At 40.1% G+C, this 222,108-nt stretch overlaps 4 protein-coding genes, 1 long non-coding RNA gene and 3 other non-coding genes across 22 annotated transcripts; 1 reads left to right on the forward strand and 7 right to left on the reverse strand.

Moving 5' to 3' along the window:
* Window positions 1-19,261: 19,261 nt before the first annotated feature.
* LOC149315671 (uncharacterized) lies at window positions 19,262-23,062 on the reverse strand. Its single transcript, XR_016280678.1, has 4 exons — window positions 22,935-23,062; window positions 21,507-21,624; window positions 20,073-20,162; window positions 19,262-19,399 (listed from the first exon to the last, which is right to left on the reverse strand). It is a non-coding gene; the product is annotated as an uncharacterized LOC149315671 (long non-coding RNA).
* Window positions 19,931-20,022, reverse strand: LOC149315672 (small nucleolar SNORD12/SNORD106). The gene has a single exon (XR_016280787.1). It is a non-coding gene; the product is annotated as a small nucleolar SNORD12/SNORD106 (small nucleolar RNA).
* LOC149315673 (small nucleolar SNORD12/SNORD106) lies at window positions 21,706-21,797 on the reverse strand. Its single transcript, XR_016280786.1, has one exon. It is a non-coding gene; the product is annotated as a small nucleolar SNORD12/SNORD106 (small nucleolar RNA).
* A 95-nt stretch (window positions 23,063-23,157) lies between the features above and the next one.
* On the reverse strand, window positions 23,158-23,254 carry LOC149315674 (small nucleolar SNORD12/SNORD106). Its single transcript, XR_016280788.1, has one exon. It is a non-coding gene; the product is annotated as a small nucleolar SNORD12/SNORD106 (small nucleolar RNA).
* A 6,471-nt stretch (window positions 23,255-29,725) lies between these two features.
* LOC149315675 (retinol dehydrogenase 10-like) lies at window positions 29,726-45,469 on the forward strand. Its single transcript, XM_089513864.1, has 5 exons — window positions 29,726-30,349; window positions 36,606-36,704; window positions 39,010-39,155; window positions 40,491-40,622; window positions 42,338-45,469. The coding sequence occupies exons 1-5, from the start codon at window positions 29,891-29,893 to the stop codon at window positions 42,417-42,419; spliced, it is 918 nt and encodes a 305-aa protein (XP_089369990.1). The 5' UTR covers window positions 29,726-29,890; the 3' UTR covers window positions 42,420-45,469.
* On the reverse strand, window positions 44,321-97,102 carry STAU1 (staufen double-stranded RNA binding protein 1). Of its 9 annotated transcripts, XM_089513856.1 has the most exons (18): window positions 96,902-97,102; window positions 84,069-84,213; window positions 80,570-80,710; window positions 80,327-80,395; window positions 75,392-75,667; window positions 71,391-71,515; window positions 66,692-66,848; window positions 64,882-65,020; window positions 63,463-63,628; window positions 59,882-59,980; window positions 57,858-58,088; window positions 57,353-57,496; window positions 54,915-55,061; window positions 53,711-53,783; window positions 52,482-52,798; window positions 50,792-50,914; window positions 49,708-49,793; window positions 44,321-47,417 (listed from the first exon to the last, which is right to left on the reverse strand). In XM_089513856.1, exons 5-18 carry the CDS (start codon window positions 75,594-75,596, stop codon window positions 47,330-47,332), a joined length of 2,100 nt encoding a protein of 699 aa, XP_089369982.1. In that variant the 5' UTR covers window positions 75,597-75,667; window positions 80,327-80,395; window positions 80,570-80,710; window positions 84,069-84,213; window positions 96,902-97,102; the 3' UTR covers window positions 44,321-47,329. The 9 variants fall into 9 exon arrangements, with proteins under 9 accessions (XP_089369982.1, XP_089369986.1, XP_089369981.1 ...); XM_089513860.1 differs by lacking the exon at window positions 84,069-84,213 and having other exon boundaries at window positions 75,392-75,663; XM_089513855.1 differs by lacking the exon at window positions 84,069-84,213.
* A 6,619-nt stretch (window positions 97,103-103,721) lies between these two features.
* LOC149315677 (exportin-2) lies at window positions 103,722-139,009 on the reverse strand. Of its 3 annotated transcripts, none has more exons than XM_089513865.1 (25): window positions 138,903-139,009; window positions 134,287-134,382; window positions 133,716-133,858; window positions 130,740-130,841; window positions 130,261-130,406; window positions 129,999-130,089; window positions 129,184-129,291; window positions 128,062-128,154; window positions 126,636-126,803; window positions 126,418-126,547; window positions 124,329-124,394; window positions 122,907-123,109; window positions 120,659-120,743; window positions 119,442-119,503; window positions 118,489-118,625; window positions 118,030-118,133; window positions 115,945-116,042; window positions 113,932-114,082; window positions 113,152-113,360; window positions 110,067-110,164; window positions 109,791-109,876; window positions 109,076-109,157; window positions 107,982-108,128; window positions 105,889-106,120; window positions 103,722-105,160 (listed from the first exon to the last, which is right to left on the reverse strand). In XM_089513865.1, the coding sequence occupies exons 2-25, from the start codon at window positions 134,369-134,371 to the stop codon at window positions 105,071-105,073; spliced, it is 2,916 nt and encodes a 971-aa protein (XP_089369991.1). In that variant the 5' UTR covers window positions 134,372-134,382; window positions 138,903-139,009; the 3' UTR covers window positions 103,722-105,070. The 3 variants fall into 3 exon arrangements, with proteins under 3 accessions (XP_089369991.1, XP_089369992.1, XP_089369993.1); XM_089513866.1 differs by lacking the exon at window positions 138,903-139,009 and adding an exon at window positions 138,534-138,717; XM_089513867.1 differs by lacking the exon at window positions 138,903-139,009 and adding an exon at window positions 136,514-138,075.
* A 6,800-nt stretch (window positions 139,010-145,809) lies between these two features.
* LOC149315678 (brefeldin A-inhibited guanine nucleotide-exchange protein 2) lies at window positions 145,810-220,763 on the reverse strand. 5 transcript variants are annotated; one of them, XM_089513869.1, is made up of 39 exons: window positions 220,489-220,760; window positions 198,894-198,924; window positions 196,881-197,004; window positions 196,290-196,436; window positions 195,042-195,221; window positions 193,861-194,080; window positions 192,232-192,303; window positions 191,754-191,917; window positions 186,848-186,978; window positions 183,148-183,382; window positions 182,787-182,886; window positions 181,527-181,666; window positions 180,952-181,060; window positions 180,148-180,349; window positions 179,211-179,322; window positions 177,333-177,538; window positions 176,338-176,422; window positions 176,078-176,249; window positions 173,577-173,728; window positions 173,124-173,252; window positions 172,098-172,256; window positions 170,104-170,251; window positions 169,534-169,633; window positions 169,076-169,116; window positions 168,822-168,991; window positions 167,428-167,579; window positions 167,134-167,306; window positions 165,418-165,578; window positions 163,739-163,869; window positions 163,516-163,645; window positions 162,559-162,694; window positions 161,130-161,268; window positions 160,993-161,047; window positions 160,038-160,152; window positions 158,859-158,989; window positions 153,180-153,348; window positions 152,161-152,299; window positions 150,490-150,607; window positions 145,810-150,062 (listed from the first exon to the last, which is right to left on the reverse strand). In XM_089513869.1, exons 1-39 carry the CDS (start codon window positions 220,628-220,630, stop codon window positions 149,886-149,888), a joined length of 5,397 nt encoding a protein of 1,798 aa, XP_089369995.1. In that variant the 5' UTR covers window positions 220,631-220,760; the 3' UTR covers window positions 145,810-149,885. The 5 variants fall into 5 exon arrangements, 4 of the variants coding, with proteins under 4 accessions (XP_089369995.1, XP_089369996.1, XP_089369997.1 ...); XM_089513870.1 differs by lacking the exon at window positions 192,232-192,303 and having other exon boundaries at window positions 220,489-220,759; XR_016280386.1 differs by lacking the exons at window positions 145,810-150,062; window positions 150,490-150,607; window positions 152,161-152,299 and adding an exon at window positions 153,462-153,596 and having other exon boundaries at window positions 153,268-153,348; window positions 220,489-220,762.
* Window positions 220,764-222,108: the final 1,345 nt, after the last annotated feature.

The raw sequence follows: 222,108 nt of genomic DNA on the forward strand, positions 1-222,108 counted from the left end.
AGCGTTCCTATTTGAACCCAAATTAACTCTAGAACAGTTCTAGAGTAACCCACAATCGTTTCCACTACGATCCAAATCAGAAATCGTTTTTTTTAAATCCGCGGTAGGGGCTTATAAAGCAGGTTAAAAAATAGAAGGGTCGAACGTACTATTTTCCCTTGATTCGGGATAGGAATCGGAGTATTTAAATAGGAACAATCAGCCTCTGAAATCGGGTTAGCTGGATAGGAGGAACGGAGCGCGATGGGCTGGCTCGGGGGAGTCGCTCTTTCTTGTCCTCATCCATCGTGGCCGTTGCCATCTTTGCTTCCCTCACACCTTTGTCCGCGGCAGTCTTTCAATAAGAGATAAGGATTTTTTTTAGTGGTTTACAGGCGCTTAATCTCTTCAGCACTTTAAGCGCCTGAAGTCCCAGCCGCTCAAGCGCCTGCATCTGTCAAAGGACTCTTAAAGGCTTCCCCCGGTGTGAGGAGAGCCATTGAACACCATTTGTAATGGAGTAGAGGGTGGATGCACAGCAATCTGGGGGGAAATAGAGTCTTTCCTTCTCTCTTTCCCAAACGGAATCTGGGAAGACACAGGAAACCCTGGATGTGTGTGTGTGTGTGTGTGTATTCATCTGTCAAAGGAATCTTAAAGGCTTCCCCCGGTGTGAGGAGAGCCACTGAACACCATTTGTAACGGAGGAGAGGCTGGATGCACAGCAATCTCGGGGGAAATAGAGCCTTTCCATCTCTCTTTACCAAACGGAATCTGCCTTCTCCTCCTTGATCCCATTTTCCAACCCTGGAAAGAGAATCTTTGGGGAAGAGTGCTCCCTCCCTGGGCTGTTTGTAGAGCCATGAAGTGGGGATATGTCCTGCAAAACCCATCCCATAGTTCCTCTGGAAGGAGCTTTCCCCAAATTCGCTTTGCCTGCAGCCTCCCCCATTGATCTCTGGGGGGCTCCCTGGCTGTCTGTAGAGCCATGAAGCAGGGATATGTCCTGCAAAACCCATCCCATAGTTCCTCTGGAAGGAGCTTTCCCCAAATTCGCTTTGCCTGCAGCCTCCCCCAGCCTCTCTGGGGTCTTTCTTCCAAGGCAGCAGCCTAGCAGAAGTGCTTTGGGGAGGCAGTTTTCTCTCTCCCTCAACCATCCTTCCCCACGAATAATTACAGGACTCATAGGCACTTTAAGCGCCTCCTCATTGGCTCTTTTATAAAAAACCGCAAAATTTAAAAGTGACGTTATGATGATGTCGCTTTGATTGACAGCCCCAAAATGGTGAGTGGGAACGAAATAAGGCTAAAACCGGTTTATATAGACACTGTTTTATTTGAATAGGAACGAAAGCGGATCAGTTAAAGCGAATCAGTTGGTAAATGAGAACGAATTAAAAAAAGCGATTTGGAACGCGGGATAACACCCATTGTATTTTGAATCGGTTTAACCGATACCGGTGTATTTTAAACCGTTGTAAATTGCAAGTGAGAACACCCCCAACAGGATTCTAGTGTGGCAGGAAAATGCCTATCTGAATAAATATCTGAGAGCAGGTATTTAGAGATGTCTTTTTTCTTCTTCTCACATTCTGTGGCACTAAAATCTGTTAAATTTGTGTATTTGTATTCACAACTACTTAACTTTTCAAAATCCTCAGCTATGCCTACTGAATGAGGGACGTAAGGTGATCTTGATAGAAAACTGCAAGTAAAACTGCAAGAAGGGTCAGATTGGCCAATGACACAGTAGGTTTCAAGAGGTATAACAAAACTGTGGAGGAAGATTTTAAAGTAAGGCTTAGAACAGCCTGTATTTTTTTTATTAGCAATGTTTCAGCCAGTCTATATGAATGATTAACCATGTAATCAGATGGAACTGCCTCAGATGGAGTTGTATTATTGGTACCTGTAGCCAGTGGCATCACTATGAAGGTATTCATGTTTTAGGCATAGAAATGGCCAAATGCCATGCTGTTGCTCACTGGTGTGCATGGTGCATTGAGCAGGGAGATGCATCACACATGCACAGCTAGGTTCAATGTGTATTTAGTTGTGCAGCGTCACATTCTTCTAACAAGCGGGTATTACACAACTTCCCCCTTTCCATGGACAGATTCTAATTGGACTTGTATTTAAATTTTACTTCAGTGCTGTCAGTAGAACAGCATCCTTCATTGGCATAAGGGCAGTGGGCTAGTTTTAAGGCGTGCCAGATAGGGATAGCTAGTGTGTTGGATACAGCTGTGACATCCAACAGAGGGGAACAACTAGGGAACTCAGTTGGAAGGTCTGGGTGCCTACAGCTTGTGTCCCCTGAGGCAGTTGCCTCACTCTGCCTAATGGTAGAGTTGGCCCTGACTAGTACAGTACCTTAAGTGCTGTGAAGTTTATTCAGCACTGTTTGTACATGTTTTTATTGCAAGGTAAATATAGTCAGGTGTTTTATAGGTATGTAAATGGAGAGATGAAATAAGGTGTGAGAGCAGCCAAGAATGAGTAAGTAAAGGAAAATGGTAGAGCATGCTGGATGCTGGCTGGCTGGCGAAAAGGAGGAATGTGATAGTTGGAATGGAAATTTTAATGGCAGGTAGTGAAAGGTTAATTTTTAGTACTGGGAGTAAAAGGTACAGGAGGCAGAAATTATACAGGCAACACCTAAGTTGAAAGGCATAGAAAACTCTAACGTCAACACTAAGTTTAAAACTAACCTTTAGGAATCTGTGCTTTAAGACAACTAGTATATTTTTCCCACTGTTTTATCTGTTTGTTGTGTGCCTTGAAGTCATTTCTGATTTATGGTGACCCTAAGGCAAATCTATCATTGAGTTTCTTGGCAGGTTTTACTCAAAGGAGGTTTGCCTTGGTCTTCCTCTGAAGCTGAGTGTGAGTTGCCCAAGGTTGCCCACTGGTTTTCCATGGCTGAGTGTGGATTCAAGCCCTGTTCTCCAGAGCCCTAGTCAAAAGCTAAAACAAGAATATTAAGCAAAAAATATGCTGGTATTTTTGGTCTCACACTTTTGCCTTTGGTTCCACCTACCAGTGGAACACCATCCCTGAGACCTCTAAAATTGAATTTGGTCATTAATGAGCTGAGGCAGGTGGAATATCCTCATTCTTTGTTTATGTTGTTGAGCTTTAAGAGGCCTCTATAAATATTTTAGAACCAAATTTCAACTTTTACATAATTACTAAGAACTCTACAATTTTAATTTGTAGATAGATAGACAGACAGACAGATGGCTGCACATAGCTTAAGACTTCAGGGAGTCATAATTCAGCCATAGGCAATAAGAGTGGAAACCAACCTATCAGTAATTCTTGAGACAAAGTAGGTGGAAGCCATTATGGCAAAAGCAGCTGGTTCCCACTTCCATCTTTACAGTCTATTTTAAGTACAGCAAGGATCCAGTATCCTAAGGTTTGTTCAGCTGGGCTGACATACTGACAGTTTAATTCCTGGGATCTAAAACTATGCATGACTGCATCCGGAAGCCTTATCTCGAAATAAGAGCTTTATTCATGTAATTGGAACCAGTAAATCAACCTCCATCTCTCATGAGGATTCCATAGCATTTTTCAAGCTATGCAAACCATCTTTGACCTTTGGAGAAGACACACATTGTAGATTCATTGACCCAAAGCTGATTCTGTTAGCTGCAAGCACAACTATGACATTGTTATACAGTATAAAAGTTTTATCCATTTAGTCTTATGTTTTCATATCCTGTTTTAACATAATGCACCCCAGGGATTCTCAAAACGTGAGCTAGTGATGGGTAAAATGTGGGGTGGGGCTAGTTTCACTGAAATCAGTGAAGGGCAAAAGTGTCCTTCTGGAAATGGGCACATGTCCAAATTGGCTGAGCTATTTTTAGATGAAAAGAAAAAAACACAGAGATCCATTTGGTCTACATCTATATTACCTAACAACGAGAATGAAGAATCAGTCTGATTTAGAGGCAGTTATAGCTCCTAAAGGCTTCCTTCTTTCACACATTTGCACCTGTTTTCCATGGCCAGGAAATGCCTTCAGAAAAAGTTAGCAACTACATGTTAAAAATTAATTTCTGGATCACATGGGCTTCAGATAAGTGTATGAGCTAGACTGAGACCTAACATTAAATCAAAATCTAGTGTTACAAATACAAGTCATAGATCAATATAAATTAAATTAATCTGAATATGTATTAGTACTGTATTAACTATATTAAATTACATTTTAAAGGGAAACAAGTTAAGCCAGAACATAAAGTACATTTTCCCCAATGAAACAGTGTTATTTTGAAGGCATTTTTCAGATAACAATATGAGAGTAGAGTATTTGTTTCCACACACATATTCACCATGGCTTCATCTGTGGTGTAGAAATAATGCAGTTTGACGCTGCTTTAACTGCCATGGCTCAATGCTATGGAATTTTGAGATTTGTACTTTTGTGAGAATTTGGGGTTCGTCTTCATATGGCTCTTCGTGTTGTCATCCCTTTTAAATAACCCTTGTGAGTATTGCATCAAACATCTTTTTATTCCTTCCTGATCTTGAATTATGCTATTTTTATTGTCATAGAGTGTCCTGGTGCTTGGTTTAAATTTTCCTTTGATTTCCCGGATCTTGTGAAATAAATCTCTTGTTCTACCCTTTCTGTTGTTGTCTTCTATTTCTCTAGGAACTGATTATATTCCAGTTGAACTACTGTAATCCACATCGACAGAGTCAACTCTAGTGCTAACCAACATATGTCAACAGATATGGAAAATAAAATGATGGCCAACAGATTGGAAGCAGTCAGTATACATCCCCATCCACAAAAAAGGAGATACAAAAGACTGCAGCAACTATGTTGTTCAAAATTCTGTAACATAGGCCTGGTACAGATGGGCAGGAAGGGACGGCAAGACGCTGCCCCTTTCTGCCCCAGATCGTTGCTGCAGCAACCGCACAGACGCGGCAACGATCCACCCCAAAAAGCAGCTGCGTAAAATAAATGATAAATAATAAAACCGGGGTCTCTTCTTTCACCTCCCTCTGAGCCTCACCCCATTCACAATGCAGTTGTTTGGGGAACAGTGGTGTCACCCCCACTTAGGGTGTCACCTGGTGCCATCCGCACCCCCTTGTGACTCCACTGACTAGAAATACACAAAGAAGTGGAGAGGGCACACTGAAGAGGGAAAAGATAAAAGAGAATGGATGGACAGAAAGACGTGTGGAGTTGCAATAGAGTGAGGAGACATGGAAAGATGAAGGAAAGAGGGCACAAGACACCAGACAAAGACAGCAGCAAGGAGACATGTTGACAAGAATCAACAGAAATGCAAGATTGTAATTGTGGGTCTGTCTGCTTATGAGATGCCTAAGAATTGTTCTTGTGTAGTCTTGTTGTTGAGGAATGGGGTAGTATGGACACTGATGAGGGTGAAGACCAGCGTAGGGTGGGCCTAGCTTATAGTTTATATTTATAGATGGAAAGTTTTTGTATCCTGCATCACTCCTGTGTGAGTGTATGTTTTTTTTTAATATCAGCAGTTTCCTTAAAAATTAACCCTAAAAGTCAAGTGAATTGATCAGCCATACCTCTCTAAACAAAAAAAATTATAAACAGTGCAGCACACTCTGGAAGTTATAGACCTGATAGGTTGTTCGAAGCATTTGGAACAAGATCTCACAAGACAATCCTAAAGCATACATGGAGATGAATGGAGATGAGAGGACAAAAAGGGGAGTGGAAGAAGAGAAAGATAAGTACGAGTAATTAATTTTTATTTTAAATTGCTTAAACAAGTTTAAAACCATTAATACAATTTGCATTTCTGGTCTTCTGTTGATTTTAGGAATCCTTCTGTCTCCCAAACTTCTCCTGCAGTTTACTTTTCTGCATCAGAATATAAGTAGCTCCAGCCAGGATAAAGCTACTATATGCTTCTTTGACTAACTTTGTCATATTCCTCCAATACTGTCTGACTGTGAGAAGCTTAATGAAAACAATCAAAGGAAAGACGTCAATGACAAATGGGGTCACTAGACTTTAAATAATGACACTCTAAAAGAAACGTGAACTTTTAAATAACATGTTAAATGAGCAAGAATAATTGGTATTGTAGCCCCAAAGTTTCATTATAGTACCTCTGAATAGCAGTAATCCCTCCTTGTTATCTCTGTATATAAATTGGGGAAGGGTGAAGGAACTCTGTTAACCAGTTCTCATGTTATATTTTCAGAGCAAAAAGAAATCCAGATAAATTAGAGAACACTGGGGAAACTGCCTTAAAACAAACCAGACTATCGATCCATCAAATAGCACATGGAAAAGTCATTTTTTGAACTATAGCACCTGAGTCAGCATGATCACTTTCTGTGAAAATGTCCATTGTGTGAAACGGTATCCTTCTGACATTTGGTTTAAAGATAAAGAATTGTAAGAAGAGAGAGCTGGGACCTATAAAAACATAGCATCTGGATAGCAAACTGAACAGTTCCACAGTCTAATGCAGTAAAAATATGATGAGTGGCATTTATGTGTACGCTGCACTAATCAGTTCTAAATTTGCACATAGACATATGAATGAGCATTAGAAAATATTTTTGGCAATTCATAAGTAGCAACCTTAACTGAGACATAAAGCCAAATAGTGAGATGATTTGTATGTTAAGTATGTTAAGTTTCATCAGATGAAACTACCAAGTGGTTCTACTACAACAGAACTGGACAGAATTATATTTGATAAGGGTAAGAAACATATCTCAAAATACTATAAGATTCTACATAAAAGAGACTTGGAAAGTGAAATGGTAAAACATTTCATGGTGAAATGGGCTCAAGATGTGGGCAAAAATATTGAGTTGGAGAAGTGGGAGAAAGCTTTACAAAATTCCAGTAACTTTACACTTTGCCAGAACTTCAAAGAAAACTTTTTTAAAATGCTGCACCAGTGGTATATCTCTCCTCATAAAATTAATTTGATCTATAAGAAAAGAGATGCGACATGTTGGAAATGTCAAAAGATTGACGCGAATTTCTTCCATATATGGTGGAAGTGTAAGGAGGCAAAAAGGTTCTGGAAAAAAGTTCACTTAATAATATCAGAAATCTTAAATGAGAAAATCCCCTTCAACCCACTCCTATTTTTTCTAAATATGACCTCTGAACTGGATAAAGTGACAGAAAAGAAATATAAATGTATCATATTATATATGATTACCTTGGCGAGAATTACATATGCAAAATCATGGAAATGCCCGGAAATACCAAAAATGGACGAGTGGCTGACCAAACTATATGAAACAATGGAGATGGACGTATTGACGGCATTGTTGAAAGGAAAAACAAAATAAAAAATTGAAGAAGACTGGTCTTGTGTTATAAAATATATAGAGAGAAAATAAATAATCACATCCAAAAGGAAGGAAAAATATAACAAAAATGTGTAAATATATGGCATGTTAAATCTTAATGCAGTGTTGTTATAAATGTTGGTAAGAATATTATATAGCTGTGATGCAGATCATTTTAGGCTAAGGCAGTGCTTCTCAATTATTTTCTGTCATGCCCCCCCTAGGAAGAAGAAAACATTTCGCGCCCCCGCGCGACTGTAAATAGTATCATTTGTCTATAAAATTGTACACCTCTGCATAACAGAGCCTCGCGCCCCCCCTGGAGGGGCCCACCTCACTATTTGAGAAAGGCTGGGCTAAGGAAATGTGTTCAAGGCAGAAAAGGTTATGTTAACTGGGAAATAAAATACGAATAGAAATAAGAGGTTAGAGAAGTTATCTCGGAAGTATAGTTCATTGTCTTAGTTAAATTACTTAAAAGAGCATTTAATAATGACTGTGTAAAGTGATACACTGTTATACAGCCATTTGTGTGAATATGTTTGTATGTTTATGTATCTATTTTGTTCTGATGTTTTTTTTTTTGTCTTTAATAAAAATTTAGTTTAAAAAAAAGGAAACTACCAAGAGGCTCCTCCCTCAGCCCTGTGTGTCCCCTTGCAGGAACGTAGTGTTAGTAGTTGTATGTATTTTATAACAGAATAAAGGGTTAAATGTAGGAAAGGTGTGATAAGCAGGACAGGTAATTGCAATCATGATACAGGAAATGCTGAATCACTCTGTAGTTGCTATAAGGAAAGGTGTGTCTAAAACCAAGATGATGGCAGTGCGGAACTTGGGATGTGAAGGAATGCTGAAGTTTCTGTTTGTTTATGTTGCTGTGAATCCATGGAGTTAATGTACTACAATTAAAGGACTCATTTTCTCTTGGACATACACATGAGGCAAAGAATATACAGTTCAGCCTCCACATTTGCAGCTTTGACTTTTACATATTTGATTATTCACAGATTTGATTAGTATGTTCTCTCTAGGAGTCTCAAGGTTGTTCACTGAGACTCACGTGTGAATTTCCACCAGAAGTCACACTGGAGGACCTAGAGATTCCTAGAGAGAACACTTCTTTAGGTGTTTGTAAGTCCTCCAGAGCAATTATACCATCAACTTCTGGCAGATGTTGACCATAGAGGTGCTCTGGAGTACCTAGAGAGTCTTAGAGAAGGATTATCTCAAGTTTTTTTTTTAAAAAAAACTTGTTTGCAGTTTTTCCATTTTCTTGGGTGTCCCTTGCCCTTAACCCCAGTGAATGTGGAGAGCCCACTGTATATGCATTGTGTATGAACTGAATATAAGGTGCTGTGTTGTAACAACCTGCTGAATAAACTTCACTCATCTTCAGATCTGGTGTCAGGACTCTGCTTCTACACATGGGATTGAGGGTGAATCTGCTGAACAAACCTTAACACGTAGCAATAGCAACTACATTTAGATACCACTTATCAGTGCACTTAAGCACTCCCTAAGTGGTTTACAATGTGTAAGCTAATTATCCCCATTGAGCTGGATACTCATTTTAGCAACCTACGGAATGATGCAAGGCTGAGTTGACCCTGAGCCCTTGGTTGGTATGGAACTCGCAACCTTGTGGTTTGGGAGTGAGTGCCAGTACAAGCATTTAACCACTGTGCCACCAGGGCACATAGGTGGACACTTCTTCAGGCTTGACCCTACAATCCACTAGCCAATAACTAGTGAGATGAGGTGGAGGGACTACAGCAACTAAAAGGTGGGCTTTGTGTGGTAAGAGAGGAGACATCGCGATAATTCCGCTTGACAGAACTTTATGATACCTCTTCCTGGTTCAGAAACTGTTAACAAGCCACATCCTATGTTCAACCTGGCAATCTTATTTAAGGAAATACCGAACACGCTGAGGACCCTCATTTGCTGAATGTGGACACTTCCAAATCAAATGCTAGATTCTGAGCCAGGGAAGGAGTTTTCAGGAACCTAGCTTTCAGTCCATAAAAGATCCTAGCATTAGAAGCAGAGCCAATTTGTATTCCAAAACATGAAGGCTTGATACCATAAATACTTAGAGCACTTTCACACAAGGTTGAGGGAGCTCTGCTTCATCTCCACTGCTAACTGAAGTAGAATAAATTATGTGTAGTAATTGTAATACAAGTTGCAAACTTATGCTTTTGCAGTGTTAAATTTGAGTCTCCTCCACATGATAGGGTCTCCATAAGTTTGAAACAACTTGAAGGCACACAAAAACACCCCCCATAAGTACAGAGTATGGACAACCCCTTGTTAATTCCATCTTCATCCCCATCACCCATTATGGAACTAGATGTGTTCAAGATGAGTTTTAGAAAACGGGCACCAATAACAGAATTACGTTGTTTTTTAAAAAGCCAGTTAGCTATTTTAACTAAACAAAGCAAGGGAGATTGCTCCACAGGAGATTTCCTCCTCCACTCACTTTGAATTTCAGTAATGTGTTTCAGGCATAATGACATGAAAATTACAAGGGAGTTACAGAAAACCCAGATTGACCATTGTACTGGGAAAAATCTAATCCCAGGTCTTGTGTGGGCCATTTTGCTACATAATATAGGGGAGTAAATGATGCATCTAAACTGAACCACTTGCCCAAACTAGGTTGCATAGTACCCAAAGCCAGTCAAATTATTTTGGTACATGTGGTAGAACATTCTAGAAGCTCCCTAATCTTAGCAGTAAAAATGTGGTATTAACTATGTCAGTAAGTAACTGGCTCCATACAGGACACTCAATTTCTGCTGCCTGAGGATATTCTGCCTTATGGAAGAGCCTGCCCTGTTGGTCTTTCTCTTGTGGGTTCCTTTTTCCCTTCATCATCTTCTTCCCTTTCTGTTATGAGGAGGCAGCTCTTAATTCTCAGCTCTTATGTGAAGTCGAAAGCTTTCATGGCCGGCATCCATAGTTTTTTGCAGGTTTTAGGGCTATGTGGCCATATTCTAGAAGAGTTTATTCCTGACGTTTCACCAGCAGCTGTGGCTGGCATCTTCAGAGAATGCTGGCATGGAAGTCAGTGGTGTATATATACTGTATGAACCTTGGTTGAAAGGAGGTGATTTGCATGTTACTCTGGGTGTTGATCTGTTGTTGAATGGCAAGGCCTCAGGATGTCTATTTAATTAGCCTTTAGGGCTGAAGGGCGGGGTATAAATACCATAGATGATAGATAGATAGATAGATAGATAGATAGATAGATAGATAGATAGATAGATAGATAGAGTGATCCGTTGTCTGTTGCTCTCAACTCTTACAATTTCCATAAGAAGAGCAATCAAAGTGAGGACAAAAGACAGTTGATAATAGTGCTGTTTCAGTGTGAGCTGAGATGGCTCCAGAGATACAGATAATGCGTAATTATTCATCTTTCTTTCTCCCACTAGACAAGGGAGGGGTAGTGGGGTCTCTGGGAGTGTAGGAAGAAGTCAGTCTGTGCTGGAATTGTGGAAGTTATCACCCTAGCCCCATTCTCACCGTAATCATACTAGTACAGTCAGCCCTTCATATCGGCTGGCTAGCCGTCCACTGGTTGGCCCTGCCCCATTATCCTCAATGGTAATGCATGCATGCGGCCATGCTGATGTGGTTGCTCAGAACTCCATAGAGAATAATGTGCTCTCACATCAATAGAGATGGGAAAACCCATCAATAAAGTGTGATAAGTTCTTTGCACATTAGTTCCAGTACTGGCCAGTCATGTGGTATCAGTGTCACCTCCTTTGCTCCAAATGAGTTATTTTCAAACTTTAAGAGCAGCTTAAAAACCATGTGTGATAAAGTCCTGAGACTGAAAAGAGGTATGGGATAGCTGCTGACTTTGCTGTCTGTAGAAAAACCTGTGGAACTGTAGCCTGTCCTAAATGTCTTAGGAAAGCAAGAATCTAGTGGAATGTCAGTGCTGTGCCATTGCTCACCAGTTTTGCATGGCCTATACAAAAATAAACATTTTCACAAGGAAACATTACAAGTCTCCATATACCTGCTTCTCAGGCAGTGGTGGGCAACTGGCTCCACTTCCAGCCCCCTTCTCTTTCCCCTTCCCTCAAATATTTGTTCTTTCTTATATCCCTACATTGCAGCCCCTTATCTATTCCCATGCAAGCCCTGTGAGGAATGACTAAAGAGAGCTATGTTTAATTTGGAGAATAATGAGAGGTCATGTGATAGTCATCATTAAAAATATGAAGGGGGTGTCATGTAGGATGGAGCGAACGTGTTTCTTCTTGCTCCAGAGACTAGGGCATGAACCTATGGATTCAAATTACAAGCAAATAAGATTCCGCCTGAAGAGTCCAATGATCAAATTGCCTACTTGATCTTTCTCTAACCCTAAACTAATAGCTATTCTCCATGCTTACTTGTAACAGCATTTGACTTAAGATATGCAAACTGGAGTGTCTGATGGACTTCCTCATCAAGGCTATGACCTTCATAACACACACAACCGTCCATTTTTATTTGGTGCTCATAGTTGTTTGTAGCATCTGTCCCATGTAGTTGGCACATTGAATTTTCCACTTTTTGAACCCATCTCCTGTATCACATGAAAACCTACCAAGTAGAGTTTTCGTATAATACTGAGGTTCACATGAGATGCAGTTCTGACTTCTGAGAAGTCTTAGATGTCCAGCTGAGTAGATGGTTTGGGCACCGGAATTGTATCTGAGAGACAGATGGCTAGTTCACACAGATCATTCAAGGGCTGTAGCTTCCTGACACACACACACACACACACACACACACAAAACTGGTAACAGGTTTAGGGTATTATAAATTTACTGAGCCAAAAAACACAAAAGAAAGAGAGTAGGGGTTGGGTGGGATGGGGAAGGATGAAATATTGGCCTATAGCCAATGAGCTCTACAGGTCTGTGGATGGCCAAATGGTGACAAGGTTTCTTTGAATGCGCTTGGCTGAACTGGCATCTTCTTGCACTGTGAACATGACTTTGTGCTTCATTGGGTTCATAGTGTGTGGTCTGGCCTCCCTGACCACTTTCAATTGCTGCATAGGTTGTCTGTTTCTTTAGCACTTACTAAGAAATTCTCATCAAGAAATTACATCAATTTATGCCTCAGTACACATTTGTGTGCACATATTAAATTTATTTGTTACATTTGTATCACACCTTTCCTCCTCCTGTGTATATGGCTGTCGCCTTACATGCTTTACGCCAGTACTTCTTAAATAGTGGGGCGCACCCCCCAGGGGGGGCGCGAGGCTCCATAAAGGGGGGCTCGTTTGACCTCGGAAAATACTGTCATATATATAAATGATACTATTTACAGTCGTGCTGGGGACGCGAAATGTTTTCTTCTTCCTAGGGGGGGGCATGACAGAAAATAATTGAGAAGCACTGCTTTACACTTACCATAAGCTTTCTGATAGAAAATAACTGGCTGAAAGTCACCCAGTGGGTTCCCTAGGAACATTAGGAAGAACGTCAACTCTTTCACTGTAAGAACTATTTGAGAGTGGCACATAGACTGCCTTGGAGAATGGTGCACTCTCCTTGTGTGTTTTTGTTTACTGTCCTTAAGCCATGGGACATCTCCAAACCCCCAATACTCAACAGCTCTGCTGAACTCCTGCAGGTTTAGGCCTGTGATCTCCCCCGATGGAGTCTAACTATCTGGTGTGTGGTCTTCCTCGCTCTCTACTGCCTTCAACCTTTCCTAGCATTATTGTCATTTCTAATGTGTCATACCTTCTCATGATGTGGCCAAAGTATGACAGCCTCGATTTAGTGTTCTTGGCTTCCAGGGAGAGTTCAGGCTTGATCTGTTCTAAGACCCATTTGTTTCTCTTTTTGCCTGTCCACGGTATTCTCAGCATTCTTCTCCAGCACCACATTTCAAATGAGTTGATTTTTTTCTATCCACTTTCTTCATTGTCCAGCTTTCACATCTGTACATGGTGATTGGGAATACCATGGCTTAGACAATCTTAGCTGTTTACCACAGGGGTTCATCCTGCAGTTCAGTCATCAAACTGCCTACCAGATCCCTCTCTAAACCTAAAATAAAAGCTATTCTCCCTGCTTACTTGAAACTGAACTTGACTGAAGGAATATATTTGGGGGTGGGGAGTAATTTTTGTGTGTGTGTCTGCAAAAATCTTTTTCCAATTCCAAAAATTAAAATTTCCCCATTTAACCTAAAATTGTATGACTCTACCTACTTAATTTATATTTGATGGGTTAAAAACATTTAACACATGCCTCTTCTTTGCATTGAGCTGCTGCTGGAACAGAAAAAATGTGGGTTCAAAGGACTGCTGCTTTTGCTGTATGAGACAGAACCACTCCACTCCGTGTGCAGATGCAGAGGTACCATGCTGATCACAAAACAAATTTCATAGTCCATAGATAATTCTTTTATGCCCTCCCTCTGTCTAGTGACAAGAAGAAATAATGCCATGGAGTGGAGGCAAGTGATGACTTGCCTGGTTTAAACGCCTTCCATGAAATAAAATGAAATTCTTTATTATGGTCAAAGACCAGCTTCAAACGCCTTCCATAATTCAGATGGAGAGCTGGGTAACTTGTTCTCAGTAAAACATGTGTGCACAGCACCCCCTGCAGCCTCACAATTAAATCAAAATCTTAGGATTCATCCCTAGCAATTAATAGCATGCCTTTTTGCCCATTTTGGTTGGAAACCAGCATTCCCAATGACAAATCTTATATGAGAATTTGTACAAGGCAACATTCATATTAGTCTGTGAACATAAAGCTCATCTAATGGAGGCATTTTGCAGGCATGCCTGCCCACCTTCCTATCTCCCATTTATTTATTTATTGAATTGCCATGGTTACACAATTATTCCAAAAAGAAAAACAAATACAAACAAACCTAGACAGGATGGGAAGGATGCAGGGCTATAATGTGCAGAAGACATGAGACCGGGACAGAAGCAACATCATGGTGAGTTGGAAGAGCTGTGCGATAAGTGCTTGTCCCAGTATGTTATGAAGACTAATGTGGCACCTTAAGAGCCTGGTATGATATTCAACCAAAGTAACTCACTTTGAAAGAGCACTTTTTCATAAGAGTGATTATTTAAGTTAGTGGCCACTACATCTGAACTACATTTTGCAACTTAATTTTCTCATTGAGCCCTACAGTGAGCCCTTGGTAACCACACGGGTTTGGTTCCAGGACCTGACCACACCAACAAAAATCCATGGATGCTCAATCCCATTAAATCCAATGGTGTAGTAAAATGGTGTCACTTACATAAAAAGGAGAAATCAACATTTGATTTTGGAATTCATGGATATGGAGGGCCAACTGTATATCGGTGTGGTTTAATAGTTTAACCAACAACAAAAAGTGGATGGGGGTTAAGACTGGTTTTTTCTTCTTCCCAACCCTGATCTTGTGGGAGGCAGTGTGTTAAACATGAGTCTTAGAACGAGTCAAGATCACAAGCTTCCTAATAGCAATGTGCAAGCCACAAGGACCTGAGATAATTCAGCTCAGGATGGTTATTGCTTCTGCAAATTTCCAAAGCGTTTTACAGTTTCAGAAGCAACAGAAACCCAATATAGTTGCTCTAGCTTCCTTATGCATCTTCTTAGCATTCAAAATACTTTGGAATTTTATCCTCACAGGTTGCCATTAACGATTTAGCCTGACAAGCACAGGAAGAATTTGAATTTAGCCTCTCCTCACCACCAGCACCCTTGAAACTCACAAGCCTACGACCTCCTCCCACTCGAGTTTCTTATTAGTTATGATTTCTACGATCAGAGCTACAGAATCTCTAAGGGTTCTTAATTAAAGATGGGTGTGTATGGTGTAATTAGCAGAGCAGCTTGATCAGCCTTGGAGATGAAACTTTGTAACACTTGGAGAGCCAGCATGGTATAGTGGTTTGAGCACAGGGCTACAAGGTCAGGGTTTGATTCCCTTCTCCAGTATAAAAACCAATGGGATTACCTTGGGCAAGTCACTCTCTCTTAGCTGCTGACAATGGCAATGGCTAACCCACCCACTCACCCACCCCCTGAAGAAACTTGCCAAGAAAACCCTATGAGAGGTTTACCTTACCCAGTCCAGAAAAAGTCACCTCCTAAGGCTGGTATTTCAGCAAAAATTGTCAATTGGATTGTAGGTAGCAACTTTGGCATTGAACAGTTCAAGCAGCTTTACTGATTAAGGCATGAAAAGGAGGAAAAATAGTTCTCTGCAAAGTCCTGAGGCTATACATGAATTTTATTTGTGCAGTTTGTGTCACATCAGGTTTGGCACTGAAAAACCGCACTTGACTGAGCAAAACGCCTCTGCCCCCAAGCAAGAAGCTACAGGGCAGCTGAATGTCTCACATAAGAGTTTCTGCTATGTTTAATAAGTATAGAGTGTTGACTGCAGGACCAGTGATAAACTGCATCTGCCCCAAAATCTCAATCTCTCACCCATAATTAAAAACATAGAAAATGCCTTATACCGAATCAGACCAGTACTGTCAGATTTGAGTGCCAACAGCTCTCTATAGAGGTTCAGGTAGGATTCATTCCCAGTCCTATCTGGAGATCCCCAACAGTCTTTTATCCAAGTACTAAATCAGACCAAGCCTTATGTCCAAGACCATCTGCATTTAGAGTAGTAACATGCTACTAAATTTAGTGGTCCTATGTCAGGTTAGCTTAACCAAAATGTTGGCACTGCGGAGTCCAGCCCTTATCAAAAAGTAAAACAGTTGGTGAAATATCTTGTTAAACTGCAAAACGATGCACTTTCATTGAAGGTGTTATTCAGGTTACAGATGCTAATGAGAGAAAAATCATTACTCCAGTTAAAAGCTTTTTCCCTTACACTTTTGACACCCAACAACATATAATGCTAACAGCAAGAATACTAAATACTTCTTCCTCCTGTCTAAAGGCTATTTGCTTAAACATTGCAGCAGTATGCTGAAAGTGTAATGACTCTACTAACCAAAGGTAAGCATATGCTTTTGCTAGCAGACACTGAATTAATGCTGCCCTTGAACAACTATTGAAGTTTTTGAGTGCATGAATGTTTCTTCTACTTGTCAAGTCTTCTCTTACATGAGAAGTCATAGGCTTTCATGGCCGGCATCCGGATTTTTCTTGGGGGGGGGGGGGGGGAGAGGCAGGCTAGCTCCAACTGCCTGCCTGCACGAAGAAAAAGCCCTCCTTCCAACCACCATCTTGAGGGGGAGAGAGGCCTGGCATGAAAGACTAAGAGCCCGCCTTCCGACCACCATCTTGAGGGGGAGAGAGGCCTGTTATGTTTTATTTTGACTTTGTATTGTACTTGCTGTTGTACACCGCTTTGATCTAATTTGGAAAAGCGGTATATAAATAAACATTATTATTATTATTATGTGGCCATGTTCTAGAAGAATTTATTGCTGACGTTTCACCACCATCTGTGGCTGGCATCTTTAGAGAATGCCGGTATAGAAGAGATCTGGATATACAGTAGTCATGGTTATCTGAGATTCCGGATTATCTGACTGTCAGACAACTTGAGGGTGTGGTCGTGGGCCTTTCACACCCCCAGACAGAAAAGGCCCCAAGCGGAGCTCCCTTCTGGCTGAGGGAAACCAAGCCGCCAAGGAGAGGACTGGGCGCTTGAACTCTGCCCTCTCAGCCCTGGCAGATGCTGCCCCCCCCCCCCCCCGCAGCCAAGCCGGTTCCTTTGCATAGGGGGATTTTAAAAACCAGCCTTACAAGGGTTTGCTAAGAATGAGATCTTGAGGGTACAAGATTGGATGAGAATCTGATCCATGCTTTAATCCAATTGATAATCAATTTATCAGTTGCTGCCTCCCTGCAGCACAGTATTATCCTTGTTCTATGTGCAAGATGGACTTTTGAAAAGCTTTCCAACTGCATTCTAGGTGTCCAAGTAAATTCTGGAATTGTTCAATAAATGGTTTTTCTACTACCTAGATATGATTTCTATGTCAAGAGCCACTGGGGAAACCCAGGAATTACTTGAAGCTCCTTAGCATTCCCTCAAAATGGTGAGAGGAAGTTAAGTCAGACAGTCACCATTTTTAGGAATACAATACATTGTGCCAATTTTTGAGGTTGAGATTGGAGCTTCGGGGGAACCAGTGGAGCTTCAAGGCCACAAAAGTCCCTCTAGCACAAAAACATGTTAACAGTTTTCTTTAATGTTTGAACTAAACCTAGTAGTTGTCATTTTAATTCAGTGGCATTGCTTGTCTTTACAGTTGCAGCCTTACAGTCATAATTGTCAAAATGTATTCATCCATGCACAATCATCCATTTTCTTCATTCAGGTTTTCTAAATGCAGGTAAGAGGGTTAGAACTAATCCTTTATTCTAAATAGTAAGCCTCAACTGCAAAATCCTCCAAACGCATATTGGGGATTTTGCTCATGGAACAATTACACCTTTCCTTCCCAACAAAAGTGGCCAGAAGCTTAATGTTGTTGAGGAAGACAAGTTATGCAACAAGGAAATTTTGCTGCCCAAGCTACAATGGTATCCTAGCATTCCATGTACTAAAGCTAACTGGACTGGTAGTTGAATCTTGTTTCAACAGTGGAGACAAAGCATCACCCAGCTGCATCTAAAGGTAACTGAACAGGCTCAGGGGGTACATGAAGAAGCAGAGGACTGGTAACATGCAACCAATGTGATGTGGAAAACTGAGTCTTCAAAATGCTGAAAAAGATTATTGAAACCAATATTCTATCTTGTTATAGGGGCAATCCCCATTCCACCAATGAAACAGAAGGCATCAATTTAAATATGTCCCATTGTAATGCACAACTAATCCATCTGGTTGTCTTTGGAACAAGAAAAACTTCAAAGGAAGACAGTAGATTTCTTATCTATCCAGGAACTCATTTATCAACAATGCCTTAAACAGTCACAATGCTGGCACAATCCACATATACGGTAACTGTTTAACACCCCAGCTTCATGAGGGCTGCTGCAGATTTTATCACAGATCCTGTTACCCAGCCAGCGTCGAACTACATTCCAAAAACTGCCACCACCATACTCATCTTAGATTTTAGGTAACATCTGTAAAGCTGAACTTGTCACCTTATCACACCCACTAATTGTTTCTACTATTATCACACACATTCTCGTTAATGGGCATAAAATGTTTTTCCAGACACTTCATTCCATGTACCTGATAAAATAGTCTTCAAAAGCTAATTTTATAATTTTCTTTACATTAGCCATGGCAGGTTGTGAGAGGAGCAATAGCCTCATTTGAGCAGGCAATGGGCAATGAAGCTTCCTATTTATCCCTGCAGGGCAGGATACATGATTACCATGCACCGAACATCTATCTGTCCTCCAGGCAGGGGTAAGGGTTTTCTCAGCAAGCTTTGTTCAGAGCATTTGCTTTTGTCTTGTGGTTAAAAGTGTGACCTGGCCAAGGTTACTGTGAGTTTCCATGGCCAAGCAGGGATCTAACCCCTGGTCAAGAGTCCTAGTCTGACACATAAAACTATTGCACCACACTAGCAAAACAAAGCTTTCAGTGTTATCAGTGAAGCAGGGAGATTCATGCAGGTAAGATTCCTGAAACTGAGTAAAAAAAATAATAATTTAGTCTCTGGTTCATACACACCAGGAGCCCAGCAATAGCCAGTTTGATCAGCTGGGGTTTCCAAATGTTCTCTTGCACATGACTCATTCACATCCATATGCTCTGCTAACCAAGACTTATTTAACTGAGGAAGGTATAAATCCAGTATGCTATGGACCAAAGATATGTAGCTTCTCACAAGCTAGAGCTCCTTCCCAACTATTCCATCTCTGTATTATACTATAAACAGTAAGACTTTTGCAGTTTGCAGACGAAGACAAATTCAGCTTCTGGAAATAAAGAACCACAGTTGCTCAAATTTGCTAAGGTATAACTAGCACATTTATTAGGCATAATCACTACTGAATTCCAAGTCAGATCTTCTCCAGAATATTCAGTTTCAAATCATTTTGTGGACACCTTAAGCTTCAAATCAGCCATCCAACCAGGTAAACTAGAATTCCTGAACCTGTTAAAAGAAAATAAAATTTAGCAATTTTCTAGTGCACACAGTACTATGCAGTATTATCTATCCAGATGCCAAATTAACATTGTAATTATCACATAATGCAAAGCTGTATTTATTACCAACAGAAATTACCACAGCTGTTTTAAGATTTGGCAACAGAAAACCTGGACAGTTGCAGAATTAGAACTTTCCACATAAACTAGACTAAGAAGAGCATTTCCCTCAGTCTATTTTAGTAGAATCACAAAACTGTTCAAACACAAAAACAAAGATTTATAATACAGATTTCTGCATTGTCCCCAATATTTAAATCCTATGGAAGTCCATCACCATCCCCTGAAAAACTTCAAAACACCAATATCCAAACCCTTGTACAAAATGAAGAGATCCACAGTCTAAAGAAAAGAGCAATTTCTTACACAACCACTCTCAAACCTCCAGTGAGTAATCAGAATTCTCTTTTTAAAAGATACTGAAGGTTTCTGCCTTCAAAGTCCAAGACAAAAGCATACAATTTTGTGAATTTGAACTTCAGTGGAATCAGACCATCTGGCTAGAATGCGCATTTTATCAGCATTACCGATATGATGGGGAAAAAAGATTAAGTCATCATATACCACTGAATACATGTTCTTACAGCTGCTACTATTTCTTAACAGGAGTTTGATTTTACCTTAGAACTTCCAGTCAGTCTTGGTTTAAGGAAAGACCAGGTGCCTCGTCATTCTTTTTCAAGTGGAATTCGACCAAGGCAGCCTACAGTCTAAATACAACAACCATGGAACATCTCAGTATAGAAGAAAATACTTAAGTTGTTTTCTATGGTGGCTGTAAGGCCATATCATGGGGGTTTCTTGACAAGTTTCTTCAGAGGTGGTTTGCCATTGCCATCCTCTTGAGACTGAGAGTGTGATTTGCCCAAGGTCACCCAATTGTTTCATGGCTGAGCAGAGATTCAAAGCCTGGTCTCCAGAGTACTAATCCAACATCTGGAGGACTACCATTTCACATCCCTGCGTAATACTAAAATAGCACAGATAATTTAACTAAGCACATTAATCAGAGCAGCCAGATACATTTTAGCAGGATGCTGAGGGTCTGGTTCTTGACCTAAGCATACTGGGGTGGCATTATGCACTACAGTGGGCCCTTGGTGTCTGTTGGGTTTGATTCCAGCACACCCCACTCCCAGCGAATAACAAAGAAATGGATGCTGAAGGCCCATTAAATACAATGGCAGAGTAAAAAGGTGACGCTTATATAAAATGGTAAAATCAAGGTTTGCTTTTTGGAACTTAAAATATTTTTTAAAATTTTCAAGCTGTTGAAGGTTGAATCCATGGATATGGTGGGGGAACTGTATACCATTATACTACCATGTTTCCATTTTAAGAAATGTTATTTAAAATTCTCAGCCAGAGTTCTACTGCATCAACAAAGTGCAAATACCAGGATTCCATAGGATGCAACCATGGCAGTTAAATTAGAATTATAGCAATGTAATTGTAATGTGACAGGACCCCCCAAAGAATTAACCCACTGCCTATACTGCCCCTTTGTAATGACAAGCTCTCATTGCAGATATTGGGTCTTTCTCAGACAGTATTACACTGCAATTAACATTACTTACACTAAACTGCACGAGCCTGGGGCTCTTTCATCCAGCCACTTGCTGAGATCCAAAATTTTACTCACTTTAAGCCAATTCCCAGTCATCTTTTAAATTCCCTACATGTCCAAACCATGGTTAATGCAAACAAACCCAATAGCCGTCTGACTGCTAGTTAACATCATGGATGGATAACATGGGGCCATCAGATACTACTGGATTTGTCTCTCCAATCAGTTCCAGCTAGCTATGGCAATGGTAAGAGATGGTAGGAAGTGCAGTTCAACAAACCCTACAGCAGTGCTTCCCCAGCTAACTGATGTGGTAGACTGGCAATCCCACCCAACTTGTTTCAACCCTCTGCAGACTTACACTACCACCATTTTTCAGATACGGAAGTGCCACCACCATTTATCTTCCCATTATCTGTACAAAAAGAGACATTTCTCTAAACCCTCTAAATTAATCAAAGGAAAAAAAGAAATTAAAAAAACTTACCTTCATGCTTCTTTGGTATGTTCAAAAGTAGCACTCCAATTTTCCCCTCAGGCTAACCATCTCTAGCTACTTTTTAGGCCAATCATCTTCTCCAATACAGTACTACTTCATTCCAAGTCTAAAATGACACAGAAAGCCAAAGGGTCATATCATCCCTATCCAGAACAAATTATCAGAAAGAAAGAAAAAAACTAACTATGCTGATGTATCAGACAAGATCTGGCTAAAGCAGCAAAAATCAACAGTGTCGATCAGATGGGGAAAAAAGTTTTAGTCATCATATACATCAGCTTTATAGGTACACTAGAAAAGGCATGGCTTTCACCACACATTCAAAACAATTGCAAATCACTACTGAGAACCTCCAGTAACTACTTCATGTAGGTGAAGTGCATGTGACATGGACGTTTACATATAATTCCTTTAAGATCTAACTATGCATAAATAAATGTACTGTATTTCTCTATCACATTATCAATCCTGGAAAAATGTGCATGAAAACTCAAGTACAGAAATGTAACAGGAATGTGATCAAGTAGAAACTCACACCACCATATTTTCTTTAATATTACCTGCAGGACTGAATGATCTTTTAACTGTTCTACAAATATGATCAAGCATACTACTACACACGGTACCTGTATACTACTAAACATGGTACCTATGGGGCAGCCCCAGAAACACCTACACAGTCAGTCAGCCCAACATCCTACTTTTGTCTTGCTAGCAAGACTGTTGTTTAAAATATGAGATAAAGACCCCCGTGAATAACAAAATCTGTATATGCTCAAGTCCCATTAAATACAAATGGTGTACCCTATATAAAATTGAAAAGCAAAGCTTGCTATTTAGAATTTATATTTTTTAAAAATATTTTCAAGCCATGGATGCTTTAATCCATTGATAAAAAATCCGAGGATAAGGAGGGCCAACTGTATTATAGGTCTTTCTTAGCAAGATTTGTTCAGAAGGGGTTTGCCTTTGCCTTCCTTCGAGGCTCAAAGAGTGTAACTTGCCTAAGTCCACCCAATGAGCTTCCATGGCCAAGCGGGTATTCGAACCCTGTTCCCCAGTCATAGCCCAAACACTCAAACCATTACCACCACTGGTTCTCTATCTCTAACTTTTATTGTTGTGTGTCTTCAACTAAGTTCTGACTTATGGTCACCCCAAGGCTGTGATTCTCAAGCTCTAGTCTTCCAAGTGTTTTGGACTTCAGCTCCCAGAATCCTCAGCCATCCTGCTCAATAGTGTGAGATTTGGGGAGCTGAAGTCCAAAATACCTGGAAAACCCGAGTCTGGGAATCATGTCCTCAAGGCAAACCTATCACAGAGTTTTCTTGGCAAGTCTCTTCGGGGGGGGGGGGGTTGCCATTGCTATCCCCTGAGGCTGAGAGTTTGTGACTAACCCAAAGTAGCTTCACTCACATGTTCTTTCCAGAGTCCCATGGAGCCTCAGGTTCACCACCTGCATTTCAGGTGACTCCACCCTCCTCCTGGGAAGTTTTCCCATCGCATCCATTGCACATTCTTGCTGAAACTGAATGGAAAAAGGAAAAAAGAATCAACCATGAGAAGTTTAGCTGTTAACATTTCTTAAAATGTACAAAAGGGAGAGGCAGAAAGAGTGCCTCCCAATTCTCGCTGGACTCTTGGTGCATCAGAACAAATCACTGGCTTAACAGCAAAGGCATCAACACTTCCGCTCTGATGGGGAAAAAAGTTGGAAAGTCATCCTCCGCACCAACTGAGCAAGGGTCCATATCTACACTGTGGAAATAATGCAGTCGGACACCACTTTAGCCGCCTGGGATTTGTAGCATCGAGAGGCACCTTTGTGGAGTTGAGAGGCACCAAAGGCACTCTTTGGCAGACAAGATTTGAAGACCTTGCAAAACTACCAATCCCAGGATCCCGCAGCACTCAAATGCAGCGCCAGACTGCATCATTTCTACAGTATAGATGCACCCAAGCAACAAAATTCAAAACAGAGATAGCAAGTAACATTTGAAGGCAGCACTTTGGGGGTGAGTGGGGTTGTTTTATTATAACAATTATTATTAAAACTAGTAATTATTAAATAATAATAATAATAATAATAATAATAATAGTAAGCCTCTCTGAAAGCCTTTAGGGCTGAAGGATGGGGTATAAATACTGTGAATAAAATAAAAAGTAATAATAGTAACAGTTTTATTTATATGTTGCCTTTCCCATAGGAGCAAAACCTTCATAATCAAGCCAGAGACAAGGGGATTTGCAGTTTGGTGTGTCTTTTATGATGGTCTGCATCCATTGAAGACCATCAGGGAAGGTTTTAGGTTTCTAGATTGTGTTTTTGGCATGTCTTAAATTTTCAACTTTGTAGTGTTTTAATTGGACTATTTTAATTGTTTTTAATTTGCCATACTAATAATAATAATAATACAATAATTAAACTTTTTATTTATATCCCACTTTTCTATATAAAACAATCCCAAGAGGCTTACACAGCTGAAACCACTCAATATACATATAATATCTCAAAAAGAATTAAACATGTTACAGCTAAAATTAATTTCTAGAATATACTATTAGTAACAAAATAAACGATGGGCAGAATAGTAGCGTGATACATAAGGGACAATACATAATGAGTGTTTATACTGTGAGCCGCCTTGGGTCTTCTTTTGGGAGAAAGCCAACATAGAAAGCAAAACAAACGAGAAGGATGCACGTGAACCTCTTTCAGTCCTATGTATTAACATGGCGCCCATGATTATTGTCAAAGGAGGGAAAATATAAAACAGGACGCGGCCAACAACAAAAATGGCGCGCCCTAGTCGTTCCTCAAACGCCCCCGGAAAACTTCCGAGGCTGCCCCAATTCCCTGCTTCATCCCCCGCGGCGGATGGCATTGGATTCCCGAACCCACCCGGCCCTCCTCTCTGGCCTACAAAAACACCTTACCTCTTCGAAAGCCGAACGGAAAAGAACGTTCGCTTAAACTGAGCGCCCTTATATAGCCCTCCCATCGCCCTACTGCGCATGCTCTTCCCAAGGCCTTGTGGGAAAGGTAGTTTTCCAGGAGACCTTCGAAGGCGCGTTTCTATTGGCTGCTGCTTGTAGCCGTTGGGGATTAATCATATTCGAATCTTCATGAGACGTTGGCGGGCGAAGGCCCAGTTTTAGGCTCCCTGGAAGCTCTCAGTTGTGGTTGCTTGAAATGTTTAGATTCAGAACACACTGCAGAAATTAATCCAGTTTGAGACCGCTTTATCTGCCCTGGATCCATGCTAGGGAATCTTGGGAACTGTAGTTTTTTTTTGTGAGACATTCAGTCTTATCTGACAGAGAGCTCCAGTGTCACAACAAACTACAAATCCTAGGTTACAAATGCAATGATATCTTGGCAACTCAGGTCCAAAACACACTGCAGAAATAATCCAGTTTGAGACCGCTTTAACTGACCTGGCTCAGTGCTGGGGAATTCTGTGAACTGTAGTTTGCTGCAGCTTCATAGCTCTCTAACAGAGGTGGCTAAATGTCTCACAAATCTACAGTTCCCAGAATCCCCTAGCATGGAGCCAGGGCAGTTAAAGCGGTCTCAACCCGGATTACTTCTGCAGTGTGTTTTGGCTCCAGGAGAGCCTAACCTCCTCTGAAGAAACCTTGCAAAGAAAAGCCCATAAGAGGATAAATTGGGAATGACTTGAAGGCACACAACAACAACAACAAAACTGCAAATAATCCTCTGTTGTCCCACTTTTTCAGAGTCCAGACCATGTTCAGCGCCTCCTCTCCATGTCATAAGGCCGCCTGCCCAAAATATTACACTGTAAATAACAAATTGAACGGGAAATTACACATTTTCGTTCCAAAGAAGGCTGACAGGATTTTAATAGGATTTCTGTTGGCTGCATCCACACCACAGAAATAATCTGATTTGACACCACTTCAACTGCTATGGCTCAATGCTGTGGCAATCTGGAAGTGTATCTTGTTGGGGCACCATTGTTTGTTGGGATGTAAGAATGCCTGTACTTAATTGAGTTCAAACTACTTTTGCATGTTGAACCCCGTTTGCAGCTACTGAAGTAGGCTGAGGGCAAATGGGGAAAGTAGGAGGAAAAGAGAGAAACTAGGACATTTTTAAAGCCGCTGAAAAAGTGGGACAAGAGGATTACTTGGGACTTTGTTGTTATTGTTGTGTACCTTTGAGTCATTTCCAATTTATCCTCTCATGGGGTTTTCATGGCATGATTTCTTCAGAAAAGGTTTGCCATTGCCTTCCCCAGAGGCTGAGAGAGTGTGACTTGGCTCTCTTTGACAAATTAGGACAGATGGAGGGTATGCAAGCCATGGCGGCAGCAGCACAAAGTCCTAAAAAATATCCTGGGGGTTGGTCATCAGCTTTCCACCAGAGCTGGGGGGTAGTAGTGATCTAGGAGTCCTATTAGACCACAAGTAGATCACAAGTGGAACATGAGTCAACAGTGTGATGCAGAAGCTAAAAATGCCAATGCAATTTTAGGCTGCATCAATAGAAGCATAGTGTCTAGATCAAGGGAAGTAATAGTGCCACTCTATTCTGCTCTAGTCAGGCCCCACCTGGAATATTGTGTCCAGTTCAGGGCACCACAATTTAAAAAGGATGTTGAGAAACTGGAGTGTGTCCAAAGGAGGGCAACTAAAATAGTGAAGGGTTTGGAAACCATGTCTATGAGGAGTGACTTAGGGAGCTGGGTATGTTTAGCCTGGAGAAGAGAAGGTTAAGAGGTAATATGATAGCCTTGTTTAGTATTTGAAGGGGTGTTATACTGAGGATGGAGCAAGCTTGCTTTTTGCTGCTCCAGAGAATAGCACATGGAGCAATGGATTCAAACTATAGGAAAAGAGATTCCACCTAAACATTAGGAAGAACTTCCTGACAGTAAGAGCTGTTCAACAGTGGAACGCACTCCCTTGGAGCGTAGTGGAGTCTCCTTCTTTGGAAGTCTTTAAACAGAGGCTGTATGGCCATCCGTCAGGGTGCTTTGATTGAGAGTTCCTGCATGGCAGAATGGTGTTGGACTGGATGGCCCTTGTGACGTCTTCCAACTCTACGATTCATCAGAACTGGATTCCAATTCTCTATTCCTTTACCCAAGTCATTTAGGGCTTTGTAGGTCAATACCAGTCCTTTGAATTGAGCTCAAAATCAAATCAGAAGCCAGTGCGGGTCTTGCAAGACTAGTGGTATATGGTGTCTAAAATGCACACCTGACATCAGTTTGGCTGCTTCATTATGCACCACTTGCAGCTTCCAGACTTTTTGCTGGAATTATTATTATTGTTTTATTTAGGTATTTATATCCCGCCCTTCAGCCCTAATGGCTCTCAGGGCAGCTTACAATTATTATTTTTAATCAGACATTCCCCTGCCCGCAGGCTTACAATCTAAAAGACACGAAACAAAAGGAGAAGGGAATGGTGGAGGGAAAGGGGATGAGATCCAGTGGTTCTTCTCTCCCTCTGAGGCCTGGACCAAGGCAAATGGACTGGAGGGAGGGCTCTTCCTTCTTCCAGGCTAGTTCTGATGGAGCTGGACCTGCCTGGTGAACTCCCTCTCAGGCCGGCGGATGGCAGTTATGGAGGGCGGAGTCTCCTTCCTCTCAGGCTGGCAAATGGCAGTTGTGGAGGGCAGAGTCTCCTTCCTTCAGGCTGGCCCTGATGGAGCTGGACCTGCCTGGTGAACTCCCTCTCAGGCCGGCGGATGGCAGTTATGGAGGGCGGAGTCTCCTTCCTCTCAGGCTGGCCCTGATGGAGCTGGACCTGCCTGGTGAACTCCCTCTCAGGCCGGCGGATGGCAGTTATGGAGGGCGGAGTCTCCTTCCTCTCAGGCTGGCCCTGATGGAGCTGGACCTGCCTGGTAACCTCCATTTCTTAATCACATTTCTTCTGAGAAGTTTCAATACATATATGGTCATAACCTTTTTGTTCAGGTGGGCTTTTGTCAAACTCAATGAGGTTGCAGTTAAAAGGAGCTTTTAACTGGTGGGGGCTATTTTACTTATATTGATGTGCTTTTAATTCAATTGTGCTCAGCTAATATACTTTTAAAAAATTGTGTTCAAATATTATAATGCATTAGCCTGAATTCTATTGTTAGTCTCAACTAGAACAGACCCATTGAATTCAGTGTTGTAGATAGCTACAGCAGATCTGTTATCTATCAGTAGATTAAACTGACTAATTTGACTAATGGGATTTGGGCCACAGTCTTTTTACTGCTGCCTTTTTAGCTGATTAGTCATCAGCTTTCTTGAGATGCTGCTTTTGGGAAAAGGAGGGATGAATATCAAGTACAGGCATACCTCAGTTAACAAAGCCTCTGCAAAAGAAGGCCCTTTTTACAAAGTCTTTCTTTCTGTCCTTCAGTTTTTCTCTCTGTCCTGTGTTTCGTTGAGTGATTTTCTTTAAAACAGCATTGGTACTGGAAGGGTAGTGAAGGTCTAGAAAAACACAGCTATTCAGATGCCAGGTTGCACAAGTGTATCTACAGTAAACAGTACAATAAATCTTGAGCTGGGAAAGTGTGCAATACTCCTCAGCCTATCCTACTGTAATGTGTGTGTGTGTGTCTGCGTGTGTGTGTGCGTGCGCACCTCCAAGTCACCTGCTGACTCATGGCAACCCCGTTAATTTCATAGAGTTTTCCTACAAGAAGAAAAACATCAGCTACCTCTAGAACCCCTTACTGAGCATCTGTACACAGTAAAACAGAGAGGAAAGAGGAGAGCAGTTAAACTTGCCACCATTCTCTCCAACATGTTTTACAAAGTATAAATCTGTAAGTATGACTATCAAAATGGAAATCATATCAAAAACAAAAACTGGCGAAACTAAAAAAAAATGCTGGATTCATTTTGGAGCAGCTTTTTAGTGGTCTGTAGAAGGTACAAAATGTCTTTGTTTACTTATGCCATAAAATTAATTTCCCACAGAAGAAAATTATGCTCATAATTCTGCAACACAGACTGCTATCATAGATCCCACCAAGGAATTCCAAAAGAAAATCAACATGTGCTTTATAGCCTTTGATTGCATCAGTCAATCAGGAATGCTCTGAAAGACATGGGAGTCCTACTACATTTGGTAGTTCTGATAAGAAATCTGTACTCAGGACAGGACAAGAGGCAACTGTTAGAACAGAATATGGAGAAACAGAATGGTTCCCAATTGACAAGGGTGTCAAGGAAAGCTTTATTTTATCACCATACTTGTTGAACCTGTATGTAGAAAACATAATACAAAAAGCAGGTTTAGACTTAGAAGAAAGAGGAGTGAAGACGGGGGAAGGAAGATCAACAATCTAAGATATGTGGATGACACCATACTGCTAGTGAAAAGCATTATAGACTTGGAACAATTACAATTATAGTGAAGGAGGTGGATAAAAAGAAAATCAACTCATTTGAGATATGGTGCTGGTGAAGAGTGCTGAGGACACCATGGACAGCCAAAAAGACAAACAAATGGGTCCTTGAACTGATCAAGCCTGAAATACCCTAGAAACCAATGATGATAAAACTGAGTCTCTTGCACTTTGGCCACATCATGAAAAGACAGGACTCATTAGGGGGGAAAAACAAAAAACAATAATGCTAAGAAAGGTAGAGAGCAATAGAAAGAGAGGAAGACCACATTCTAGATGGATGGACTCTGTTAAAAGGTGACGGGTATGAATTTGCAAGACTTAAGCAGAGCAGTGGAAGGCGGGATCTTGGAGATGTCTCATCCACAGGGCTGCCATGAGTTGAGGTTCCCTCGAGGGCAGTTAACAACAAACCTGACCTGATTGTTACATTCCATGTGTGTATGCTGTTAATATTGAATCAAAATGTTGTTGAAACATGTTGAATTGCTCTTTTTGTGTGTGTAGGCATTATTATACATTATAGGCTCGCCTTAGGGTTGTCATAAGTTGGAAATGACTTGAAGGCACACAAAAACAACAACAACAAAAGGAACCTATCCCTATTCTTTCTGTGTTATTTCTAGCTTTGCTGGCAATTTTTTTGTTAAAGAAATAATGTCCAGGAACACATCTACTTCAATCATACTTCTACGTTAGTGCCCTCAAACACTTTGTCAACATGGGATAGATTTAGCATTATAATGAAAGAATCTCTAGTTCCTTAGTGGCATGCTGGTGTGTACCAGCCCCCACTATACGAATTAATGGCCAAATGCTTCTTTGTTGTCCACATTCCACCTCCTTATTGGTAGTGGTTGCTATAATCTCTTAAATCTCAGTTTTCCAATAAATACAGCCTTCCTGCCTGATTTGCTTTGTCTGTGGGTTTCAAGATACACTAGCTTTAGGAAGTTTGCAATGATTATCACCTCAGAGATCTGAAACAATGGCTGTGGTAGTTGTAGACTTTCTAATACTCACAGCTAAAGTAATAGGATATATCCTCCATGCTTTGATTCGGTGGATAAAGAAGCCCAGAGAGAAAACAGTCAGAAATGAAATCTGCTTGATAACAGGCACTGCCAGTGCAACAGGTGTTGGGAGGCTTTTTGCTTTGGAGTTTGCCCGACGGGGAGCTACGCTTGTCTTGTGGGATGTTGACACTAAGGGCAATGAAAACACAGCGAGGGAAGTCCGCAAGCTGGGAGCCAAGGCCTACACTTACACTTGTGATGTGAGCCAAAGGGGACTGGTCCATGCTGCTGCTTCATGTGTGAGAAGGGAAGTGGGCGATGTCACCATCTTGATCAACAATGCTGGCATCGTAGCTGGGATGCCCATCTTACAATGCCCTGATGAACAGATGGAAAGAACCATGAGGACCAACTGCCATGCTCACTTTTGGGTAGGTACCATTCCATGAAACAAACAGAAATGCAATGCAATTTGGGCTTCTATGCAATAAGTATGACTGACAATTAAGCATAAATGGCAGCCAAAACCTTAAGCTGATCCATTATTAGTTCTATTTATTTTGTGCATTTGCATTCCACCTTTCTACTTAGATACAAAACAGAATATGATGTTGATGAAATTATATATATAATTCACTAACGTCACAATTCTATGTATGTCCGTTCAGAAATAAGTATTGAGGTTCAAAACACACTGGAGGAATAATGCAGTCTGAGACTGATTTTACTGCCCTGGCTCAGTGCTAGGGAATCCTGGGAACTGTAGTTTGTTGTGGCACCAGAACTCTCTGATAGAGAAAGCTAAATGTCTCACAAAACTACAGTTCTCAGAATTCCCTAGCATTGAGCCAGGGCAATTAAAACGGTCTCAGACTGGATTATTCCTCCAGTGTGTTTTGCACCTAAGTTCAACAGGATTTATTCCTAGACAGGCATGTGCAGGACTTCATTCTAAAATATACAATAAAAAAAATTAAATGTTGGCCTGAAAACAGCTAAAAATCTGTATTAATAAATTAAAACAGTGGGAGACCTGCAGAATCTTCAAAGCACCACATAAATGTAATTTTTAAAAAAATGCCCCTCCCAGTTACCCAGCCTAACTTGAGCTGTGAGATAAGGCCAGATGGAACTCCTTTGAAAAGGTGTTCAGATTTTGGTGTCACAATAGAGAAAAGTCCTGTCCCTTGCTCCATAATACTGATGCCAGGGGAACCTGGAGGAAGACTTTAGAGGTATATCTCATTGCACAAGTGGGTTCATATCAGAGTTTATTCTGTAGATGAGAGTGGGCAGCTGTGGCCTTTCAGATGTTTTGGGTTACCGCTCCCATCAGCTCTAGCCAATGGAGCCATTTGTGAAAAACTGTGGGAGTTGTGTCCAAAAACATGTAAACTCTAAGGACAGATTTGCTCATTCTGATATAAATAATGTCCTCCTTTGATCGGAACTTGCCTGTATATCAAGAGCTGCCCCTAAAGACCTACTTCAGGTCCTGCTGTCATCAGAAGCTTGGAGGGTAGGTATGAAGGTAGGATCTCCAGATTCTAGAGAGCCATACTTGCCCATCTACATTTGAGATCCTCTTATTCCCAATAATTTGGAGCTTTAAAAGAATTATCTATGACACATCCATTTTAAGTCACTCTACCCCAACAATTTTTCCCCTCAGCAGTAACAATGGATAGTCTCCCTGTTAATTGATATCATGGTTTGGTGGCTTTGCCCAGAGCATTTAAAACTGTTATTCAGAAGGATTGGGCACACACAGAGCTATGCAAAGTGATACATTCAGGAACTATCCATCTAAGTTCTGGTTCACATGAATCCTATGTTAGTGTGAATGAGAGTTTTCTTACGGCAACTAATTCTGGAAAGCAGCTTATCAGGCAGGTCTTGCAGAACATGGCCTGGCTCTAGTTAATCCTACATTTGAGACCCTGAAAAAATGAAAAGACCGTCAAATAGAGGGCAATTTTAAGAGGATTGAAATGAAAATTAATCTTGTTACACTCTTTATCCTGGTCACATGGGCTACTAAAACAAAATATTTCCAAAGGAATTTTAAATAGGTATTAGTATTTTATCTCCTCAGGCGCCAGGGAAATTGGGAGATACATGAATGAAACCACACTGGTGATAGCATCACATTTTAGCTGTATAATTTAGCAGTTAAGATACCATTGCACCTAACAGGCTGAACACTGTCCCTGGATCTCTGAGGATCTTTTGGTGCATATTATATGGGAGGGGAAGATCTGTAGGTAACCTGGACCCAAACCATGTATGGCTTTAAATATAATAACAAATACTTTGTACCTTGCCCAGAAACTAAGTGGCAACCAATGGAATGATTTTAATACTGGTGTAATGTGATATCAGTTCATTGTTGTTCTTGTGCCTTCAAGTTATTTCTTACTTATGGTGATCAAAATCTTGCCAAGAAAACCTTGTGATAGGGTCCCCTTTGGAATGAAAGAATCATTTCTTCTGTTCAGAAACAACTTGAAGACACACAATATCAGCAAGATGTAATGATAATAAACTTTATCTGCATGCATCTTTAGGGAATTTTAAAAAATTCTGAACTCCAATCTTCCTGCTACTTGTCTGCCTTTTTTTTTACATAGAAACATTCCTGTCCAATTGCAACTACATTAAAACCCCAGATTTCATTTTTTAAGGATAGCAAATACTAGGGAGGGACACGCTCACTGCCATGCCAAAGCTTTAAAAATGAATCCGAAAGTCCATTCCTAAGGATGTGGATGCATGTAATTGCTATGACTTCATTATTTGGTAAAAAATATTTAAAAGTGGTTAAAAGGGGGTAATAGATAAGAGAGCCAGCAAGGTGTAATTCTTTGAGGGTTGGGTTGCAACTCTGGAGACCAGGGTTTGATTACCAGCTCGGCCATGAATCCCACTGAGTGACCTTGGACAAGTCACATAATAATAATAAATAATAATAAACTGTTTATTTATATACCACTTTTCCACACGATCAAAGTGGTTTACATCAATCAGAGTTACAAACGAGTCGTAGTACAACATAAGACAATTAAAAATACAGTTCTATTACAGTACAATAATAGTGGTTCAATAAAATTATCTAAAACATACAATTAGTTAAAACAGAATTATGTACAAATAGCTAAAACAGGTTGGGGAGTAAATTCTCTAAAGAGAGTTGGGAGGCTAAGCTTGTTGAAAGAGGTAGGTTTTTAATGCCATTTTGAAGGCTTCCAATGACCCGCTGAGGCGGATCTCTTCCAGGAGGCCATTCCAGAGGGTGGGCGCTGTGGCAGTATAAGCCCTTTGATGGGTTGACGCAAGCCTCACCTTGGGGTGTTCAAGTAATTGCTTCCCTGTCATTCTAAGGGTGCGGGGCAGATTATGTGGGGAAAGTAACCTGGGCCCGAGCCATTTAGGGCTTTAAAGGTAATAACCAACGCTTTGTATTGGGACCAAAAGCAAATTGGCAGCCAGTGGAGAGATTTTAACACAGGTGTAATATGATCTGATCTGGATGTTCCCGTGATTAATCTGACTGCAGCGTTCTGAACCAACTGAAGCTTCCGGACCTGATACAGAGGTAGCCCCATGTAGAGCACATTGCAGAAATCCAAACGAGAGGTTACCAGTGCATGTACTACAGTTTCTAGGTCCTTTCGATCCAGACAGGGATGCAGTTGGCATATCAGCCAAAGCTGGTACCAAGCACTCCTGGCCATCGCATCTACTTGAGATGATAACTGTAGAGATGGATCCAGGAGTACTCCCAGACTATGAACTTTGTCCTTTAGGGGAAGTGTAACCCCGTCCAGGACAGGATGGCAAACTTCCCTACCTGGGTTCGAAGGACATATCATGAGTACCTCTGTTTTCTCTGGATTCAGCCTGAGTTTGTTTTTCCTCATCCAGTCCATTACTGACCCCAGGCAGGCATCCAGAGGAGAGGTGCCATCCTGAGTCACTGTATCAGTCGGAGACATGGAGAGATAGATCTGGGTGTCATCAACGTACTGATAACACCAAGCTCCATGACTCTGGATGATCTCTACCAGCGGCTTCATGTAAATGTTAAATAGCATGGGGGACAGGATGGCACCCTGAGGGACGCCAGATGTAAGCTCTCTCTTATATGCTCTCAGCTTCTGGGTAAGGCAATGGCAAACCTCCTTGAACAAATCTTGCCAAGAAAACCCCATGCATTAGGGTTGCCATAAGTCAGAAATGACTTGAAGGCACACAACAACAACAACAACAACAACAGCAAGCCATAAATTGACAGATGACTTGAAATCATATACACATACTATAGGCTTTCCCACAGAACAAACTGGCAGATCAGTGACTGCACATTTTATTTTATATCTAAGATTCTACCACGGCTAGCCATTTACATTTTAAACAAATATTGGGAATCAGGGGATTATGGCTAATTTAGGGAGGGCATATCCACTTTGACCTTCTTCCAAATATCCATGTCATAAAAGCAGAAGATCCATTTTGCCTCTATAGATGATTTAGCATTAAAGAACTATTGGTCACTTCAAGCTAATCCAAAATCTGGAATAGTAGCTCATGTTTTGAAGAGTATCAGAATGGAATCAAAACTCTGTGTAAAGCCACACACAATTTATGGAATCACACAGAGTAGGCATGCTCCTGCCATGGAAGCCCAGTCTCCTCAGATCCATGTCAGCCACTATAAAAGTTTGAAAGGAGGGACCCTTTGAGGATTCTGCTCAGAGCATGGAAGTATTACTTTGAGTGATTTACAGCATCCAGAATCTTCCAGCCAGTATGACCATTGACCATGCTGGCTGAGGGATTTTGGTAGCTGTAATCTTGAAAAGTGACTTTTTCATGCTCTTTGTATGGTTGTAAGCACCACTGTTTCCACATGTCATAGTATGCAATCTGGATTGCAGATTATACTGAAGCCATAATACATATAGTTTTATTGTGTATTTGTGGGCATGCCCATGTGTGCATGTGTAAGTATATGTTGACTTTGGTAAAACCTAAGATTTCATGAAAGATGTTGGTAACATCTTTCTTGCTTCTCTAAGGCCCTATTTCAGATGGGATTTGGAAGACTATATGTGATCTAGTCCAATGGAGAAGAGAGTCCAATGGAAGCGGAACTCAATTTACACATCGTGTCTGCATGTAGATGTCTTCAGGTTGCCTGATGACTTACAGTGACCCCATACATTTTATGGGGTTTTCTTAGGCAAGGAATATTCAAAGACGGTTTGCTATTGCCTTCCTCTGAAATATATCTTCCAGCACCTGGTATTCCTTGGCAATTCCCACATCATGATGGCTGCTAAACTGACTTTCAGTTCTCATGGCTTAAGAAAATAACTGGTGCTATTTGCTAGGCCCTGGAGCTTAATGTGGCATGTATGTAATATCCATATGTAACAGAAAAATTAAATGTGACAGAAACATATGCTGTTACAAAATCTTTATATTCTTAAAAGGAGAAAGAAAAGAAAAAAACATTTAAAAAGAATTTCTGCATAGATAAAAACAAATGTACAAAATATAGAGTAAGCAGTATGTGTTTATTGTATATTAGAAAGGAGCCAGCATGGTGTCATGGTTTGAGCCTTGGAGTATGACTCTGGAAACCAGCGTTTGAATCCCAGCTCAGCCATGTTAAACCCACTGGGGGACCTTGGGCAAGTCACACTCTCTCAGCCTCAGAGGGTGGCAATGGTAAACCCCGTCTGAAGAAACTTGCCAAGAAAACTCCATAATAGGTTCGCCTTAGGGTTGCTATAAGTCAGAAACGACTTGAGGACACACAACAGCAACATATCAAAAAGATGGTGTAACATAGACCATGCAAGTTTAAATGTTTCTCAAAATTTTCAACTGATAAAAATGTTCTGTACAAGTCATCATGTTCCAATTGTAGTCTACACATGGTGACCAAATATATTTGGGGCCAAGCAGAGCCAGTCTGGCTCCAAATGTTTTGGCACTTGAGGCGATAAAATCTCCTGCCATTCCATATGCAAAAGCTGAATGGAATGCCAGCTGAGCCCCGACTGAAGATAGGGGACTAGTTTATGATGTACAAGGCAGGCTATGTCTCACTCACTTCTCCCCCAACCCCTGCCAACAGCAGCGGCCTAACTCTTCCTAATGTTAGGACTGGCCCTGGGGTAGAAGCAGGGCATTTTAAACACGATTTGTTCCTTTGAAACCTTGTAGCAGTTGGTCAGTAAGATGTTATCATTCTGTATTACACTGTTGGGGGAAATAACTTATGTCACTCATTGTGTGGCTGTTTCTTTTGACTGTTAGGTTTTTTTAATTTAAAAAATCAGGCTCATTAAGATAACTGCATAAAACTTTGTAAACCCTTCAAAAAAACCTTTAAATTGCCCTAGTTATAAAAGTAAATATAAAATGCTACTAATTACACAGAAAACAACATTGTTCTTACTCATTGCCTTACTTTTGATAAGTAAATTTATTGTACTATCATTACATTAGAAAGTAACTAGTTATGGGTAAGTATGTTGCTTGCATTTGCAACCCATTACTTCTAAACTCTTTGCAGGAATTTGAAGTGTATTTCATCTCCAGAAACTCTTTTCCTCAGATTGTGTGTGTGTGTGAATGAATTCTTTTGATGCTAAATTCTTTTTATTCCTTTTGCAGACAGTCAAGGCTTTCCTTCCCCAGATGATCAAGAGAGGGCATGGCCACATTGTGACAATTGCTGGATCACTTGGTCTGTTTGCAACTGGTTGTTTGGAGGTCAGTAAATTACAGGACTTGAACACTTACTTTTTGAAAGTAATAACAGTTATAATTGTATGTACCAAGGGCCCCAAGAATACGAAGTTATTGTTAGAATTATAACTTTTTAGTTTTTAGTTATTTAGTTGATATGTTTGTCTGACCAAATAATGTCGATAAGACTTCAGGAAAAACTCACTGATATAACTATAATGTAGGTTTATGCTTCAGATACAGAGGTAGAAGAATGAACTGAAAAAGTTTGTGCTGGAATACAAGAAGAAATTGATCATGCACCAAAACAGGACTTGTTCTTAGGCCTCATTCACACTGGCGGCATTGCTCCGGAAGGAACTGGGCAAATTCGGGGGGGCTCCCTCCTGAATCTCTCCGGAAGCAAGTGCTGACTACCAATCAGGGGCATTTTAACCTGAATGCCCTATTGGAGAATTTGGGTTTAAGGTGAAGGTGCCTGGCTGTCAATCAAAGTTAGTTCCACGATGGTCATAGGTGACGCTTCCAGCACTGATAGGGGCATCAGAAGTGTGCTTTCCACCCCTCCTTTTTTTAAAGGACCAGGCACCACTTGTCAAATTTAAAAACCTTTGGTGTGTGTGTGTTGTGGGCATTTGGGTCAGTGTTGTAGGTTATGATCTGCCCTTGGCCCCATTTTCAACCCCAAAATGCAAGCTAATGCATCCTGTATCCCCCACTCCTTGCCACCCCAGAATGCCTCATACACAGGTAGTAATAATAATAATAATGATAATAATGATAACAATAATATTAATTCCTCACCTTGGAATGCCAGAAAAGGATGCGTTTTTTTTCTCTCCCTAGGCTACCCCTGAATTCCTTAGAGATAGTAGCAAAAGCTGTATCAATTTGCCAATTTACATAATTGGAAAGAGAAACATTACATTTGGTTGGTAACATTCATTCGCATTACAGCAGTCATTCCAAAGGAAATAATAGGCTACCCCTGAATTCCTTAGAGATAGTAGCAAAAGCTGTATCAATTTGCCAATTTACATAATTGGAAAGAGAAACATTACATTCAATTTGTAACATTCATTCACATTGCAGCAGTCATTCCAAAGGAAAGAATATGCGCATAGACTGCCAAAAATAACTTTAAAAAAAATCCTAAGGAAAAAGGTCTCTGTTGGATCGCAGAGGCTTCCCTTGCTGTGGCCCCCTGACCTGCCCTGAACTGACCCTTGCTCCTGCTCACGATCTATCTATCTATCTATCTATCTATCTATCTATCTGTTGCAAAAAACATGCACACTTTTTGCCAAAAATAATTTTAAAAAAAACCCAAAGGGAAAAGGTCCCTGCTGGAGAGGAGAGGCTTGGCTTGCTCTGGCCCCCTGACCTGCCCTGAATTGACCCTGTCAGTCACCTCCTTTTTGCCTCCTGTCTCCCTTTGCATCCAGATCCCCCTTTTTCCTTTGGCTCTTTCCTCCTCCCCCTCCCCTCTGATGAGGGGAGGGAATGCTCTGACCTCTGCTCGCCCTCTGACCTTAATCCCTGCCTGAATTTGCCCTGATCATGATCGAGGGCAAGTTCATATTTCGCGGAACCTGGGGCTTTTCAGAAAAGACGGATTTTAGCCCGATTCCTGATAACCCGCACTAATGGGCATTTCCTTGTGCAAGCCTGTGACAGAATCGGGCCCAATATGAACTTCACGTGGAAGAATCGATTTCAAAACCGGAGTAAAAGGTAATGTGAATGGCCCCTTAGTCACGTTGAATAGAATGCAAAAGTAGGGAACAGATTGGTTCTGATTTGACAAGAACAGCCCAAGTTATTCTTCTGTCGCTTTTTCAGATGCTTTAAAAATGTCCCAGTTTTTTCTTTTCTCTTCCCATTTCCCTCTTTGGCCTTGGCTTACTGAGATAAAAATACAAAAATTGCACTCAGTTAACTCAGCAAGTTGGGGAAGAGGAGAGGGAAGGATCTTTCCCTCAGCAGGCTCAGGCAAAAGCAAGCTGTTAGAACCTTTCTAACTTGTGTGTTATTCCTCACTGATAACTTTTCCCTTCTTGCTTGGCACCATGTGTCCCTGTTTTCATGTGTACAAAACTGGAGAATATAATGTGGTAGAGAAAGTTCAGTGATAGAAAACCATCCTCCATGTTGTTTGAAGAACCTCCATTTGGCTCTTAAAAGTGATGTGGCAGCTTTTAGGAAAGAGCAGCCTGATAATGTTTGGGTTTGGTACACTGAGTTGATCAATGAACTTAAGACATTTGGAGCCCATGTGTTCTGCAGGTCATGTCAGGAATATGGTAAAGCTCTTCATTTCCCCCCTCAGGACTACTGTGCGAGCAAGTTTGCCGTGGTGGGATTCCATGAAGCTCTCAGCCATGAACTGAAAGCCAAAAGAATTGACAGTGTGAAGACTACTCTAGTGTGTCCTTACTTCATTGACACAGGCATGTTTCATTGCTGCGGAATCAGGTAACATCTCTAACACTCTCTAGTCCCAGTCACTAGCTTCATCCTGTAGACATCACAATTGGGAGGAAAATGGGAGTATCCCTGCATACCCTGAAAAATGTACAAGTCAACTTGGGCATGGGGCCAGGAGGCAACAAAGGCACGAGGAACCAACAAGGAGACAATCTTGTTCTGTCCCTTTCACAATATAAACTCCTGCAGCAGGAGAGAGTAGAATAAAAGAGAATGGACAAATGTCTGACTTGCTTAATTCAACTGTACCAATTAATTACTGATCCCTCCTCCTTTGAATTGCTTAAGACTCCAAGGAGGAAGTGCCCTTCACATGATTTATAGCTGTGCTTGACTAGCTATAAACTTGAACTGACCTTGTACAGAACTGACTTTGTACAGAACAGACTCATCAGAGGAACCTATAGACTCCTTTATAATAACTCTGCTTTGCTTCAGCAGTTTATATATTTCTGCAGTTAATCCCATTTCTGTCTATACATAATTGCTGCAAAATGAGAAATTGGAACATTGTGAATTACAACCATGATTTCATTAAAGACGGAAAAAATCAGAAAGGTGATGACTTCTCTAGATAATGCTTCACAGATTCCTCTCTCACTCCAACAAACACGAAGGTAACACTGTCACCCCATTCCAGAAAGAAAGAAGCAAGTCAGACTATTGCTCTCAGAGCTTGGAAAGTTACTTTTTAAAGTAATTAGTTACAATTCACATACCCCCTGAAATAGCTAGTTAATATTATAAGTACAATATTTTAAAAGCAATTATTTACTTTCTCATTATTGAAAAAAAAATACAGGTGTTTAAAAGCATTCACTGCCAACTACAGGTTGCTGGGCTGTGGTACAAAACAGACCTAAGTAGTGAGACTGCACACACTAGTAATTATAAAATAGTAATTATAAAAATAGTTAAAACAGTCACACTCCAGCAGCAGTGATTATCATGCTATAATTGTAATGTAACTTAGATGTGCCTTAGCTACTGCAAAAAGAAACCAGTTCAAAGTATTACATTATTTCTAACCAATTCCTTCCTAGCTATGGTCTATCTAGTCTATCAAGGTTGTTCCTAACTAGGACTGTATTTGGTGTTTCTGCAAGCAAAACATGTGCACTGCCACCATATTGTGAATTATGCTCACATAGTTTAATTAACATGTCTGAGGTAGCTAATGCAAAATCCTAAAGAATTCCTATTTTGCCTTTCTTAAAAGCACGTCTGCAACTCTTATGGTGTAAAGAAAGCCTTTAATATGTGTGCATATGCAGGAAGGAAGCATATTAATTCTTTTTCTTCAGTAGATATTTTTTCTTCTAGGAGAGAACTAAAAGCCCTCCTTCCTCCCATAAAGCCAGACCATTTTATAAAAGCAGCCATGCAAGGCATACTTCGTAATCAACATATGATCTGCGTCCCCAGAGTGATGTATTTTGGAGCCATTTCAAAAAAGTGAGTGACTATTCTGGAAATACCAGACATGTTAACTTCTGTTCATGTGACAATATCTCTTCAGGGTGAATTTTGGAGCAACTATATATTTGTTGTATAAATAAATAGATAGTTGCTCCAAAACTCAAGCTTAATGGGAAAAAAAAACTAGGCCACAGTACAAGACCATTCTCTTCCCTACCCACCCAGCTTGAAAGACTGGAGATCTGCAATACACACAGTGAACACTGTTTGAGACAATTGGCATTTTCTTTGTGAATTAAAATGCTAGAATTTGGAGCACATTAATTGCAGGACCACAATAGTTCAGTCCTGTTAGGCAACCAGAAATCATAGTGATGAATCAGGAGGGAAAGGGGGGTAGACACCCATAACTATTTTGTCACTACACACATTATCAGACATGCCCCCTCTTGAAGTGATAGGTGGAGAAAAGAGATGGAACAAATGGCATCAAATTTACACATTTTATTTTCCAATTATTGGCTTTTCTTGTAGCTAAAATATGGTTGATGTGGCTAAAAATATGGTTGCATAGTTTGCAAAGTCTCGAGTATGAACAACTCTGAAGAACAGCAGTGGGAAACATCTGGGCACCTAGATGCTGTCGAACTGCAACTTCTAGCATTCATTACCACTGACTATGCTGCTTGGACTTGGAGAACAACATAGGGCCACACAGGTTGCACTGCTGCTGTGGAGTATGACAAAATCCTCATCTGGAGTTCTTCCACACTACATGATTATAGTGGTATGACCGGGATGGTTCCACTCTATGGAAGTCTAGGAAGGGACATTTAGAATTCTTAGCCAGATTGCTCTAGTGCTTCACCAAACTACAGATCTCAGGATTCCATAGGATTAAGCCATGGCAGTTAAAGTGGAATCATAGTGCTATCATTGTGTAGTTTTAAGTTTCCCTGATTTTCCCCTTAGCCTAGCGTTTTTGTGTTCTCAACTATCAGATGCTGAGATTGGAACAAAGTCATGTATCACCAGTTACAAGTTTCATATTTTGAGAACGAGAAGGGGATATACACATGCAGTGTTCTTACACATCTGGAGGGATTCTGGTTGATCTGGATCTGACCCCTTGTGGGGAAGAACTGTATCATCTCAATGGACCTCACCACAGCTGAAGCTCTTTTCTAACCAGATATATGGCCTATGTTAGCTCCATAGAGGAGGTTTGTGCAAACCATCCATGCTGTTGTTGTTTTTGGAAACTAAAGAAGGATCACTGCTCATACTACTTAGACACATTCCTGTTTTGCAGGCTGCTCTATGGTTTTTAAAACCTCACAAAACAGGTACCAAATCCCCTCCTCAGAGCAATTCAACACAGGATGCCCTTGCAGTTTTAGACCTGACAGAATATAGCTGTTAACTATATATGAAAACACTAGTGTGTATTTTCTATAGCTCACTTCCTCTCCTCTCTTGCAGTGGGCTGCAGGATAGCCTTCCTTGGTAATTAGGTCTAGTTAGCCATATTTCTATAACAGCCTCCAATGCTAGCAGTAATGCAGCAGCAATGTGAAGCAACATGATATCACCCAACAGAGGGGAGATGTATAATGAGGAAGAATGGAAGCAGGGTAATTTCTACTAATTCATAACTCCTTTTTGTCTATTCCTGATTTTACAGATAAATAGTTGTGCCTCTTTGTTTTGTATTTTTAAAAGATGTCATTTTCCCTTCCCCCCTTCTTTAGCCTCCTTCCTTGGGATGTTCAAGTTCTCATTCAAAAATTCCTGGGACTAGACAGATGCATTCCTCAAAAAGCAGCACAGTAGAAGTAAGAAGGATGTCCGCTTTTTCAAGACCATCTACAAGAAAAAGTTCTTGTTCTGTACCAGAGAAAAGACCCATTAGATAAACTCAAGTTTTGCCATATAGGCTGAATTAGATCATTCTGATTTTGAACAGGTGAGATGTACACACACAAGCCCTCCTTGAGAGCATTCTTGCCTTTGATTGTCAAACAAGATGACTGGCAATTCCTTTCAACATTTATTCTGTTGGATTAAACCAAACAGAATTTAGGGTGCTCTGCTATGACCCATCAAAATGACACTATAGATGGAAATATTTTTAAAGACTCCATAAATTCCAGCTATTCTTGTTTGGGGGTGTTTAGTTTCAATGTCACATTACATGCAATGTTATATTCCAATTCTTCCAAGGAAACTGGCTTGATACATCTCATTTCCCTATTCTGTAACCCAGGGAAAGCATTATTTAGCTTTTTATAACTGCAGAGATGACATGAATGATATCTGCAGTGGGAGCAGCCTGTTAACAATGGATCAGATGTTTAATTATGGGGTATTGCATTAATTCCCTTGATAACGCTTCAGTATTGACTCTATGGCACTTCCTAAGCTGCTCACTTTAATTGCCAGGATGGAAAGTAGAAATGTAGTCCACTATTTTAGGAAGTATTTCATTTGTATTACTTCTGGAAATGCTGCATTATATTGTTTTTATGATCCATTTTAAATCAACTCGAGCACATACTGAATGGAGGAGAAATTTAGAAATACATTAAATAACAAAGTAGCGTTTGGTAGGGAATCATAGATATTTCTAATACCAACCACACATCTTTCCTGCAGTTTTTGCAGTTTAAGCAGAACATATTCCCTGGAATATATAACATTGCCCAAGAAAGTAAGTAAAACAACTATGCACTTTCCATCTTGCTTATGTATGTGTTCATATGTACCATCTCACTTCATATCATCTCATATACCAATGCAACGTCATCAGAGAAACTTCACCGAGAATAACTCCATTAAGATAAAAGTAATCTCATTATGTAGGGAGTTGCCCTGAGACTGCAGACTTTGGCTTTAGTCAGAAGATCAAGGGCCACTAGGAGGCAGCCGTCCAGGAACAATAATATGGTAAAGGGAAGACCAACCTGGGCCCATACATTGGTCAGAGAATGTATGTGAAATATCTTGCATTTTCCTTGCCAGGAAATTTTCCATCAAAAGAAACACATTTAATATTTTTCTAGACATGAAATAGTGCCTTTAAGCTAAATTAAAAGGAATTACTGATACATCTGATTCCTGAAGTCTATGGGTTGCTTAAGTACCACCTCAGCAGGATTTACTTGTTTGATTTTGCAATCCAATCTCAAGATCAATTTTACAACTTCAGAAGATGGGTTTTCTTTCACCATGTTCATTACGAAGGATTGTTTAAAAAGCTATTCTACACTTGCTGATATTATTATTATTATTAACCTTTATTTATAAAGCGCTGTAAATTTACACAGCGCTGTACATACAATCTTTTTAATTGGACGGTTCCCTGCCCTCAGGCTTACAATCTAAAAAGACACGACACAAAGGGAGTGGTGGTGGGGAAGGGGATCAGGTCCAGCAGTTCTTCTCAACCTCTGAGGCCTGGATTAGGGGAGATGGCCTGGAGGGAGGGCTTGGTATGACAAAGAATAGAAAATGCTGTAACCCAACCTCAAATCTCAGCACGGCACCATCAGTATATCCCCCTCACAAGGAGATCGCAACTTGGGATAACAAGTGTCTTTCATGAAACTCTTTCTGAAACTTAAGAGTTCACAAGATATAACTTTTGTGACTACAGAAAAAGGTCCTGAAACACATTGTTAAGCCAGATATCATGACCTAGGACATAAGTACCCCAACTGTTTTTTTTTGTCCCCCCCCCCCCCCAGCTAAGCAAGGGAATAGTAAACAAACATGTGCGCATCAGTAAGTGCAGTGACAATGGTAGCCAGGAGACTGGCAGAAATCATAAGTCCAAGCAAACATACCTTCTGCAAATATGAGAGGGAGGGAGATTTGTGGCAACTCAATACTTTTTTGTGTATAGAAAGTATTTAAAAATAAAAACACCACTGTGACAACTAGGTAACTAGCAGAATACAAATGCTGTAGTTACTTTTACTAAATGGAAAAATGCTTCATTGCAACCCACTTAACTCATTTCCATGAGAAAACCCAATCTACTGTTGCTGCTGTCTCTACTGATTTCAATAGATTCATTTAAGGTGAACTATTATGCAGTTGTTTCCATCAACTAAACAAAATTAAAATTGTTGTGGTATTATACACCCAGATGGCTCCTGCTGTTCTTATAATGGGGTGAAAAGGCTAAAGCTTTATTCAGTGTATAAAATTCCTTGGAACTTAGAATAGAAGGAACCATCACACTTTCCTTTGTGTGTACAATTGAGACTTTCAACAAAAGAGAGATTCCTTGGACTATGAAAATGAATCATAGGTGGGGAACATACGGCTATCTAAAATGGACTCTTGTGATCAGATCCAGCCAGCAGGGCTGAGGAATGATAAAAGTTGTGGCCCACACTTGGAGGGTCAAATTTGCTATCCATCTTCTAAAGTTCCTAGGATAAGATCATGCTGAGTAGAGGAAAGTGGATATCATGACAAGAAAGAAAAGCAGCCACCCTCAGAATCTAGCTCCTCTGCCATGCCACAAAAGATTGTCTAAGTCAGCCTTCCCAAATGCCTAGCTCAGAGGGATAGTCTTCTTCCCTGGGAGTAATAGGCTGCTCTCTAAGCTAGCAACTGCTCATGTAGTGGGCCAAAGGAACAATGGTACATGTACAGGAAGAGGTTCCCCATTTGTATCAGTACAAGAGCAGATTAATTCACCAATGCCTTGCAAGTTCTGCAGTCAATGCTTTGTGAGGGCACAGAAGTAATTGGGCACAACTATGTTAGAATACTGATTAAAAGAATGGAAGACCATACACAAATATTATTTCTCATTCTGTCCAAGTGTGTTAATATGTGAACAGCCCTGACATATGGCGGAGTAGGGCAACTGCAGCAAATCCATGGGCCAGTTTTCTGCCCCTGGAACCCTCTGGGGCTACATGGACTGTCAAAACGTCACTTTGCAAATAAATAAATAAATATTCAGCTTTGAAAAATTTGTGTGTGGTTGTTTTTTTTTAATAATGTTAAAACAGTGCAGGGAGGCTTGCAACCTATTTAAAAAGTGGTTGCCATTCTTCAAGGATTGTAGACAATGTAATCCACCATTTTTGAAAGACCAGAAAAAGGGTAGAACAAGGAATTCTGAGGCTTGAGGGCTACAAAACAGTGCTAAGGACTGCATGCAGCTCCAGGATCACACTTTGCCTTGTCTTATAGGATTGAGAGCCAGTGTGGTGTAGTGGTTTGTGTTGGACTACCACAAGGTTCAATTCCCTATTTGGCCACAAACTCAGGGAGTGACTTTAGGCAAGTCACACCTTTTCAGACCCAGAAGCCCTGTGATCGGTTCATCTTAGGGTTGCCTTGGCTTGATGGTATACAACAACAGGATTGTCACAACTAAGATAATTTATGTAAAAGCATGTGAACATTTAGTCAAATCAAAATAAAATATGATTTTGAAAATACAAAGTTTTCATGTGCAAGCAGTGTGCATCCCACCCCCCGCCAAAGAACCATTATCCTTGGAGGCTTCCGGGAGTAAAATTATGCTTATAAACAAGGTGTGGGCCCAAGAAAATGCTTTTTTTTTGGCTGCTGCTACATTGCCAGTAAACATCCTCTTGGCAGCAATTTTGGAAATAGCGTAGGACTACATATGGTCCATGAGCTGGGTGATGCCCACCACCAACGTGTATAGTTTGGTATCATAAACCATGATGTGTAGAAATAGCTTTCAATTTTTCTCGACATTAACACACAAGTTATTTTTAGCAAATCTCACAGGGAACTGCCATTTAAGAAAACACATTTTTTTAGTATTTAATATTTATTGGACACTCACTATTTTACTTACATTCCATGGGGAGAGAAAAAATTCCAGCGTAAACAATGAACTGAAGCAGTACTTAACTTGCAAGGCTATCGTGCTTTAACTGGACCATATGCAAAAACTTTATTGCACACATCACTGTGTGCAATAAACACAACATCAAAAGCAACACAGTTTTATATATAAACATAGGTAATTTTTTTCAGCCCTACATGGAGATGTAATTAAACAGTATAAAGCACTCAAGGAAAATCAATCTGCAGTTTTATATGCACTACATTGAGATCATATCCTGTACTGTATGGAGTTTGTGTGCCTTTATATACAGACACACACACACAATTTTTTTTAAAAAACAAAGATTAGCATCCATTTAAATTTCTTTTGCATTCAGGTTCCCCCTCCCTCCCCACCCCACAAAAATATTCTAGAAATCAAAGTGATCAAATAAAGTTTAAAATTCCTAAAATGTATAATTATTTGTCAACTGTTTGATAATCAGGCTAGGCTTGCCTTTCTCTCTGACCTTTTTTTAATCAAATGGTAGGCACACAATTTGTTTCCAGTGAATTTTTTTTCAATTTCATTAAAGACAAAAAAGACCAGAACACATACATGGATATGATCTTTCCAAGTTAGTTCATAGGTAAGTGTGTCAGACAACAAAGTTTCTAAACTGTGCTATAATTCTAGGTACAATTGAGAAACTTTTTTCAAATGAAAAATTTATAGTGTCATTCAAAACAATGCAATGAAACTAAAAATTTATCACTGTTTGAAAAGCAACGGTTATGATTTAGACACTACAGTGGTTTGTAACAACTGTAGCTCTCTAAAACAGTTAGGTTACATTAATTAGGAAGCATTTGATTTTCTCTGGTGCTTTCAAGGTTTGGGGTCCAGTCAAGCCTTTTTAGGCAGTGGTGTCCAGTGTTTGTCCCAAAGTGTTTGAGCTAGCCGGTTTGAGGAGAGGGTCACTTTCCATTTCTTGCTTCACGCATCTAGAAAAATAAATAAATAATGCTAATTACAGCATTAATCTGATTAATTACAGATTAATTAGACAGTTCAGTGCTTTCTGGCTATCTGAGATGAGGAGCCAAAAAAATATTTTCTTCCAATGTGTCAAGGAGCAATATCATATTCATGTCGATTGACCTACAACTGTCTCTTTCTTTCCTGGAAATGAACCATGTCTTGCAGCCAATGGCTCAGGAACCAGGTGGTCCAGGGACCATCACTGTGAGTAGCCCTGTGACAATGTACAATTCTCCCAAATTCAAGAAGAATCATTCATTTAAAACATCAATTGCCTGCTACTGTTATTTACTAAGGCCTGTTACAGACTGCCAAAATAAAGCTGCTTCGGGTCTCTTTGGAGGTATGCTATTTAAATGATGCATGGGTCCTAAGAGTCCGGAGGTTGCGCCAAAGCCACACTCCATTCCTAAGCACTAGAGTGCAGCTTTGGTGCAGTTTCTGGATTCTTACGACCCATGCATCATTTAAACAGCATACCTCCAAAGAGACCCGAAGCAGCTTTATTTTGGCAGTCTGTAACAGGCCCAATTTGCTTTAAGTGTGCTGCCAGCAAGGCAATTAAGTTACTTCTGGCGAAAGAAATTTGTTCTGCTAAAAAAAAAACCCACAATAAAACACAATTTCCTGAGAATGGGATGCTTTAAAACAATTTTCTGTTTTTGATAACACATTTAAAATTGACATATGAATGACAGACTGGTTTGTTGTAAAGCTAAAATAAGACAGTGCAGTAATGTAGAACTCTGGGCATAAATGCACTCTCCCACTAATACTAAAGCAAGAAGGCTTGGTTTTTATGATGTTGTTAACTGCTCTTGAGCTGACCTCGATTCATGGAGACCCTATGGATGAGACATCTCCAAGTCTCTTTGTTCTCTACTGCTCTACTTAGGTCCTGTAAACTCAGGCCTGTGACCTCCCTGATTGAGTCTATCCACCTGGCATGCAGTCTTCCTCTCTTTCCGCTACCCTCTATCTTCCCTAGCATTATTGTCTTTTCTAATGAATCATGTCCTGTTATGATGTGGACAAAACACAGCAGCCTCAGTTTTGCCATCTTGCTTCCAGGGAGATTTCAGGCTTGATCTGTTCTAGGACCCATTTCTTTGTCTTTTTGGCTGTCCATGGTATCCTCAGCACTATTCTCCAACACCACATCTCAAATGAGTTGATCTCCTTATCCACTTTTTTCACTGTCCAGCTCCCACATCTGTACAAGGTTATGGGGAATTCAATGGTTTAGATTATTCTAACTTTAGTGCTTAGTTATATATCTTTACGCTTTAGAGTCTTTTCTTTTGGAGCTGCCCCTCCCGTTCCTAATCTTCTTATTTCTTGACTGTCATCTCCATTCTCAGCAATGTTTGGTCCAAGATATGGGAGCTCTAACTACTTTGATTCCCTCATTGTCTAGGTTGAACATATGTACTGTAGTTTCCTCTGTGGTCATTATTTTTGTTTTCTTGATGTTCAGCCTGCCTTTGCACTTTCTTCTTTTACCTTTCCTAGTAATTGTTCCAAGTCTGTGATATTTTCTGCTCATAGTATTGTGTCATCCACATAGCTTAGATTGTTGATATTCTTTTCTTCTATCTTCACTCCTCCTTCTTCCAAGTCTAGACATCCTCTTCATATTTTCTACATACAAGCTGAACAAATAAGGTAATAGAACACATACTTGTGTGACCCCTTTGCCAACTGGAAACCATTCTGTTTCTCCATATTCTGTACTAACAGCTGCCTCTTGTCAGTACAAATTTTTCATCAGGATAATCAGAGGTGTTGGCATTTCCATGTCTTTAAGAGCCATCCATAGGTTTTTGTGATCTATAGTCAAATGCTTTGCTATTGTCTATAAAGCATATGTTGACTTTTTCTTCTGGAACTCCTTCGTATGCTCTATTAGCCCTAGTGCCTCTTCCTTTTCTGAACCCCACTTGCACCTCTGGGATTTTTCCCTCCATGTGTGATTGCAGTCCATGTTGCAGATTTTGGAGCATAATTTTGTTTGCTATGGTCCTGTAGTTGTTGCAGTCTTCTGTGTCTCCTATTTTGTGGATGTACATTGATCATTTCCAGTCTGTTGGCCACAATTTTGATTTTATAGCTCTGTGTAAATAAAGACACATACTAAAAGCAAATGATATTTTTGTGAAACTGTCTTATGATTGTTATTAAGTTGGGTATCCTACAAAAAATTCTTATTTAAAGGAAGAGGGAATATAAGGAAGATCAATCATTTTCACTCACACAGACATTGGTCCATTTCCTGTTCTTGGCATCTCTGTACTTTGTTGGTCCAACTCGGACAGCAATTTTAAGATGTTTAATGCAGCCTGGAAAAGGAAAAGCATTCTATTTAAATGCTGTATATAATCTAGACATATACTATTGCATGACTGAAATCATATTAGGGCAATGTAAACAAGAAGCTACAAAAATGTTAATTAAAAGGAATTTAAAGGTTTTTAAAAGATCAGCACAATGCAGCCTGCTCTTGCTTACATCAAACAGATTTTTCTAGTGCTTCTGACATCATATACACAATTCACATACACGCATATCATAACTGTGTAAAGGAGGACTTGGTCCAGGATGAACCTTCTATATGTTGTACCCCAAAATTCAAGCTTTGAAAATGCTGTCCTGCAATTCCTTGTGGCACCTAAACCTGCCCTAATGTCTTTATAATCACGCTTTTTCTCAGGGACAAAAAAAAGATCAGATGCCTTTTGAAAGCCTCCAGGAATGGTGATTTACATTTTAAATCTGTCATAGGCACATACATAAATTCAATGCTTTTTCAAAACCAGTAATGGACTTCTATGTATTTCTTTGTAAAGAAATTTCTCTGCCATTTTTGGATGTCTGTAGAACACCAAGAAGGGTTGCCTATATCTACTTAAACCTTAATAGCAAGTCTGTTTCAAGACTTCAGTCATTAAAACCTTCACAAAACTATACAGGTTTCTGTTTTTTAAGATGTGACGGCATAAAGTTTTTGAGCTGCAAATCTATGGTAAATCCCAAGTTTAAGTCCCAGATGGCTCACTGAAGATGTGTCATATTGACAGGAAGGTTTATGGGCTCTCTTAAGAACAAGAGGTTAAACATTTCACAAATTGCATTTGTGAATTACCCAATGTCTTTTATGAAATGTAGTTTCTTCTGCACTAAAAAAGAAAAAAACCCAGGAGATATACAGTAATACCGACTCTCTGCCCCCTCCATTCTGAATGTATAAGCTGTCATGTATCAGGAAGAGTTATGCTAGCGACTAAGGTAACAATTAATATCTACAAATCAGCTCAGGAGATACTTGCACTTCCATTACCATATCGTGGCAAGATTCAACATCTTTTCCAATTCCATGGCTGATCAGGGGTGGCTGAGAGGAACAATTTATAAGAGACACAAATTCATTCTTGTTGTTTTTGGGAAAATCTTTGTATTCAACCTGAGGGGGAAAAAAGGTTTAATTATTTCAAAACAAAAGTCCCCACTCCACTCATCCTGAGTGCTCCAACCCTCTGGTAAGCAGGATGCCCAAAAGCTCAGTATCCTTCACCAGAACTCTCATTAGCACTACAATTTAGAAAAGGTAACAGCAGCAGAGAAGACTCCAATTTTTTCCTGTCTGTGAATTCAGAACAAAGGAAAATTGTAATCTCTCTCAAGCCTTTCCGCAAGTGACAGAAGACTAAGGGTTGGTTAGTATGTCTAGAAATAATAGCTGGACCAAATTCAGGTTAACCCTTGTGGATCTGTCATTTCCAAATGTATACATGTTTCTGAATCACAATAAATGTATGCAAGATCAGAATAAACAAAGAAACAAAAACCCCAAACCACTGTCCAAACATCTTGCAACAAAGAGTTGAACAGTGGCCACATTTATGCTGAGATGTCGCAGACCACACTGACTATCCTATTTCCTATTTGGAATCTGTAAAATCACTTCATCTTCAAGATTACTCTCAAGATTAATTTAAACAGCTTTTCTTTCCCCTCAGGATTTTTTTCTGATTCATTATGCTCTTCTCCCCAAGTTGACAGTGCATGGTATTCCCATTATTAGTTTGATAAACATGCTAGGGCGACAGCATGTGTGCCCACAGAGAGGGCTCTGAGTGCCACCTCTGGCACGCGTGCCATAGGTTCGCCATCACTGATATAGTCAATGCATGCCATTGTTTTCATGTGGTAAAGGAAAAAACTGGCACTAAATGTAGAAACAAAGACATAATAAATCACATTACAGAAACTGTTTCATTGATTTATATCATGTTTGGCAACCACCTACACCTATATCAGCCTGCCCACATGCTCCCATCAAGCTGTCACATCCTGTTCTGTATTCCCTCTGCATCAAAGGTATGGTAGATGTGTGCTAGAAACAGTGACTCTGCAAGTGGAATGATTAAATTAGGAGATCTCTTGCAGTTACACTTCTTGCTTTTTAGTGAAAAGGGTGTATAAATTAGAGATTTTAGTCTATCTGGCTTCTATTGTTACCGCTGGTGACGTGGGACATCTGTTTAATAAAGCCTCAAGCCAACACAACATATCCTACATGTTTTGCTGTTTTGTCATATATACTTCTCTTTTCATTCTCAAAAGACTGCTACATTTTTGAGAATGAAAAGATATGTAAAACAAATGCCAAATCCACATATCTCACCAACAAAAGGAGAAATTCAAATGCACTTTATGTGCACAAGCTTTCTTGAAAGTAGCTTATTAGAGGTATTGAAAATGATATCAAATTGAAGGGAGGTTGTCTAGCTGCATTACGAATTAATAGGTGGATAATGCATCAAAAATGTAGCACAGGTTCAAAGCCATGTATACTGAAAGCTTATTCTAGTTGGGAAGCTTTCCATCTTAAGGGAAGACTGATGTGAATAAACCTCATCCCTTTTCCAGTAGTGAAATCCCTATGGCTTTGTGCAATAAGATCTTCATCCAGCAATCCAAAACCCATGAAGAGAGGCACTCAAGTATTCTGCTTTTAAACAGTTTACCTGGATTCCCTGAACACCAGAAAGGTAGTTCAACTGTTCAGAGGGCCTAGTGAAAGGTCCATGGGGTACATGGCCTGAGGAGCTGTTTTTTAAAATCGTCTCAGCGGTAGGAGAAGTGCCACCATATAATAGCTCTCTTGCAATCATAGCTGTCACTGTAGCCTTGGCAGGATTGGGGGCTGCCCTACTGAACTCTTTGGTGTGGTGTCCTTGATTGACTCCAACAGCCTGTGCAACCTCAGGGACCATGGGAAGAATGCCAGCAGGAAGCTGCTGATGGCTGAGATAAGGCATCCTGAACTCGTCTTCTTTATTACCTAATAAAGAGACAGAATAAGCAAGTAAAGTGTCATTAACTGGCAAGGATCTGTTACAAGCAAAGTGGTAGATTATTGAGCAGTACATCTAAAATCACTTTTGAAACCCAATTCCTATTCTGGCCTTCTGCAAAACAGTATGCTTTCTGGGACTATTGTGTTTTTATTTTGAAAATGATTTCACAGCAAATAATGAACTTTTTGATATACACTGATAGTCTGGAAAGTCTTCCAGGTGAGTTGACTAGAGTATCAGTGTGGCCAATACAGTATGATCCACATTCGAAAAAATATGTTCTCTCTAAGTATCTTCTAGGTCCTCCAGCTTGAATCTATGGTATGTTTCTTGCAGCAGTTGACTCTAAGAATGTCTAGGTCCTCCATATGATTCTATAGTCAGCTTCCTCTGGAAGTCATTATTAATTTCAACAGGTTTTGTGTTTTTATGATAGGTCCAGGAATGTATCCCCCATGAATACATGGGTTGTACTATACTCAAACCACATTTCCTAAAGTTTTCGTTATAATAATATTTAGCTATAAAAATGTTACCTTTCATCTCATGTAGAAGATGCTAGTAATTACCACCTCATTGCCTCTGATGAAGATTGCTGGGGGTGGTGCGGTACAGTTATAACAACAATTTTGTTTAATAAATATAATTCTTGTTCTGTCATAGATATAATTCTGATTTTCTGAATGTTTATGTGCCTACAGCTAATAAGAAATATATATCACATTTTGAAAATGGTAAAATAAGAGGGCTGGATCTTCCAATAGTACACAGAGGGTTAGGGGACTTTGCTAAACCCAGCTATTTAAAATTATCTGTCTTTCTTGGTGGCCCATGAAAAGCAATTAAGTCACCCTGATTCAGGTACCATTCTTGAAATGAATAAAATGGTTACTTACTACTAGATATTTCTTCAGAACCAGGTTCAAAAAATGTTACTTTTCTTCCATCACCTGGCTTTTTTACTGGTGTCTAGAATAAAAAAAAAATAGAACTGTTATTCAATTAAACCAAAAATGTAAAGTGGGTAATAAATTTAAGATCCAAAATTAAAAATATTATGTCACTGTAGTATTACTCTTGCCACCAATATCAGCAATAAACACTTAATAATCCAAGTCTGTACTGTAAGAGAACAGATCAGATCAGTCCTGACTACCTGCCCACAAAATATTAAACCGTTAACTTTGTCAAGGCAGGTATCTGGCAGCACAACTTAGCAGCTAATGAAATATGTCAATATACAAAGCATTGAAACAACTTTGTAAGTGGTTAACTTTCATGATAACTGAAGACAAAGATCCCAGCATGAGGAGGATGAGGTCAAGATAACCAGTGTTGATTAAGCCAATGTTCCAAGCTTCTATGATTCTATGATTCCAAGAAGACACTTTTTAAAGTCTGACTGATTTTCCCCACAAAAATGTACACGTGCGTTGTGTGCCTTCATGTCACTTCCGACATATGGCAACCCTAAGGTGAACCTATCATGAGGTTTTCTTAGTAATATTTGTTCAGAGCAGGTTTGCCATTGCCTTCCCCTGAGGAAGAGAACATGTGATGTGCCAAAGGTCAACTAGTGGGTTTCACGGCTGAGGGGGAATCAAATCCTGGTCTCCAGAGTCTCCAAAACATACAGGCATATGGTGTTAAACTGTTTTAATTTGTTAAAATGTTGAGTGGATTTTCAGTCTCTTTAAGTGCTGTTTTATGTTTCAAGTTCTGAATTGCTGAAAACTGTTTAAATTAATTTCACTTGTAAGCCCGAGGGCAGGGAACCATCTAACTAAAAAGATTGCATGAACAGCGCTGTGTAAATTTACAGCGCTTCATAAATAAAGGTTAATAATAATAATAATAATAATAATAATAATAATAATAAGGACACTCTGATGCCCCATGATACAGGACAGGAGACAAATATTTTAATAAATAAAATAAATAATGCTTAGGTCACAATTTTAATCCACATGGACAGATGCATTAAGGCCAGGGCTGGCAACTGCAGCCCTCTAGGTTTGTAGCCCACTGGCTTAGTTGGCTAGATGGAGGGCTGGACAATTCCCATTTCTGATTGGAGTCATAACCATAGAAGCTCTTTACCTTTTCTTCTGTCTTTAATGCTGGTTTTGGGGGTTGAGGTTGAGGGACTTTGAATCCTAAGAGCTCCAACATGTTTTCAGCTGCATTGCGCTTTGCCACCTTTTTGTTAGTTCCCATTCCTTCAGCTGTGTGCATGCCAACTTTTACCTAGAAGTAGAAAGGAACAGATTGTAATGACATCTATCCTCCTATTTAAAAAGGGCAAACCAAGCACGGATGAACATTAGCAGACTATCCATTCAAATATAGCTTGACAGGATATTGCAGTGAAGTAAAGATTATTGATTTCAATTCTTCTACAGTGTCTTAATGCTATTTAGTGCAAGCATTGCAGCAAAAAAGAACACACACAACTGTATTTCATAGCCACCCTCTGGAATTTTCTATAAGTGCCCTAAATATTTTTTACATTTTGGAAGTCTCCAGGATCCAAGTTGATTGCAATACATGTACTGTGTATTTTATGCACCAATAAGACCAAGATTCAAAATGAGGGGCCAAAGGATAGCTAACAAATCAATGACAATATTGCCCCATGAGGCTTCCCAAAGGTTCATTTTAATTTTATAATAAATGTCTCATATCCTGAACCTATGAAGAATATAATAATCCAACCAGGGTAAGATCAAGTTTGTAGACAGTACCAGGAGCACAAGGAAAAGGAAAGGAAGGAGACAAATATGAGCTAAAGAAGAAAATGGATATATTGAAATGAAGGGATTTGACAGTGCTAGATGGTGGTATGCATCTACAGAGGCTAAAGGTGAGAAATGGAGAACACTTATTGCTTAACCTTCTATTTGTGAGAAATGAAAACAGAGACAGCAAATTCTGATTAGAGAAAAGGCAAATGGAATTATATTTTACTGTTCAACATATGGCTACTAACATAAAGACAGGGAAAGCATGGGATAAAACTTTTAAAATAGCTCTTTTGTTTATTCAATGTCCAACAAAGAGAAGCAGGATTACTTGTCTGTCTGTTTCATTTGTATCCAGCCTTTCTCCAGACATAGGACCAAAGGCAGTTTACAACATAGAATATAACAAAGTACAGCTAAAAATATGATACAAAAGATTTTCAAGCTATCCTAGCAAAGTGCCATTGTTTTAAAGTAGCTTAAAGCATATTAAAACCTGGCAATAAGAAAAAATACAGCACACATATCTCATTAAAAGGCTCTTGCACACAACCAGTTAATCAATAATGTGTGTTAAAACCAAAAGGCTTTACCTGCAAGTAGAAGGGGAACAGTGAGTAAACAGCCTAGCTTCCTGCAGAAAAGAATTCCACAAACTGGGAATCACTTTTGCTTAGAACCTCTGTTGTTCTGACATGATATTTCAACCAGGAAATACTCCTAGCACTCTTGAACCCATGTACAAATCTGAAGGAGCTTAGAGCTCCTAGTCCCTCAGGTTGCTTCATACCTGGGAAACTATAGCAAAGGCCTCTGCACAGACTACAGAGTGGCTTTAGAACTGGCTGTGGTACATGCTACTATGCAGAGCTAGTATGCGTCTCTTCTCATTCTCCTGTTTTAATAAGAGGTGTGGAGTATGTAACCAAAACTAAGCACTAATAGAGAGAAAGCAAGGAAGAATCCATGTGGTTATCAAATTTTTGTGCAGAAGTTAGAATGGGATTAAATCTCATTGAGTCCCAATTTTGGGATAAAGGTGGGATATAAATAAATCACGACAGTTCCACAGCCCCTTGATTAACAAAAACAGGACTGTCATATTCATGCACATTCTTGTAGTCTCCTGAGTACTATGATACACATTATACTGGACTGCCATTAAAAGAGTTATTGATCTGCCATGTAAACATCTTTTTTTCTGGTTGTTGCCCATAGGTCAGTGATATCCATTCTCTGTAAAATTCACTCACATTTTTCTGAATTCAAATCACTATCTCTATTTTAAACCTTTGAATTCTTGAGTGTGAGATTTGAAGTAACAACCCCCCACCCCCAGTATTACAATGTGCCAGGTATCTTGCTTTGAATAAAAATATCATCACAGACAAGATTAGTCTCTTACAAATAGAAGTGGTGCTACTGGGTTGGTTTTCAATAGAGGCAGCTATGCAGTCAGATTACCTAGAGAAATTCACCATTCCACTCTTATTTTAATAGTGCCACTCCACTTATATTGTATACAGCAAGGGTGGTCAAAGTGTATCCTCCAGTGTTTGCTGGACTGCAACTTCTATCTGCCCTAGCTAGAGCAGTCAATGTTGAGGAATGCAGGGATTTGTAATTCAACAGCAGGAGGGCTGCACTTTGCCCAACTATTCTATTGGTCTGAGGACTTTGATTATTCGAGGCTAAAAACAGACTATAAATTCAAATAATGAAAATGAAACGTGCACACACTATAAACTTAACACACCATACTACACTTCTCAAAGAAAAGAGCTGAACTGCACAAACCTGCATGACAAACTCCCTACGTCTTGGAAGCCCACGTTCCGTGATCAGCATATACTCTGGCTCCTTTTCTTTTTTTGCCTGCTGTATTTGAGCAAGTCTGCTAATAGGATTCATGCCCTGGCCATATTCAGGACTCGTCTGTAGCTTAAATAAAAAAAAAGCAAACGTTAGTAAACAGCTGTTAAACACAATTTCAATACAGTCATATTAAATACACTAGAGGCCTGTGTATTTTATAGAGGCTTGGTCTATTCAAAACTACAACACTAACTGGGCTCATCCAGTGTTACATCTGCACAAGGCAGAACATGCATACAAGACTTGAAAGCACAGGAAGTACAAACCTCTGCTGAAATAGCTACTGGTTTACAAGGGGGAAGCAGGTGGACCCTAAATTTAGGCAAAGAAAATGCTTCCTTTCTGCTGTATTTCTGATTCAAAGAGGTACAAATGAAGGTATCCAACATGTCCTTGATTTCATCAGTGTATACTTCACTTTCCTTACCTTGACTATTGATTTTGTTTTCTTTTTGATTCGTGGCTTCATTTTCTCAACCATAGGAAGGGGAGGCAGTTTCTTCAATTCCTCTAGGACTGCTATCGCTGCATTCTTCTTTGAAATCTTCTTGCTCTTGCCTTCACCCTCACCCATAAACTCGCCCACAGATACTTTTGTTACAAAGCTCTTCATATGAGGGGGACCACTTTCCCGGGTCACCTGTTTCAGAGGGAAAAACTGAGTGAAAGCGTGATAAACACTTATTAAAAATGGTAGAGTATAATGGTTGTAGCAAACTTCATTCACATGAACTATATAGTAATGGGGTGAGGGTCAGGGACAAGGATAAATAAATCAGCATTGTTGATAAACCAGGGATTTTTCCCACTACTAAATTACAGCACTTTGATTCCACTTTTAACTGCCATGGCAACATCCTATGGAATCCTGGTATTTGCAGTTAGGGATGAGTGTTTAGAACTCATAGCCAGAGTGGTCTACTGTCCCAACCAAGCTACAAAACCTAGGATTCCATAAAAAACAGCCCCAGAAAAGGATATACTATAAAGCAAGGGCACTGTAAAAACTACTTTAAAAGTACATTATCCCACCCTGTTGCAGGTTAAATATACAAAGCACATCTAACATTAACATGCTATAGAGACATTTCATTGTTTTGACAGTTTTATTTCATTATACAGTATTAGGTTAGTTTCTTGGGACGTAAGACTTACAAGTACAGTGGGCCCTCAGTATCCATTGGGATTTTGTTCCAGAACGCCCCCGTGGATACAAAGATCCATGGATGTTCAAGTCCCATTATATACAATGGCATAGTAAAATGGAATCCCTTATATCAAATGAGAAAATCAAGGTTTGCTTTCTAGAATTGTTTTTGTGTGAATATTTTTGAAGCGTGGATGGTTGCATTTGTAGATGTAGAATACATGGATACAGAGGGCAGACTGTATTAAGACCTATACAACTTTTTACTTAAAGAATCAAAGCATATAACAAATCTTGGCATGCATTTACCCTAACATTCAACAAATACCCAAATATTAATTCACAGGAAAGGAAGAAAACATTTTGCCAGAAAGAATGACAAATGACATGAATGATAAATCTGTAGCTGATTTTTTTTTTTTTAAAAAAAAGACAATTTCATACCATGATCATTAAGATAAATGCAACCTAACGCTCATGTCTGGACAGTAACAAAACCATAGTTAAATATTGACAAGAATGAACCACAGTGAACCTCAAGCACTTCCCCTCCCATTCTGTTTTCCTGCACTGCTAGGAGGAAGATTTCAAACTATATTTAAACCAATAAGTTGTTTTAAACAATTATTCTAAATGGTTGCTTAAAAACAAGCCAGCATCAAACTGCAGTTAGGAACAAATAGAGGATGAAGCTTCCAAACTCCTCCTGGCTGTACAAAAGGAGAATAGGGGAAAGGAAGGATTTACAAGTTTGAGGCTTGCTGAAGCTCACTCACATTGTGTTAAATGGCTTAACATTTTATCTGAACTCTGCCAACAAATTCAGCTAATCTAAGCAGACTCCTCCTCCCCTTGGAGGAGAGAGCTTTCCTCCTTCTCACTGCAGCCATTACAGCTGTTCCTGAGGACTGGGGGATGCTCTAAAATGGTGTGGGATACAAGGACTGTAGCAAAAATCATGGGGACTCCCACCCTCTGTGAAAATGGAAATGTCCTCAACTCATGCACGAGCTTCTTTGGGTTCAAGCTTTATCCCATATGTTAATCAACCAAAGGCATATTGGTGGCATCTTCTATTCCCTTTCAATATTTTATAATAATTTCACTCTAACTTCACTTAACTTTTTCTTTAATAGTTTTAAGATGTGAAAAAACCCTACTTCATCCTGGAAAGAGAATCTACATACTTTCCAGTGTACACCTTTAAAGGTCAGTTGTATCTGACCCAAGAGAATCCTAACAAATGTACTCCTATCTCCAATATACTAAAATAAAACCATTTTAGAGCAATTAACTAAACCTACCTCAAAATTCACAGGCAAGTTCCTTTTAAGTGCAATCTCAAACACTTGGCTTATTTCAGATTTATTGAGATTTTCATCATCAGGTTCTCTCCCATTAATCTAGGAGAAGAACAATTATATTGAAGAGGTTTCTCGTACAGCTGTCATACCGGCTCACTGACAACAATACTGCCACACAGATTGCAGGGTTAGTAGAGGAATTTTAAGCATGATTGCGGCAGAAGCAGATTAAATGGAAAGCTCAAGGAGGTTTCTTACAGAAACTGCCTGACATGCAAGTCAAATGTCCCAGAACTACCCCATTATCTGAAAATCTAGGCAGGTATGGTATGGAAAAGTGTATAATTTTCATGTCTAAACAAAATTATATGCAGTCATCATGTAAAAGAACTGGCAAGCAAGACCAGAGTTTTAGTATGATCAGAGCTTTAGCACATGCTGCTTTCAATTTGGAAAGATCAAAGTTATTCAACCATTTTCATTTTTTTGTCTTTCCAATCACAGGTCATTATCTGAAAGATGACATTACTATTTCAGTGAGCCTCATGCTAGCTTTGGGCATATTTGTTTTCAACAGCAATCCTTTCCCACCTCTTCATGCACTTTATCACAAACCACTTTTTAGAAAGAAGGGGGAGCTTTCAGAAAGTCTGCATTATGGCATGCCATTATGCAGCAGGAATGTTACAAAGAATTAAGAAATGTAATCAGAAGGGTAACACTACAAAACTACTAGTTTGGAATAACCATTTTTCAGCAGGAACTGCTGTAGTTAGTTTGGCTGATGACCTTTCATAGTTTCTCCTACTCAAACATACATCCCATCTGTTTTTGTCTTAAAAAGTACTATCGAGACAGGAGTTTCATTTGGCGTAACTCTCTGTATTGCCAATTCTAGGACAAGTTTCTTCATTGCAAGCCAATATCTTGGAACTTTTTCATATCAACATGAGCACAACTGATTTTTATATATATGTGTGTAATAACTATATTAACAGTGGAAAATGTGTGGATTTTGGATAATGGCTATTTGTTAACCAACAAATTCTGTACAGAAGAGATAATGGCAGAATGCCAATTTATAAAATCCAGACGATGAGATTCTCTGTTTGAGTAACTTTATCATGCCAGTTTATAATCAGAACATTTAAACAAACTTCTACTCATTCATAATATAGCAGTAACTTTAACCTTAATCAAAGCCATGCATATACAAATGTCTGAACATTCTTCAGACAGCTTGTAATAAGTATGCTGATGAAATTATCTACAACATGCCCTTGTATCTACAGCAGCCAAGCACAAAAGCCATGCTATGCAGAATTACAGAACATAAGCACAGTCATACCCTTTCTAATGGTTATCATGCAAAATTAGCTAACAGCAGCTAACTAGAGTATAGAGAAAAAGAGATCAGGAGAGCTGAAGCAGACAGCAATTCTAGAGTGTTAACTATGAACAGGGAATCATGAAAATGGTAAATGAAGGAAAAATTAGAGAGACTGATGCTATTTGGGAAGTGCCGATAGAACTTTAGCATAAGGTACTGAAGATGTTTTGCATACAGAGGTGATAAGATACAGGGTTTTGATCTCTGAAAAGAGTCTCAGGTAGCAGTGCTGGAAGAGCACCACAGCCAATGCCCTGGAGAAGTTCTGCTGATCAAGATAAATAGTACTAAAGTAAACAACTTAATTAGTTTCAAAGACAATGCAAAATTAATCTGTACCAAGGCAATAGCAAATTAAGCTCAAATTAATTTCCTTTTATAGATGCTAATCATTTTGGGCCACTAAAATGGTGAAGGGTCTGGAAACCATGCCCTATGAGGAACGACTTAGGGAGCTGGGGATGTTTAGCCTTGAGAAGAGAAGGTTAAGAGGTGATAGGATAGCCCTGTTTAAATATTTGAAGGGATGTCATATTGAGGAGGGAGCAAGCTTGTTTTCTTCTGCTCCAGAGACTAGGACCCAGAACTATGGATGCAAGCTACAGGAAAAGAAATTCCACCTCAACATTAGGAGGAACTTCCTGACAGTAAGGGCTTTCAACAGTGGAACAAACTCCCTCGGAGTGTGGTGGAATCTCCCTCCTTGGAGATCTTAAAGCAGAGGCTGGATGGCCATCTGACGGGGATGCTTTGATTTAGATTTCCTGCATGGCAGGGGGTTGGACTGGATGGCCCTTGTGGTCTCTTCCAATTCTATTTTTCTATGATTCTATGCAGACAGTCTTCTGTCTGTAGCTGAAGTGTATTATTAAAACAGAATATGGAGTACTGTACTTCTTGAATCCTCAGAATTACTGAAAAGATTCACACTGTATTTTCAAAAAAGTGATAGCTTTATCAATAACTGTTGGTCAGCAGCATTGAGAGGACATATATAGAAGACACTACCCCCTTAAATACATTTTGTGGAAAAACAGGCCTTCACACGTCATTTCTGTAACATCACAAAGACTTGGTACTGGCTACTACACTATCTGACAGCTAGTTTGGTATAGCAGAGACCAGGGTTTGAATCTCCAATCGGCCATGAAAACCCATAGGATGACCTTGGGCAAGTGATTCTCTCTCAACTCCAGAGGCAGGTAATGGCAAACCTCCTCTGAACAAATCTTGCCATGCCAAGACCACCCAGTGATAGGTTTGCCATAAGTCAGAAATGACTTGAAGGCACACAACAACTATCATGCTATCCAAATTGGACTAATCTCTAGCATAAGCTTGGGTGGAGATCCACGATGTGTGCTTCCTATCATTCTAAATAGAACTAAAAACAGAACTTGGTGCAGATTTGTGTTTTAAAAAAACAAACAAATGCAAAAAATATAAGCTCATTTTCTGTCTCCAAGATCTGGGTATGTCACTGCAAATTTGCCTTGATTCTGGAGCTACGATTTCCACAACACAGTACCTTTAAATCCAATTGTTTCTTATAAGAAAGCATTTACTATAGTCTGTAACACAGTTTAGTCTGCAGAGGTTAAAGAGTTAGGTGCAGCTGGATATGCAAGAATACACTAGAGTGGTGCAAGAAATAAAATGGGCATGCATTTTAGCCCTGGAGGCCAAAAATCTATGACTATATTACATTATCCTGGTTAAGCATTGCCTATTTGGTCTGTTTACTAAACTTCACTGCTCTAAATCACAACTATTGTGGCTAGTAACAATCTGTTACAGAATACTCTTTCGCATTAAGCAACTGTTGTTGCATTACCATAATGACTGTGTGTAAGATAAAGCCATTTTCACCTTATATCTTCTTCACTATTGTCCAAGCAACTCATGAGTCCCTTGGATGTCATAAGAACAAATGCTTCATTTATCTCTAGTTAGCTGCAAGCATCTGAAGGATTGATTAAACTAAGCAAAAATAATTTTAAAAATGCTACTTCCAGCTTTAAACAGGAGTGGGCAGAAGACAGGCTAGGATATATGTTGCAAATATATAATGTGCATGCAAGCTTTCACAGCATTTGCACAAAACTAAGCAAACAAGAGCTTTGCTTTCAATGAACCTCAAAGCACAAATATGAGTTTCACATGGAGCTGGATAATGCTCCAGACATACTACCTCTGGTTTCTCAGGCAGGGGCTCGTTTTGCAGGATTTTCAGTGCTTTAGCAGCTGCATCATGCTTAGCAGCCTGTCTTGTTCTACCTTTCCCATGAAACTGCTGTCCCCCAATGGAGAGCTCCACTTGATAGAGCCAGGGTCCCACAGGAAATGGATAGAAGTACCTAAAAATAGAAAGACTTGAAACTTCAGATTTGAAATTTATAGGCAGGTTATCCTGCCAGCAGACAAAGTTTAAATAAGGCTTTAACCTGGAAGCCAATACTAACGACAATGAATCAACTGTTATCCCTCAAAAGCTAGTCTGCTGGATTCTGCAGTGCTGAAGTGTCTATACTCTATTACTAGCAAAAATCAACATTAAAACCAGAATTTTTAGATTCTATAATTTTAGGTTCCATAATCAATTAAAACATTGAGTCAGCCAGCAGACTGTCCTACCAATAAATATTTTACACACTCAATTACAGATAAAAATAAATGTAACAAACTCATTTCTAACATACTGTGCTCAGTTCATTTAGGCCAGTCGGTCCTGAGAAAGGTGACCATTGTTAACATTCAATACTATGAGAGAAAACATCTGCCTCTGCTGCAGAAATTTTCCTGGAGACCCATTCCCCCTAAATCTGCTCAGGGAGGCCCTCCAACTCTTTCAGAGCAGATTTGGAGACAGGGGGTCTGGAGAAGAGAAATCCATTTTGCAGATGAGTTCAGTTGGTTTGGCCAAGGCAAGCCATTCAATACCACCATGTCACTTTAGAAGTGCATCCTAAAATGCAGAGCTGCTTCTTATCTATTTACTTCTGAAAGACTTTTAAAAAACCTTTGTTTGAACATTTATTGTACTCCCTCAGTAGAGGGAGAGAGAACTTTGTAAAAGCAGGAAAAGTGAGACATTAATTGGTCAGATGACAAAGCACCAGTCTTCTTATTTCCCAACTGTGTAAAGCAGGAGTCTCTGTCCAGCACAATGCCTTTGTACCATATATACTGCTTATAAATTCTAATGAGTGCAGCTCCTTTTTCTGCTAACAACTTGCTCCTTTGAGGTATTTCAGCTGTCAGCTTTTTCTTTAAGATTCCTATCCCAGATAGTATAGGCTTTTGTCAGATGACTCATTCATATTTTTCCCCATAGCTATGTTTAGGAAGATACTGTTCTATTTTGGGCTGAGAGATAGATTAGTAGTTTTATGGTGTAATGGCAGTCAGACCATGTTGTAACAATCACTGGAGTATGTAATTGATTGCCTTTACATATGCATTATGTTCATGCTTAAAACCTGCTTGATCTGTGGAAACAAGTCTTCAAAAGCCTCAAGCACTGTTAAATAAGGATGCTGGAAAATGACCACAGGAACTCATTATACTATACTATAATGATCAGAGGAATTAATATGATGGTATGACATACCGTGGGGGATAAGCACCACCTCTCATGTTGTAGTTGTAGGTGGACCTCATCTCTGTGTAAGGATCTATGGGCTTGTACATAGGTTTCTTTCCCAACTTCATACAAAGAGCATTCAGTTCCACTGTGGGGGTTACACTATCTAAAAAGAAAAAGATACAGCAACAGTTAAAGGTGGAAGTGTAAGAGAATTCCAAGCTATGCTTTAAACTATCACTAGGAGCATTAAATGGTGGCAGAGGGCAACCTTGCAGTATCTAAATCTTTCTGTAACTCATCAGTTCAATGTGCTGGAGGCAGACACACTTATTTTACAGAAACGAAGTGCCAATGCAAATGCCACTGCAGATGTTTTTGTTTTGGCTGCACCATGCAGCTTGATTTATATCTACAAACTGGCATTTAAATACGGACATTTGAATGGAAACCCTAGTACTGAATGTACACAAAATACTGTGTAGTAGATGTGCTGTTTTTCAAATTGAATATTATGGCCTGATACAGACAGCCAAAATAAAACTGCTTCAAGTCATTTTGGAGGTATGCTGTTTCAATGATGCATGCGTCCTAAGAGTCTGGAAGCTGCACCAAAGCTGCACTCCAGTCCTTAGGACTGGAGCGTGGCTTTGGCGTGGCTTCTGGACTCTTAGGATGCATGTATCATTGAAACAGCATACCTCCAAAGTGACTCGAAGCAGCTTTATTTTGGCTGTCTGTATAGGGCCTATGTATTAATAAGAAAGTTTGCATTACACATGCTTCGTTCAATAGAAACACCTTTTCTCTTCACCGAAAGTTGACTTGCACTGCCTATCTTGGTGTTTTGTATCCTGTTTTGCCTGAATGCCAGCCATTTTTTATGTACTTACTACTCTAACAAATGTTTGCAAATCTCACTTCTGGCAGAGATCCAAAGGCTACAGATGGGTTTCTCCAAGTGTAGCAGAGCTTTCAGCACATCTCTACTACTTAAGCTATCATATGTTTCAGGAGTCATTACTGAAAGCCTGAGGACCCTGTAAAGAAACAATGGGTGCAACACAAGTGGCCACAGCTATATGAGAAAAATCAGAGTCCTTTAACACAAGGAGGGGAATTATATGACACTCAAAATGTTGCTGGACTACAATTCCCAGTATTATTCCCTATTGACTATGCTGGCTAGAGCTTTGGAAGTTATAGTCCAACAACATCTGGATGGCTGCATGATTTCCACCTCTGATTTAACCAAGACACATTGGTCCATGGTGCCACCCAAAATTTAAAAGAGCTCAAAACTTATATCAAATGGCTTTTGGGATTATTTTGCCTTGATTAAGATCAAGATTGCTTTAATAGAGATTTATAGGGCTGGGAAAGAAAGTGAGTTGTTTACTTTTTCGGCCAGGAAAATCCACCATGGGCACATCATACACTCTAAACCCTGAGAAAACCCTATGATGGGGTGGCCTTAGGGCCACCATAAGTTGGAAACAACTTGAAGGCACACAACTATGTACCAAGCAGTAGAAACCTTTTAGTGCAACCCTGATCAAGTGTACCCTAGAGATGGCCACACATATGACAATGTACAATATTCAAAGGACACATTCAGCCAGGATCCTTTCTTAATACCCCAAGAAACAGCTTCACAAAAAGAGAGGGAGGAGGACAAAAAGTATGGATTGAGGAGAGTGAATAACTGATTGTTGAAGACATGGCAGCAAAACCAGGAAGTCCAAAGAAAGGCAAGGATCTGAAACACACAACTAAAATTCACTGCTATCTCCATATGGCCCTAATATATACAATTCTTGTTAGCAACAAAACAGACCTGGGTTCTTTCCTTCATTACGTGATGGGCGAGCTGTAGGTTTAGGAAATCTTGTCCCTTCCAAAGCTTTGGCAGCAGCTGCATGTTGAGCTTTCTTAATACTAGTTCCTTCAGCTTCCCAGTGCTGGTCCCCAAGAGTCAGCTGCACTGTAAACACCTAAGGACAAGAAGCAAGCCTTTATTATAGAAATCCACTGGCTGATTTTACACGCATGAGATGTTTGAATACAGCAATAACTTTCAATCCATTTGTGCTAACAGGGTTGCTGTGGACCATAGAGGCTGTTTAAAATATTTGCAAAATTTATTTAACAAACCTGAACTACTTCGTACTCCATGTTCTACTTAACAATCATGGGGTCAGCTGGCTTGTGGTGTTTCATCTCCCCACCCCCCCATCAGCATCATTACCTTCAACAAACAAACTTGGGAGCTAAATCCTGCATTAATCTCTCCCCCATCTTCCCCTAAAGTCTGCTGTATCAACTGAAAAATAGCTGCAGTGCTGGCTTTGGGGATGTAAAGGGGTTTGCAATGAGAAGAGTGCCTACCCTTCCAGTACTAATATAACTACTAGCAGAACTCCACCCTTGAGACTAACTAGTCTAAAAGCAGTCCATTACCTATTGAAATGTTTAGTAAAGAATGGTTACCAAGTGACTGATTAACTGAGATACACTCTCTCCCCTCCAACTTCTCAAAATAGGAGTCGTAGAAAATAATATAGCATATCACCTCCTTAATAAATCCAGTTTTTGGGTGAGTACATTCCTGCATGAGTGCACACACACAAACATGCACAAATACATATACTAACATAAAATGAGAAATAACTACAGGATTCTCTCAGTAAGTTTGATATGGAGGATTAAATTTTGCCTCAAGATGGCTTCAATTTAATACAGGAATTAAAAATCTCATAATATAAACTTGCACCAATGATTTCTTATTTGTAATTGTAATTTGTATTTAGCAAGAAAAAATCCTATTTGACTACTGGGGAGCACTGGACCTCTCCCATTATAAATCACGAGCTCACCATTTCCCTTTAGTTTTCTATTTTCTCATTTTGAAAGTTTCCTAATAGCTCAATGAAGACTGCCTAAGTGTTGCATTTTATCTTTGTCTCAGCTATATCACAAGTTTGTTTTCCATTACTAAAGAAACTGATACTGACTTCTACAATTGTATAATACACTTCTACAATTCCAGACACTCAACAGTTGCTCTGCTTACGTGGTTCTCTGTTCGGGCATTTGGAATACATTTAGTTTAGCTTTCAACATACTTCAACAGTCCTCCAGACAGAGGAAATTCTATTGTTCTAGAGCAGAATCAATACTTTTCTATGGGTCCCCACTGGATTATTATTATTATTAACCTTTATTTATGAAGCGCTGTAAATTTACACAGCACCATACATACAATCTTTTTAATTAGATGGTTCCCTGCACTCGGGCTTACAATTTAAAAAGACATGAACTAATAATCTCTTACAAGGAATTCTGGCACTATTTTTGTGTGTATAAGAACATTTATATACAACTTTTCTGGTTGTTCAAAGCAGTTTGTAAATACTTGCTCAAAAACTAGCAAACTAAAATTAGATCCTTCCTGCCTCCTGGGAAAAATACTTCTTGCAGCCCTTATTTTTTGAAAAAAGCAAAATCTCAATTCTCCTAACCAAAGCTGTTGTGTGCATTCAAGTGTTTCTGATTTAGGGCGATCCTAAGGCAAACCTATCATGGGGTTTTCTTGGCAGGATTTATTCAGGGGAGGTTTGCCACTGTCTTCTTCTGAGGCTGAGTGTGTGTGATTTGCCCAAGGTCACCCAGTGGGTTTCCATGGGCCTAGTTCAAACAGTTAAAATCTTCACTTGTTATACAGACAGCACAGACAATAAGACCTGAAGACTGTGTCTGGGTTGTTATGAGAAAAAGGTATTTGATATAAGCGTCCATGGCTGTGCTGATATTTAAATATTAAATCTAACACCTTGAGCTCATACTGTATGTTCAGTATGCTTTATTGATCTTCTCATTTGCCATTCATTTTCAATCCCATTTTACGGCAGGGTTTCATATTTGATTGAGGCACAATGACCTGTTTTAAAGCTAGGGGGAGTTGCCTTCCAACTCTAGGCTGTCTTGGATGAAACTGATTATCTGGACCCATTTCAAACCAGCTCCAGAGTGTGATACGGAGTTGAGACTGCCATGGTCGCCTTAGTCAACAATCTCCGTCTGGGCATTGACAGGGGTAGTGTGACCTTGTTGATGCTCTTGGACATTTCAGTGCCTTTCAATACCATTGACCATGGTATCCTTCTGAAATGCCTGAGGGACTTGGGTATCGGGGGCACTGCGCTCTAGTGGTTCCGATCCTACCTCTCTGGCAGATTCCAGATGGTGAAGCTGGGGGACACTTGCTCCTCTAAGAGGGAACTGACATCTGGTGTCCCTCAAGGAGCTATTTTGTCCCCCATGCTGTTCAACATTTACATGAAACCACTGGGAGAGATCATCCGGAGATATGGGGTGACACCCAAATATGTTTCTTTATGTCTCCGACTGATATAGGGACTAAGGATGGCATCTCTCCCCTGAATGGCCTGCCTGGAGTAGGTAATGGGCTGGATGAGGGAAAACAAACACAGACAGAATCCAGAGAAAACAGAAGTACTTGTGATAGGCTCCTTGGGTCTAAGGAAGGAAATTTGTCAACCTGTCCTGGACGGGGTCACACTTCCCCTGAAGGACGAAGTTCACACTTTAGGAGTACTTCTGGACTCGTCCCTGCAATTGACATCTCAGGTAGATGCGATGGCCAGAAGTGCTTGCTATCAACTTCGATTGATACGCCAACTGTGACCCTACCTAGACCGAAGGGACCTTGTAATGGTGGTACATGCTCTGGTAACTTCTCATCTAGATTTCTGTAATGCGCTTTACATGGGGCTACCCTTGTACCAAGTTCGGAAGCTTCAGTTAGTGCAGAATATGGCAGCCAGATTGGTCACCGGTTCATCAAGGTTTGACCATATTACACCTAACTTAAAAGATCTTCACTGGCTCCCTATTTGCTTCCGGGCACAGTACAAGGTGTTGGTTATTACCTATAAAGCCCTACATGGCTTGGGCCCGAGTTACTTACGGGACTGCATCTCCCCATACAATCCGCCCTGCACTCTCAGAACATCGGGTAAGAACTTATTAGAAATAGCAACGTTACTACTTCGCAAAGAGCTTTTTCAACAACAGTTCTGAGACTTTGGAACAGTCTTCCTGAGGAGATCTGCTCGGCGACCTCGTTAGAGACATTTAGAAAAGCGGTTAAAACCGAACTTTTTAGCTGAGCATACCCCACTTGATATGAATACCCCCCTGATATGAATGACATGCCCCTGTCTGTGTATGATCCCTGCCTTTCTTGTTGATGCTATTGGTATTGTCTAATGTTGGATATTTTACTGTTTTTAGCTGTTTGTAATTGAATTTTGATGTAAACACTTTGTGCTTTTATTTAGTCCGCTTTGATCCACCAGGAGAGGCGGGGAAACATAAATAAAACTACTACTACTACTACTACTTATTATTATTATTATTATTATTATTATTATTATTATTATTATTATTATGTCAGCAGCAGGAGCAGCAGCTTTAAACATGATAAATTGGTCTTATGAAAGTTTTGGTTATCTTACTGTTCACCACCATCTAGTGCAGTGATTCCCAAAGTGGGTGGTAAGTGGGGGCAGTGGAAAGATGGGGTATATGTGAGGGAAAAGGTTGCTACTCATTTTGAACCCGGTAACCTTTCAGTCAATGTACTGGTGCACATGAAAGCCAAGGGAAACCAATAGTCATTAGGACCAGAGGGAAGAAGATGAATCAGCACAAGAGGTGGTAGAAATGGCAGCACAAGAGAGCTTTCATGTTTGAGACTTGTAGCTTCTCCCTTTGCACCTGGTCACCTTGGAAGCAGCAACCGAGCAGCTGGTCAAGCAGTGATTGAGAAGTCTGTAGGCAACATCAGCCTTTGCTACAAGGCTGGAGTGGGTGAGAGACTTCTCAGTCACTCCTCAGCTCTCTTGTGCTTAATTGCTGCTCTCAGGGTGACCGAGTGCAAAGAGAGCAGTGACTAAGAAGCCTGTTGCTTGCCTCAGCCTTTGCTGCAAGGCCAGCAGGGGCGAGAAGCTTCTTGGTCACTGCTCTGACAACTGCTTGGTTGCTTACCCAAGATGACTAGCTGCTTCAATGCTGCTCCCTTTGCATCTGGTCACCCTGGGAACAGGAACTGAGTAGCTGGCCGGCCGGCCGGCCGGCCTTCCTTTTCTTATAATGCTGGCACAGACAAGAGAGAGAAGCAGGCCTGGGCCACTGCTATATTTACACAAGAGGCAGAGGAGGAGGAAGTGGGGAAGTAGATAGGGTTGAGGTAGACAACACTGGCCAGCTGCTGCTGCACATACAGTAGACCTAATATCATGAAATAGACATTGGGGTGTTAGGTTTGTCGCCCCAGAGAAGCAGCTCAAAAAAGTTTGGGGACCTTTGATCTAGTGTCTGGGCATCACAAGACCTATATACATGAAGCCATGTGAGGCTTGTACATCTCACAAGTATGAACTTGGCACACAAACATTTAATTCAAGAGACCTTTTTAATATAAATACAGAAGTCATATTAGTAATATTTACCTTTGAGTGAGCTGGACCCTGTTCACTCAAAAGTTTATACTCAGGCTGAATCTTGTTGAAACGGGCTAACTCATTCACAAGACACATTGGGGTTTTCTCTTTGGGGTTTGCCATGTTAGAAGGAACTGAAAGGCAAGACAAATAAGTACTTCAATCTGTGGATAAAACACTGATCTGACACTACTGAACATTCAAGAACCCTTGTTTTCACAGCAACACTACTCATACATGGGGACATCTTGCACTGATGCTTAAATTTACAAATGTAACAGGAAGAATCTCAACACATTCATTCTAGAACTAAAAAAGGTGGTTTCAGAGCATCTGTTAATTGAGATTACCAGAATGTTAGATAGAATTAGATGTATAATCAACCTTTAAGATCAAACAGTGAATAAATATTACTGTTGCAAAATCTGCTGGAAGATCAAACTAATTTGGTCTGCAAGAAAACCAGCTAGGCACCTGAATAACTGCTTTGATGTTTAAAGGCTGTGGAGTGGCCTACAAAGCACACTCTGTTCAACTGTTATGACATGTCCCTGAGAGGGTCAGTCCTTCCCGTAGAATTCAGATGCTTTGCATTTAATCATATTCTCAATTTCTCATTTAATACTTTTAAAACTGGTCAAGTTTCAGATCTATATCTTCATTCCCTCTTCTTCTTGTAGGCCTAAGGAAAACCTAAGTGCCATATTCTAAATACAGATCTTTTATTATGGCAGTTATCTAACACTCTCACCAATTTTTAGGAAAACAATTCACAACCCAGCAGGCTTTACAAAAATCTAGGTTATATAAATAAAGTCCAGCTCAAATAAATAACTAAAGAAATGAATATGCCCAATGTCTTCCAACTTCCAAATATTCTGAGAGCAGAATCACATGATGCATAGTAAACTTCTTAAAATCTCTTTCCAAAGCAGCTCTAATTGCACTGGATGATATTTTGTAGCTTGATTCTATGCAGTAAGTTGAGCATTTCCTGTTTTCCCAAATGACTTGGGAAGCACAATAAGGGACTTCAGATGATCACCACCACTCCATACTTTCAAAGTTAAACTATGCCATACTATTCAAGTGTTGTACAGAAAACTTTCTAACATCTAGCACATACCAAGTGCACTCAGATGATATTCCAAATAGTGGTTTGGAAGGATTGCTCAGATCAGTCACTTGTCACGAAACAATAGTTTGATGAAAATGGAAAAAACAAGCAGGAGAATGACTAAAGAAAGAGGAAACTATTCAGTGTTCTGGACACTCTAATCTATTTTTGGAAAGTTGAGCAAAAAAACCTTCACTCGGCTTCAAATCCTGATAAGTCCCAATGAACATGACATAAGAAACACTTAAGAGTTGTTAACAGAACCATCCCATTGGTTAAGAAGCAAATCCCCTGAAAAAAGGATCCTTGTAACATACATTTTGCATCCCATATAAAAAGCACTAAAAAAACACAGAATGATTATAGAATAGCAAGTTTTGAGCAATCATATAAAAGGCTGTATTATCAAATATTTTAATCTAATTTGGCTCAAGTGTTCTATTCGAGCATTTTAAGAAAGGTAATGTCGGTTTTTACATATGATAAGCCCATTTCCAGTAGATATGAGTGGAGCATCCTATAACTTGGGTAGTTCCTCTCACTTGCTCCAGTAGGCAGAAAGAAGAAAGACCTTTCAGTGTCTCCTATGTGGGAGGAGCAATACCTAGGTTAGTTGCTAAAACAAGAAAGAGATGAATGCACCAGAAAGAAGGGGAAAGAAAACATCAATAATATTAGCTTGACAGAAATCACCATGCTGTTCAAGGAGAGAACAGTAAGAGAAAATGCAGTAAACTCCTCACCATGGTGGACAACTATGTACAGTATCACATCTATCCTCCCACCAGCATCCACAAAGTGGAGAGGATTCTCTACCCTTATCCTGTGGAAGCAGACTTATCACAGCGAAGAACCACTATTATTTTCCCCAGCAGATAAAGGTAAAGCATCCTGCAACTTGGAATTTACCAGAGCTTTCCTGATGGATGGGTTCTGGTTTGGTCCCAAGGACCTAAGTTTTTAAGTATCAGCTGTAGCCCTCTCCTTCCAAACACAGCTTCAGCTGATACATGATTTCCACATGGCCGCCCTACACATCTCTGAATGGAGAGCATAAGTGGACAGAGCTCCCAAAGTGGCAGTACTCCTAGTGGAGTGTGCCATGATGTCTTCCAGTACTGGGACTTTCAAAGACTCATAATGGCCCACAATGCAGGCTCAAAGTAGAGGTGGACATCTTCCTGCTCATGGGCTGCAGGTGGAAGAAGAGCATGATACCTCAACAACGAAAGCTGCTTGTCTTCTACAGGTAAATCTGGATAGTCCTGTGCACATCCAAGGTGTGTCATATCTTCTCCAGAGCTTGGACGGGCACAGGCATGAGAAGGAATTATTTCCTGCAATCTATGAAAGGAAGTTCACCTTGAGCACAAAGGCTGGGTCCAGCCAGAACACAATGGCACTGGACCTGATGATATACTGACAAAGCACCTAGCCTGTACTGACAAAGCACCAGGCTTTTTGTCCTGTCCTTGTTTTCTACAGCTTGGTCCCCAGGGAGGGTGTGAATGCCAGATTCTGTTTAGAGCATATGTCGACATTCAAACTCTTGAGTCAGAGTCAGCACCTAACTGCCACTGATGCTGCCTGAGCCCTGGTGTTGAACTGAACTGCATCCAGGGTGCCACCTTCCCCCACATCATCCTTCCAGTTTGCCTCCCTGGTCCTTGACCCATTTTGGGTTGTGCAGAGGTGGTGCGGAGAAACAGAACCATGGAGAGAAACAGTGCCATGAAGACTTAGTTCATTTGACTGTTCCTGCAGCTCCTGTACTACTGCGAGACTTTCTAAAGCTGTATCCTGTGCTCCCACTCCTGTGGGAGGAGGTAGATTCAGGAGAAGGAGAGTAGCCAGCAAGACAGGAGCCCTCGCCCACCTAGGTATATGCTCAGTATAAGCTCTTGCCTCCCACTGAAATCCTTCTTTGTACTCCTGGAAAAGTGGGAGGGAGAGGGGGAAAGGAAAGGGGAGAAAGTAACTAGAGGTTTAGATGACCGACTGTGTGGCAAAACAGACGGCCCCGATAGGCTGGCCCAAAAAGGGTTGGCAAAATGACGCTCTTTCTGAAAGTGAAGAAAAGCCACCCTTGCCGTGGTGGCAGCAGCTTTTCACAGATTCTTCGGTGTAGTGCGTCTAAACACTGCACCGAAGAAGGCTGTGATGCCACCCACAGTCTGGTAGGGGAGGCGGCGTGATGCCATTGTTGGGGGCATGTGGATGTCATGCCCCCACTCTGCCTAGAGGCCAACGTTAAACGCTGACCTATTTAGCCCCTTAGAATCCTACGTAAGGATGAAAGGAGGCAAAGTTAAATCTTTGTTTTTTTAAGGAAGGAGAAAGAGAGAACAAGAAACAAGGTGTAGAACAGAGGGGGGAAAGGACTTAAGTGACTATAGATTGGAGACAACGATGACGAGACACATCCTACTGAAGTGGCTGGCATGAAAAAGACTCCCATGTGGGAGATACTACAAGGTCTTTGTTTATTGACTATTGGAGCATGTGAGAGGAGATTCTCAAGTAATAAAATGGTCCATCCTTATCTACTGGGAAACAATTTGCTTTAAAACAGTGATTCCCAACCTGTGGGTCTGGACCCCTTTGGGGGTTGAATGACTCTTTCACAGGGGTCACTTAAGACCATTAGAAAACACATATTTGCATGTAGCAATGAAAATAATGTTATGGTTGGGGGTCACCACAACATGAGAAACTGTATTAAAGGGTCGCGGCATTAGGAAGGTTGGGAACCACTGCTTTAAAATAACAAAACAAAACCTAACTACATTTAACAAGCAGCATATGAATAATATTAACATGTGATACCAACTTTGCAAAGAAAAAGTTCAAGTCAAACAGAATTCTGACATACCAATGACATTTTCAGACTTACCTGCAGCTACACTGGTAGATGTAACAGATGCAGAGGGTAAAGCAGAGTTTTGAATAGGTCTACCTGCATTTTCAGAGGGCAGTGAACTAGTGGGAGAAGGAATACTCAAAGGCTGTGCAAGAGATTGGTTCTTGTTTAATATCTGATTGCTGGAAAGAGTAGCAGATGAATTTTGAATCTGAACTTGAGACATGTTGACTTCCATCTAAGACAAATCACTGCAGGTAAACTTGGTTTTGAATGTAGCTTTTTCTGTACCAGTGCTTGAATTTCTACCTTAAATATAAACAAAAAGAATATTACAATCGGCCCTTCTTATACACAGATTTTTTATACACGGATTCAAGCATACACGGTTTGAAAATGTTCCAAAGAAGTATACATTTATCTTGATTTTCCACTTTTTATTAGGGACACCATTTTGCTGTGTCATTATATTTAATGGGACTTGAGCATACACAGATTTTGTTATACACGGGGGATCTTGGAACCAAACCCCAGCGTATAACAAGGGTCCACTGTATATGGCAATCAATTAAATTCCACAATTTTCAAATCAAATATATCACTGGTGGCACCAACTTCTGTTACCCACATGCTCCAATAGTTTTGCTGCTGTCTATCAGCCTGAGATAAAGGCAAGGCATAAATTGAAGAAATTTTTAAAAAATAAATCACATCTGAGCACATATAAGGAGTTATTTGGTTATTAACAGCCCATTCCCTACACTGATATTAATCCTGTAATGAATACAGAAATTTTTAGAGTTTTGACACTGATCAAGTATGTATGATTCGAAGAGTTAAGTGTCAGCAATTTATCTCAGAGGGATTATTGTCCAAAGCAAGTATCCATAACACTACATTTGCTTTCACAGTAAAGGTGTATTTTTGTTTTGAGATATATTGATAAAAGGGAAAAATATAATTTTCTCTAGAATTGCTATATCTAATAGCAAGTACGAATGCCACAGGTATGCCACTCTCCATGAAAATATGAAAAATGATAACATGGAGAAAAACAGAAAAACTGCCAGCTAGATTTAAAACTAAATGTCCAACTGGCTTCAAATTCCAAGTACCTGTTTCAATATCTGCTTTGAACTTTGTCTGCTCCTGAACAAAAAGCATGAAGTTAAGTTCCTGTAAGGGCTTACTTGTTCTTTCCTGTAAATATTCATTGCATATGATGGAATATTGTTACACATGCAAAGCGTTTTGATCTTTATAGAAAACAGGGCCATATCCATACATAAGAATATGTTCAGATTTTTAACTTTAATGGTAGGTTTAACTTTAATGGTAGGCTCAGGCAAAATTTATAACACTGAGTGTAATCTATGAGTCCTAGAACTGGACCCTACCTATGCACATCAATGAAGGCTGCACAATAGCAGAGTTTGATTAACAGTGTTTAATATTTAAACTGTCATTTTAATGTAAAGGGATCAGTCACTCACATTCCTTTATCATGATCTGGTTTCCACTAAATAATATGTATGAAAGTTTAAAAATGTCTGTCTAACTTAATCAATACCTAGTTTATGAATAAGGAAACATTGCTCTAGTATCCAGGTGACAGTACCTGTTATAATGACTTTACAGTAATGATCTGACTTAAGTATACCGGGGACCTTCAAAATCAGTGCTACCAAGAGGCTTTCAAATTTAGGAAGATAAAGTGTAAGATTAAAAAAATGGTCTGCAAACTGCCACCAAAGGATTAATAAAAATATCACTTTTCGAAGTTCAGATAGGAATTTTGGGGGCAAGCATGAAAAAAGGTTTTCAAAGCAAAAGTCAACATGAACTTAAATAGAGTGAAACACATTTCTCCACATGGTGTGACAAATTCAGTTCTAGGTGCAGTTTCACAGTCAAATACTACATACTGTATAACATTTACATTTTCTTGATTCACTGAAATGCAAATTCACCATAGATGGGAGTTTTCTAGTATTCTGACAAATTCACAGCTTTCACTGCTGAAGTAGCCAATATAATCTCTCTGATGTAATTATAAAACTAGTCTTCCATGATTTTCACCAATGTTTCCCTTTATTAGTTAATTGGCTTTATACAGTGTTTACACTAACAACACTAAAATAATTATTTCAATCACAGCATAAATGCTTCCTGTAAATTACAACAGCCTGAAGAATGGCTATTGGAGGTATGAAGAAATATGATTAGGAAAGGGACCTAAATTCAGAGGCTGGAAGACTTATGTTTGTGGCACAGTGGTAGCTCAGTCATATTATGATGTAAACTAAACTTACTGGAAATTGGATACTGCCCACAGTTAAAGCAGATGGTTCACATACAAATGGTGGGCAGAAATCCTGAAAAGCAAGCCACAGTAACTAGCAAAGTGGGTGGAAGGGAGAGCATTCTGATTTTGGATGAGACAGGGGTCTCTATTTTTACATTTCCATGAAAGGAGCTTAAGTAGTTGCAAACTTCTTTTTTGTGCGTATCTGGTGCCATATAAAAGAGGCGCACCAGTCAGTTAAAAACTGTGACATTTTCCTTCCAACTGCTGCTTGCCAGATTTAGAGGTAGTGTAGCAAAGGATACACTAAATTTACCACAGCAGACTGGGGAAGTCACTGCCAAGAACAAACAGTAACCTTTCAAGGGTTAATTCTTGCCTGATTTCTACATAAATCTTCATATGGATCCCAGTCTGAACTCATGAAATTACTACCACTATGTGTCTCCCCATTCCCACTAAGAGCTCATTAACGCATTTGAGGGGTTGATGTTTTGTTTTGCTTTTTGGTTGTTTTTTTGGTAACAAAGCTCACCTCACTGTTGTCTAAATTTCTCGAGCTAGCCATGCTTATTTTATGTTCAGATGAGGAAAATGTCATAATTTACATTAGACATGAAATGCTACTGAGCAAAGCTGTCCTTTTTATCAAAGCAACTAAAAACACTAGCTGAAATGCTCAACAGATTGCTTTTTCTACATAAATGCTGTGCACGTACCCCCTCCATTTCACAATTACCCCCTTTACAAAACCTGGAGACATCCCATTATCTGGACAAGCAATTGATGTTTTCTGTCCAAAAATCTGTTTACAATGACTCACTACCATATTAAGATCAATAACCACCTGGATATAGGCATAAGACAAAAAGTGGCTTCTCAACTGACTGCAATATACACAGCTCCTAATACACTCAAAAAATATAATCATGATGCTTGTATCTGTTTTGCAGGAATACTACCTTAATATTTTAACTTTTAAAGTAAAAGGCACATTTAAAACAACAGCATTTGAATATTAGCAAATATTCTTATTGCACCTAAATAGTACAGGTATCGTCTGCTTTTCAACATCTCGCTCTGTTGACCATTCTAAATTATATTCAGAACTGAATATTTAAAGCACCCTTGCAACTATGCATCAAATTAATGGTGTGAATTAGCTCTGGTTAATTTAGAATGAAAGAGTGGGTAATCTCAAAGGGTCAAAAGAGTGGAAGTGGGGTCTGGCACAAGTAAGATGGGGATGTTAAGAGAGAAGATGTGGGTCTAACAGGCTACAGCATCATCCTAACTCCTCTTAGAGGTGCTATGGCTGAGTTAAAATTAAACAGAAATGTAGTCCCATAGGGGGCTCGTCACTTGATGTAATTTCCCCACCCTCCTCTCCCCCCCAGGGAAGCTGCAGTTACTGATGCTTCTTTTGATATTGATGCTTTCTTTCTTTCACCTCTACCTGGCTCCTCCCATCCCTCATGCTGTCCAGATGGGGTCACTGGCAGCGGGGGGGGGGGGGGGGGAAGAGGAGGCTAATATTGTCCCAGCTCTGCTCACTTCTCTCTCTTTCTCTATGTGTGTGTTTCCCCATCGGCTGCCATGAAGGAAAACAGCAGCAATAACCACAGCTGAGTGATGAGAGCCAAGTGTCCCATGTACAAAAACACACAGAGAAATAGGACAATGTGATGGATGTGGTGAGTCAGGCTAAGGCAAAGGAAGGAAAGCAGCAAACATAGTAGTAGTAACCACAGTGACCAAATGAAGAGGCAATTAACTGGGGGAGAGGTGTGTGTGTGCGCGCGCACACACACACACACACACACGAGCAGAGCTGGAATGTCCCGTCCCCCCCGCCAGTGCAAGGCTAGCGTTGTGTAGTCAGCCTGTACCATTGGGCAACTTGGTGGTGTGGGGGATGGAGAGGGGAAAATATTGCCTTATTGCCTTCTGGGTTCAAGGGAAGAATCTCTCTCTCTCTCTCTCTCTCTGCATGTCAGGAATTCCCTTTTTTTCTGGGGAAGGTTTGGTCCTTTTCTTTTGGTGTCCTGCTTATTTAACAGTTTAGGGACCAGAGCACATAATGGTTCTGCTTGTTGACAGTGCTCTGGTTCTTAAACTGCTGAATAAGTGTGGGCTTCCTGTATTCTACTTGTTTATGCCAGATAAAACTACCAGGACCTTATAGTTAGGAAAAATAAAAAAAAATAAAAAACCCTGAAGAGACACTATGAGATCCTCTACTGCTGGCCTGAAATCCCAAATAAATCAGTCTTCTTTCTAGATATTTCTTTCATTTTGAAAACTATGTTCCGTGTACATGAACTATTGTTAAAGAAATCAAGGATATATTGACAGCAGCAATAAGTATGCAACAGATAAATGGTAGCCTTTGGAACCATGAGAAATTAAACAAATGATGCTGGGCAGAAGAGGAGTCAATTGCACATTGATTTGAATCAACAGGTGAAATTGTTGGCTTTGAAAATTCAGTAACTTTTAATCAACCACTGACCCTTTCATCTGGCAAGAACATAATAGAAACACTACGGAGGCTTCTTAGATAAGAAGTTGAACGACTCGACATATATTAAAGCTTCTATAGTCATTTCCATTTCAAAATATCTAACAGTGATTTTAAAAAAGCCAGTAAAAGCTTTCTGTACCTTTTGTGATCCAGGGACTGTGTACTTTTGGCTTTAGTTCCAGGGGATTATTTTTATGTTGCAGATTACCTACAAAAAAAGAAAAACGAGGAAAAGATGCAGTTAGAAAAATGCTGTGAGAAGTTATGAAAATATTTTACTGTTCCACAAGAATCTATTATTTCTATGTCAGGCGCAACAGAAAACGTCTCATTTGGTGAAACTGTTCACTATATATGCTTTGAAAGACAAAGAAATGCTTACTTTTTCAGAAGTGTTAGCTGCAAATAAGCCACTGTACTCCCAAAAATGCTGCTTTGAAGCATTTCACTATTCCATACATTTTTGAGCTGATTAATTGAAAATATTTGATGCTTGCTCTTCAGAGCTAGCAAGCTGTTGATCCTGAAGGAAGAGAACAGGGTGTTTTGTTTCTATATTGCCAAAGCAATCCATTTAAGTATGCTTTAATTGTTTTTCATTTTGGCAGTTGCACCTTCTTAACTGTATCTCAGTGCTATCTATGAGCAATAGCCTGTTATCAATCTTGTTCAAGTCATCATTTGTACACACATGTAAATTCAAGCACACTCATCTCAGATTCAAACATATTTTCCACATATATACTATATGGAACTGAAGAAACCCAACAATACACATTCACAAAACACATGCCATGTCCTTCTGACACTCAAACACAGTATATAAAACTTATTTTTATGGACTATGCCTTTCATAAGCCCTCAACCAATATGGTCGCTACCAATCTCTGCCTCAAGGGAAAGAGGATTCTGCTCTGCTCTGAAGTTATACAGCTTCCTATGCATTGTCACTAGATTGTGTATGACTAAAAATTGATGTCTTCTAATTCCTTCCCTACAGATCAATTTAAATGAAATGTTAGGGGTTTAAAGACACTTACCTGTCAGGGTTATAAATGGTCAGCAGCATGCATAGGAATGGGCATCTTATGTAACACTTCGACATTTCACACCTCCACCAGTGTGCACATGGACTGTGGATTCCTGGTGTGTCAAAACCTTACATGCAGGGGCTGATAATGCAGTTCAAGTGTGATAACAGCCATACATGAACCTGCATAGTTACGTATACATATCTAGTGCCACCTAAATGAGGCCCAAAGGGAAAAGGGGTTCTCTTACAGTTCCTATGAAAATGAATCTAGACTTTCTTGAAGAAAGTGTATTCATGAAGAACATCAATGTAAATAATCATTACACTCACACAGCAGTGTTTATATAGTGATCTACGGTAGTTATTGCAGTCTTTTATCGCACTTGGTAAATTGACTATTTCCCTCTTTGAGTGCTTTGTCACCCAACCAACTAAATAATGCCTAAGGCAACACATGACCAATTGGCTGCACTCTCCCCACTCTCTAGTTTCTATGCCTGTCATCACCAAATTTGTGATAGCAGCTAAAAAGAGACACTTTTGCTTTAAATTTGTTCCTACATTGCTGAAATATAGTGGGTTAATAACAAAGAAAACCTCTCCTACCTTAAAGGCCAGAACTTACGGTTCTTTTATAAGTGGAACTCGATGTAATAGAACACCACCCAAAGAGATCCTTATTTGATCACACAGATCCGCAGCACCAGATATAGTAGCAAAAATAGACATGCTACTTTCCCTGCTAAAATACAAACAAATACCAAGGCACTATGCTGACTTGAGATAGCTCTCTGCTCTGGTGCTACAACAAACTACAGTTCCCAGAATGCCATAGCACTGAGCCATGCCAGTTAAGGTGAGGTAAAACCAGATTATTTCTCGTGTGTGGATGCGTCTCCAGTCAATTCAAACAATATGCAGTCTTAAGGCACTGATTCATCATTAGACCAAACTTCTACTCCTTACCTTCAGCAACCAATTCTTGTATGCTAGTTTTGACATGGGAAAACACAAACACACACACACGGAGCAACAGCAAAGCCTTTCTTGGCCAACCAAGGCATCACTATGCTGTCATGCTTGTGACCCATTAATTCTCCCCCTTATAGTATCCAGTTAAAATCATCAAGCTCCAATGATATCAACTTCTGGAAGCACATGCTACATTTTAAACTGTTTAAGTATAGGAGAACCATCCTCACCTCCACAACCACTTTAAATAGCTTGGTTGACAATATAAATGAAAGGCTTGAGTGCATTAAGGCATTGGGCTTCAAAGTGGGGAGTGAGAGCAACACAACATCAATGACATAGAAAATTCTGGAGGTTTTTCCTCTGATCAACTAAAGTGCCAACTGACACAGCTCTGGCATTTGTCACTGTTGCCTGGGGAATACTTAGTGACTCCTATGAAGCTCAAGGGAAATAATATTAGACAGTTTTCCCTAACTCCCCCAATCTTATTCAGCTGATGCTTGGTGCTGCAACTACCACTTCCTTGTTACTTGGAAAAGATTTCCTGCATTATATGGAGAATTTGTTATTCTCACAGGCAATAGCAGTGCACTGCACACATGTTGAACAGTTCTTTGTATGTTCATCATTTGCATAAGAGATAGTTTTCCAAGAAAGGTCAAGTCAGAAAGTTCCTTTCAGTCTTAAAGAGGCAAGCATAATTCTTGTTAAAGCAGCATCCCCCTAAAATAGACAGCATTGTGTACACTACTTTTAACATATGCTGAACTGATGTTTTAGAAAGTTTTATAGCATGAACAAATAGATTATAATATCAGAACTATTATCACTATAAATTATCACTATTATCACTATAACAATCTGAACTCTCTTAAAAAACAAGTAAGACACCACTTCAAGACTGCAAATTTGTGACAAGTATGATCTGATCTAGCAGGAGTCAGAAATCAAAAGTACAAACACAGATGCAGCTACACTGTAATGGGTAAGTGAGACAAGGGGCCATCTCAGTTGTTGTCTGTAAATCACGTGACCAGATGTTATTGAGCTGCAGCCTCCACAAGCCTTGTCAACATAGTCAATGATGAGGGATAATGGGACCTGCAGTTCAACAACATCTGGAGAGTCACATGTTCCCATCTCAGCCTTAAATATTAAGTCAATTAATGCTATCAAAATCATACACTGCTCCATGCCCTTCAGTCACCAAGTGAACAATCTACAATGTTTTAAAATGCTAAGATGCCATTATATTTTTAGCAATAATGTAAATGTTTTGGGGGGTTTTCTATTTGAAACTCAGGCCCATGACCTCCATAATTGACTGCTCTGCTCAGGTCCTGCACCTCAGGTCCAAGGCCTCTGTGATTGAGTCTAACCATATGCATGTGGTCTTCCTCTTCTTCTACTGCCTTTCACTTTTCATAACATCATTGTTTTTTCTAATGAGTCACGCCTTTTTGTGGTGTGACCAACACCCTCAATTTGGCTTCCAGTGAGAGTTATTTATTTCATTTTTATGCTACCTTTCTCCCAGAAAGGGACCCAGGGTGACTCACAAATAAAACCAAGGCAGCTCACAAGTAAGTTTAGGTGGATCTGTTCTAGGTCCCATTTGTTTGACATTTTGGTCGTCCATTGTATCCTTAGCACTCTTCTTCAGCACCACATCACAAATGATTTTCTTGAGAAAATTATGTTAGCAAGTTACAGCAAGTCATACTTTTAAAAATGAGGAGTAACAGAACTGTATAGAAACAGACATTAATTGGGGGGAGGGGGAGAGTAAATATACACACTACCATATGGCATTTCATAATGAAATACAAGAATAGACTATACTTCAAGCCCAAACAGTTAGCATGTTACTCACATCTTTATAACTAGTTCACTGGCCAGGTTCCATCTTTTTGAGGCCAGACTGTCCCGGCCATTTAGTGAAAAGGAAGGGAACATAGAAATGATTTGTGGTTCCCTGTAATCCAGACTGGATGGTTTTGTTTTGTTTTTTGCAAAATCTAGAACAAAGAAATAATTCCCTAACATTGTAAATTGGAGAAATGACACTGCTGTTCATGTTGCACTAGGCTGAAAGACAGAGGGCAAATGTCTACCTCTCTGAAGTTGGTTAGTTTGCTACAATTTGCTCTGCAGTTTCTTTTTTGTACCACACCTGATCTTTACTTCTGGCATACCAAACTTAAATTGCATGGACTAAGCTTGACGGTTTGATGGATAATTAACAACCCTTTAACACAATAGGGACTTGGCTGCTCAGTGGTTAAGACTCTGACTCTGATAATTGCAAGATCAGCAGGTTGAGGCCCAAGTGCTGCGCGATGGAGTGAGGTCCCGTCACGAGTCCCAGCTTCTGCCAACCTAGCAGTTCAAAAGCATTTAAAAGTCCAAGTTGATAAATAGATACTACTTCACTGGGAAGGTAACAGCGTTCCGTACAGTCATACTGGCCACATGATCACAGAGTTATCTTTGACAAAGATGGCTCTTTGGCTTAGTAACAGAGATTAGCACCGCCCCTACAGTCGGACATGACTTGAAAACCTTGTCAAAGATGACGCCTGTACCTTTACCTGTAACACAATAGTCGGTATGCTTTATAGAATCCTTCCAACACTTTCCCCCCTAAAATAATTAACACAAATGCCTAAATAAAGTAGCATAGTTTTGTGATGAAGCAGCAAGATTAATTTCCTTAGCCTAACACCTGATACATTTCCTAATATATTTTCTTATTTTTAAATAAAAATCTTTATTTTATTGATTTAATAGATTAGAATATAATAACAACAATTTAAACCATATACTGTATACAGTATAACCATGTATAAGTTGAAAATTTTTAGTAAAAAAATTGACCCAAGAAATCTGAGTTGATTTATCCACAGGTCAATGTAAATACTGTACTTTAACTTTTATATACAGTGGTACCCCGGGATACGAATTGACCGCGTTACGAAATTTCCGGGGTACGAAAAAGTTAGATTTAAAAAAACTGTTCCGGGTAACGAAAGATTTTTCGGGTTACGAAAATCATTTCGGCGCGTTTCGATGCGAAATTCAAATCGGAAGCGCGGCTAGCGGCTTTCCAGCAGCTTTCCAGCGCCTTTTCGGGTTGCGAAATGTATCGGGTTACGAACGGCGCCGCGGAACGAATTAAATTCGTAACCCGAGGTAGCACTGTATATTAAAAAGGAACCATCCCTAGGTGAAAGGCAACAGTATAATTTGTACTGGAAACACTGACTCCTCTCTACTCTCTCATCCATCCAGCCTTCAGTGTGAGCACAAACAGTTAATACTGCTGGAATTTTGTAAGTTCTTTGACACCATTTTCCTCTGCTTCATAGATCCTTTGTTACATGCCCCTAAATTTTACCCTCAACCTATTCATGGGTCATATAAAAATCCATAATTTTGGCCCCAAAACCTGCCCTCCATTTATACATGAGGGCGACTTATAGTCAAGTATATATGGTAATTAAAAAGCAACCAAGGCAAATAAACCCAGGTATAGAATATGCAACCATTGAAGCCACCAGGTATCTTTAAGCACTGCATAGAACATTTACTAAAATATACTAAGGAACACTATAAAAACTTCTTAAAAGCATTACATTTGTATTCAGTAGAGTTTATTTTAGCCCTAACTCTAAGCAAATCATCATACATCTTGTCACTTATTGCTGAATCCCTTGGTAACAACAGAGAAATATTATTCCTCATACCCCTAAAGGTATCACCACCCAAACCCTATCTTTGCCAATAGCATTTCCTAAGTATTGTACTTTCAGAATGAAATAAAGGCACTATGCAAAACAATTTACATCTAAGATATCATAAACTCTAGTGTAGTATCACACTACAAGAGAAAAAAGAGGCGATAGGGAAGTCAGGGAAGGATTAACTAGAAACAAGCATCACTACGTGTATCTGTATGTGCCTTCAAGTCACCTGTCGAGTTATGGAAACTCCATTAAATTCTTAGGGTTTTCTTAGACAAGAAATACTCTTGAGGCCCTTTTCCCAGTTCCTTCCTCTTAAATATAGCCTGCTGCTCCTGGTATCTGCTGACTGTTTCCCATCCAAATACTAACCAGGGCTGACCCTGTTAGCTTCCAAGATCAGATAGGATCTGATACCTTCATGGATTAAGATAAAGGTGGCATAGGAAGATACTTGCCAAATGTAATATTTAAGGAGAACAATTTCATATACCAGTCTTGAGCATGTGATTTATGGTGTAAATCCAATATAGTGGTTTTGCTGCTGATATTATTGTTTTCTCCTCACTGGATTTTTAAAAATAGAAACAGAAAGACCAAGAAAAGGGAGGAAGAGAGCAACAATTACACTAGTCCCTGGTGCAGGGTGAGCTTAACGGTGAGCTTGGAAACATTATCGATTTACAGAAGGGGAGCTGACTGTGTTCAAACAGCTTTGAAACTGGAGAATCAGTGAATTGAGCCCATTTCTACCAAAGTTCATGAGAGCTGCAGATGCAATCAGCAAGGTGTATTTTGAAACAGCTATGAAAGTACTGTAACATAGCTTATTCAACTTCAATTGCATTGTAACAGCAACAGTACAAACCAGTGTACATTTAAATATCGATTTCTAGGAAAGAGTGAATAAAAATAGCATATTCTTTCCCTAACACCCCCCAAAGCCCTCTGAAAATACTACACTGAAGCTCTAAGTCCTGTGTTGAGTAGGATGGGCTTTGGTGTGTGATGGCTCAAGAGGTCAGGGGAAATCATATCAAGATAATTTTTGCCCCACTCAAAGAAGTCTCCCATCTGATTTCCCATGACCTCCTACTTTCCTCCCTCAACCCACCCATATGACAACTGGAGGATTCCCTAGTTTTTGGGGAACATTTTTGGGGAGGTTTGGAAATTGGTAGGTAGATGATGTACAGGAAAATTACTTATTTTCACTTACTGTGTGTGTGTGTATACACAAACACACACACACACACACTCATGTTTAAATGTAGAAATTTAGATCAAAAAATTGACCCCAAAAACCTAAGTTGACTTATCCACAGGTCAATGTAAGCATTGTATCTTAAGTCTTATTTAAAAGAAGGAACCATCCCCTGGCGAAAGGTAGGAATATAATCTGTCCTGGAAGCACTGAACCCCTCTAGTCTCTCATCCGTCCAGCCTTAAGAGTGAGCACAGAGAGTTGTGTCTGCTGGAATCTTGTAAGATCTTTGACATTGTTTTGCTTTGCTTCATCGTTTAGATCCTTTGTTATAGGCTCCTAAATTTTAGACTCGATTTATCCACAGGTCATAGCAAAATCCATAATTCTGGCCCCAAAACTTGCCCCCGACTTATATATGAAGTCGACTTATAGTCGAGTATATATGGTACCTCCTTTTGTGGGAGGATCTTTGAGACACAGCCTATGTTCTCCAGACACATAACTGTACTAGAAAGTTTTATGGTTTCAATAAATCTTAGACTAATTATTCATTGCCTATAGCCACCTTCATCAGATACATGACACAAATATAATTTACAAAGCTAATGCCACAATCGAATTATCAAGACTTTTGGTGTTGCAGACCTGTTTCTGTTGTAAAAGGCTAATAATATGAGCAACCCTTTAGGAAGTAAAATGTGTATATACTTGAGTGCTATCAGCACTTTTGCTCAGTTCCCATTCATCTATGCAGGACCTGTGTTTGAGAATTTTCTGATGGATTGCATTCTGTGGTTCAAAAAATGGTAAAAGAACCAAATCCATGAACGTTATATTCTGCCCTAATCTCTCTGGCGTCCATGTTCTCTTGCAGAAGGATTACAACACTTGAAATGGAAAGAATCTGGTCTGCCAATTGCTATTATAGCAGCCTAAGTATATTTTAAACGACTCTGCCAATTTCATCATTGATTACGGATAGCGAGGTCCCCTGTAGTAATCCTTCTTTTGTTGTATCAGTACTATTACTAGCACACATAGAAACAAAATAAAATTGTAAAAATACTCCAGCTAAGGCCTCCAACATTAGGTTATAATGCTAAATGCATCCATGTTTGCTTATATTTAAAGCAGACCAAAGGAATTTCTGTCCCACTTCACCCAGGCCAAGCCTACAACAAAATAAATATACTACAAGATCATCCAAGGCAGAATTAAATCATTGGTAGGCTGTAATGCCTGAAGATCTGTCCTACCAGTAGAACCAACTGTTAAGATAACAAAACAAAGAGTAGAAAATAAAAAAGACAGGCATGCCAATTTATACAAAGATGTCACACCTCCTGACAATTTTCTTCCATGATTATGATTTATGTTACTCTAGTTTAACTTGTACTAAAGTGTGTTATATGTTTGTTTGATCCTGTCTTTCATTGGTTACAAGATACTCCCAGGCCAGATTGAAATTTGGGGGAGGGGTGTGTGTTAAATGTTCATTTACCTTCTTTTTTTACTTCAGATTGAAATCTCAGCCATGCTGGTTTCAACTTTCAGTTGCTTCCAAAATGTCAGAGATTTGGGGGGGCATGTAATGACTGAGCCTCCAGTCATTTGAAGACTTCTGTCAGGCAATAAAGGGTTAAGCTGGGAAGGAGGTACATGCAAATGAGTAATTACATCACAGCTGACGGAAGGCCCATTTGGCCAATCAGTGAGCAGGAACGAGAGTTTCTTCCAGAGGCTTCCAACAGAGGGATATGAAAAGGCCTCTGAGATCAGGAGCTTCTGCAGTGGGGAGTCTGAAGTGAGAGTATCTCATTTGACGTGGGTCTTGCCAGTTGGGAAAAACTGCAGTGTTGAGCCTGTGTCAAGGAAGCATACTCCAGGAAGGTAGTTTGTGCTATGCCAAGGCCAGTAACTACATCTCAAACCCATCTCGGCCGGAAGATTCCATCTCAGTATCAATACTTAGGAATGTGTCAGTTAAAACAGTTAGGCCTTATTAATTTTGTTTCTGTTAATAATAATAAAATATTTATTTATAAACCGCCTTTCCGTAGATCAAGGCGGGTTACAACAATAACAGTTACAGAGTAAAAACACAATACACAGTAACAGCAATTATACATTAAAATCACAATAGCAATATCCAACTAGCATAAGATGTTTACAAGAAAGATAATAACAGTGAGGGGGAGGAAGGAGGCTACAAAGGGAGAAAGTTAGGGGAGAGCTGTTTGGAACAGGAAGGTTTTTAATTCCTTCCTGAACCGCTCAAGGGAGGTGGCCGAGCAGAGCTCACTGGGAAGTGCGTTCCAGAGCAAAGGAGCAGAGATGGAATAGGCTCTACGCGATGTTGTGGCATATTTAGAATCTGGGACTGTCAACAAATGCTTCCCAGCTGTTGGCTTGCTTGAAATGAATATCTGATAACTATATGTACTGTACCTGCAAGGTCAAAAAACCTTGTATGATTTATATTATTTTTTGTTAATAGAGAAATATTTTTTTTAAAAGTATCTACCATTCCTACACTTCTTTACACATGCTTAACTTTGGTTATCGCTTGCTTAGTTTAGAAAGGGAACTATAAATCCTTAACAAGTCCCAGTGTGTGTTAAGGAAAGGTTATTATAAATTCACTGGGTGGTGGCAGCGTGATTCGAAGTTCTCCAAGAGTCTCATTCAACTTCGCAGGGAGCGTGAATTGAGAACAGGAGATTTGGGGAAAATAAAGGATCTGCTGGGACTAAGTGCCAAGACAGGGCCGCTGTTTAAGTTGCTTGTACCACAGGGATCATCACAACAATAAAAAACAGAATCAGGCCCCATATTTTAGGCTGGGTTGAGACAAGGGTCTTAACAACTGAAGGATGACTGAAATGAACTATCACACACACAATACATATCACGAGGAATGGTGTTAATGCACTAGATGCCTGCTCTGTCGCAAATTTGACAACATGTATTGTACACTGAAAAGAAAATGTTCAAGATGGCAATGTTTTTTGCTTTCTGATTCCACCATATTCTCCACTTTAAGGAGAAATATCCCGAAATACAGCTTCACTTAACTCCCCTCCCCCCATGGCTCTATTTCATGCATCAAAATTTACTTATAGTTTTGTCATGTAGGAGAACAGCATAAAAACTAATAGGAACAACAAAGGCTCTTTCTACAGTCATTGCTGCTTAGGAAGCTGAGATTCAATCTGGGCCAGATGGGGTTACATTCCATTTGAAAATACAGGTTCAGACCTATACATTCTACCACCAGATTCAGTCCTTCAACAGGAATGTTGAAGGAGTGTGTTTGCACATAGCCTGTTTTTAAAGATGCTGCTGGTGACATGTTAGTTATATATGTTTAGCTCATTACAGCACATTCTACATGGGTCTGCCTTAGTAATGCATTCAGATATAAAAGGCAGACCAGAATAATAAACCCCAAAATTTGCTTCAACAGCTTCACTAGTTATCCATCTTGGGGGTCTTCTCAGTGGCTGATCTCAAATTCTGGAACTCCCTGTTAAGGAAGGGTAGTTATACTTCTATAGGCAAAGATATTTTTTATTCAAAAGACATTTGGGGATTTAAGATACTTCTTTGGCTGAAGAGGTGTTCATCTGATACGGTACTGTTTCTTTTTTACTGCTTTGTTTTTTATTTATATGGTTCAACTTAGATTTTTGTTTTATTTGTATTTTATTATTGTTAGCTGCCTTGAAGATGGTTTCTAACAGAATGATGGGATAAAAATGATTCATAGACAGTGCTGCATATGCCTGAAAACTACTCTAACATTAACAAACATTGTTTAAATGGTTTACACATTGTAAGTGTTCATAGAATCATAGAGCTGGAAGACACCGCAAGGGCCATCCACTCCAACCCCCTGCCATGCAGGAAATCACAATCAAAGCATCCCCGACAGATGGCCATCTAGCCTCTGCTTGAAGACCTCCAAGGAAGGAGACTCCACTACACTCCGAGAGAGTTTGTTCCACCGTCAAACAGCCTTTACTGTCAGGAAGTTCCTCCTAATGTTGAGCTGGAATCTCTTTTCCTGGAGCTTGCATCCATTGCTCCAGGTCCTAGTCTCTGGAGCAGCAGAAAACAAGCTTGCTCCCTTCTCAATATGACATCCCTTCAAGTATTTAAACAGGGCTATCATATGCACCTCTTAACCTTCTCTTCTCCAGGCTAAACATCCCCAACTCCTTAAGTCGTTCCTCATAGGGCTTCGTTTCCAGACCCTTCACCATTTTAGTCGCCCTCCTTTGGACATGCTCCAGTTTTTCAACATCCTTTTTAAATTATGGTGCCCAGAACTGGACACAATATTCCAGGTGGGGCCTGACCAGAGCAGAATAGAGTGAAACTATTACTTCCCTTGATCACATGCAACTATAACTCAAAATAATTTCAGAGCTTTGGCTTATCAAGAACTCTAAGGTGACAGACAAAGCTCATCTGATCCCACTATGCTTTCCTCCACTCACATGACCACAGACCAAACCAGAAATGGCTTTTAGGGTATCATCTGAACAAGGGTTCTTCACTTGGGTCTCCAAAACATGCCAGAAAACATATCAAGAACAAGTACTAAAGTGTGAAGAGGAAAACAGGCCAGGATCCTTTGCTGAAATGGCATGTTAAAATTGTCCTTCATTTGTTTTAATGGTTGCACTAATAAAGTAGTGAAAGCCATGCTTAACCAGCACTGTCAGAAGCTGGCTATATTTTCAAGTAGTGACCTTCAAGCATGAAAATCCATCACAGACGGAATATAACCATTAGAAACATAATGGTTTCCAATGGACTATTCACATACTGGTCAGGAACCCGTCACATATTACATAATCAAATAATATCCTGCCTAACCATTATTCTCAGTTGGTCACTATGCTCACCATTACTTTACATTGTTATAACAGTGTAAATCTAGTTAGAGACTATTTCCCCCACTTTTCATGAAGATAAAGTTGATCTTTTTATTGTTGTGGGCCTTCAAGTACTTTCTGATTTATGGCAACCCCAAGGCTAACCTATCACAGGGTTTTCTTGGTAAGATTTCGTCAGAGGGGGGTTGCCATTGCCTTTCTCTGAGGCAGAGAGTGTGTGACTTGCCCACGGTTATCCAGTGGGTTTCCATGGCAGAGTGGGTATTTGAACTCTGGTCTTGAGTCATAGTCCAATGCTCAAACCACTATACTGCACTAGGTTTTACAGCCCAATTTATGCACATTTATTCATAAGCTCCAGCATGTTAAATGGAAAATCACTATCCAGTAAACATGCTTACAACTGCAGATTTAGTCTGACAAACCAGCGTCTTATCAGATATGAATGTCTGATAACAAGTCACAGAATGAGGTCCAGTATAACTGATGTCTGTCTGTAACATTAAATTTGCCAATGCAATGCTACTAAACACAAGTTTGATTTCTATTTTAAAAAGCAGTTTCAGAGGATGCAAGATCTAGAGCCCACCCGAGTACAGTAAGTATTTGGGGAATGAGGTTAAAGTTTTAATATATAACAGACAAGAGAAAACAGTACTAACCATACAGGCAAAGAACTTTGATATATGTATTAATGTTCAAATCCTAACTTCTGCATTTGTTTGCAATGTGACATATAGCTTTTTTTTTTTTAACAAATACAGTGCCATTCAGGACAGGTAGAGTGTTGAAATATAGCAACCATTACATTGGTTTCTTCACTTCCAATTAGTTCAACACAATATTTGGTTGCATCTGTGCTATGTAAACACTGATTATCAATGACTTCTTAGTTTTTCACCTGTTCACTGGATAATACATTGCAATTAATTTAGCAAGGAAGGAGAGAGGCTTAAAATTAACATCATGCAAAATTCCAACTACCAAGACATTAGAGTAACTTGATTGTTAAGCAAAACCAAAGAAAGTAAAATAGCTCAAATTTCCACTTCAACTGCAGTAAAGAAGTAACTTTGGGAATTGGTTGCAAGACAATCTTCTTCTCCACACAGTGAGCTAGATAAAATCTTAGTTGCAAAGTCAATAAGGCTTAATTTAGCATCTTTGATTTCAACAGGCTTATTCTAGGCATGGAGAGAGCCTATGTGGTGTAGTGGCTTACGTGTTGGACTAGGATACTGGGAGACCAGGGTTCAAATCCCTGCTCAGCTTTGAAAACCCTCAGGAAGTTAAAGGAACAAAAACAATAACCCTCTGAACAAATCTTGCCAAGAGAATCCCATGATAGGTTTGTCTTAGGGTTGTCATAAATCAGAAATGACTTGAAGGCTCATAACAAAGTCTAATCATGACTAAGTCTGGAATCAACCATCTCTCACACTGTCAAACTTAAAGCAAAAGATGTATATAGAAAAATAATTTATAAAGCAAGTTTCAAAAGTAATTCTGATTCCTGACTGCAAAGGAAAAAAAGTTAAACACATTAAAGGCTTACTTATATTGCTAAAGTTAAATGGCATGAGACCAATTAGGTTTGTGGGCATGTGCAGTGGAAAAAAATTAATCCATTAGAGCCATTAAGTCATTCATTACTCCATTACAAGATGAAAGCCCTATGTATGTAAGTGAAAATGTAAAGGGCCTTCTTCCAACTAAGTGAAACTTGCCAGCTTTATTCTAAAACCATCTGGAGAAAGCAAATCTGGGTTAGAAACCATAAAATGGGAATATGTGATTTATGTGAACAGAATTTTAGCTCCAATAACCCATTTTCTATATTAGTGAAAGAAGAAAATCCATGCCTGCAATGTTAAACTACTAGTTTAAGTCAGGGAAATATCACTATTTGCCTCATACGTGCATTATGAGAACATCAAGAAATTTGGCAAAGGCATGAGCATATTAAAGAACACACTGATCATCAGTTGTAACCAATTTAAGTAGAGTGTACAGTATCAACCGATCAAGAAAGACAGGCTAGGAGTTGTACACAGGTATATACTGTGCTCTGCTGTGCACAAATTAGTTTGCGTTTGTATGTCTGCCTTCAGGCCTCTCGAGTGAACCTATCACAGGGTTTTCTTGGCATATTTCTTCAGATGGGGTTTGCCATTGCCATCCTCTGAGGCTGAGAGACTGTGATGTGCCTAAGATCACTCAGTTGGTTTTCCTGGCTCTTCCTTAAAAACCAGTCCTCAGCCCCATTACTAACCACTGCTATGGAACACTCACTGAATCAATGGAACGTGCTCAAGTCCTGCTATACAGACATTCCCATCAGTTCAACTGATCGGTACTCTGTGTGTCTTGCCATCAAGTTGCCTGTGGACTTACGATGGCCCCTTGCGTCTCATAGGGTTTTCTTAGTCAAAGAATACTCAAGAGGTAGTTTGCCAATTCCTTCCTCTGAAATATTGCCCATGGCACCTGGTATTCATTAGCAGTCTCCCATTCAAGTACTAACCAGAGCTGACCCTGTTCAGCTTCCAAGATCAGACAGGCTCTGGAAATAAGCAACTCAGAATGTATCAGTTTCCCTTTGCCATCTCTAGTTGGGCCTAATAATGGCATTTTGCCCAGTGGAGCAGTTGCTACAGATCTTTCCCTTACACTTCTGCAAGCAAGGAGACGCCATCTGGCATGCCAGATTACTAGGAACACAAGAGACCACCAACCCTGCCTAGATGAGACTAAAGGCCTGTCTGCACCCTTCCCCACAGCAGATAACCAGGGATGTCGCAGGGAAGCCCCCCAAAATATGAGACAAGGAAGCAAAGAGGAACAAGGAGGGACCAGGAGTGAAAGAGACGTGAACAAACTGAGGTGTGAAAGGAGGGAGCAGAAAGGAAAAGGAAGGGATCCTGAGGAGATTGGCAGGTAAACCCTTTTAAATAGAGGCTGGATGGCCATCTGTTAGGGATGCTTTGATGCCTAGCAGAGGGTTGTACTGGATGGCTTTGAGGTCTCTTCCAACTCTATGATTCTATGAAGAGGAGCCACTGCAGAGCACCCTTTGGGTTCAGCCGGACAATTACTAATCCATTTAACAATTGCACTGTCTAGCCCACAATTTACTAGCTCTTTTGCAAGAATGTCGGGGGGACGGGGACCTTGTCAAAGGCCTTATTGAAATCAAGATATGCTGCATTCCATCTATCTACCAAACTAGCAATTGTATATAGAGACAAGATAACTCTAACATTACCGATTACAAATCCTCCTAACAGTAGCATTGTCTAGCTCGCCTTTTCTTAACTTGTTTGAAGGACATCACAAGGGTCCTTGTTGAAACCTTTACTGAAATAAAGATATACTACATCCAGAGCATTTCCTCCATCTACCATGATGGTAATTTTATATAATAGATAGATGGAAGAGATAAATCTGGCATAACAATTTACAAATCCACCGAACAGATGCATTATTTAGCCCACATTTTACTAGCTTTTTTGCCAGGCTATCAAAGGGGTGACCTTGTCTAAAACAAAAAGCAGAGAGAAGATTAATCTGGCATAAGCAATTATGAATCTATGTAACAGTTGCATTGCCTAGCCCACCTTTTACTAGTGTTTCCCCCCCATGATGCCATGTGGCGGGGGCCTTGTCAAAGGCCTTTCTGCAATCAAGATATGCTCCGCCCACAGCATCCCCTCCATTCACCCAGACAGTCATTTTATCATAAGCTTAGTCTGGCATGACTGGTTTTTTATGAAACCCTTGCTGGCTTTTTGCGATTATGGCATTCCCTTCTAAATATTCACAGACTCTCTCTTTGATGAGCTTCACTATAATCTTTCCTGGTATTGATGCCAGAATAGCTAGACGATAATTGTTGGGATCCTCCTTTTACTCTGCTCTGGAATCCTCCCTGGCATGAATTCAAGATATGCTACGTCTGCAGGATCCCCTGTCTATTTTATCCAAAAAGAGAGAACCATAGGACCATAGAGTCGGAAGAGACCTGAAGGGCCACCCAGTCCCCTCCATGCAGGAACTCCCAACCAAAGCATCCCAGACAGATGGCCATCCAGCCTCTGCTCAAAGACCTCCAAGGAAGGAGACTCCGCTATGCTCTGAGGAAGGAGTGTGTTCCACGGTCAAACAGCCCTTACTGGCACATAATGCTGAGCGGGAATCTTGTTTCCTGCAGCTTCCATCCATTGCTCTGGGTCCTAGTCTCTGGAGCAGCAGAAAACAAGCTTTGCTCTGTCCTCAACATGCCACTCCTTCAAATCCTTAAACAAGGCCATCACAGAAGCCACAAGGGCCACCCAGTCCCCTCCAGGCAGGGACTCCCAATCAAAGCATCATATGCACCTCTTCACCTCCTCTTCTCCAGGCTAAACATCCCCAGCAGCTCCCCAAGTCCTTCCTCATAGGGCTTCATGGTTTCCAGACCTTCACCCTCCTTTGGACACAATGTCCTTTCTGAATTGTGGCGCCCAGAACTGGAGACCAGAGCAGAACAGAGTGGCACTATGGCTTCCCTTGGTCTAGAAGGCCATGGTCCCCAATGCGCCTTCGTCCCCCAGAAGCCTCAGCCCAAAGCTGCCTTCAAGGGCAGAGTCTGGGGACAGTGTGGTTGGGCATGGAGAGCAGCGTGACACGGCCGACGAGAACCCGGCGGAGAGGGGCTCTGTCTGGGGCCACCTTCCCCTCCTCTCTCCAGAAGCACCGCCTCCAGTGTCGGGGAAGGGAGGCCTGGCCACCCTCCGGAGCCTGGGCCAGAGAAGCGACAGCCCGGCTAGGCCCGCCCGCCCGGCCTGCCTTCCTCCCTGGCTTCCCTGCTCACCTGGTGCTCCTTGTGGGCTGCGGCTCCCGGGCCGGCTCTGGTGGGCGGCGGGCGGCTCAGTCCATGGGAGGCTGCCTGGAAGGGGCGGGAGGGGAGGTCCAGGGCGACGGAGGGGGAGGAAGGAAGGAAGGAGGGAAGGAAGGCCAGCGAGTCGCGGAGGCGACGGCGGCGGCGGCGGCGGCCACAGGGCAAACACTAAAGAGAATGAGAGCGGGGCCAGCTCCGGCCGGGGAGGAAGTGACGCCAACACGTCGCCACGCACGGAGGGACTCAAGCCCCGCCCACTGTCCCCCTCTGCCGCTATTTATAGCCCCGCCCACCGCTGCCTCTGTGAGGAGCAGGCCTTTTCATTGCCTTTTATTTCAGAAAGAGTCCCATAATGAGTTCTGCTTCTTCTCTCCGCCGACATCAGCCGCCACCGGTTCCTTCACTCCTGAGGAGATTCTTCTCGATAGACTACGTTTCCCAGCATGCTGTGGTGCCCCTTCCCGGAAGTGACGACACGTCTTTCCCCTCCACGTCTCTCTTCTTCTGCTGCTGCCACGCGTGGTTCGGTAGCCTACAACTCCCAGCGTGCTTTGCGGGAGGAGGAGGAGGAGGAGGAAGTGGAGTGGGCGGGGCTTATAACTGTTTCTACAGTTGCATGCTTGATGGTGTTCCTTCAGACCCTTACGGAGGGAGGGTTCCTTATATACCTGGTTTCTCTAATTATTTTGTTTATAGCCCGCCTCTCCGTCAGGGATCGAGGCGGCTTACAATAAAGGTACAAAAATAATTACTTTCAGTGCCCCTTTGAGACTCACTGAAAGAAAGAAGTTGGCAGGATTAGCTTTCCTAGGCTTCAGCCTACTTCCTCAGATGCATTTGGTGCAGTAGAAAGCCAGAAAGGGTGTATATGTATATATATGTGTGTGTGTGTGTGTGTGTGTATACACATACACAGTCATCCCTCCATATTTGCGGCTTTGATATTTGCGGATTTCATTAATATGTTCTCTCTAGGACTGTCTAGGTCCTCCAGTGCAACTCTGTGGTCAACCTTAACTAAAAGTTGCACTGAAAGACCATTTGTAGCTACTCCAGTGCCATTCTATGGTCAGTGTATGTTGGACATTGACCACAGAGTTGCTCTGGAGGACCTAGAGATTCCTAGAGAGGTGTCCTCTCAGGTAAAAAGAGTGTTTTTGTTATTTGCGTTTTCCCATATTCACGGGGGTCTTGTTCCCCTAACCCTGGCGAATATGGAGGGGCAACTGTATGTCTGTCCCTTGCTTTCCACTGCACCAAATGCATCTGAGGAAGTAGGCTGAAGCCTAGGAAAGCTCATGCTGCCAACTTCTTTCTTTCAGTGAGTCTCAAAGGTGCTACAAGAGCTCTCTGCGTGTTGTTTTTGGGAAACCCATGTTGACCTTTTGTGATTATGGCATTCCCTTCTAAATGTTCACCGACTCTCTGTTTAGTGATATGCCCTAGAAACCTTTCTGGGATGGAATCAAGATACAGCCACAGCATTCCCTCCATCTACCAAACTGTAATTTCATCTAACGAGAGACAGACAGACAGATCAGGTTGGTCTGGCATGACCTTTGCTTTCTGATAGTTTACTGGACACAAACTCTTGCTTCATGCCTGAAGGTAATTTTATATGCTAAATTATTAAAATTATTTAAAATATTGTGTATAAAATTACCCTCAGGCCATGAGTAGAAGGCGTAGACTCAGAGAGTTGGAAGAGACCCCAAGGGCCACCCAGTCCAACCCCATTCTGCCATGCAGGAACTCTCAATCAAAGCATCCCTGACAGATGGCCATCCAGCCTCTGTTTGAAGACCTCCAAGGAGAGAGACTCCAAAGGAATCTGTCCCACTGTCAAACAGCCCTTACTGTCAGGAAGTTCTTCCTAATGTTGAGCTGGAATCTCTTTTCCTGGAGCTTGCATCCATTGTTCTGGTCCTAGTCTCCAGAGCAGCAGAAAACAAAATTGCTCCTTCTTCAATATGACACCCTTTCAAGGTGGGTTACAAGAAAATACATAAACAATATATAATACATACACAAACTAAAAATTACACATCCCCTTATCCCCTACCTTAACGAAAATACCAACATCATAAATACAAATTAAGATTAGTTTAAAATAGGTAAAATTTTAAATAGGCAAGATGGGGGAGAGACATTTGGGGAGAATGGAGGACGATCTACATCAGTGAACGGGAGGGTCACTTCTCACATGTTTGTTCATAAATAAGCTCCCTTAGAACTTACAAAAAGTATATTCAACTACAACTCCCAGAATCCCCCCAAACAGCATGTCTACTGACCACACTGGGGAGAGGATTCTGGGAGTTGTGGCCCCCAAAAGTGTAACATTGCCAAAGACAACTGAGGACAGTGGTGATTTAATCAACACCTCTCCAAGTCAGAAGCAGATAAAAAGGTCGGAGAGCGCACAGTGCTGTTGTTAGCAACTTATTTTATGGTAGATGTAAGTTAGGAGGCAACCTTTGGACATGAAGAACATTCTGGCAGTCTTTATATTTGATACAAGAAGAAAAAAGAAGCCACCACCAAACTCAGCTTCATTCAAGACACCAAACAATCACCACTTTGTTCTGTTACATTGAAGAACACAAGGCTATTTGCCCTGCAGCGGCTCTATTCCTTCATTCCAGACTTACTAGAATGACGTGGATTTACTCCAGCTCCATCAAACCTCTTTCTAAATTGTACCTGGAGAGATCAAATTTGAGGTCTAAATGCAAGCCAGAAACATATTTCTATCTATCAATATCGATCGATCGATCGATTGATAGAGATATATAAAATTACTATATTTTATAATATACACTTGGCCCTCTACATTTGCAGCTTTGATTTTTGCAGGTATGATTATTTGCAATTTTGGTTATTATGTCCGCTCTATGAATCTCTAGGTCCTCCAGTGCAACTCTGCCAGAAGTTGACCATAGAGTTGTGCTGGAGAACCTAAATGTTCCTGGAGAAAACACTTCTCTAGTCATTTTTAGGTCCTCCAGCATGATTCTATGATCAGCTTCTGGCAGATGTTGGCCATAGAGTTGCACAGGAGGACCTGGTGATTCCCAGAGAGGTGTTCTCTTAGCTAATTTTTTTAATTTGTGGTTTTTCCACATTCATGGGGATCCTTCCCATCTAACCCCAGCGAATGTGCAGGGACCACTGTATTACTTAAAATATTTGAGGATATGTGTCACAGAAAATGGCTAACACTTGTACAGTCTGGCCAAAATGCAAAGTACAGTATCACACAAACTAATACTAAGTGTTTTGTGGATTTTTTTGGGCGATGTGGTTGTGTTCTGGAAGAATTTATTCCTGACACTTCACCAGCATCTGTGGCTGGCATCTTCAGGGAATGCTGGCATGGAAATGAGTGGGGTATATATACTGGGTGACCCTTGGTTGAGAGGAAGTGATTTACATGTCAGTGTGTGTATCAGTCTGTTGTTGGACGGCAAAACCTCAGGGTGTCTATTTAATTAGTGATCCATTGTCTTCTGGGAAACCCCCCTGATCCTGGAAGGTGTTCATTTGCATGTGCTGATTTTGATTTTGGTGTTCTTCACTAACACACTTCTGAGCCATTTGAAAAATGCAGACTAAGGTTAAATACTTTTCAAACTTAATGGGAAAGAGATTGGACGAGAACTTGCCTCCATGCTTTTTGTTGAAAACGAGGGCATAATGCTCAGACTCTGACTCAAGACATGTAAAGTGGTGGCAGCTGGCTTGAAGATCATTGTTGTTGTGTGTCTTCAAGTCATCTCTGACTTATGACAGATCTATCATGGGATTTTCTTGGCAAAGGTTTATTCAGAGGAGGTTTGCCAGTGCCTTCCCCTGAGGCTGGGAGCATGTGCCTTGTTCATGGCCAGTCAGTGGGTTTCATGGCCAAACAGGGAATCGAACCCTGGTCTCCAGATACCAGTTACAATTTTGAGAATTTTCCCCTCTTTCACTTACTGGATGGCCCTAGTGGTCTCTTCCAACTCTATGATTCTATGATTCTATACTACTTTGGGAATTTGCAGTCTTTCATTTAAACCCAGCCCTCTCTGAAACTTGAAAAAGTAACAGAGGATCTGGTATTCTTTTCCCCAAGCACTTGCCAGAGCTGGTGACCCAAGAAAGTGTCACTATTCCATGTTGGGGTGGGTGAGTATGTATTCCAGAAATTGCCTGTCAGTGATTCTCAGTTTTTTTATCCTTGTGACCCCTCGCATATCCTCCCACTCTGAGGCCTTGCCATTCACCAACAGACCAACACACAGATTAACATGTAAATCACTTCCTTTCAACCAAGGATCACCCAGTATATATACCCAGCACACCTCCATGCCACCATTCTTTGAAGATGCCAGTCAGAGATGCAGGTGAAACATCAGGATAAATTATTCTATAATACAGCCACATAGCCCCCCAAAACCCACAAAAAGCTATGGATGCCAGCTGTGAAAGCCTTCAATTTCAGTTTGATACCACTTTGTCATGGCTCCTCCATCTGAAGGATCAGCAATTTCCTAAGAATTTTCTTAGAGAGAGCTCTAATGCTATACTTCAGAGGATTGCACTATCCCTAGTAGTGAATTTTAAGTATCTCACCAAACTACAAATTGCAGTATGACAGTTCAAAGGGTACTGAACAAGCTGGAGTGTGTCAAGGTGATCAAAATGGTGAAGGGTCTGGAAACCATGCCTTATGAGGAGAGATCTAAGGAGCTGGGTATGTTTAGCCTGGAGAAGAGAAGGTTAAGAGGACATATTATAGCCATGTGTAAGTATTTGAAGGGATGTCATATTGAGGATTGAGCGAGCTTGTTTTCTGCTGCTTCAGCGAACAGGACCCGTAACAGTGGGATTCCTCGGAGTGTGGGGGAGACTCCTTCTTGGAGGTTTTAATCAGAGGCTGGATGGCTATGTGTCCAGGGTGACCAGATGTCCTGCATGCATATTCCTGCATGGAAGCGGGTTCGATTGGACGGCTCTTGTGGTCTCTTCCAACTATGATTTTATACTATAATGGTACTGTATCTCTTTTGGGGGTTCTTCCCCATTCTCCACTCACTGCAGTTCTTAGCCACACTGTGTTAAAGGGTTTAATCCCTGTGAGAGAAATGCTCCTCCCAAGTTGGACTGGCAAAGCCAAGTCATGCCAGCTCAGCTAAAAAGTGAGAGGCCTCCTCACTGTTACAAATGCAAAACTGTATATTCAAGGGTAGCAGTGTGTAAGATTGAAGTGTGAGTGGTCAGTGTTTTTCTATTCGTTCTGATAAGGTACTGATCTCTTCTGTTTAAGGCCACCTTAACTTTACAGGCAACTTAAACTTTACAGGCAACAAATGCTGGGGGGGAGGAGGAGGAGAATCCCACATAGAGCTAGATGGTCATTGTTGTTGTGTGCCTTCATGTTGTTTCCAACTTATGGTGACCCTAAGGTGAACCTATCATGGAGTTTTATCGACAAGTTTTTTAAAGAGATCCTCTGGACCAGTGTCTATGACACTATCCTATTGCCATCCTCTGAAGTTGAGAGAGTGCGACTTGTCCAAGGTCACCCAGCGGGTTTTGATGACTGGGATTTCAACCCTGGTCTCCCAATGTCCTATTCCAACACTCAAGCCATTACACCACACTGGCCCTCAAGGTTGCATGTAACTGATTATGCAGTGATGTTTCAGTGTATGTATTGTGTGTGAATTGGGTTTGTATGATCTTTGCATGTTCTTCACATTTCTCTGTAGGAAACTCAGTTACAAGTTCCTAAATAGCAAAGCCAAGCCATTTTGTCAACACAGCAGATGCCATTTGTATTCACAGCAGAATCAGAAAGTTCCCTGTCAAGGCCCACACTAGCTTTAAATGAGATATTAATACAGAGAAACCGATATGCAGTACAACAGATGTTTATCTATTTGTGGCTAGGTTCTCTTCCACCCTCCCAACGGCTCTCAGTATAGCATGAGATGTGAATCTCAGTCTGAGCATGGTTTATTCTTGTATAAAAGCAAGCATGAATCAATCACAGATAGCGGTTTGAAAGCCCACTTACTTATATGCCACTACATGGTTGTGTGTATGTACCTTCAAGCCACCTGTCCAATTTATGGCAACCTCATGAATTTCATAGTGTTTTCTTAAGCAGGCCTTTTGAATTATAATTACAGAGGTGTAGTGCTTGTGTAATGTGGTGTATTGTACTTTTTAAATCTTTAACTTTTAAATGAAATTATATTGTAAATATGTTTTAAGTGGTTTTGTCTGTGACCATATTAATACTGTTGTTTAATTCTCTTTAACTTTTTGCAATCAATGTTATCAGCTTCTATTTTCGGATATTATAGTGCTATGTTGCTCAGAACCTGAAGCCAATATTCCTTCAGACCATTCATCAAGTACAAACAGACACTACTACTTTTTTAGGATTCAAGATGCTCTTATCACATTAATTTTAGGATTTTTTGAAAACACGTAACAATGGCTGTTTCTCCTTCAGAGTTCGTTCGTTTTCCAGTTTCTCAGGTTCAGAACAAAGTTTTTGTTCTTTCAAGTTTGGAATACTAGTAGTCTTCAATTTTAAGACACAGAAATGGTATTTCATAATTTTTTTAAAAATGAGGGCTGACAATTATAATAAACATAGTGTTTTATAAGTATGTGTCTGCTGGCTCTAGGTGTTGTGAAATATAGTTGATTCTGCATAAACACACATAGCATTTTTCATAGCCTGTAGTACACTGGAATTTCATCAGGGTCAGATAATACTCCAAAATTAACTGAATGCAAACATTGTTTGTTTAATTTCATTTAGGGGTATACAAATGTTAATATGTCAAACCTTTATTTCCTGTTTATCAAATACAAATAAAGAAAACTGAATCTAAACAGCAACATTGTTTTTCTTAAAGTCCAACCTCTCTGTCAGTGTAATTTTTATTTTTTCCAGCTGTTGAGCATTTTATGAACTATGCTTCTATTATTCTCACAATTAAGGTCAATTCACACATTTGAGTTGTCTTGACTAAGCTCATATATTGGCATGATTGAGACCAAGTAGTTACCAGTGCAGTCAACAATGATCACAATTGTACTTGCTTGGAAAAAAAGCCTCCATAAGCCACTGCTGGCAGACATCTATCCAATGAAGTTCATACATAAGATTCATTCACGTAAGCGTGAACTCTTAAACAAAGAATAAAACATATTTTGTAAAGTGGCATGGATTTAAAAAAAAGAGAGAGAAAGAAGGCTCCTAAACAGGAAAATGGTTCACAAAAATATATTTAAAGCCTCACTTGTATGGCCCTTGCTTTGGTTAATAATGCATCTGGACCAGTGTCTATGGCACTATATTCAACCAGGATATGACACACTAGAAAAGAACACAATTGATTCTTATAACTTTGTAAAAAAAAATGAAGCCTGTGCTATATTCTGGCTTTAGAAAATGGCTGGCACATGGTTCTAAGGTAGTCTCACAGCTTTGTGGAACTCAGGAAAAGATCCATTTACTTTCAAGAGTAGAATTCTATCATGTGCCTTCAAAATGTTCTCTGAGCTTGTTGCTTCTAATAATAAGTTGCATACTAATAAAAAATTAACTATCATGAACCATTTTAGAGTAAAGCTGAGATAGAAAGCCAAGTTAGATGTGCTGAGTATGGCATGGGACTGACAGCTTCTTTGCAGACAGCTACAGTTTATTCTACTATAGTAAGACATACATTGCTAGACAAATACTTTAAACAAAAGCTTATTTATTCACAATTCAGATAAATTTTAAGGACACAAAAGAAATACAAATGACAATAAACTGAATTTTTTTAGTGACAACATGAGTTTGCAGTCGGTACTCTATACATTTTAAAATGTTACCCAAACACTGAGATGTGAAACTCCAACCAGTCCCCAATGATGAACTATTACTATTCCTTTTGAAAGCAAACTGGGAATGAGAGTCACCTGCTTCTTCACCTATGATCACATGAACAAAATATTCAGCTTCTGCATCAGCAATAATTCAGTGATGTGTTTTTGGAGTAGCAACATGTTGCATCTTGTCCAAGACTTGTTTAGAAGACAGTCAGTATCAGTGTTCTTTGACACAACTTTGAAATTCTGCCACCCAAAATGTCAGAGTAGTGTTACACTCGCAGCTTGTAAGTATCCTTGAAGAAACTGCAAAGCTTCTGCATTCAGGCTAGTGCTCAGCATTGAGGGAACCTTCAAACACAAGATACAGTGTCTCTATCAATATATTGTTTAACACGTCTCCTTGGTTATCACCAATATGCAACATTTTAGTTCCCTTCAGAGTTAATTAACTTCCATTCATGCTGTGATATGCCTCCATTATTACAGAGTCATTTTCCACTCACAACTTAACATACTGCCTGCACTTTTTTTGGTTAGACTCTGAAAACATCACAAAGATCTGGTGCAGTCTATACTGCATCTTTTCTTCAATCATTAATTCCTACTGTACATGTAAAGGTCTTATGGTCTAAAGTGAAGGCAATGTAATATTGTCAAAGCTGAAGGTGGTTAACTATGGATGCAAGGGAAAACGGGTGAAATTACATTATACTCTTTCTCAGCCCAAATCCCATAAGGCTAGCTGGAAAGTGAAGGTAGTGGCGATTTCTACTCTCTTTGCTGCTGCATATTACAGGTGGAGATGACTAGAGAGGAAAGTTGGCTGTGCTTTGGAGAAAATCAAGTGGCCAAGTACAGATTAACTGAAACGTGAAGAACAACTATCATAGACAGACAAATTTCCAGCATACTTTGGAATCATGGCTGAGAATGCAGTTTTAAGCAAAAGTCCTCAGGATGAAGAACAAGACATACACACAAACCTCAAACTCACAATGCCCTTTAAGATATAAAAGACAAATTATTTCTTCCACCTCCATTCACATCCATGCAGTACAATTTACAGACATACTTACCCTGCCAGGACATGCAGTAGATAATTTATGAAGGGACTGTGCAAGATGGATTTTAGGATTATTCACAGTTTGGCCCACTGGATCATGTTCTTTTCTTCCGGCAAAGGCAAGCTGGGAGAATGCAGTCTGGTATCCTGGTGTGTCTTCTATATCTATGAAATGTTCTTCATCAGGAAGAGTATCATCTTCAGGCAACTCAAAGAGGCCAATAAGGGCTTGAAGAAGAGGTGTCCTGAAAATGAAAGGCATATTGCTAAATTGCTTTGGCAGAAGACTATGGTAAATGCAATTGTCAGAGCCAAAGTAGGAACTGAAAAAAGTCAAGAAAATCAGAAAAGTTTGTAATCTGGTTGTGCTTATATTTCTTAAGGTGTTTAAAGGAAGAAGACTTTTCTTGGTTTTGACATACTATATTATGGTCCAAAACACACTGCAGAAATAATCTAGTTTGAGACACTTTTAACTGCCCTGGCTCAATGCTAGAGAATTCTGGGAAATGTAGTTTTGTGAGACATCTAGCTTTCTCTGTCAGAGAGCTCTAATGCCACAATAAACTACAATTCCCAGAATTTGCTAGCACTGAGCCAGGGCAGTTAAAGCGGTCTTGAACTGGATTTCTCTGCAGTGTATTTTGAACCTAGATATACTTATCTGACTGTACCTGTGCATAGAGCTGTGTATGTATACTGTTAATGGTTCTAAACCTTTTCTATGCTCCACACCTCTTGGAAATGTTTGATTAATATTGGCAATCCTCACAAAATTACTATCACATCTGAAGACGAAGAAGTCAATTTTTAAACCACAAATTGAAACACATACAATACTGGAGGTGAACAATTTGAACTTTTAAAAAAAGCTTTTAACTCAGTGCATAAAATGCTATTCAGAGGCACGTTACAGACCGCTGAAAAGCGGCGGCCTGCACCCGCCCCTTTCCCCGCCGGATCGGGGCCTCAGTGGCCAGAGAGGCAGCCGCTGAGGCCCCGATCCGCCACTTTCCAGGCCGTGGGAAAGCGGCAAAAGGCCACTTTCCCAAGGCCTGGAAAGGGGTGTCCTTGGGGCTTCAAGCCCCAAGGACACCCCGCGGTGGCGGGGAAGAGGCGAAAGGGGCCGCTTGGCCCCTTTCTCCCTTGCGTCGCTGGGCGCAGCCATCTAAAGGCTGCGCCCAGCGACGCAAGACAAGGAAGGAGCTCCGTTTCGGAGCTCCTTCCTCCGCCGACGAAAGGATGCACTAAGCGCCCTCGCACGGCGCGACGGTGTCACATCCGCGCCACCTCGTTTGGAGGCGGTGCATTCGTGACACCATCATGGCGGCCCCCATGTAGATGGGGCACCGCCATCTTGTACGTCCTCAGGACGTATTAGGCTTGGGGGTGTCAAGACGTGACGCCCCCTTTTAAACCTAGGACGTCCTGAGGATGTTCCTTATGCCTGTCTGAAACGCGCCTAAGTGGAGCAATTAGATTCTAATTCAGAAAAAGTTGTAAACTATTGTAAATTGTAAAATTCTCTCCTTTTCATTCAATAAACAATGAGACTACTATCTATGTAATATATTAACACTTCTGAAGGCACACCAGGAGCTGGCTGAGTGATGACGTGACTCAAGGACACAAACCACTCTTTGTTGCACCTCTTGAAATGACATTGTGCACCCCCTGGTTGTGTGGGCACCCCAGGTTGAGACCCCTGTGTTAATGGAACAAAAACCTTCAGACAAGTGACACAACTGCTGGAGTTGTACACTTTGTGTCCATCTGGCCCTGTGAAGTGGTACCCACTGCTATGAGGAACGACATCTATCCTCTTCATGCCCATGACAGGAAACCTTTCTAAGAATAGGGTGGTAGAGCCTTGTAAATATTCCTTTTCAATACTATCCTCCTCTATACTTCAAACTATATCAACAGCAAGCTACATGCAGGTTAGAAAGGTTTGCCACCTAGTAACTGAAATTGGCACTGCAAGCTACAAACACAGACATTTAAAACAATGCATTTAAAGAACAGGTATTTCTTCTTCATTCTGAGCAACACTATTTTCATTGTATCAAAGATCAATACTGTCACCAAAGAAACCGCTGCACTTACCACAGCTTTGTGTATTCTGTATCCATCATAGGAGGACATTCTGTGAGTATTTTTGTGATGCCAACAGCACAAATTTTCTTTTCTACTTGTCCAGATACTTTTTGTATTTCTGGTATTATGATTTTCTCCAAAACCATTCCAAACATCCTGTTGAGTGTCAAAAGAAACCAAGTTCATTTTATTATAACAGTTATATACCTAATGTGTTTAGTAGATCACTAACATAGTTAAGACAGGATCTTGAATAAATTAATTTTCTGGCAATCCAATGAAGTGATAAGGGTGTGTGGCCACATTAGTATCCTGCAGGATCAATAATTGTTTTAATAAATTTTGCTTTTTGAAACAGAAAAGTCTTTGGAGGAGAGCTCAGCAATGATGTGTGAGAGGAAAACCCCAAAAACTATTTAAGAACATGAAGCCAAACAATTCTTTTTCCATTTTCAACTTCATTCTTGAGAATACTGGACTCTTCCCCAATAAATGCAGAACACTATTGGTAGCCATACCACTTCTGTTCTCCCAGTTCCTTTGTGGCCCCAATAGCTTTCATAATCTACAGAAAAGTGTGGTAAAGCTCAGAACTGAGTCTATTAATAAGCACCTATGATCTCACCAGGATTACCTGGGTAATCCTCATTGGGTTCTGGAAATTATAAAACAGAAATGGCTGACATCCATTTCTGTGATTCTGTCAGGCTAGCAAAGCTCCAGCAATCAAGAAAATACTACTGTAGTAGTCAGCATGTGAAGATGCTGATATTTAGCTAAGGAATTCTCACATCCTCCCTACGTCTGCAGTGTTTATCAGAGGTAATGTTGGATAGACAGACCACAGCAAATGGAAGCTAGTTTGATTCTCAGTGACTAGGAGTAGGGAGAAGGGCAATTGCTGGACTAGCAATTTTATAAGCAATGCTTCAGCTATGCCTGAACATATAAAATGGCAACATATTTAATAGAAAGACAAATTTCTCAAGAAAGGGATCAGCTTGTGCTGCAAATACATCTTCTGCTCTAAATTCTGCTGCTCTATAAGCAGCCCCATGAGAACCCAGCAGTTAACTGGAATAAAATAAATAAAATGTACTAACTTTGGTTGTATACTGTCAAATATTTCCTGCAGTGCAATTGCTCCATATTTTACGCAGTACAAGTTGATAAAAACTAAGAAACCTACCGAAAGAAGAAAGAAGAAATCAAAAACTGTAAAGTAGATGCCTAAAAAAATATGAGACACACACTTTCATGCACATTAAAACACAAACAGCGAATGAGCATGTGAACCTTTACTGCTGTCAAGCAATAATGCTTCTTTTCTTTCCCAAAAGCACATAAAAATAATCTGGCAAAACCTCTAAACCGAAACACTGGTTCCCTCACAATTCCTTCCCAGCTCAGCCCTTGTACTTACCAGACATTCAAAGATAAAGCTGCGTTAGTCTAGAAAATCAGTATGCAAAGGGATCTTGTAGCACCTTTAAAAATGAAAGGAGCTGCTACCATGAGCTTTCACAGACAAGTGTATATTTGATGTATATAAGGAAGCAGACTGTAGTCTATGAAAACTAATGCTATCAGCTGCTTTCTTTGTGAGTCTCAAAGGTGCTAGAAGATCCTCTTTGCTTACTAGACAAGAAAGCTAAAGTTTTAACTATCATCCCAACTTTTGCAAAAAATCTCATTATTATAATCCTCCATCTTTGAAATTAAACTAAAAATAAATAAATGAATATTTAGACTCTAAACATCAATGTCCAAGATTTTTTCTTAGAAAATTATCTATGGGACCATCAATGTAGAACTTACTTTTGATATATTTTGTTGTTTTGGAATTCTGAAGTCTTTGAAACAGCAGGATGAATATTTGCTTCCTGTATTGATCAATGGATTCACTAGAAATTGGGGGGGGGGGGGGGGGAGAAGTAAAACTTATTTATTCAGCGCAGTGTACCATTTCAGTAAATTATTTCAGCATCAGTACATCTTAAGTTTCTTTCAACACATTCTGAATTCAATTAGAAATCTCCAAGCAAGTAAAACAGTGCTAGAAAAACTGTTTGAATTTGATATGTTTATACTCACGGGGGCATGTGCTCTATAATACTGTTAAGAAGGTAGAATCCTTGATGATCATTAAGTTTGGAAGCAATAAGTTTCTGGAACACACCTAACAATCCAGGCTAAAATTAAGATGAAAAAAAAACAAAAACAAAATATAACACATACAAAGAACAATTTTTACTGGTTATTTACAGTTATATGAACTGACAGTTACAGAGGTCCACCAGTGTTCTTTGGCAGAACAGCCAACAAGTCCTAGATTTTTTAAAACTCCATCGAGGAGCAGGATAAAAATAAGATCATTTTAACCCACAACTGTATATCCACCAGTATAGAATACATACTGAAAAACATTCTGCACTTCTGGTAGGAAGAAATCCTATCTACTTCACCTAGGAGTTTTAAAACATGCTTGTAATAATGGTAATAAACAAACAAACAAACAAACAAACATTTATTTATTTATAGCCCGCTTCTCCCAAAAGGACTGAGGTGGGTTACAACAATAAAATACATCAGCATACCTGGTCACTTTGAGCAATATGAAATTTTTAGAAATCCAAGAAGCAAGATTTATAACCACTGATTTTTTTTTTTCCTTTTAATTGCCAATATCTAACGTGAATGCAGTTTGGAAAAACTGATTCCATGGGTTGATATCTGTATTAACCCACTTGTAGTTTACTCCCTAAACTCTAGAGCAGGGGTAGGCAACCTTTTTGAGCCGGGGGCCGGGTTGCTTTCCCTCAGGCGACTGGGGGGCCGAAGCCGGGGGTGGAGCTTCCACCCTCCGGGGTCGGTGCCGCGCGCCGGGGGCAGAGCTTCCACCCTCGAGGGGCGGGGCCGCGTGCCGGGGGCGGAGCTTCCACCCTCCAGGGGCCAGGCCTCCCCATCTTTGCCGGCCCCTGACAGGGCCCCAGGCCCCGTCAGAGGCTGGCAAAAAAGCCGGCGGGGGCCGCCAGCACTGGAGGACTCCAGGGACGGCAGCAGGCCTCTAAGAGATCCCTGCCGCCGCCGGAGGCCTCTTGGAGGACTCCAGGGACGGCAGCGGGCCTCTCAGAGACCTCCTGCCACCGCCGGAGGCCTCTTGGAGGACTCCAGGGGCGGCAGCGGGCCTCTCAGAGACCCCCTGCCACCGCCGGAGGCCTCTTGGAGGACTCCAGGGGCAGCAGCGGGCCACTCAGAGACTCCCTGCCGCCGCCGGAGGCCTCTTGGAGGACTCCAGGGACGGCAGCGGGCCCCTCAGAGACCCCCTGCTGCCGCCGGAGGCCTCTTGGAGGACTCCAGGGATGGCAGCGGGCCCTCAGAGACCCCCTGCCGCTGCCGGAGGCCTCTTGGAGGACCCCAGGGACGGCAGCAGGCCTCCTAAAGGCCTGCTGCCGCCTCCGGAGCCCCGTTTGGGGACTCCAGCGGCGGCAGCGGGTCTCCTAAAGGCCCGCCGCCGCCTCCGGAGCCCCGTTTGGGGACTCCTGGGGCGGAAGAGGGTCTCTTAAAGGCCCGCCGCCGCCTCTGGAGCCCCGTTTGGGGACTCCAGGGTCGGCAGCGGGTCTCTCAAAAGCCTGCCGCCGCCTCTGGAGCCCCGTTTGGGGACTCCAGGGGCGGCAGCAGGTCTCTCAAAAGCCTGCCGCCGCCTCCGGAGCCCCGTTTGGGGACTCCAGCGGCGGCAGCAGGTCTATTAAAGGCCCGCCGCCGCCTCCGGAGCCCCGTTTGGGGACTCCAGGGGCGGCAGCGGGTCTCCTAAAGGACCGCTGCCCATAGCGGTGAAGTCTCGCGCGACCTTTTCTGTGGTCGCGCGAGACTTCACCGCTATGGGCACCGCCATTTTTTCTCCCAAAATGGCGGTGAAGTCTCACGCGACCTCTGGGAAGGTCGCGCGAGACTTCACCCCCATTTTGGGAGAAAAATGGTGGCGCCCATAGAGGCAAAAAGCTGCATTCGGTGGCGGCAGCGGCAGTTGCCGCGGGCCGGATAAAAAGCCTCCGCGGGCCGGATCCGGCCCGCAGGCCGCAGGTTGCCGATCCATGCTCTAGAGAAAACCATTTGCAACCTGTGACATCAACTGCAAAGACCTATAAGAGACAGCCATAAATATCTCCACATGTACCATACATATTGTATGTTTCTGTGGATTGTGACTGTAGGCAGCTTTGGAAGCCTGGCTAAAGTGCAGGGTATAAATATAATAAAGACTGATATATATCAATAAAGTATCAATAAGCTAACAAATTTTATGAAGCTATTTGGAAGTCTACATTACACATCTCTCAGGGGCGCAATACAAAGTGTCGGTTATTACCTATAAAGCCCAACATGGCCTGGGCCCGTGTTACTTAAGGGAACGCCTCTCCCTACATAATCAGCCCCGCACTCTCAGAACATCTGGCACAAAAATATTAGAACACCCCAAAACCAGGTTGAAAACTATCTCTTGTAAAACATTTTCTGCGATGGCCCCTAGACTTTGGAACAACTTACCGGAAGAGAACCGTCTTATGTTTTTTGGATGCCTTCAAGAGGGTATTTAAGATGGATCTCTTCTGGCAGGCCTATCCAACGGATCTCCTCTAATCTGATTTTGAACATCTGAATACGATGACTTGATTCTTAGGAATGTGAGCAATACTGTAACAACTCTTCCCTTTTTCTTTCTGATTGATGTATTTTGTATCATCTATTTATTTTATGATGTTTTTACTGCTGTAATCCTACTTTGATCCAAAGGGAGAAGCGGGAGATATAAATAAAATTTATTTTATTATTATATTACTGCATGGCAGGGGGTTGGACTGGACAGTGCTTAATGTCTCTTCCAACTCTATGATTTTAAGAATTTCTGAATTCTACCTGAGGAAACCTCAGTCTGGTACAGACATTTACTTTAGCAACAGAGACTATGCCAATTTGTTTGGCATAGTCTATGCCATTAACAAACTATAAGTAGAAACAAAACAAAAACAAAGCCAAAAAAACCAACCCTGAATTTTTAACAGAGGTTAAACAGCTTTGTTTATCTTGACCTCCACTAATACAGGAAATGGCCTCCCATCTCATTTCCTCAAGCAAACAAATGTTTAGAAATCTGGAACTGCAATCAGGTCATACATACGATTTTGTCAGCTGCAGCATTGGCTAGCGTATTGGCACCTCTTTCCAAGTAGGCCTGAAGGAGTCTCACCAGAGGGGGGATATTTCCTGACCTCTCCCACAAGACTGGTTGAAGCAGATGTGGAAATAAGGCCATGTAAGATGATGGGATGTCATTCTTATGCATTTCCAAAAGTAAAGACATCACTTGAAATACATATGGAATGAATTCTGTTAAAAAAGAGAGACAGTTTTCATTGCAGACTATGAAGTAGCAGGGATGGCATATTCATATGCAGTAATATGGTCATGAAGAAGGTTTAAGATAACTGTCACTGGCTTCTTTGCCCCTTTAGTGAGCAGCCACATAGTGCAGTAGTTAAGAGCAATAGATTAAACTAAGAAGATCTAGGATAGAATTCCTGTTGCGTTGTGAAGTGCACTGGATGACCTTGAGCTAGTGAATAATTCTTAGCCTAACTTACATGCTGAGCTGGAGATGGAGGGCTTTCATGCTATTCTAGGTAGGCTGAAAGTAACTAATGTATAAGTAACTAAGCTCCTTCCCCCCCTTTTGTTTACTTTATTATTATTATTATGCTTTATTTATATAGCGCTGTAGATTATTTCATGTCATGACATAAACATGAAAAGATTAGCATATGTACGGATAAGGTACAAATCTTTTAATTTAAAATGAAAAATTAATGGCGTAAATAGGTATGGCTTTAAAGTTACTGGTACAGCATGTGACTGCCTATAGGTACTATAGTACAGAAAACAGTTTATGTTTTATTCATACCTTGCACGTCATTCTGCAGAATCTCTGTGAATACCATGAACAAAGCATCTTCAAAGCTTCCAATAGCACTGGGGTTTGCTTTGCAAGTTATCCTTATTGACAAGCAAATTGATTCAAACATGTAATGATTAAAATGAGGCTTGCTTGGATTCTAAAAACAAAACAAGAACAGCACAAAGTCACTGATATTTTACACAAAATATGTTGGTTACTAAGATGAAGTGTGACAATAATTGCAATAAACATGAGAATATTGCTGTCAGTATAGGATATTGCTGTCATCATAGCTAACTCTTGACATAGGCCTATTCCAGTCTGAAAATTTATCCTATATTTGACTAGAATATTATCTCAGCTTCTCATTCTTTCTTGAGAAGAGTATCAGTCTGTCTCTTACCATCAAGTTACTTTCTATCATGCTGAGATAACAAAGATGGACAACTTGCAGAGGCCTGAGTGCTGCAATCCCTCACTCTAACCTAATATATCAGTGTTTTAGGCCCAAAACGGGCCCTTTGCCCCCATAGTCACACTCTCTCAGCCTCAGAGGCAAAGGCAAACTCCCTCTGAACAAGAAAACCCACTGCTAGGGTCACCATAAATCAGAAACTACTTGAATGCATACAACAATTTATGAGTTCCATTCACAAGCTTAAATGATGTTTATATCCTTATCTAGCTTCCATGACATGAAAACATGGGAATATAAACAAGACAAAATAGGCAGAGAGATTACAGTCTGCTCTACTCATGCGGGGGATCTGTTCTGCCCCCTCCCCCCGCGTAAGGCAAAAAACACGGATGCTCAAGCCTCATTCAAGTGAACAGGGCTTGTGCCCGCGGTGGTGTGCGGCATTGTTTGTTCTGGTCCGCGGTGCTGCTCCTTCTGGCGTGGCTTCCAGCATATGCTGGAAGCCGTATAAGAGGTGCCCATATATGACACGGGCACACTGCATTACTCTTCTATTATCCATAGTCCCTTGAAGTGTGTTTCTTACCTAATTTGTGGAGTCTATTTCCACCCTTTAATTTTTTACTTCTCAGATGTAAGAGAAATGAGGGAGTGAAAAGTAAGCGCATAAGTATTTGAGGGGCTATAAGTCTGCATTCCCCTACATTATTTTCACAATTCTGTTGTAGACAACTGCACTAAACTAAGTGACCAATACACACTTATCTTAGAATAAATCTCTCTGAACTTAGTGAGGCTTACTTCTGAGTTGAACTTGATGTAACTGCCCTGTTAGACATAAAAATGATTGAGATGGCAATCCCTTGACCCCTTTTCTAATATAAGGCTTATGACATAGGCCTACTCTAACCTGTACATTGTACCAAGAGCTGCAAATTTATTCTGCAACTGGCTAGAATAAAATAAAAATAAACAAAATATAAAACCTGACTAAACAGAGTAAACTTTACATCTGAGTAAATCTGCATCATATTCTTTCATATAAATCACCTTGGGAGGAGTTTTAACCTAAAAGGTAGTTTTAAAATATTTAAATATATTTAATGCACTGCTTTGTGAATTTGAGAAAACAATGTATATGCCAAGTTAGGTGATTTTATAAGAAAATAATGTCTGCATTTCAATTTTTCTTAATGTTGGTTTTTCCTCTAGGAGGGGAATGTTCTTTCAAAAACCCAGAACTGGCTTAAAACCTTCTGATTTTTATATATCTAGGTACCTAATGTACTTTTGCAACACCCATCCAATCCATTGCATTCCAGTTTTGATTAGTTTATTTTAGCCATGCAGCATGAGGGCCTGCTGTTCAAATAATATTAGCTCCAAATAGCCTTATATACATAAAACCAGCTGAATGAATCTTTTAACCCAGGCCTGTTTCTTCCTCTTGATATAGCTTGATTCCATAAGAAGGAACCAAGTTAAAACTTTAATTGGCTATGAATAAAAACAGGTGAAAGAAATGAACATCTAAATTAAATCAACAAAAAGTTTAACATAACAGATATTACAAATGGTGAAGAGAGCTCTTCTGCCTTTACCTTGCTGACAGCAAGCAGTTTCTGTGTGAGTTGATTGATGAGAGAAGGGATATATGGAATTATTGCTTCTTGAAGCAGAGAAAAGCTTCTCATGATAGCTGGAAATGTAGAGATTTACATTACTGAAGGCATAAAAGACTTCTGAATCATGTGTTGTACTTCACATTTAAAAACTGCATAAGTATGCTAAATCTTGCAGCATGCAATCAACATCAAGTACTAGTTTAGTAAGTTCTGTATAGGGGTATAAACCAACACTTTAAAAATAACAGAACTGCAGACTCTAAGATAGAAAAATATGTTTTACTGGAAGAGAAAAGAGAAAGCATGTCCCACAGGGTGCATGCCGCCAGCAAATCCCACTTCTGCAGTAAAGTCTCCTCAAACCCTGACAATATTTTAAAATCTAAGCTATTTGGTGGTAAATTCCACCCTACAATGTAAGAAAACCACTTGCAAATGCAGTGGTTTTGCTTTCCTACTCCCACCAACCACCCTAGGTGATATTTTGGTCCAAAACTAGCATAAAATTGTAGGGCAATTTAAGTTTCCTGAGGCTTCAGACTTTGTTAAGAAAACAAAAAAATTTAAATGTCAAAAAGGTCAAAGCCAAGCCTGTTATGGTCTAGATTTGAATCAGCAAATTAACAGAAATGTGCCTCTGTCTAACTATGGCCCTTTCTAGAAGGGCCTTTTAGTACGTACTCTGTACATACTAGGGTTGCTTGGGGGCGTCTCTTTCAGATGCCCCCAACCCTAGTACGTACACAATACGTACAAAATGGCAGCGCCCATTCTACATGGGTGCCGCCATTAGGACGTCATGACTGTGCCGCCTCCAAACATGGCAGCGCGGACGTTACATCCTGGCGCCTTGGAAGAGTGCCTGTGGCGCTCTTTCTGCAGCGCAGGAAGGAGCTCTGAAACGGAAGGATGCAGGAAGGAGCTTCTTTACACAGCTGCGCCAGCATCACAAAAGAGAAAGGGGCCGCTGTTGGGATGTCCTTGGGGCTTCAAGCCCCAAGGAAACCTTTCCAGGCCGTGGGAAGCGGCCTGGAAAAGCGGCGGATCAGGGTCTCGGGGCTGCCGCTGTGGCAGCTGAGGCCCCGATCCGTCGGGGAAAGGGGCGGGTACAAGTCGCCCCAAAGGAGCGGTCTGTAATGTGCCTATGCTTCCCTAAGAACGGAGATGGATTCAAAAAATAACAAACACAAGTAGCTTGTAGTTTAAACAAAGGTTTACTAATGTCTTTAATCTATATATTACATAGAGGCTATATCCTAATCTAGCTAGTGAATAGTTCAGGTTAAGAAGAAATATTTGTCTCACCATCTTTCCAAAGAAATTTGAGAGAGGAGGAAAATGGGAACATGTAGTGCAGGAGAAAATCTTTGAGAGAAAGTGTGTTAGTAGTGGCCTAAAGGGGGAATGGCCTAAATCACATGGTTAGTTTGAATGAAGAGGGGGGGGGGAAGAGTTTGCATGCAGGAAATCCCTATTTATCTAAGGATGGGGAAAGAGAATGCAAAAATCTTCCAACAAAAATTACAACTGGGAAGTGATGTGAGGGCACTTCTAGTGCACTGCTAACATACTTGTGCAGCCTGTAGAGACAAAAGTTGGCTTCTCCTCCCTGTTCTAATGCCAATCAAGGTTTTTAGTTTCCAGGCTTACACAGACTAACGCAAATGTCTTCTTCTAGTAGCTTTTTGGTGGTAGAACAAGGAAGTTATAAAAAGGGTTGAAAGTGTTTACTGTGGAGTTAGCCTCCTCAAAAACACAATCAAGAAGTACACCCCATATACTGCTATGCATTTATTCCTTATAGTGAGCATCTCTCAGTTCTGATAAATTATTACTTCAATACTCTTTTCTCCAAACTGGCCTTCCCCCTAAGAGCAGCAACACTATTAATGTACTCATCAGATTCAGATTCATATCAGGAAGACAAATTGATTATGCAATGATACAATTGTGCTTTGGAAAAAGACCAATTAAAGAAATAACATGATACCAAAGGAGTACAGTGAACAACAGGTATTATGTGTCAAAGCACTCAGCTTCGTTATAAATACAGCTTCTTACCTTTCATAATGTATTCATTTTCTGATGAACCTGGAAGTGTCAGAGCTTTGAAAAGGTTTGTTAGCAACATTTCAACATATGGTGCCATATCTGCAGCTGTAATTCTGTATAGGAAAAGAGAATGCTTGAACTCCTGTGCTATTTTTCCAATCATTCATCAAGTCCTCCACTCTAGGAAGTCAATCCTGACTAATCATTAGAATGAATGTAGATTAGAAATACATGATTCTTTGAACCTTAAAATGACATCCTGCTTTTAAACATCTCTAAAACTATAGTGTTGTCAATTGCTAAGTCAACTCAAAATCTTGCTTTAAAAAAAAGGAACAGCTTTTAAATATAGATGGTATAACAATCTATGCTTCTCTGAAAAAAAGGAAGTGAAAGATCAAAAGCCATCTAATCAGAGCAACAAAAAGCCAAAATAAAATAAAATCATACAACCAAATGTAAACTTACAGTGTAGTACTGTTAGCCCCTTTCATTGTAAATAATCTTTCAAGAGCATGGGCTGCATAAGTATGAACTACAATACTTTCTGCTTGAAGATGATTTATTAAGAGAGGAATTGACACCAAAAGTTGTTCTTTAGGTACCTACAAAATAGACATGTAGATTAAAGTGTTTTAGAAACAAGAATACTAGACAGTTTGGAAGAATTACATAAGAAATATTTTAATGAAATATCAAATGAAATCATGCACTATTACAATATTTTGGTCATTGCTTCTGTTATAAGTCCACCACTGTAAATACATATGTAGACAGAATACACTCATATCTATATTAAGCTTATTGAGATGGCCTAAGTCCAAAACACACTGCAGAAATAATCCAGTTCGAGACCGCTTTAACTGCCCTGGCTCAGTGCTAGGGAATCCCGGGAACTGTAGTTTATTGTGGTACCAGAGCTCTCTAACAGAGGCTAAATTTCTCACAAAACTAAAGTTCACAGAATTCCCTAGCATTGAGCCAGGGCAGTTAAAGCAGTCTCAAACAGGATTATTCTTGTAGTATGTTTTGGACTCTATTATTGTTTTAAGTCAAGATGATAGGCCCAATTATTATTATTATTATTATTATTAAAACCCTGTAAGCAGAAACCCTATCTGAAACCTGATATACCATTTAAAGTAACATCCAAGCAAGAAACTGAAAGAAAGAATTTCTCAAATGACGAGGAAAGGGTTTCTTACACACTAATTGTTATTTTGTTCCCCAATAGGAAATATTGAAAACATAGAAAAACCCAACAAAAACAAACCCCTCAATAAATTAGGTTTTCTTCCAAACTATTTATGCCACATTGTAAAATTCTACATATGAATGTATGAATATTTTAACATTCTTTTGCATACATAAATTAAGAACCATTTCCCCCATTATAGAATTCAGATTCATAATCAACTTACTTGGCTTCTGAAAATCATGATGTACTTGATACCATCAGCCTTAAGCACAGGAAACTCATTCACTGTTAAAAAAAAAGTTACAGGCTACTTAAAATGATTGATGTTCTGTAGAAAAATTATAGTTATATAGTAGAAACTCAAGCAATGCCCAAATTTACCACCATTATTTACACCATTTTACAGCCCTCTAGAGCAAATTTTGAAGACAACAGCAAGAGGGGGAAATGCCCATTAAGTTCCACTGATAAAAGCAGTTCTGTCATTGGAATAACCTTGTTTAATTATGCCTGTGAGATCCTGTTTGCTGCACACAAATTGTACCTTCCAAAGAACTCTAGTTTTCCTCTGGAATCATAAACGACATTACACCAAGGGCAGGCCACTGGTCTATCTAGCTATGGGGGAAGAGGACAAAGAACAGCCAATTCACAGCTCCTCATTATTGTCTATGTGGCTAAAGCTGATGTGGATTGCAGTCCTACAAAATCCCAAGAGCTTCACTTTGCCCACTTCTGATCTAGTCCAGGACTGTCTTGGGGGGGGGGGGGAAACAGACCGGAAAGGCATGGCGTACAGACACCACAAGCCCCCCAAGATGCCTGGAAGTCATGCTGGGCTCAGATGTGAGCTGGCTTATGAGCGCTCCAGTAGTGTGATGTTTACATGCCATGCACTACCAGGGCAGCTTGAAGTTGCGATCAGGCAGACCCAGCAACATCAGGGACTGCCTGAAGGACGAGACTTCTCCCTCCTTTAATTGTCACCTTGTATTTGTATTGTATTCAATTTTTACTGTACACCGCTATGATCATTGTGGAATAGCGGTCTATAAATAAAACATATTATTATTATTATTATGGGTGGGAAAAGCTGCCTTTTTGCTGACTCAAAAAGGAGTGGCTCTTTGCCTTTTTCAGCTGGCAGCAAGGCTGATTGGGGCCATGGCGTGTGGTTGCCGCGGCCTCAATCCATGTTTGGAAGGGGTGGCTTCAAGCCGCCCCTTCAGAGCCGTCTGTTTCGGCCCTTACTTTAATTAGCAGAGTCACCCCAAGCTTTCAGGTAGAGTTTTGATAACTGCTCACATCTGCCAAGATAAAACAATGAGGCCTTCCACAGTTATGTCTTTACTAGACAGTTACTATAATTATGTAGGCCATATGCTTCCTACATGTCATAACTAAATACTGGAGATATTTTATATAGAATTCTAAACTTACCATTAGGAGACTTCAGGTCTGGTAAAATATGGTTCACAAAGAATTCTGTCAAATTTACAAGTTCATTGGCTTGTGTTATTCCATGCTGAAGGGAAAACAGAAACAATCACTTAATTAAACATGTATATAACAATAAAAAATAACAAAATCACATACAACTTAACATACAATACATAGTACCAATTATACATACATAGCATATACTAAATTCTTTACTTATCATGACTTGCCTTTCTTTCATTTTTGTTCACTAATTTCATTTATACTATTCCTTACCTATTTCCTGTCTTTTCCATATACACATTCATTCCTCACTCAATCCTTTCCTTATCCTTCTAAACATCACTAAACACTTTCTATTCCTCTCCAATGGTATCCATGCTTTCTAACTTCCCCAACCCCTTCCTCTCTTCTTTTCTTTACCCTTCCTTTAACCTACTCATTTTTCCATGACACATTTTTCTCATCCCTTTTTCAAAGCTTCTTTACCCCCTCTTCTTCTCCTCTCTCATACTTTCTTCACACTTACTTTTACCTTCTTATGTCTTCTTTTCCTTTCTCTTCCTCTCTTATATAGTCTTATCTTCTCAAATATCTTGTTCCTATCTTCTCTGAGCTTTTTATCCACTCCTTAACTTTCTCTTCCTCACACTCTTATACCCACTTTTACTTTCCTAACCTACTTACGCCTACTCTTTAACTTACTCCTTCTTACCCTCTCACATATCTTCACACTTTCTCCAACCTTCTTACACCTACACCAATTCTTAAATCACTTATTCTAACTTCCCTCCCACAACAAACACTTTTTAAAAATACAATTTCTGGATTGGATTATCCATAAGGTCCTATTAAAAGATACTGTGTTAACATGCTCATTGTGAATTCTTGGCTGTTTCTGTAAATGTTTATCTTGAGTTTTTTAGCTTCAAACTTTGCATTATAAAGTGGGGCACGCATGTTCTACCCAAAACATCTAAACTAGTTATGTGCAGTATGCTATAGTAATGGAAGATGCAAGCGAAAAGTAGGTTAACTGCAATATAGCTTATGATATGCTGCCAAGGTTTTAAATAATAGTCTACTAGTAGCAAATCTACACTGTAGACCAATTTAACCATAATACCAAAGCACTACAACTTCATATACTCTGGATTTATAATGGAAAGGTTCAGCTACTTTATTTCCCTCTATTTGTGATATGGTCCATTTCTGATACTTACAGTAGCACTCAAATCCTAGCCCAATAATTTTAGCAAGTCTTGGGGAGACTGGAAACCAAGACTTGTTTTTAGATTGTATATTGTATTTGGTTACATCCCGTTTGGACTACTGTAATGGGCTCTACATAGGACTGCCTTTGAAAAGTGTTCGTAAAATTCAGTTGGTTCAAAGAGCTGCTGCCAGGCTGTTAACAGGCGCCGATTACAGAGCCCATACAACTCCCCTGTTGAAACAGCTTCATTGGCTGCCAGTTCGTTCCCGGGCACAATTCAAGGTACTGGTTATATCCTACAAAGCCCTACACGGCTCAGGTCCACATTATTTGGCAGACCGTTTCTCCTGGTATGAACCTGCCCGGACTCTGAGATCCTCTGGAGAAGCCCTTCTCTCCATCCCAACATCTTCACAAACACGTTTGGTGGGGACACGAGAGAGGGCCTTCTCAGCGGCTGCCCCTAGACTATGGAACTCCCTGCCTAGGGAGATAAGAATGGCTCCCTCCTTGATGGCTTTCTGATGGCAGGTGAAGACCTACCTGTTCAAACAGGCATTTAAGGAATCACTATAAGAACAGGCAGGAATGTTGGACTAGTTTAATCATTCTGTTTAATGCATGTCATTTATCTATTTATTTTTAAAATGTTTTAATTGTACTTTTTGTTTGTTTGTTTGTTTTTTAATTGCTGTGAAGCCGCTCTGAGTCCCAGTCCTGGGAAAAGAGCGGGATATAAATAAATAAATAAATATTGTATTTAGTCCTCTTGGTTTTATCTATTTTATGATGTGTTTTGTAATTGGTTTTAAACTCTATGTAAACCGCTTTGATCATTTTTGAAAAAGCGGTATATAAATAAAATTTATATTATTATTATTATTATTATTATTATTATTATTATTATTATTATTATTATTATATCAGTCCTGAAACACCAATATGTTTTAATTAACAATTTAAGTGCCCCATAACTCCCTTACACCCTGAAAAGGTAACACCTTGCAATTCCAGTCAAATAATCGCAAGTACCTTTTGTGTCTGAGCTTTTGATGCCAACGATGTTACAAGGTAAATAGCAGCATCTTTATGCTTCCAGTTGATAGATGGATTCTTTGCATACTCTTGCAGCATAGAATTCACATAACCAGAAAAGATCCCTGTCACAGGCCCTTCAAAAAACCTGCATAAACCTCTTACTAGATCACAGGCTGCTCTGCGTCTGGTATCAATATCTGCATCACACATAAAAGAGATAAGAAAACACAAGCAATTACAAATAATGTACTAGCTTCTCAATTCTGCAATATTTCAGCATTGCTAAATCAGGTTCATGCAACTACAGTGGGCCCTCCACATTCATTGGAGTTAGGGGCACAGGATGTCTGTGAAAGTGAAAGAAAAAAAAAACACTTTTCTGTAACCTGAGAGAACACCTCTCAGAATCTCTAGGTCCTCCAGTGCAACTCTATGGCCAACATCTGGCAAAGGGTGACCACAAAATTGCATTGGAGGACCTACAATGCCTAGAGAAGTGTTGTTTCTAGGAACCACTAGGTCTTCCATCGTGACTCTTCCTGTAAAGTTGTGCTGGAGGACCTAGTGATTCCTAGAGAAAACATATTAATCAAATCTACAAATAATTAAATCCATAAAAGTCAAAGCCACAAATATGAAGGGCCAACTGTATAACTAAGAACTGTTCAAATCCAAGTCCTTCAATTTACAGAACAATTTTCTAGAAGATGCTTCCTATGCTTTTTTAACTATACAATATAAATAAGGTTAGTAGTTGACACACGCAGACTGAAGCAAAAAGGAGCTGGGGTAATCTGGTTTCTGGTGGCGTGGGTTGGGTTATGTGGCTGCAGCCTGCCTTTGAAGCAGGCTATGCGGTTGCTATGGACCTCGGGCTGCTCCTTCCTGCTGTCTGCTCCAGCCCTAAGATGCAGTGCCTGTGAACAGTAATACTTCACTCTCCACAAGAATAAAAAGTTGTTTAAAACTAGTAATGTGGGCTCTGCATCCTAGTCAATTTATAAAGCTAAGAAAGATCATATGAAGAACACCAGTATCAAAATACCAACACCTTAATTAACAGCAGAATACAGCATGCTGAAGAATTTTAATACAAAATTGAATTTAGAACAAAATATACTTTAGAATCCAACATTCATAAGGGGGAACAGAAAGACCACCCAATATAGCTGTGTCACCAATACTGCTTCAAAACAATTTCTCAGAGGGCTGAAACAGACGGCTGCAAAGGGGCAGCTCTGCACTGCCCCTTTGAGTGCCAGATCAGGGCTGCAGGAACCACACACCACAGTCCCAATCTGGCGTTTTCCCAGTCCCAAAAGAAGCAGCAAAATGTCACTCCTTTTTGGGGTGGAAAAAGCTGCCCTTGCCTAGATTTCTGATGTTAATTTAAATATGGGGTATAAATTAGATTACCAGAGCCTTCCAAATCTCTTCTGATATATTCTTCAGAATTATCTTCAAAAGCTTCTTCATCAGCAGCTGCAAAAAAGTAGTACACACAATTATTTTAAAGATCAGAAAGCATGCAAAATTTTGATTTGTTTTAATATCACATATTCTTGAAAAAAAACCTGTTAAATTAGCTTTATGCACTGTTTTGTGAAATTACTTGGTAGAATTAAAGTAACACATTACAATTAATAAACTATTAATACTTTCAACTGTAATGAGTACATTAGTAACAATATTGTCATTACAAGGATATTTGAGGTTTAAAACAGGTCCAAATTGTTTTACAAAACCATGTTGATGAAAACATGAACAATTTACATCTCCCCTTCAGTGAACATTTCTTTCTCATACTGCGTGGCAAACTGCTTAGAATATAGGGTATGTGAATTTAATTGTTAAAAGAAAAATGCATCTGAGCTATTCCAAGCAGCATAAGACCAAGCAACTCTTAAGAGCACACATAAAAGGAAGGTAAATTCCTTAACAAAATACAAATTTAAGGACAAATGTATACAGTTGATCATGGCCTACCTTATTTAGATCACCCAGAGCTATAAACAACCAATATCACTGAATCAAAGAAATACATTTTATTAAATAAATCTTTCAAAGAATTTATCAATGAAAATGTGCAACAGTACAAAAATTGCAAAAATAAAAATACATTTTTACGAAGGTTAACCAACATTTTAATATTTTTTAGACATATGCTGTCCTTTTTTAAATTAAGTATCCAGTGATTTTGTTGTGTTATATCTCTGTACAAGCTTAGTAAGATAGGGCTATAAACATTTATAGTCCTAAAGTTTGTTGTTTGGCTTAAGTATCTCCTTAAGCATTAGTCTCCTTTCTTCATTTGAGGCAAACCACAGGTAACCATTTTACTCTTAACAAGCAAGTTATATTTTGTGTTTACCCTGAAAGCTAGGATTAAAAGCTGCTGTTTGATTCTTTTGTGAATTTTGCTGCTCATTTGCCATTTTTAAAGGGTGCTGCATGTGTGTGGATAACTGGCCATCAGTATATTTGCTTGGCAGATATTTGTACCTGTATCTGCCCACTTCCAATTAACTTCTTGGCTTAGTTTTAGCAATGGTCAAAGGCCAGTCCTCCTCTGGGAAAAAATGAAGGCAGACAAGTGTCCTGGACCAGGGCAGAAATGTGTATGTCTGCATGCATGACAAACAGGAAAAATAAAATAAAATAAAGTGGAGCAGACTTGATGAGCGGCCAAAAATGATTCAAGGAAAACTAGCCTATGAGCTGCCATTTTACAATGAAGTTATCTTGGAATGGAGAATGTGTGGCTGATTAAGCTGAATTTGACTATTTAGAATTTACCCCTCCTTAAAACTGCCAATCCCAGAATGCAACAGGAGGCAGCTAGAGGAGTCAAAGTGGAATAGTAGCACTTTAAGAGTATAGTGTGATAAACATTGATGTCTGTAGTAATAGTGTAAACAAACCCAGAGTCTCTGTATATCTGGAAAACTAGAGTGCACCCAGAATATATGGTAAATGTAGACTTGCCCTCCATGAATTTCATAGGGCTTTCTTAGGCAAGGAAAAATCAGAGGTGGTTTTGCCAATTCCTTCCTCTGAAATAAAGCCTACAGCACAGACAAATATTAAAGCAAAAGGTAGTTTTGAGAGTGCTGAACCATAAGAACTCAGGTCTACTGGCCACATTATGAAGGAAAAGATTACAACCTACAGCACTACATGAACTTTCATAGTTATTGTTATGCCTTCAAGTTGTTTTCAACGTATGGTGACTCTAAGGTAAACCTATCACAGTTTTCTTGGCTGAATTTGTTCAGAGGAGGTTTGCCCTTGCCTATGTGGCTGAAAGAGTGTGACTTAACCAAAGTCACCCAGTGGGTTTTGATGGCAGAGCGGGGATTCAAATCCTGATCACCAGAGTCATACTCCAACACTCAAATCACTACCCCACACTGGCTCCAACCCTAAAGCCAACTTTGCTAAAAAATTAAGATGTTTGTTTCCTAGAGAAACCATCAAATTTTCTTTTAATAATGGATATATTTACCTCTAAATTCCATGTTGGGAACAATAACTTTTTCACAAATACTTGTCAGTGTATTCTGGTCTTCAAAGAGGTGCTTGTAATGGGGTCTCTCACAAACTGAGGCCAGAAACTGGATTGCATTGCTTACCAACTACAAAGAGAAAAATGAAATTAATGTATATGAATAAAATGAGAATGTTCAGTTTAAAATGGATGAAAGAGAACCGTATTATACTTACCAAATCATATTTAACTTCTTGACCTGTTGTGACTAATAAATTCCAGATTGCTGTGACAAAACGAGGCAGGTAAGGCTGAAATTCTTCATCATATTTTTGGGCGTACAAAGCAGCATTGTCACAAATTTGGGATTTCAAAAGCTCTAGCAGACCAGCTTCTTCTTCATCCTGTCAATGTCAAACCACAGAAGTGCGCCCTTGTTATTTGCTAGGATTTGGTTCCAAGACACTCGCACGCACATGGATGCCAAAATCCATGGATGCTCAAGTCCCATTAAATACATTGGCATAATAAAATTACCGTATGTCCCTTTATATAAAATTGTAAGAATCAAGATTTGCTTTTTTGGAATTTATATTTCTTAAAAATATTTACAAAATATTGAATCCTTGAATAAAGACTCCATGGATAAGGAGGGCTGACTGTACAACCCCCCCCAACACTCTACATTTTTAACTTGCCTTTCCACCAAATGTATACATGCCTTTACTATCAACTAACATGTTATGATGCCAGTAGTCTAGATTAAACATCATGCTAAAATAAAGGTAAGCACAGGTCACCGCTCAAGCTTGTGTTGCAAAGAGGTGTTGTGCACATTAAATAAGAGGAAGAGGACTTTTTAAAGTCAAGGATATTCTTCAAACTTCTCAGGAATTACATGCCATTTTAGGGCAATGCCGCACCAAAGACTCACTCTTATCCAGACAACTATTCATATTTCTTCATTCATGCACAAACATGCATGCCCCCATACAGCTTCCTCTCTGCTCACTGGCTTCTGTCCTACTTAGTGAAGCAAGAATAGGCTGCTCTGCTTTGCCAGCCTCTCAAAGCTGATCATCAATCTTTCTAACCAGCTCAATCTTAGTTACCTGTCACCTACTATTTCTGGAGTTGCTGAGAATGTTGCTATCCAAAATTGTGCTTTCACTCCACTGCACAGAAAACAGGTGAAAAACAGTTAAGAAGGAACTCTGGGCTTCCCTTGCCACTTTTTAATTGGCAAAATTCCCATTTGCTCTCAATATATCTAAGGATGGTTGTGTAGTTTCTCTATGGGCCAAAACACACTGCAGAAATTAATCTAGTTTGACACCACTTTAACTGTCCTGGCTCAATGCCAAGGAATTCTGGGAACTGTAGTTTTGCGAGATATTTAGCTTTCTCTATCAGAGAGCTTTGGTGTCACCACAAACTATAGTTCCCAGGATTCCCTAGCACTGAGCCAGGGCAGTTAAAGTGGTTTCAAAAGGGATAATTTCTGCAGTGTGTTTTGCCCTGTAATAATTAGTTAATTGATTTTTTCTGCAGTTTCATTGTCCTTCCTGAACTCAAGGTAAACTATTTTCTTATAGTTCATACCAAGACCTGGATTCCATTTCATGCGTAAAGTTTGCAAAGGAGTTTATATTTTTTTCTTACGTCTGTCTGTAAGAGTTTGTTATCCAAAGTTAAAAGGTTATGGAAGTTCATCATCCAGGTTTCCATGTTATCTTCAAAAAATTCAGGAAGGTCCTACAAAATTAAGGGGCATAACCATCTTTTAAATCACTTACTTGCATTTAAATATAGTTCTTATTTGAGAATACTGTATCTTTCTTATATTTTGGCAAGCAACAAGGAAACACTATAACCACTTAAAAACCCACAAGAAGTCACGACATATCACTTTTTAATCATTAGAAGTAGTCCAGGTCTAAAAGGTCAAATTAGTAGGTTTCTCCTTTGAAAACCGGAAGGCCATGAACCAATGCTCTCATCTCACAATCAAAATAGCACAAATAAATGTGTTGCTATAGCAAGTGATCAGTGGAACACTAGCTTGACATGGAATAGCAGTCAGTTCTATTTACTGGGTGCCAAAGCCCATATGGAGCCAGTATGGTGTAGTGGTTTACAGTGCAGGACTACAACTCTGGGAGACTAGGGTTCAAATCCCCACTAGGCCACAGAAACCCACTCGATGACCTTTGGCAAATCACACTCTCTCAGCCTCCACGGAAGGCAATGGCCACTTCTGAACAAATTTTGCTGAGAAAACCCCGTGGTCACCATACAACCGGAAGGCACACAACAATGACAACATTAATGCTCTTATAAGTTTATGCAAACTATTCTGGACTATCATCAAAGCTGTTAAAAGAAACATTGGACCTTCAAAATGACTATTCCTCTCTATCTTTACTTAACTATGGGATTCCCTGAGTGTCAACAACCATTGCTTGCATTTTCTTTTGATCTCTGACTAACCTTTGATCAACTCTACTCCTATCAGGACAAAGAAAAGAAGAGACCTAGGCCCAAAAGCTGCCTTTATTATACTGTAAGGTTTTATATGAATAGTTTTAATTCATTAAAATTGCAAGCAATAATTTCTCAGGAAATTTGTGAAGTAATACCAAACATTATTAGCTATTTTTGGCTAGCAACACCAACATTCATGATTATCTAACTTTCCACCACTGAAATTATTGTTTGACTTCAGTGCTACTCTAGGTTTTGAAAGTCAGAACTTTCAACTTAAAGAAAACAAAGGTGGCTTACTTGAAAATTTAAACTGTAGAATAACTTCGCAATCAGAATCAGAGATGAGAAGAGAACTTTCAAAGCACTGGCATCATTTGCATGAGTACTGCACAGCTCAATTGTGGCCTGGAAAAGTAAAGGTTTACCAGTAAAGTCTACTACATATAATTCACATCAAAATTGCATTTATACTGAATGCACATTGATGTTGCCAATAAACAGATCTCATCTCTAATTTCAGTATCATTTTTTAAAAAAAAAAACAACCCTGAAGACAAACATAAGAACCACCAAAAGTGGTGAAAAATAAGAAGGTTGCATATTGGGCAAAAGTAAGAATCACGAGTGAAAGTGTTTGCAAAACACTTTCCATGTCTTACCTTTTTCCTGCAGCACCCCTCCCCCAATACTCCAGAGGATCCTCTTAATCAGTGAAACAGATTTTGAGGATGTAGAGAAGAAAGAAGTAATAACACCCCTTTTGCTTCTGCTGATGAAAATAGTTCTGTCGGCATTAAAATGCACCACATTTCACCTGGTATCAATATTTAAAAAGTGTTTCTATATAAAAACATTTTAAAATATCTAATTTCAGTTACTGCTAATCTATATAACATAGGAAGACACCCCTTTTAAGAAGTCTCAAGCATGAGAGGTTTAATTTAGTCATCTTATACTGTGTATCATATACACTTTATCTCAGCATGTTAAATTAAAGTTATGCTCTCATGGTTATAAACGTAAGTATTCTAAGCTTGGCGTGAAGTTAAAAATGTAAATGTCTTTGACCAGATGCTATACAAATCAAATCTAAATTACACAAACTATGTTACCTTAAAGAGATTTGTCAATGGTAGTGCAAAAGTATCAAGGACAAGTTTGATCTCTGTCCACAGTTCATTTGATTTAAACTCATGACGATATCTGACAAATGAAGGAAGATTTGAATAATTAACTTCTGATTTCTGAAAAGGTTTGAGAACTTGACTGGAACAAAGAAAAGACATTAACAAACAAACAAAAACCAGAATTTCCATAACAAAGTGAACTTAATTTTCAGATCACAGACTGGAAATTTGTGACTCCCCTCCATACCTTTTGAATAAAGAGTGTGCTGTTCGGAGAACTCCATTAATAACATGGAAGTCTCCACTCTGAAAACGATTCACCATTTCTGTTAGCAGGTCAGGCCATTTCTGAGGGAAATCTTCTCTACCAATAATGCTAATGGCATCACTTAACTAAAAAAAAAGAGAAACATGTTACGTAGACTTGTAAGGGGGTGAACAATTGCCTAGTTATAGCTTTTGAACACTTTTCAAGGGGAGCCGCACATAGAGGGCAGTAAAATAGTCTAATCACTTTTTTGTGAAAAAAAATTCTGCATTTCATAGGATCTCTCTTAATATTTATCTCAAGTTTTAATATGCTTCAGTTAGCAATTTTTGTAATTATCTGTTGCTCCTTGTTTTAGAACAAAATTTGATTTATTAACACAATCCATTTTTATGCAAAAAACAAAAACAAAAACCAATTCCTTTCTGAAATGAAGAGGGTTCTTTTTTTTACCTCACCTGTTTTTGAATTTGTTCTGGGCTACTAAGCATCAGATGAATAATGTTGGCTTTAATGGCTATTCTGTCAGTTTCACATATTTTGTCTGGTTCATCTTCAATCTACAAACAAACAGTGAAGTAAGTTAACATCAATACATCTCTATAAAGAAAAATGTTCACATTAAGTTTTCCAGATAAGCTGAATGCTTCTCAAATACTAACAGTAACAAATACTGTACTTCAAAAGCTGTATATAGCTAAAAGTATAATGGCTACTTGATAAATATTTGCAAGGCTAGTGGGTCAAGGTAATTTATGTCTGTGGCATAAGCCTCTTACGATACTTCTAGTGCAGTTTGGTAGTTAGAATCTTTGGTCATCCACCAGATTTACTAGGGGACCTTGTTCCAGCCACTACCTCTCAGAATCTTACAGATTTAATGTTACAATAAAAGGGCAGGGTGGTGAACATAATCCCTGAGCTACTATGAGGAAGGACAGGTTAAAATTCATGTCAGATAGACAAGAGATTACAACCAAGCTGTATCACAATGCTCAGCTGTAAGCATCACATGGTGGAATGTGGATGCATAAAGCAGGATAGGTGGAATTTGCTGACAAAAACAAGCACTGTTCCACTTGGTGCTCTAACCCTTCCCATTTTTAGCTGTCAGGTCTGAGTGCAGCAGGAGATATGATTGCATCATGCAGAACAGCAGTAGCATTGGCCGCTTAGAAGCAGCAAGAACAGTAGGCTTATAAGCTCATCCTCTTAACCCCAGTTGATATCGTCAAAGGTTCAAAAGGATTTTGGCAGATAAGCTGGTTTAGCTGTTGTTGTTGTGTACCTTCAAGCAGTTTCCAATGTAAGGCAACCCTGTTACAGAATTTTCTGGTGCTGAGAGTGTGTCACTCAACCAAGATCACCCAGTGGGTTTCCGTGGCCAAGCAGGGAATCAAACCCTAACCTACTACACCCAAACCACTACACCTTGCTAATGCTTGAAGCCACTTTTCCCAACTGACAATATTGTACCAAGAAATGCAGATATGATTCTTTTCCAGATTCACTGATGAACAATATATCTTTTCTGCAATCAGACAGAGTCATAGGACCAAACTACCACTACAAAGACTCATCAAGGAACTGCAAGTTCTGAAAAGTAAGCTTAAGCCCCAAATCCCTGAAAAACTGCATTAAACTCGGTGAGATACCTGGTGGTTCAATATTCTCTTCTCCTAAAACCATAAATTAATACCACTACCTGGAGGATTGGAACGGATGTATTTCCAAGTGCCAAAAAATATAAAGATTGACTTTAATCACCAGCAGCAACCTACAGGAGACATCTAGCAAGGAGCCACCTTTCTTTCTCCAAAAACCCTATTTATAAGATAGGAACCACTCTTTTCTACCTTCAGGTTCTTGGGGGGAGGAGGAAGGGGGGTCATTCCTTTTCCTGATTACAGGATCTCTGCAAAAGGCAGCAACAGTGAGATACTGCTTATACCATTTGTAAAAGCTACTGCAGCTATCTACAAGTTCTCTGCAGATATCACAGGACTTGGAAAAGGGCTGAATAAGTGAGGACAACAAATAATAGTTTTGTTAGTAAAGCCAGACAAAATGTCTTTACTATCACAGTTTAAAAAGTACAGCGCAGAACTCTGATTATGCTAATAATCCACTGGAAGAAAAAGAATGATTTAGGATTTGAGCTTGAAAACCACTATTGTCTACAGTAGCCTGTCACATTAAATACAAGTGTACCTCAGTTAATGAAGCAGAAAGAATGGAAAGAATAGGCATAGGTTCCTACACCACAAAAAAGAACCGTTCAACATGCTTCAGCAGACTTGTTATTGAAAAGTAACAATATGTGTGTGTGAAATGAAACAATCTGATTGGTTAAGCTTTGTGTTTATATCAGTTTACAAAGCCTCTCACAATGAAGCTCCTTTTTATAAAGACTTTTTATATCTCCTCTTTCTCCTTTCTAGTTACAAGTTTTTTACAGCACTGACTTTGGGAGAATGGAAAAAGAGGATCAGGAAAAAAAACACCCTGACATTTGTTATGAGATAGTAGCAGCATATCTACAATGTACAGTGCAATAAAGCTTGCATTGGAAAAGAATAAGATTCTGCTCTAGCTTATCCTACTGAATCTGAATCTGCCTGGCTATAACAGGCAAGGTAAACAGCAGCTGTCTTCAGAATCCCTTTTTGAGCATTTGTAAACAGCAAAACAGAGAGAAAAGGGTGAAGAAGGGAAGTCTCTCACTAGCTACTCCCAACATTCTAAAAAAAACATATAGCTCTATTGCTTTGGCCACCAAAAAAAGAACTCAAAGAAAAATCGAAGCTAACAGGGGGAAGTGATCACTGGATGAATTTTGAGAGGCTTCCAAAAATGGCCTCTAGAAGATTAAAAATGTTATGTTTATTTGCAAGGCTTACCTGACCTGCTTGTTTCATCTGACAGATAAATATTGTTAGTTTTGAAAACAAAGTATGCTGAGATATGTTGAGCTTCTCTCTATTTTATAGCGTAGGAATTTAGCCCTACTTTCTGTGTGTTCTTTGTGTTGGGACTGAATTTTCTGTTAAAGAAGTAACGGCCAATAATGCATCTCCTTTGTTAACTGAGGTATACTTACACAGTGCATCCTTGCTTTATGCGGGGAATCCATTCCAGACTCCCCTATGTAAAGCAAATTACGCGTATGCTCAAGCCCCATTTAAATGAATGGAGTTTGTGCATGCGGTCGTGCGCGCCCCATTAGTCCCTTTGGGACACGCCGCCCCTTCTTCCCGACACAGCTATCAGCGTATGTTGAAAGCCACATAAAGCACACCCATGTATGTACTATATCTGATGTCCTACCATCTTTTATTACAATTTATGTCCCATAAGCATTTTTATTCTTAACCTCTGATACTACTAGACCACACATTATATGACTGGGCAACTCTAATCACCAAAATACCTACAATTCTCCAATTTCTTTTAATATAATTCTTGAATGTGACAGAGGCACAGACTTTGATGACATTATCTTGAGACTTCTCCAGCAGTGTCAAAAGCAGCAGTGGATAATTTTGGCTTCCTTCAACAGACTCAAGGAATTTTTCCGCTGTAAAAGAATACCCTAAATTTAGCAAAAAGTCTGTCTAATTCATGGTTATCTTATTATTTAACATTATTTGCTACACATGCAAGTTAATATTTAACATAAGGGATAAAGGAGAAGTAAAATTAACATTTTAATCAATTTTATATTGATAGTAAAAGTGCAGCCCAATATATTTCATATGTTAAAAGTAACAAATTTTAAATGCAGATCATAATGCTGCTCCACAATCTCATTATGGCATTTTGGAAAAGACGTGCTTGATATCCCTGTTCTTAGGCAATATCACCAAATACAAATAAATAAAATAAATAAAAAATAACTCTAAGAAGCATATAAAATAGCTAAACAGACTCTGCAATGTTTCATGGTAAGCTTTCACTAGAATCCATCCAGTACATTCTCAATCTTGACATTTTTAAACAATTTACCAGGACGTCTTATGGCAGGATCAGGATCTAGCGTCTTCTTTAAATATTCTGTCAAAGTCTGCAAATTGGCTTCACTTAGCTCCATAACTGCAGAATCTAAAAAGTAACAAAAATGTACTGTGTATAATTTTAGGTGCTATATATCAAAATATATACACTACAATGCAGACACTTTGTGTTACACGTTTATAGTTTTCAAATACAGTTAGAAATCCACCTGTAATTTCAAATACACAACACACTATGCCACCTTCCTTTCCAACAAAAACCATGATCCAGATATCTAAAGCACATACAACTTTGCATTCAAACTGAAACTTTAATTTTTTTCCATCCTATGTCACCTGAATCTTCAGTATATTTAAAAATCTAAAGCAAGACTGCAACCCAAAGCTGTCATGCAGCTAAGCAGTGATTTGCTCCACTGGTTTTTAATGGATATGGCTATGCAGTGGGTATCCTTTCAGTTACAATTATAGACCAGTTGAAGAACCATGGATGCAAGCCCCCTCCCCCCCCAAAAAACCCCTGATTTTAAAAAACCTATGTAACAAATGTTTCCAATGAACTAGTGTGTGAAAAAGCATGCACCTCAAAATTCTTTACACCAGCACAACACTTTAAGAAATGCCCTGAAAACAATAAGCTATTATCATCTCTCTCCCCAAGCCCCACGGCTGGATGTATAGTGACTGGCTTCTGCAAGGTCCTCTAGGATTCCTTTGGAAGTCCTTGCCAATGATGTCACTTCTATGTGTCCAGCTATAGGAAGCCAGATGGATGCTGTCCATGCTCCTCCCACTCTCCACCAACAAGGATATGATTGAGTTCTCAGGGTTTTGGCTAAGAAAAGGCAGGGAAGGGTTTTTTTTTGGGATCGTTGTGGAGTTAGAACATTCTGACATCTGCAACAACCAAAACCATGAGTTCTAGTGGCATCAATCTGATCTATGCCATCATAATTCCCCAAAAGGATGCCAGATTATTTTTTCTCCCAAGCCCACATAGCATATGTTGCTTTGAATGTAATAATGAGTTTACATTCCAACAGCCAAATAACTCATGAGTTGAAAAATAGTCAGTGCGCTTCCAGATGCAAGAATCATACGACCGAAGATACCATATTTCTAAGATTCTTCCACACCTGTCCATTGTTTACCCCATGTGACACATAACCATGAACTGTGATTTCATAGTGTTTAAGTATATTAATGGAAACTGCTGATAATGGCTATATATTATCTCTGGTGCAAGAGGCTTTAGGATTCTGAATGGCACATTCTCAGGAAAATAAACAGGAAGGTGTCATTGCATTCACCCGATTGGGGGCTTTTCATAGGCATTAAGCTGGTCACTAGTTGGGAAAAGATTACAGGACTAGAAATGTTTTCAAACTGAAAAACACCACACGCAAATAATAGGATATAGTAAGCATAACCAGTATGGGACACAATTACATGATGACAAAGATTCTATAGAAACTGTCAAGAAAATAAAAAAGGATCAACAGAAAAGACCACTGTTACTCAAAACAGAAACAAATTTCAAAGAGCAATGTTCCTCTATATTTCTCCACAGTTCTGAATCATTCCAGTTATGTTCTGCCTTTCCCTCTTTTGGAAAATGTCTGTGCCATCTGAGAAAGTAGACTCAGGTCTATGAAAGCTCATGCTACCAGTTTCTTTCTTTCAGATAGCATTAAAGGTGCTACAAGATCCCTTTGCACACTGGCTCTGGAAAACCAAGGGATCCTCAAGATCAGCCGCTCGAAGAATGGTCTAACACATGGAAACGTTTGTATGTGTGTGTATGGAGCGCTTAGGATTCTGCCTCCGCAAGTAATTACGATGTATTTGCTAACTAAAAATATTTTCATATACATATACAAAATGATCTATATTAAGAAATTCAGTGATGGTTCTCTCTCACACAGAAACACTTTAAAAACCACTAAAAAGGAATTGTTGATCAACGCAGAACAGAATTTACCCTAGATCACAACAGGGGAACAAAAAAAAAAGAAGTCACAACAGGCCATTGCTCTTCTGAAACTCATCCCAATTGTCACCACTTACTACAGTGACATAAGAGAGACAGGAACATTTACTGTAGGTATTCTCTCTCAAATCCAACATACTGGGGAATGCACTGTTAAGCCTTGGGTTCAGAAGAAACAATTGCATAAAGACATTCAGAAATGAATGAGCTGAAATGGATTTTAGCATACCTCATGGAATAACGTAACAGATGCAAAGATGGCATGCTCAGCAATGCTCTGGTAGTACACTGAACTAAAAGGCTGACTGGGGCAAATGACAGTGAGACTCCAGGGACCCTTTGATGCTCCCCCTCTTTAGTTCACTGACAAGCTGGGAGAGAGCTTAAATATCAGTGGTAAAAGATTCTTGATGAAACTGGTTGAGAATTTATGTCAGTGACCATCTGCATTCTTAGAAACGGACATAAACAGCAGAAGGCATGACTACATGGTACACCCTTTCCCCATCTCTTTCAATACTATACTTTTCCAGTTCTTAGCAATCCTCTCCCTGTATCAACTATGTGATTTCTTTAAATGAAACTCGCCTTTTTATACTGCGGCCCTTCACTAGAAGAGGTACAGCCTCTGTTTCTAGCAGAATTTTTCTAGAAGTGGCCCTGAAGTCAAAGGGCCATTCTCCCCTTTCCTCCCACATGAAGAGTACTAGCCTTGATTACTTTCAGTACTTCCTAGGATGCTTCATCTTGGTGATGATCTGAAGTTTTACGTAGCGACTATCTAAATATTTAATGTTTTATGTTCTTGGTTTTTAAACTTTTTGTCAGGAGCTTTGAGCTTCTCAAAAAGCAAGTCAAGGCACATAACAACAAAACTGGAAGCTGCGGACAGTCCAAAGCCCAGAACCTACAAGTCACCTTAAGCTCTACTAAGAATCTGAAAGTATGTTCTATCTGGCCCTGCTCTGTGGGCATTGTGCAGATTGGGATGGACAACTGTTTCTCCCTCTAAAGCTTCCAAATGGCAGCTCCCATGATTATTCTCCACAGACAGCACTAACCTTGTCTGATCAGCAGTCTACAAAAATATCTGAGGCCTGGCAACTCCTTGTCCCCCAGATACTAAAAATGCCCTCTGGGCATGTGCAGAGTGGCTGCTTTTCACTGCTATGTCTCTTCCAGAAATCAGACTAAGGCTGCATCTGCAGTGCAGAAACAATCCAGTCTGACACCGCTTTAACTGCCCTGGCTCCATGCTATGGAATTCTGGGATGTGTACTTTTGTGAGACATTGAATCACAGGATCACAGAGTTGGAAGAGCCTTCCCCGCCACAACAAACTACACTTCCCAGAATTCCATAGCACTGAGCCAAGGCAGTTAAAGTGGTGTCAAACTGGATTATTTCTGCCGTGTGGATTCTGCCTGGGTCTCTTCTACAAATCAGATTAAGGCTGCATTCACGCTGTAGAAATAATCCGGTTTGACATCGCTTTGACTGCCTTGCCTGGATCAATGTTTGAGAATTCTGGGAGTTGTAGTTTAGTGAGACTTAGCCTTCTCTGTCGGAGTGCACCTGGCGCCACAATAACCCACCATCCCCAGAATCCCACCACCTGCAGCCTCTGCACTTAAAAAGCGGTGTCACAGCATAAATAGTCCAGGGCGACTCCACTTTAACTGCCATGGCTCAGTGGCACTGAATTCTGGGAGCTGTAGTTCTGTGTGACAAGGAGCCTTCTCTGTCGGAGAGCTCTGCTGCCCCAATGGACTACAATTCCCACAGCATTGTGCCGTGGCAGTCTAAAAGTATTATTATTATCATCTATCGTAATTACACTCATCCCTCCATATTTGCGGGTTCGGTTATTCACGATTTGATTAATACGTTCTCTCTAGGAATCTCTAGGTCCTCCAGAGCAACTCTATGGTCGACTTTGACTAAAAGTTGCACCGAAAGCCCTAGAGATTCCCAGAGCGAAGCCTCCACTAGGCCTCCGCTGCCTCTGCAGTTCTGAGGGCAGTGTCTGCTGCACTCGAGGGCCTCCAGATTGCTAGGGAGGCGCTTTTGTTGTCGGTGGTTTTCTCCTATTCAGGCTCACAATCTCCAAAGAGGAGAAGGGGAAGGCGGTGGGGAAGCGGATGAAGAGTTAAGGCGCTGTCAAAGCGGGTTACTCCTGCAGTGCGGAACCGACACGCTGCTTCCGCCGGCTCCGATTCCCCGGCCTCCGTTCCGCCTCAGCGCCGTACCTTCTTCTTCAACAGCGCCTGGAGCCTCGCCTCCAGCACCGGCGACCAAGAGGAAGACGGAAAATGGAGAGGGAACGGGGAGCGGAGGGTGCTCGCCTCACACTAGTTCCTAGAGCGACAGCCGCGAAGGCCAATCGGCGAACCGCTTTTCCTACCGTCTAGGCCCCGCAGCCAATAGGGAGCAGCGTAGGCAGAAGGGGCGGGACAAAAGAAACCAGCAGTTCGGTTGCCCGCCTCCTGTTGCTGCGCCGCGGGCCCTGAGCCTGAGGGTAAATGAGAATCCCGCGCTAAAGGGTCCCTCCCTGCCGCTCTAGGGCTCCGAAAACCACCAACGAAGGGCCCCTCGGTTTCCCCGGCAACGCGCCTCACCTGACGGGTCCCCTGACAGCCCCAGCGACGCAGCACTCCCACCACAGCGCCAACTCCGCTTCACATTCAAACCTCGCTGAGAGGGCGCGGCGGCGGGGTGACGCAATCACGCACGACGCCGCGTAGCCCCGCCCCTTCCCTGCCATAACCAATCAATAACAGGTTTGTCTAGAAGTGCCGGCCAATCCCAGCTACGCTCTCCTTAGAACGGGGCGAGCCAATCCGCTGCTTCTGCGCACAGGGTTCCCACAATGCATTGCATTTGCAAGAGTGTGGTGGAGCCACTGAGATTCCCTGAGGCAGAAGGCGGGGAAGGAAGGGCGCCCTGGAGGCGCAGTGGCTGACGGTGGCGGTGCAGCCATTCGCAGCCGCGAGGTTGTGAGTTCGACCCCAGGCAGGGTCCGCTCAGCATCCTCAGAAGAGTATTGTATTATTGTTAAGCTTCAATGCTGTACATACAGACCCACCTTGTTGGGGGCAATTAGCTCAGGGAGAGTGTAAGTGCACTGATAAACAGTATAGAAATTAACTGCCCTTGTTTAGTGCTAGGGAATCCTGGGAATTATAGTTCATTGTGGCACCAGAGGCCAAAGGTCTGACAAAACTACAGTTCCCAGAATTCCCTACCGTCGAGGCCAGGGCAGTTAAAGTCGTCTCAAACTGGTCTGCTTTGGACCTTTTAACCGGTGTGGCTCAGTCATGTGGGATCCTGGGAATTCGGGGCAAAGCTTTGGTGCCACAGCAAACTACCATTCCCAGAATTCCATAGCATTGAGCCACGACAGATAAAGTGTTGCCAAACCAGATTATTTCTTCCCAGTCCTCGCCACCAAGGAGGACAAAACACCACAGGATGTAGGACGCTGAAGAAAAAGCAGGACATGATCACACAAAGGCTAAAAGCACTGATATTAACTCATTAATATTAATGCTAATTAATATTATCAATATGTTGATTATAAATTAATATATTAAAATATAATATATTAATGGGGAGTTGATACAAGCAACTCCTCACCAATATTATAAACGCAGGTAGAGTTTGTTGAAAGGAAGGGATGGAGAGAGAGATCTTATACTCTAGTAGTACCTTTGATGCTCACTCAAAGAAAGTGCTTCCCTAGACTGAAGCCTCCTTCCCCAAGAGGCCTTTGGATCTTCCTCAAATGCCTCTGAGGAAGGAGACTGAACTCCAGGAAAGCGCGCAGGCTGCCAACTTCTTTCTTTCCGTGAGTCTCAAAGGGGCGACAAGAGCTCTCTCCATGCCCAAAGTGAAGTTGGCGACTTTGGAGGGAGAGGGAGCCATCAGGCAGACCCAGCAACATCAAGGTCTGCCTGAAGGAAGAGGCCCCTCCCTCCTCAACTGTCATCTCGGCCTCAGAGGGAGCCATCAGGCAGACCCAGCCTGAAGGAAGAGGCCCCTCCCTCCTCAACTGTCATCTCGGCCTCAGAGGGAGCCATCAGGCAGACCCAGCAACATCTTGGACTGCCTGAAGGAAGAGGCCCCTCCCTCCTCAACTGTCATCTCGGCCTCAGAGGGAGCCATCAGGCAGACCCAGCAACATCAGGGTCTGCCTGAAGGAAGAGGCCCCTCCCTCCTCAACTGTCATCTCGGCCTCAGAGGGAGCCATCAGGCAGACCCAGCAACATCAAGGTCTGCCTGAAGGAAGAGGCCCCTCCCTCTTCAACTGTCATCTCGGCCTCAGAGGGAGCCATCAGGCAGACCCAGCAACATCGGGGACTGCCTGAAGGAAGAGGCCCCTCCCTCTTCAACTGTCATCTCGGCCTCAGAGGGAGCCATCAGGCAGACCCAGCAACATCTTGGACTGCCTGAAGGACGAGGCCCCTCCCTCCTCAACTGTCATCTCGGCCTCAGAGGGAGCCATCAGGCAGACCCAGCAACATCGGGGACTGCCTGAAGGAAGAGGCCCCTCCCTCTTCAACTGTCATCTCGGCCTCAGAGGGAGCCATCAGGCAAACCCAGCAACATCTTGGACTGCCTGAAGGACGAGGCCCCTCCCTCCTCAACTGTCATCTCGGCCTCAGAGGGAGCCATCAGGCAGACCCAGCAACATCTTGGACTGCCTGAAGGAAGAGGCCCCTCCCTCCTCAACTGTCATCTCGGCCTCAGAGGGAGCCATCAGGCAGACCCAGCAACATCTTGGACTGCCTGAAGGAAGAGGCCCCTCCCTCCTCAACTGTCATCTCGGCCTCAGAGGGAGCCATCAGGCAGACCCAGCAACATCGGGGACTGCCTGAAGGAAGAGGCCCCTCCCTCTTCAACTGTCATCTCGGCCTCAGAGGGAGCCATCAGGCAGACCCAGCAACATCGAGGACTGCCTGAAGGAAGAGGCCCCTCCCTCTTCAACTGTCATCTCGGCCTCAGAGGGAGCCATCAGGCAGACCCAGCAACATCGGGGACTGCCTGAAGGAAGAGGCCCCTCCCTCCTCAACTGTCATCTCGGCCTCAGAGGGAGTCATCAGGCAGACCAGCAACATCTTGGACTGCCTGAAGGAAGAGGCCCCTCCCTCCTCAACTGTCATCTCGGCCTCAGAGGGAGTCATCAGGCAGACCAGCAACATCTTGGACTGCCTGAAGGAAGAGGCCCCTCCCTCCTCAACTGTCATCTCGGCCTCAGAGGGAGTCATCAGGCAGACCAGCAACATCTTGGACTGCCTGAAGGAAGAGGCCCCTCCCTCCTCAACTGTCATCTCGGCCTCAGAGGGAGCCATCAGGCAGACCCAGCAACATCGGGGACTGCCTGAGAGCTGGTGGAGGACTACTTCTGCCGCTGCCCCCCCCCCATGTCACCTGGGAAGAAGCTCCCCAGAACTGCGGAGGACTATCTTGCCGCTGTGGTGGCTTTTTACCAGGGGGGAGGGGTCAATGAGAGAGGGGTGTTTTTATGTATTCTTAATTGTTTTATTGATATTTGCTGTGAACCGCCCTGATCTATGGAAGGGCGGTATAAAAATAATAAATTTATTATTATTATTATATTATTACTAGTAAAGGCCCAAGGCAAGGGGGAAAGCATTCAAAGCTATAGAGCCATGTGAGCCTGTAAGGTCAAATGTAGGGAGACTAACTGAAAGAAAGAAATTGGTAGTGTGAGCTTTCATAGTCTTAACGCTACTTCCTCAGATGCATTTGACGGAGCGGTAAGCCAGGGAAAGGCGGGCTACAAATAAATAAATATTATTATTATTATCATTATTATTATTATTATATATATATATGAGGAAGAGTCCTGTCTTTGTCCTCCTTGTGATTTGATGTTTCTTTCTTACAATTTTAAGGATTTGTTTTTGTTTTGCTGTACTCTCTCTCTCTCTATATATATATATATATATAGTGTTAAAACTACACACACACACACACATATATATACAGTACAGTATATAGATCCGTTTCCTATAGTTTATTTACAGCTAACTTAGATACACTTTTGTTATCCTTTCATTATTTTTATTTTATCATATTTCGTTATCCTATCTTCACTGCAAATAGGACGGATCCTTTTAAAAGTTTGGGGTGTTGTATCATTTTAATTGTTTTGAACAATTTTAAACAATTATAACTGTATTTTTATTCTTTTAATAAGCAACCTGTTTTAATATTGCAACAATTTGATTCTGTTTCAATGTACCACTTTTTGAAATGTTTTTAATTGTTCTTTGTAAAATGTAAAAATTGTAAAAATGTTCTTTTAATGTTCTGAGTTGCTCTGGGTCTCAGTTCTGGGAAAAGAGCAGGATGTAAATAAATACAATTCATCATCATCATCATCATCATTCCCCCCCCCCCCCCAGCTGCAGACAAGAGCTCAGGGTGCATTTATTTCTTCAGGGGCAGAAGCAAACATGGTGTTACTCAATGGGCTTCTTAGTCATGCTCAAAATGGAGGGCATTTTGGAATTCATCCTGGACAGAAGGTTGGAATAGGGCCTGTCTTGGAAAAGGAGGATGTCTGGTCACCCTGACCTGGGCTAATCAGACTGCTTTTCTCCCTTCAGAGACTTATTATAAGTACAGTCACCCCTCCATTTTCATGGGGATCCATTCCACCTCCCTCCCTGCAAAAATGAAAGATTGCCAATATTGGCGACCCTATTGACTTCAATGAGGGCACGCACCCCAATGTGTCCCCCTCCCTTTGCCCCTTGCTTATTTCTGAGGAATGTAGACTCCAGTCCTCAAAAACGGAGGGGTGACTGTACATTTATGTCTTTGACTTTTGGTAGATGTGATTACTCATAATTTGTTAAACTGAGACTGTTGTACTATGGACATATCATGAGAACGCATGACTCACTAGAAAAGACAATAATAATAATAATAATAATAATAATGATAATAATAATTTGTTTTATTTATATACCGCTATTCCAAAGATCATAGCGGTGAACAGCAAGTAAGCTAATTTGCCCCCAACAGTCTGGGTACTCATTTTAGCGACCTCGGAAGGATGCAAGCCTGATGCTTGGTAAGGTAGAAGACAGTAGGAAAAGAGGAAGACCCCATTCCAGATGGATAAAATCAATCAAGGAAACCACAGCCCTGAGTCTGCAAGATGTGAGCAGGGTTGCGCAGAGGGTGACTTGGAGGCCTCTCATTCTTGGGGTTGCCATAAGTCAAAGTTGACTTGCCGACAGTTAACAGCAAAGTTGCAACTACACAACTCGTCAGGAGAGGAACACATGGCATGAAAGTACTGTGTGCCTTTTGCCTTATATTTTGTTATGCTATCTTCACTACAAATAGGTGGATAGGTTGGATCCTTTTAAAGTCCTGTGCCCTCTGACTTTGAGGGTCAGAAAGTGTGACTTGCCCCAATAGGTTTCCATGGCTGAGCAGGGATTCAAACTCTGTTCTCCAAAGTCATAGTCCAGTGTTCAAGCCATATGATTAAACCATAGAAGTTGGCTAGTATATCCATCTATAAAGAATGGTCTGGTACTCTTGCTAGCTGTTGAATGTGATTGGCATTACACCTTCCACCTCTGAGGGAAGATCTGCTTAGGATTCAAAATGTTTGGGAAATGTTCACATTTGAAACAGACTTTTGCTTGGATTCAACTGCTGTTTCTTATATAGGACACTCATTGCCTAGTCTCTATATTGACTGAGCATATACACCAATGCTTAATTTTTTAAAGTATCAACAGGCATTGTGAACTCTTGTGGCAATATAGGCATCAACAGATTGCTTTGGACTAAAATATTTCACTTTCAGCTCCCAATGGAAATTGTATGCATATAGAGGGGCAAATGAAACATGATATTGAGTTGTATGTAGGTTTTGGCTATGATGTTTTTACACATATGTGAGCATACAGCAGCAGAGATTACATTTGTAAATCTTCCTCAGAAAAGCTGCTAAAAATTACAACCTTTTATATTTTTTCCATCCAAGAGGGGAAAAAATCAGGGCAGATTTTAAGAAAAACCTCAGGAAAAAAATGCATGTGATGTATGATTTAAGTCTACCTCCCCTTCCAATATTGGATACATTTGTGATGGAAAGACCAGATCAAGGTGAGTCTCTAGGGGATTTTTTCCAAGTGTAAATTTGTACATCACCAAAAGGAGGGTAATTTCACATAATATATTAATATTGTAATGTACAGGTACAAATTAAGAAATTTTAAAAATGAAGGTAAAAATACTATACATTTGAAGGAACTCTGATCAGGTAACCCGTGGGCTTGCTCACTCTTTATAGCAGAAGCAGGCAACTTCAGTGTTTTAGGGGCTACTTTGTTAAAGGGATAAATCAAAATACAAGAAACTATTACTGAAACCCATGGGGAGATGAACAGAAAGATTTTTTCTCCTGAAAAACAGTATTTAGGATCTAAGATATGATGAGGTACTTTCTAAAATGGCAATGGAGCATAAGTATCTCACAGAGTCCAAGTGAGTTATGCACAAGACAGTTCTGCTGTTTTTACTCTTTAAATTTGGCAGGTCAACCTGCTCAATTTGCTGAAGGGATGAAATACATATTTCTGCTCTTAGACTGCAAATCAACTTCCACTAGCAATATTAGCTGGTATTTGGAAGTGAAACGTTCTTGTAGTAAGGCTGGACTACTAGACCCTTTGTCCATCAACTACCACTCCCTTCTGAAAAGCCTTCCAACAGAATTAGTAACTATAATTCTAGGGAAAGACATTCCCGTTGTCATTGTCTCCTCAAATGTCAGGTCTTTGCCACCCTCAGTTTCATGACAGCACACCGGTTAGGATATAGACCTGTCACAGCCTGTTGCCAAACAAACTTGGGCATATTATCTGCAAAATGGTTTACCACAAATCACCAATGGTTTTGATGAACCACACTACTTACTTGTGAATTCTAAAGAGCAGCATTTCATTATTACAAGACTGTGCCTTGTTAAAAACAGAAAACTGATATAACTAAAAGTTCATGGATCTTCTCCTCTGACCAATAAGCAGTATTAGTGAATGATTGGGGGGGGGGGGGAATTTGCACTCCACACTTGCTTCCCTAACAAGAGTCAGTACTACTAAGGCTGGAAGCTCTGATTATCTGGTAAAATATATTCCTAGCTTGCAGGGCTCCTGAACATCACAATTATGAGAACATCAGCATCCTTCACACTAAAGAGGGTTGGTAAGATTCTTGTACTGCACCTTTAAGCACTGCAAATGAAAATAGTAAGAATATTTGTTTGCTATGTAAAAAATAATATTTCTCCATACCAATGCTGGGGGGGGGGGGGGAAGATGACCGAAAGGCTATGTCTGCACTAATATGTTCAAAGCACCAAATGTAAAAGATGGTGCTATATCTGTGTGTCTTCCTCCTCTGGAGCCTCTATTAGTACCACACCACCAAATGTGATATGAACAAGTAGTTGATGTAAACTGTAGTAACAGATTTGTTTTTAAACTTTATTTATCACCAGATTAAAGCATGGGATACAACAGTATTATACATAATATTTTATATAAAAAAAACTTTACATAGCTTTTCGCATTATATAACTATTCAGCTATTCTCTCAAAAATGTACACATCCATCGGGCAAGGAATGCTTTTCATTAACTTAATGATATTAAATGCACTTCATAATAGAAGGTATCCTAAGAAAAGAAACAGCTGTAACTAACTTTAAGTATTATATAGATAAAACATACATTTTGCACAAAGTATATTTTATTTAAAATTGCAAAGAGATAATCTGGACAAATTGCCAAGACAGTTAAGAAATTGCACCTCCCACAAGTCATTATTTTCTTTTTGCTTGCTTCAAGCCAAGGGTCAAATCACCTGCTATTTAAAATATTTGGGAATATAATTCACTGGCCATTTATAATTCAGATTAACCTCAGTGGAACTATGCCAGTGATCACTGAACTATCATTATAAAATGCAATGCACAAAACATTTAAGCAAACTTTCCCCCATCAACTTTATTAATAAAATAAGCAGCTTGTGTGCAAATATGCAGGCTTAAGACATACAGTATGTGGTCTGCAGCCTCAGTCTGAATTCATACTACAGAACTGTCAATAAAAAAGATGTACTGGGCTTTTGTTCTGTGTTTTAAATTTATGTAAATAAAAACTGACTTCCAGAAAACAGTTACAAAGAAAGAAAAATGATACCTGCTCTGTGAAAGAACACTAGGGGAAGCAGAAATTAAGATACGTTCAGGACTTATGTCAATAAATTAATCTTTCTCACCTGTTACTGTACTGTGCTTCTTCCAAATATTGGTAGAATTTAGCAGTTCTCATGCAGATTTGTACATCCTTTTGGACTATATTCTAAACATTTACTTTATTTAAATCGGAATTTAATCACATCACAATATAAGAGTATGGGAAAATGTAGATGCAGGGCTGGATGACCATAGTTAAGATATCATGTACAAGCTATGGAGCCTGGGAGCTCTTGCTTTCCTTTTCTGGATTTTATTCTTTCTCCCTTCTTACCACTTAGCTCTGTCTTCATCAGCAATAACCACGGTTAATCCCCATCTTGGTGAGTTCTCAACTTAGTGAGCAAACAGAATTTGAAGCAATTTGCGAGGGGTAAAAGGGAACTTGGTTGGAGGTAACCATGACTGCTGACAGGCAGATGTGAAACTAAACAAAGGTTAATGCTGAAGAAAAATGACAGACTGGCTTCTGATCTCTAACATAGTTCAAAGACCAGCAGCATTAAGTATAAATTGAGCTGTTTTAACAGATGTTTATTTTTGATCCATGATACAGAGTTCTGTGACTGAGAAGTACCTGCTTGATAAAAAATTGCTATGGGTACAAATGTGCCATAGGAAATGCCATATTTAGTCTGAAGAATTTACTGGATGATCACAACTCAAAAGAATTTGCTGGGAAAGCTTCTGGAGAGAAAGCTCTGTTTATTCTTGGAGTGTGATGTTGTCAAAAGAAAGCTACATTGAAGAAGCCCATTGCCACTGTAAGAACATGTTTATACATTATATATATATTAATGTTATCACTCCCCACAGAGCTATCACACACATCTCAAGAACATCTGGAATAAGGCTATTATGGAATTTCTTCACATATACTCACACACTTCACTCCATGATAATTACGCAGTAATCTAGATTCCCCCCTCCCCATATGTTTTTAAATTAAAGTTCATCCATTTAAAAATACAAATGTTGACTGCTAAAACATAGCTTCCCTAAGGAAATATTCATATAACACTAAGGCTTTAACAGGCTCCAAGTTATATATATATATATGCACCAACCTCACATGTCAAGCTTCTTCATAGCATTTTACATTGCTAAATTTTGGAAGATACTGTTTCAGTCCCATATGTATTCAGACTTTGTGAAGCATCAGCTGTGACACTGCTATACTCTCCTAGTGAACTGAAATACTGTAATATGAGTATTTGCTCGACAAAGGATGAGTGGCCAGCTGTATTTGAACAACATGTTAATAGCAAAACCACAGCAGTGGATGGGAAAGTAATAATCCAATTAAAAATACAAATCAGTATACAAATGTAAATATATATATATATAAAAATAAACAGCTTCTTGCAGTACTTTGTGAAGTGCTTCTTTATCCTGCAAATGTAAGTCTAAATTGCTTTAAATGCTGATGAAAATTAATATATTTTCCCACATAATCTTTTATCCATGGCAAAATATTAACCACAATCCTTTCTAATAAGTTATTTATTTTTGTCATTGTATTTCACATGAAACAAAATTCTGCACTTGCTACATAAAATTCTTTGGTAGAGAAATTAAATTTCAACGTTTTTACTTATTATATTAATGATCAAAAACAAATGTAGTACTCATACTGCTTTGCTATAAACAAAAACGTTTAACGTGAATGAGAGAAAGACCTAGCACCAACATTTAATAAAATAAAACCCAGCCAACAATTCTGGTTGTCCCCAAAATATTATACCTTTGGTTGTGCTAAGAGCCAAACCCAGTTTTATTAAGAAAGAGGTTCTAAGCAAGCTGAACCTAATTAATCTCAGAACTGATCATCTTCCATTTAACTTATTTCAAAAACACTTGCAGCCAACCAATCACTATTTCCCACCCTACTTTGTTAATTATTTTACAACTCATCCTTGCAGATATGGCTAAAGACAAAATATGCTTGATAATACTTTTGTACTTTCATTTTTAATACATTTGGATGGACACAATTTCCTTCCTGTCCTCATATACAAATTTTACACTCATTATTATCAAACAAATACAATTACACAAGTTTTGCCTGCCATATTTTACAAAACTATTTCTTTTACTCGGCAAAGAATACTAAGACATGGTCTCACCAAAAATATATAATTCCTTCAGAACCAATCAGAAGAGCCAAAAGGACTACAATGATACGATTGCAGGTTTCCTTCCTATTTTTCCCTAATAAACGAGCTTTTATCACAAGTACATGTGCATTTATATTAATAAATCAAGTGGTCCCAATAGGAACCAGATTCATCTCCCACATACCACCAATGCTAATAAAATACTAACCAAGCCATTAAAACAACCATTAACTCACAGTTCAGCAGAAAAATAGAAATATCTTAATATGCATTAGAGTGTTTTTACCCCAATGCTAGTTATATATTATTGACAAGGGTAAGGTTTTGTAACTAGCATAAATTTTAAATCAGTGTGCACTTCAAAGATTAAATTTAAAGTTCCACTTTGCCATTTGCTCCATATAATTAAATATTAAGCATCAGAAGAATCTTCAAAGCTGCTAAGCTTCTTAAACTGAAATCATAAACAAACTAGTAACTGGATTGACAGGCCATGTGTAATGGGTTTTGTTTTTTGAAGGAGAAGGTATTTCCTGTGTAGTAATATATTATGCTAATTATTTTGTTCATAATAATCCTGATCTCAAGGATACTTTCATATGATGAAAACTGATCAGACCCAGGCCATGAAAATATGGTGCCACTCTAGAAATGATGCACCACACACATTCTGCAATATACATCAAGTTGGGAGTAGTAGTAAAAGAGATAAAAACTGCTTTGGATTTTTCCCCTGTGTGGCTGGTCAAGTAACCATCTCAAACACTTCTTAATATATTTGCTAACATCACAAGCCTATATTAATACATTCAGTATTATCTCATAGAAATACTTTCTATTCATTTATTGTTTTCAGCACATCATGGGCTCCTGGAAGGTATAAAAGGGAACCACTGCAAAGAATAGATTTGAAGAGACAAGCATAGTAATAAGAATTACTTGACATTTACTGTATTAAGTTGTCAAATGCTAACAGCTATTCCTATAGGGCAGCCAGAATTAAAAAAGAAAGATAAATTTTCCTTCAGAAATACCAGCTTAACCAATGTAACCTTGCTGCTCCCATGGTGTGGTTTCTTCTTCTTGAAGCAGGCCAGTTATTTCTTGTTCTCTTTCTGCATCCATTCTTTGAACCGAGCATGATGCAAACTTTGGGAAAGAGGAGCCATGGAATTACCATGCAAGTGAATGGGTTCCCATTGTTTGTAACTGTTCTTCAGGAATCCAAATTTTGAATACTACACCTATGCGCAGGAAAAACTTTCGCAGCACAGCTCGAAGCTCTGGGATCAAGTCAAACTGCATTATTTCACATAGGTAGGGGTAATACGTTGAAGCATGTGCTTTGAACTTGTAAAGAAGAAAAGGAAAAAAAGTTAAGAGACTTTTATAAAAGAAGTTTCTTCAAAAAGTATAATTTAATAGAAATAATGTTCCTCACAGTTAGTTGCAGCACAACATCTAGATACTAAAACTGCATTTTTAAATTTAAAATTCTTCACTGTTTGGTCATTACTAAGAGGAATAACAGTGTGGGGTATGTAACATTAGAAAAATGTAACTATGAAAATTAAAACAAACATGAAGACTTAAACAATACACACTTTATGTGTGGATATCAAGGGCAGCATACTGCATGACTTTGGGAGCAGCCTCCACATTCCCATTTAACATGTTATATTCCTTAATGAGAAGACCACATAAAGGAGGCTGAAGCTTCATGTAAAAGTAAAAGTCAGGTTTTGTATATGAAACTAATGTGAGACTCTTTTCTTACCTTTTCATCACTAACTTTTAGCGTTTTTGTTAAAAGTAACAACAAGAGATTGGTCCAGGCCTCTCGGTGACTTTCTGAGTTCACAGTGATAAAATAGGCCAGCGCTTCACTGCATACACTAAAAGAAAATTATGTATACAATCAGTACATAGAAATAGGAACAGTATGCAAACCGTGAATATTGCTACCTCATCTTAAGTCTAACAGTACAAGTGGGAGTTCTGCTTCATGTACTTTTAAATGAAAAGACAAAAGTATCCAAAGTTTTAATTTCATTTAATTTCATTATATTGCCTCAAAAATTCACTCTACTAAACCTACTACTAAATTTGGAAGTAATTGTATGCATATATGTGATTTTTTTTCATTTGCTTCCAAAAGGTTTCTCCTTTTCCTACAAAGATACATCAAGCTACTTTAACTCATTTACTAATAGGATTTCCTTCTCCAACCTCAAACTATTTTGCCTAACTAAAATCAAAACCTAACAAAAAGCATAGAGTACTAAAGTAAGGGTCTTTTAGTTAATGGTTATGGAAGAAATCCACATCCTAATCGAGATATTAGTCTGTCTTCAGATTTACATGAAGACTTCCCTACTGGCCTTTATGAAAAGACATGATATGAATACCCATTCCTTTCCATGTCACATGTGGGTTCCTCTGCTAAAATGAACAAGACAATTTAGATGGAAAAAATTTAACCTAGAAGGTTGTTGCCGCCAGAACCACTTGTTGCCATGCATTTTAAGGATTACTCAACTTGAAAAATTGTTCACATTAAGCCCACCATGTGATCAATCTGATGGTGAAAACCAAGTGCACAGATCAGGCAATAGATATATGTTTACCACAGAGGGCCACATGGTATCACTGGAGAAGAGTCTTCACGTTTCCTTGTGGCAAGAAACCTTCCTTGAGAAGAAAACTGAAAAACTAAAGCCTAATGAAATAAGAGCAGTCAACTCCACCTCCAACTGCAACAGAATGCCAGATGAGAGGGGATACCTACTGCCTTTGAAGAATATTTATATGAGACAGACTGATCAGATGGGGGGTTTGATCTGAACAATTTTTCATGTAGATAAATTTCACCTACGCATTGATAATGGAAGCTGGCAGGAGCTAGGAGCCCTGGTGGCGCAGTGGTTAAATGCTGGTACTGCAGCCACAACGTTGTAAATTTAATTCCAGAGGGTTCCAGGTTGACTCAACCTTCCATCCTTTTGTAGGTCAGTAAAATGAGTACCCACCTTGTGGGCAATTGGCTTACACATTATAAACTGTTTAGAGAGTTCTTAGTTCACTATATTCACTATGTGTATGAAGCAGTATAGCAATGTAAATGCTATTATTATTAGTCTTAAGTGCCGTAAATTTGCACAGTGCTGATTGTTATCACTATGGTATCTAATGCTATTGGGATCTCTGGTGTCGGTGGGGCAGTTAATCTGCTCTGGATTTTAGTCCAAACTTTATAGAGATCCCATCTACGGTACTGAACCTATATGGAGGCTAGTGTTCATTATGGTGAATATCTCCTTTGAAATCTGGATTCACACCTTCCTCCCTGACTTTACTGTCATCAGCTTGTACTTGATACTGGGATCCTACACCTGTCATTGGACTGGTTACTTTAATAATGTTTTTAAAGACTAGAAATAATACTTACTTCAGCAATCTCTCTTGTATAGCTTCCCAGGAGTCTCTGCGGTTTTCGTCAACATACATTCGGAAAAGAATTCTCAAACAACAAGCCAAACTGCTGGTCTCTTGTTTCAAAAGGTTAGGCTTTGATTTACCCTTGAAACCTAGAAATTGAGGACAGAAAGACAGCTACATATTCTTATACTGCCAAATGCCAGAAACAAAGTTGAAATCAAGGTGCAATAGCACTAACTAAACAGCTGCTGCAAATCCAAGCCATTTCCACAGCTTTCTCACCTTATGAGGCTTAAAAAATGATTTGACAAGGTATACACACATTTGAAATGACATGCAAGTAAAAATCACTACAACAGGAACATCTGGAGCAGGAAAATGGTTAAATACTTCCTCTCCCCTCTCTCATGTGTTTAATCTTAATCACTTTTTCTAATAGCATCATTAAATGTATTTAAATGTAATACTGCGTTCAACTATAAAAGAACCATCACAGACTTAGTTGATGATTTAAATGAAACTCCACAGTTTGCAGGTTTAAAGACAGATATGTGTTGCCCCCAAAGTTTACAAAAAGCCAAGGACTGCTATACCATATTAAGGGAAAAATAAGTGCCACTGCACTGATTTCAGTTAATTGAATCTAACAGTGTCCACTGGAATGACATCTGCTGCATTCTACATGAAAAAGTAAGTAGAACAGCTACTGCACTGTTGTTGTTAACTGCCATCAATCTCAATTTACAGTGACCTTATGAATGAGAGACCTCCAAGTCACCCTATTAACAACCCTGCTCACACCTTGATTGAGTCTATTTACTTGTAGTGCAGTATTCTTTTCCTACAAAACCTTAGCAAGCATTTTTATCTTTTCTAATGAGTTTAACTGACTTATACTAATCTATATGTAAGATTATGAGCAATACAACTTTCTTAATTGCATCACAATATTCTAAATTACACTTATCTTAAAACGTCCTGAGTAATTATTCTGTGTGATTAGACTAATTTAAAAGCCTAAATGCTCACCTGCTCTCCACAGGACAGTCCGTTGTTCATAATTTGAGTTGAAAGCTTTTGAGAATGAATGTGACTCTTGAAGACAGTCTAGCAGCTTGAACAGATGTTGGGAAGACATGTATTTGTACATTCCTTGGTCTTCAGTGTCAATGTGAATATCTGTATCTAGCGTGTCCCTCTGAAGAGGAAAATCTTGTTACAGGGAGTAGTGGCTGAAGGAGGACAGGTTCCTTATCTGTAACTATAGTTCTTTGAATGGTCATCTGTGCCCTCACACAATTGGATACTCGCCTGTGCAGATCCATCCACAGAATATTTCAGAGCTCAGTAGCTTTTGGTGGCAACTCTGCCCATTTGGGCATCAACATCAATAGCGCCAAGAACCACTCCCTCTTAATTCTGCTGTCCATCAAGAGTAAACCAGACCTGCAGAAAAGAGAGGGGAGGAGGGAGGGTTGTATGATGGCACAGATGACCACTTGAAGAACTACAGTTACTGGTAAGCAACCTATCCTTCTTCATGGTATCTGTGCCTCACACAACTTGGGTGACTAGCATGCTTACCAATGGAGCTGGGGCAGGTCTATTGAGGACAGAAGACAACACTATCCTTCCAAATAATGCATCGGCCTGAGCCTTACAGTCTATTTGTTACTGCTGGTTGAAGGTAGTTAGCTGAGCCCACATAGCTGCCTTGCAAATGTATGGTAGAACAACACATCTTAACCATGCATGGGATGTGGAGACTACATGAGTCACATGGGACTGAGGCCCAAGTGTTCTGTTTTTCTGGCCAGTTAGTAAGCCAAACTGATCACTCAGACAACCCATGCGGACAGTCTCTGCGATGAAACAAGAAAGCCAACTTTCCATCCCTCCTGGCAGAGAACCAGTCTCTGAGGGATTTCCTGATAGGAGCAGTATAATGAGAAGGTCTGTTGAACGTCCAGACAATGCAAAGCTTTCTCTAGCTCAGACAAGGACACCTGATATAAGACCAATTGGTTGGTATGCCACTTTAGCTGCCAGATAGACCTGCAAAGAGGACAGAGAAAGAGCCTCATCCTCTACATGCAGTAGAAAACTTATCACCATCCTCTTATTAGTTGGAGCCATTGGGAGACCCAAAGTTTGGGTGACGGAGGTAAAACACTGCCATTTGAGGGTATATCATAATTGGATTGAAGGCTTATGTGAGGCCTATAAAATGGAGAGGATGTGAGCATCTAACTCTTCCAAAGGCTCCAAACCACCAGGTGAAGGAACCTGAGATCTGGATGCCTCACCTTGCTTCATATCTGAGCGAGCAAAGTGGGTGAGTATGGGAGCTGGAAATATTTGCAAAAAGACACCTGCAGGAGCATTACAAGAGCTGCTTGGGCCACCACAAGGCTTTAAGAATATAGCACCCTGGTGATCAGAGGAAAAGGTGGAAATAGTTAGAGATCCCATACTGGAGAAAGACATACCTCAAAGAGTTGTGGCCATGGTCCCCTCTGCTGCAGAAGAGTTTGTGTTTCAGTTCTGTGTGGAAGCAAACTTTTCCATCACTGGTTGGTCCCAATGGCACACAATAAGATTGAAGGCATGATGGGATAAGGAGTACCCATGAGCTTCCACCACCATTCAACTGAAATAGTGCTAGGAGATTGTCTTGTTCAGGGACTTACAAAGGTGTGCTTATGAATGCACCAGTCCCCACAGGTATATGGCAAGAGTGTTCAGGAGCTGGTACCTCCTTGTTTATTTAGATGACTGTTGTCATGTTGCCCAACAGAATTTGGACCACTGTCCCATGGTTGAAGCTTTCAAATGCCTTGAGGGCCTTCATCTCCAAGGCATTGATGTGCTAGTGACTTTCTACACTTGATCAGTGCCCATGTGTATCCCCTCCTGACCCGAAGTGTCCAAAGTCAATAGATTTGTAGGCTGAGGGCAAAAAAAACACAGACCCTTGAAGAAGCTGACTAGCTGGAACCACCAGTGCAGTGTTGATCTAACTTGTGAAACAAGCAGAAGCTGCTGGTAGGATGAGAAGGGGTAGTTTTGACCTGCATCAAAGTGTCGCAGGAAGCAAAGATGCAAGGGTTGAGATTGAAGCTGTGCTCATAGGGTGTCAACAGTGGTAACTGTGATCAATCCTAGGGCACTTGCCTGGTGTTCAGGATGTGAACCAGCAGGTGCCAGATAGACTGCATCCTATCCACTGGAGGGAATGCAAGTCTGGAATCCAAGGTAACCCCTATGAAGGGTAGAGATTGGGAAGGGGTGAAAGATTACTTTTCCACATTCACCCAAAGGCCCAACTGAGCTAGAACGAAGAGGGTTCTTCCTATATCTCTGCACAACTTGTTCTCCATCAATACAACAACCAGCCAATTGTCCAGGTATAGAAAGACACTTGTCCCTTTGGTTCTGAGCTGGGAGGTAACCACTGCCATCACTTTTGTGAACATTCAGGGAGCTGTACTGCAGCCACTCACTCACAAACCACAAGGTTGTGAGTTCAATACCAGCCAGAGGCTCCAGGTCAACTCAGCCTGGCATCTTTCAGTAAGTTGCTAAAATGAGTACCTAATTTGTTGGGGGCAATTAGCTTGCATTTTGTAAACTGTTTAGTATATCAGTACTTGCTATTGCTACTTGCTATCACCAAACTTAAGGGAAGCATCTTGTACTGCTACAGCTTGCATCCATCTGTGAAACATTTGTGCTGAGAGTGAATGTGAAAATGGAAACAAGTGTCTTGTAGATCTAGCAAGATGAACCAATCTTCCTGTTTCAGGAGAGAAAGGATTGTAGCTAATGTGACCATTTAAAGCTTCTTCGGTCTACCATCTGCAAGATTAATTCTGTATATGACTGGAGATCCTCAGGTGGTGACACAGAAGTTGTATCACCTACCTCCTCCATCCTTGTCCCCTGAAGTGTCATCAGAAAGCACACCAGTAGAGTCTTGATGGTGATGGAAGCTGGATAGCAGGTAGTGCCAAGGAAGCTTCTGTCTGTTGCACAGGGACAGCAGATGGTGATGTCGGCATCTTTGGAGCTGCCCAAACAGATTCCTGGTCCAAAGGTCAGGATGTAGAAGTTGAGGCCACTTCTTAGTCTGGTGGACAGATCATTGCCAAAGAAGTTCCTTGAACCAGCACTCTGGAAACTGTAGCCATTGGTACTGAAGCCATGTACTAGTCTGGAGGCCTTGAAACTGTCACTGTTGGTATCAATTGCCAAGGATGAGTTGGTGCACTGCAGAATCCTCAACCAGGATTGGTATCAATGTTCCCATGGTGACTTGGACCAATATTAAACATATCAATGGGGCCAGGTAGATGTAAGAAGCTGCTCATGATGGTACTGATAGATATGTGGTTGCTGCAGCCAGGGCAGCTCACATATGTAGAAGCCAGACACTGCCAAATCTGAGCCCAAACAATCCTTGTGACACTGGTGTTGGTACTGATGCTGGCTCAGGGCCAAGCAATAACCTTGCCTCCCAGGGGACTCTTATCTCATAAGTGCTCACTTGATTTGGGGATTCAGATCAGTGTTGGGTTACGCAAAGTCTTTGCCACGTTTGGTCTGTAGCAATTTTGGTTTGATCAAAACCATGACTATGTAATATATGAGACTGCCTGGATGAGTCAGACTGGTGTCAAAGCAATAGAGTAGGTGGCCAAGGAGAAGGGAGAGGTGGTTAATATGCTGATAAGTGGCTCTCCTGGGAGCTGAAGGTTGGAGGGCAGGTATGGATGAACTGCTCTGTTGAGGACTGGTTGGACTAGGTGCGTGCTGCACAGGGCACCCTCTGATCCTCAATGTAAGCCATAGCCTCAGTACTGGCAAGTGGAGGAGGATGAAGTGATAATGGATGCTGGACTGGGGTAGCCATCGATACCAAGGTCACTACTGGGGAACACTTCTTTTTTTCTTTAGGTCATTTTTCTCCTTAAGGAGCAAGCACTCGTTCACCAGACTTAGGTCATGTGGAAATGCATCTACCTGAAGTTGGGGGAACCTAGACAGTATCCTAGCCATCTTGAGCTTCAGCGGGTGAAGATGAAAGAATAGAGCTGGCTTCCAATGTCCATAGGGAGACTATAGTTTTCCAGGCCATTGGGAGTTCTGTTAATGGATATTTTTTTAGAAATAGACACTGATGCTGAATGCAGAGGCTGATTTTGAGTAGCAAGGTCAGCAACCTTGAGTGACTGTTTCCAGAGATACAAACTGACTCAATTTCTGAATTCTTGAGGAGTAAACCCTTTATAGTTGGAGCAGGAATGCACTAAATGGACCTCACTCAAGCAAAAAAGACATTTGGAATAGCTTTCAGTGTTGATTCCCACCAAAAAACATAGTTCCTGAAAAGAGCCTTCAAGGCCCTTCAGAATTGATAAGGGAGGAAGAGGCAGAAGGAACTGAACTAACAAATGCAAATGTTTTTTAAAGTGTTATACGAGAGAACAACTACAAAGAAGCAAACCAGAGGAGAGAGAGAAAAGTGATGAAAGGCTACTACAGAAGAGAGAAAAATCACAAAGGGATACTCAATACTGAAACTATCTGAGATGAACAGCATGACAAACAAAATGGAACTGAGAGGGAGTAGTCCTATTTATGTTGGTGCCTGAAAGGAGCAGGATTCCTGCCAAAACCTACTCAGCTCTGGAACATTATGTGGATGGAATTGAGCAGGTGCAATATCCATCTGTGTGACACGCAGAGACCACAAAGAACTAGGTCATCACAACTTCCTTTACTTCAAAATTGGGGGCTTCTTTTAGTCTGAGGGTAAAATAGAATAGTTTAGAATAGAATAGTCTGGCTACATTCCAGTGGTTGACAGGACCAACATATTTAAAGCACTTAATTTGAACCTTACCTAAGAGACATTTCAAACTTTCAGAATGGGAAATTAAAAAAAAACATGTTCAGAAGCCATCAAATAGCAGTGCCATGGCAAAGGACATTTTACTATCTAGGATAGCAGGGGGACCAAATTCAGTCCAAACCCTGAGGTTCCCTACTCTTGCGTTACAGAGTATTCCATGAATGATTTAATTATACAAGTACAGGCAATGTTCAGCTTTGCAAGCCCTACTTTTTTCTTTTCTACTATAACTAGAAAAAACAGAGTCTGGTGCAGAAGGTATACAATGAACCTAGGAATTTGAGTTTTAGAACTGAACTTGCATTCCTCACAATAACCCACACCTGGCCACTTTCACCTCTTTTATGTCAGCACCACATTTGGGGCACTGTGTGTGCTATTTTCTAGCTAACATTGTTTAACAGGTGGGAGTCAGAAATCCTTACTGTGTGCTTAAAATCATACAGGTTAGCCCAACCCTGTGGTTAACTGACTAAACAGTTGTTTTATCAATCAGTGGTTGCTTTGCAAAAGCAAAGCTTAGGGTTGAAAGAGATCTGGGAAGAGAGTTTCCTCTCTGGTCCACTTCTTGGGTGTTCAAAAATGACTGGCTCCTGAGGTTGCTCTTAGAGAGCTGTGCTATCACACCGCCTCCTAGCTCTTAAAAACGCTCTCAGGAGGGAAAGCTGGACCGCATGCAGCAGTGCAAAGTGGAGTCTCAGAAGCTTTGGTTTGTGCCTAGTTCTCCTCTGCCATCTTCCATATTTTGTGGTAAATGTAAAACACAGACCTGGAAGAGTATTCAAGTTTCTTACCTGAGCAGCAGCCATATGCTCAGCATCTTCCTTCTTACTTGTTGCTGGATAAAATACTATGTTATCAATGGTCTGTATCAATTCCAACTGCACAACACATTTAATGAGGAGGCTGGCAAAGAGTTTCTGGTCTGAAAGAATATCAGTATGTTAGGTTTTAGTCTAGACCAATTCTAGTTTTGTTCAGTAAAACCTGGTACTATTACATAAGGTCCATCAGCCCAGCTGCCCCAGTTCCTGTTTCCCAGCAAGATTTATTACCAAGCCTATGAGCCTGAACAGACAGGCCAAAATAAAGCTGTTCGAGTCACTTTGGAGGTATGCTGTTTAAATGACATATGCATCTTAAGAGGCCAGAAGCTGCGCCAAAGCTGTGCTCCAGTCCTTAGGACTGGAGCGTGGCTTTAGTGCGGCTTGCGGCCTCTTAGGACGCGTGCAGCATTTAAATAGCATACAGTACTTCCAAAGTCACCCGAAGCTTTATTTTGGCCTGTCTGTTTGGGCCCTATATTGTGCAACTGTGTTTAGAAATAAGAATCCATATCCATCATCTCTAGATTAGCTCCATGTCATTTACAGTTTTGTACTTTCACTATAGTACACTACTTAACATTTGAGAGCACTCATTATTATTTTGTCTGTGTTTTACTGATAGATGAATGGTTTCTAAATACAGGTTTCAGAGTAACAAACCAGTTAGCCAAAGACATGAAATCACCATAATTTGCATTTGAAAAGTTATTCATGAATCACTTGATACAAAGTCTTCATGAACAGTGCACTGAATGGTTTTGATTTGCCATTTTAGTTTCCAAGGCTTCTATAAAACCTTATGAATCTGGCAACAACTATGGGGCAAGGTAATAACAGGAGCATCACAGTGTATGCTAGGATATGAAAATATTAAAGGCCTTTATGAAGATCAAGAGTGGAAACTGTGCAGCCCACTAGATGTTGTTGGACTGCAACCCTCAACTTTCCCGATCACTGGCTGGGGCTGCTGGGCTTACTGTCTGACTACAAATAGGAGATCTGCATGATATCCACTCCTCGTAAACATGTTTTACAGAGAGAGTTGCAGATCTTAGCAGCTCTCCAGCACATTAGAGGAGGGTGCAAGGAGGCCTGAATGAAAATTTGATAGTCCTGATATATTTAGATGCTGAAGTGCAGACTTACTTGAATAAGGGCCACCTTTCCAACTTTCATCTGTAGGATTTGAAAACTGACTTTGTCCTCTTTCTGAAGCATTTTTATCAATACTGCTTAAAGACTGGCGATCCAGATCCAGATCCTTAAAGTAAAACATAATCTTGGGTAATGTTTCTTTCATAAATTAGTCATGTCTCAGTATCATGGCAGTACAATTTAAATATATACAGTATATCAAATATATTTAGTTGCTGCTTGTTTTGTGACTTCCAGTGAATTCCAACTTATGACAACCTTAAGGTAAACCCGGCACAGTGTTTTCTTGTCAAGATTTGTTCAGAGGATTTGCCTTTGCCTCCCCCTGAAGCTCAGAGTGTGCCTTGCTCAAGGTCATCCAGTGGGTTTCCAAGGCTCAGAAGGGATTCAGACGCTGGTCTTCAGAGTCCTAGTCCAATGTTGAATCCACTATAGCCCTCTTTGTTACTGACACTAATTATTATTTTTCAATATTTTCAGGTTATCATCCTCTTTGATTATATCTGAATAGTATTTGACAGAGTCAATGGTTTGTGCATTGGACTATGACTCTGGCAATCAGGGTTTGAATCCCAAAGTGGCCTTGGGTGAGTCACACACTCTCAGCTTCAGAAAACCTGATGATAAGATCACCTTAGTATCACCATAAGTAAGAAATTACTTGAAGGCACACAACAACAACAATTTAACAGAGATGAATATCCTCATAATTACTTGAAGACTCATGGAGGAAGAGGAGTCGCTGAAACTTGTTAAGATGAGAAGAGGCCTCTTTGCAATTCCCCTGCAGCTAACAGCAGCAACCCTCTCCCTCTGCATAAGTTTCTTGCAGCATCACTAATACGTCTTATGTCACACTAGATGTCCACAAACATGAGGCAGTCACATAGATCTTCATTTTGCACATACTTTTTTCAGTTCAGGAATGAGAAACTGGAGCACTTACCAAGTGCTTTTCTGATGAATCATCTTCCATTCCTGCTGGTCTCCATGTCAGCAAGCTTTAAGGAAGAAACAATTAGATCAGAAATATAACCAAATATGAAATTGCTTGGCACATTTTAAATTTGGAATTACACTCACACATGAGGAATTGTAGTTTTGAAGATCTCTAGCATACAGTTGCAAGTTTGGTCCCAGACTACAGGGCTGAATTTCTGTCCATTAAATATGACCAGGCTTTCTAGGCAGTTAGTGCCTGATCGAGCTAACTGTTCATTATCTAAAGAAAAATAAAAGCATATTTAAAGTAGTCCTCAAATGAACAAAAATCAAAGAACATTAACTGTGATTATATACACATTATGTCAGAAATCAACAGTACTTGAAAACAGCCTGATTGGGTTTTCATATAGTTCTTGCCAGTAAGTAACAAGACAATAATATTGGACATGGTGAAAATGAGTTGGTGCAGACATGGCACTATGGAGAAATTAATATGCAAGCCTTCCCTCATGTCATTTCCAAAACATTTTCCTATTTCCTTACCCAAGGCTCTAAATATGTGCACTGATAAAGAAACTATGGTTAGAATTGATTGAGGTCCTTTGGTGAAAAAGAAAGATCTGAAGTCCATTTCATGCCATTGCATTTGATCAACACCGATTCAGTTCACTGCATGTTGCATGGAAATAAAAATCAAACTGAAAAATATAACAATATATAGTTGGACCTCCTTATCGACTTTGCAGTGCTCCTGTGGTGTGCAGTTAGTAAAGCTGGTGCATGAGCAGTCAGGTGAGCAGTGTGATGCCGGCTTCAAGGTGGCATCAGAATGTGCAGTATGTAAGTGCCGCATTCTGACACTGCCCCAAAGCCAGTGCAAAGGTGCAGTCTGTTTTACCCCTTAGTCTAGAACCAACCCAAGGCCAGACTATGTGTCAATGAGAAGAGAGACTTATACCATGGGCCAGAAGGGGATAACTACAAATAATTTCTTTCTAATCAAGCTCACTAAAGGCCAAAAGCAAAAGAGAGTAAATGGAACTCAGAACCTTAAAAACTATTTTTTCACTTTCCACTGCAAGTAAGTGAAGCATTTAAAATACACAAAACACTACAAGAGTATTGTGGTGCAGTAGCAACACAATATTATTTGAATTTAGCTCAGAAGAGCAAATTGTAGTCCTATATGGAGCAGACTCACTGAAATGAATGGATTTTGTCAATCACAATTAAAGTCCTATTATGTCAACTAGGTAGGACTAATGTAAGTCCCACTGAATGGTGATTGCAAGTTAATTTTAAAGGATTTTTTTAGAAGTATAACTTCAACAAATACAGTTGACTCTTTTCTTCTGCAGGCTTGCCACCAATGACCCCATTCCATTCTCCCCAATGGTGGCAAGTGGTATGTGAGGTCCTGTGGAGCATATATTTTCATGAGCAATTTTTCTTCAAAAGTTTTCTTGTTATAAAATGCAAATGGAGCATTTAAAAGTAAAGGAAGATTTGTTACAAAGGAATCTTGTCCCAAATTTTAAATACAATGACATGTATGTAGATGAACTACCTTGTTTTACACACCAGTGTAACTGTGCAAATATATCAGCCAGAAGAATCTCATTCAAAGCCTCATAGAACTGTGTGAATACATCACAAATTGCATAAAGTGCATGATTACAGGTAGTAGTCATCCATTCAGATTTCTGTTGAGAGAAACAGCAAGCTTTGTATTCTGATTGAAACAGACTGCTAACTAGAGTGATCTCTGATCACATAAGTATAATCAATACAAAGATTATACAGTTGCAGGCTTCTTTGTATTCCACATCTACACTATCAAAATATAGATTAAAAATTCCCACGGACTGTCATTTTTATTTATATTAGTTTTTGAAACAGCATCTTTTACACATTTCCACTCTGGCAACTTTTAAGAAAGCACTCAAGACGGATCTCTTCCGGCAGGCCTTTCCAACTTAGTTACCCTCCGCAGATATAGAGATATTGTCCCCTCATTTGTCTATTCTTCCCCGCCTATGTTTTTGCCTTTTTTAAAATGCTTTTAATGTTTTCAATGTGTTTTTTTTTACTATTATTGTTTAATTCTGTTTTAGTACTGAGTATGGGGGGGGGGTAGGTCTAGGGTTTGATTTTTAACTCTATTGTAATTGATGTATTTTATTGTTGCAACCCGCCCGGATTCTTCGTGATTGGGCGGGCTATAAATAAATTATTATTATTATTACTATTATTATTATGTAGTACAGTATGAAACAACAACTGGGTTGATTAATGAAGAACAGGATAGCCAACATTCTTCTTAAACCCATTCAAGATATAAAACCCAAATGGAGTGGAAATTCTCACTTTGTCAGTATATCTGACAATAAAATCCCAATCCCATAAATTTAGAGCCCTTATTATTTTTTTAAAAGGGAGGAAAATCATCAAATCAAAATCTGATTTAGATTTTTTGTTTACAAAAACACAATTTTATTTGCTAATATAAAATAGGTTTTAATACCTCTGTTTGCTGCTCTGGGAGCTTCATGTTATCAAATATTCTAAACACAATTCGAAACAGATCCTGCCACCAGTGTTTTTCAAAAGTATGGCCGTAGCTCTTCATGATTTCAAACATAACCGTTAGCCCTCTATAATATGAGAACAAAAGCCATAAGAGAAAACCATGTAAAAGGGAAAAATGCTGATAAGTAGACATAGCCAAAACTCTAAAGTTTCATTACCTTGTCCGCACATCGAGCTTGCAGCGATTTATGATACAAGAAAGTTCAAACAAAATAGGGAACCATCCTCTGACCCAAACTCTATCACCAGTAGCCACATTCATGTCATCACTTGTGTATTCTCTTAAAACCTGTGAACAGGTAAAATCTGATAAACACTCATGCATATCAATAACTTCTTGCTGCACAACTGAGAAATGGAGATGAAAGAGAACATATTTTAAAAAATGTTTCAAATAAAAGAAAGTAATTTCTTATTTCATAATAAAGTGATGGACTTTCTGATAAAACCTGTGTGTTAAATATAAAATCAAAGGCATTTTATAAGACAACATAAGAGTCCAATAACATCTTCATTTAAGGTGTGGCACAAGGGAAGCACTCAATTTTCTTAAAATCAAACTGAAAAATATAACAATATACTTTCACTGAGTACAAGGGCTAGAAATACATGAGATAAGAACTCCCTAGTTAGTACTGTATACAAGCTAGAGATAAACATACAGTATATCAGTAATATAATAATATTTTTAATTGTTATTAAAATAAACTTTAATTGCCACTGGTCAATGTTTTGGCATTTTGGGAATTATAGTTTGCAGTGGCATTAAACTGGATTATTTCTGCAGTGTGGATACAGCCATAGTGTCCTGCTCACTTTACTAGCTTGCAGTCGCATTTGTGCAACTCACTTGGAACCGGAGAAGAGCAGGACCGTTAGGGGCTATATATGGGGTGGGTGGAGCTACCGCCAAAAAGTTGCAAAAGGTTGCAAACTAACTTTTGCCCATTTGTGTGATTTGCAGAAACCATGAAGAAAGGGATTTCCTTGACTTGGGGTCTAAAGGTCATCAGGGATATGGACAAAACAAACTTCCCTAAAGTAAGACTCCTATTATTTCAAACTAGCTGAAGTGTACGCAGTACTGCCTGGGCCCATACTTAATACTCCAAAAGGATATCCATGTTTTTCCTCTCCCTTTTTTAAAACTTAAGACTATAACCAGAAATACCTTAGGAAGCCTCTCTTACCTCTTAACTTTAAAATCCTAGATGCTTTAGTATTAATGCTTCCATCCTCTCCTGTTTTCCTATGATTTCCTGATGAATTATGGATGGGTCTTTTTTGCTTTTGGGGAAAAAAAACCCCATCCACTAGAACATAGATAAACAAAACTATTCTACCAGAATGTATAGTATCTACCACAATGTCCCAGTAACTTACAGCAGCCCCCTTTTTGCTTCTAAAATGTCCCCAAAATGGTTGAGGACAAATGAAAAATCTGTCAAAATTTGAGTTGTCTATCCTGATTTTTCAATTGGTTATGGCAGGCCCCCCTTTTGAATCTAGAAATTACTGTTTGGAATTTTGACTTTTCAGCTTGAAGCTAAGCACTGCAACTTGAGTGGTAACAAGAAGCACTAAGTCAAATTTTGAGGCATCTACCACAATGTTCTGAGTTACAGGTCACTACCCTTTTACTTCTAAGGAATCTCCCATTTGGAACTTTGACTTGAAACTCAGCGTTGCAATTTGGATGGAAGCCAAAATCGCTCTCTCAAATTTTGAGGCATCTAGTACCATGTTCGAATGAGTTATAAATGCCACAGTGTCTCTTTCATTATGCATACACTTTAAGCCTCTGAAAAAGCACATAAATACAAATAAGGAAAAATACCTGTGGTCTTTCTGAAACATATTTTGCACAATAACGGATCAGCCTAATAGCTTCCATACTGGTATCTGGAAAGGCAGCATTACAGGCAAATTCTGATAAACATTTTACAGCATCCTGGAATGAATCTATTGCTGCAGGAAAATGCTGTTGAAAAATATTGGCTGTGGAAGGGAAAAAATGAAATAAACACAGTCACCACATTTATTATTACTTCTCCTCTGTAAAACATCTTGGAACTGCAGTCAATATATAAGCATCTAAGTGAACCAGATCAACAGCACTGCAAACTACATTGCTCCGCTAACATCTGGTCTTCTACACAGCAAACGCTAATGGCAATTAAGTTGGTGGTACTTCTGTAGGTTGACTAACTAGCATGCCTAGCCTCAGAGGAAGCTGAAATGCCCTCTCTCCATCTTAACTGCTACCACCCTGGTCTTGGAAGGACAGAAGAACTGGCAGTATCTGCTGAACTCAATTCCCTTCCCCATAGCCATTCCCTTCTCCATTTGTGTCATGTCTTTTTAGATTGTAAGCTTGAGGGCAGGGAACTGTCAAATTAACAATCTGTAAACCACTCAGCATGGTATGTAAGCATATGGTAGCTAATGAAACAGCAACATAACAGACACAGGGCTATATTGCACAGTATGATAACCTTGTAAATGCAACAGAGGTCTTTTGTCAGTGACTGTTTCTTGTATATGCTTCTTCTTCTTATTATTATTATGCTTTATTTATATAGCGCTGTAGATTTGCATAGCGCTGTACATACAAACAATAAAGCAGATAAAAGTAAACCTGCCCATGGCGTACTATCTAAGAAATAATAGCATGATATATATAAATAATACATAACAATACAGGAATGGGTTCAATAAAGTAAGGCAGGCAACAAATTAAAAATGTCAAATAACAAATAATAGTCATGCAATGCCAATTCATATGACACTTCTTCTTCTCTTTACCTTACAGATAATGGTGGGGTAGGGTGGGGGTTAGGAGTGTACTTCATACTAAATAGGGATTGTGAAATCTCTCATCTGTCTCTGACAGCGGAAGATTCCAATTCAGATAATCTGCTGCCATAACTGGACACGTAGCAAACTACTGTGTAGTTGGATGACATGTTCTGTCATAGCAGGACTTGCTCCACATCTTTGTTCTCTCTTTGCAGTAATTTCCAGTGTTGCCACTGTGTAATACAGAGGCTGGATATAAGAAGCACCTCTCTCTGATCATGACCCTGTCAGCAGAGCTGGAGCAGCAACAATACTGAATGTCAACTGTAGCTTTTGCCTATGTCTTTTTTCTTTCTGAATAGAGATAGGAGGGGGATTTAAAGGCATTTAAATATTAAAGACCCTCTTAGAAAGGAGAATACTGTATTTAAATTTTAAACAACTTTCCAACAGACATAAATAATGAGCTCTGCTTTTTATGCTTGGTGGGAAAGGTCCAAATTGGCAAGAATTACATCTTGTCCTGCCTACCCTACCCTGGACCCTTATGTCTCATACACTGCTAGAATGCAAGCCCCCAAGATAGTTCCCAAATTGGCATCTGGCCCCAGGAACAGAAGAGGTTCCCCATCTACATGTTTTATTAGGTTCCTGATTTCTACTAGATGTTGATCCTATTTCTGTTTGGAATATTGCTAATTATCTCTTCAATTGTCAGAGGCTAGCTTCTGATAATTTCATCTGGTTTACTTACTAACTATATGCCCTGTTGTTTGGAATGCCAGCTCCACAATATTTCCATCATGATCAGATGCTGCTTGATGAAATACTGCAAAGATATTCTTCCACCCTGAGCGAATATTAGCAGCTTGAGAATTCACCATTTGAGCAATGCAGCGTATTACCATGTCTCGTATTGTTGGAGATCTGAAGAAAAGGAAAACAATTTAATACCTTATTTGTGGTCTTGTGCATGTCACCACATGCATTATTCTACAGGGACACAAAAGAGCAAAATTACATTTGAATTTGTAAGAGAGGCACAAACCTGTTCTTCTTCATGATATGTTCAAAAGGCCTCAAAAAATCTTTTTGAAATCGGAAATTGGCTAACTCTCCCTTTTCAAGAAATTTCATTGATAGCTGTCTCAAAGAATCAACAGCAAAGATGGCAACATCTTCATTAGGATTACAACCAACCTGTGAATGAGAAACAAGAATTTCTTCAAAGAAGAAAATATCCAATGAAAATGGGACTGTAGAAATCCCAATCTTGCAAACTAATGGGGATGTAGAAGCAAAATGTCAATCATTATGCCAAAAAAAAAAGTCAGAGAGGATCTAGAATTGAGATTTTAAAAAAGAAGACTGTCTAAAGCTTTACCCTCCAACACTCAAACTGGCATATTTCTTGCCAATAAATGTCAATGATCTGAGATCTGAGTACAGCTCATTTCCCTGTAAGTCAGCATACAAAGTCTAGAAAATGGGAAACTTGATTATCCAAGTGTAATTAAGGCCAAAACAAAAAACAAACAAACAAAAAACAGCAGATCAATAGATCTTGCCAAACCAAGAAGTAGAGCAAACAACCCTACAACCCACAGAAAAATCAGCCTCACACAAAAGCATCAAACTGGCAGGGAATGAACAGTAAAATATGAAATTGTGTGCTCTCTATAGCTGTCCATGTCGATCTAATATAGGGAGAGGCGGAACAGAAATTATCATCATCATCATCATCATCATCATCATGATGTCACTGTTTTCTTCTTCTACTACTGGGATCAAGATATCCTCAGAATACTAATTCCATCTGTGGAGTGCCCCTAGCTCCAGAAACATAATTCATTCACTACAGCAAAGAAATAAGTTATATCCAATAAATAAATGCTAATGGCACATTCGCAAAGTCGCAATTATAAACATTCAATTATTTGGATATAGGTTTTCTTTGCTATAATGAATGAAATACCTTTTTGAAGTTTGATGGATTCCACAGGTGGAATTAGCACTCTGAGATATGCTGGTCTCTGCAAAAGAAGAAGAGAATGGTAAAGGTGTTTTAAGTTCTCACATTTTTGAGTTAGTGAATACAAGGAGAGATTATTGCTGGTCCATGTGTTAAAGTGCAAATCAGTGCCGTATATACTCATCTATAAATCTAAAAATTTATGCCCAAAAATTGACCCCAAAACCCCAGGTTGACTTATTTATGGTTCACTAGGGAAATGTGATAGCAGCTCTTTCAATTTCCCCATGCCATGCGGAGAGGCAACTTATACATGAGGTCGACTTATAGTTGAGTATATACGGTATGTGTGATGCAAACAGAGCCTGCCCCGCAATTAGATGAGTCTTAAAACGAAGCAACCAAATAATTCTGGTGTTTGAACTGATAATTAAAAAGGTTTGTTTTACTGATCTTAAATTTTGAAATACCTTATTGAAGTGATCTCCAATTACATGCCATATCCTGGACCACTGGAGCCTAATTCTGTTCATGTTGTAATAGGAGATTTCAACAATCTTCTGCAGGCTGAACATGCGTGGATGATGAGGGGAAGCCAATTCATCCATGGAAACAGCACACAACCATCGAACAAAGTCAACTGAAAACGTTAAGTGAAGAATTATTCCATTAAATATATGCCATGTAACTGCTGTTGGTTTAAGAAATTTTTTTCAGCTTATACCTATTGCATTTCCATCCAGTCTAGTTGAGCCTGTGAATATTCTGTGGGGGGGAAAATGTGAGAGTTAAGCCACATGAAGTAGAATACTAGAAAAAGTCCATTATAAATTTAAACATAGATTGACACACAGAACAGAGGACAGCCAATTTACAATAATTGTAGAATTATTTTTTTACATTTAAGGCAATTTGTGTCAAGCTGTTCAACTGGGTTAGAGAATGGGGCCAGAGAGTTATCTATGGGAGTGGCAATTTGTCTGTTTTTAAGATTCTCTCTTGACTCCCCCATCCAAATTCTTTCTTTGGCACCTAAGGTACCAGAAACCAGGAATGGTATTAATATTTCACATGCTAGTATGAAAATTAGGATTTGTATCCCAAAGTTTATGTTGTAGCCTACTAGTCGTGAGGATAAGAACTGCATTATTTCATTCAGAAGAAAAAGGTATTCCATAATACCTGTCCACTGCTACCACCACACTTTGTGAACTCGTTTCTCCTACAGATTCCTGAATGCTGGCAATTTGTCTTTTATCAACACCTCCACCAACAAGATTACCTATTAAAAAAACACCAAAACTAAATTATTATAAACAAAGAAAAGAAAAGAATTGTAACCATCAACTAATTATGATCACCATACTGACTAACAGCTAAACCACAGGTTGTGAATATAGAGACAGGCAGGCTCCAATAATTACAGAACTGGCAGGATGAAATGTTGCTATCAAACATGACCCTCCTTATATAATATTATGCATGGTACAATCATTAAGAACATTTTTATTGATGGCTGTATCAAGAATGCCAATATGAACAAAGATCTGTTGTCTCCTGTTCAGTTTCTTTTTTTTGGGACCAGCAATTAAATGAGTCACTGCCATTAATTAGTAAATACTGAGGGACCACACAGTAAAAGCCAAAACTGTTAACTGTCCACTCTGAAAAGAGAAACTGATCAATAACCACTTTGTCCTGAATTAATTAGCTTGTTCTCTCAGGCATAAAATATGAGGTTACACTCCATACCTAGTCCAAGACCCATGAATTCTTCTCCTCCAGATGTGAACCCTTTGAGGCTCCCTTCTCTTTCACGTCCAGACCCAGAAAGGTAACGTGTTTTAACTCCAGTTCCTATGAGTTGTGCTAGCTCCAGCTGGCTGATGCATTTCAAAATCTAATAAAAAAATGAATGCTCAGATCAGTACCAGTGTTGTGAAAGCTCGACATGGACAAGGACTCTCCCATTCATCTCACTACTGAGGAATGGTTATGCATACAAACAACAGTCTATATATGCTCAATACGTTCATTTCTCAATACCTCCTGCAGGATTCCTGGTAACTAGCAATCACTAATCTCCAGTTACAATGTCAGTTTCACACTTTCACTGCCAGTTATTATAATTACGACACTTTTGCTTTGTTATTCTGAACACAATGTCTCTCATCTGAGTCCTTATTATCTTAAATTGGCAATCTGTAGTGATTTAAATAACTCCAGTGTGATATAGTGATTTGAGTGTTGCAGCAGGACACGAGGCTTCAAATCCTGGAAACCATCCATGGTAATCTTGGGCAAGTCACACTCTCCCAGCCTCTGATAAAGGCAAGGACAAACCCTTTTTGAACAAATTCTGCCAAAAATACCCTGTGATAGGGTTGCCTTAGGGTCGCCACATGTTGGAAACAACTTGAAGGCACATAACAACAACAAAGTGATTTAAGCACTTGTTTGGAGACTTTCTTCTCTGCCTAATGCTAATGAGTCATTGGAAAGATATTTGACTTTAGGTTATGACTTGTGCCTTCACCTTAAAATACTGTAGGCTGGAATTTTCATGCATTCAGATGATGGTATTCAAACAGGTATAGGGACAGCAGTAACATCAAGAGATATTCTTAGCCTTTGTTCTACGTTACAATATTGATGCGAATGAACCATCTGCTACAGCCATTGGCTTTGCTGGATTTAAAAGTGGATTAAATAAATTACAAATGTCAGGGCAAATATGCAAGATAGTACAGTCGGCCCTTCTTATACATGGATTTTTTATACACGGATTCAAGCATCCACGGTTTGAAAATGTTCAAAAAAAGTATAAATTTCAAATATCAAACCTTGATTTTGCATTTTTTATAAGGGTCACCATTTTGCTATGTCATTATATTTAATGGGACTTGAGCATCCACGGGTTTTGTTATCCACGGGGGATCTTACATTAGCTTACACTTTGTAAACCGCTTAGGGAGTGCTTAAGTGCACTGATAAGCGGCACAGCAATAGCAACAGCAAGTACATTTCTATACCACTTATCAGTGCACTTAAGTACTCCCTAAGTGATTTACAAAGTGTAAGCTAATTGCCCCCAACAATCTGGGTACTCATTTTAGTGACCTCGGAAGGATGCAAATCTGAGCCCTTTCATTGGTATTGAACTCGCAACCTTATGGTTTGTGAGTGAGTGGCTGCAGTACAGGCATTTAACCACTGTGCCACCAGAGCTCCTAGAAATGTACTTGCTATTGCTATCTTGGGACCAAACCCCAGCATATAAAAAGGTTCCACTGTAAAATCTAGTGATAATTTACATATCCTTCAACATAAAACCCAGGTGTAAATACTAGTGACACAAAATTAAACCCAGTAATTACAAAAGAAATATATGGACTGAAATCCAATTATTAGTCCCAATTAGAGTGCACCCAGAGTATCACTGGGAACGTAGTAAGTTTTATTGATTAAATGAGACTACCCTAGCAGGGACTAAGAACTGGATTTAGGCTGGGGTTGGAATTCTGCAGTCCTCCAGAGTGCAATTTCCACAATTCTAGCTGGGAATTTCAGATCAACAATATCAGATATTGGCCTTGAAGACAGCTCTGCACAAGAACTCCCTCAATATGCAGGTGCCACACAATGCATTCTGTATTATACAGCAGTAAAAATGCATTAATATCTAGATCCCATAAACAGTAGGTGAACAGTAATTAGTACACACAAAATCTTCATATGGCTTTTACCTCATGCCAAGAATTTCCTAGGTAATTGCCATCAGTGTGTGCCACTGTAATAAGTGTCTTAATTGTATCTATATTTTTCTGTTTCATTTCCGTGATGCTGGAGCTTGCCGTCAACAAGGAAAAGCGAGCAAGTGCCTGTACATAAGCATCTCGTTCAAGCTACAACAAAAGCAGAAAGCAAAAATAGGTCACAACAAAACAGAGATATTTTCCTTAATCCCCAGACACAAATTTACTGCAGGAGATCACTTAAGGGGTGATTACAAACCTTTACTCATTCACTGATGTTATGAGGCTAGCTAGGGTAACACATGGAGACAGGGAGATGTGAGGGGAATAAATACGATCTGTGAAAAAAATGTATTCAAGTTGGAAGAACTGAGTGGTCTCTTAATAAGAGGTAGAGAAAGAGAGGTGGATATTTAGAATATTTTCCATTTTTAAAAGTGTATCCCTTTAACATATATTTATATGCATGGATAAAGATTCTTACCCCAGTTTTTTGTCAATAAGTACTCAATCCCTGTTTCTTGTTTGTTTGAGCATATGGTTTTATTTTGTTGTATTGTGCAGTTATAAGATTCTTCTCTTTCTTCATTCCTGCCCCGCCCCCCAACATGTAGGAAGATGGGACTAAAAGCAGGCAGTGTGAAATGGGCAATGGTTCTTCAGTAGAGATAATAGTGTGGTACAAAGTAGTATAGAAAATCAACTGCCATGCCCATATTTCTTTAGGTTCAACAGGAGCTAGTCTAGGAAAAGGTTGAGCTAAACTTTATGCCTAGCATCAGCTATGACCATGATGGGTTAATCATTTGATTTTGAACAAAAGTAAAAGTATTAATTATTAACAGGACTTCCTAATTTTTTAAGTCAAAATTCACACATCAAGATGAAAGCAGTAAATTATTTGCTGGGCAAGACACAAATGTTTCTTTAAGACACATCCTAAGAAACACCATCTTCAGACGTTCTGATGAGTATTGCCTCCCAGTACCCTATGTAATAGGGCTACTCTGTACCAACCTGCATGCCAAAAATGCAGGCTATTCGGATAGCACATCGTATTCCTTCTAAGCACAATGATGCTACTTCAGTGTCATCACAGTTCTGAAGGCCAACACTATAGGCAGCCAATAATGGAGTCCACACAAGCTAAAAGAAAAAGACATTCAGTAAAATTTATCCGGGTATAAGGTAATCATATTTTGCCACTGACAGTATCAGAAACAATTACATCAACAAGAAGCTGGTTTTCAGGTGATATAGACCAGCAACATCACAGTATTTTTAAGGCTCTTGAATATTTACCCAACCCCTCTACTCTTCATTATTTTCAGTTTGTCTGATACATTATATAGCGCCCCCACCCCAATATAAAGAATTTTTTAAATGAATGCCTTACAAATATGGCCTCAGTTCTGTATCTGAATAAGTACTGCTATCATTTTAGGTACCCATGACTAATTTCATACTCACTTTGAACATAGGTCTGACATGATCCAGGTGAGTTGCACTAGTAAAAGGTGCTTTTGCATGGCTGACTGCCTCCATTAGAGCTTTAGCAGTCTTTGCCATCTGCTCCATTTCCATGTTGTATAACAACCGTCGTTGTTTCTCACTGGCTACATCTAAGAAACAAAAGAAATATGTCTTTTGGCTACATTTATACTAAATTCTAGAGAAAGCAGAATACAAGCTTTTAAAATAAAGCCTTCTTTAAAAATATTTTTTTACACTTTTAAGAGACGGCAACTTAAAACAGTAACTTATAATTGAACATACTAAATACTGAAGATACAAACTTATTTCTAAAGAGTCTTTAATTTACATTAAAGTGCTTATATTTCATTTCTGGAAAATAATAAAATTAAATCCAGTTTTCACTTTATAATTTTCCATATGATGATAATGATGATATTTATTTATATTCCACCCTTCTCCCAAGACTGGGACTCAGAGTGGCTTCAGAAGCTCAGTTTTTATTCACACTATGTTAAAACAATTATAGAGCTACTTCTCATGAGTTAAACTTTTTATCAATATTTGTTTTATCGTCTTTCCTTCCGTAAGCAACAAATAACTCAATTTGCATACATTGCCACTCCAGTTCCAAGATGGTGTAACATCGTTCTCACCTCTTCTCCCTTGTTACAAATTTTGCTAGAATAATTTATACACTTCCCTTACTTCCTCCTCCCTAGCTATGTGTGAGTCTGACAAAAATTCTGCAGTGTTTGGGCATGCAACACGTGTCACTCTTTCTGATGTTTAACTTCTGTTTCCCCCAGTACTGCCTTTGAGAGGGGTAAATACCAAAATTCCTTCAGTCTCATCCATATGGGAATATCTGCTTCTAGCACTGCTTTATCTAGACTGGGAAGCCCCCAAGCAGGACATGAAAAATCTCTCACTTGTGTCATCCAGCAACTCATATACAAAAGCATCTGATATGACCTCAAATACTCTAGAGATAATATGTATCCATCACACGTAACTTCTGAGCTTATCCTCTATGGATTTATCTAGCTCAAACTACGAGCAACCACTATACCTTGTGGTAGAATTCAAAGATATAGCCGTGTTAGTCTGTAAACCTTGTGACAGTGAGTTCTATTGTCTATGTGATGTGTGAAACGCTACTACTTTTTGTCTGTACTGATCTCCCACCACTCAGTTTAATTGGATGGTTAACAATACAAAGTCTTATGATAGGTTGAGAGAATCTGCTCACTCTCCACTTTCACCACACCATGGGTTATTTCACAGCTTTCTATCATGCTTTTTTTTCTATGCAGAAAGGCCCCGAATGCTAGAAACTTCTCAAACTGGGAAGATGCATTCCTCCAACCCCAAAGTCATTTTCCTCCTTAGCCATATCCTGTTTACCTGTTATGCAGGTGGATTTTTAAAAAGAAATGTAATAAATGACTTCTGAGCTATTTTCTGATCCCATGGGAATTCCGTGTACTAAGGATTACAGTTAAGAGATGGGCTCCATTTACACATCTTGAGTTTCCTGAACTCACTGAGAATTTCCCTCACTCCCAAATAGGGCAAAGCTTCTAAAATCATGTTACTAGAATTTAAAAACATAGCTGTATTAGTCTGGAAAATCAGTATGCAGAGGGAACTAGTGGCAACTTTGAGACTAACTGAAAGAAATAAGCTGGTAGCATTAGTTTTCATAGGCTTCAGTCTACTTCCTCTGATGCCTGGTCTGGAGTGGAGGGTCCAGTCTATGAAAGCTCATGCTACCAGCTTCTTTCTTTCAGTTAGTCTCAAAGGTGCTACAAGATCCTTCTGCATACTGTTAAAACCAGAATGTCACTTCTACTTTTTAGCATCATAGCTCGCTGGAAAATGAGATGGGGACTTTTTTGTTTGTTTATTTTTTGCTTCAATACATTACACTGGTTGTGTAAAAGCAACAAAGCAAAACACAACAAAAAGTCCCAATGTACAACAAAACCAATATATTTGTTGGAATAATTTCTTTCCCGTCTGTTTTCTGTTTTTGTAAACAAATGGTAGACTGCAAATAGTTGAAGCCTGGTGATAATGTTTAGGTTGTTTCAGGGGACAGTGTTGCAAAAGACTTTGTAGGTCTGTTTCTGTGTGAATTTCCACCATCACGTGGCTCCAGGAGGATTAATATGGCCTTAGATTTTCAGATTCAAATTGATAATAATTCAGATTTGACAGTTCTGCTTTTTCGATGGGGTTCAGAGTAATATATCAAAATTTATTTTATTTTACTCTCACAGAAACTCTGATACGTAGTTATAATTGAAAGATACATTGCTTAAATTTGTCTGTATATGAAAACAGGTCTCCCTCCCAGGTATGTCCACCATTTTCTATTAACAGTTCTACATTGATCAAACTACCTCTACTGGGTACCACAAGTCAAAAGCAGGAAAAGAAGGTACAGATTGAAAAGTCTAGTATTTTTGAGACTTTGGGATTAAAAATCATACTTGGCTTTGTAGATTTGGTTGTGATTGCATATCCTTTTGTGTCCTTCATTGCAATTTTCTTTCCCTCTATTTCATCATATATACTAGACAAATATTCCTCTGGAAGATCTTTGCTGTCATTGATCCCACGATTCATTTTTATGTACTGCTCTTTTGTCATTTTATTTTTTACCTGTACAACACAAAAAGTGAGAAAGGTTTTGGAAGTTGCTTAGCAATCCAGCTGCAACTATTCTGTAGAATATTTTAAATATACATACCTGGGGACTGTGCAAGTCTGTTGTTAACATTATAATAGAATACGCTAAAACATATGCAGTATCAGCACTAGCAAATAAAGTTTGGCTGAAAAGGAAAAAAGAAAAGGATTATAGAATTGTGTATGTTTTTGTTCTCTTTTATCATGTACATGTCTCATTTTAAGAACACCATTAAAAAAACACTTCTGTTGAAACATTTTCAGTTGTAAAGCAGATGTTGTTGAGGCATCTGTGACTGGAGGCTGCTCAAGAGTTCATAAGAAGTTGGCCAAGAAGGACAGAGATCTTCTTCACTTCTGCAATCTCAGAAATTCATAAAATAGGAGTACTGGCAAAGTGTCCACTCAAAACTCCTCTATGGTTGTAGAATATCAAGCACTGAGAAACAACAACATTTATTGGGAATAGGCTTTTCTCTTTGTACAATTACATACCTTTCTATAATTTTCATGATGCTTTATAGTCCTAAAACCTTTCTGTATTTTTTGTATATCACTGTTTGGAAAACAGAATAAACCAGGGAATAGTGGGAACTCTGGCTTATGAACAATAAGCGGTGTGCCAGTTTGTTTATCTCTGACCTGTGATTTCCAACCTAACAATCCAGAAAAAGAAGCTACAGAATTACCCCTGGATTCTTGCAAAGGTTTGTTTGGATGTATTACTGATAAAAATACTGTAAACAAAGGTCTACATATCTCGGCACGGAAGAAAACAATTAGTGTGCACTAGTATTTTGTTAATTTTCAGTGAGCTTATTTGGCCTATTGTGATGCCTGAATGTGTATGTTGACCTAAACAATTTATAAATTGCTAGCTGCAATACATATTAGCTGTAAATTATTTGTCATTGAATAACATTGAAAAAATGTGTTTTTCCTTGATAAACCTGGACAGTAAGAACAATCAGTAAGGGGTTATCCCAGCTTCTCTCAACTGAGGCTCCCAAACATGCAGTCATATTTATTATGATTGTTGTGATAATTTCAAGTTACCCTTGGTTGCATTCAATATATCTAGCAGCAAACTTTTCCATTAATCTGTCGATCTTCTGAGCTTCACCAGGTAACCGAAATCCCTCCAGAAATATACGCAGAGCAGAGACAAAATCTTTTCCACAGAAATCAAGCAGATCTACATAGGCGTACATGACTTCCTTGTTAAACTTGTTACTGTCCCCCAAAAATTCTCCCACTTGGCTCTAACAAGAAAAAACAAGGCAAAGCAACAACACAAAGAAAGAAAAAACATGTATAATTTTTAAATCTTGCTGATACCGTAATTAATTCCATTAGAAAGTAATGTTTCACCATTATTGCCAGTGTGTCATATAAAAGATTTACTTCAATGTGGTTTCTGAAAAAGAGTTATAGCATCATTTAAGTAAACCTGGTATGAACTTACAGTACCTTTCCTGCATGGAGGATTGATTTGTATCTTTTAGCTTTTACATCCTTTTGCTTCTGCGCCTTACATCTATGGCTATCTGTTTTGTACTTAAGATTATGATGATGATGATGATGATGATGATGATGATGATAATCATAATAATAATAATAATAGTATTTATAGCTAAGATCAGCTATTGGACATCATACACAAATGGCAAATGCTCGTTAGGCTGGTTGCCCCGCTCCCTGGAAGTTAGTGTCAGTTTTTATACATACTCCATATATGTAAAACTTAAACTAAATTCAAATATATGATTTGTTCCACATCCCAGCACCCAATATTCTTGGGATTTCAATGTCTCCAGCTGTTTCTGTGCTTGCCACTTCTTCCTGATAAGAATCAGTCACTACAGCTTCTGACTTGTCTTGCCAGTAGAAATTCTAGGCCTTGTAATTCTTGAAAGCATGAAGATATTTCAGTTTCTCAAAGTAGCAGTTCTCATGTTTCCTGTACAATCTTTCCCCCCTTCTTTTCCTCCCTTATTAAAATGTCCAGGGTTCAACTACAGAAGCACTCAATCACACTCTTCTAAATGTCTCTGCCATTTGAGAAAGAGAGGCTATAAGGGATGGGTATAATGTGGCATTACAGTGTTGCTGAACTGCAAGTCTTAGCAGCCATATTTAGCAAGACCAATTGTCTGGTACACTGCCATTTGCAATTCAACAACATTGCGAAAGCTGCAGAATTCTTATCTCTACTACAAACCCAGAACAAGATAACTTATTAATAAGCTCTATGACACTACAACTGATTAAAAAGCTCTATGACATCACAACTAGTAAGTACTTTTGCATCTCTATTAAATAATATTAGCTATTAATATGGGAGCTAGAATGGCACAGGAGTTTGAGTGTTGGACTAGATACTAGGAGGCCTGGGTTTGAATCCTTTCTCGTCTGTGGAAACCAACTGGGTGACCTGGACATGTCACACTCAGCCTCAGAGGAATGCAAAGGAAAAAGTGCTTTGAATAAATCGTCAAGAAAAACCTGTACAGTAATAGGTTCTCCTTAGTATAACCATAAGTAAAAAAATGACCTGAAAACACACAGCAGCAAAAAATAATATGGGTACCAATGTCACAAATTTAGAGTTGGAAGAGACTACAAGGGCTATCCAGTTCAAATTTCTGCCATTCAGGAACACACAATCAAAGCAGCCCTCCCCCCCCCGACAGATGGTCATCCAGCTTCTGTTTAAAAATCTCTGAAGATGGACTCAACCACACTCCGAATGAATGTGTTCCACTGCCCTTGGACTCCAGCACAAAGAATTAGCTAAATACCACCACAAGCCTCATGAATGTGATATTTACATACATTCATCCTCTCTCTTGAAAACTACTATGAAAATTATCTTAACATGGATGCCACAGTTCAAAAAATAGCATCATTTTGTTAATTAAGGTTCAGCCTTACAGAACATAGCCGCTCTTCTTGGTGCAGAAACTGGGCTATGTCTTCTGCTGCTACACCAAGCATTCCCTGCTCCTGCAAATATTGCAGGCCTCTCTTGGACTTTTTGTTAAACCTGGGAAGGGAGGCAGAAGGAGGGAGAGAAATGTAATGTCAGTCAGACACATGAATATTCTTTTTTAAAAAAACCATATAAACAAACAAGAGTAAGAAAGTTGCAGGCTATCTTTAAGTTTTATCAATACATTTTACCAGACTTTTTGGCTTACCTTTTAAAATGCACAGTTGAAATTGTAAAGTATGTACCAGAATTACACTTGGAGAACCTCACTTTTTTGTACAGATATGGGGCAACAAAAATTTGCTCACACAGTGGCTTCTTTCTCTGTCTTCCATATGGTTTCCCAAGTGTGCCCTCACCTCTTCTGAGAGGTAGCAAGACTTTGAAATAGTGTAGAATGGGGCACGGCAGGGATCAGGGAGGAAGGATATTACATTAATTTGGAAAGATCTCCTTGTACAAAAAGAAATGCCTTTCCAGCTGCACAAGACATCTCTGGAACCAAGCCACCGAGTTATACAATTTCAAGGAATATAAAGTGCTACATGTATAACATGCATGAGGAATAGGAAGTATAATTAAAGAAAAAAATACGGTTACAATAGTTGTAAGAACTGGAACTGAAATGGAAAGGCTACAGATGTTAAAATTGCTGTTCATTCAGTAGACAGAAATTAGCTCCACAAGCATATACACTTTATCTAATCACATAACAAAGCACAGAAGCATAATCTCATTTATCAAATTCTCATAAAAAACATAAATATATGAATGTAAGAATGATGTTATTTTTTGCTAGTGTCGCCTTAATCTCTTTAAAATGTCCCTTAAACATTTGTGGTTTGCTGTTACAATGCTGCAGTAATAATTCCAACTCACAGTTCAATCCCATGTTCAATAATTTCTTTTTGTTGCTTGATGACCTCAAACTGCTCTGGGTCATCTGGGACAGCAGTCTGGGTGCCTACACTCCCAATTCCTGAGGAGACTGTTGAATCCAAAGAGCTTGCACTACTTCTTCTTCCCCCAATGTCCAAACATTTGCCTTCACTTATATCGTGATCTAAAGGTTTATCTGGACCTGCATGTAAAAGTAAAGAAACATTTTCCAAAGAAAGTGTAACTAACAAAAATATATTTTCAGATGTTCACACCAGCATTAAATCATAGAAATAGGGAAATGGAAGAGGTAAGATTAAGAGGTAAGATTATCCAGTCTATCCATCCACTATGCCCAAACTTCCCACCGGACCACTGGCCTGCCTCCTATAAGGAATATGAATTTATTATATTTATTTATTGCATTTATATCCTGCCTTTCACCCAAAATGGGATCCACAAAGATAAGAGTCCAGGGAAAGAAGCACTCACCCTTCATCAGGGGAATATGTATACTACAGCAACCAAAGGAGAGGACAAGAAATTGTTTTCTAGATAGGCTAGTACTTGTTAACTCAGAAATGAACAGTTTATCTTGCACATTATTCACCAGAATTCTTAAATATTCCCCCACTCCCAAATGGAACACTACCAAACTCAGCCCAGAAAACTCTAGTGCTCTAGTGATCCAAGGCAGACTGCCTACAATAAGAAGCCAACCTTAGGTAACATCCAAGGAGCTGCAGCAACTTGGGCTTCCAACTATATTAGTTATACTATGAGATACACAAAATAATTTCTCACCAAGGCTGGCCTGATGGTTTGGGTTCACATATAGGTCTTTACTCCATTCTACCATGCACTTTAAAATAGAGACCAAACATTCAAGACCTTTCTTCCTTAGGCTTAGTTCCTGTGTACAGAAAAGCAGAGAAAGAACTATTACACTGTCAACAGGTCAAGGCTTTGGGGAACACAGAATAATAATAGCAATAATACCAGTAAAAACTCACTCCATTCAGACCTCACACCACATCATGAGTTGGATGAATTTTAGATCCCAAGTCATAGTTTGGTTTCATCTTCCATCTATTCATCATCCATTTCCAGATGTTGGGACCCTCAGTGGCTGACAGCATGGATGATGTAAATATATAACTTTACTACTATAACTGTCCAAGTCTACCATTGTATACAGCTGCCATAAACTTAGGTACCCACTTATACTTGCTTTGCATATATAGACAGAAGTCAATGGAATAACTAGGATATATTAATGCAAGGGAAATATCATTGAAGCTGCACTCTTAAGCACTGAGAGTGTCACTGAGCACAGCAGATCAGAGTCAACAAGGATAGGACTGCACTGTAAGTCTTACCTGCAAAGGTGTCATGCCTAACTCATGTCCACTCCGTCCCTGGGCAATTTTAGACAAGTCATTTACTAGCCGTTCAAAAATATTTGCAGCATTCAAATCGCAGTCATAGTTAACATATATATCCACCACACACTGGGCATCTAAAACAAACATGGAGATTAGGAGAATACAGTTGACACCAGAAATCACAACTAGATGGTTTTTCATTTTAAGGAATTATTAGAAAGCTGGGGGGGGGGGGGGGCATTGTTAGTATTAAATCAGAATAAAATTATTCCCTAATTTTAAAAGAGCCCTAGGCTTATGCATTTAGAAGGCAAGAAACATCAAGCAACTCCACTGTCTGCCTCTGGTCAGACTGCTTCAGATTTTGGATATGAAAAGACTTGCAGAAAAAGCCCCGAATAGCCAGTTAGAGAACTGGGTGACATGGGATCAGTCCCCATTATTATTCACCCAACCTTGTGTAAGGATAAACATTGCAAAATACTCGGCATAGTGCAAACACATTCCTTAGCTGTTTCAGGATCCCATGCATCATATGCTAAAACTCCACAGTGTTTTTAGACTTTTTATGTTCTTCTAGTGCCAGGACAGACTGGGGTTTGCATCTGGCTCAAGCTTCAACAACTCCCCAATATAGCTTCTAAACTAAGATGTTACTCAACTGCATCTACAAGTTGAGTCTCCACTATCCGAAATGCTGGGGACCAGAAGTGTTTTGCATTTTGGAGTTTTTCAGATTTTGGAATATTTGCCTATATATAATGAAATATCTTCAAGATGGGACCAATTTTAAACATGAAAATCATTTATGTTTCATATACATGTTATATACATAGCCTGAAAGTAATTTTATATACAGTATTTTAAATATTTTTTGTGCACGAAACTAAGTTTGTGTACACTGAGCCATCAGAAAGCAAAGGTGTCACTATCTCAGTCATCCATGTGGGAGGATTTTGAGTATTTTGAAGTTTGGAATTCCAGATAAGGGAGATTGAACTTGTAGTCGTATTGTCTTTCCTTTATGACTATATTTTGATTACTTACACAATCTTGCCACCCTGAACTCTCCAGGGAATACCAAGGATTTACCCATAGGGCTAGGAAAGACTCTTGCCTGAAACTGTGGAGAGCTGCTGCCAGTCACAGTTATCAATAAAGGTCTAGGGAGTCATCTATGTTCCTATATACTTCCTCTATCTATATCCTAAGAAAGCACAAAAGGAAAATGTCTCAACATTGCAACCAATTTACCTGCAGAAATTCTAGTCAAGGTCTGAATTACCATCCATTTGTGTTCAAAGGAACTGGATGAGGTTTCTAAAATGTTTAGGAAGATCTCTTTGAAAAACACCTGTTGATGGCAAATAGAAAAAGAAGTTGCTATGCCTGTACTATAAGCATATACTCCAAGTACATTATTATCATATTGCAAGTGCATCTGTTATCACAGTAATTCATTCAGTGCTTGAAAAAAAGCAATAAAGATAAATATATATTTCATTAAAAACCTATACTTTTGAGAAAGTAACATTTCAAAGATTACCATTTCTTACAAATACTGTGGTTAACTGAAATAGACTATCAAACAGAAAAATACAAAAAGCCCTCATACCTCAATCTGCATTTTTAAATGGGTTTTAAAGTTTGAGAGAAGGGTGAGGAAGATGGCAAGAGAAAGCTCAAAAACATCAGGAACAGAAGATACTCCGTTTTTAGACAATGCCACACACAGATATTGCTTGATTGCATTTATGAACATTTCATGTGTCCTGAAGACCGGACCAGCATTTTGCAAAACTGAAAGCAGCAGCTGCAGGGATACTATCTTAGAGCGTAGCTCATGGGACCTGTAAACAGTAAACAGAAGAACTGAATCACAACAGTCTCTCTTTCTGGTTATGCTCTTTGTGGGTCATATTATACAGCTAGAAGAATATGGGAGAGTGCTGATGCTGCTTACAAATTAGCCATTCTTAAATGTTGAGAAATGGTCAAGTCTTTTCAGACTTCAGCGTCTCAGTAAACAGAAGAACTGAATCACAAAGAAGTGGCAGAAAGCAGCTCCTTTTTGTGCTTGTGTTTTTGGCGCAGCGGCAGCTTTTTTCTAGGTTTGTTGCACAACTTGTGTAAACTCTGTGCCGCAGAAACACCGTAAAGCCTCTGCACATGCGGTTAGCGGTGCAGCTTCCCAGTGGCATAGGGGTGTGCTGCTGTCTGAACACCATGCCCCCACACCGCTGGGAAGCTGGCTCTTTTTGCCGGTCTGTACCGGCCCTAAGTCTCTGAAGCAAAGGAATGCAATTAGTCCCATTAGTACTGACACAATTATATTTTAGACATTTTGATGGTAACATCCAGCCCTCATGGGCTATTTTACAAAAGCAAAAAGCCTTTATCTTTCCATACAAACCTGCTTGAGTCTTAAGATCTCTGTGGGAAAGCTTTCTCTTAGTCCCATTACCCTTATGGGCCTCTTTTCATTAGTGGGCAAAACTCTCCCTATTTAAACAGGACTTCCACTTTTAGCTGGTGTTCCCAGCATGGGATGCCCACAGCCCCAGGGTATGCAAGATAGAATTTCAGGGGGTGTAACAAAAATACTTATATGGATCTATATTCAGTTCTTAAGACAAGAACAAGGAATCACTTGAATCCACAGGAAGACCTGGAGATTGCAGTCAGTGAAAAAGTTCCATGTTTTGACAAAATCATGACTGAGAAACAGGAACAAAGAAGTAATTTAATTTTATGTTCACAACTGGGATTGATTTTATTGTTTACATTTTTTCTGAACAAATTAGAATCTAATTATTCAAATTTAGATTTGCATTTTATGCAGTAAATTTAAAAGCGTATTTTTAAAGTTCAGTTTGTTCACCCACAGCATTGTATGTTCAAAGATATAGTCGTGTTAGTCTATAGAATCAGTACATAGAGAGATCTTGTAGCACCTTTGAGACTAACTGCAAGAAAGAAATTGGCAGCATGAGCTTTTGTAGACTTCAATCTACTTCCTCAGATGCTTACAGTGGAATGGAAACCAGAGACAGTCATATATGTGTGAGGATGTCAATTCAAATTACAAATCCTTTGTGTATGGGAATGAAGTTGCAGGTCCAGTCTCAATTATAATCGTCAGTGCACAAAGAAACCGGTCTTTGTGCATGGGAATGAACTGGCATATACAGTTTTGCAATGGGACTAGCCTGTGGTGAGGGGAGTAGATGAATGTAGGGCACCCCCACGAGGATGGGGCCAGATAGTGTTGAAGTGTGTATAGTGAGTAAGGAAACCATTGGCTTTGTTTTTATAATTTGAATTGAGATCCTCATATACTAATGGCATAAATATGGCCGTCCCTCGTTTCCACTCCACTATATGCATCTGAGGAAGTAGACTGAAGTGTACGAAAGCTCATGCTGCCAATTTCTTTCTTTCAGTTAGTCACAAAGGTGCTACAAGATCTCACTAAGTATTGTATGTGCTTCAATACAACTGAAATTAGATCTCTTCATCTTCAAATGTGATATTACTTTTGTAGGGGGTGCAAACATTAATCAAACATTTCCTAGGGGTGTGGTTGGGAACCACTGGGTTAGGGCAATAGGATTTTTTAAAATGAGGTGTGCTGCATATTTTACAGTGCCTTAAATGGGTTATTAATTGTCTCATTTGGATGAATAATTGGATTATTTGTTCAATTATTTAAAAAGTTTTTTAAAACTACATTTTGTTTTAACTTATACCGCATGTTGTTTTGGTTCCCATATTAGGAGAAAAGTAGGATATAAATTAAGTAAATATATAAATGACTAACTAGTTTAATAAGTTAGGGGTGTCCCCGTAGAACAGTGCTGGCGAACCTTTTTGGATCGCCATGCTGGGAGCAGAGTTTCCACCCCTGTGGGTGGGGCCACGTGCCAGAGGCGGGGCTTCCACCCTCTGGGGACAGGGCCTCTGGGGCGGGGCTTTCCCCCACACCCTTTCCTGGCCTCCAGCTGTCTTTCAGAGACAGCTAGAAGTCCAGGGGGGGGGGAGGATTGGGAGAGGGTGACAGGTGTGCGCCTGCCCCTCCTCCGCTTCCTTTGGCCTCCAGCTGTCTCTCAGAGACAGCTAGGGACCAGGAAGGGCCCGTGGGGGGAGGAGGAGGAGGCCCACGACCCCTGCTCCTCTGAGGGGCTTCGTCAGACATGAGGTGTCCTCCGAAGGACATCTCAGGTATGGCGAAGCCCTGTGGGGAGGAGGAGGCCCACGGCTCTTGCTCCTTTCCTCAAGGCTTTACCAGACCTGAGGTGTCCTCTGAAGGACATCTCAGGTCTTGCAAAGCCCCGAGGGGAGGAGGAGTCCGCCCACCCTCTCCTCCTTGGCCTCCCTTTCCTTGGAGCGAACGGGCAACAAGGGACCCGTTCGCTCTGAGGAAAGAGAAGCCGAGGAGAAGGGGACTGGGCATGCGTCCCAGGCCCCTTCTCCTCGGCCTCCCTTTCCTCAGAGCGAACGGGTTCCAAGGCACCCTTTCACTGCGAGGAAAGGGAGGCCAAGGAGAAGGGGACTGGGCACGCGTCTCAAGCCCTTCCCTTCAGCCCACTCCTTCGGCTGAACAGGCTCCAAGGGGCCCGTTCGGCCGAAGGGAAAAGAAGCCGAAGGGAAGGGCGTGGGCACACATCCCAGGCCCTTCCCTTCGGCCCCTTCCTTCAGCCGAAAGGGCCCCTTGGAGCCCGTTCGGCTGAAGGAAGGGGCCGAAGGGAAGGGCCTGGGACGGGTGCCCAGGCCCTTCCCTTCGGCTTCCTTACAGCCCCAGATCTCTCTCTTCGGAGGGAGGTCTGGGGCTGGAAGGGCCGTGAGTGAACCCAGGACGTGGCACGCCGCTGGGAGAAGGCTGGGAGAAGGAGCCAGACACCTGCATCTCTGGCTCCTTCCCTCCAGTGCCATTTTCTGCCTTCCTGCTGTCTCTGAGAGACAGCAAGAGGTCCAAAAATGGCGGGGAGAAGGAGGAACGGGCATGCACATGCCTTTTTTCATTCCTTCCAGTCCCCGTACCCGGTGAAATGGCCCAGAATACCGCTTCCAGCACGCGTGCCATAGGTTCGCCATCACAGCCTTAGAAGCTCAATAAGCTACTGTGAACCCAAGCAATAGTGGATACAGCCACAAAGGTTGCTTTTTATATAGTATTAGTCAAGATTTTCTACATTAGCAACAAAAACAGTACAAAAACAACAACACACTTCAGACAATAATTTGATTTTTTTTCTTTCCAATCTATATTAGCTTTGTCAACTGAGATTATATCAGCAATTTAAATTGTTTCTTACTTAGGATCTGGAGGCCCATCACCAAGAGGTTTCATTGAAAGCTTGCACAACGAACGGAACACAAGGAATGCATCCTTCTGAAGGATATGGGAGAACCTGGCAGCTGCCTGAGGTCCAGGTACATCTGTTTCCTAAAAGGAAAAGTCAGAAAAACATTAGCTCAAAATTATTGAAAATTAAAGGTCTTCTGGAGTAAGATTCAGTGATAAATCCATGTCTACAAGTAGTGCATGTAATGATTGTAGAGATGTTTATGTTGCAGTGAAATCAACTTTAAATGACAGAAGGTCTTGTTTGGATGCAACATTAAACAATAGTTTAGTATTCTGAAATGCTGCCTCTGTGCTCTATGAGCTTATGAATTCCTATTTTCTCCAAGTGTTGCCATGATAAGGGATCTGAAAGCTTCTGCTTAATGTTAGATTTACAAAATTACAAAATCTACAAAAACTGTGATTAGTCTTACAGTGGTTTGTTAAAAGAATACAGTGGTTTGTTAAAACAAAAATCAACCACAGTTTAAGGTTCAGGTGACACAATAAACTGGAGTTTAATCTAAAATAGAAACAACTAATTTATATTCTATTACTGAGAGAAAATATATCGGAGGATAGCATGTGTGTGTGAAGGGGAAGGAATTCAAGGATCATACAGTTTCAATCTCTTATTGCTAAACCAAATCATGGTCTTGCATTATATCCCAATGCAGTTAACTGTTCTGTTTCTGGCCAAACAACATCACTGTTTGCATTGTCAGAGAACTCTATTAATCTGATTATATCAGGTTCAAAGAAGTAAACACAACAGCTCTAGAACAAACAGAACATTATGTGGGAAACTATTTTAACTCTTTCTAGTTGCATAAAGGAAGGGCTGCATTTCAGTGGGAAACAACATGCATTAAATACCCATATTTACTCGTGTTAAAGTCAACCTTGTGTATAAGTCGAGGGAAGGTTTTAGGCTTAAAATCATGGATTTTGATATGACCCGTGAATAAGTCGACCATTGGAGAGGAGAAGGTTTTAACATCAGGCTGAGAAGTAAGGAACCGGGGGGGGGGGGGGAATGTGGCGCTTGGTGAGCAAGGACGATCCAGAGAGAGAGAGGGAGAGGGAGGATGAGAAGGTTTTAACATCAGTCTTAGAAGGAAGGACCTGGAGGGATATGTGCTGCTTGGTGGTCAGGGATGATCCAGAGAGAGAGAAAGAGGAGGAGGAGAGAAAAGTTTTCCATGGGACTGGGAAGGAAGGAATGGGGGGAATTATGGTGCTTGCTGGGCAGGGACGATCCAGAGGGAGAAGGAAGAATGGAAGAGAAGAGTTTTCCATCAGACTGAGAAGTGAATCATCTCACATGCGCCCACACACATCCTGCCTGGCAGCTCTTTCAGAAATCACTGCCAAGGCAAGGGGAGTTGGGCACTGGGGGGCAATGCTCCTTTTAGGATCTTTTGGAGCTACATTATTGTTTTGACCTGTATATAAATCAACCCAGGATTTAAAGATCAATTTTTGGGCATAAATATCTTGACCTATAGTCAAGTATATGGTATTAGATATCTCAGGTTCAGTCTCTCATATTCCTGGAGAAGTAGTCCTGAAAAGCTTACAGTCATCAGTGTAGTTACTATCATCTACTTATTTTATTTATTTTATTCAAGGAATTTATCATCTCTCCATCCACCAGGATCCCTGATTTAAATGCACTAGTATGGGGTCGTCTCCTTTTTTACAGTAATATTATTCTAAAAAATTCTTTTTAGAAACAGAACATTGGGCAAAAGAGATGTCAGTCAAAGGTTTAAGTTTAGATACATCCTACCTTGTTAATATATGAGCAATTTAAGCTATTTATAACACAACCACTTATGAAGAGTACAAATAAATAAATAAATAAATCTGATGAGGTCCTCTGTCAAGCAAGCTGCATACCCCCTTTAGTTCCCATATATACTCATCCATAAGACTAAAAAATTATGCCCCAAAATCCCAGGTCGACTTATTTACGGGTCACTATGGTAATGTGATAGCAGCTCTTTCAGATTTCCCCATGAGGTGCAGAGAGGAGTTTATTTTTCTCTAGAGACAAGCAGAAAAGAGTCCTGGGTGACTGACTGATATTGCTGCATGTATAACAGTCCCTCTCCCGCCCACCCATCTGGCTGAAACGAAAGCTGAAACTATGAAGCAAAAAGCCTCAATGTAATGTCTCTTGCCATACGCACACATACACACAATAAAGGAGCCTCCAAGTTCTGCCCTCGACCTATCCACGGGTCATGGCAAAATCCATAATTTTGGACCCAAAACCTGACCTCAACTTATACATGCAGTCAACTTATAGTTGAGTTTATATGGTAATCAGTTTCCTGGATGTTTAAAACTAATTAAAAAGAGATATTTCTCAGGACCTGAGGAAGAGTACCGTTCACTATAAACACCTCCTGAAAATTGATATCTAGCAGTTTTGTATCCCATGTATAAGAATGACAGACTACGGTAAGATGATGGGAAAAACTTTCTCTTTTGCATTGTCCACGTTATGGAATGCTATCCTTTTGAAAACCAAAATTGGCCTGAAACAGACAGGCCAAAAGCAGTAGCTTCCAGCCGCTTTGGCAGTGTGGTGTTCAGATGACACATGCCCCCAAAGTAACCGGAAGCTGCTCTGAAGGCAGCCTTAAGCAGACTGAAAAAGGAGCGGCCTGTTTGCAACAGTGGTGACAGGCTTTTGAGAGCAGGCCATACAGTTGCCACATTCCTGGGACAACTATGGTTCAATCACAGCCGGAGGCCATAGCCTCTATTTCAGCACCAAGCTAAAACTTAGCTCTTTATTAAAGCTCCCAGTGTTTTCCATATATAATCAACTGTAAGTCAACCTCATGCATAAGTGGAGGGCATATTTGAGGGCCAAAATGATGGATTTTGATATGACCGGAATATAAGTCAATGGTAAAACTTAAGGGCATGTAACAAAGGTTATAAATAATAAAGCAAAGGAAAACAATGCCAAAGAACAAAATTCCAGCAGGCATAATTGTTTGTGCTCATACTGACCCAGTGCTTCCAGGACAGATTACACTCTTGACTTTAAAAAAGGAGATGGTTCCTTTTTAAAAAATAAGAGTTAAAGTACAGTACGTACACTGACCCATGGATAAGTCAACTCAGGTTTTTTGGATCAATTTTTTGACCTAAATTTCTAGATTTGTACATGAGTATATAGGGTATCATGGCTTGACTGGGCTGTAAAATTATGTTTCAGTGCACATGGTTTTATCTTGTTTCAGATTATTTCAAATTTGGTCTAAACCTTTAAAACTGTTTAAATTATATGGTCTTACACTACTTATTTTTTGTTGTTGTCTATGCCCTGCCATCTTTTGACATAGCATATAAATATTTTAGTTTATAAAATAAATAAAATCTCAGCATGTAAACCGGTTTTCTTGCCAGATATTTGGATTCCAGCTCCCATCACCTACAGACAATGCAAACAAAGGGCAAGGATAGTAAAAATTGCAGTTTAAAACAACTGAAGGGGGTCACGTTAGAGAGGCTGATCTAAATAAAAACATTTTGCCAAAGTATTTAATCCTGATTTTTCCCCCTTTTGTTTTATACCCAGAAATCTAGTTCTATTTGTAAACCATCTTAACAGATCGCTTCTATAAAGGACTGTCCATAGATTTTCACAAAATTCCATTACACCTCAGTTGTCTTCACAGCACCAACTACATCTACAGTCGGCCCTCCACATTTGTTGGGGTTAGAGGCCAAGGCCCCCTTGTAAGTGGAAAAACTGCAAATATATATAAAAAAGTACATTTTTATCTGAAATACCTCTCTAGGCAATCTCTAGGTCCTCTAGTACAACTCTATAGTCAACATCTGCCAAAAGTTGATCACAGAATCATGCTGGAGGACCTCCAAATGCCTGTAGAAGTGTTTTCTCTAGGAACGTCTAGGTCCTTCACCACAACTCTATGGTCAATTTCCAGCAGAGTTTAACTGGAGGCCCTAGAGATTCCTAGAGGGAACATATGAATCAAATCTGCAAAAGTCAAAGCTGCAAATGTGGAGGACTAACTTTATTGTCCAGGAACCAATGGGGTGACACAACTGCTTCTCACAACAGAAATGGAAGGGGATGATTCACTTCTCACCATCAACCCCTCCTACACACACACATACACCAAAACATTTCCCCAGGGAATGGAAAACCGTCTACAGCTATTTTCAGATGGGCTGTTGAGCAGAAGGATGGTGGAATTACCATTCTGCCAGCAGTGGAATATCAAAGTAACATTGTATGTAGGACATCCAGTGAGATTGAGTTTTGCATATTTTACTACAAGCCATTCCGGGGGGGAAAATATTTATATTCATATGGTTGTGTTTTTAATCTACATCCACAAACCCTAGTCCAGCATATTATATGTATATGGAAGCTTTTGTGCCCATCAAAAGGGAGGCTGGCCATTTTTGCAGCCCCCCTGCTGCTCCTCAGCTATGGACTAAGGTATATATGCTATAAAATTATTATAGGAATAGACACCTAGTGACTGTCGCAGAAATGGAAAAACATGCTTCCATCTGATGAAAACTATAGCATAAAAATGTCGTGTCATACAACATTTTCTAAGTAATGTTAACACATATATAATGATTTTTGTACCAAAAACATGTTGTTAAGGAATATTATGGTAGCTATTATATACTCTGTTCTAAGCATTTAAGATGAAGATAAAGTTTACATGAATGGACTGGGGAGTGATTTATTTTGAAACAAGATCTGTCTTCTCACATATTTTATCCTCCCCCCCTCAAATTTTATAGTAAATCTACTAAGAAAGTTAAAAAAAATCACATTCAGTTCATTGTGCACTTAAATTTCATACCAGATTATCTGTAGATGAGACAGACTGTCTGTCATCTGGAATTCCATTTGTTTGAGAACTTTCACTAAAACCACCAGGTGAGGCAGGAACTGCAGCTCCGAGTTCAGAAAGAATCCTGCTTGATTCAGGTAAAGGTTCCTTTTTTATTTCTTCATCTAAAGAGGCTGAAGAAAACATATATTTGTAATCTTGTAAACAATTATCTCAATATACAGTATAATCTTATTCAGAGGTGTCAAAAAAAGCACTCATTGTAGAAAGCATTACAAAAGCATTAGAATGTGTTTTATTTCATGACAGATATGAGAGATTTACAAGGTTAATATAGAATCCTAAAGGTAGAAGAGTACTAGGTTCGTTTCTAATGGAAAATCTGGCTTCCTTTCACCAAGGTCTAGTCCTGGAGGAAAGTTTTTAAAAGAGGATGTTTCTTTGAAGGTATGAAGAAAAAGAGACACTTCCCCAAAGAATTTTTTACCTCTAACAGCTGAAGTGACCACATCCTCCAAGATGCTTTTAACAATGGCTTTGCCTCCATCAGTTTCTTCTTCTGATAAAATATATGTTAAAAAGTTATTTGAAAATACTGCAATGTAGTATTTTTAAAGGATTAGAAAAACTCTAATGCAAGATACCATTTTAGAATTCACATTTGTCCTTCTGTATTTTTCCTGTTTTTTTTAAACCCACAAAGCCTGAGTTTGCTGACCAAAAACATTTAGATCCTGTTTATATAAGAGTCTTCTAAAAAGTCTCTATGTAGCAAGAAGCCTGAAAATAACTGTAGCAACTACACTGGTTCTGCATCCAGCTACAGAACACAGTTTTCTCTGGATGGCGGACACAGTGAGCAGAATCAAAAGCAGATGCATGTTGTCTTCTGTAGTCTTCATGTCATGCAGAGATGCTTACTATGCAAACCTTGTAAACAACCTCTAAAAGGAAATACACTTCTTGTGTGATATGGTAGTTTCAAGATTGCAAATAGTGAAATAACTATGAACGTGTGGTGCAAGGAGATTAGAACCTGTCCCATCTTTGACATTTAAAGACGGCTGAGCATCAGCAACTAACTTTGCTGTGATGGAAGCCACCTGACATTTGTAATACAATCAGGTATATTCTATACAGAGAACAGAGTGGCAAATGCATATTCTTTATAAAGATAAGAATAACTGAAAAGTCCCTCAAATTAAATGGGGGCACCCTTCACTGCCATGCAAACTATCATTGTGGCATGCTTCTTCTTTATTGTTGTTGTTCTTTCCAAATTATGGTGAACCTAATGCAGTTTTCAGAATTTCACTACATCCCACTTAGGAGGCAACCCACCATATAGGAAGTGGTTTATTGACAGCTGACAAATTGCTTATTACAGTTGATCCATCCAGAACAGTGAAAGAAATAATGTTCAAAGTCAAAAACTAAGACTGTGACCTCGCCTTATGCGGGGATCCGTTCCAGACCCCCCTCTGCGTAAGGTGAATTCTACCTATGTGCGAGCCCCATTATACTGAATGGGGCTTGTGCATGCGGCGGTGCAGTGCACACGCATGGTGGCCATGCACGCCATTCAAACTATTACAATGCGGCTTCCGCATAAACCGGACACTGCGTATGGCGCACCCGCGTAAGCAGGCGTGATGTATCTGTGCATGGTCTTGGACTAATAATTACTTTCACCCTTCCATGCATTCTGAAAATGTTCAAAGCTTCTTAAACCATGGTTTTTAAAGTTGTGAATGGGTGCCATGACAGCACTATCTCTACCTTCTTCCCATTCCACACTAATGTCCCTGTAACAATTCTGAACAGCATTTTGCCAGACTTCCCCATAATGACTGAACTCTGGCACAATTATTTTTGTAGTTTCTTAACTAAACATTAAACTAACATTGCAACAAAGAAATCTGACTTAATGCAAACAAGGATTCCACACACACACACACAACACACACCACCCAATCTACAAGGGAGTATGTGAAGAAAAAGTGTGTAGCAATGGAACATATCCATCGCTTCACAGGCCATGGTTTATCAAGCCTGGATTTATTGTCTGAACATAAGGTTTAAGTCAGCACAAGTCCTAATATTAGGTAATATTTACCAAACACTGAAGGAGTCAAATTGTCCTCTGGTTTCTGATCTTCATTGTCTTTTCCTTCTGGCTCACCATTAGTCAAATCTGTTTTTACTGGAGTTGACAGTTTACTTTCTTGTTGGCTGTACTTCAGTCGACCAATCTTGGGAGACCCTGACATAGTATGAATCATGGGGGACTGGCATCTTTGCTGATTTGATTTCTCTAGTTCCCTTGACTCTTGAATCTTAAAAAAGCATACACATACAAAAGAAGGAAACATTTTTCCAACATACTTTGCAGTACATTATAAAATGTACATTAAACAACATTTAAAAGGAGAAGGCAGGAATAAATATTGCTGGATATGTTAAGAAGTATCTCTATTCCTCTATCATCAGGTTTGTCCAAAGATACCTTCCAAAGTGAATTCTGAATTTCACCATATGAAAATTCATCTTAAATAGAAACCATATTGCCTGTTTTAAGGAAAACAGAGGTAGTTTATCATTATATAACTTAAATCTAACTTCCAAACAGGAAGTCATTGCTCACAAATGACATAAGACAGAACCTCAAATATGGAGAAGAATAACACCAAGATAGAAACATGCCACTTCAGAAAGGTAGAATTCCAGCCTGCATATTGCATATATAAGGTCATGAAAACTCCTTCTCCACTAAACTTTAGTTTGGAGAACTGTAATATAACATTTACACTGAATCAGAGTTCGCTTTTCCTGCTTTGCTGTAACCATCGTTTTTTTGTCTGAATTAGGCAAAGAATAATTGCTATGAATCATACACTGTCCCCAATCCATGGATATGGAGCTACTGTCTGAAATCTGTTTTGCACATTATGCTGGTTTAGAAGCAATTTCGGCTAACTACGTTTTGCCTGAAATTAAAGTGAGTTATGGTTATAGCAAACCCCCCAAAAGTGGAGATTCTCTAAAAGCAATAGTGGAACATGAGCATGGAGGAAATGCAGAAGTCTGTGGCATGCCCCTTTATCCTCTAAACCACAGTTTAAATTATTTGATTAATACATGTGTATTAATACATGTGTATTGAATCTTTCTTTCTTTCTGTCTCTGCATTATCCCTAAGATGAATTTGGCACCAAAAACCCAAAGGAGAAGTAGCAGAAATCCATTACTTTTCAAGGCTGTATACAAAAGACATATTGATAAACATTTATTACATACAGCTTGATTTTCCATCCGAGTGAAAATGACATTCAGCATTTGAGTGAGGGTAGCCTTGGCAGTTGTCTGATTAATGAGATTTTTACTGGCAAGATAGATGTTGTAGCATGTTCTTACAGTCTGAAGGATTGTTCCCTCATGAATTTCTATATACGGAGACGTGACAGCAGTGAGAAGAGCCTGAGAAAAATACATATACCACAATAATAACAGCTGAGCAAAAAAGAACAAACGTTATCTTTAAATAATGCATTATAGAAGCAGAAGTAGCAATTTATAGGACTAGTAAAGAAAAATCAGCCTTTGAAACATGAATTAAGGGAAGTGAATTTTTACATTCCTTAAAGAAATGAAAACTCTGAAATACCGTATCTTTCTTTCTAGACTTCTCAGGGCAAAGGGAATGGACATAAAGAAAGCAGCAGCTTCTTGCTAGGGAAAATACAAAATCCTCTATAACTACTATTTTAGGGCACCCTTAACATTTATATCCTTCAGAGGCTGTGAGGTTTTTTTTTACATTTTCTTTTGCTGGATTATAAGGGACAACACAGATGCATGTGGGCCTGTTTCCATATTTGTAGTACAAAAATGAATCCCAACAGTCTGTTCTTGCATTTTAGAACTCCTGGGGTTGGATCTAGGATCTGTCTTTTTCTGGTGGATAAGCTCCACCTACAAAAATGTTCTTCAGCCAATTTAGGGGGGAAAGCCCTACACACCAGACTCACGGCAATCAGCAAGATATCCTGAGCCTCTGTGTAGCATTTTCAGGGAGTAGGCTGTGAGAAGAGGGATAAGGAACATATGCTTCTGACAATGAAGCTCTATATGCTTAAATCTGGTGACTTTTCACATTCTTAAAACAGGGGAAGGTTAGCTTGAAGATGGCACCTTATTCCAATGCTTTGTGATATCAGTTAATAGCTGGTAAACAACATGAAGTGAGATCCAAACCCAGGTGTTAAAACAAGAACCTAGATCTTCAAGAAATAAACTAAAGCGAATTACACATGCAATTTGCAAAGTGATGTTCATGTGTGGCAGAGAAATGTTTAACATTCATTTGCCCTATGGGGTAACACGAATCTGCTACTGAAATACAGTCTATGTTCATAGTGAACAAATTACTGAATCTTGACTGTACAATACAATACATGAGCTCACTAAATTAGATTCAGAGATTCTCCCACACTAGAAGGTGAAAGGTCTACTAAAACGTTCTATAAAATAGGCTCTATAAAATACCTTTATTATTTGTAATTGAACTCCTTCATCAGTCTGAGGACCCTGAAAGCAATTACAGATTGTTTCAACTATGCGGTCAATCAGGCGCTTTCCAGGAGCTCCGCTATCTGGAGCATTTCCAGTGATATGCCCATATGCAATGAGTTTCTAGGGAGAAAAAACAACAACCAATACTCTGCATTATAATCATTTTCAAGCAGTGAACCCATTAAGTCATTTAAATAAGCAAAATAAAAGGAGAGTTTCACTAATAGATTCTTGGGGCAAGAAAGACAGGGAAGAAACACTTCAAAATAAATTAAAGCAGGGAGAGGGCCAGACTGAGAAAACATAAATGTGACCCTGCACCTAATGTCTCTCATAGACTTGTATGAAGCAAAAGCTACATTAGAGGTGTTTATTCCAGAATAAGACACGTGAATAAGGAAAAGTACTCTAAACACTAATAAAAGGCTGCAAAATAAACATTTTAAAGAAATTTGGTAATAGTCCAGCAATAAATAGATCCATGCTGATATTCCCATACAAGCAATTTAGGTCACATTTTAAAAGAAAAACAAACAAAAACAAAGACTTGTTTAAACAGGTTACCTGTAAGCAGTCCAATGAAGTGCTGACAATTCGTGGAGACTTTGACTGGCAAGCCAATTCAAATGGGAGGAAATATTTATCTGCCTCAATGAAGTTTGGTTTTGGGGTAGTTTCACTGCCTTGGCTAGTTGGAAAAATTGAAAGAAAATCATATGATATTATTAACAGTCCAATTATTTTCACATTAACATCTCACACATCTGGAGGGTGTAAAAGAAAGGTAATTTCTATATTAAAATATTAAGGGATTGGAAATAATAATCTCCCCTTCACAGAATGCTAAATAGACACACCTAACTCCAGGCCAGATTTGTGTATTGTAGGCTTTACTATACACCTCTTCTGACAATAATCCTCCACAATCTGAAAATTAACTACCTTCCATACCTGCTAGGTAGTAGGTTTGTCAGCAGACATGTGAAATATTGAAGCCTATGGCCACAGTCTCCAATGTCCATGCTTGTGCAAAAAGACAGCATGCACACCACCTACATGCAGAGGCTCTCGCTAGCCCCTTGTAATAGAAGCTTTCAGATAAAATCACTTGAGCAAGACAGCAATTGGTTTAACTCCACCCCAACAGCAAAACAATACAGTTTTTCAACTGATGAAACACTATGAGGAAAGTCATTCCTGTATGCATGGATTTCAGGACAGTAGTGTGATGGATGAAAAAGCAATATTCAGTTGAATGGTGCTGTCAAACAGAACTAACACTTCCTTTGAAGTGTATTTCTTTTAGAATCAATGTAAAAAGTCTTTCAATTTGAAGTAATTTGTGATGCTATTTCTTCTGTTTAGGTTTAATGTAAAAGATTATTAGTTCAGATATTTAGCTCCAGGTTGAGTAAACCTCAGGAGAGAAAACATTCAGCCACTCATAAAATCCTCACTAAAAAACTACTGTCCATATTATATTTTTATAATATTGGAATACTTCAGCATATCACTCCATTGTCTAAAGGCCTTTTAAAAGATAACAAGGGAAGAGTTAATAGAAATATCTACATGTAAAAATAGAATAAAAGCATTTTCATATTTCCAGAGAAGTATATACAGTATAAAGGCAAAAAAGTCATACTTAGGAATGCAAAAACCTCCTTCCCTAGATTCAACATCACATTTTCTGATTAGTTCAGATTTTGATGGTGAAAAAATCTAAAGCAGAAAAAAACCCAATATAACAGAAACCCAGTGCCCAAAATGATCAAGCACAGCTTAGAAAACTAACGAAGAATAACAGAACAAAATTTCATTAAAATTTATTAGGATGCTCCATAAAATATATTTAATCTATGTTTGTACCAGGTACTGCATCTCATTAAGGAAACAGATGCAGAAAATACCATCATAAAACTATCTTTAAAAGCTGACGATGTTAAAGAGATAGCCAAACACCAAGAGATTATAGTATTTAATTAATCATGTCACCTACTATCTGTGTCTAAGCCAATTAAAAAATATTTAACAAATAAATCTGCTAAAGACTATTATGAGAATAAACTAAGAACTTCTGATGACATATAATGGTCAAGTCAAAAACACTGAAAGAAAAATTCCAGTTGAAAAGAAAGGAAGTGGTAAAACATCTTTGAAAAGTCGTTACTTGTAGCTGAAATACAGTGACAGTTTTACTTAGCCCACTATAGCCACAAGAATTGCTTAAGCCTATACCTATTCTCTGTAATTCCCCATTTTTCCTAGAGGAACAACTGCAACTAAAGTGCCCTTACACTATTCAAAACCACTTTTTACATATATGCTGCTCAGAAGCAAGATTGAAATGCATGCATGAAGAATAAAACATGCCACTAGTAGTGGAGCATCAGTCATGCAACTGTGATGCTTTATCTTTCATTGTGTTACCCTTTACAACTAGATGAAAACTGTCACAGTGTCTTTCCATGCAAGCTGCTAATCACATTTTGCACGTTCAAAAAAGCTGTAGATAAACCTACAGGGTAGTTGCTTTGATCTTGGGCATACAGTCACCAGGAAACACCAGTTACTCACCTTTGCTTTTCTAGTTCTGCTTTTATTTCATCTGGAGGAAAAAAACACACACACAACAGATGGTTTATGTTGCAGGATTACACCATACAGATGGTAATAATTGACAAGAGCCAGTAAGTTTATCCATACATCCGAATGACACACACAACAGTATATGCATTACTCCCATCTCAAACATACCATTGATTTTATGTAACAGGCATTTTTCTCAGATGCTTTTAAATACTGTATATACTCATGTATAAGTCTAGAAATTTTAGTCAAAAAATTGACCCCAAAAACCTAGGTCGACTTATCCACAGGTCAATGTAAATACTATTTTTAACTCTTATTAAAAAGGAAACCATCCCCTGGTGAAAGGCAAGAGTACAATCTGTCTTGGAAGCACTGACCTCCCTCTACTCTCTCTTCCATCCAGCCTCTAATGTGAGCCAAAACAGTTATGCCTGCCATAATTTTGTAGGTTCTTTGGCATTGTTTTCCTTTGCTTCATCATTTAGGTCCTTTGTTGCATGAACCTAAGTTTTACCCTCGACTTATCCAAGGGTCATATCAAAATCCATAATTTTGCCCCCAAAACCTGCAGTCGATTTATACATGAGGTCGACTTATAGTCGAGTATATACGGTAACTATTTCACAAATAAACAAATCAGCAGCTAATTAGTAATCATAATAGGTAGTTGAGGTGGGCTACTCTGACGTGCCAAATGTTTTTGCACTACAACTCTTATTACTGCTAACTACCATGGTGGATAGTTAGGAATTAGGGGAATTACAGATTACAAACACCTATAAGAACACAGCAGATACTTGAAGTTACTTCTCTCAATTGCTTTGCCTCCCTGGGCATTCAGCACACCCATTAATATTTTACTATCAATAGATACTGCACAATTTAACAGCACTTTTAACTTTAAACTACTGTAAACAATAACCTGCAACTGCTTGGAAATCTTCTGGAAGAGGAATGAGCAATTGCTGTCCTTTGAAAAACAAGAATATTTTGTTCACACAATGGATGCAGCAAACCTTGGTGAAGAAGTTCTGTGCATATGCAAGTTTCACGTTTTGTTCAAAAACTGACAATAAAAATCATAGCCAAAGAGAAAGACCAGCCCTCCCTTGGCATGCAACAATCACCTATGAAAAACAGACAAATCAACAGCTGCCCAAGAAGTATACACATCACAGCCTAAAAAACTGACCATCATTTCTTAGAAGTATGCCAGAAAAAGAAAAACAAGTACTTCTGCTTTTTCAAATACACGCTTTTATTAATAGCCACACACACTAAAAACTGATGATAAAGAAGTATAACAATGTAAACTACATATCCTAATCAAGGCATATATAACGCCAATTACTTCAGTGTTACAATATGCTATTCCGCATCTCACATTGCTTCTAAACTCCTCATAGCAAAACAAACAAGTAAATTAAACAATGCTGTTGTTGTGTGCCTCCAAGCCATTTTTTACTTATGCAGACTCTAAGGGGTATTTGCCATTGTTAGCCTCTAAGGCGGACAGAGTGTGACTTGCCCAAGAAAATCTTGAGCATCTTGCCATCACAACTATGTTTAGATTAGCATTTGGAACAAATACATTTTAATTATCAAAATAATGGTAGTGTCATTTAAAAATAGGACTAGTTTTCCTCATTCTTTTTTCTTCTTTTTTTGATAGAGTGTGTTGGTATATGTACGTGCCTTCAAGTTGCCTGTTGACTTACGGTGACCCCATTAATGTAATCCATTTTTCTTAGGTAAGGAATATTTAGAGGCAGTTTTGCCTGTTCCTTGCTGGCATTCCTTGGTGGTCTCCTATCCAAGTACTAACCAGGCCTGGCCCTGCTTAGCTTCCAAAATCACACAGGATGTAGTGGCTTTGGTTTAGGTTGTGTAGAGGTCAATATGCATTTAAAGAGCTAATCTGCCTTCTTCCACAATCAGCCTTGCTCACCATGTGGCTTAGTTGCTCAAAGTTCTTAGCTAAAACAGCAGGAAATCTATGGGATTCAGAAACCATTTAAGACAGCTGAGTTCCATTTGGAATCACTAGGTTTAAATGGCTCAAGGACTGCATTGCATCTAAACTGAAAATCATAACAGTGTTCTACCAGGGTCTCTTTATGAGTTTCCCTTGTGAAACTTCCATACAGTGTTTTTTCAGTGATCCGGCAACACTATCTTCTTTCTTTCTTTTTTCTAACATGGTAACAGATGCACATCTCAACTTGCTGGCTTTGTTAAAGTGCTTAAAAGTGACTTTGCTACTTCCTGTATATTATAAACAGATGGCCCCATACAGACATGCCAAAATAAAGCTGCTTCAAGTCACTTTGGAGGTATGCTGTTTAAATGACGCATGCGTACTAAGTCTGGAAGCTGCTCCAAAGCTGCGCTAAAGCCCTAAATGGCTTGGGTCCAAGCTATCTCAGAGACCGCCTCTTCCCATACAATCCTCCCCGCGCTCTCCGGTCCTCTGGGAGGAACTTGTTGCAGCCTCAAAAATCGAGGCTTGTGGCGACCTCCCGGAGGGCTTTCTCTGTTGTTGCCCCCAGGCTCTGGAACGACCTGCCGGACGAGATCCGTCAATTAACATCTTTGGACAGCTTCAAAAAGGCTGTCAAGACGGATCTCTTCAGGCAGGCCTTCCTAGACTGAAATATCCCGGCCTCAGGATCTCCCCCCTCCTCAGAAATGTCTCCAAAGCCCCCTTTTCTTTTCTTTAGAACTGAAGTTGCAGTGGTTTGTTGGTTGGTATTATTTTGTTTGATTTATTGTTATTTTAACTAGTTATTGTGGTTTTAAATTAGATATGTTGTTTAATAACTTTTTTAGGGGGGAGAGAAATATACTGTTTTTATGCTGTATGTTATTTTAATGTTGTAAACCGCCCAGATTGGTTCGCCACAGGGCAGTACATAAATAAAAATTTATTATTATTATTATGCGCTCCAGTCCTTAGGACAGGAGCGTGGCTTTGGCGTGGCTTCCAGACTCTTAGTACGCATGCATAATTTAAACAGCATACCTCCAAAGTGACTCATTTTGGCCTGTCTGTATGGGGCCAGATAATAATAATTTCATTTCTGTACCTTTTAAAACAGTTTCAGCATCAAACAGTGTATTCTGGGTGTTAAGCTACCAATGATTTGGCATTTAAACTTCTGCATTTGAACCATGCTGACGGCTGGAAAGTATGGTTTTAAAAACTCATCCTGATCAGGCTGTTTGGCGAGGAATAACACATTCTGTTCAAGCAAAGCAAACTGATGATATTGACAGTTTGGTGAAAACAGTGTTTGTCAGAAAGGAAATTTTGCACAAGGCTAATTTTTCCCAGTGTTGGCTTCTTCAAGTGTCAACCATCTGTCGCAGAGGCACACATATCCTGGATTTTCCATTTGTAGATATGGAGGAATTAGTCATTTTGTTCATACAGTTCTAGATATGCACACAGGACTTACTCCCCCCCCCCCCCTTTTGTCCAGATAATTCTGTATGAAACCTATCTATTTGCCAGCAACTCCTCCATTTCATGTCAAGATTTTGCTCATGCAAAGTCAGGCTTTTATTTCTCCTTGGCCTCCCTCCATCACACCTTTTGTAATGTCTTGTCAGATGAGGAGATCTAGTGATCTTGAAAAATTGCCCATATTTCTGTGCAAATTGTTAGTCCTCATAAAAAATTACAGTTGGAGAATTTTTCTTATGGATCAGCACAATCTACTGGAAGGATAGTTAATAGCGCCAGAAACTACACAATCTGTCAGACTTCATAAGAAATTTATTTCCAGAGGAACAACCATGTTAATCTGTTGTAACTAGAATTACAAACAGAATTGTGGCACATTCAAAACTGATCTACTTATTATGGTACTAGAATCATAGAATCATAGAGCTGGAATAAATAAAATAATAATAATTAAATTGTTTATTTATTAACCGCTTTTGCCAAGATCAAAGCGGTGTACAAGTGTCAGTAAAAACAGTCAGTAAAAACAGTACCACAATTCACATATTAAAAATACACATTAAAACGAATTAAATCCAAAAGCATAGTTAAAAACATACAGTAATAATGTTAAAATCATGAATATCAATAGGGGAAAGATAATCTTAGAAGGAATTGGGAGGGTAGGCTTGTAGGAAGAGGTGGGTTTTTAATGCCTTTGTAAAGGCTTCTACTGTTCCACTAAGGCATTCCACAGAGAAGGCGCTACTGCCGTAAAGGCCCTTTGTTGAGTAGTCGCCAGTCTCACCTTAGGGTGACTGAGTAACAGTTTTCCTGTAGTCCTGAGAGTGTGGGGAGGATTATGCAGGGAGAGGCGTTCCCTCAAGTAACCCGGGCCCAAGCCATTTAGGGCTTTAAAGGTGATAACCAACACTTTGTACTGGGACCAGAAACGAATTTGTAGCCAGTGTAAAGATTTTAAAACAGGTGTTATATGGTCGGACCTCGCTGTCCCCGTGATTAACCTGGCTGCTGCATTTTGAATCAATTGAAGTTTCCGAACCTGATACAAAGGTAGCCTCATGTAGAGCGCATTGCAGAAATCCAAACGAGAGGTTACCAGTGCATGTACTACCTTTTCTAGGTCCCCTCGGTCCAGACAGGGACGTAGTTGGCATATCAGCCGAAGCTGATACCAAGCACTCCTGGCCATTGCATCTACTTGAGATGATAAATGTAGGGATGGATCCAGGAGTACTCCCAAACTACGCACTTTGTCCTTTAGGGGAAGTTTAATCCCGTCAAGGACAGGATGGCAAATTTCCCTGCCCGGGCTAGGGGAACCTATCATGAGTACCTCTGTTTTCTCTGGATTCAATCTGAGACCGCAAGGGCCATCCAGTCCAATCCCCTGCCATGCAGGAAATCCAGATCAAAGCATCCCCGACAGATGGCCATCCAGCCTCCGTTTGAAGACCGCCAAGGAGGGAGACTCCACTACACTCCGAGGAAGTGTGTTCCATTGTCGATCAGCCCTCACTGTCAGGAAGTTCCTCCTAATGTTGAGGTGGAATCTTTTTTCCTGCAGCTTGCATCCATTGCTCCGGGTCCTAGTCTCTGGAGCAGCAGAAAACAAGCTTGTTCCCTCCTCAATATGACATCCCTTCAAATATTTAAACAGGGCTATCATATCACCTCTTAACCTTCTTTTCTCCAGGCTAAACATACCCAGCTCCCTAAGGCATTCCTCCTAGGGCATGGTTTCCAGACCCTTCACTATTTTAGTCGCCCTCCTTTGGACACGCTCTAGTTTCTCAATGTCATTTTTGAATTGTGGCGCCCAGAACTGGACACAATATTCCAGGTGGGGCCTGACCAGAGCAGAATATAGTGGCACTATTACTTCCCTTGATCTAGACACTATACTTATATTGATGCAGCCTAAAATCACATTGGCCTTGTTAGCTGCTGCATCGCACTGTTGACTCATGTTCAACTTGTGGTCTACTTGGACTCCCAGATCCCTTTCACATGTTGTCTCCTTAAGCCAGGTGTCCCCCATCCTATATCTGTGCATTTCATTTTTTCGCCCTAAGTGCAGTACCTTACATTTCTCCCTGTTGAAGTTCATTTTGTTAGCTGTGGCACAGCTTTCTAGTCTATTCAGATCATTTTGAATTTTGATCCTGTCCTCTGGAGTATTAGCTATTCCTCCTAATTTGGTGTCATCTGCAAATTTGATAAGTATTCCCCCAATTTTTTCCTCCAAGTCATTGATAAAGATGTTGAATAACACTGGGCCCAGGACAGAGCCCTGTGGGACCCCACTGGTCACTTCTCTCCAGGATGAAAAGGTGCCATTGTTGAGCACCCTTTGGGTTCGGCCGGTCAACCAATTACAGATCCACGTAACAGTTGCCTTGTCTAGCTCACATTTTACAAGCTTGTTTGCAAGAATGTCATGGGGAACTTTGTCAAAGGCCTTACTGAAATCAAGATATATTATATCCACAGCATTCCCTTTATCTAACAAGGTGGTAACTTTATCAAAGAATGAGATAAGATTTGTCTGGCATGACGTCTTTCTCTGAAACCCATGTTGACTTTTTGTGATTATGGCATTGCTTTCTAGATGTTCACAGACTCTCTTTTTAATGATCTGCTCCAGAATCTTTCCTGGTATTGATGTCAGACTAACTGGATGATAATTGTTTGGATCCTCTTTCTTCCCCTTTTTGAAGATAGGGACAACGTTTGCCCTCCTCCAGTCTGCTGGGACTTCTCCTGTTCTCCAGGAGTTTTCAAAGATTATTGCCAATCGCTCCGATATTACATTTGCACATTTGCCAGTTCTTTTAATACCCTTGGATGTAGTTCATCTGATCCTGGAGACTTAAATTCATTTAGGTTAAACAGGTTTTCCTGTACTATCTCTTTACTTATTTTGTGCTGAAATTCTCCTAGTCTGTCCTCTGCTCCATTATCCTCAGGTTGAGCACCCTTTGTCTTTTCTGAGAAGACTGAGGCAAAGAAAGTGTTGAGTAATTCTGCCTTTTCTCTGTCTTCTGTTAGTATTTTGCCATCTTCTCCACGCAGTGGCCCTACCGTTTCCTTCTTCTTCCTTTTGCTGCGGACATATCCATAAAAGCCCTTTTTGTTGTTCTTAACCTCTCTAGCAAGCCTGAGTTTTCTTTTGGTTTTCTTTTGGCTGAAAAGCGGAGTATAAATAATGATTACTATTATTATTCATGGACTGCAGTCAATCTCAGAAACCTGAAGTGTTATCCTATATTGCAGGTATATTTACATGAGGGCCATGGGTACTGTTTGTGGTTAGGGGAAAATGAAATACAGAGCAATTATATAGCCAAAATCACTTGAAGCTTACAGTGCTCATTCACAAAGATGGCACTATTCAACTAATTGATACATGTATCATAAATTAAAAACCACTTACTCCAATTTAAGCCACATCAAGAGGTTCAATTTTGATTCAATGGTCTCGCTCTTTTTTTGGAAACAGCCCTCTTATGATGTATGGAGTGAAATATTTTAGGAGAGTGAAATGTGTTCCAGATCCATGATTTGCACTGCGAGTGAATACAGAAATAACATGTACATTTATAACAGGGCATTGGATACTTCCTTATACAAGTGTCTGGACAGTCTAATTAATAGCAGAGCCAGGAGTTATGGTGATATAATGTTCCAGAGAATTCCAGCCTTAACTTGTTGTTAGTTGCCCTCACGTCTACCTTGACTCATGGCAACCCTGAGCAACATCTCCAAGACCCCCTATCCTCAACTGCTCTGCTCAGGTCCTGCAGATTCAGGCCCATGGCCTCCCTGATTAGAACTACCCATCTGACATGCAGTCTTCCCCGCTTTCTACTGCCTTCTACCTTTCCTAGCATCATTGTTTTTCCTAATGAATCTTGCTGTCTCATTATGTGACCAAAGTACAACAGTCTCAGTTTAGTAATCCTGGCTTCCAGGGAGAGTTCAGGCTTTATCCTGGAAACCATTTGTTTGTCTTCTTTATATTCTTAGCATTCTTTTCCAGGACCACATCTCAAATGCATTGATATTTCTTTCTGTCAGCTTTCTTCACTGTCTAGCTCTCACATCTGTACATTTTGATCGGGAATACAATGGTTTGTTCAGAGTTATATCTTTGCACTTTTAGTATCTTGTCCATTTCTTTGATAGCTGCTCTTCCCAATCCTAGTATTCTGATTTCTTGACTGCAGTCTCTGGTCTCATCAATATATGATCCCAGGTATGGAAACTCTTTGACTATTTCAATTTTCTAGGATGAATTCTTATAGATCTTCATGGTCATTATTTGTGTTTTCTTAAAGTTCAGCATTAAGCCCATCTTAGCACTTTTCTCCTTGAACTTCTTCAGTAATTGCTCCAAGTCTTTGTTGTTTTCTGCTGCTAGTATTGAGTAATCTGCATATTTTAGGTTGTTAATGTTCTTTCCTCTGATCTTCACTCTTCCTTCATCTGAATCTAAGCCTGATCTGCTATATTTTCTACATGCAGGTTGAATAAATGGGGTGATAGTATGTAGCCTTGCCTGATGCCTTTGCCCATTTGGAACCATTCCATTCTCCATATTCTGTCCTGATGGCCGCCTCTTGTCCTGAGTACATGTTATGCATCAGGACAATCAAATATAGTGGCACTACTATTTCTTTGTGAGCATTCCATAGCTTTTTGTGGACCAGGCAGTCATTTTATTTATTTATTTATTTTATATTTATATGCCGGTTTTCTCCCTGGAGGGACCCAAGGCAGCTCACGGATAAAACATAGACAAAGTCATAGGCTTTGCTGGAATAAATAAAGCACATGCAGATTCCCCACCCCTGAAATTCCCTAGAGCGCTCCATTATACATCGTATGTTTGCAGTGTGATCCTTAATGCCTCTTCCTTTCCTGAAACCAGCTTTAATCTCAGGGATTTCTCACCCCATATATGACAGAAGTCTTTGCTGCAGAATTTTGAGCATGACTTTGCTTGCATGGGAAATCAGTGCAATGGTCCTACAGTTACTGCAATCGTTTGTGTCTCCTTTTTTTGTGGGTGGAAATGTATATTGATTGCTTCCAGTTTGTTGACCACTGCTTTGATTTCCATATACGTTGGCAAATTTTAGTTAAAACTAAACTTGATTCTGTCTCTGTGGATTGCAGCCGTTCTATTGGTAAGTCATCTGTTCCTGGTGATTGTTTCTTCCTATATATCATCCACCCTTTCACATTTTTTGTATAACTCTTCTGTGTATTGCTTCTATCTTTTTTAAATTTTCATCACGGTAATGTAATATGTTCATCTTCTGATCATAGAGCATTCCCAACCTTGGTTCAAATTTTTCTTTGAGTTCCCAAATCTTGTGGAAGAGGTCTCTTCTTATTCCTTTTTTGTTGTTGTTGGCTTCTATTGGTTATCACCTTTAAAGCCCTACATGGCTTGGATCCGAGTTACTTGAGGGAATGCCTCTCCCTACACAATCCACCCCGCACTCTTAGAACATCAGGGAAGAATTTGCTTGACTACCCAAAGCAAGACTAACAACAACTTCTCATAAGGCATTTACGGTTGCGGCCTCCAAATTGTGGAACAATCTACTGGAAGAGATCCATCTTATTACCACCTTGGAAGCTTTCAAGAGGGCACTTAAGATGGATCTCTTCTGGCAGGCCTACCCACCTGACCTATTATGATGACCCTGAAAGAACCCCACTCAACTATGACAAGATGGAAAATAAACGGCAAGCTAGCTTTTAGCAATAGTAGTGATATTGTGATTTTATTGACTGTTGTAATGTGTATGTTTTTATGCTGTGATCCCGCCTCGATCCATAGGGAGAGGCGAGAAAAGAGAAATAAATTATTATTATTATTATTATTATTATTTCTTTGCATTGATTGTTGCAAAAATTCTTTTTCTCCTTGTACACTAATCACTCATTCATGATTCTGTTTCTGTCTCCCTTTACTTTTGCTTATCATCTTTCTTAACTGTTTGAAGTGTTGCATCAGTCATTCATGGTTTCTTCTTTTTGACCACAGATAATGGCTTTCAACCTTAATACCCACTGCCAAATGCTGTAGATTTACAAGATGTTACTGATCACAGTCCGCAAACATTGTTTTTGGACTGTAATTAACACCAGACATAGCCAATGGTGAAGAATGTTTGGAAATGCAATTTTACAATATCTGGAGGATCACCTGTTTCTACCTCATGATATTCAAAACTACCATGACTCTTTATACTGAGTTAGAGAAGCACAGAGTTGGAAGTAACTGTAATGACCATCTAGCTCAACAACCTACCAATCAGAAATCCAGTGCTAAAGCATGCTTGAGAAGTGGCCAGTTAAGCTCTGCTTTACAACCTCCAAAGAAGGAACGTCTGTCACATTTTGAGGCAGTGTATTCTACTGTTAAACAGTTGTAACAGCCAGAAAGTTCTTCCTACTGTTTAGTTAAATTCTCTTTGCTTGTAATTTAAAATTGCTTCTGACCCTCCCCTCTGGAGCAACACAAAATTAGTCTAGTCTCCAATATCCTTTTGGGGGGCAAGATTCTACACTGCATAGTAGTCTCCCAGTTCAAGGGCGCCTTGGATGAGATGGATTATCTAAAACTATTTCAACCTGATTTCAGATCTGGTTAAGAGACAAGAACAGCTTAGGCTGTCTTGCTGAATGACTTATACCAGGAACTAGACAGGAGAAAATGTGTACCAGTTAGCTCTGCTGGACCTTTTGATGGCTTTTGCTATCACTGACCATGGTATCCTTCTGAGCCAGCTTTCTAGGATGGGGTTGGGAGGGACTATTTTACCATGGTTTTGGTCCTTCTTGGAGGGATAAACACAACGGTTAGTGCTGGGGAATTCCTGTTCAACTCCTTAGCGACTTGTCTGTGGTGTTGGGACAGGTGCTGTCCCTAATGCTATTTCACATATTGGGGCTCAGTGTCACTAGTATTCTGGTGAAACCCAACTCTCTTCTTTCCATCTAATTCGAAGGAAGCTGAGTACTAAGCCAGCACTTACTGTTGGTAACTCACTGGAAGAGGGCAAACAAACTGGAGCTTAACCAAAGTAAGATGGAGGTGCTTCTGGTCAGCTGAAAGGCAAATCAGAAAACATTCAGCCTCATATGGCTGGATATGATTATTTTGTTGTTGTTGTGAGCCTTAAAGTCGTTTCCGTTTTATGACGACTCTAACATTACCCTATAATGGGGTCGTCTGGGCATGTTTCTTCATTGGGGGTTTGCCATTACCTTCCTCTGAGGCTGAGAGCATGTGACTTGCCCAAGGTTTTCATGGCCAAGCAGGAAATTGAACTCTGGTCTCCAGTATTGTAGTCCAACACTCAAACCACTATGCCATGCTTCCACCTGAAATCTCAGCTTCACAGTTTGGGTGTACTCCTGGACTCCAGCTTGTGCTCCCAGGTTTTGCTGGTGGTCAAGAGTGCTTTTGCACAACTGAAACTAATGTTCTAGATGAGCCCTTTCCTGAAGAGATCAGAACTAATTGTTGTGACACATACCTTGATTGCATCACATTCTGATTAATGTAAAACCCTTTACATGCCTGAGTTTTATGATCTTTGGACAAAGCTTGCTCTCATTCTCACGACGACCACAGGACATTTGGTGAGGGCATGGGTGAGGGCCTCCAAGGTGGCTGATCTCAGGCTGAGAGGTTTCTTCCCATGGGAAGCTTGGTTAATCTTCCCTTTGCTCTCTTTTTTGCCAGCAGCTTAACAGCTTCCTATTTAGACAAGCCTTGGGTTATTAACTGGTTGTGACAGAAGGGTTTTTTAATGGGGCGCACTGCAGTTTTTAGTTTTTCTTTTCTTATTGTGACAGTAAGGTAAACCTATCACAGCATTTTCCTTGCAAATTTCTTCAGAGGGTGAATTATCAATGCCATTCTCTGAGGCTGAGAAAGTGTGACTTACCAAAGGTCTTCCAGTGGGTTTCCATGGCCAAGGGGAGATTTTGAACCCTGCTCTCCAGAGTTACTCAAATCACTACACCACTCATTCAGTTTTATTTTCTATTAATAAGCCATGGATATTCTAAAGAATTATCAGCATGACTATATAGAAATGTGTTATGGAAGGTACAATTGAGCATTTGTAAACATATTGCAATTTGTAACTAAAAAAAAAGCCACAACAAGACTTCACCAAGCTTTCTCCCAAAATCTTACAATTTACCTTCTGTCCACAGAACTGCTGATAAGATCAATTGCAGTCTTACCTACAAGTAATTCCTTAACCCATAATCAGGAGTCATTTGCCACAAAACAGAAAAATAGCATTGTGGGGGCACTATCTGGGTCAAACAATTTTGTATACAGCATAAGCAGTTCAAACAGGAATTTCAAGATTAAAGAACAACCATTTCAGGGAATGTCTAATGCTAAACAGTTATTTGTTTGAAAAATGATAGCAATTTCAGTGGAAACCTGTATTCTGATACCATACCAATATTTGTTAGCTATAACATATTTCAGCTCCAGAAGCTTTTACCTTTTGAGGTTATATGTCTTACAGTAAGTCATGTGAAAAATGGCACCCAGTGAATGTAAATAAGTTCTGCTTTGTACATTTAAAAGGCATTTTTATATCTTAAGGGTCCAGTGCCCACACACTCCAGTTTTCAAAGGAAAAAATAATGTCTAAGACAACACACAGCCCTCACATACCAGAAAAGTCTACATTTTGGAATGGAACAAAGTACAGTTGGCCCTCCTTACACACAGATTTTTTAATACATGGATTCAAGCATCCACGGCTTGAAAATATTAAAAAAAAGTATAAATTTCAAATATCCAACCTTGATTTTTCCATTTTATATAAGGGGCACCATTTTGCTATGCCACTGTAATTAATGGGACTTAAGCATACAAGGATTTTGTTATTTACAGGGGTTCCTGGAACCAAACCCCAGCGGATAACAAGGGTCCACTGTACACAAGTTCAAGGCTTGAACTTCAAGGCAACACACATATCAAATGTATTATGTTACATGGGAAAAATCTGAGGAGAAGTGTCTTCATTACCAGTGAGAATTATTTATTGAAAATGAGTCCTCAATCCTGTCCTGCTACCTATGTTAGACATCCACCTGAGATTAGCATATTTCTCACTGTAATCCAAAGGTATCATTAACACATCAATTTATTATGCTGTATTTACAAAAAGGTCTTATATACAACATTACTAATAATCTGAAGATAGAAAAAAAACCACCCAGATTTCTGCCTTTTGGCGTGTATACACACTACACAATTATGCTAGTCTATTAGCACTTTAACTGTCATGGCTCTACAGAATCCTGGATTCATAGCTTCATGAGAGATTTATTCTCTGCTAGAAATCTCTACTCCACTCACCTGAACTACAGCATTAGAGCTCTCCAACGGACAATGCCCTTCCCAAACTACAGACAGTAGGATTCCAAAGGACAGAACTATGGCAGTTAAAGTGAAATTAAACTGCTGTAATTGTGACATGTGGTAACTCACTTAGGGCCTGGACAGATGGGCGGCATTCAGCTGCCCCTTTAATGGCTGGATTGGTGCTGCAGCAACTGCATGCTAGGGCACTGATCCGGCCCCTAGGAAGCACAAAAAGGAGCTGGAAAAAACGGCTCCTTTTTGCGCCCTCTAAAGGGTGTCATAACCATGGCGGTGTAGCTTCCTGATGAACTTTTGGCGCTGCATCGTCTAGACGCAGGGCCAGGGCTGCGGCATGATGCCACATGCTGTCTAGAAAGGCTCACAGCATTGTGATGGGGCGGAGTTATGGCATTCAGTGTGTGGACGCTGCACCGTGCCTCCGCCTACAGGCTGGCACAAAGTGCCGGTCTGTAATGTCCCAAAGTCACACTGTTGCCAGTAAATAACTCAGAGAGAAGCTATGCAAGATAATTTGTTCAGTTCTCAACCATCTGAGTTACGTCCCAAGGGGACATCATACTCTGGTTGTAATCCATCCTATCTTGGAAAGTTCAGAATTTGTTCTTCCAACAAACCGCAGTCACTGGAACTATGTTAAGCCCATTAAGTTAAGTCCTTGAATAGGTATTTAATTTCTCACATGAAAGTGACAGGATGCCATTGCTTCTTCTAAGAAAACTAACACAGACTCATTGATAATACATGAACCTTATTGTCAAAAGGAGATATCCTAGGGTGCATCTGCACTGGAGAAATAATGTGTTTGATAACACTTTAACTGTCATGGTTCAATCCGACAGAACCTTGGGATTTGTAGTTTTGTGAGGCATCAGCACTCTTCAGCAAAGAAGGCTAAAGACCTTGATAAGACAACAAATCCCAGTGATTCCATAGGATGGAGCTAAAGCACTTAAAGTGGTGTCAAACTGTATTATTTCTACAGTGTAGATGCACCCCTAGTCTTCACTAATAGGGATTCTTCGAAAACGTGTCACATGCAGAGGTAAAGATATGTATTGCATCTTCAGGGGTTCTTGCAAAAATAGCCTTTCCTTCCTTTTCCCTCCTGCTAGCTAAAGAGATGAACTAAAAAAACAATTACTGCTAATAATATGATAAAGCCCTTGCAGCATGTTACTCAAGGTAAACAACAGGGAACAAAAATTAAAAAGGCACAGTTATGTGTGGGTACAGCAAAGTATTAACAATGCACAAAAATGAGGTTAATATGACCATCTTAATCTCATTTTTGGGCATTGTTCTGTGTAATATTTTGTTGTCCCCATACAGTTTTCAGAAACTATGCATTAGGGAAGAAAGATTTGGCTCAAGCATGAGAAAGAAAATGAGGTTGTTCCAAGTAGAAAGAACACCACAGAGGAAACATGGCTTAAACAAAACTTAAATTCTACAAACTCTTAAGAAGTGTTCATCAAAAATTATCTAGCACATTTATTTTCTAATTTACACACCAACAAAATCAAATAACTGTTCATACCAACTAATACATTTCTTCAAACACCCACCTCACTGGTTTCCAGAAAACACAAACAACTGCCCTACAGCATATACAAAAAACTTCTCCCAGTTAGGTTTCTTTCACAAAGCCAGTTTTGGCATCACTCCAACCCATTCAGAATTGATTCCATGCTATATTTTATTCAGTAGATCTGCAACAAATGCTTGTCAAAGTGACAGTTCTCTATATCCATCTGTCTCCTCACTACAACTATCAGCCAATTCCACAAACCATGCAATGATCTCCTGAAATAAATTTATTACATGAGCAAGATGTGAGATGTCTCAGAGCTTGCACTACTGACAAATGGTTATTCAAGTAGAAACTCCATTAGTTCCTTTTATTTTCTTAAATACTTTCATAATATACACCTTTGTTTCTGTGGTGTAGAGCTTAACCTTCTTTTAACACCCTAGAAGGTTCTAGGAACCACCATCCGAACCATTACACTGCCTGCAATAACTCTTGCTGTGCCAATATTTCATATCTAATTTTTTTTTACCAAGACAATTTCAATCTAACCACAGGAAGAAATCAGCTCAGGGCAGGCCACAATTCTGCTCCCTTAGACAAGAATATAATCACATATTAATATAGGGTTGCCATAAGTGAGGACCTCCAAACCGGGACAAATGTAGGACACATTTTTTAAAAATGGAGGACACGCAAAAAAAATTGAGGCTTTTTTAGAAATGTTAATATAAATCCATGTTTCTTAGGCATGATCAAAATGGAGGACATTTTGACATTATTCATAGACAGATCTCGGAAATGTACTTCCCTTTCTAGCCAACCCCCTCTCCCCATTCCAAACAGCACATTTGAGCATTGAACATGGCTTTATTTTAACATTGCCTCTTGCATATTTCAGAGGCTTATTCCACAAACAAACCCTTTGGTCAAGGGACTTTGGTTTTTCTTCATTTTGACTTGTTTTGTCTGTATTCCTCTCCACTAAATAAAGGAGACATGAAATGGAGTTAATGGGTACAAGTTGTTCAACAAAAAAGTCTTGTGAGACTCTGTAGGCAAGAGGTGCACCATGTTAAGAACTGCATTAAGCACACTTAGGCTGCTGCCACACTGCTTTCACTCTCATCACTCCATCCTATGGAATCCTGGGATTTGTAGTTTGTTGTGGTGCCCAGACTGGGCTTTGAAATCTCAGGCATAAGAGAGGCAAAAGGCTTGGGCTGCATCTACACTGGAGAAATAATCTGGTTTGAGACCACTTTAACTGTCTTGCCTGAATGCTATGGAATTCTGGGAATGGTGGTTTGTTCCAGCACCACAGCAGAATGGCAGTTAACCCCTGGAAAGCTCTCTGACCAAGGTGACCAATGCCCTCACCCCAAAATGTAGGGCACCCAAGCAAAAAAATGTAAATAAAAGCTAAAAACACCCATGTAATTATAAATCCATGCTTCTTAGCCATGATCCAAATGGAGGACATTTTGAAATTTGACAGAAGAGGACATGTCCTGGAAAAGGAGGAGGATGCCTGGTCACCTTGTCTCTGGTCCAAAATACACTGCAGAAATAAAACAATGCTGGACTGAAATGCCCTCACCAAAGCTGCATCCACACTGAGGAAATAATCCAGTTTGAGAGTGACTTAACTGTCCTGGGTTAGTGCTGGGGAATGCTGGGAACTGTAGTACATTGTGGCCCCAGAGCTATCTCTGACAGGGAGTCCCTCCAAACGTAGTTGAACTGCAGTGCCCAGAATGCCTCCCCAGGTGCATCCACACTGAGGAAATGGTACAGTTTGAGACTGCTCAGTGCTGGGGAATCCTGGGAATTGTCGTCTATTGTGGCCTCAGAGCCATGACTGACAGAGAAGTCTCAATGTCTCCCAAACACTCGCATTCCCAGGATTCCCTAGCACTGAGTTAAAGCAGTCTCAAAGTGGGTTATTATTCCTGCAGTGTGTGTGAGAGATATAAAAGTTAGGGTCTGGATTCATTTGGAGGATCTCTGTGTCCAAAACACACTGCTTGGACTGCCAGGGCTCAGTGCTATGGAATCCTGGGAATTGTAGTTTATTGTGGCACCAGAGCTCTCTGACAGAGAAGGCCAAATGCCTCACAGACCCCAGAATTCCAGAGCATTGAGCTTTGGCAGTTAAAGGGGTCTCAAAGTGCAGAGGGGGGGAGGGAGAGAGAAAAGCCAGGGAGTGTGAATGAGCTCTGAGAGGAGGAGGAGAAGGAGGAGGAGGAGGAGGAGGAGGAGGAGGAGGAGGGAGGGAGCCAAGGGAAGTGGCCAGGACCACCAGAGGAGCCCCTGCTTTTCCTCATCATCGCAGCCTTCTCACTGCTGGCAAGAGGCTCTGCCCCCAGCCAGGCAACGCCTCCATTCAGTCTCCTTTTGTCAAAAGAGCTCTGGTGCCACAAGAAACTACAATTCCCAGAATCCCATAGCACTGAGCCATGGATGTTTAAGGGGGGGGGGTCAAACTATTTCTGCAGCCTTTGCAACCCCAAAGCCTTCTATTATTTACCAGCAACTTGCAAGGCAAAATCTCTTCCTTCCAAGCCATTGAAAACCAACCGAAGGGGAGGGGGGCTGATTGCTTCTTTCCCATTGGTCAGCTTCCGGAGAAATTTGCATATTACAAGGAAAGGTGTTTAGGGCCTCAAAAACGACCCTGTGATAAAGAATTACAACAATACTGAGTGGTAGACATTTAAAAGATGAGGCATTTAGACTCCCAGGGAAACAGGAACGATTGATGGCCTTTTTTTCTTTGCTCACTGTAACCTGAAAGTAATGCCTTTTGCAGGGTATATATACCAAGTGGGCTGGCAATAGCTCTGAGTGGCAGATGTCTTTAAGACCTGCTCTCTAGGCTAAGTCAGGCAGGGAGGCGGGGAGGGCTGGAGCTGCCTCCAGGGCCTTGCTGGGGGGGGAGGTCCTGGGGGAGGGGCCAAACCGGGGCAGGACTGTGTGGCCCCGCCCCAAACCAGGAAAGTCCCGCCCCCTGGCGGGATATGGCAAGCCTATATTAATACTGTATAGAGTTTTGTCTATTTGTTTATAAATTATGTCCCCGATGGTTGCATTCCAATCTATGTACTGTCTTGTGGTCTTCAATTTGTACATAAGGAGCTAACCATCAGGAATGTAAAAAACAAAACAAAAACAAACAAACAAACAAACAAACAAAAACAGAAATGCACTGCAGTCTGGTACATACATGCCAGCATTATATAAAAACCATTGTCCCTTTTTCCTTCCCATCCCCAATAATACTCCAAGACTTTTCCAATAAAGCATGGAAGCACACATTCTTTCATTCTTCCTGAGTCACAGAAAAGAATGTATAAGCCAAACATGTATATCAGAGTTCAAGAGATATATGTACAAGTATAGAGCCAATATTATCTGTTATGATTTTTTGTTTTTAACTGAATATTGCATCTGTTTTGTTTTTTGTAAATTGTGGTAAGTCATGAAAGAGCAGCACAATTTTAAAAAAAACCTAAACATGTCCATTCCGTCATATGGTAGAGTAGTAATAGCTAAAGGCATCAAACGTACACATACTTGCTTAAAGTTCTGTATAAATGAACTCAGCAGGACTTGCTTTCAGTAGATAACCTTAGAACTGCACTGGAAAGCACATTATCACTAATAAAACTCAGCAGGCAGACTACTTTGATAAACATTTTTTTTTCATTCACAAAATAATAATACACCATAAGATTCCTATATCTATTTGGATATACCAATTTATTTGGTGTATCTATTAGGATTCATGACAATTATCATCATATGGGGGACTTCTACTCAAATATATTTGTTTCTAGCTCAAGTAGCACAACAATAACATACCAGCATGCATACCTACTCAGAAACAAGCCCCAGTGTATTTAGTGAGCCTAATTCATATGAAAAGGTATACAAGATCACAGGCTTAATATCTCAAGACAAAGTTAAAATCTATCCACAAAGTATATTTTATATGGTATAAACTGTCCCTAAAGTATTTTCCAAAAGAAAATGAAATAAGTCTCAATGTCCTATTTGTTTAAAACGTGGATTTAATATACTTTAAATGAGAGTTTGCCAGACTATGTTTAATATTTGGACTTGTTACACAAGCTAGAAGTTAAAAAAAAAGCATAGAACCAATTAAATACAGACTCTGATGGCAGTTTAATGTGATGTTTTTTAACATTTAAAATGTCACATTCAATAAATAGAAATATTGCTAGGGTTGCTATGCCCTACAAAAATGACATATTCAATAATGCAATATTTATTCAGTAAAGCTGTTTAGTAAAACAAATATTGCTGAGAATATCCAAACAACTCCAAGTATCCTGATTTTTTTGTAACAGAAAACTGTTTCACCTGCAAACAGACCACCTATTTTTATCATAAGTTAAAACATTTGATTCTTGCTCCAAGAAACCCACAGCAATTAGTGCTGCATGCCACCATCAGATAAACAAAGTGAACTTTGTCCATTTTTCCTGAACCAAAGAAATGAAAGCTTTCCCTTTACAACCAATCTGAACCGAGGAATTCATTACCACACTTCCTGCCGGAAGATCAGGAGTGCAGTCACCTGTTCCCAAGCAGGGGAGGATCCAACGTGGCAGAATAATCTATGGTGCAATACCTGGTGACAAGTCACATCACCAACTACACTCATTTGTGCATGTTGTCACTCAGCAATTGGTGATGCTGAGAAAACTTTTTGAGGGGGAGATTTCAAGGGAACTTGATAGAGGTGCCATAGAGAGGCTGCATCAGCCTAGAGCAGTGGTTCTCAAACTTTGGTCCCCCAGCTGTTTTGGACTTCAGATCCCAGAATCCCCAAGCCAGCTTGGCTAACAATTTGGAATTCTGGGAGTAGATGTGAAAAACATCTGGAAGACCAAAGTATGGAAATCACTGGCCTAGAAGTGGGAGGGTGAGTGAACACACACAGAGAGCACACAGACTGTACAGGTTTAAAATCGTACTTCACAGAACACCTCTAATACAAGAAGAAGGAAGAAAGAAGACAGATCCTAAGGTGTAATTACGACTGCAAGATGGGACTGAATCCAGATGTGTTATCAAACTGGGTAGATTCAACTGTATTCCTTAACAACATATTCAGGGATTGGCCATACAGCAAAGTACAATAACATCCAAAATCCACACATCATACACGGAGTGTGTGTGTGTGTGAGATGAATGATATTTTTGCACTAAGGAAATAGGAGGCAGGACCTAGGGTTTTAATACAATTTACCTGTGAACATGGGTCCAAAACACACTGCAGAAATAATCCAGTTTAAGACTGCTTTAACTGCTCTGACTTAGTCCTAGGGGATCTGGGAAATATAATTTATTGTGGCACCAGAGCTCTCTGACAGAGAAGGCTAAATGTCTCACAAAACTACAGTTCCCAGGATTCCCTAGCATTGAGCCAGGGCAGTTAAAGCGGTCTCAAATTGGATTATTTCTGCAGTGTGGTTTGGACAATGCTTCCTCCAAACTCTCACATTCTGTGCATTTTGGTTGGCCCCATAAAGGTATCAATGTTTATGTAAAATCGAAGGCTTTTATGGACGACATCCAGAGTTTTTTGTGGGTTTTTTGGGCTATGTGGCTACTCTTCCAGAACATGGCCACATACCCCCCCAAAAAACCACCAAAAACTATATCACTGTCTATGTTTTGTGGATTTCGGGTGTTACTGTGGTTTGGATCCCCTGATCTTTAGGCTCATTGTGTTTTTGTTTGAAAGGTGAAGGCAGACAAGAAGGCCCCCCTTAAGTTTTGTTGCTGTGTGCCTTCCAGCCGTTTCCGACTTACAGTGACCCTAAAGCAAACCTTTCATGGGCTTCTTTTGGTAAATTTCTTCAGAAGGCCTTTACTAAGGAAAAGTGTAGGAGAAAAGTGGCATGTCGGTAAGAGCTAGTTTTCATTGTGAAATCGTCAAAGAGGCATTTCTGAGTTTCACAATACAGTGGGCAGACGCAGGAGTTTGTTTCCACCGTAGATGCTCAAGTCCCATTAAATATGACAGCATAGTGAAATGGTGATCCTTATACAAAATGGCAAAAACAAGGTTTGCTTGGGGAATTTATATTACTTTTTATTGCATTATATTATTTTGTAATACTTTCAGGCTGCGGATGGTGGTTGAATCCAGGGATGAAAACGAACAGTTGGATACAGAGGGCCCACTGTCAATATCCAAGTCTCGCCCATCTGGCCAGAGATGGAGCTTCGATATCCCAAGAACTGCAGGTCCAAAACACACTGCAGAAACAATCCAGTTTCAGAGCGCTTTAACTGCCCTGGCTCAGTGCTAGGGAATCCTGGGAATTGTAGTTTATGGTGGCACCAGTGTTCCTCAGGGTCCTACTAAGGTCCATTGACAACCGACCTCACAGGAATATCCTCCGAGTAGTAAACCTTTGGGCTGGGAACCAAGATGTCCAAGGTCTTCAGCCTTAACACAGACATGCGGCTGCGTCCACACTGCAGAAATAATCTGGTTTCACAAGGCTTTAATACTGTCCTAAAATCCACAAATCGTACACAGAGTGTGTGTGTGTATGAGACGAAAGATATTTTTGCACTGAGGAAATATGAGGTTTTAATGCCATTTAGCCTGTGAACACTCTTCCTCCAAACTCTCATGTTTTGTGCATTTTGGTTGGATGCCCATAAAGGTCTTGCTGTTGATGTTTGGTGGATTCCGGATGTTGTTGCACAGTCCTCTGGATCCCCTGACCTTGTGTTTTGTTTGTTTGAAAGGTGCAGGAAGGCAGCTAGGCCACAACAAACGGGGCGGACTAAAAGCAATGGCAGTACTTGCCCACAGGGAAACCCTACTTGCCCATCGCAGAGAACCACTGGGGAATACATTCTCTATGGGCAAGTGTTCCCTGATGACTCTCTATGGGCTAGTATAGTTTTAGTACGTCCCACAAGAAACTACAGCGCCCAGAATGCCACAGCAGGGAGCCGCGGCCCTTGAAGCGCTATGAAACCGGATTATGTCTGCAGTGCGGATGCAGCCGTCTGAGAGGCTGGGAGGTGGTCGGGCGGGCGAGCGATGGGTGCTGGGCTGGGCCTGGGTCCCCTCCCTCCCTCCCTGACTCACCCAGCGCCACCTGGCAGGCTCTCCTGAGCTGCCCGTGCGGGGGCCGCTTCGCCTCCTTCTCGGAGAGGATCTTCTCCAGGGCCCGGGAGACGAACATACTCTTGGTGCGGGTGTCCTCCTCGCGGGAGGCCGGGGGCTGCATGGTCTCCGCTTCCCTTCCCCGCCTCAAGGGCTCCGGCCGCACCTGGGCTCTTCCCGCAGCCGGAAGAAACGCGGCTCCCTCAGGAAAGGAGGAGGCGCTGCTGCTGCTGCTGCTGCTGCTGCTGCTGCTGGCGGCGATGGACAGCGACACGGCGCCGCCATCTTGGAACCGTCACGTGACCTCCCCTCCCTCTCTCTGCTGCGGCCAACAACGGCTTTCCCTCGCGCTCGCCCTGTCAGAGCCAGTGACGTAGGAGGAGAGGGCGGAGCCAGTGACGTACCATGGAGGGCGGGGCTTGCGCTGAGCTCCTGAGGGATAAAGGCCAATAGGCCGCCCTTGGATGAGTCTGCACTGTTAGAATTAACGCGGTTTCGTACCGCTTTAACTGCCACGACCGTTAAATCACTGGGATTTGTGGTTCATGTGAAGTACAGTAACAACCCCACAAGCCACAAAATACAGTTCCCTGCAGAAATAATAATCCACTTTTGAGGCCGCTTTAACCGCCCTGGCTCAGTGCTAGGGAATCATGGGAATTGTAGTTTATAGTGGCACCAGAGCTCTCTGACAGAGAAGTCTCGACCTCTCACAAAACTACAATTCCCAGAATTCCCTAGCACTGAGCCAAGGCAGTTAAAGCGGTCTCAAACTGGATTATTTCTGCAGTGTGTTTTGGACCAATGTTTCTATTATTAATAATATTATTATTATTAGCTTTGTACAGCGCTGTACAGAATAATCAGGTGACTTGAAATACCTGAAGGGTGGGGGGAGGTCATGGATGCGGGGGATGCACGGGCTGGGGAGGAAGGGGATAACATCGCCTTGAGCGGAGCTCCTATTGAGGTGGTGTGGGGCAGGGGAAGGTATGGCGGTGGGAGGAGGGACTTGCGTTCCAGGGGAAGGCGAGATCGATGCCTCATATCTATCTCCCCTTCCTGTCCCCCTCCCAACCTAAGGGACCTGAGGGTCACTCCAACCGTGCCACAAACCCTGTCGCTGCTCCTGTGCAACGCCAGATCGATCAACAACAAGTCCCACATCCTCCACGATCTGTTGGAGGACCAAAGTTGCGATCTGGCTTGCATTACCGAGACCTGGCTTGGGCCTGAAGGGGATGCTGTGTGGGCTCAGGCCCTGCCTGCCGGGTTCTCGGTGAAGGACCAGCCCAGGTTAGGTGGGCGGGGTGTGTGTGTGGCTAATGGACTCCCTTAACGAGCTGACACAGCTGGTCGCTGAACTGATGCTGGAGACGCCCAGGCTACTTGTCCTGGGTGACTTCAACATCTCCCTCACGGCCAGCTATGTTCCACCCGGTGCAGCTCGCGAATTCATGGATACCATGGCGGCCATGGGCCTGTCCCAGCTGATCTTGGGTCCCACGCATTGTGCGGGTAATACTCTTGATCTGGTCTTCTGTTCGGATGCGGAAAATCCGTGGGCGGAAATAACTAATATTTCCCCCCTGCCATGGACGG

The sequence above is a fragment of the Sceloporus occidentalis genome, unplaced genomic scaffold (assembly GCF_023333645.1).
Source record: "Sceloporus occidentalis isolate IW3139 unplaced genomic scaffold, rSceOcc1.0.p SCAF_3, whole genome shotgun sequence".
Taxonomy (NCBI): domain Eukaryota; kingdom Metazoa; phylum Chordata; class Lepidosauria; order Squamata; family Phrynosomatidae; genus Sceloporus; species Sceloporus occidentalis.

Coding starts and splice junctions, on each gene's coding strand:
- LOC149315675 (XM_089513864.1), top strand. CDS start 29,891: ATGGCTGTGGTAGTTGTAGACTTTCTAATACTCACAGCTAAAGTAATA. Junction 30,350..36,605: donor ACTGCCATGCTCACTTTTGG/GTAGGTACCATT, acceptor TTCCTTTTGCAG/ACAGTCAAGGCTTTCCTTCC. Junction 40,623..42,337: donor TTTGGAGCCATTTCAAAAAA/GTGAGTGACTAT, acceptor CCCCTTCTTTAG/CCTCCTTCCTTGGGATGTTC.
- STAU1 (XM_089513859.1), bottom strand. CDS start 75,596: ATGGAAGTCAACATGTCTCAAGTTCAGATTCAAAATTCATCTGCTACT. Junction 65,021..66,691: donor TAATGAAGGAAAGAACCCAG/GTCTGTTTTGTT, acceptor TTTTCTTTTTAG/ATAGTGTAACCCCCACAGTG. Junction 58,089..59,881: donor ACTTGCCTGTGAATTTTGAG/GTAGGTTTAGTT, acceptor GCTTTCACTCAG/TTTTTCCCTCTGAAACAGGT.
- LOC149315677 (XM_089513865.1), bottom strand. CDS start 134,371: ATGGAGCTAAGTGAAGCCAATTTGCAGACTTTGACAGAATATTTAAAG. Junction 124,395..126,417: donor TCCCAACATGGAATTTAGAG/GTAAATATATCC, acceptor ACTTTTTTGCAG/CTGCTGATGAAGAAGCTTTT. Junction 118,626..119,441: donor TCATGATTTTCAGAAGCCAA/GTAAGTTGATTA, acceptor TCTATTTTGTAG/GTACCTAAAGAACAACTTTT.
- LOC149315678 (XM_089513869.1), bottom strand. CDS start 220,630: ATGCAGCCCCCGGCCTCCCGCGAGGAGGACACCCGCACCAAGAGTATG. Junction 150,608..152,160: donor ATACAAGAGAGATTGCTGAA/GTAAGTATTATT, acceptor ATTTTCTTTTAG/TGTATGCAGTGAAGCGCTGG. Junction 150,063..150,489: donor TAAAAGTTAGTGATGAAAAG/GTAAGAAAAGAG, acceptor CTTCTTTACAAG/TTCAAAGCACATGCTTCAAC.